Here is a 288,358-nt window from a genome sequence, read left to right as displayed (position 1 = left end):
GTGACCCATTAGAGCCCTTTGGGGGAGGATGGCTAGGATGGCACTGATACATGAGAGACAGCCGAAAGAAATGGTGACATTCATCTTGAAAAGCATGCAGGTGGCCACTGTTTTCAAATCTCTGGATGGCTGCAATGGGGAAGAGGAGGGGGCTTGTTCAGAGGGCGCCCTACAGATGAGGACAATGAAGGAAGGCCACATGGAGGTGGATGGCAGCCAGCTGAGGAAGAGCCAAGAACCATCCAGACATAGGACAGGCTGGCCTGTAAGATGGTGAGCTCCCCACCCCTGGAAGTATCCAAATATCCATTCTTTCATTTGCTCTGTCAACATATATGAATTGTGGTCCAGCAATACTTTGAGCACCAGACAGGCAAGGTTCCTGCTGTCAGGAAGCTTGCATTTTAGTGGGGAAGACAAAAAAAAATTTTAATTATAAAAAAAAAATTAAATAGGGTCGTGGGAGAGTACATTCTGGGTGGCTCCTTTGGACTGGGTCATAGGGGTGAATATCAAGCAGAAGCAGAATGGTGTCTTAGCAAGGAGGGTGTTAAGGGAACATCAGGTCCCTAGGGACCTTTGAAACCCCCTCCATTCTGAGTCCATGATCTCACATAATACTACTTGCACATTTGTTCCCTAGTGACTACCAGGTGAGCCTCCCCAGAAGGCGGATATGGCTGAAGGAACCTTGACCTGAGCCCCCCGTGCATGCATGGTCAGGGCCGGGGGGTCCCAGGCACAGTGGGGTGGTGGCTTCCTTTATTTCCGGCTGCCACCTCGCTGCGTTTTGCCTGCCTTGCAGGCTTGATTGCATAACTGCTGGGCTTGGTTTTATAGCACAGCACAGCACGCAGCTTGTAAATCTTCTCTCACATCATGAAATGCCAGTAATTTCACAGCCAGGGATTCCTGTTCTCATAAAGTCCTCCCACCAGCAGACTTGCATCTAAAAGTGTCCTCTGGACGGATGAATTGATGTCAGAGCTGCTCTGGAGCCAGACACTGAGGCAGGCAGCCTCTGCCACCCCCTTAGCTCCCCTGAAGCCCCTAGAAGTGAAGGTCATGACTGCTAGGCACGGCCCCCTGGACACAGCTCCTGGGAAGCAGAGAATATGGCAGCCCCACATTGGGAAATGAGGCACATTTATCTTCAAGCCTATTTGAGGGGGAAAACACACTTCTAAGCAATATGCACAGTTGTAATCCATGTGGGGAAACATCCACTTACATTTATATTTGCCAGTGACTCTCTCAACCCTGGCTCCTATTAGAGTGACCTGTAGAGTTTTTAAAAGATAAGCTTACAGAAAGAGGCATTTCCCATGGAGATTCTGACCCAGTAGAATCTAGAATCTAGAAAGGGGCCCCTGCATCTGTAGGTTTCACAGGTAAACATGTGCCTCCTAATTCATGAGAAAACGAACAAGGACATGTGGCAGCCTTCTAAAATGGTCCCGTGATCCCCACTCCCCTTGTGAGTGGGCTGGACCTAGTGACTCACTTCTATGCATAGAACAGGGAGCAAAATGATGGAATGTCACTTCCAAGACTAGGTTACAAGAGGACTATGGCTTCTGATGGGCGCCCTACCTCCTTCTCTTCCTCTCAGGGAAGGTAGCTGTCATGTTGCGAGTTGCTTATGGGGAGACCCATGTGGCAAGGAGTCGATGTCCCCAACCAACAGCCAGCGAGGACTTGAGGGCTGCCGACAGCCACGTAAGTGAGTTCGGAGACGCGTTCTCTCCCTATCGAGCCTTGAAATGACTGCTGTCCCACTGACAACTTGATTGCAGCCTTGTGAGTGATCCTGAGACAAAGGCACCCAGAAAAGTGCTCCCAGGTTCCTGATCCACAGAAACTTTGAGATAATAAATATGTTTTGGGGGTAATTTGTTAGAAAGCAATAGATAACCAATAGACACATATGCAACAAAACATTCATGGTGGCTTAATTCTGCTAGTGCGATTATGAGTGACCTGTATTTTCCTCCTTTTGTTCATCTATATTTTCTAATTTTTTAAAATTACCATGGATTATATTCAAAATGAAAAAACAACAATCATTTTCAAATTATGTTCAGTAAAACTTCTAGAGGAAATCATTGGAGAAAAAAAATCTTTGCGACTTTATGTAAGGCAAAGCTTTCGTAGACAAGTCACAAAAAAGGGTAATCCAAAAAAAATAAATTGGACTTTATCAAAATTAAAAACTTTTGCTCTTCAACAAACATCATTTAAAAATATGATAGCCTTTTGGCTCTCAGAGCAGCACCATGGCGGTCGGAAAGAAGAAGCGCCTTACAAAAGGCGGTAAAAAGGGAGCCAAGAAGAAAGTGGTTGACCCATTTTCTAAGAAAGATTGGTATGATGTGAAAGCACCAGCTATGTTCAATGTAAGAAATATTGGGAAAACACTAGTCATTAGAACTCAAGGAACCAAAATCGCATCTGATGGCCTCAAGGGTTGTGTGTTTGAAGTGAGCCTTGCTGATCTGCAGAATGATGAAGTTGCATTTAGAAAATTCAAGCTTATTACTGAGGATGTTCAGGGCAAAAACTGCCTGACTAATTTCCATGGCATGGAACTTGCCCGTGACAAAATGTGCTCCATGGTCAAAAAATGGCAGACCATGACTGAAGCTCACGTTGATGTCAAGACTACCCATGGTTATTTGCTTCGTCTCTTCTGTGTGGGTTTTACTAAAAAACACAACAATCAGATTCGGAAGGCCTCTTATGCCCAGCACCAGCAGGTCCGCCAGATCCACAAGGAGATGATGGAAATCATGACCCGAGAGGTGGAGACAAATGACTTGAAAGAGGTGGTCAATAAATTGATTCCAGACAGCATTGGAAAAGACATAGAAAAGGCCTGCCAATCTATTTATCCACTCCATGATGTCTTTGTTAGAAAAGTAAAAATGCTGAAGAAACCCAAGTTTGAATTGGGAAAACTCATGGAGCTACAAGGTGAAGGTAGTAGTTCTGGTAAAGCTACTGGGGATGAGGCAGGTGCTAAAGTTGAACGAGCTGATGGATATGAGCCACCAGTCCAAGAATCTGTTTAAAAATCAGACTTTTAATGGTGACAAATAAAAGACCTCATTTGTGATATTTAAAAAAATAAAAATAATAAAATAATAAAAATATGATAGACAAGCCAAAGATTGGGAGAAAAGATTTGTAAATTATATATCTGATAAAGGATTTTTTCCAGAATGTATAAAGAACAACAAAAGACATACAACTCAATTAAAAAATGATGGGCTTCCCTGGTGACGCAGTGGTTGAGAGTCCGCCTGCCAACGCAGGGGACACGGGTTCGTGCCCCAGTCCAGGAAGATCCCACATGCCGCGGAGCGGCTGGGCCCGTGAGCCATGGCCGCTGAGCCTGCGTGTGCGGAGCCTGTGCTCCGCAACGGGAGAGGCCACAACAGTGAGAGGCCCGCGTACCGCAAAAAAAAAAAAAAAAGAGCAAAAGATTCAAATAGACATTTCTCCAAAGAAGATATACAAATGGCTAAGAAGCACATGAAACGATGCTCAACATCATTAGTCATTAAGAAAATGTGAATTCAAGCCACAAAGAGATACTAATGCATGCCTATCAGAATGGCAATAATCAAAACGACAAGTGTTGGTGAGGATGTGAAACAAGTGTAACCTTGATACATTGCTAGTGAGAAGGTAAAATGATGCAGCTACTTTGGAAAATACTTGGTGATTTCTTACAAAAATTTAATAAAAGCTTACCATATGACCCACTCCTAGGTATCTACTCAAGAGAAATGGGTAAAAACATGTCCACACAGAGACTTGTAGGTAAATATTCATAGCTATGTTATTCTTAATAGGCGAAAACTGGAAACAATCCACATTTCCACCAACAGATAAATAGATGAACAAGATGTGGTGTATCCATACAATGAGATACTACTCAGCAATAAAAAGGAACAAAGTCCTAATTCATGCTGTATCACTGGATCACAGAAACAGTGTGCTAAGTAAAAGCAGTCATGTAGAAAAAGAGTACATATTGTATGATTCTGTTTATATGAAATGTCCAGAAAGGGCAAATCTATATATCAAGGAGATCAGTGATTGTTTGGGGCTGGAGTGGGAGTGAGTTTGACAGTAAAAGAACTTGAGGAAATGTTTTATGGTGACAAGTATGCTCTAAAACTGGATTGTGGAGGTGATTGCATGACTGTATAACTTTGTTAAAAAGCATTGAATTATTCACTTACAATGGGTGAGTTTTATGTTTTCTAAATTATACCGCAATAAAGCTGTAAAAATGTTATGTGTTTAGCCTTAAACCCAGTAATTTCAGGCCAAGAGCATAATCTGAAAGGTACACAAAGTCTTATGTCAAGTATGTCCATAACAGTGGGGTTTTTTTTGAATTTTATTTTATTTATTTTTTTATACAGCAGGTTCTTATTAGTTACCTATTTTATACATATTAGTGTATATATGTCAATCCCAATCAACAGTGTTTTCTTTAGGTTAATGAAAAACTAGAAAAAAATCTGAGTGCTTAGTAATAGATAATAAATGATCAGTAAGTGGTGACCTACTTGAGAGAATAGCATGCAGCCGTTAAAAATGGTATTTACAAAGAATTTTTAACAACCTTGGGGAAGTGCTTAGGATAGAGTGCAAAATGGCCAGATTTCTCCGAAAGGAAAAAGAGTCTATGTAAAGCTGTTCATTTTTAAACATAGTTGAATTTGTTCTGTGAATGTGTCTATATGTGCAGCATAACCAGATGTGTACCTGACTATAGTCGTTTTTCCTTCTGCACATTTATATACAAGAACTGCTGGTGCCTATAAGTCAGTTCTATTTTCTTCTGTCCTTCATTATCTTTTCTGTTTTTTTTGTTTTTCAAAAAGAATGTGTTTATTTTAAAATCTGGAGAAAAAAGTTGTTTAAAGAAAAGAAAACAATGGCAGCAGCTCCTTGCCTGTCAGAGGAGAGGCTGAGGTTTCTTGAGTGAGGGCTACACCCTGGCCTAAACAAAATGATGTAGAGGGCTTATCCAGCTGCTGGTAAATGGCAGTGAGCACACCTGGAAACAGCTGTCTGAGTCCCATTCATCCCAGCGCGGACTCAGCAGCCAGTTAGAGATGCAGGAACAGGGCAGGGCCTGATGCAAGAACAAGTTCCTCCTCATCCGCCAAGAGGAGGAGGTACTCCTGCCATGGAGAGTCCCCCAGGGCTGGTTTCCTTGTCACTGCAGGGTGATAGGCAGGACAGGGAGTGATGACCTTAGAAACAGTTGCATGAGACTTAATAGAAACTGCTGGAAACCCAGGTCTACAAGCTGTGGCATCATGGAGACAGCCTAAACACTGGGGACTTCTCAAACCAGGGTTTGAGCCCTGGCCCTGCTGTGGAAGCCATGCTCTGTGGGGTCTGGGACAAACTACTGATCTTCACAGAATCTCAGTTTCCCCATCTGTAAAGTGGGGACAATTAGATTACCTACTTCCAAATGGAAATCTATATCATTGGTTAGTAAGATGCAAGGAATAACGGGTTTGTGTTAGTTCCCCAGGGCTGCTGCAACAAATTATCACAACCTGGGTGACTGAAAAATAAAACAGAAAATTCTCTCAAGTTCTGGAGGCTAGAAGTCCAAAATCAAAGTGTTGGCAAGGACTGCACTCCCCAGAGGCTCTGGAGAAGACCTTGTCTGGCTTGTTCATGGCAGAATCCCCAGTGCCTAGAATAGAAACTGGTACATGATAGATACCCAGTAGAATTTGTACAAAGAATGAACTGGTTAATAATTAGGAGGACGGTGGATTCATTGTTGTTTTATTTTATGATAACCTCTTTTTTTCTAAATTAAAAAGTGACACATATTCATTTTATAAAATATCAAAAACATGTACAAGCAGAAAGAATAAAATGTACCAGAATCACACCTTTTACAGATAAACTACTGCTAGTATTTTTGCATATAGTTCTCCAACATTTATACTGTAACATTTTTTTAAAACTTTATACTGTAAACACATTTTTGTCACCTGATTTTTACACTTAATATTTTATTCATATCTTTCTGAATTGTTATATATTATTCAACCCTAAGATTTTTTTTTTGTTACAACCCTATGATTTTGTTTTGTTGAGGAATCATACATTGAAACACTAATTGAAATTCCCCTACCCTTCTGAATATCCTCTTTTCCTAGGACCCTTCTCCCAACCAGACAGAAGCTGAAACGAGCTGTTCTCATTGCCTTAAGAAAGGGATGCTGAAAGAGAGAAACACACACAGTAGTCAAGCTTTGGGGTGGCTGAAAATCTATTCCTTCTCAGTGGGTGCAATAGATTAAAGATGACTGCAAATTCTTTGCCACTGCTCCCCTTAAGAGGTGAGGTCTATGTCCCCTGCTGTGGAAGCCAGGTGGGTTTTGTGACTGCTTGACCAATAGAATAAGGAGGAAGGGATAGTGCACCGACTGACAGGCCCAAGATTTAGGAGACCGGCAGCTTTCATTTCCTGTTCTCAGAGCCAGGTCTCAGAGCCTCCGTGTAGGAAGTCTGACTACCTGAGCCTGCCCTTCTGTGAGAGTCCTTAATTGCATGGAAAAGCCCTGGAGGATGAGACTTCACCTGAAGGAAGAGTGTGAGGCCATGCAGTACCCAGGCACCAGACATGTGCATGAAGAACCACCATGGTAGGGCACACTTCAACCGCTCCAAACCCCACCCAATTTCCTGACCCACAAAACTGTGACCAAGACGTCGTTGCCCAATTTCAAACAAAAGCAAAACCAAAACAAAAAACCCCACAAAAATATAAGACTTTCCATTAAATTTGAATTTCAGATCAACAATGAGTAGTTTTTTAGTCTAAGTATGTCTCAAATATGCCTGGGACATACTTAGACTCAAAAATTGTATATTATTGATCTAAAATTCAAATTTAACTGGGATTAAATTTTTATCCATATAGTGTTTAAAGATAAATTTTAATGTTTTTAACTTTAAATAAGTACAGTACTTACAGGTAAAATATCTGTAGTACTTTATCTGGTGACCCTAGACCAAAAGAAAATGTATGTTTTATATGGCTGTTTTGGAAGTGGTTCGTCATGCAGCAATAGATAACCAGAACAGTGGGAAGAGAAAGGAATCTTTCTCTTGTATAATACACTGGATTTGGAGGTATACAGTCACTAGGCAGAGCTGTTGTTCTTAGTCTCGAAAGAAAAAAAGAAAGGTAGGAGGGGAGGGAGGAAGGAAGGAAGGGAGGGAGGGAGGGAGGGAGGAAGAAAGAAAGAAAGATTTCCTCGATGGGGGAAAAGGAGAAATAAAGGGGCTAGGACAAGAGCTGAGCTGCTGTTGGTTTCCTAAGGAGGGACTACTGCACTAGTCTCCCATCCCTCCCCTCCCTCTTCCAGGCAGAGTCCCTGCATGTGGAGGTGGGCAGGGGAGGCGGGAGCGCGTGGGGCGTTTTGGGGTGGGGGGCATGACAGTGGTCTCGCATAGATGCAGGCATTGATCTCAGAAAGTAGAGGGAAACTGGTCTTCAAGAGCGGCTGGAACAGTGGCAGTAATGCTCCTGACTTTGAGGGGCATGGAAGTACTGCTACAGAGCCAGCCCCCCCCGCAAGGAGGATTCTGGGGCAGGATGGTGGAGATGGTGTGCACAAGGGGCCCACTAACAAATGGCAAAGCAACCCCCCACCCTAATGTCTGACGCTAAACACCTCCTCATCCCTTGGGAAAGGGTCAAGGCAGCCCCCCATCTGACTGAGATGAATTTCCCTCATTTGGTGCAATGTGTCTTAAAATAATACTCATTTCAGCCTGTGGAAATGATAAAACAATGTTTCAAGCCCAATCGAGTTAACAGATTTAAATTTGGACCTGTTACAGCCATCAACTGTTTTGTGCCATGATGGTGTTGATATATCCAAGTTTGAAAAATCTACATTTATATACATTAATACTGACACCCCTCAACTCCCTGTCATGTGCCACACTCAGGCTTTCATCAATCAGCTGGGGGACCATTTCTAGCAGTCACACAGACAGAGCATGCACTCCGGAGCAAAATTGCCAGGCTTTGCCCATCATGTCCTTGAGCAAATTACTTAACTTCCCTGAGCCCCCATTTCTTTATCTGTAAAGCAACAATAACGGTAATAATATCTACCCCATAGCATTGCTGCAAGGATGAAGTAAATCTAGCCCACAGTATGTGTTTATATGTGTTAGTTATTGTTGTTATTCTTTATGCACTTAATTGGAGGTTGCACCTGGGACTTAGTATTTTATAAAAACCAGTGGGAAATAGAAACAGAAATGTTGATGCTAGTAATTATTAAACTGTGACAAAGATGGGAAATCAAGCAGGAAATCTTCATTCTCAAATGAATATCCTCTGAATTTCTTTGCCACCTATAGGTTGAATTGTTAAAGAAAAGAACAGATTAAAGAAAAACATAGAGAATCTAGACACATACTGTAATAGACTCCCCTCAGCATTTCCCATTTCTGGGCACTCCAAAATGGCTTCCCATCCCAGCCCCTGGGACTCTGCCACAGGGCTTTCTCTGGCTGGTGCTAGGAAGCCCACACCCTCAGGAGCAGCTGCAGCCAATGACTGATGGGCGGTGGTGGATAAATACCCCAACTCCCCCACCCCTGGGGAGAGGAATGTTCTGCATGGTTTCCCAGAGACCCTGGTGGAGGTAAGTTCCAGTTGCCCGTAGTGGTAACTTGCTGGAAGAATCACCCTTTCTCGGCTTTCTCTCCTTCCCTTTTTCATTTCCCTACCCCCCACCCCAAATCAGCATTTCCTGGGGTCACTTCCCAAATAATCTACCTGCACTGCATTCAATTTTTTGTCTTGTGTTATTTTCGGGGAAACCCAAACTAAGACACATATTATTAAAGATTGTGTCTAAAGGGTTAGGCATGTTTAGTGATTTGATAATGTTTTTAACTTGGGGGCCAGGGGGGAATACAAACATCTCTCATAACTTTAAAAGCTATTCTTAGTTTTTAAAAATAAGCAGGTGTCCAACTTCCAAATATTTGACATTTGGATACATTTCTGGGAACACTAACTGTGTATGAAAGCAGAGGGCTGCCTGTGATCTGTCACTCCTTCCCGTGATGTTCATTTGGTTTATTTCCAGCTATTGCTAGAACAAACAATCCTTCAACTCACATCTTTCTGGCAAAATCTGTGCACACATCCTTGATTTTCTCTTAAGCACAAATTTCCTGGAGTGGGACCACAGTGTCAAAGGATGCCATATCGCAAATGCTCTCCAGTTGTACCCCACCCCTTCCCTAGGTCTGCTTTCAGAAGTGTTTTCTCAACTCAATTCTCTGCTTGCCGTGGCTGGACACTGCCTTTGCCCCTGGCTGAGCGCTCTGAAGGGCAGGTAGGCTGCAGGCAAGGGGCTCGGACACAGTGGACACCAGGCAGGGCCACAGGTCTGGGTCTAGCCCCAAGGTTAAGAGACTAAGATGAGTATGAGTCAGGGTCCAGGTCAAGGCTGATCCTGGGAGCAGAGCTGTAGCTACTAGAGAGCTGACACTTTACCCAGGGGCACGGAGGGTGAGTCTTCACCACATGGGTGGTGGCGCTAAAGGCTGTGTCCCCGTGAGCTAGGGAAGGGCCTGGCAGACCCAGGTGGCACCTGCGGGCAAAGTAGGAAGAGATGTCCCTTCTTCGGGATAAAAACGAAAGATGGAGTTAGTTTATTTCTGCGTGACGTGAATGGCTCTGCCTGGTGGGTAGCACCCCTAGCTCCATGTACACACACACCATGGGGTCACACGCAGGGCCAGCAGCACACACACTCTGAGTGCCCCTCTTCCACTCCGACCTTCTCTGCCCCCCACCCCCAGGTGAGGCAACAGCGTCAGGTTCAAAGGCTCAGGGGCCTGGAAATCAGGCATGAAGGGGCGTCAGGTGGTAAGACTGCACAGGCAGCTGCAGTGCACGTGGCACAGAACCCACAAGACTGTGTTGAGAGTTTGTGCACGGCCCAAGTGCCACTGTGACTTCAGGTCAAAGGTGGTTCCCCCCTGCTACCTATCTGGAGACCTAGAGTCTCTGCGCCGTCAGTGTGCTCCCACATAAATTAGTGTGCGTCTACCATGTGGGTGATGCCTCTTAGATACGGTGCCCTTGAGCAGTGCACAACCTGAATTCCCGAACATAGGCCGCAAGGCACCATGCGTTCAAGGTCTATGAACGGTTCCCCACCTGGTGGTGGGCCGGACTCCTCAAGACCTCCCAACCCTGCTCAGCGTAAGCTCAAGGACGCAGCAGAGACTTCAGGGACTTGAGTAGGGAGGGGCTGAGGAGGCAGAATCCAACCCAGGCCCCAGCCATCTCCTGAGGTAATTCTCTGGGCTCAGGCTGCCAATTAAAGGCCTTGGAGATGAAAGAAGGCGGCTTCGGTGAGCAGCCGGGCAAGAGGAAAGCCAAGCCCAAGCGGTGTTTCACGGCCACCTAATGAGGGGCTCCTCGGTGCTCTTTATTATGCTCAATCAAGAGCTTGTAGTTACAGAAACCCAGAGAGATTCTTACCGAGGCGGCCACCTGGCCTTGGCTTTCACTCCTGACTCACTTTGACAAATCACATGTCCTCATCTCCCCACCAGCAGGCATCTGAAGAACACGCTAATGGCTCCAGGTTCCCGGCAGCAGGCCCCACCGGTGCTGGACCCGACACTGCACGCGAGCCCCCTCCGCAGCCCAGGACCAGAGCCTAGAAGCACTGGGCCAGAGCCGCCCTGCCCCTCCTGGCTGGGATGGGATGGGGGTGGGGTGCAGGCTGACATGCCCCGTCCAGCCTGTCCTGCCCCCTGCTCCCTCCGCTAGCCTGTGCTCAGCAGCCTGGCTCACCGCCCCAGCCCCGACCCCACCCCCACCCCACCCCCCACCACCCCACCCCCACCACCCACCACCCCACCACCCCACCCCCACCCCCAAGGAGAGGAAATGCCCGTCCCACACACCACGTATTTATTTCCTATTGTCTCTATCCCCCTATAAGAATGTAAGCCCCATGACGGATGGTTTGTGTTAGTAATCCTATGGCTGCCACAAAAAATTCCCACAAACGTGAAGGCTCACTGGGCTAACATCATGGGCAGAACTTGATTCTTTTCTGGGGGCTCCAGGGGAGAATCCGTTTCTTTGCCTTTTCCAGCTTGTAGAGGTGGCCCACACTCGTTGGCCCGTGGCCCTCTTCCATCCTCCACTTCGACCTCTGCTTCAATACATGTCCTCCCTGACTCTGCCTCTCCTGTCTCCCTCTTCTTCTTTCAGGGACCCTCATGATTATGTAGGGCCACCCGGGTGATCCAAGATATCTCCCTATCTTCTGGTCAGCTGGTGGGCAACCTTCATTCCCTTTGCCAGGTAACATAACATGTTTACCAGTTCTGGGGATTAGGACATGGCCGTCTGTGGGGGGCCCTCATTCTACCCACCCCAGGGCTTGTTGTCTCTTTTTTACTGCTGTATTCCCAGGGCCTGAACAGTATCTGACACTCATTGAATGAATAAGTGAATAAATACACGAATAAATTATTAAGAATAATATTTAATATCATAGTAAATGGTAATTGTGCTTATTAAAGGGTCAGGCACTGTTCAAAAGTGATTTATGTAGGTTAACTCATTTAATCCCCAACAGTGCTGTGAGGTGCATTTTATTATTGTCTGCATTCTACAGATGAGGAAATGAAGGCATAGATGAATAGCCTGTCCCAGGCTACAAACTAGTGAGTGGTGAAGCCGGGATTTGATCTCAAATGTATTAAGCACTTATTTTATCGCTGGCCCTGGCTGGGACCGTGACATTTCTGATGTCACTTCATCCTCATGATTGGCCATGAGGAAGATGGTAGGAATGTGAACCCTGGTCTTAACAGGCCCAGAATTAAGTCACTGGCCCAGATGAGGGATTCAGAAGGATTCTGTGGCTTGGTTGAGGCAATGGATTGCACCTTGCTTCTTGGGTCTACTTTTATTTTTTTTTGGCTGCGCCGGGTCTTAGTTGCGGCACGAGAGATCTTCTTAGTTGCAGCATGTGGGATCTAGTTCCCTGACCAGGGATCGAACCCAGGCCCCCTGCATTGGGAGCAGGGAGTCCCAGTCACTGGACCACCAGGGAAGTCCCCTTGGGTCTACTTTGATGCCAATCAGACAAGGAGCCAGTGCCCCCAAGGAGACCCTGGGGCTCATGTTCCCACCATGATGCAGGACTCCTGCCTTGGACATTCCTCTCAGGTTCTGCTTCTACTCTACACAACCAGCACCCAGACCCCACGCAGGTCTGCAGCAGACCATGACCTTCACCTGCAGCTGGGCCAAGCAGCTCTGCCTCCTAGAAGCCTGTCCTTCTCCAACAACAGGAACCCACTTCAAACCGCACCCAGAGCTGAAGTTGCATCACCTGTTTCCTTGATGACAACTCTGGGGACCCCCGTAAGTGGGACCCATCCATGATTTGCGTGTGCCAGAGCTGCTCGCTCTCTGCATGCTGGCCGCTGTCACTGGCCCCTATGACACCCACTCCCCAGCTGCTCTGATTCCCCCTGCCAGCCCGCTCTTCAAGGCCATGAGCACACAGGCCTGCAGGAAGCCCCCAAGCACTGCATCCACTCCCTCCAGGTCTGCAGCGAGAGAGCCACTCGGGCAGGGAGGCAGCCCTGCCCCCCTCACTTGCATCTTAACCTTTGTGATCAAAGCCAAGAAGAGTGAAACCCACTTGTGCCTGCCAGCACAGTGGGGCATGGTACTTTCTGTTCCTGCCAGCACATTTTTCTAGGTCAATGTCAGATCAGGGAAATCCAGTACTGCATGTCCCAACTTTTTATTTGCAAATAGAGAAGTGGCTTTCCAAAATAAATAGTGTTTACAAGCAAGGCCTAGAGAAGCCTCCATCAGAAACACACTCAGTGCCCAGGACAGATGCTTCCTGGCTTGGTTGTTATAAACCCAACACCAGCACCAGCTCAGCCTTGGAAGGATAGGCCGGGATGGAGGAGAACATGTGTATATACACATGTGTGTCAATGGGTGCCTGTACGTGTGCATGCATGTGTATTTGCACAGATGTGTGTAGGCATGTTTCCTTAAGGGTCTTTGGGTATGATTAGCATGCATATGTAAATTGGGGGGTTATACATGTGGACTTGTGTGTGCATATACAGGCGCGTGCGTGGGCGTGTGTCTGTATGTTTCTGCCTGATGCTTTTGCGCCCAGCCTTACTCCTCAGACATCCAGGCCTCTCTCTAGACACTTTCCTCTCTCCTTACTGCTACCTTCAGCCCCCATCCTGTTCTTTTCCTCACCTGGGTGAGGAGCTGGGGCTCAGATTCTGATATGCTGTAAATGCATTTCCTCCATCCTGTTTTCTCGATGTCTACCCCCGTCACTCCCAGTTAGATGTGGACTTCTTGTACAGGGCTACTGAGCGCCGTTTCTGCTGGCCATGTTGGGACCCAGCAATCTGAGGTCACAGCATGTTAACAGCTCTTGGTAAATGGTGCCTCGTGCTGCCTCCAGGAAGGCCTCTGGTGTCACACACCTTGCTGCGCTCACCCTGCCTTCTCCCTCACAGACCCTCTTACTGAGCTTTCAGCACAATCTTCCCCAAATTCTGCCCATTTCTCAGCTCAAGTCCCCACCTGCCTGGGAAACACCAGCTTCATCAGAGCCAAGCAACTCAGCCTGGCTTCTGAGAGCTGAGTGATTGTCTTAGCAAACCCTCCTGGTTTCTCCAGGACAACCCTGGCGGGGCTACCTCGCTGTGTGTTAGCTCAGGCGCTCCCTGACTCACCTCTGAGCCTCTGTTTGCTCCTGCCGTTCCACTGCCACAACGCCTTTCTCCTGTCACTTCTCTGCTACCGGTCCTGCCAGCCCACACCCTGCGCCCGCCTTCCAGACCAGCTCGACTCCCATCTGCCCCTACGAGGCCTTCTCAGATAAAACTCCCGCCGTGCCTTTCCCATCCGGCCCTGTATCACTGGATGACACACTGCCCTGTGGATTGCCTAAGAATTGTTTTCAGGTTGCTTCATGGCACTTATCTTGCCCTCCCACCTAGATTACAATCTCCCTCTAGAATCAAGCCCTGTGTTCCCTGTGAATAGGCTGTGGAACCTGACACAGGTCCGGACACAGTATAGACCAGTGATAAGGGCTTGTGGGTGAGTGGATACAAGTAGATGAAGTCGGGGTGGAGGGTGGGTGATCAGGCCAGACAACTGCATGTCAGGCACTGCGTCCAGTGACTCACCTGCTCTGCCTCATTTAATCCTCCCAGTAACTGTGGGAACTGGGTAATATTACCCCAGTCTCACAGATGACAAAACAGAGGCTGAGGGAGGCTGCATGACTTCTCCAAGGCCACAGAACCAGCAAGTGGCAAAGTCAGAATTTAGTCCTAGGTCTATCTGACTCCATCTCTCTGTTGGTTGCAACAACTATACCAGTGGAAGACAGTGTGCTAGAGAGTGGAGAACTTTCTGAGATTCTAAAGAACACCCTATCCAGAAAAGGGTCTAGAGCAAGCACTAGACTAGTGCTGTCCAGTAGAACTTTCTACAGTGATGGAAATGTTCATTTCTATTGCTGTTCGGTAGGGTAGCTACTGAGGATCTGAAATGTGGCAAGTGTGACTAAGGAACTGGATTTTAAATTTTATTTAATTTTAATTCATTGAAATGTACATAGTCACCTGTGGCTAGTGGCTACCCAACCATGTTCATGCTGAGCAAATGTAGAAGATAATAATAATTGTACAGCGAGTGAAGCTGCTTGTTACTGGGGGCAACTGGCTCAAGGAGTCCTGCCCTCCTGGTCCCACCCAGCCACCCCCAAGGTTATGCCCCTGAGGGTCAATGTCACAGTAAACGCATAACCCATTCCAGGCCCACCGGCTCTTAATGATGGCGAAGTTCCCTGTCAGCTCCAGCCTCCAAGCCTAGGACACTGAAGTCATTGTGATGATGAGAAACCCAGCGTAGAATATGCACGGGACCTTGTCAGTCCTTGTATGGTCTCTGTCCCTCCATTCCGCACAGTCGGTGCCAGGCCCTGGGCAGAGCTGTGGTACAAAGGGTGACTCAGAGCCCAGCCTCACTGAGCACAGGGCAGCAGTGATAAACGGAGACCTCCCGACCCTCACGGTCAAGGAGGCTGTGGCCCCATGGTCGTCGGAGAGCGGGACCCTGGTCACGGCAACGGAACCCAATGTGGGCTCTGGCCCTGTGGATGCGAGCCCAGGTGCCTGGAGACAGGGATCCAGGCTCCCGTCAGGCTATCACTGGCAGCACTTTGGCGCCACCTCCTGGGCAACCTGCAGAGTGCCAGCGAGTACCAGCTCGTCAGGAGGAAACGAGGACAGGGCCCTGCTGACCAACGGGGAGCTATCAGAGACCCCCCAGGCCACACCTGGTCACAGGCCGAGGCACAGCAGCGAGGTCAACTCCCTTCCTGCGGGAGAGAACACCTTGGGATGGAAGGGAGGGCGAGACCATCAGTACTGAGGAAGGGGGAATGGGAACATTACAGAATCCAGGACCTCGTTCACACCTCCCTCATTAAACTGTACCAGGCCCTGGATATATCGGGAGAAACCAGACACAATCTTGGAGGTGGCTGTAACCGGGTGACTGCGGGGTGTGATGTCTGGGCCTGTCCCTGAGGATGAGAAGGTTTGGCTGCACACAGAAAGGGGAAAGGGAATGAATTTGTGGCAGAAGGAGCCGCCTGGGGGTCAGACCTGGAGGTAAGCAGGAGGGAGGCCCTCTGGGGAAGTGAAGTGGCTTGCGGTGGCCAGAAAACGGAGACTGTGTGTAGGGAAGGGGGCTGGAGCCGAAGTAGCTGGAGGGCGGCAGCGTTTGGAGATGGGGTGGTGCGGAGAGGTGAGGGGGGAGCCCCAGGCTGGGAGGCAGGAGGCTCTGCCGTTGACCAGCCCTGTGCCCTGTCCACTCTCCTCCTCTCTGGGCTGCAGTTAATCAGACAGGAGTTGACCGATGGTCTCCATCACCTCTGGCTTAACCGGTCTGAGTCCCAAAATACAGGAGGGAGGAGTGGGGACAGCTGTGCTCTGGGAAACGTCCCCTGCCCAGGGGGGCTGTGGGCGAGCTGAGCAGCCTGGCCCCGGTTATGTGCAGATGCCGAGTGGGCTTCTTAAGCCCACTGAGTCATGGCTTCCCTCAGTCGGGGAGCTGGGGGAACGGGCCCTCCTGGAGGTTCAGGCACCTGGCGGAGGCTCAGAGGCTTAGAAGGGAGGGGTCTCTTGTTCCGAATTCAGCCTCACACAGTTTCTCCACGACCTCCACAAAAGGGGTTCTTCTGTCAGGGTGCTTGGGGGAGCCCGGGGCTCTGTCTAGCTCCAGAATCTGAGGAGTCTACTGCAGGTTTCTTCCCAAGAGGTTCCTGAGCCGGGAAAGAGGTAAGAAGCCCCCAGAGGAGCCCTGGGGAGTCCTTCTCTGGGAGCTACAGAGTCAGCAGCATCTTTAGTGCTGGAGTCTTTGGGTGGAGTCAGAACGGCTCTGGCAATCCTCAGAAAGCTGGGACGGGGAGACAGGGCCACCAGTGAGCGGGCACGAATGACTGCCATCCCTTTCATTGGAAAACACAGCCGAGCCTCTTATCTGAGGGAGGCAGGGCAGGACTAGGGTTAGGGTTAGGCCTAGGCCTCATTTTATGATGGCATCACTTCCCTCAGGGGAGAACGTCAGAGGTCAGCAGTCCAGCCCCGTATTTCATAGGCAAGGACATCAAACCCCACATTAGTGAGTGACATGCCCTGGGCCAAAGGACACATTGGTGACCGAGTGACAGAGAAGTAGCTCCTTAGGGATGGGTCCTGAAGGTCCCAGCAGCCTCTTAATACTGAGAGGCAGAGATGCTGCAAGTGTGAAATGCACACCGAATTTTAAGACTTAGTGCAGGAAAAAAAAAAAGGATGTGAAATATCTCATTACTGATTTTTATTTTAATTACATGTTGACATGACAAGATATTGGGTTAAATAAAATATATAATTAAAAAGTAATTTCACCTGTTTCTTTTTCCTCCTTTTAATGTGGCTGCAAGAAAATTTAAAATAAATAAGCGGTTGGCACCCGTGGCTCCTGTTATATTTGTACCAGACAGCGCTGCACCAGGCTGTGAGCTCTCATACTGTCTGTGCTGGGTTCATCACTGTCACCCTGAGGTCTAGTCCAAGGGTGGGCAAGGGTAGGGACAGACAAGGGATTTGATCATTCAGGGTCCTGGGTTCGGGTCCGAATGAGGTCAAGGTGATGGTTATAGTCCTCTCTTCCTTGCATGAACCCTGAGTTTCTTTCTGGACAGGGAGATACCACCTCCTACCCTCCCTCTATGTACTTCCTGGTAGACCACCTTCCCAACTTGGCCTCAGCCGTGTCAGTTGTGAAAATTGTCCCATCGCCTCTCAGGCTTTGCCCTTGTCTTCGAGATCCAGATGCTGTCCCACCAGCAACAGCACACTTCCCCCAGCAATCACACATCTACCCCTTAGCCTTCACAGGCCTCAGCAGCGTGGTGGCTTCCAGAGAAGGGTTCCAGAGACAGGCACCTGGGCCTGCTGCCTGGAAGGGACCTGGGCGCGGCCCAGGCTATGGTCTCAGAAAGCCCCTTCCCAGCAAATTCAGAATCCCAGGTTCCAGGAGTACATCCCTGCAGAAGCCCATCCCTCCAGGAGCCATTCAACAACCAGCCTGGCCTTGCTCTGGAAAGTGACCACAGGACCACAAGGTGGCACTGTTCCCATAACCCTCCACTCCCCAGCAACCCCTGTCACCTGCAACTAAAACATATTCCAGCATTGGGAAGAAGAGGTTTTCCCTGGACTGGTTGTTGAATTTCTTTCTCCGCCTTCAGCTGCCAAAGGTTATTCAGACTCAGGAATGCTGCTATGAAAAATGGTCATCTCTGAGTGCAGTGCAGGCTGCAGATCAACACCAGTTCTCCCCTACAAAGGAATTCAGTACCCAGAGGCCCTCCTACATACCTAACACATACAAGAGGAATGCACACAGGCTAAGCAGTAGCACATGGGTCCATGTGTGTGTGAGCAGGATGACCAGAGCCAGAGGATATTCGTTACAGATTATTTAGCCGTAGGGTTTATTTTCCTTTTTGTTTTAGCTCCAGGATTTTTTTTATTAAAAAAAAAAAATAGAAAGAAAAGAACAGAAAACCTACACTGAAGCCAAATATGTAAAATGAGGGGAAAATTTAAAAAAATTATTTCACCAGTTGCAAATGTGGAGATAGAAGAGTCTCTTCCCAGTGAGAATTTCTCTGGAGCATAGTTTGAAACGTGTCAATCTAGTCCCACAGCCTTATTTCATAGATGAGGGAACTGAGACTCAGGAAGGAGAAATGACTTGTTTAAGATCATGCATACTTTTAAATGTTTTCATTTTAAATCTATGTCCCAAAAGGCAGGTGTTTCCACTGAGAAATAAAAACGGTCTCTCTTTTCTCTGACTTCTGTCCAGATTCTCTTCAAATTGGGATGGCCCAGGGCAGAATGACAGTTATGCACGACACGCCCATCCAGCTGTGTTCACTGCAAGCCCTTTCAGCATCCGTGGCTCTGCATGGCCCTCACACTGCCCCTGAGAGTCGGGAAAGGTAAGAGGATACCCCCCGAGAGGCCACCTGACTTCCTCTTGAGCACAGGATGAGCACGTCTCAAATAAAAAATAAACAAATAAAGTAAAAGACAAGCCCTCGGGACTCCTGTGACAATTCTACAAAACAGAGCTGAGTTTATTCTAAACTTGGTAGGAAACATTAAAAAAATAAAGGAAGAAGCTGTTAGGTATTGGTTCTCAAGCTGATGAAAAGAAAAAGTGAAACAAGTCTCTGTTCCTTAAGAATGGGACCCTGACATCTTCATTTGTATATATTCAGAGCCAGGCATCGTAGCTGGTAAGGCTCTAACTATTCACTGAATGAAAAAATAAATGTGACATAGACATATAAGTAGACCCACTTGGTTCCTGAGACAAGTAAGTCAGATTCTGCAAACGTTAGTATCACTTCCCCAATCCACATAGACAGAAACCCTGCGCAGATGTCTTGAGAGGAGGAAAGCTCATGGAACACAAGGATTTGTTTGTCTTTCTCTCCTGTCACTCTGAACAGTAACCCTCTGGGAAAAGGCAGGCTCTGAACAGTGCAGGACTCCTGCAGCATTTTTATTGTTTAAATTATCCATTCAGCTAATATCTTCTACCCACCTGCTAAGGATGGCTGTGCATTAGGTCCTGAGGCATATGAAATAGACAAGTCGGAGAGCATACTTAATAGCATAATATATCAGGACTTAGATTTAGAATGACAACATTTAAAGGGAGTTAGCTTTGTGACCCTGAACAAGTGCTGACTCACAGTATAGGTGGGAACAGGGGAAGTGATAATTAGCAATTTAATCTAGTAAAAATGTTCTAAACTCTGACATGCCCCAGAGCAAGTGCTGGGTAAGTGGAGAAACAGGGGTGAGGAAGGCAAGTCACTGGAGCTCTTCAGATAGATGGGACAAGACAAGCACATAAATAACCACTTAGTATCATGTTTACCTCTGTTGTAACATGTTATCAAGACTTCATTTCCTTTTATTGCCAAATAACATTCCATTGTATGGATGTACTACGCTTTGTTTATCCATTTATCAGTTGATGGGTATTTGGGTTGTTTCTACATTTGGCCTGTTATGAGTAATACTACCATGAACATTCATGTACAAGTTTTTGTGGGGACACATGTCTTCATTTCTCTTGGGTATTTTTATACCTGGGGGTGGAATTGCAGGACAATATGCTCACATTATGTTGAACCATCTGAGGAACTGAGACACTTTTCCAAAGCACCTGCACCATGTTACATTCCCATCAGCAGTGTGTGAGGGTTACAATCTCTCCCCATCCTCTCCATCACTTGTTGTTATTGTCTTTTTGATCACAGGAGCCCTTTTGAGAGTGCTCTCGTCAGAGATTTTTCTCCTGCCTTCTGTGAGGGTTGGACGCAGAGGAGGGACTGCCAGCCGGCAAGGAGAGAGGTGGCCCTGGAAAGGGACTGTGGCCAGTAGTGGAGGGGGGCCCAGGGCTGCACTTCCTAGCTCAGTGTGGACCTGCCTCACCTGTGAATTACGGGGGCCTGCTAAACCCAAATGACAAGCACCTTTACCTGTGCCTACAACACCCTATGGGCAGAGGCACAGATAGGCAGCTGACAGAGCAGCCAAAGAGACTGGGAAAGAGCAGGTTCTGGAACAGTGGCACTCTCAGGTGGCCACCGGAGTGAATAGATCTTACATTTGTTGTGTGTCTGCTGTGTGCCACATCTCCCGTTATCTCATTTAACCCTCACAGCAGGACAGGGAAAAGGAATTAAGATCTCCATCTTGAGAGATGGAGATTCTGACTTCCTTATATACTCCAGGGTTTCTCGCGCATTTTTTACTTTAATCTCTCCCCTACAAACCTTTTTAGCAATGTTTTCTAACTGTCTCCCCCTATAAATTTTAGTACCACAGATACACTGTATATCTGTTTATATACTGTATGTACATTTGTGCTTTATGTATAAACATAAGAATATTTTTCTCCCCCAAGAACCAATTCTTGCCCCTCAGGAATGACACTGATGACCGTGGGGAAGCCTTGCCCTCTTGCACAAATGGACTAAATGATGATAAGATGAGGCGCCTGCCTCCAAGATGCTCGTGGTCCAGTGAGGATGATCAAAAAGTTTCAAACCGAGAGCCAAAAGCCAAGCCTCGCAACAGGAATTAAAGAGGGAATGACCATTTGTGCTTGAAGTAAGAGCCTGACACGCCAGAGGCCAAGCAGGAGCTACAGACCTGCTCTCTCAGGAGCCACCTGAGTCACTCAAGGCTGCATCTGGTGCCTCCTTTGTGATCCTCTCCACTCCTCCCGTGAGCTGCTGAGTAAGCACACCTGTGTTTCAGGTGGCTCCCAGGAAACTGAGCGGCACAGCAGTAAGTCCGGGTGGCTGGGGAAGAATCTCACGCTGGGTCCCAGGCTACTGGGGGGTGGGAAGCAGAGGATGGGCCTGTGTTCAGCAGCCACAGCTGCAGGAGTCTCTCGCTGCACCGTGAGGCTGGTCCTGTGCCTCCACCTCAGGCTTCAGGAGTACAGCCAGGCTGGGCAGCAAAGGGCACGCCCCGTAAACTCAGGTTGACTTTAGAGCAGTGTCAGCTGGCTTTCTCAGTCCCTCTTTAAAGTAACTCCATGTGCACCGGCCACGGTTTGGTATTGCTCCAGTGTGCCCTGGCGGCTCAGGGTGCCAGCTGTGGCTACCGCATCCAGCCTGAGTGCATCACAGCAGTGCCTCTGATGCATGACCTCCCCTTCACAGTGTGAAAAATCTCCTGGGCCCTTCCACCAGTGCACCTAGCAAAAGTGAGAAAGCATGCTTAGATTTGGGGAGCAGGGTTTAAATAATGTTTTTCTTGCTCTATCTCTCTTCTGTAAGGATCTGCTTTATATCCTGCGATACCACGGCAGAGATATATTTGGTCTTTGCCGACAGTTCCTGACACACAGCTCCAAAAACTCTCAGAATCTCTGGAGTGAGGAGAGTATCTTTTGTATGCTACTGAGATGACTGGTGGCTAGGGGACCCTAGAGAGCCTTAGGATAAGAGCTGGTCACCAGAAAGACCAGGGCTTGATTAGAGGGTTGTAACTTTCAGCCCCACCCCCTGACCTTCGGGGAGGGGAGAAGCTTGGATTGAGTTAATCACCAACGACCGTTGAGTCAATCAATCACGCCTCCATAATGCAACCTCCATTAAAACCCTTAAAAGACAAAGTTTGGAGAGCTTCTGGGTTGGTTCAGAGAGCTTCAAGGTGCTGGGAGGGTGGCATGCCCAGAGAAGGCAAAGATGCTTCATACCCCTTCTGACATACGTTGCCATATCTCTTCCATTTGGCTGTTCCTGTGTTGTATCCTGTAAAATAAACCAGTAACAGCAAGGAAAGCTCTTTTCTGAGACCTGTGAGCTCTTCTGGCGGACTATCAAGCCTGAGGGAGGGGGGTATGGGAACCACCAATTTAGAGCTAGTTGGTCAGAAGTACAGGTGATGACCTGGGACTTGTGACTCGCTCAGAAGTGGGGACAGGGAGGTCCCTGGCAGTCCAGTGGTTAGGACTCTGCACTTTCACTGCCATGGGCCCAGGTTCAGTCCCCTGTGGGGGAACTAAGATCCCTCAAAAAAAGAAAGAAAAAAAGAAATGGGGACAGTCTTATGGAACTGAGCCTTTAACCTGAGGGTCTGCACTAACTGTGGGCGAATAGGGTCAGGATTGAACTGAGCCGTAAGATACCCAGTCAGCATCCAGGGTGTTGCAGAACTGGTGGTTGGTGTGGGAAAATCCCACACATTTGCTGCCAGGAGTGTTATGAGTAGGAACCACTCCCACCATTCATTCAGTGTCACAGTATCCCAAGCACTGGGCCCTTTACCTGCACTATCTCATTAATGTACCTGACAACCCCAGGGCAGTAGGTACAGTCATTGTGCCCACGTTACAGATATGAAACCTGGGGCTGAGGGTAACACAGACTGACAGCTGATGCCTGTCAAAGCTGGGATTTCAAACCCAGTCTGACTCTGAAGTCAGCACTGTGTTTAAAAACAATTCGTTTATTTACTTTACATTTTTTTGCGTAGAGAATACACATACGATTTGTAAATTTCATCAGGTACAGAAAGGTGAATGAGGGTATTCCATGCTGCTAGATACACAGGAACATACACACACTGTTCTACACTTTTTTGACTTAGCAGTTTATCTTGGAGATCATGCTATTCTGTACTTCTTTTCCCCTGATAATTTATTGAGGTGAAATTCACAAAACATAGGTCAACCGTTTTAAACTGAACAATTCTGTGGCATTTAGTACATTCACAATGCTGTGTAACCACAACCTCTGTCTAGTTCCAAAGAATTTCCATCACTCCGAAGTTAGATCCCTTACGCATCAAGCAGTTTCTGCCCATTCACCTCCCTTCCAGCCCCGGGTGACCACGGTCTACATTCTGTCCTGATGGATTTACCTATTCTGGATATTCGTATAAGTAGGATCATACCATATGTGAGCTTCGGTGCTTGGCTTCCTTCACCTAGCATAATATTCTGAAGGTTTACCCATGTTGCAGTATGCATCCGTACCTCATTCCTTTTTTTTTTTAAACATCTTTATTGAGGTATAATTGCTTTACGTTGTTGTGTTAGTTGCTACTGTATAACAAAGTGAATCAGCTATACGTATACATATATCCCCGTATCCCCTCCCTCTTGCGTCTCCCTCCCTCCCTCCCTATCCCACCCCTCTAGGTGCTCACAAAGCACCGAGCTGATCTCCCTGTGATACGTGGCTGCTTCCCACTGGCTATCTATTTTACATTTGGTAGTGTATATATGTCCATGCCACTCTTTCACTTTGTCTCAGTTTACCCTTCCCCCTCCCTGTGTCCTCAAGTCCATTCTCTATGTCTGCGTCTTTATTCCTGTCCTGTCCCTAGGTTCTTCAGAACCTTTTTTTTTTTTTTTAAGATTCCATATATATGTGTTAGCATACGGTATTTGTCTTTCTCTTTCTGATTTACTTCACTCTGTATGACAGACTCTAGGTCCATCCACCTCACTACAAATAACTCAGTTTCGTTTCCTTTTATGGCTGAGTAATATTCCATAGTATATATGTGCCACATCTCCTTTATCCATTCATCTGTCGATGGACACTTAGGTTGCTTCCATGTCCTGGTTATTGTAAATAGAGCTGCAATGAACATTGCGGTACATGACTCTTTTTGAATTATGGTTTTCTCAGGGTATATGCCCAGTAGGGGGATTGCTGGGTCATATGGTAGTTCTATTTGTAGTTTTTTAAGGAACCTCCATACTGTTCTCCATAGCGGCTGTATCAATTTACATTCCCACCAACAGTGCAAGAGGGATCCCTTTTCTCCACACTCTCTCTAGCATTTATTGTTTGTAGATTTTTTTGATGATGGCCATTCTGACCGGTGTGAGGCGATACCTCACTGTGGTTTTGATTTGCGTTTCTCTAATGATTAGTGATGTTGAGCATCCTTTCATGTGTTTGTTGGCAATCTGTATATCTTCTTTGGATAAATGTCTATTTAGGTCTTCTGCCCATTTTTGGATTGGGTTGTTTGTTTTTTTGATATTGAGCTGCATGAGCTGCTTGTATATTTTGGAGATTAATCCTTTGTCAGTTGCTTCGTTTGCAAATATTTTCTCCCATTCTGAGGGTTGTCTTTTTGTCTTGTTTATGGTTTCCTTTGCTGTGCAAAAGCTTTGAAGTTTCATTAGGTCCCATTTGTTTATTTTTGTTTTTATTTCCATTTCTCTAGGAGGTAGGTCAAAAAGGATCTTGCTGTGATTTATGTCATAGAGTGTTCTGCCTATGTTTTCCTCTAAGAGTTTTATAGTGTCTGGCCTTATATTTAGTTCTTTAATCCATTTTGAGTTTATTTTTGTGTATAGTGTTAGGGAGTATTCTAATTTCATTCTTTAACATGTAGCTATCCGGTTTTCCCAGCACCACTTATTGAAGAGGTGTATATTCTTCAATACACATTCAATATACATTGTATATTCTTTCCTCCTTTATCAAAGATAAGGTGACCATATGTGCATGGGTTTATCTCTGGGCTTTCTATCCTGTTCCATTGATCTATATTTCTGTTTTGGTGCTAGTACCATACTGTCTTGACTACTGTAGCTTTGTAGTATAGTCTGAAGTCAGGGAGCCTGATTCCTCCAGCTCCGTTTTTCTTTCTCAAGATTGCTTTGGCTATTTGGCGTCTTTTGTGTTTCCATGCAAATCGAGAAATTTTTTGCTCTAGTTCTGTGAAAAATGCCATTGGTAGTTTGATAGGGATTGCATTGAACCTGTAGTCACCATCCTTCACTTTCTTTGTGTCTGCTCAAATGTCACCTTATCAGAGGTCTCTCGAAAGCACATCTAAAATAGCAACTCTCCTCATTCTTCTCTGTCCTCAGTTTTATTGTCTTCATAGCATTTATCACCTCCTAAAATATAAACTATTATCTCCCTCTCTCTCTCTCTCTCTCTGTCTGTGGTGTGTGTGTGTGTTGTGTGTATGTGTAGGTTTGAAGGTCTCTCTCTATTCTCTGGAATGTAAACTCTGTAAAAACAGATGCTTTGCTGCTTCATTCGTCTCAATTCCCAGCTCCTAGAACAGAGCCTAGCACATGGAAGCACCCAAAAAATATTTGTTGAATAAATGGATGAATGAATGAATGATAATAGATAGAGCTGCCTCATTCTTTTGAAAGGTAAAAACAGTATCTCATTGTAGTCTTACCAAATGTGATTCTTAAAACATAATGTCTCTGTTCATCTAACACTTAAGTTTTAAGAGAATTGTTCAGTCCTGTCTGGTCCTTTAAAGCATCAGCTGTCTATTGTAGGATTTATGTAGCCATCAGTTCATAAAAGCAGGCTGCTCTCTAGCCCCCGTGTACCCTTTACAGACTTGAGCCTGCATTGCTTGCCCTAACCTGTGGCAGGTACCACATCCAAACCTGTTTCTAATCTGCTCCCTTTTTCTTTTCTCCCTGTTTCTGACCTCACCTTACCTTGGCTGTGACGCCCAGCACCGTTCTTTTCAGCTCGGCTCGTTGACTATCAGTTATGTTCTATAAACATCTTTCTTTGTCCCTCTGCATTTCTGGGTTTCAATGGTCCATTTTATTAAGCAGATCTTTCACCAGTTCCTCTTCTCCTGGTTCTTAATTTGAACCCCATCAGGAATGTTTAGTGATAGCTGCTGGCAGAAAGTAGAACAAAAAACTTGGGAAACACTTCAATTTTCCTTTTGATTTTATCTCCAGTCGCCCTCTCTTTTACTTGGGCTGGGGTGCTACCAGCAATGCTACCACCCATCTTCTGATCTCTCTGATACTAAGTGAGGCTTAGTATCTCCCTCAGCAGTGATGAATAGACATTCTAAAGGTTTGGTCCCTGGGCAGATAGTAATAGGATCACCCAGGAAATTGTTAGAGATGCGGAGTTCAGGGCCCCGTCCAGGAGTCTGTGTTTAAGACCCACTCCCCCGACCCCAGGCAATTCTGATGCTTGATAAAGTTTAAGAACTCCAGCCATAAAGATGATGGGTGCTAGCATGTGCTACCTGGCATGCTTGGTCAGCCTCAGGGCCAGCGCGGTGAATTTCCAAAATAGCACAATCAAACTGGCAAGGGGCTATTGCCTTGCAGAGATATTAAGCAAATAGACCCATTCCAAGTGTCTGCTTTAGATCAAGAAGGAACACACAGAGAGTGACAGCGACAGAGGGATAAAAATGAGAAGACACAATTTTAGCAGTAGCTATCCATATTGCTCCAATTTCCCTTGCTAACAGTGGGACTTTGGACAAGTCCCTTCATCTGCCTCTTGCTCACATATCATCAGGGAGCTGGATGGAAATCATATTGCAGGAAGGGATGTGCCGACCGTGAGGGAGAAAAGAAAAAGAGTTTAAAATGTAAGAGCCTCAGCTGCAGGACCTAAGCGTGGATGGGAGCATGTTCTGGGTACTGTTTATTATGTGAACTTCTGACCCAGCCATGCTGGCGGCACTGTGCACCGAGGCAGACAAAAGGTTTGCCTGCGTAAACAGAGAAGAGCTGTCTGCACAAGACCCTCCATAACCCTTCGTGGTCTGAGCAAAATTTCCATGGACACTCCCCTCACCCAGTCTTCCCTAGAGCCCCAGCTGAGCGCACACAAAGGAAGCTCTGTTCCCTGCTCGCTTTGCAAGAGCTTTGTTGGCTGGTGATCATATCATAATAGCTCACATTCACTGATGCTTGCTAAGTGCCAGGCGCTTTGCTGAGTGCCTGTCAGGCTAACATCAGTCCCATGAGGTAGATGCAGGTCCTGTCCTCCTTTTAGAGGTGAGGAAAGTGGGGCTCAGAGACGTGGAGAGACTTGTCCCAGTCACCTGTGGAGAGTAACGCAGAACTGGGGCTGTTCCTGGGCCCCTGCCCTTTACGATGACACAGCAATGCCTTCAAAAGAGAAAGTGGTTTAAAGATGAGAAAACGAGTTTAGAGAGAGAAATTAGATCATCCAAGATTATAAATCTAGAAGGTAGCAAAACCATGACTGGAACACAGTTCCTTTCCCCACATCATGATGCCCCGACTGCAGGCTTCTTTGATATTCCGGACCAAGGACAGAGTGTTTCCTGAGAGGTGCCCCCTCCCTTGCAAGCTGCCTGAGCATGCGCTACAGAGCACTTCAAAGTCCAGATCCAGGAGTTCCACACACCTGCTTGGATCCCTGGCTCGGACCTTGGGCAAGTTACTTTATCACTTTTTTTCCCCCATTTTCTTTTAATTTAGGTGTAATTTGCATACATTAAATTCAGAGCTTTTAGTGGACAGTTCTACCAGTTTTGACAAATGCATAACGGCGTTGTGTGTCTACCACCGTTATCAAGGTATAGAATCCCCCAAAGGTCCCTGTGCCCCTTTACAGTCAACACCTCCCCGCATCCCAGCCTCTGGCAACCAATGATCTGTTTGTAGTTCCTATGGTTCTGCTTTCTTCTAGAATATCATATAAATGGAATCAGTGTATAGCCTTTTGAGTCCGGCTTCCTTCACTTGGTCTAATGCATTCGAGATGCGTTTGTGTTGTGCATATAAGTAGTTCATTCCTTTTTACTGCTGACCAGCACGGATATTAATGTAGCAAAACCCAACAGTGGCCAGCCCACTGGAAACACCCGGCTATACCATTGAGCTCTTCACCTATTAAGTTTTGACTCATTATCTTCAAGATGGTGCAACTATTTTGGAGACGGTGGTAGTGGAGGCAACTGGAAACCAGAACTGAATCACAGATGCACAAACACATCTCTTAGGAACTTCCCAGATTATCTTAGTGACAGCAGGTGTGGGCTAAGAGCCCTGTGGTTTGGGCACTAATGTGCTCATAAGCTAGAGAATCCTGGGATATTCAGGTCATGGCAGTTAGGATCAGAGCCAGAACCCAAACTCAGGACTATCCAGCTCCAGGTCCAGCCTTCTTTCCACTCTCTAGCAGCTTCCAACCACATCCAGAGGGAAGCAAGTGCTACTGGCCATTGCCCAGGTCAGGGGAGAAGCTGATGGCATGAGAGGAGAGCTTTTGGGTGAGGCTTGATGAAAAGTGAATCTTCAGCAAGGACAGTTCTAGAATGTACCCTGAGGAGCCCTCTCTCATATGTCTGAATCAGCAGCTCTAAAGGGTACTCAGGCATCTGTACTGTTTAGTAAGCTTCCCAGCTGATTCTATTATGGAGCCAGCATTGAAAGTTGCTCCAGGGAAGAAATAAACACACCACTTTGACCTGAAGCAATGGAGACAATTGGGTAGAAACACATTTCTAGATAGTCTTCCTCTATGGTTGCCTAATAAGATCAATTCTTCTGTCTTCCTCTTTTGGTGCTGGCTCCACCAAAATTCTCTTGCTCCTTAGTCATCACCTACTTCAGACACACATGTAAGGATGCACAGAGCACATGAATCCACCTGCTAAACGGCAAAGCAAGACAGCCAGGCTCGGGGCTCATCCCTCCGGGGCTGCGTTCCAGGGTGATGGCCGGGAATATGGTCCTCTGGGTCTCTTTTGTTCACCCACCCACAGAAACCTGGCAAATTAAATGTATGTTTTGGATATTCAGCGGCTGTTACTCATGGAAAATCTGAATCCATGTGAACACTCTCCAAGGCCAGATGGAGTTTCCATTCAGAAAAATCTTGGCACCGATTTCTTCAGAACAATGACAGCTTCCAGGCAGGAGCTGGGGAGCCTCAGTGTAACTGGCGGCTGGCACTGTGGGTCAGAGCGGCTAACAAAGCGGAGGAGGCCCCTGGCTGACATTTCCCTGTCCTGTTGGGCCTGGTGGCCCTCTATTTCTGATTCATGCATCTCCTCTAATGCAAACCTTCCTTGATGAGGATGGCCTTGTTAAAATATAGGCAGCCCCACCCCCAGACATTTAAGGCAGCTTGGTAGCCAGCCACAGAAAGTTGTGAAACCTAGCTGCAACGAAAAGGGAAGTATATGAGAAGAAGCCCAAAACATCTCACAGAGTCTGAGGGCAGGTGGGGCAGCTACTGGCTTTCAAACTCATGAAAGACTAAAACCCAGAACCAGAATGACATCATGGGGTGAGGCAGCCCCTCTCTTCCCATCACCCTCTCTCTCAAGCTCATAGGATCTCATTTCTCTAAATGTGTCTCTCCCTCAATCTCTCTTTCTCTCTCTCTGACTTTCTCTATGTTGGCTTTTGTCCTCAAGCAGCTGAACAATGGTGTCTGCAGCCTCAAAATCCAGGAAAGAATCTGATGGGTCAAGCTTCAGACAGGTGTCCATCCTGGTCCAGTCAAAAGGGTGGGAGAGGTGGGTCATCCATGAGGATGCCACAGGATCTCCCACTCCCACAGAGATGACCGGACCAGCGATGAACAGCCCTATCCCACTATGGACGTTCAGAAAAGAATCAGCTTGTCTTTTTCTCTGTCTTACTGTCCTGGCCATTACCTGCTTACTTCTGTTTCTTTGTTCACTGTAGATTCCTGCGGGCAGGGAGCCCAGCCCCTATCAGGCTCGCATTCATTCAGGATTTCCTCATTGAGTGTGAACTCCCTGCAGACCATCAGCAGGACAGGACAGGAGATGGTTGCAGGGCCAGGCATCCTGGGCAATCTCACGGGGCCTGCATTCCAGCAGGGAAAACAGCTACTAAATATTAAACAGATATTAAACAGCCATGCAGATACATGATGTCTGAGCCAACTCTTCACATTTGTTTCCAAATTGTGTTCAGTGTAGTCTATCTGAGATGGAAGGGAAAGAAAAAAGAGAAATGTGTAATAAATCCTTCCTTGGTCTAATTAATTATTCTGAATGGTTAAACTTTAAAAACTCGGTACACAATAGTCACCTGTCCAGATTGAGTGCCTCCAAGTCGTGGATGTCTGAGGTTTCCTTGCTTGCAGACTGTTCCCTATCCCGGTGATGGCGGTGAGTTGGGGGACGGGTTGATAGATAAGCCCCACCCACCGTCCGGGGTCCTTACCTGACTCCAGTTCCCCCACCCTTCCACCCACCCCAGGAGGAAAGCTCCCAACCATTGGAGCACACAGAAGGGCATTTTATGAAGAGAAATGCCCCTCCATTTGGGTCTGGTGTGGACCCTCCACTCCCCCCTCTCACCTCACGGCAAAGGGGGCCACTGGCTGGGCCTTGGGGAAGAGAGCATTTCCGCCAAGAACAGATCTAAGAAAAGTCTGTTTGGCTCTTAGAGGTGTTTTGTTTTGGTTTGGTTTTTGGGGGGTGCAGGATAGGGGTTGGGAGGGGCTTGCCTTTTGCTTTTTTCTTTTGTTTCAATTTATTCACAAACTATTTCAAATATACAGAAAATAATACAACAGACACACGCATATGCCCATGTGTAGTTAATCAACTGCGGCATTAAACTGATGTGAATCTTTGGACACTGTTGCTTCAACATTCCTCCACGCTGCTACATTCTCTTTTTTTTATTTTTATTTTTTACATTCTCTTTCTTAAAGAAATAAAATGTTACAAATGTGACTGAAGACCTTCTCCATCTCTTCCCCCACCTTTTACCTCACAGGCAGCCTGCCTATTTCTGTAAATTTTTTTTTTTTTACTATATTTGTAGCATCCATAAACAATAGATAGTTGTTCTGTGTTTTTAAAATAAGCACAAATAACATTCTGTGCGTCTCATTTTGCAAATTGCCGCATTTGTCTTTTGAAATTTATCCACGCTGTTGCCTAGGAATATTGGTCCATTCCTTTAACTGTTGTATTCTATTGTTTGTAGAAACCTGTTCATCCATTCTTCTGCTGAAGACACTAAAAAGTGTTTTTAAGCACATGGCCATAAGCGTCTGTGGGATGGACAGCTAGACCTGAAATTGCTGTGTGGGTGCTGACTTTGTAGGTAATTTCCAGCAGGTGACAGCGTCTCTGTTGCCACTTCCTCAACTCTGAAATGAGACTCCAATAGAGAAAATGTGAGGACTTAGAATTTTTAAATAATTCCAAGAAGTGTTTCCAAACACCCTAAAAGAAAAAAACAATGTCCCTGATGGATATAGAGCTTAGACCAGTGATATAATGGAAATTGTGGCATTTTAGATAGTTCCTTACCCTAAAGATGATTGATCTGGACAGCCTTCGACAACTCTGCCTGCTCTGTGTGCCCCTAGGCCTGTCTGCTCACAACGACCATCCGGACTGCTACCCTTTCTCAAGTCAGGCGCCCAAAGCACAGGGCTCGTCCACTCCTGCCCCTAAGCTTCTAGGAGCCCAGAACATGTGCGGTCTGGCTGGGGCCCATCTCTGCAGCTGCCTCAGTGCTTTTCCTGCCTCAAGGTGGTGATGGGATTGTATGAAGCTGGGCAGGGGGAGCTCTTATATTTGAGGACTGTAGATTTTCTTACCTTTCCTGTCTCTTTTCCCTTTTATCTCTTTCTTTTTTGCTAGTTTCACTTAATCATGGCACTATTGATACATTCCTACCTTTCAGAGTACAAAATTTAGACCCCATAGGAGAAAACACATAGCCCTTCACCTGTCACTTGGGAGCAGCTCAAATTTTTCTTTTTTTTTTAAAGTTCATTCTGAAAGTCAAGAACTCCAGACTGCAGGGCAAAAGATATAAGATAGAAGACAAGTCTTATTCAGGGAAATTCCCAGTCTCTTAAGCCAGCAACGGGGAGGAATGGAAGACCATGGTTTGTTCTATATATCTGCACCACTGCAACTCTTTTCTTGGCCCCAAAGTGTGCCCTCGGGCTGGAGCCTCCATTCTGCTCTAGTTTCTTCCTAGTGTGTGTGCCTGGTGGGGAATCTGGAGATTCAGTTCCAGGCTCTTTGCACAGGATCGGCCACCCTCAGAAAGCTAATGAAGAGCTGAGCCAGGCTGCACGGGATGCTGGGGGGTCAGGGGGCTTTCCCTGGATTTTTAGGAGGGCTTAACCCGGAGGCCCGGAAATTGAAGAGAACATGGCTAGAAGCCACATCTTGGTCATAAACAGTGATTTGAAGACGTCTGCAAAGAAAGGCAGTCATGAGAGGGAAAGCTAAGAGCACTGGTTTTAGAGTCAGCCACACGTGGAGTCTAGTTCCAAACCAACCGTTCACTTGCTGTCTGGGCAGAGGGTATAACTTCTCTGAGTCTCCAGGCAACTCACTATAGATTTGGGGTGTGCACAGTGCCCAATGCCAAGAAGGCCGCCAATATCCTTTCTTCCCGACTGACACTCTGTTGTGGACTCACCTGGATGGACATGACAAAGAGGCCATGGTCCCTGTAGGGGAGGAAAATTGTCTCTCCAACCCTCTTAGAGTCCCCGGCTGGGCCTAAGAATTAAACTGACATAAGACAGTAACGGAAGAAAAGCAACCACATTTTATTAAAATTTTACATGTACGTGGGAGACTTCACGGGTAAATGAAGACTTGAGGAGGTGACCCAGAGCAGAAAGCTTCTATACCTTTTAGACAAAGAAATGATAGATTTGTGAAGAAATGACAAGGCAAAGGGGGTTGGGCTAGGGACAGTGAATTGTGGGGAGGTGACTGGGAGTGGTATGGTGAAAAAACTAAGATAAGGGTTATTTTAGTAAGTGTGTGTTTGTACAGATCCGTGTTGGCATTGACTTCCTCTCTGGTGATAAGGATGTTCTCTTCCTGGTACAGGAAGGGCACCTCTCTCATGAAAAATGTTATGGCCTTTTTGTAGGTAGAAAAGGGCAGGTCAGAGAACCCTTCCTACATCTGCTGTTTCTCAAGTGCCTTCAGTTCAAAATAATCAACATGCCAAAGTGGTATATTTTGGGATGGCATGTCCTGAACTCCCTCTCCCAAACGCATGTTTTCCAAGTGGTCACCTGCAGAAATTGCTCATCAGATGCTCCCAAGTCATCTCCTACTTCCTGGCCAGGTTTATAGCAGAGGCGTTTGGCAGTGAAGGGTGAAGCCTCTGGAGCCAGATTCCTTGGTTCAAATCCCAGTTCAACCACTTATGAGCTATGTGGTCTTAGGAAAGTTTCCTTATTTGTGAGATGGGAATAAAAGTAGTAGTACCAACCTCAGAGGTTGTTTGAGAATTAAATGAGTTAATACTTGTTCCTGGCACATTGTGAGTTCTCATAATGTTACTGCTGTATTGATATATCACTAGCAATTGATATAATGACCAGCCCATCCATTTCTCAGGGACCAAGTGTGTCTTATAACTGAGGCCCTGGTGACACAACGGTGAGCAAGTCAGTCCCTGCCTCCTAGGAGTTCGAGGTCTCTGGGGGAAATGGGCCAGTGACTAGAGAGATCGTGGCAAGTCAGGGCTGCCATGGGGAAGCACATGGTGCTGGGGGGTCCTAGAGGAGAAATGGGATGGAGCAGGGACAGGTAACGAGAGACACTGAGTCTTGCAAGATGGGGTCGAGTTAGCCTGGCCAAGGGGAGGAGGGAGGGCTGTCCAGACAGAAAGAGTAACAGGAAAAAATAGGAGGAGTTTTGACAAGTAAAACACAGGTTTATTCAAAAAATATGTGAGTGCTCCCTGTTCTCGGTACTAGGGAGACTGCTGTGAATAGACAAGGTTCTGCTCTCACTACGATAGCTGACATTTATACCCCACTTATTGCTGCCCCACACCTACCTGCGTGCATTATACTTGTTACCTATGAGGTACCTTACTACTTGTCAACTGAATTAAAAACAGACAATACGAGAGCTGTGAGTTTCAGTTTTCTTTGGGGACTTAGTGAGGACTGTAGCCCGTGAGACAGCCTCTCAGAAAGCTCTGTGGAACTGTTCCAAAGAGGTAAGGGGGAAGGTCAGTAGATCTGTGATTTTGGCAAAGGGGGTACATGCAACCAAGCACACATCTTGATAGAAAGTTGCTGCTGGTCATGAGGAACAGATGTGTTAATGAACGGTTTTAGTGCTTTTCTAAGTATGGGATGATACAAGAGTTTGGGTTCATACAATTTTCTTCTGAAAAGATCTATCTGAAGGCCTGTTCTGCCAATTTCCCCAGAGCACAGAGTGCCTCATTCCTGATCTCTGCCCTGAACTCCTTTCAGGCGGTGTTGAAGGTCTGCGACTGCAGTGGCTAGTGACTTCGTTCTCATAGAACCAGATGGCGAGCAACGTTTTTTAGTTGTCCTCCTATAACCTCCACTTTACATTTGGGCTAAATGGAGGGCAGACGAATCTGCTAACTTGGCCAGATTGGTAAACTCCTAAGGAGCAGAGCTGGGATTGACACCAGGCAGTCTGGCTGCAGGGTCTGGTCTTAACCACTCTGCTATACCGCCCTTAAGGAGCTTGCTGACATTCTCGGGACCTACTGCAGGAGCTAGGAGTGGGTTTTCTTGGCTGGAGTACTGAAACAACCACGGCAGACAGATTAAGGCCAGCTTGGGATGGGCCTTGAATGCCAGGCTAAGGGGCTGGGATTTTATCTTGCTGCTGGGTAGAGGATGGCTTGGAAAAGGCAAGGTGGGACCCAGAAAAAACACCTTCCCCTCGCCTCCCGTAAACTGTGGCAAGAATCTGGGCCAGAGATGACAATGGACTGGGATGCCGCGGGGCAACGTGATGAACAGACCGCGACAGCTTCCGGTAGAGCCGGGCGCCGGCTGCAGAGGAGGCCAGCCTGGGGCGGGAGGTCGCCGGCGCCCGGGCCGGCCATTGGCGGCGGGCTGGGCCGCGGCCCCTCCCGCGGGGCGGGGCGGGGCGGGCGGGGCGAGCTCTGCGGGCTCGCCAGGGTAGCAGCGCTGCAGCATCCTCGTCGAGCTCCCCGCATCCGCGGCCCGCGCAGCGCGCCGCTCCCGCTCCGCAGCCCCGAGGCAGCCCCTGGCGAGGCCTGGAAAGTCCAGCCCGGAGCACAGCTCGGTCCAGTCGGGGTGGGTGAAGGGCGGCGGCGGGGAAGGGAGGTGGCTCATCTCGGTAGCTCCTGGGTGGGGGAGGGACTGGGCTCAGGACTTGGTTCCGACCCCGGCGATGGGGAGGGGCGGTGATGAGCTGTTCTCTGGCCACCCAAGATGGGGGCTCGGGTAAGGATGGGGTGGGAGTGGGGTCGCGGCACCAGAGCTGTGCTCTGACCTGGTCGAGGAGGGAACAGGGCTCAAACCCGGGACCAAGCCGGGGTGGGGGGCCGGTGGGGAGGGCGGTGAGGGGAGAGGGTTGTAAGCTTGGGGGCACCCGGGTTCTGTTGCTCGCGGGGGGGGCTATCACGGGGGGGGGGGGCAGAGCACAGCCTGTGCCGGAGGATGCGCCAGGGGGTACGCAGGGGATTCGGGCGCGGGGCTGGAGCGGGTGGGGGTCTTCCCTGTGCGAGGTAGCTGCGGCCAGAGGGGACTCGGCCTCCTCCCATCTGGGAGTGGGTGCGGGGAAGCGGGGCGCCGGGGGCGGGCCCGGCTCGTAGTGCCAGAGGCGGCGGGGGCGGGCGGCGCGGGCCAGAGGGTGGTCGGCGCGCCTCTGACAGCGTTCTGGCACGCGCAGGCGGCGGCGCGGCGGCGGCGGGCGCTGAGCCGAGATGCGATGGCTGGCGGGCACCCTGCTGTGCCTGCTGCTGGCGGCGGCGGTCCCCACGGCCCCCGCGCCAGCTCCGACAGTGACCCCGGCTGCGTTCGAGCCCGGCCCGGCTCTCAGCTACCCGCAGGAGGAGGCCACTCTCAACGAGATGTTCCGCGAGGTTGAGGAACTGATGGAGGACACGCAGCACAAACTGCGCAGCGCGGTGGAGGAGGTGGGTGCGCCCGAAGGGCCCGCGCTCCGGGGAAGCGCGAGGCTGGCGACAGCGGGGGCTGGGGAAGCAGTGGTACGAGTGCTGGCCAGGGTCCTCAGGTCCGCTAAAGGGCTGGGCAGGGCGGGCAGCAGATTCCGAGTTATCTGAAGGTAGCGCGGGGTGATCCCAACTCCCGCGTCGTTCTGCCTTCCTGCCAAAAGCTCTGGATCTGAGTCTGTCCAGCCAGAGACTCCGGCCGGACCTGCCCATGGGCAGCGGCGGTCACCACCTGCCTGCAGGCTGCCGGCCATCACCTTGCAATTATCTTCAGGTGTGCAGCTGGCCTCATCCTGTCCTCAGCGGAGGCTTGCAAGGCCCCTGGTATTCCAGCGCTGTGGTTTTGCTGAGGAAGCTCCAGGCATCTCAAGTCCCAGCTTGTCTGGGCTTTGAGCTTGTGCCATCTTCCCGAGAGACAGTTAGGGTGCCATGTGGGGACAAAGAGCCCTGAGCTTTGCTGGTAATCTGTCTGGGCTTCCCCAGTGCCATGTGGGGCAGAGAAGGAAACTGGGAGTCCTAAATCCCAGCAGTGTCAGTTGTCAGAGGGTGGTGGGTGAGAGGAGGAGAAGCCGTGTGAAGGGCGACCTCCCACCCCACCCCAAGAGTGCTTTGGAGTCAGTCCTGGGCTCAGGGCCCTCTTCTGCCATTCACTAGCAGGTGGCATTGGGCAGATCCCTTAACATCCTGTACCTCAGTGTCCCGTGAGAATTAAATCCACGATATGTGTAGCACCTGGCGTATAATAGCTGCGCAATATATAGCAGCTGTTAGTTATCAGATACCAGATACCTTGGGAAAACTTTGCTTGGCTTCTTCCTTCCATTGCCTCCCAGGTCCAAACACTATGGATGGCATCCTCTATGGTGGGCATGCAAGCATCGCCAGGGTTGCCTGGACAGGAGGTGCAGCTGGCCCACCTCTCCCAGCCAGGGGGCCCTGCTGCCTGGGGTGGGTAGGCATGGCCCCTCTTGGGCCTGCCTCTGCTGCAGCCTGTCTTTGGAGAGAAGCCAGCCATACAATGAAGGAGTCAGTGAGAGACCAGATGTCTAGGCTGGAAGGTCAGGTGCCTCCACATCCCTGCTTCTCTGCACTGCATTTGGACAAAGTCTCCAAAGCTGGCTCTGGTCTACCAGGAGAGGTGGCTTTCTCCTCCCACCCCTGTGTGGTTTGGGTTAGTTCCCCTTCCTGCCCACAACAGTCAGCCTGGTGGACCCTGGACACTGGTGAAGGGGACACTGGATTGGGAGGCGGTTGCATGGGCAGCTGTATCTGAACATCCACTGGACAGGCCAGATTCTAAAACCTGTGGCCTTCCTGTTTCCTGAGAAAGCGAAAGAATCATGACATGGAACAATGAAAGGCGCCGAAGCATCAGAGGCCCCAGTGTCTTTTCACTCTGCACCTTCAAATTGAACTGAGCTCACAATCCTTCTGGTTCCAGAGCAGGTCATTTGCTTCCCTCCTGCCCATGGATTCCTACTGAGCCTGACCAGGTCACCTGCATGTTTTCATTCAGTGTGAACTTGCCCATGCAGCATGGTCCTCTGCCGGCAGCCCCTGGTGAGGGGGGATGAGGGAGCGGCAGGGCCCCTTCAGTCTCTTCATTGATGAGAGCAGTTTGCGGCCAGCGGGACATTGTGGTGGTGCTGACTCTGAGGGAGCTGGCCACGTTGCCTCTGCCTGGGCCCCAGCTTTCCTCCTCCAGACATGGCTCTGCCTGACTTCTGCAGTTTGCCACCAGGGGAGACATGGGCTGGCACCTCCACCCCACTCGGTGGGAACCAACCTTCCTTCTCTCATCCCAGCTCTGCCACTTACGAGTGATGGGATCCAGGCTCTGAAATGGAGGAAATGTCCATTTCCCCTCGGGGGTAATGGGGAGAATTAAATGAGAGGATGTAAGTAAAGCAAGTTTTCTGGTCGTCTAAAATGGGTTAAGTAGGGACTTCCCTGGTAGTCCGGTGGTTAGGACTTGGTGCTTTCACTGCCGTGGCCCGTAGGCCCGTGGCCCCGGGTTCTATCCCTGGTCGAGGAACTAAGGTCCCGCGAGCTGCGCAGCACAGCCAAAAAATAAAATAAAAATGAGGTTAAGTAAAATTGATGCAATATAAGTTGCCCCCTCGTGTGGTTGTCAGGACTATGGGAAATTGTTGGTTCTCAGTAAATAATGGCTCTCATTATCATCATATTAATAACAGTAGTAGGAATGATAACAAAAGAACCACAAGTATCTGATATATGATAGATTCGCAATAGATTATGGCTGTTAGTATTAAGTTTTTAAAAGAGACTGCCAGAAAGCCTCTTAAATCTCATAAACGTAAGATAGTTGCTGTTTACTTACTGTCCCAGGGAAGAGCCAAAAAGGACCCGAGGTCAGATGCATTAATTGCTTACATAGTTTACGTAGTTGCATCAGGAATCTGCTTTCAAGTAACTCCCTGACATTTAAAATATTCCAGCTGACTCAAGCTGCTGATTTCTCTTAAGGGAAAAAGGTTAACTCTGTTTGTAGGATCATTATTGAGGGGAAGCAAATCTTCCAATGGTTCAGTCTGGGCTGTTCCTGTTTTCCTGTTTAATTATTCTGTATGTTACTGATAAAAGTATTGTGAGGATAAAACCATTCCCCGCCCCTCCATTGCCACATCTGTAACTGGCATATTTTAGAATGTTCTTACCACTTCACCTATTCCTAGGAGGAATCCCAATACCAAGCCTGAATTTCTCTCTCCAGTTTTTCTTACTCTGCTCCTTTAACAGACACGCAGATTCAACCAATTGTAGGTGCCATTTTAAACAATATTCACATTCCGCCTCTGTGAAACAAGTCCTGTTGCTTCAGGCTTGAGTTTCTCTTGCTAGTGGCAGTAATACTTGTGGTTGAAATTTCCACTGTAAACTGTACTTTTAGCTTGTGGTGCCATGAAAGAGCTTTAGCTCATTCTGTTGAAATAACCACTGGTTGAGGGGGAGAAGGTTTTATATAAAGACTATCTGTTCAGCCCAGAGCAAATTCTAAATTTGGTAACTTGTCAATTATTTGCAAGCCAAACTGGAGGATTACCATTCCTATAGAAATTTTAAAAGCATTAAAACATTCCATTCTCCTTCCGGATTTAGTCCCTCTAGTATCTCCAGACTCCTATTCTTTCCCAGCTGTATCCTTTCTATCACTAAACATCTCAGGATCTCTCACTTAAATTTAAGAAGCCTTTTTCTTAGTCTTAAATCTCCTGTCTTAGCTTCATCCATTTCTACTCCATTTTATTAGCAAACCCTTGGAACACATGTTATTTACTACCGGCCCTTTCCACTCCTACCCAGACATCCCCCGGCAAACTAGCTTCTTCTAAAACTGCTTTCTTAGACGACTACGTTATGCAAGTATTACACCTTTGCAGGGTGACAGATGCTGTATTGTACCAAGCCCTCAGATTTCATGATCCTTAATCGTTACATCTGCTCAACAAAGTAGAATCACCCCCATTTTACAAACAAGAAAGCTGAGGTTTAGAGATATTTGGTATCTTGCCCCCAGATCACGTGGCTGCTCTGTGGCCGAGCTGGGACTTGCCCCTGCCCCCCATCACCTGACTCCAGAACCCGGGCACTTTCTACTGTGCTGCCTTCTGACGATGCTGCGGGCAACTTCTTGCCTAATCTAGTGGCCAGCTCTCAGTGGCTTGGTCCTTCTAGATTTATTTGGAGCCTTTACCACCTAGAAGGCCCCTCCCCAGATAAAACTTCTGACTCTCAGCCTGCTTGTAGCTAGTCCCCTGACTCCGTTCTTTTTCTTCTCTGGATTCTGTATTATCTCCCAACTAGTCTTCAGAACTTGCTGCAGCTCCCCATTGCTTGGTGCAAAGGTTCTTACCTGAGGGCGAGTAGAGGGGAGGGAATATCTCAGAATCATCTGGGAAGCTCATTGATATGTGGGGTCCCCCCTCCAGAAATTCTAATTCGGCAGGTCTGGAAGGGATCCAGATATGTATATATTTTTTAAAAGTTTGGACATGACTCTGAGGTGCCTCTCGGTTGAGAACCAGGCTAACATTGCCTGCATTAGAACTGCCCCTGGACTCACCTGTCAGTTTGTCTCTACTTCATTATCCATTATTTTATCCATTTAGGGTCCAGCATGGACCCTCTGCCCTAGCCCATGACACACCATTCTCATCCAGGCTGCCAGTTTCGCCTCCTCTATGCTCCTCTCTATCCAAATCGTATCTGTTCTGTGAGACCAACCCAATCATGTCTCCTCTTCCACCTGGAAGCCTTTTTCTCTCTTCTTTGAACCCCTGACTCGCTTCTACAGACTGTCATAATCATCCTCAAACTGCCTTGTGTGGGGCTCTCCTATCTCCCCAGCAAAAGTATAAGCAGAATCACATACTAGGAAAGGCACATAATTTGGAGTCAGACTGACCCGAGTTCTAATCCGGGTTTTGCCACTGACTAAGAATGTGATAACCTTAGGCAGATTCCTTCCCTTTTTCAACCTCATTCTTTTCATCTGCAAAATGAGGGTAATAACACTTCCTCTTAACGGTTGCTGTGAATATTTAAGGAGATATGGAAGGAGCTGGTGCAATGGCTCAGACATAGCTGATGCCCAAGCACGGAGGTGATGGTGATGACGGAGCCAGTGACCAGGGTTCAGACATGTGAGGAGTTGTCTCAGGGTCAAACACAGCGGTTGCTGACCAAGTCCTTAGTTGGTTATCCGGTCCTTTATGCTGACCAGACTTTCTTCACGCTTCTGGTGCAGTGTCTTTGTGCTACCTTGAGATATGGGAATTCTTTCCCCATGTATACCCAGGTCAGCAAATCTGGATGGGAGAGAAAGGAAAAGAGGGGGCCTCACGTAGTATGTAAGGGAATGGAGGACAGTGATTTTTAAAATAGAATCTTTTTTGAGGATTCCTTTAAAGGAATAAGAATAGCCCAGAGTCAAAGATTGCACTGTTGGAAAATTGCCAAGCACCAGCTACAACTTCTCTCTGTGTCTCTCATTTTATTTTATTTTATTTTATGTATTTATTATTTTTTAAAATTTATTTATTTATTTTTATTTTTGGCTGTGTTGGGTCTTCGTTTCTGTGTGTGGGCTTTCTCTAGTTGCAGCGAGCGGGGACCACTCTTCATTGTGGTGCGCGGGTCTCTCACTGTCGCGGCCTCTCTTGTTGCGGAGCACAAGCTCCAGACGCGCAGGCTCAGTAGTTGTGGCTCACGGGCCCAGCCGCTCCGCGGCATGTGGGATCCTCCCAGACCAGGGCTCGAACCCGTGTCCCGTGCATTGGCAGACAGACTCTCAACCACTGCGCCACCAGGGAAGCCCTGTCTCTCATTTTAAATTCCTAGAGAGAGTGTCGGGTTGGCTCAGTTAGTCGATGACATGACCTCTGTTTGAGTCCAGTCAGCTGTGAATGGTCACACTGCCACCTGCCCACTCATCAGGACTGGGGCTGGAATTGAGTACAGATTTAAGTTGACTGACATGTCTGGTATAGATGTCATGGAAGCTCATGATTTGTGGACAGTGGCCTGAGAAACGTGGCATCAGAAAAGGACACTTGTGCAAGAAGAGCCAGGAGGAGGGTGCACCCCGGGAGCTAGTCACCTGACCCTCTACAGGGGTCCCTCTTGTACTCAGGGGGTGGGTGGGGAAGAGACATAGCTGTGGCGCCACCTGCAGTGGGGAAGGGGCTGTCCTAGGTTGGGCCCCCACCCCAACCTGGCCCTGCAACAAGGATTTAGGAGCAAATAATTCATTTGTGATGTGATCCCAGAAACACGAGGAGGAAGTGGGAAAGTGAGATGGAAAAGAAGAGAGGCAAACAAGGCTGTGCTGTTGAGCAGGTTACTGCTAGGGACAGCTAGGGCTCAGTCCCCCTGGGGTCCTTGGGGAGACCGCCCCACTGAGGGGAGAGGGCACTGGGGTACTTACCCCGTAGCCTGTCCTTCACTGGTTAAGGGTTGTCCCTGGAGTGCTCACTCCCTAACCCGTGGGGCCTGTGCAGACTGAGCACACTTCTGCAGCCAGAGAATGCTCTCGAAGAGAGACAGAGGTGGTTGTTGGCACATAAGGGAACAAATGCGGGTGACCTCCCGATTAGGCCACGGGGAGATGGGCGGGGCACCGAGAGCATCTATACAGGGGTCAAGACTGTTCAACAGAGGCATTCTCAAATCCCGACTCTGCCCTCCACTGAGAGTCTTGGGAAGTTATCTAGTCTTCCTGAGCCTCGGTTGCCCCACTTGTAAAGTGGGGCCATTAACACCCACCTCACAGGGAGGTTGTGAGATGTAAGGCAATGATATACGTAGACATTTAGAACAACGTCTTGTTCTACTGGGTACTCAATTACTGGTACCTGCTATCAGCACCACTGTGATTGCAGAGGAGGAAAAGAGAAGTGGTTCTTTTTTTCTAATGGACTCTGATTTGTATCAAGAGAAAACAATATTGCTCATTAAATCCATTGATTTAATTAGATGGAGGCAGAAGAGGCTGCTGCCAAAACGTCATCAGAAGTGAACCTGGCACGCTTACCTCCCAGCTATCACAATGAGACCAACACGGAAACCAAGGTTGGAAATAACACCATCCACGTCCACCGAGAAATTCACAAGGTAAGGGTGGTCGTAGCCAGCACTTCCTCCTTTCCTCGTCGCCTGGTCCCATCAGAGGCCTAAGGTCTTGTTTACATGTTTGATATACAAGCCAAAAAATACAAATGAGGATAGTAAAATACATGTTAAAAACCATAGGGAGTGAGGGAGCTACTTAAAGGGGGAAAGATATGTATCAAAAACATAAATTGCTTTTGTATTTAAGCAGTAAATTTAACTCTACTCTTCCCGCCAGTCCAATTGCAAAGGAATGTTCAGGGATTTTTATCGTTTGTCTCAAAGGAAGCAAACAAGTGTTTAGAGAGATACTTTCCTAGTATCGAATTTGAGGAATTTATTTCACAGGTTTTTTTTTTTTTTTTTTTTTTTTTTTTTGCGGTACGCGGGCCTCTCACTGTTGTGGCCTCTCCCGTTGTGGAGCACAGGCTCCGGATGCGCAGGCTCAGCGGCCATGGCTCACGGGCCCAGCCGCTCTGTGGCATGTGGGATCTTCCCGGACCGGAGCACGAACCCGTGTCCCCTGCATCGGCAGGCGGACTCTCAACCACTGCGCCACCAGGGAAGCCCTATTTCACAGGTTTTTATCCGTGTTTCAGTAGTGAGTTGAAATAGAGTTCATGCTGTAGTGAATAGATCTTCACCATTTCCTTAGGAGGACCGCAAATGTGATAATACTCAGCCTTCAGAAGAAAAAGCCTCTATTGCCAGGAGATGAAATATTCTTTTGTTTGCTGGTTATCCATTTAAAATTCTACAGCAGAGTGTTTCCTAACCTACCACACATCTTAAGTGTCTCTTGGTCCAATATCTTGCACGAAGAGCAAGCAGGTTTGTTCTCAATCTGACTCGAGGAAGAAAATGTTGCAAACCTAGAGGAATGTGACATTAGCTTGCCGCTAGTGTGAGATGTCTCCCATATGAGTTTGGCAGGACTTTGGGAGCGAGCCACTTAGCCTGTGTTCTCTCGAAGAGAGTCTGGTGTGCAGATGTTCAGGGTCATTGTTAGAGGCTGTAGAGTTGACCTTCTGTTGTGAGCATCAAGGAGCTTGACCTCTGATCTCATCTCAATGCCTACATGCAAGGCCATGACGGCTCTCACAAAAGAGACCTGCTTTTGTTCAAGTGCCCAGGTAATGGGTTGAAACAATAGCACTTCCGTGCTATAGAGGATAAAGGGGTCCATTTTCATGGGCCATTGCCTTGACTATAAAGTAACCTCTGTGTGGCTCTTCTGCTACATACTGATGGCCCAGCTCCAGAGTGTACCCCCCGCATAAATAAATGAGCCACCTGCGAAGCAGAATCCTTTCGCATTGCTTGTCTGAAGACTGGAGAATGTTTCCAAAAGTGATTGTTTTATTCTTGTCAAAACCAATATTAAGTCATCCTTTATGAGAATAATCAGCCAGTAGTTTCAGCTGCTTCTTATATTTTCTCCTTGTAGATATCAGAATACCCAAACGTGAGTCCTACCAGTAACTAGTGTGATTTTGAAAAACTTACTTCAATTTCATGACCCTCACTAACTGCGTTTAGCAAATAGGGATATCAACATCTACATTACGGTATTTTGGGGGTCCAAGAACTTAAAGTATGTGAGAGTCATTGTAAACTATGAAGTGCTATCCAGCAGCAAATTCTTCTACTTGTTGTTCTTACAGTAAAGTTACGGTATCCGCACTGTGTAGTAGTTCTCGAGCGGGTTCCATGGAGCTCCTGTCCTGTGTGATGCTTTATAAAAGAAGGGCTCGGGTGAAACATGTTTGGAAAACATTGTACATATTTCTCTTCCTAGAGATACAAAAATGCACCTTAGTATAATAAAGGCTCTGAGAAGTCCTGCAACCTATACATATAGGACTGTACAATTTAAAAAAATATAACATTGGTTAATCCTGTAAAAATCTGGCATAAAGGAAGAAGACAATCATCTCTTTGCCAGAGAGAGGAATTATTTAGATAAAAATAAAGTATGTTGATGAAGACATGATCCTTATCTCCTCAGAACTGGAATTAGAACTAGAATTTGATCCACTATTGCACATTAGCCTAAGAGTTTCCACTTTGTTTTGGCTGCAGAGGCCTGTGACATTAGAGCTGGCAGGAACTTTAAAGATGACCTAGAAATGAGAAAACTGTGAATCAGAGAATAGAAATGATTTGTTCCAGGTTACATACTAGATGGTCATTGGTGTCTGAGGCAGGGCTCAAAGAACACAGGTCTCCTAGCTCCTGGGCGTCTTTCTGTCTTTTTATCACCAACACAGAGGTTTGACGTGGCCTTGGATCGGGTGGGAATAGCCTGAGTTCCACGTCAGGTTTCTAAGGCTCAGCTTTGAGGTGCCTGCTCCTGTTTACAGAAGGGAGGCAACGGATAGAGGAATACAGGGCCAGGCCTCCCATAGTACTTAAGCACTTTTTTGATGAAACAAAACAGTTCCCCAGAATCAGGAAGTGGGGCAGCTGTAGCTAAAACCTGCTTCTTTCAATACCCAGACGTGTAGTTGAAAAGAAAGCTGACACTGAGTTTCAAGTAATTGAGCCCCAAGAATGATAAAAATAGCTAGCGCTGAATATTTGCGAGGTGACGGGCTGTGTGCTTTACATAGACCTCCTCGGCCCCATGCTGTAGGCTCTGTTACATCTCTTATTGCTGCACCATCTGACGCTGCTGGTGGAGCTCAGAAAGAAAGGGGGACAGGACTCCCCTGGTGGTCCAGTGGTAAAGAATCTGCCTTCCAATGCAGGGGACGCGGGTTCGATCCCTGATTGGGGAGCTAAGATCCCACATGCTGCTGGGCAACTAAGCCTGCGTGCTGCAAACTACAGAGCCCACGCGTGCCACAACTAGAGAGGAAACCCACACGCCACAACTAGAGAGAAGCCCGCGTGCCGTAACGAAAGATCCCACATGCTGCAACTAAGACCCGAGGCAGCCAAAAAAATAAAGAAAATTAAAAAAATAAATATAAAAAAAATAAAATGCATTTAAGAAGAGGGGAGGGAGTGGGCATTCTGTCTACTTTGACAGGTGCTTCTGCTTCAGAAAATAGAAAACAGTAAAACAAAAAAACAACCTGTGGGATTTGTCCAGAATTCCTCCTATTTCACATTCACTGTACTTGTTCTCCTATAGATCACCAACAACCAGACTGGACAGATGGTCTTTTCAGAGACGGTCATTACGTCAATGGGCGATGAAGAAGGCAAAAGGAGCCACGTGAGTGGTCATCTTCCCCGTGCTCACACCCGAGGCACACACTCCTTTGCTGAGCCTGCCAAAGCTGGCCCAGACTTCAGAGTGGCTGCAGGAGGGAGCTGGCTCCCCTGCACCTCTCCTGTTTTCGTTTCTGCAAAGATTCCCCAATGCCTACATTTCTGGCCAGACAGCCGCAGTCTGGTAACAGGCTCTGCCTCCATATGCACTTTGCCTCAGAAATGGCAGGACACATTCAATTAGGTTGTCATTTGCATGGCTGAGGCTCAGCCTTGGAAGGGGAGCACTGAAGTATCGGGTGCATTGGTCAGGGTCCCTGGTAACAAGACCTGGTGCATCCGACCTGAAATTACCCTAGAACCTTTGGCATGACCCACATCATTTATGATCCCAGCCCCGGTCTGGCAGTTTGAGAGCAAGAAAACCTTAAGTGGAACCCAGTGGCCCATTGGAAAGGTGTCCCCCTGCTCCAGGCTTCTCGCTGGGCCCCTTGTGATTGCACCCGCTACTCAGTGGCCTGTTGCTCAGTCCAAAGGTGGGCTGCTTTTTAGAGAATTATAGATTCTGAACATTGAGAGAGACATCATTTCACAGAAGAAAGGCCTGGCATAGGTTGGGGGATGACCCAGGCCGAGTCACTGGTGTCCAGACTCCTAGATGAGAGGTGACTCAGCTGTACCTTATCTTCGCAAAGAGGTGGCTGGTTTCAGATGCAGAGGCCTGGTGAGGAGAGATCAAGGCAACTGCCATGTGACATGGTGCCTGCTCTATGGGGCCTGCGAGGGCCAGCCTCTCTGTGCCCGGGCACGTTATGCAAACTTCCCACTGCACGTTCTTCTCTGAGGTGTAGAACGCATCCCCAGCCTTCTGAGGGGATCCAGGATATTCCCTCACCCCTTGTGGCCTTATCACAGGAAAAGAAGCAGTGTACCCATAATTGTTAGGTGGTGTTGCTGTGGTTGGTAGTCGATGGGTCCTTTTTTTTTAAATATTTATTTACTCATTTATTTTTATTGAAGTATAGTTGATTTACAATGTTGTGTTAGTTTCTGTTGTACAGCAACGTGATTCAGTTATACGTATGCATATATATATTCTTTTTCATATTCTTTTCATTATGGTTTATTACAGGATATTGAATGTAGTTCCCTGTGCTATATAGTAGGACCTTGTTGTTTATCTATTTTATATATATTAGTTTGTATCTGCTAACCCCAAACTCCTAATTTATTCCTCTCCCAACCCTTTTCCCTCTTGGTAACCATAAGTTTGCTTTCTATGTCTGTGAGTGTGTTTCGTAAATAGGTTCATTTGTGTCATATTTTAGATTCCACATGTAAGTGATATTATATAGTATTTGTCTTTCTCTTTCTCTTTATCACTTAGTGTGATAATCTCTAGTTGCATCTATGTTGCTGCAAATGGCATTATTTAATTCTTTTTTTATGGCTGAGTAGTCCGTTATGTACATGTACCACACCTTCTTTATCCATTTATCTGTCAGTGGACATTTAGGTTGCTTCTATGTCTTGGTTATTGTAAATAATGCTGCTATGAACACTGAGGTGCATGCATCTTTTCGAATTATAGTTTTCTCCACATATATGCCCAGGAGTGGGATTGCTAGGTCATATGGTAGTTCTATTTTTAGTTTTTTAAGGAACCTCTATACTGTTCTCCATAGTGGCTGTACCAATTTACATTCCCACCAACAGTGTAAGAAGGTCCCCTTTTCTCCACACCCTCTCCAGCATTTGTTATTTGTAGACTTTTTAATGATGGCCATCCTGACTGATGTGAGGTGGTACCTCATTGTAGTTTTGACTTGCATTTCTCTAATAATTAGCAATGCTGAGCATCTTTTCATGTACCTCTTGGCCATCTGTATGTCTTCTTTGGAAACATAGGTCTTCTATTTAGGTCTTCTGCGCATTTTTAAATTGGGTTGTTTGTTTTTTTGTTATTGAGTTATATGAGCTGTTTGTATATTTTGGAAATTAAGCCCTTGTTGGTTGAATCTTTTGCAGATATTTTCTCCCAGTCTGTAGGTTGTCTTTTCATTTTGTGTATGGTTTCCTTTGCTGTGCAAAAGCTTATGAGTTTGATTAGGTCCCATTTGTTTATTTTTGCTTTTATTTCTATTTCCTTGGGAGACTGACCTAAGAAAACATTGGTACGATTTATGTCAGAGAATGTTTTGCCTATGTTCTCTTCTAGGAGTTTTATGGTGTCATGTCTTATATTTAAGTCTTTAAGCCATTTCGAGTTTATTTTTGTGTATGGTGAGAGAGTGTGTTCTAACTTCATTGATTTACATGAGGCTGTCCAACTTTCCCAACACCACTTGCTGAAGAGACTGTCTTTTCTCCATTGTATATTCTTGCCTCCTTTGTTGAAGATTAATTGACCATAGGTGTATGGATTTATTTCTGGGCTCTCTATTCCATTCCATTGATCCATATGTCTGTTTTTGTGCCAATACCATGCTGTTTTGATTAGTGTAGCTTTGTAGTATTGTCTGAAGTCTGAGAGGGTTATGCCTCCAGCTTTGTTCTTTTTCCTCAGGATTGCTTTGGCAATTCTGGGTCTTTTATGGTTCCATATAAATTTTAGGATTATTTGTTATAGTTCTGTGAAAAATGTCATGGGTAATTTGATAGGGATTGCATTAAATCTGTAGATTGCTTTGGGTAGTATGGCCATTTTAACAATATTCTTCCAATCCAAGAGCATGGGATAGCTTTCCATTTCTTTGAACCATCTTTAATTTCCTTTATCAGTGTTTTATAGTTCTCAGCGTATAAGTCTTTCACCTCCTTGGTCAGGTTTATTCCTAAGTAATTTATTTTTTTGATGCAATTTTAAAAGGGTCTGTTTTTTTTTTACTTCCTCTTTCTGATATTTCATTGTTAGTGTAAAGAAATGCAACCGATTTCTGTATGTTAATCTTGTATCCTGCTATCTCGCTGAATTCGTTTATCAGTTCTAGTAGTTTTTGTGTGGAGTCTTTAGGGTTTTCAATATATAGAATCGTGATCTGCATAAAATGACAGTTTTACCTCTTCCCTTCCAATTTGGATATCTTTTATTTCTTTTTCTCATCTGATTGCTATGGCTGGCTAGGACTTCGAATACTATGTTGAATAGAAGAGGTAAGAGTGGGCATCCTTGTCTTGTTCCAGATTTTAGCAGGAAGGCTTTCAGCTTTTCACCGTTAAGTATTATATTGGCTGTGGGTTTGTCATGAATAGCGTTTATAATGTTGAGATATGTTCCCTCTATGCCCACTTTAGTAAGAGTTTTTATTATGAATGGACATTGAATTTTGTCAAATGCCTTTTCTGCATCTATTGAGATGATCATGCGGTTTTGTCCTTTCTTTTGCTTATGTGGTGCTGATTTGCGTATGTTGAACCATCCTTGTGAGCTTAGGGTGAATCCACATGGTCACGGTCTATGATCTTTTTTATGTGTTGTTTGATTCGGTTTGCTAATATTTTGTTGAGAATTTTTGCATCTATATTCATCAAAGATATTGGCCCCGGGCTTCCTTGGTGGCACAGTGGTTGAGAGTCCGCCTGCCGATGCAGGGGACACGGGTTCGTGCCCGGGTCCGGGAGGATCCCACATGCCGCGGAGCAGCTGGGCCCGTGAGCCATGGCTGCTGAGCCTGCGCATCCGGATTCTGTGCGTTCGGAGCCTGTGCTCCGCAATGGGAGAGGCCACAAGAGTGAGAGGCCCGCGTACTGCAAAAAAAAAAAAAAAAAAAAAAAGATATTGGCCTGTAATTTTCTTTTTTGGTGGCGTCTTTGTCTGGTTTTGGTATCAGGGTGATGGTGGCCTCATAGAACGTCTTTGGGAGTGTTCCCTCCTGTTCAGTTTTTTGGAACAGTTTGAGAAAGATTGGTAGAAATTCTTTTCTGTATATTTGGTAGAATTCGTCTGTGAAGCCACCTGGTCTGGGACTTTTGTTTGTAGGAAGTTTTTAAATTACAGATTCTATTTCATCTCTAGTGATTGGTCTATTCAAATTATCTATTTCTTGATTCAATTTTGGTGGGCTGTATGCTTCTAGAAACTTGTCCATTGCTTCTAGATTGTCGAATTTGTTGGCATATAACTGTTCATAGTATTCTCTTATGGCTTTTTGTATTTCTGTGGCATTGGTTGTTATGTCTCCTCTTTCATTTCTTATTTTGTTTATTTGGGTCCTCTCTTTTTTCTTCTTAGTGAGCCTGGCCAGAGGTTTGTCGATTTTGTTTACCCTTTCAAAGAACCAGCTCTTGGTTTTATTGATTTTTTTTCTATTGTTTTTTTAATCTCTATTTTATTTATTTCCTCTCTGGTTTTTATTATTTCCTTCCCTCTGCTGACTGGATGGGTTCTTTTTGCTTGTTTTGGCACAGTGCTCAGACATTTACTGCAGGCTGGGGGAGTCCAGTCAGCTTTGTGTGGTGGTGAGACCCCCCATTCAAGGGACCTGGGAGCTGATGGAGGGCAAGGCATTTGGTGAAATGAAGAGAGACTTAGTGGCAGAGGCTGGAAGCATGAGTTTGTCACATATAAACTAGGTCACCTCATTTCCCTCATCTTTAAATAAGGCAATGATTTTCACCATTTCTCCCGACTCTGAAAGTACAGAAGCCTGTGAAACAAAGATAGGATTGACTAAGGTCAGGAGGGAGGAGAGACCAGCTTTTGAAGGTGGGGAGAGAGAGAAGAAAAAAACCAGAAAAATAGAAAAAAACCCAGACAGACAGATGGTACCAAGAGGGGAAAAGCTTTAGAATGTTCCAGATTTAAGCCTCTGTGAAAGGGCTGGGGAAACACAACTCTTAGGGCTGTGGACTACAAAAAGAAAGCTTTTGTGTTCAAGAAAAAAAAGGTATATGATTGCATGATAGTATAGTTTTGCTCTGGAGAGCTTCCCAGAGCCCAGAGGGCAACAGCACTGCTATGAGCACCTCTGTACCTGCTGGAGGCCCAGGTGCACGTCCCATGCTCCCCGCTCTTCTCTCCGAGTGAGGCAGCTGTGTCAGGCTTTGAGCCCTGTGGCGGGGAGAACCAAGGCTCTGAGAGTGGTGGGTGACTGAGAGACCACACCTCAAAGATGCCAAGAGCGTGCGCGGCTCAGGGAGCAGCTGCCTGCACTTGTGTGCTGCAGCCTCTGAGTTTGTGGCAGTTTTCCTGAGTCTGCACGGCCTGTGTGTCCATGTTCCAGGCTCAGCTGGGAGGCCCAGAATCCCCATGCCTGCAGATGTAGGTTCATACGTTGATCATGAACCCCTGTGTACGATGGTCCTGAGAATGCAGGAGAGTGACAGGGAGAGACATATCCAAGAAATCCAGAAGGTAGAGCCTCACTGAGTTTTTCCAGATTCCTGCTCAGGCCCTTGGAATTTAACTCAGCAAGTTTCTCTATGAGAATGAGCTCCAATTTGATTGGCTAGAAGGGTGACCTGGGGCATCTGACGCTTGACCAGTCAGTGCCTGGTGAATCCCATGGGTCTTTAGAGAACAGCCTGGAGACTTTGCAAGGCACTTGTGAAAGGGAGGTCATGTGGCAGGAGCGGTGGTGTGTTACCTCACTACAGAGCCTTGCTTGTTGTCAAACGCCTTGCCAGCAGTCAGAGAAGCAAGGTCTGGTTTCAGATGCCCACAGAATCCTTCCATTCGAATCCTCTTTGGTTCCTGGGTTACCACTGTCCCAGCACAACTGAGCTGGGACTCAAGCATAAAGAGATGTGGAGCTCCTTTTTCTGAGTGGGAAGCCGTAAAGACTCGATTGCCTTCAAAGGCATGAGAACAACCGAACGTCACCACCACTGTCCCATTCCACAGTTTGGCAATTTAATGATTTTTACAGTTGGCTCTGGAAAATGCGTTATGTGCCAGTGAGACATTCTCTTAAACGGAAAAGGGAGGCTTGCCACTCAAAAGGACAAAAGTCATGTGCTGTTCCAACCTTAAGCTACTATAAACAGGAGCTAAATTTTCAGGATTTAAAACTCCCAGATGAATTCAATTAAAAATATTCGCCCAGCACCCCATATTTTCCTTTCTTCACATGCTGGGGTGTGCATTCATATGTATGGTAACCCAAGGAGGCCCACGGAAAGTCACAGACAGTAACACTATAGGCCCGTCTAGAAAACCTAACACAGTACGTGCAAGGTATGGGTCTGTTTTTGCTCTCACATGCGAAAGGGGAAAAGGACATGATGTCTTATTTCACCTGAGCGCACCGGCGATGGTGATGCGGTCTGACGTCTTTCTGTGAGGCTTTTGTGTGGAGCCCTCCGCCTCTCCCCTTCATGGGCCACTGGGTGGGCTGACCGGTGCTGTGCTACTTTCGCGCAAGGGGTTAGGAGGAGAGTGGCTTGTTGGAAGCTAGAGAGCAGACAGGCCATTATGCATACATGCAAGGCTTTTGTTTATAACCATGTCCCCAAATATGAAGGATCTGGCCCAATTAGCCAAGGCACCATTTTGAAGGGACGCGTCCTCTCATTAAAATACAGCTCAGAGCGACAGAGCTTAGCACGTTGTGCATTTGTTGTCTTTTCTGTTTTTACATTAGAATATGATATAAAAGAGCAGGTCTGTTTGTTTCTCCAGCCGAACATACCTTATTTGAACCTACAGGTTCAATCACATACAACCAACTCCAAGATGTTGCCGGAGACTTCTGAGGGCCTAGGTAGACAAATTTCACTACCCACATCACCCAGATAGTCGTGATTTGAGTAACCCCGCGACTTCCTTGTCCAAGAGAATGGTCAGGGCAGACAGCGGACTGTGGACGATGACAGTGGAATTCTCCACCAGGGTGAACTCAGTGTCTCCTCTGCTGCGAGGATGCTTTGTGTTATTTGTGTTCAAGTCTGGGGGAAGAGGGATGGTAAGCTGTGGCTGAACTTCTCCAAGATGTTTGTTTGTTTTGCACTGAGCAGCAAGCATCCTGTTACTTCAAAGCCCAGAGAGACCCAGTAAGAGAGTGGGCAGAGAAAGCGTGTTGAATGGCCTCTTCCCCTGTTGGTCCTCGGGTTCTCCTTGTCCCCAGCTTGTTCATTCATCACAGAGTAAATGCAGGTGGGGTGTCAGCTTTGTCTGCTCCTTCTGCCCTGATTTCTGAGGCTGGAGTCACCCTTGTCAATTTCATGGACTTGCAGAGGGCACCATGCTGAGGAGCACTGGGGTTTAGTTTAACAGAAGTGCGTTGGCGGACGGCGTGGGTTCCTTAGAGAACGTCAGTCAGTTCCCAAAGGCCCAGCCTCCTGGAGAGTCCTGCTGGGGGTGTGGTAGCGGGCAGGGGTGTGTGGCCAAGTCCCAGAAAATGCAGACCTTCCCTGTCGGTCAGTCTGGGGGCAGAATGAGGTCTGAACAAGATGTGAGGCCCACCTGGGTTCAAAGCTGTCCTGACCCTCACAAGCTCTCTGTGATTCAGTTTCTTTCTTTATCCAGTGAAGCTAATAATCCCCGGTTCACAGAATTGGGTGAGAGTCTTGTAAGGCAAGGTTTATAAAAGCTCTTTGTATAAGGCTCATTATTATTGACAGGTAATTAACACTGGGTTCTAACTGGCTTCTCCCGTGGTTCCCATCAACCTACTGCAAAAAAAGAGTGGAATTTCCCTGGAAGCTGAGGCTGTGTTTCAGGACTCCAGGGGCCTCTTCCCACTGATGTTTGTGGCCTTGGGCTAAGTTCTCTAGAGCTCTGCCTCGCCCTCTTGAGTAATGCATTTTGCTAGAAACTCTGTGTTCCCTGCCTCAAGCCTGACTCACCCTGTACTTCTTGTCCTCACGAGTCATAAGTGTCTGGTTTGGGTGTTGGGGATACAAATAGAAGGAAGGATGGGCCTAATGAATGATAAGAAGCATAGGTGATGGTCAGGTGCTGACAAGTTCCAGGATGGGGCCAGGTTGGCAGGACGTATCTTGGTTTCTATAGAAAACAACATACTTGTGGTTCTAAGAGTGATTGGCAGAGTCTTGTGTGAATGTACAGTTCCACAGTCCTATAACCAGACACTTGGGTCCATTTGTGTTTCTAGATTTATATTTTGCATTGGTTTTGTAATTTCTGGCCAGGTATAAGGCCCTCATGCCTTAATCCAGTAGGAAAACATTATAGGAAAAATTGAAGAGCTCTGGATCATTCTGAGAAGTGGATAAGCAATCCCCAAATAAATAAAGTTGTTGTGGGTGAGCAGTTTTTAAGGAGTAGGTGTTGTTTTTTTTTTTTGAGCTATAACCTGGCTATATTAAATTGTACTCTCCTCAACCTAAATCTCCTTCAAGAAGGAATTCGTGATTCCACATGCAAAATCAAAATACTGTGAAGTTGATAAACCAGTTTCATACAGGTTTCGTATAAGTTGGTATAAAAGGATGTCTTCAATAAAATGTCAAGTGAATAAAAAGCAATTGTAAAGCAGTATATTTACTATGTATTTAAGATATACTTTATATAGCTTATAAAATATCTCATTTTTAGAAAAAAACAGTATACATTAAAAAGCTTGGCAAAATGTACACAAAGTCATTACTAGTAGATATCTCTGGAAGAATTGAACTTTGCAGAGACTTTTCCTCTGTAGAACTCTGTATGTTTTGAGTGTTTTAAGAAGAGTGTTTGAACTATTTACAATTTTGCTATAGACATCTATCTGTATTTGTGAACAATATTGCCAGTGTTTCTTTGTGTAAAACCTGGAAATTAAATTGCTGTGTCAAAGGGTGTGCCTAGGGGCTTCCCTGGTGGCGCAGTGGTTGAGAGTCCGCCTGCCGATGCAGGGGACGTGGGTTCGTGCCCCGGTCCGGGAGGATCCCACATGCTGCAGAGCGGCTGGGCCCGTGAACCATGGCCGCTGAGTCTGCGCGTCCAGAGCCTGTGCTCCGCAACGGGAGAGGCCGCAACAGTGAGAGGCCCGCGTACTGCAAAAAAAAAAAAAAAAAGGGTGTGCCTATCTAAGATTTTGAAAGATGTTGCCCAATTTTCCTTCCAAAGGTTGTACTATTTTTGCTTCTAGCAGCAATTTCTGAGATAATCTCACCAACCCTCCCTCACCTACAGTGAGTTGTTATAGTGGGTGACCACCTATATTTTCTTTTTGTTTCTATTTCTTTGATTATTAGTAAGGTCAAGGGGAATGGCTGTTTCAGAATTGTAAGTTGTAGCAAACAAGAGAGTGGTCCACAAATTTATCTCATCCCTTCGTCTCTTCTTCAGGGAGAAGGGTCAGTTTCGCATTCCAGGCTGTTCCCAAGGCCAAATACCATCTGGCCCAGTGTGGGACAGATTAGGAAGGTGTGAGGTTCCAGCAGGAACTCTCTGTGCGTTCCGTGTCCACCGTGATGGCTGAGGGGCTGCAAGTCACACCGGGGAGTAGGTGATGGTGACATGCAGGCTACTGCTGCCACCCCTGTAAACACAAAAAGGCAGGCACTCCCTCCTTCCTTCTTTGGCCACTCTCACAAACACCCCAGAGCTTAGATGCCCTCTGAGAGGAGAAGCTCTTTAGCGGGATGGATAAGTCTTGGGCGCAAGGAGAGCTGGCTCAGAGTACCACTCTACTGCTATTAGCTGTGTGACTGGTGAAATCCCTTAACTGCTCTGAGCCTTAGTTTCCCCACATGTAAAGTGGATTCATCAGAGTACCTTCCATATAGTGTTTCATGAGGATAAAGTAAAACAATCCAGGTAAAAACATACCAGACAGCGCCTAGAACGCGAGAATAAGCAGTCAGTAAATGTCAGCTCTTTGTTGTTATCATTATTTGATTACCCCCAAACCATGGCTGTCAAAATTCCCCGTGTTAATTATTCAACTCATCCATTTATTTGCACATTCACTGAGCACTTAATGTGTGTCTGGCAGATAAATGTAAAAGATGGTCTCTAACAGCAGAGAGGACCCAGGCTAGCGGTGGAACAGAAAAGTAAACGGGTCATTACAACATGGATTCATACGTGTTTCCTAAGGCAGTGGTGGACAGAGCATGGTGGGAGCATTGTGTGAGAGCTAGATGAGGTAGCCAGGGAAGATTTTGTCAGGAAACAATCCTTCCTGGTTTCTGGAGTTTCCGCACATTTTATAAGCAGAGGTGCTAATTGCCCTTTGGTTTCAGACTATCTTTTCCAGGATGTTTGTACAGCAAGCAGCCTTGGAAGACAGAGACAGCTCTCCCTCCTTGGCAGAGGGAAGGTTTGCTTGCAGTCCATTATATGAGATTTGGGTGCTCTAAGCTTGACATTCGTCAGCTGTGATGCACACACACTGGATCCACCTGGGCGCCTCCATATTGCCCCCTGGGACTTGGGGGTGAGGGGAACTGTCACAGACATGAAGCTCATGCTGCTTCTGTGTGGTCAGCAATGAAGCCCTTTGTCTCTGACCCAGGAGTCTGACTTCTCTGCTGGCAGCCGTGAAACTGTGGAAGGCTCACTTGTCCCCTTGCAAGTAAAGTCTCAGACCCTTCACACATTTTGGCAGGCTTCCTGGAAGAGGTAGCAGTTGAGCTGTGTTTTGAACGGTGTCGAGGAATTCTCAGTTGTGAGGAGGCAGGGCATTCCTTGCAGAAGCATTCTTTGTTTACAGCCAAGGAGGCTGGTGGAACTGGAACATGTGTGAGGAACGCTACATAGTTTAGAATGCCAGAGGTGGAGGTGTGCTTGGGGGAGTAGCAGACGAGGCTGGGGAGAGGCAGGAATTAGATCAGGAAGGGTTTCGAGAGCCCAGCCAAGGAGTTGGAAATACATGCTGAGTTAGGAACATACCCCGCCTCGGTATAGTATAGGGAGGCTCCACGCAATCCCCGGGATAAAGAGCCAGGAAGACGTGGTTTGGATGGCAGAGATGTTGGTGGGGACGGGATTTTGCTTAATCCTGCTGAAACTTGAGACCGAGTCGTCTGTGCCCTGCAAAAAGCCTGGCTTCAGGGCTTGGAGCCTGGAAACTTGGAGTCTTAGAAGTGGAACACGCTGCTTTTGCTTGGTGCCAGTAGGCAGGTCAAATAAACAACAGTGATTGAACTTGAAATCTCATTAGGCTGACGCTGCAGGACAAGCCTATTTCTGTGGCTTCTGAGTAGCCCAAGCATGTCAGGGGCTGAAGAGCTCCCTGTGCAGGTGGGTGGCTGTCCCTGGCTATTAGGGCCTGGGGATCCTTCTAGACCAGCCTGGGACTTTTTCAGGCTGACTGTAAGATCTGCAGCTCTGCCCGTCCTTGATCTTTGGCATAGTTCTGAAAAACTCACAGAGCTTGTGAGTCCATATCATTTTATTTTTATTTATTTTATTTATTTATTTTTTTTGCGGTACGCGGGCCTCTCACTGCTGTGGCCTCTCCCGCTGCGGAGCACAGGCTCCGGACGCGCAGGCTCAGCGGCCATGGCTCACGGGCCCAGCCGCTCCGCGGCATGTGGGATCTTACCAGACTGGGGCACAAACCCGTGTCCCCTGCATCGGCAGGCGGACTCTCAACCACTGCGCCACCAGGGAATCCCCTCTCAACCACTGCGCCACCAGGGAATCCCCTCATTTTATTTTTAAAATAACATCAAGGACCACAACGTTCCCTTGTTTGTTCACTGAGACTCAGAAAGTGATCAGATTAGCCATCCTCTCTCCAAAGCCACCTGTTTCTCCTTTTCAGGGTAAATCCTGGTAAGGGATCAGACCAGCTCATCAGTGCTGTGATGTCATCCAGTACTCAGTAATAATTAATGATCATAATGACAATAATAGTAATAGACGATGATGAACGTAAGAGCTGCCATTGATGGGGCCCCTGCTGTGTGCCAGGCACTGTGCTTGGGATCTGGCCAGCTTCCCTTCACATAATGAACAGAACAACCATGCAGGGCACATACACTCTTGATCCCATTTTATAGATGAAGTAACTGAGGCTCAGAGAAGTTAAACAGCAGAGCTAGGTGGAAAGCCAGTACTAAGAGAAAAAAACAAATTACTTAGGTCTTATCCATTGCCAAACCTTTAAAACCCATGTTCTTAATGGAACATTTTAAAAATTGTGGTAAAAAATAACATACAATTTACCGTCCTAACCATTTTTATGCATATAGTTCAGTAGGAAGTGTATTCACATTGTTGTGTGGCCGGTCTCCGGAACCCTTCTCATCTTGCAGAACTAAGACACGGTACGCATTAAATGATAACTCCCCGTTCCTCCCTCCCCCTGGCAACCAACCTTCTACTCTCTGTCTCTATGAATCTGACTGTTCTACATACTTCATATGAATGGAATCACACTGTATTTGTCCTCTTGTGATTGGCTTATTTCACTTAGCATAATGTCCTCAAGGTTCATTCATACTGTAGCATGTGTCAGAACTTCCTTCCTTTTTGCTGAACAGTATTCCATTGTGTGTATATTTTCATTCGTCTGTCAGTAGACACTTGGGTTGCTTCCATCTCTTGGCTGTTGTGAATCCTACTGCGATGAACATGGGTGTACAAATCTCTCTTTGAATCCCTGATCTCGATTCTTTGGGGTATATACCCAGAATGGAATTGCTGGATCATATTGTAATTCTGTTTTCAATTTTCGGAGGCACTGCCATACTCTTACACGGCAGCTACGCCATTGTACATTCCCACCAGTGGGGCGTGAGATGGGGATGTTTTGCTCCCTCTTGGTTTCCGTGACTGTAGGCACTAGGGAACCCAAGGGCCCAATGTAAGCTGAAGGGCTGTACAAAAATCCCTGGGCTCTGCTGCCCTAGGTCAAGGCAGTGCCTTCCCAACACTGGTCCCACCAGTAGCCTCTGCAGTATGGCAGCCATCGTCTCAGGGGGTGTCTTTGAGGGGTACCTGACACCACTAACCAGAGGTGTAAGTAAACACTAACTCATGCCCCTCTCTAGCCAGCATGCTGAAAACTTCCCCCTGTCCCCGGCTGGGTGTAGGCAGGCTCAGGCTGCATCCTTGGAAATTCATTTCTAGGATCCAAAGATGTGGTTTTCCTGATCGTTAGGAATCTCCTGCCCATCCACACCCTCCTTGGTGAGATCCCGCACCGTGTCTCCTGAAAGAATCCCTGAGGCTTCGGGGAGCTCCCACTTTCCCTCGGGGCACTGCAGAGTCCTGGGGGCTCTGGCGGGGGCTCAGGCCTCCAGGGAGAGGGTTTTGTGGTGGTCGGGAGGGTTTCCTGGGAGGAGGACCAGAGGACAGGGGCTCTGGGGTCAGAGGCAGAGCCAGTGGAAGGGAACTGGGTCAGGATGCAGGTTTGGGATGCAGGGGTATGTATAATGCTCTCAGGGAATTCGCAGTATGCCCCAAACCTGGTGAGCTGAGCTGGTCTCCCACATCAGGCAGGAATGTCTTCTCTCGGTCCTATGTCCAGCAGACTGTAGGAAAAATGATGGATGAGGACTGAGTCATCTAAACGTTTGCCCAGATCTCACCGCTCTGTCTAGACCCACTGTCAGTTTCACTTTTCACCTCCACCCCCTGGAAGAGAAAGAATAAACAAGACATGTGGGTACATTTTATGGGAACACAGAGCAGTGGGATTTGGAGTCTGAAGTGCCACGGGTTGGGATCCCTGCTCCCTGGGCAGCTTCCCCTACTGCTCTGAGCACTGGTTCCTGCCCCATGAGAGGAGGAGTTAGTGACCGCCCTAAGGGTGTTTCAGAAGGAAGAGACAATGTATGGAAAGCGTCTGGCACTTAATAGATGTTCAATACAAATAGATTCTCCTTTCTGAGCTAATTTCCTGGGCCTCTAGGAGCAGTGATTTACCAAATATGAGGGTGATACATTAGTACATGTATTTATTTTGTTGTAAGTTTGCTGTCCCTTGAAACCCAGTAACTGAGAAACTTTCTCAGGTGATACTGGCTAAGGTGCTAGACCAAACGGATGAAAAAGCTGTTATGTGAAGACAGGCCTTGTGCCAAAGGTAAGTAAAGCAAGATTTCACTGAGTTACAGAATTATAAATGGCAGGATTCACAGGGTCCTTTGAGTTCCTGTAGACCAGGGTTGAAAACATGGGGCACATACACTGCCATCCTCCCCACTGCCACACCCATAGCAGACACGACTAACCAATAGCAGTTATTTCCTAATGAGCCCAGATGGAGCTTCAGAACTTGAGATAACACAGCACTTCAAGCAGCCATTGATAATGGAGTTTCCTGTTGGGGAAGCAGGGCCTTGGTGTCGCCGTTTTTGTGATATCTAGTAAGATTAGTAACCGGGGAGATGGTCTGCCTAATGCTGAGAAGATGGTGATGACTGCTGGGGAAGGGGCTTCTCAGGTTCAGGGAGCAGCCATCCGAAGTTGATAAAGTGGTGGCCAGGAGACTATCTAGAAGACTGTGAGCCCTGGGAAGGCAGGGGCTTTGTCCTGTTTACTTCTGTATCAACACGGGATCAGCGCTTAGTAGTTGAATGAACAAATTTAACAGATGAAAGCTGTTATGACCAAGGAGTAAGCTGGGGACTATAAACAGAAGCAGCAGGCCTTGAAGATAAGACCCAGCAAAGAGCTACAAATACGTAGATGAGTTTTATTTGCTTGAAAAAATGGTCCTCTTTGTGTTTTTCTTGCCTTCATTCGTTCATCTACATTATTGAGCACCTACTGTTTGCTGGGCTGTACACCAGGTATCTTTACATCTTTTATTTTCTAATTTTTATAAAACAGAGAAGTAGGTTTTTATTTTTTTATTTATTTATTTATTTTGGCTGCGTTGGGTCTTTGTTGCAGTACACGGGCTCAGTAGTTGTGGCACACAGGCCCTAGAGTGTGCGGGCTTCAGTAGTTGCAGTGCATGGGCTCAGTAGTTGTGGCATGTGGGCTCTAGGGCGCACGGGCTTCAGTAGTTGCAGCACGTGGGCTCAGCAGTTGTGGCTTGCGGACTCTAGAGCGCAGGCTCAGTAGTCGTGAAGCACAGGCTTAGTTGCTCCATGGCATGTGGGATCTTCCCGGACCAGGGATCGAGCCCGCAGCCGCTGCATTGGCAGGTGGATTCTTAACCACTGCGCCACCAGGGATGTCCCGGAAGTAGGTATTATTTTACAGATGAGGACACTGGAGTTTAGAGAAGTTAAATTCCCAAAGTCATGGTAGATGGTTGAATGGTAAAATGGGTTCCTATTCCTCTGAAACCAGATATAAACTGGCCTTTTCCATAAAAAGATATATATTTCTGATAGAAAAAGTCATGGAAGTTTGCAGCCGTAATTTGAGGTGGTTTTGAAGAAGTTATTGCCAACCTTCCACCACCTGGTTCCATTCCTGTCATTTATACCAAGAGTCATTGAACACCCCCCACCAAATGTTCAAAATGAAGAATCAGAATCATAAAAGGACCACTGCATGGCCATAAACACAGGGCTCTTTCCCTCCCAAGAATGGCAGAGCCCCTTGGGGGTCACTGGGAGAGGCTATCAGGGTTAGGAAACTGTGGAATCTCTCACCCGATTTCTTCTGCTCTCACCACTGGTCGGGTACGAGACCCGTGCCCCTGAAGGGGAACGTTCTAAACCACCGAGGAGGAGCATTTTAAGTGGGTGGCAGGCACCTGTATCTGAAGTTTGGCCACTGACACATTTCAGTGATGTGATGTGGAAAATACAGCCACAGTCTGAATTTTCCATAGTCTCATAATTCATGGCCTCCCAGAAGAGGAAGCAGGTACAAAAAGCAGAGAGAGCCCACTGCCTGGTGAGTAGCAGTCAGGGTGGAAAAACATCTTGCCTCGCAGACTGAGGAGGCCTGCTCCCCAGGCCAGTGGGTTCCTGGTGGCTCAAAGTGGCCAGGGGCCAACAGACTCCATCCCTCTCAGGCCCTGCAAGAAGCAGGCCTTACGGTCAGCCTCCCACCCCCCTCCCAGTAGCCTTTTGCTTTTCCCATTGCTTTGGGGTCCTGTTTTTTCCCCATAATGTCTGCAGGGACCTCCTTCTCCAGGGAGAGCACACGCCCTGCAGAAAGGCTAAATCCAAGTCATGCTCGGTGCCTGCCCTGGCGGAGCCGTTCCCTTCCCCGATAGCTTTGCTAGGATTTGGAGGGGGAGAGAAAGGGAAGAGAACTAATATTCATCGAGCATCTACTATGTGCCAGGTACTGTGGACCATTTCATAGAAGTGATTTTCCTTAACTCTAACCAAACCCACCTAGAACGGGGGTACCAGCCCTGCTTCACAGATGAGGAAGCACAGAGCGACTTGCCAAGGTTGTGCAGCTACTAAGTGGCAGAGTTAGGATCTGGAAATGGGTCTGTCTTACTCCAAAGCCTAGCCGCCTTCTACCATACACTACTTTACAAAAGGGGCAGATGGGAAGGTCACTAATAGTAACTGAAGGTCTGGTCCAGGCCATGATATGTGGACACACATATCGCTGTTAATCTTCCTAGCAACATAATTGGTTTGGGTTTGTCATTCCCATTTTTCAGATGAGGAAACTGCAGCCCAGTGATGTTAAATGACTTACCCAGCAAGGAGTGTTGAGAAGGAAGTGGACCTGGGGGCTCACCGTAGGGGTAGTGTGTCCCTTTTATAGCCCGTGGCCGGGGTCTCGGCTTGGAGAGGCTGGAGCAGACCTGCTGATGGGGGTGGATTCCTCGGCACCGGCACCTCGGCAGGCAGCGCTGGGGCCATCATGATGATGGGTGGCTCCAGGGTGTCTGGGGCAGAAAACCTAGGTGTGCCCAGACCACTCTCCCTAGACCACGGCCCACGGCCTCCCCCTTAGAGCTGTAGCTTTCTGTGTCCCCTGCCATCGCACGAAGATGAAGCAAAATAAGATGAGGCCACTTGTGAGCAGAACGAGGTCAGAGCATGTGTTTTTCGGCTTTTTCCAAGCTCATTAGCACAAATGGTTCAACTTGGAAGGTTTAACAATTCCACAAGCCCCTTTTTCAGTCCTCACTGTGGTGAACTTTCTGGGGATTGTTGGGGGGAGGGAAAGCATAATTGCTGACAGCAGGAAAGAGGCCGGGACCAAGGGCTTTAGAAACCCATTTGAGGCCCAGGGGGGATGCCAGGCTGTTTTCCCTTCCAATGGCCTAGCAGTTGCCTGGGGAAGTGACTTTTTCTGCATGGGGGGGACAACTTTGTTTCTGTTTTCTGTTACTGTACATTTTCTTCATCTTTTTTTTTAAAGAACTTGAAGGAATCCTTTGAGATGTATCTTTTAAAGAGGGTGCTAGATGGGAGGTACTAAAGGAGTAGCCCTTAACCTTGGACATGCATTAGAATCACCTTCTTAACCTGGATAGAACTCATGGAAAAGAAGCGCACTTTGATTTTCACCAACTTTTAAATTAAAGTGGCACTTCCTTCAATCTTGAAAGTAGGCAACAAACCACAGTATCATTAGCAGTTCCCTTGTTACCGGTAACAGGCATATTTTCGTGCTCTCTCACCACTGTTGCAGATGACTTGAAACAGCATTTACACTCATCACTACTTAGAAATTAAGGTTATTGTCAGACCAGCCAGTAGGTTTTACTGCTCAGTGTGTTAATAAAGAAGCCCATAAAACACTGTATCTCAAAATATTTTGATAACTGTATTTCAGTGCAGTCATTTTCCTTTGTAGTCTTGTGTGTTTTCCTTTATTTACCTAATGCATTATTCTGAGAAGGTATCTGTAGGCTTTGTTAAGCTGTCGTAGGAGTCCATGGCGTGAAAAATGTTAAGACCCCCTGTTTTTAAAAAGGCCAGGGGCCAGTGCCCACACTGGGGCCTCTTAGTCGTTCAGAGTTAGACGTGGCCTCCCTGGCAGAGGGAAGGTTGTTGAAGGGGATCTGTCCGTTGCATTCCCTGGGGTGGGGTCGCCCCCACTGTGGATGGGACGTGACCTCCAGACCCCAGTAACGCCAGCCTCCGTTCAGGTATTTGAAGCCTAAGGGCTCCACAGACCTGTTCGCAGGAAACTGAAGTTTGAAAAAATTCTGATCACTGGCTTTGCGGGGCTCTTGAAAATGCAGGGTCAGGGTCCATCTCAGAGTTGGAATGTACAGGTGGTCCCAGATCTGCTGTTTGACACCAGGTGGGCCAGGTGGGAAGTCTGCAGACCCCTGCAGCTTAGGGCTCCGGTGGAGGCGAGTCTTCCTCTGGGGAGGCCTGAGGCCCTGGCTGGGGCTTGGCAGCCTGAGCCACCTGCTGACGTGTCTCCGGACTTCTGCCTCCCTCTGAGGCCTTTTTCACCAGTGGATCAGCTTGAGGACACAGACAGGACGTCCCATTGGAGATTTTTGATGTTTTGGGAGGGATCATACACACCCCCCATAGTCTGTTCTTCCTTGGAGAAGACTTGACTCGCTGTCCTGCAGACTCAGCCCCGAGCCGCTGGGATAGACAAGAGAAGGAAGACGAGCTAGTCTTCACCACCCCCCGTTCTCTCCAGCACGCGCACCTCGGGACCGAGCCTCAGAATGCTTTACGCTGAGCAACTGGATCTTACGTAGGCACCCTCTCCAAGAGTGTTTTGGGACATGACACATTCATGACTTTCTTCCCAAGGCAAAGGAAAAACTATTTGAAGGGGTTGGGTTAGGCGGAGTCAGCTCACTAACTCATGTGAAAAGAGTAAAAAGAAACCAAGTGAGTAAATATGGAGAAACTCCATCTATCCCCAGTGATGGAGGGAGGGTCTTAAACAGAATCAAGATGTAGCTGAGCAGTAGAGACACTCTCAGAAGCTGCCAGCTTACTTACTGGAAAGCCTAAGCAGTCGTTCATACCCTGCCCCTGAAGCCTACTCTGTTCCTCCTCCATCTCCTGCATTATCCTTTCCTGTGAATGAATGGAGGAATCACATGATCGTGTGAGCCGTACCGGGCTTAGCTGGGTGCAGGTAAATGTGAATGTGATTTAAGTTTCATCCTGGTCATTGCTTTGTTTGAAAGCGAGGTGATTTCACTAGGGCCTGTATGAGGAGTTGTGTGAGGGTGGGGACACAGATCTCTGGTCCCCACAGGCCCCGAATGGATCCCGCCCACTGCAGCCCCCTGCGAGCATCCTCCTCGCCTGTGACTGGCACTGGCCGTGGCCTCCCCTAGTCACAGACGCAGGAAGGCCCAGAACACCCCTGCCACGGCAGCGGCTCGCTGCCCTCCATGGCTGAACGTTATTTGTCTGGGGCAGGTGCCAGCACCGAGGGGACCTCTGATTCTGGTTGCAAGTGTCCCAAAAAGTGGCCAAGGCCCCAGCAGGACTGGAGGCGAGAGGATACAGAATGTGCATGAAGACGTGAGCCACACAGCAATTTCAGCCCTGAACCAGGAAAGGAGAAAGAGGAAGGTGATGGAAATTTGCCCAAGGTGGCTGAGGGGACAGCAGAAGCAGTGCTGTGGACCGGTGCCAAGAAGCTGGTGGAAACGAGAACCGAGACGCGCCTTCCCATTGACACTCCTGTCCTGATGCCCGCGAGCTGGCTCCTGGGAGACCTTCCATGACACCCAGATCCCTCCCCCTGGGAGAGCCCGTCCTCTGCTCCAGAGAGGGCTGCTCACACTTCCCCAAAGGCATCTCTTCCTGTGTCTCCTTCGAGGCCCCCGACGCAGTGGAGTCCAGGGGCGCTCCTGGTCTCCTGGGACACAGCACAGCCCCAGAGGACCCACCATCACGTCCCAGATGTTGCTTCCGGTGGCCATTCATTGCTCAGAATGTTTATGTTAAAAGAGAGAAGGTATAAGGCCCTTGCCGTGGACTCCCCTGCCAGTACCACGGGGTCCAGGCTGGGATGGGGGGGTGGCCTCTACCTCAGAGACCAACCAGGGCCACAGGGAGCAGTGTCAGCAGCTACTTTGGAGACTCACCATCAACAAGGGCTCATATTTTATGAAAAATCATTTGGATTCATAGGAATTCTAGCTCTGCTGGACTCCTGAACAGTGAGGGGAGGTGTCCAGCCAAGGAAAATGACATCACACCTGTCTGGCTTGGAGAGCAGCCAAGAAGACCAAGGAGGCCATAGCCTGGCCGAGGCCAGAGAGGGTCAGAGTGGAGACGAAGGAGTTCACAAAATCAGCCACCAAGCAGGTGACCCAGCAGAGGGATATGGAGCTGGCCTCCTCGCTCTAAACAACTGCCCGAGACAGCTGAGGACACAGCCTGCCACGCTTCCTGTCTGCCTACAGCAGGGGAGCGAGCCCTGCATAGACGCCGGCATTACCCGCTGAGCCGTGAGATCATCACAAGGGTGCCAGGCGGGAAGACTGGCAAGGCAAAGGGCAAGTTTGGGATGTGCTGTGCTTGGGTGATCTGTTACCCCAGTCTCCCTGGTGTAAAACAATCATTTGTTACGCTCGTGGATTAGGGGCTAGGAATTTGGACAGGGTTCAGTGAGATGGTTCATATCTGCTCCAGAGTCTGAGAGCTCTGACTTGAAGCCAGGGTGACTCAGTGGCTAAGGCTGGAATCATCTAGAAGCTCTTCATACTCATGCTTCTAGCTGTCACCTGGGACATTAGCTGGTGCTGCGGCCTCTCCACAGCCTGGGCTTCCTCCCAGCATGGTGGAGCCTTGGTTCAGAGGGCAAGCATCTGAAGAGGGAAAGAGCGAAGCAGAAGCTCTGTTGCCTCTCATGACCCAGCCTTGAAAGTCATGCAGCATCACTATATCAGATTCATTAAAAGTGAGCCTAGGGGCTTCCCTGGTGGCGCAGTGGTTGAGAATCCGCCTGCCAACGCAGGGGACATGGATTCGATCCCTGGTCTGGGAAGATCCCACATGCTGTGGAGCAACTAAGCCCCTGCGCCGCAAGTACTGAGCCTGCGCTCTAGAGCCCATGAGACACAACTACTGAAGCCCACGCGCCTAGAGCCCGTGCTCCACAAGAGAAGCCACCGCAATGATAAGCCTGCGCACCGCAACGAAGAGTAGCCCCCATTCGCTGCAACTAGAGAAAGCCCGCGCACAGCAACGAAGACCCAACGCAGCCAAAAATAAAATTAATTAATTAATTTAAAAAAAAAGGTGAGCCTAGGTGCTCTCCTAGGTTGGGTGGGATAGTTGAGGGACTGCCCTTTCAGTCCCCCCAGCTACGTGTTTCAAAAAACAATCCAAAGATGCTGTAAGTGCTCTGGTGAGACGAGGCCAGTGACTCAAGTGAAGGTCTCAGAGGGCTTTGGGAGTTGAGGCACGTCCCGCCTTGGGTTGCCTAGAGACACAAATGACCAGCCAGCCACCGGCCACCTTGACTGCTGCTGGACAGGGTCACTCCTCAGAGAGAAAAACCAATTACAGACACTTGAAGCCTCCACAGTTTGAATCTTGGCTCTCCCAGTGTCAGTCTTGGCAAGCCTTATAAATGCCTGTTGGTCTTTGTAGTCCAAACGTGTTCCTCTCTTCACCCAGCTTTCACTGGGGGTGGGTACTGAGGGCCAGGGGTTCCCGGGAGACAGGCCCTCGCTGCCCAGTGGGGAGGGTCAGGGATGTGTCTGAGGAGGACACATTGTGTTGCTCCTTAAAGATGAATTGGCAGAGCGGGGAAGTGAGGGCATTCTAGAAGCAGTGACCAAAATTGGGTCTTGGGGAGGTCAGGAAATTGGACTGGAAAGCAGGTTGGGAACTGACCGTGAAGGGCTCTGTGTGCTGTGCAGAGATTGGACTCGGGTCATCGTAGGCAGAGAAGGTGGGAAGACAGTGAGTTACAAGATGGAGTGTCCTCAGGGTGAAGGTCTCACCGGGACTCACAACCTGGGTGAATTTGCTAGGACCCTTGAGCCCTGCAGATGCAGACACAGGACATCCTTGGCCCTCTTGTGAACTGAACTCAGACCTCACTGATGTGTATGTTATTAGTTTGCATGGGTGAGGAACATCTCTTTCCAGTGGCAGGAATGTTGGCGCCCCATCCAGGACACCCCCCATCTGGTGTCAGGGCCTTGAGGAGCCAGGTTGGTTGTCTGAGGGTTGCTGGGGGAGTGAGAATTCCAGCCAAGGGGGCAGTTCACGGTTCCAGGTGCTGCCTGGTGCAGGCAGAGAGCTCCCCATGCCGGAACCTCAGGCCCTCGTCTCTCAGGTCACAGGGGGACATAACCTGTTTTTTATTCACTTCTCCCCTTGTCACACTTTGTTATTATGCCACCGTCACAGGTGCAGTCTGGATGTTCCCTGGGCCTGGAGGGCCGCCTGTCTCCTCCAATCTGGCAATGATTGAATTAGTCCAACCTCAGCTTCCTCCAGGGCCCCTCTGCTGGAGCAGCTTTCAGAACAATTACGGTTAGGCTCCTGATGACTTGGGCAGCAGGCTTCTTCTGCACCAGCTGTGTCCCGTGTGTATTTGGTGAAGGTCAGACCTTCAAAGTCTGCCTTTGGAATGGGAGGTAGGGGCCGTGCAGACTCAGAGCCTCAGAAACGTGGATGGGGAGAGGGTGGAGGGCTCACTCCACTGCTTCTAACCCAGGCGGTGACAACACTCAATTGGTTAGACACAGATTGGACACGTGAATAAGTTTTTTTTGGAGTTAAATACGGGTAGAAATTCCCCAGAGGCAACATGGCTCAGGCTAAAAGAATGTGCTGGGAAGTTCTGTGAGTGTGGGGCTGGCTGTCTCTGTGGCCTGTCTGTGGGACAGGCTTTAGTCTGGAACACCCCTCTCCGTCCTTGAGGACCTGTGGGTGTGACGGTCTCCTCAGAGGGCCCGAGGTCTGGGCTGGGGGCCAGGAGGAGAGGAGAACTCCAGGACCGTGTCCTGAGTGATATGGGCACCGCAGGCTCTGGGGTATGGGTCTCCACACCTCGTGTGCTGAGCCCAGCTGGGGCCACATTTTCCTGTTTCACGGGCTGTGTGACTGGGGAAGAGGTATTGGTGGGAGCAGCCCCGGAGCCCCAGGCCTTTGCAGATGTCGGGACTTTAGGATAATGATAGTTGGCGTCGGCTCCTGGCTCTGGCCTGGGTTTTTCCATCGGGCCATCCCTGCAGCGTGGGTCAGGCCACAGCCCTGGGTGAGGTTTGCAGCTTTGGCTGAGAGTTTCCAGGGCAGCGTCTAGGAGAGGCTGGGGGCACCCTGCTGTGTTCGAGACAAATGTACATGAGTGTCACAGCTCCTGTGATTGACCTGGTCTTAAGGTCAAAAAAGGAGTCTGAGGAACAGGGGAAGCTGACTTGGAGATCCTGTAGAAGGAAGGGGAGGCCGCCTGCCGCTGCTCTCAGCACCGCTCCCAGCCCTCTGGGCACCTGCACCAGGGCCCAGCCTTGGAGACCCTGCCCTCCCTTGCAGGCAGAGCTGGCAGCTCCCAGGCTCCCCCAGAGGCCTCCTGCCCCACACTTCCCCCTCCTGCCCCCTGGCCTGGGCCCCCAGGCTGCCTGCTCCCTGGGGTCTGCCCTTTTCTCCCTAGAGCACTGGGTCGGGGTCAGATGGAACTCTTGGGCTGAGTGCCCGCCTTACCACTTCTTACCCATGACCTTGGCAAGTGACCTCACTGCCTTGATCTGTAAAGTTGGGCTTCTCTTGCTCACTTTGGAAGACGATGAGATGAGATGAGGGATGCCAGATGCCTAGCACCCAGGGTGATTGAATCGTGTGTCTCCTGGCCGCTTGCATGCCCTCTTGTAATTGGGCATCCCTGGGCCCCCCTTGTACTTCTGTGCACCTGTCCTCCTCCCTCCTGTCTCCCCACAGCAGAGGGCTCCAGGGTGAAGCAGGAGGTTGTCTTGTGGTGATGGATGGAGAGCCCTGGCTGCACCTGACATTCTGGGTCTTTTCAGTAGGACAGGTATTCACTCTAGAATGAGATCTGCTGGCCTGAACTTAGCTCAGAAGCTTACTCAAGGCTTCCCACGGTCACCTTTTGAGCTCCTGCAGTGAGTTACGAGTGCAGACAGAGGTGCGCCCTGGGGGTTGAGTCCTGGGCGCCCGGCACTGTTCCAAGAGCATGCACATTTTATCTCTTTTCATCTGTCCAACAGCCTCTTGAGGATTCTCATTTTACAGACAAATCGAGGCACAGAGAGGCTCAGTAATTTGCCCAAGGTCACCCAGCTTGTAAGTGAACCCGTATTCAATTCCAGGCTGGGGCCCCAAAGCCTGCAGCTCACCCTCATGCCAACCCCAGGTACACTGGTGCCACGTGGCCTTGAGGGGCTGGAGGACATGGAGTAACCAGAGTGCGCTGAGTGCAGCGACGGGGCCCGGAGAGGGAGGTGTGAGGGTGTGTGCTCCCAGAGTGCCCGGGACTTCCCCAGTGTTGGCACTGCAGGGCCCGCATCCCAGGAAGTCCCCCAGTTCTGGGAAGATGAGGACGATTGGTGCCCACAGTCTGCTCAGGAGGGCCGGGGCTCAGAGAACAGCCCCACGTCTGAGAGGGACATTTGTTTATCTCAGACTGTACCATCCCCGCATCCCAGGAGCATTCAGGGCCTGGCACCACCACTACACACCTGGGGCCAGGAGAAGACCATCCATCCAAACTCTGTAACCAGAGCATGGGCCTGGGGCCCAAAACTTGCTGGTTGAAAGTTTCTGGGCTCAACACAGAAACCTTGTTCCGGTCCCTGGGGTAAAAATCCTTCAGAATGTGCCGTGTCTTCCCCCCGCCACTGACCCCATCCCCTCTGTCATACCTCTGGCTCCCACCCCGAGGGAGATTTGAAGCTCAGGAACAGAGGCTGGATGTGTGTGGAAGGTCTGAAACAGAGGAGATTTGGCCACAGGCTTGTTGGGAGCGGCGGGTGTCAGATTCCTAGGGCTGCCATAATAAAGCACTGCAAGCTAGGTGACAAGGTGACCCACCAGAAATGTGTTGTCTCTCAGCTCTGGAGGCTGGAGGTCTGAAGTCGAGCTGTTGGCCGAGGTGGGTCCTCTGAGGGCTGTGAGGGAACAGCGTGTAGATCTTCTCTCTGTTCTTCACAACGTCTTCCTTCCAGCAGTGTCTGTCTCTGTGTCCAAATTTCCCCTTTTCATAAAGACACCAGGTGTATCGGTCTAGGGCCCACCCTAATCACCTCATCTTAAGTAATTATATCTGCAATGACCCTATTTCTAAATACGGTCACATTCTGAGGTATGCCGACTGAAAAAAAAAAAAGCACAACCTGCAAATTGAGAGTTATGTTTTATTTGGTGGACATTCTGAGGACTTCAAGCCCGGAAGAGAGGACTCTCAGATCACTCTGAGGGAGTGTTCCGAAGAGGCAAGGCGGGGGCGGGGGGGGTGAGCCAGGATATATAGGAGTTTTTGTAACGAAGACCAGGTAGTCAGGACATCAAAAGATTACTATTAATTAAAGAAAACCAGATATCTCAAGTTAAGGAAGTTAGCACTGTTCTATGTATGGGAAGATGCAAGAGTCTGGGCTCACTGAAATCATTCCTTTGATGTGCACTTCAGCTGTCTGGGGCCAGTACCCTGCTTTTCTCCATTCTGAATTCCCCCGGGGTACACAGTTGGGGGTGACTGCAGTGGCTGAGGGCTTGGCAGTGGGCAGCCCCTTTGGTTTGTCTCCATCCTGAGTTCCCTCAGGGCTCATGGTTCGGGGCAGCTGTAATGTGATGGCTTGATGGCTGCAACATCCTTTGTTTACTGATATGGCAGGCAACGTTTTTCATTCACAGGTACTAGGAATCAGGGCTTCAAAATATGAATTTGGGGGGAGCATAATTCAACCTGTACCTGGGTATTCAGAGGCAACAGGGTGTGGTGGAAGGTCAGTGAGCCTCAGCGTGGGGGTCTGATGGACTTGGGTTTACATCTTAAGTGTTTCCAGCTCCATCGATGACCTTGGGCTCTGAGCCTCAGTTTACTTATCTGCAAAGTGGAGATCGGTCTTTGGTTCATCTATGGCAACTCTGCGCCGGCCACGTGCTGGGGGATGTGAAGTGACCTCACGGCGCTGTGAGGATAGAGAGAGCCATGGAAGCCCGAGCAGGTGCTGGGCACATAGCAGGTGCTCTCTGAACCTTCCCTGCTGCAGGGGGTGTAGCTCCAAGGGCCAGCGAGTTTCAGCTGGTGGAGGTCCCCTGGGCCTTCATTTCATGTGCCCTGGCTGGTTCCCCTGAAGATGGGCTTGAGAGGAGCCTGTGGAAAGCCTCAGCCCTGGCAGGGGCCCCCCTGGTGGCCTCCTCCTTTAGGCCTCTCGATATAAGAATGTCTGGATTCCCGGGGACCATGGACAACATGTCCCGGCCAGTGTGAGAAGCGAAGTGTGGCAGCAGGAGGGCCACAGAGAAGCTGAGCTCCCCCCGCCGCTCGCCACACAGAAGCCGAGGAAAGCCTCGCGGGGTTCCTGTGCTGTTTTCTCCCCCTTCCTTTGCCTCCCCCGATAAACTCTGAAATGGAAAATCAAAGACGCAGAATGGCTCCTTTGCCATTTTCCAGTATTTCATGGTAGTGTCGAAGTGCCAGGGCCATTTCCCGGCCTAGCATCCTGCCAGATCTCCAGCGTGTTCCCTGCCGGTCCCGCCTCCCCGCCGGCCTCTGAGCAGAGTGCTGTGCAGAGCGCCTTCTAAACATAGTTCCATCCTCGGAACAACAAAGCCTCCCCCCATCCCCATCCTCTGAATGGCTGCGGTCCTGACAGCAGGCCTCTAGGCTGTTTGTCAGCCTTCCCCACCAGGATGGGAGGGAGGGGTGGGGACAGACAGCGAGTGGCCAGGACCGGGGGAGCCTCCGAAGCAGCTGGTTCTAAGTGGCCCAGCTTTGAGGCCCAGATGCCCACGGGCCGTGGCCTTGGCCCTGAGTCTCCGGGGATGTGTGGGGCCTGGGGCCTTGTCCCAGGCGGGCTCTGCTAAGCTGGGACTGAGGCACAGGAGACTGGCTGGCGCTGAAGGGAGAGAGGTGACCCTCCCAGGAGGGGAGATGGAAGGATCCTGTCTTTAGGGTCAGACCCACTGGCTCGGACTCACAACGCCACGTCTGGGCTGGGTGACTCTGGACAGATCCTTCACCTTAAATCTCAGTTTCCACATCTGGGAAGTGTGGGTACTAAGGCCCGCGTTGGGGGGATTCAGGAGAACTGGTGCTGAGTGGCGGCAGCAGTGACCCGGCCGTGCCTGGGCCTGGTGCCAGAACACCGTGGGCAGCTGGTGTAGGCTCAGCTTGTCATCTCACCCCAGCACCTCATCCCACCCGCTCTGCGGTGCTCACATGAGCCCTTCTTTTTTTTTTCTTTCTTTCTTTTTAAAAAAATTTTTGGCATTCTCACAGCCCGGTGAGATAGGTCACAGCTGTGAAGTGGCAAAACCAGAATTCAGTTTCTGCTCTTTTGGCCTCTAGGGGTTCTTTACACTTTGAAGTTCCAAGGTTTCCAGTATGATCACAATTCTCAAAGAGCATCTCTAGCATTTCTAGCTGCTGGGAATGCACATCCACAGTAAGCGAGCTGGCAGACCGTTAACAAAGAAGCACCGAGCTTTCTTGGGGGTCAGTCATGCTGAACTAACCTGCCAGACTCCCTGGCAGGTAGCAGAAATATGTCTGCAAAGGAAACCATTGCTTTAGTGTATCTGGATTTTTCAAAAGTGTTTGGCAAGGTTCCATGCCAAAAATTTTTCCATACCTAGAAAAAAATTAATTGCTTCACTGTGACTTTGTAGGGAATGCTTTGTTCTGCGTAGGAGTCAGTTTAGAGAAAGGAAGATATTCCTGAGGATGAACCTGTTCTTTGCTTGATGGAGAATTGTGAACAGCAGGGGCTCTTAGCTCATATCTTTTTTTTTTTAAATTTAATTTATTTGGCTGCCCCGGGTCTTAGTTGCGGCATGTGGGATCTTCATTGCGGGATCTTTAGTTGCGGCATGTGAACTCTTAGCTGCAGCGTGTGGGATCTAGTTCCCTGACCAGGGATCGAACCCGGGCCCCCTGCACTGGGAGCGCGGGCTCTTAGCCCCTGGACCACCAGGGAAGTCCGCCCCTGCCCCCACAGCTCATATCTTTTAAATTAAAGATCTGGAAAGGGAAGTATGTAGTAAAAATTCCAAGTCTACAGGATTCTTGGGGAATGAGAAGCCAAGTTAATGGAATGTGCATATTTTCTTGCTTTGGTTCCCAGATCAATGCTAACGGTCAGCATTTTGTTAGCCTGTTTGCTCCAGTAATATACAAGTGGTTTCATCCACTAAGCGGTATCCATCAGGTGCCCCCACATGCCAGGCGCTGTGCCGGGTCCAGGCGCGTGTCACACGTATTGTTATTCTGCTCTACAGGAGTGAGATTACATGCTTCTTTCACTTGCTTGTTTTACTTACTGATGGATTGTAAACATCACAGTGCAAAGAACTACCTCATTCTTTTTAATGTCTGCCTGGTGCCATTTTCCCACGAAATGATTGTACAATAATTTAATCAGTCCCCTCTTATTGGGCATTTCCATTATTTCTGGATTACAAATATTATACTGCTGTATAGCCTTAAACATCCCTGTACTTGGATATTTGCATGTATGGATGAGCGTTTCTGAGGAGAGCCACCTGGAAGGGGAATTGCTGGGTCAAAGGATCTGTGCATTTACATTTTTGATAGATGCCGATGAGTTGCCTGCAAAGAACATCTACTTCAATTTTAATTACCCCCTAACTGCCATCTGGCAATGCTCAGTTTCTCAAATCCCTACCAACATGGGATATTATGCAATGTATTGGTTTCCTATTGCTGCTGTAACAGGTTACCATATATTTAGTGGTTTAAAAACAGGAATTTATTATTGTACATTTCCATAAATCAGAAGTCCAACAGGAGTCTCACTGGACTGAAATCAAAGTATTGGCAGGGCTGTGCTCCTTCTGGAAGGTCTAGGAGAAATACTGATCCTTGGCCCGTGGCCCTTCCATAGTCAAAGCCAGTTAGGTCTGGATAACTGGGGATGAGGGTCTTTGCGTGTGGCATTGCTCTGACACTGACCCTGCCGCTCCTTGGCATGTGCAGAGCCCCTTACCATTGCACTGGGTGCACCTGGATAATCCAGGCTTCTTTCCTTATGTCAGGTCAGCTGATGAACACCCTTAATTCCACCTGTGACTTTAATGTCCCCTTGCCATGTAACACGACATGTCCATAGCTTCCAGGGATGAGGGTGTGGACATTGGAGTTGGGGGGGGGGGAGTATTCTGCCTACTGCAGGTAGTATCAAACTTCTTGTTTCTGTTCTAAGTGAAAACATGGTATCCAGCTCTGTTAAGTTGCATTTTCTTGATTATTGGTGAAATCGAACTTTTTTGGCTGTGTTGGGTCTTCGTTTCTGTGCGAGGGCTTTCTCTAGTTGCGGCGAGCGGGGGCCTCTCACCGTCGCGGCCTCTCTCGTTGCGGAGCACTAGCTCCAGACGCGCAGGCTCAGTAGTTGTGGCTCACGGGCCCAGTTGCTCTGCGGCCTGTGGGATCCTCCCAGACCAGGGCTCGAACCCGTGTCCCATGCATTGGCAGGCAGACTCTCAACCACTGCACCACCAGGGAAGCCCCTCGAATATCTTTTCTGCGTGAAGAGACAAAGCAGTTTCACTGGCTGTAAGTTGTCTGTTCATACCCTTCTCTCTTTTCTGCTGGGTTGCATTTTTTTTTTTTAATTGAATGATAAATTCTTTGAGGGCAAAGGCCTTCTCCTATTCATGTTTGCATCCCAATGCTTCAAAATGTGGCCGGGTTCAGAGAAGGGCCTTGATACCTGTGGGCCCTCTACTCCTCCCTCCCTCCTGCCCCCACCACCCCATGCTCTTGCTATTCTGTTTTGGAAGAAATGTCAGGACGCTTCTGGCTTAACTGGCTGAGTTGAGTCTGTGTCGAGGAAGGCGCGGTGGCTGAGTGCTTTACTTATAAACCTGTCGGCTTCTCAGGCTATTATGGACTCTGGGGTCACACAGACTGAGTGCCCTGCCCCCAGCTCAGCCCCTGATTTGGGCGGCCCTTCCGCCCCTCTGAGACTCAGTTTTCTCACCAGTAAAAACAGTCGACCTTTTAGGGTTGCTGGGTTGGGAACAGGGACAAGATCGATTCCTTTTGGGAGGGCAGACCCTACTTGCTGAGCTGCTGCACTGCCGTGGTGATGGAAACTTCGGGCAGAGCCGTGGGAGGGGGCTCGTAGGCCGAGATGCGTGGGATGCTGGGGAGACACAGAGAAGAGCAATTTTAGGTCATCTTGCAGGGTGGTGGGCAGTGTGCTCTCCTTTTGTTACTGAATCAAACTTGGGTCCACTTGCCTGCACATAGTAAAGCCGATCTACTGATGCTGGGTTGTGGTGAGGAAAGTGCAGCGTTTGTTGCAAGGCCAAGCAAGGAGTAAAGCTCAGAAGATCCCAACTCCCCGATGGCTTTCAGGGGAGGGCTTTTAAAGACAGGTTGAGGGAGAGAGTTGCACGTGTGCTGATGAGCTTGCGGACATTCTTCTGATGGGTGGGAAGGTAACTGGGAGTCAACATCATCAGTCTTCTGGTTCCAACTGCCTGGGGTCCGCGGGCTTGTGATCAGCATACAGTTAACTTCTTCCACCTGCTGGGCGTTTCAGTAACTGCAAAACGGCTCAAGGACATATTTAATGGCTAAACTATCACTGTTTTGTCTTGCTTGACTGTTTTCCTTTGGTTCTGCATTTTCTCACTTCTCTGATTAAATTTTTTCTTCAGAACTCAGGGAAGGCCTAGGAGGTTAAAGTTTTTCTACAAACAAGAGGCAGGCGGAGGACATGGGGTGGGGGTGAGGGTCTGTCCCAGGAAGGCCCCATTGGGTCCTGCTTGGTTACCCTTGGACACTTTTTGAGAGGTTACAGTAGAGATTTAAATTACTTTTCACTTGTTCTGGGTGTCAGCCCTGGTCCCTTCTGGAGCCCCTGGTGAGCACAGAGCCTGGCACACGGGGGTGACTGGTACCACGTCTCCAGGTTGGCCTCTTCCCCGTCATCGCTCAGAGGGGCTGTGGGAAGATGGTGTCCAGTGGGACTGAAGGTCTTCCTGGCTGGGTGAGCCTTGCTTGGTGAACAGAGCATGACCGCATGCTCTGAGGTATGCCAGGCTGGGGGTCAGTGCCGGGCAGGAGTTGCAACAGTCCTATGCAGAGGCCAAGCCTGCAGCTGCCCTGAACCAAATACCCATCTTCTTAGGCCTGCAGTGTTGGCCTGGGGACACCTGTCACTTCCCAGGGACAAAGCTTCATTCCCTAGGCTACCTGGCCAGAGCCTCCCTGCTGACCCCCAGGCCTACACACATGCTCTGGCCCTGGGGGTCCCTAGAAGACCCCGTTCACAGTCTCCTGTCCATACCCATTAGCACTGGTGCCTCAGCTCACGGAGCAGAGGTGGGGACCAGCCCAGGCCACTTAGGCCAGGGCTTGCCCATCCAGGCCTTTCTGGGTCCGGCTCCACACTTGCTTTCAGCATGGAGCATGCCCAGGTCAGAGCAGGGAGGCAGGTCCCTCCCTCCCCCAGACCCTTCCATAAGGTTTGCTGGGGCCCCAGAACACCTGCCTCAGGAGAGTTTCTCATCCGTGGGTCCCTGACGGCCACATCTGGAGCCCTAGGCCCCCTCAGCCAAGGGCTGGTGGTGGAGAGGGTCCCCCTACCCTGAAAAGCTGTTCTATCTTGGGGGGCCCCCTTGGCCTCTCTGAGCCTCAGTTTCCAGGTTGATAGCATGGGGAAAGTAATCCCTCCCTGCTGCTTGCTGGGGAAGCCACGAGGTAGACCGGGGACGTTGAGCCTGCCGGGGCTGGCACCATGACGGGTTGTCAGTGGTGGATCTTATGCCTCTCGCCTCTGCTGCCCTCCTCTCCCTCTGAAGCTGCCAGTTCCCAGGCCGGAGCCTGACAGCAGGCCCGGAGCTAAAGCAGCCCTGCTCCTGCCAGTGACGGGTGACCGTGGCCGGGCCGCAGTGGCCTCCCTCTTCTGGACCTTGGGGTGGACAGATCCCTTCTCTCCCTTTCTCCTCCATTTGTCCGGCCGAGCAGGGCTGGCAGCCATGAGAAGGCACCTGGGCTGGAGGGCTGAGTGCCAGCTGCACCCTCCTTGGGTTTCAAAGCTGGCAGCTGCCTTTGCCAGGCAGCCCTGGACCCCAGACCAGGACCCCCAGGAGGCCCCCCGACAGCCCCCCAGCTGCACAGCCTCCGCAGCACTTTTCCTTCACTGTCAGCAGGGCCCTACTGGGCCTGGACCCCAGCCCTTCCTGTGCAGCCACCTGGGCCTGGAACTCATTAGCTCTTCTTATTAAATCCATCTGCTCCTCCTTGAACAATGGCTCTGAGTCTCTGTGCTCCCATCCCGAGTGTGTGAGGGGGAGGGCTGCACGCAGACTCGATTGTGTGCACTGGGTGTGGCATCCTGCAGGGCAGAAACCCGGGCGTGCGGGGTGGGTGAGGGCCTCCGCCAGCCTGGAGGGAGTGGATGCTGAAGTGAGAGAGCCAGGCGGGCTGCCTGGGTGTAAGAGGAGTCTGGAGGCCATTCCTGTGGGCTAAGACTGCGGGATAAAGTGGGGCTTGGCCCTTCCAGGGCACCGCGGGTCAGCTGATCTGCCTTTCACTGATGAAGCTGCTCCCTCCTCCCCTCCCCTCCCCTCTCCTCTCCTCCCCTCCCTCCCAGGAGTGCATCATTGATGAGGACTGTGGGCCTGGCAGGTACTGCCAGTTTTCCAGCTTCGAGTACTCCTGCCAGCCGTGCCGGGACCAGCAGACAGTGAGTGTGCCCAGAGGCCCCCAGAGCTGCAGCGCCAGGGCCATGGGGGCCCAGAAAAGGGGACCTGGGGGAGAAGGCCAGTGGCCCCCGGTTCTCAGCTGGGCTTCCTGGAAGCCTCCTATGGGGCCCCACCGTGTCCACGCTTGGAACAGCCAGTCCATGGTGCCCAGTGGGGCTGACTCCTGGGGTGATCAGAAGCCATCTGCAGACCTGCTGTCACCCTACCCGCCCAGTGGCTTCTGGCCCCAGTGCCTGCCTCATAGATGCGAGAGATGCGGAGGGAGGACAGAGGAGGCCCCACCCTGCCCCTTCCCTGGGGAAAACCATCCCAGTAGATGCAGCCGGCAACACCACGGCAGCCCTTGGGCAGGGAAGGGGCAACCCACGCCCCAGATCTTTTTTCCAGTCTGCTCAGAGAGGGCAGAAGGAGGCCCAGGAAGAAGCCAGAGCATGTTCCAGATGGAGGTTCCACAGAGAAGCGGGAAGCCGGGGAAGAGTGATACTCTCTCTGCCCAACAGATGTTTTAGCCAAAGCCATATATGGGCTTTTCTGGTCCTTTTCATTATTAAGGCAATAACACAGCACGATAACAAGTTTGGAAAATAGAGGGCTTCTTGCCGCCCTGCCTGGCCCCACCTGTGGTTAGGCAGCTCCTGGCCTGCTCGGTGCCACCACTCCACATGTGCGACCCCAGGTCCAAGGCACCCAGTGCCCTCATGTCCATGTGGCTGTCCAGGCTTGGGCCTTAATTTAATCAGCTGATCAGATTCACGCCGCTGCCTGCGTCTGTGGGCCATAAGCCATCTTCCTTCCTGACCGTTAATTAGGGACCTAATGAAAAGGAGGCAAAGCCAAGTCTGGGGGGGAACCGAAAAGATGCAACCATCCTTTATAAAATCTCAAGCTGCGTAGGACTCCCCCAGGTGTCATGTTTCCTGCCCAGCTCCCATCTCCACCCCCTTGACTTCCCTAAGACACCCCCAGACCAAGGAGCTCGGTTTCCTCCTGTCTATAGTAGGAGACCTGCACTGTCTCCAGGCTTCTGGATTGGGGGCAGGGACAGGCTGGGCTCCCTCAGGTCCGTAAGCCGCCTGTGTTTTCCCTCCCTGCTGCAGCTCTGCACCCGGGACAGCGAGTGTTGTGGAGACCAGCTGTGCGTCTGGGGTCACTGCACCAGAACGGCCACCAAAGGCGGCAACGGGACCATCTGTGACAACCAGAGGGACTGCCAGCCGGGGCTGTGCTGTGCCTTCCAGAGAGGTGGGTGGGCTCCCCTCTGGGGGCAGGACAAGCCCTGTCCCAAGCTCTAGCACACTGGGCCTCCTGGGGCCCCGTCCATGCCAACCACACCTTTTCAGGGACCTCCTCCTAGGCAGGGTCCCCGATGCTCATTGGTATGTGTCCCAGCACTGCAACTTCTTCCCGGGGCTGAAGACCAGCTCTCTGTCTCACTCTTTTTCTTTTCCTCCTGTGATGCCTAGAAATTAAATTCCTTCAGGATGCATGAGCCCAAGGAGGGAGGAATACCCCCAGATGGGTGGGATGAGGGCACCCCCTCCCCATCACACTCCACCCATTCCCCAGGCCTCGGGGTAGCACCTGGCCCTGGTCCGCTTTCCTGCGAGTGGCCCCCTTCTACTCCCATCTCCCATTCTCACTGCCCTTCCCAGGTGAGGTCTGCTCAGGTGCTCTCCCTATCCACGGGTGTTTCTGAAACCGTCCCTTAACCCCTCCCTCAAGCCCTAGTCCACCTGGTACTTGCTGCCCCAGCAATTTTCCTCAAGGACATGGCTCCCTGGGTATCATTCCTCTGGGAGCTGCGGTTGCTCCTGTCCTGTCACTTCAATTCCACTCCTCAGTTGGCCTTCCAAGACCTCGGCTGGGTCCAGCTTACCTGTCCTCCTTTTCTCTCTACTCCTTGGCCCATCTGGGAATCTTGCTGTCCCAACCTTTCTCACCAGCCCATATATATATATAAACATAGTTACTTTCATTTTTTAATTATACAAATAATACATTTTCAATGTAGGAAAACTGGAAGATACAGATAAGCAAAGGTCTTATCTATATCCTTCCAGATTTTTTTTCTTTGAAAACATATTTTGTAATAATAATTCCTGCCCCTCCAAAAAAAACTTCAGTGCCTTTTTCTACTCTTAATTTAGCCATACCTCTGGCCTCAAAACCCAGCACAAGACCACCTCTTCCAGGCAGTCCTCCCTAACTGCTCCAGCCCTCCCAGCTTGTTCCCTCCTGAGCCCATGCCGTCACTCTGGTTTCCTACCATTCCACCTCTTCAATCCCAACCTCCACTTTGGGGTTCAGGGTGGAAGCTGGGGGGCTGCACCCCATTTCTCTGCTCCTTCCTTTGGTGCCTGCCTGCCTGGTACAGGGGTAACCCTCAACTGGTTCCAGGTCTGTTGTTTCCTGTGTGCACACCCCTGCCCGTGGAGGGTGAGCTCTGCCACGACCCTGCCAGCCGGCTTTTGGATCTCATCACCTGGGAGCTGGAGCCTGATGGAGCTTTGGACCGATGCCCATGTGCCAGTGGCCTCCTCTGCCAGCCTCACAGGTGAGGTCTCACTTGCCCTTTCTGTCGGGGGCTGAGAGCAAATGAGGTGCCACCCAATGGGGACCCAGGAGCAGGAGCAGGGTGGGGGGAAGATGTGGATTTAATTTAAGGTAGGTTTAGTTGGAGCTGTCCTTGGGTCTTCCAGATGGAGGGTCCAGTAGCGGATCTACAGGACTAGGGCTCAGGAGGTGTGGCCAGGGGTACAGATTTGGGTTCATCTGTGTGAGGGTTGAAGCCTCCTCAGTAGATGACGTTAAAAAAGACTGGGTGTGGAGGGAGCCCAGGCGCATCACAATGAAAGAGCAGAGGAGACTGAGAAGGTGCAGTCAGAGAGGCAGGAGGGCAGCCGGGAGAGTGGCCAGCAGAGTAGAGGCCGTGGAGAGATGTGAAGCACAGGCCTGCTCAGAGGCTAAGTTCTCCATGCGCATCTCACTCAGCAGCCACTGCTCTGCCTTGTCTCCCAGCAGGATCCAGGGTGGCTGGGGAAACAGACAGAGCCCTGGCCCTGGCCCACAAGGCCCAGGGCTCCCCATAGGTGCAGCAGGGGCTGCTGCTGCCTGGGGGCCCAGGTGGGCAGGGGGCTGTAAACTCTCAGACCGCCAAGTCCTCAGGGCTGCCAGAGAGGGTCCGTGACAGGAGGACAGACCTGTGGCTCGACGTGGGGGAGCTCACCTTGGAGCACATTCTCCAAAGGTGACCCACCCTCAGCACCTGCTTTAAGGCAGGATGTTAGAGGAGGTGCCGTGAAGGTGAGCTGGGCTTGTGCAGAGGGCGGGGCCTCAGTTTGGGGGCCTGGGCCTCGCCCCCGTCCCTCCCTCCACAGCCACAGCCTGGTGTACGTGTGCAAGCCCACCTTCGTCGGGGGCCGCGATGAGGACGGAGCGAACCTGGTGCCCAGAGACGTCCCTGATGAGTATGAAGACGGCGGCTTCATCGAGGAGGTGCGCCGGGAGCTGGAGAACCTGGAGAGGAGCCTGTCGGTGGAAATGGCTCTCAGGGAGCTCGGGGCCGCTTCGGAGCTGCTGGAGGGAGAGGAGATTTAGACCCAGGCCTGTTCTGTGGGTAGACATGCAACAGAAGTAGTTAATTTATTTCCCCAGCTGTGTCCCTAGGTGTGAGCTCACCAGGCTTTTTTTCTGTGGCCTCTTCCCAGTACATTTTCCCCTCTGGCTTAAAACAACATGAGGGGCTGCACCCTTGCCCAGCACCCACCCCCTCCCCCATGCATCACAATTCTGGTGTCGGGGAAGACCAGGGTGTGGGAGGCTGAAGGTAGAATAGGGCTGCTAAACTGGTCCAAAGTATTGGCTGCTTCGCCTCTGCTGGTTGGCAGACGGCACGTTTCGTTTTGTGTGACATTGCCTCGAGAATAGTTGGAGGGGAGGGGATGGAAAAGAATGCAGAATTTCCCCACGATGGGTTTTGGGGTAATGTTGACTCTCAAACATGTGGAGAAGAATGCCCTGCTTTGCAAACGTAAACCTGCGAAAATGCAACAAGTGAATCTTTCATGCCATTCTCCCCATGGGCACAGGCAAGTGCTGCCCTCAGCTGCTGCAGGTGAAACGCTCTCACTCCACGTTGCCTGCATTCATCCTCTCAGCAGGGTTACTCAGCTCCTACCTCTGTGTCAGGGCAGCAGTGTCATGTCCTCTCACCACAGCCTGGTGAAGGGGGCATTGGTCTCCCCGTCTGCCAGGATCTCGGAGGCTCAGAGATGTCAAGTGGCTTTGCCAAGTCACACAGCTAGTGAAGACCAGAGCAGGATGTCACCCAGGTGTGATTCCAAGCCCAGTGCTCTCCCCACCAGCCTCGGTGCCACCTAAAGTACCCGCTACGAGGATGAAGAATGAGATTTTTTTTTTGAGGCACACCTGGAACTAAGGTCAAACTAGTTCACACATCCCTGTAAGATTAAAGTTCTGCTGTTTGTTAGAAAAACAGCGTTCTCCCCAGTGTGGGTGGCCATCACTCCAGTGGAGACAGAGGATTGACACTATCCCCTGTGGCAGTCAGTTATATCAGTAACTTTGAAGGTACACATGACCGGAGCATAATATGTAAGTTAATGTGCCAGAAACAGTACTTAGGTAATCTTAGGGCCAGGATTATAAATGAAATTTGCAAAATCACTTACCAGCAACTGAAGACCATATTGACTGCATGGAGAAAATCGAGCCAAGCAAGACTTTGTGAAATATGGTTGTAATATCCAAGCTAAGAGCACTGAATTGTATGCTGTTCCATAAATGATATTTTCAAGTGTCATGGACTGTTTCTATCATGTATTCAGAGTTATTAAATGTTAAAGTCACACACAATTGTATAAGCATGCTTTCTTCAAGTTTTAAATTATGTATAAACACATGTTGCATTTAGAAATCAAGCATAAATCACTTAAACTACTCTTTTGTAGCTCTTGGACTTCTTTTTCCTTTTGACTTTGAAAACATTCCTTTCAGCCAGAAAACATAAAATAGAAATGACCTGCATTGTCCAAAAAGAAAAAAAAGTTCTTCCATAAAGCAAATTTTCCAGACAATGGAAGCACACCTCTTTTAGCATCAAAATATTTTAGAAATGTTAACCATTTTGGGATGGGAATTAGTCCTTAAGAGTGTCAGTGCTTCATTGTCTCTGAAAGAGTAAATGGAATGTGTATGCCTCTTTTCTGGGGAGGCTTCTTTAATCAAATGCAGTTCTGGGCCAAACACAGTAAGATCTTCAGTGACCATAATAATCCATAATAATAAACTACTATATATGAAGGTCAGCTGGGTGACTGATAGACACCAGATTAGACAGTCTACCCATATTAATTCAATCTTCATTGAACCCATGAATATTTTCTTCATTTAACAGATGAAGAAATGGAGACTCAAAAAGATTAAGTGATAGAGCTAGAAGTCAAAACAATATCTAGTACAGTATGCTCAGGATATACTGATAAGCTTATCTCTTAAAATTAGCTGTTTTCAGTGTCCAGAATCATCAGGACCACTCTATATCTTTATTACTCAACAGATACTTACTCAGAACCAGATGCTGTGACATGCACTAGGGGTACCAAGTTGATCCAGATAGGGTCCTACCCTGAAGGCATCACAGCCTAATGAGGGAGATACACTAAACGCAGCACTGACAAAATGAAAGCAGTCAACCCGATATCTGAACAGAGCGTTACGGGATCCTCAAAGGAGCACGTGGCTTGGGAGAGCTGGCATGGGAACTGGCTTTCCAAGATGATAGTATATCAGGAGGACAGAAGGAATAGGAAAGGGCATTCTGGGCTACAGGCAGAGGGAGGGAGGCAAGGCGGAGGGATGGTATATAGGGGGAACTGCAAGTAATTCACAGTGGCTGGAAGGCAAGGTAAATTTGAGTGTTTGGAGAAGAGGCTGAAATTTCATCCAAAAACTTATTGAGCACCTACTAAATGTCAGGCCCTACGTTAGGTGCCAGGGAGACAGTAGTACATGACATAAAAACTAGGTCACTTTCTCATGGAGCTTATATGCAGGTATATTATCTTGTTCCACTTTGTCATCACAGCCACAAAAAGAACATGAGAGGCTTGGCAAAATTCTTGGCTGAAATTCACATATAGAGACGCTGGTGTAGCTCCTCTACTCACGGTTCTAAGTGGAATATCATAAAGGTTAGGTGGAGTTTGGTACTTGCATCTTCCTGCCTGCCCTTCCCGAGATCTGCCAAGGAAGCCACAGTAGATGCTGTCATTTCAATTACCTGACAGCTAATCCCAGCCCTCTTTCCTTGCACTTCTCCCACCATCACAGAGGCTGAAAAAGCTGGACACTTGCTTTCCCAGCCCCCCCTTGCAGCTAGAGATGGCCACATGACCCAGTCCGGGCCCTGGAAATGTAAGGGGAAGGCTGCCAAAGAGTTTCTGGGAAGGGTTTTTTACCTGAGTGACAAAAGGAAAGAGGCCTACAGGAAGTATATCCCCACCCTCCACCCCCTTCCCCGGTTGCCTGCCTTTGAGCACAGGTGTTTAGGATGTGACATTTGGCGCTGCAGCAGCCATCTTGGGATCATGTGATCAAGATCAAGGCCATCAGCAGGGCTGCCTTCTTGGAGGCTCTGGGGAAGAAATCACATCCTTGCCCTTTTTAGCCTCTAGAGGTTGCTTTCTTTCTGTGGCTCATGGCCCCCTTCATCTTCAAAGCCAGCAGTAACAGGTTGGGTCTTTTGGTGCCATCTCTGCAGCTGGGAAAGGTTTTTCACTTCCAGTGACTCATATATAATCCAGAATAATCTTCCCATGGCAAAGTCCTTAATCTTTATCATATCTGCTGTCCCTTTTGCCATGTAAGGTAAATATTCAGAGGGTCTGGGGTTTGGGATATGGACATCTTTTGTGGGCCGTTATTCTACGTACCTCAGAAGGATAAACACCTGAGTCCTTGATGACGTTGAGAAGGAAAGCAGCCCTTCTGTCAACTATTTCTGGACTCCTTCTAAAGTAAACCAGGAATATGACAGATAAAGTTGCTGTTAGTCTTTGTTGTTTGAAACCAGAAACAACTAAAAGGGGAACAACATGCAGCTTTATGAATCCCAACCCACCCGCTTTCCCACCCTCAATGGGAAAGCAAGATTAGAAAATGAAGTGTTTGGGTGTGTGGTGCAGGCTCCAAGTCTGAGCTCCACCTTCCGCCCAGGTGAGTGGCTGGCTTGTCCACCCACAGGGCCTTAGACTAAACTGGAAGAGGACTGTGATGGAACAAAAATGATTGCTGCTGACTCTTCCCAGCTTCCCCTCTTCATGTTCTGTTTCTGCTCCCTCCCTTTACTCCTCCCAGTGTCTGGCTTTTCTAGCCTCCCTAGCCTGGTTCTTTGCGCTTTTGACACAATCAGGAGAAAGGGGTGCAGGGCAGAAGGATGAGAGCTGAAGGGAGAGGCCACGGGCCTGCTGTGGTGGGAGGGAAGCATGGGATAAAGGGCAGTTAAGTATTCCTGTAGTTTGTGCATCCCCTCCAGAGAGTCAAGAAATGCAACTAGATGAGAGATTGTTTTGATAGCCAGATTGGGTTTCCAAAGTCAGAGGGCCGACAGCTGTGTAGCTAGGCACCTCATAACAGGGGCTGCTGAGAGGTGCCACTGCAGCAGCAGCAACTCACTTGCCCTATATAAAGACGACAAGAGAGGTGGTAAGAAACCCCCTTTTGAGAGATGGCAGTGTTTGGAAAACAGGTTATTTCCCCGTCTGACCTCCTATGAGGCAGGGGAAATTAGACTTATTCCTTTGGCTAAAACCTATGGGAGGAACTTTCAGAGAAACACTCATAAAATTTGGATGGGACAACTCAACAACAAAAAAACAAACAACCCAATCAAAAAAATGGGCAGAAGACCTGAAAAGACATTTCTCCAAAGAAGAAATACAGATGGCCAATAGGCACATGAAAAGATGCTCAACATTGCTAATTATTAGAGAAATGCAAATCAAAACTACAGTGAGGTACCACCGGTCAGAATGGCCATCATTAAAAAGTTTACAAATAACAAATGCTGGAGAGGGTGTGGAAAAAAGGGAACCCTCCTACACTGTTGGTGGGAATGTAAGTTGGTGCAGCCACTGTGGAAAACAGTATGAAAGTTCCTCAGAAAACTAAAAATAGAATTACCGTATGATCCAGCAATCCCACTCCTGGGCATATATGCAGACAAAACTATAATTCCAAAAGATACATGCACCCCTATGTTCACAGCAGCACTATTTACAATAGCCAAGACATGGAAGCAACCCAAATGTCCATTGACAGATGAATGGATAAAGAAGATGTGGTACATATGGAATACTACTTAGCCATAAAAAATAATGCCATTTGCAGCAACATGGATGCAACTAGAGATTATCATACTAAGTGAAGTCAGAAAGACAAATACCGTATCACTTATATGTAGAATCTAAAATATGACACAAATAAACCTATCTATGAAACAGAAACAATCACAGACATAGAGAATAGACTCGTGGTTACCAAGGGGGAGGGAGGTGGGGAAGGATGGATTGGGAGTTTGGGGTTAGCAGATGTAAACTGGTACATATAGAATGGATAAACAACAAAAGTCCTACTGTATAGCACAGGGAACTAAATTCAATATCCTGTGATAAACCATAATGAAAAAGAATGTATATATATTTGTATAACTGAGTCACTTTGCTGTACAGCAGTAATTAACACAATATAAATCAACTATACTTCAATAAAAAATAAAATTTGTATGGGAGCCATTGACATCTCAAAGTGGGATGGTTGTGTAGAAGGTGGACACATTGACTTGCCACTAATACCATGGAAGGAGGAGCATCAGGGAGAGACGACTGGATGGAGCAGTGAGGCGGAGGAGGGCAGATGCAAAGATAGATTCCTACTGCACCCACAGCCCCAGAGACAGGGCCATGGAAGAAACATGCAGTTAAGGGTTGAAGACTTGGTGGGGACCAGGGCATCATGGGATAACGTGGTACGCATTTCAGAGGAATGTCCCTTGCCAGCAGGAAGTCGGCAAAAGATAGTCAAGTTTCATAAGGAACCACCACTGTTGTTTGGAGTTGAATCTTTGCCTGGTAGGACCCGTAGGGCGTCTACCTTCTACGAGAGTTCATGGTGACCAGGTAAAAAGGGGACAGTAACCTCACCACCACCAACAGAAGGCTGCTCTTTTCCCTCTTCCACCATCTATAGACCTAGTGCGGAAAAGAGCCAGTGGGGAGTGAGGGCTCTGACCATAGCCTCCTTCCCTCTCCAGGCAGAGAGTGGCACATCCAGCAGCCACTGTGCGTGTGGTGGGGGGAGGCACTTTAAATCAAATGACTAAAAAACTTCAACAAGGTCAGGTTGTTTGAATAATGCAAAGTGCCTTAAAATTTATAGGGTTGCCCCCAAAGTCTGCTTCCAGTGCGAAACTGCATTCTACAAAACAGTTGGCATAGTTACTGGAAAAACAGAACCACTGCATTATTTGTATCTCAACAAGATGATACCTTCTAATTCAGTGGGTTGCTTAAAGCATTGTAAGGCTGAACATGGAAGTGTGCCCTCTATACTGGGGGAAGGGGCAGGCTGGGAGCAAAGGAAGCAGAGGGGGAGCACGGTACTCACCTTTAAGGCAGGGCTCCTGGGTCCACAAATAATCCCTTGGCCTGGTAAATTCTCAAGCTCTGACCAGTCAAAAGACCAACTTCTCCTGTGCAGGTTAACTGGTGAGGGGGAGGTAGGTGGTGGCGCTATCACGGGGAAGGGGGAGCACATCCCTCCCTAACACTTTTTTGCCCTCCTAGCTTGGCCCCTAGTGATTGTCGCATTCTTTTCTAAACAGACACACATGGTTTAACGCACTCTTGATTTTGTCAAGCATTGTTTCTGAAAGCCACGTTTTGAAAATTAACACTATATCTAACCAAATGATCGTAGTACCCCTTTCCCCATACGAACGACATTGAAGGAGCATCTTCTGTACACCAGCTTCATGTACACCAAGCCTACGTGGCTACAAGCTTTATTTGGACCATGAATTCCTTTGCAAACCTGATTAAAAAAGCATTTACTAGACCCCTAGAAAACTACACATACACACAATTTTGCACTGGATTTAAGGATTTGTGGCCCTAGAAGGGTTTTGACTGCTAGTGACCAAAATATTGATTCGTTTTGCAAAAATTACACAGAATTGTTTAGATGGAATACTTTTATTTAGCAAACAAAAAACTTGCTAATTCAGATTATCTTCTATTCCATATACTCTAGACTACAATTTGCAAGTCACAAGTGCAAGAGCTGGTTAGAGTCTTGATGCTGAACAAAGGGACAAAATTCAGAAGGAAAACAGCCAATTGAAAAGGAAATACTAGCGAATGAATCAGAATAAAAGATTTTATTGTATTCCATACATTCACAGGTCACTTCCAGATTTAGTAATAACACTGCAGTGCTCTGATGCTGTGCACTCTAGCTCAGACCACGTTGGAAGTTTATAGCTGTCTCCTCTCTCCGCCTAGGTATCATTCCTAACAGTGTAGCCTGCCTACTTGATTGTTTTCTAGCTGTGAAATAGTTCACCCCCGTTTCCTCAGAATTTTAAAGTACTTTCTGTTTTCTCAAGAGTTTTAAAGTACTTTCCATTCCATTACAAAAGAGATTACCAAACACCGTGTAGTATAGGGCTCCTTCCCTCACTCTTTTTATCTTGTCATGGCTACTATCACTTACTTACACTTCGTTTGAGAAGTAGACGTTCATCTAGCAAACCTCTGTTCAGACCAGCTAAATAAACACTGCACAGACCAGCTAAATAAACAAGGCAGAGTCCTGAAACCATAGCTCTGGCTTCTTCGCCAGAATGGACCCCTGACCTTCAGCACCTGCCTTAGATATGTAGGTACTTGGTTCTCACAGGGCGTCCCTGGCTGACACAAACTCATCTTCCCCACAGTAAAAACTCTTCAAAACCTTGGCACATGACCCATGGGGAACAGGGTCACTCTTTATTGCATGTGGCCTGCCTCAGACTCAGAAGATTCAGCAGATGAGTGATCACCAGGTTCCACTGCCCCAGGCCTGGGAACACACAGTTAATGTGCCCTTTGGCTTACAGGTGCTCACTTGTTTCTCTGAGTCTGGGGGAGGTTGACACATTAATCTCTTTCCCACAAATTACTGTTCCCACTGTCACAAATCCACGTTGAAATCACCACCCCCTTTACTGAAATTATTCAAGTGCAACATTGTGTTCTCTATCAGGCACTGAAGAGCAAGAAGCTTTAACTTTTTCTTTTCCATAATGAAATATATATTTTCTTTACCCTTGGTATTTGTAATATGCCTGCAATTAGAAACAGCAAACACGAAACAAACAATAAAAAGGGCAGAAGGCACAGAATGAGGAGCAGGTATGAAGATTCTACCATTTCCTCTTATAGGGACACTAAACCAAACCAAACACGGCCCCAAACCCATTTTACTTACAAATCTGCCTCCTCTGCTCCACAGTCAGTCCTTGAAAGCAGAAAGCACATTTACTGACCCCTATATCCCAAGGAAGCTGGCCTGCATCAGAACCAAAGAGCTGTCATGTTACATCAGAAAATCGAAATGATCTGAAAAAACAACTCATCACAAATGCTTCAAGTTTTCCTCTGAGAACACCACCAATTCCACTAATGCAAACCCAGAACACTACCGCCATCAAATTTAGCAGAATGCTACAGAGTTTATAGGGAATAAAAATTAGTGAGAAAAATGTCTTAGAAAAGATTTTTTTTCCCCTCGTAGGGACTTTTAAGATATTATGGAACACTCAATCATTATATTCAAACTGTAACCAACATTTGCTAACACTATTTTCTAATTTTTTCTTAAAAGGAAAAAAAGGGTAAAATTTCGACTCTGAAATATCGACAGGATCCTCCAAAGTTAAATATTAACATCTTTTCATCTCTCTTATGAGAACTTTACTGTAAACATACGTTACCAGAGATGGATAATTATTCAATATACATTACAAAATGTGGTATTTAAAGAAAACAAATCTCTTCTGAACCCGGATTCTTCATCCACAAAAGTTTAATGACCAAAATAACACAACAGAATGAACAAATGTTTTATTGGCATGTTCATTGTTGTAAACAGCATCTGGCATGAAAAAATTTTACCAAAACCTTTTTATTGATTTTTTTATAAATTAGATGGCATTTTCAAAATTTACGTAGAATTATGTTCATTGAATAGTTGCATTTAGCAGAGCAAAAACTTGCCGATTCGAATAGGCTTTGCAATGAAATCATGTTGACTGCATTAGCCTGTGTCATGACCTGACTTACTAGCAAGTTTATTCAAAACGATGTTGTTTCCCCAAAGTTAAACTACATGTAACTATGTATCAACCCCAAAAATTAAAGTGGGACTTAAAAGGGTTTTAGAAGATTCAAACTTGGAGTAAATCTTCAAAAATAAATGTAAAAAAGGAAAAAATCGAAGCCGCTGAACAGAAAAACCTCATTAACAAGGGCAAATACAATCGTATGGGACCCAGCACTGAGGAACCCCACTGAGGGTTACATTTACATAAACTGCTATACTTCTCAATGTACACAAATGTACATCATGAATGATATGTGAAATGAATAACCACGGGAAATAGCTGAACTGCAATTATGATAACTCAATAGGATCAATTTTATTTACATGCTGAATGAATGAGTGAAATGAATTCTCTACATCCATAACTTAACGTACAATCAGTTATAATTACAGTATTGCAGCAATTCTGAGCTGCCACCTGCTGGGAGTGGTCTAAGGAAACGTTTTGATGATCTAGAATAATGTTCTTAATACTTCGAAAAAAAGAAAACAAAATAAAAACACAACTTCACGATTCTTTCTTTACTGGGTTACGGCTGGTTCTAAGAATTTCTTTCTTCTGCTCCTATTTTTGCTGCTTTCCAAGAGTCAACACACGTTGCATTTACTTCCGAATTGTCAATGAGGTAATGTGTGTATCAGTGAAATAAACAGAAATTCATTCATTCATGGCCTTTGCACAGCTTTTATTATTAAGCTATGAGCATCCTGTTTGAGGCTGGTTTGACTAGCGGCTATGTGCACATCTGTCTGCAAGAAAAGAAGTTTACTCATTCCCCTTTCCCCTTTTCTAGTAGCAGGTTTTGCTTTTTGTTTTTATTTTTTTGCACATCCCTTTTCACTTTACAGTACATTTGACTATAGTGCACAACATGATTCCAAGTCAAAACAGTGGCCCATTGGGCACTGAGCTTCTGATTGGTGAAGGGCAGTCCAATCAGTGCTGGTATCACTGGGTTACCCCTAACCACGTCCGGCTATAATGGCACACTACACAGTAGCAGTGAACCGTCTAATTAAAACCAAAATCCCCCAGGGAAAATGCTACACTAGCAGAGTCAGTCTTGAGTCAGATCTTTATTTGGTGCTCCATCCAGATATATTTTTAGTGCTTTTTCTTTCCGAGGTGAGTACGTTACACGATGTCCCGTCTTCTGGAGTCGACTGCTTTCTTTTTTCATCAGTTCATTTCTTTGCTCATCTGTCAACTCCATTAATTCTTCTGTTTTATCCCTACGTTTAAAATATTAATGACATATTAGACCAGTAGAGCCATCTGTCTCCTTTAATTTATGCTTAAATGCTCTAAAGCTCCTCAGTGAGCAAATGAAATCTGATTATCACCACTGAAGTTAAATAACCTCATATATTAAGATATCCTAGATTTCTAATGTGTTTATTATATTAACATGGCACTCACTTCGAAAAATGGCAAAGAATAATTTCCATGTTACTATTAGTATAATAATGGCTATCATTTATTGAACATCTATTTATAACAGGCACTAGGCCAGTTTTTTTAAATGCAATAGCTCCTAATTCTCCTAAAATCCTGCAAGGTTGAAATCACTGTTGCCATTTTACAGATGAGGACCTAGGTAAATAACAACGCTAAATCTGAACACATATCTGCCAGCCTCCAATGACTATTCTTTTCCCTCTATATCTGTAATGTCTGATCTGGTAGCCACTAGCCATGTGTGCCTGTTGAGATATGTCTGCTCCAAATTGACATGGGAGGCAAGTATAATAAATACACAATATTTCGGAGACTTACTATACGAAAAATAATGTAAAATATCTTGTAAATGATTTTTATATTGTTTACATGTTGTAATGATAATATTTTGGATGTACTGGGTTAGAAATACTTTATTAAAATAGTTTCACCGTTCTACTTTTTAAAATGTGGCTACTAGAAATTTCAGAATGTAATAAATGGCTTGCACTGGTCAGGGCTGCTCTATATCATAACAATTGTAAAGCTATTTATGAAAAACAAGATGCACAACAAAAATGTGGTATCACTAGAAATAACCAAAACATTGTGAATGTTACCTATAAAATATGACTGCACCATCATCACAGATATAAAGAGGCCAGACATTCAGGGTAGAAACTTTAGGATTCCAGTCCAAATCCTGATGAATATCAAGGACAGAAATATCACAGGGAAAAGTTCCTCTACCCTAAGGAGAAAAGAATGAATGAATAAATGACACCATTAGCCATGCTTATTGAGCCCTAGTACCCAGATTTAAACATTCTCAGGGCCTTACCTTGGCAAATTCAATATCTTCTAAAGGAATTCCACTGATTTCACAAAGCTGTAAAAGGAAACATTTTACATGAGTTCATCTAAAAAGTAAATTTGCTGAGAAGTTATTTTCCTTTAACCTCATAAGCACAGACATAGCTTGATTTTTTGTTCAAAGAAGTAACGTTTGATAAAAATTTTTTAAAAAGCAGGAAGTGGAATTCTCTCCTCTGTCTACCTGCAAACACCATGTCTCAGAAATATCAATTTAGTATATTCCTTTCAGACCTTTCCTATGCATATATAAACTACATACACACATTTATAAATACATTTCATAAACAGTTTTATATATCTATATAATAACTTTATATAGTCTCTATATAAGAATAGGATACCGAGTAACCTCATTCTCTTCAATAGTTGAAAAATATACCATTGTATTTCCTATTGATGGACACTGAGCATGTTTTTAGGTTTTCCCAGTTACAATGCTATAATATGTATCTCCATAAATATCTCTTTGCATATTTCTGCAAATATTTCTTAGATGTAGAACTGCACATCTGAAATGTTGATAAACAATGCCAAGCTGAACCCTGAAAAAAATGTAACAATTTAACCACTTATCAAAGGTGTATGATATTGCATTTTCCCCAAACCATGATGACTCTAGGTATTTTTTTATATTCTAAATCTTCACCAATTTAAGAGGTAAAAAGTGCTGTTATTATTTTAACTTGTATTTCTTCTATGAATTGCCTATTCATGTTCTTTGCTTATTTTAAAATTAGATTGTCCAGATTATTAATTTGTAGCTCCTTTTAAATTTGGACATGTTTCACATATGTTTTGAATATTTTTCCATTGTTTTTTAGTTTTATGGGTTGCTTTAAAAATATTTTTTTGGCGGTTGGGGGGTACTGTGCAGAAGATTTAAACTTTTATGTTGTCTATCTTTTCTTTATTGGCTTTTGGTATTATACTTACAAATATTTTTCCCTCTCTGGGATTATAAAAATATTCTCAATATTTTCACCTAGAACATTTATCATTTTATTATATTTTAAAATATAAATTTAACTTATTTAGAATTTATTTTTGTGTTTGGTGTGAAATATGGAAATAAATTTTTCCCCAAACTGCCAACCGTCCTAGTACCACTTATGAATAATTCATCCTTTCTCTAGAGACCCTTAGAATTCCCACCTTTAAAATGAAAAATGCAGAAGACATCTTCATCTGGGTTCTCTACTCGATTCTACCTCATTTGGATTTTAAGCATATACAGCAATTTACTCTAGTGCCTCTAACTAATCCTAACTACTTAAGGCAAAGTTGGTCCAAGTAACAGAAAGTGGTGGTTCACTTCTGGATGGCCAGAAGCCAAGGTAATTTTTCAAAGCATCAGCAGCCCTAAGAAACAAGAGTAGTGAGGCACAATGTGTGACAGAGACGAAGAAAGAGAGGTTGCTGCATCAGTGTCTGGCACTAACTTCCTAGGGTGTCTCTTATGCACCACAGAGAAAAATGTATGTTAGTTCATTTTCTTTAAAATGAACTTACCTTCTCTCGCAACTCATCAACACTACTGCTTTCCAACACAACCTCCTGGAAGGGATCCAACTTCATCTCTGAAGGCCTCCATCGTCTTGACAAAACTGCAAGTTGTGACATGGATTTCATCTTCTCTGCCCCTAATATGCAAGATTAGGCCATCATTCTATTTACTCTAATGATTCACAATTTGCCTTTTCTTGTACTGCCTGACTAAACAAAAAGATTTACTTCAAGTGTTATTCTTAAAAAGTGGGCATGGGGACCTCCCTGGTGGTCCAGCGGTTGAGACTCTGTGCTCCCAAAGAAGGGGGCCCGGGTTCAATCCCTAGTCAGGGAACTAGATCCCACATGCCACAACTAAAGATCCTGCACACTGCAACTAAGACCCGGCGCAGCCAAATAAATAAATAAATATAAAAAAGAAAAAGTGGGCATAAAAGAAACCGATTATCGCAAGGATTTTTTGAGAATAAAATATTTATTCTCTTCCCCGAAGTCTCAGAAGATAATCGCTAACCCCTGCAAGCTCTCCTTCCACCAGTACTCCTAATTCCACTCCCTCGTGACTCCTGCTGGACACTGCTCGACCAATTACTCTCTTCTTTGCATCTATGATCTTTGTTCCTCTGTTGGCTTCTACCCCACAATCTAAAATCATAATCAAATAGCTTTAAGTTTATCTTCTTTTTTCACTCAAGCTATTAATCCTTCTCTTTTCATTTACTCCCAAACTTACTGATTCTTCAAAACCCAGCTCAGCTGTCACCTTTCTCTTTGAGGTACACAAGAGCCAACTGTACTGATTTGGTCCTTAACGCCTATCATTTTGGAATTACAGGTTTGTAGTTCTGGCTCTCCCATACACTGTGCATCTGGGGGGCAATCACTGGTCTAATTTATTCATTTTTATAGCACCAAGGGTCAGCAATGTCTGGTAAATTACAGGTCAATAAATGTTTCTTAGATTTAATCACATGACATATCTTACTCAAGTATTTCGATGCTAAAATATATACTGAAATGATACTGATGTAAGGACCTACTATCCAGAGACATGTTCTGGCTAATCCATCTCTGCTAATATATACTCCGTCCTAACAAGGGTGACGTCTATGTCCTTCATCTCTTCTTGGCCTACCCAGAAACAGTGATTACTCTCTCAGGCCCCAGATACTCAGAGAAGGAATTACAATCTGGAGCACTTGCTTACAAATCATGGTAGATGGCGTCCTGGTTATTCCTTGTCTCCCCACTTAACTTGTCACTTAATCAGAATTCAGACATTGAAATTTAAACCAAATTAGACCTGAAATAGGTGAGGTGTTAGTATTATTGAACCCTCTGAAAGCTATCATAATCTTACATAAAAATATCCAGAACTTATGATATTTTAATTTCTATGGAAAAAGAAAAGGAAAATCAAAAACTTTCTAAGCAACAGCAAAGTCACAAAAGAATATAGAACTAGTTGTTTCCCTTGATATCTCCCAAAAGCCAACTTTTCCCCCACTAACTCTTCCAAAAAACATTAGATTAAAATGTACCAATGTTGATAATTAAAACCAGGAGGTGTGACAAACAGAACTGCTCTTCTAGGTCACTGTTACACTGTTATGGGTTGAAATATGTCCCCCACCAAAAGACATGTTGAAGTCCTGAACTTCAGTACCTCAGAATGTGATCTTATTTGGAAATAGGGTCATTACAATGGTAATCAAGTTAAAATGAGGTCATTAAAGTGGGTACTAATCCAATATGACTAGGGTCCTTATAATATGGGAAATCAGGACACAGATAGGAAAGCCCGCACAGAGAACATGATGTGAAGATGAAGGCAGAGATCAGGAGGATGCATCTATAAGCCAAGGAACACCAAAGACTGTCAACAAACCACCAGAAGCTAGGAGAGAGGCATGGAGCAAATTCTCCCTCACAGCCCACAGAAGGAACCAACCCTGACAACACCTTGATCTCAGACTTCTAGCCTCCGAAACTGTGAGAAAATAAATTTCTGTTGTTTAAGCCACCCAGTTTGTAGTACTTTGTACCAGCCTAGAAAACTAATATTGTCACTGTTCTCAAAATCTCTGAAAAATCATTAATACCACAGCCTCAAAACAAGTCACAATTCCACTTGTGACTTGTGGACGCCATGGTAGATGGCGTCCTGGTTATTCCTTGTCTCCCCACTTAACTTGTCACTTAATCAGAATTCAAACATTGAAATTGAATTCAATTCAATTTTCAATTGAATTCAAACATTGAAAAAGAGACTAAATAACAAACATGGCTAAGAAACTTTTACTTTCTGTAAAAGGTACTAAAAATACAACTTTGAAATTGCAACTTCCCTGAAAGGAAGAATTCATATTCTTAAAATTAGAGAAAAGAAGAAATATTTAAAAGGCAAATGGTGCCCAGAGAAGAGACAGAAGAAACTCATTATTTGAAAAAATGGTAACTTCGATTATTTCTAGAGAATTCCTGATATTTCTCCACAAAAATATTGATAATACCATCAAGAACTTCAAGGAAAACCTCCCAGTTGCTGGAAATATTAATATCTTCTTCATAAATATGATAATCCAAAAAGACAGTGCCAGGATTCTTCCATGTTTTTTTCCTTAGACGAAACCTACAAATGTGATAAGACATTTTGAACTATTATACTTTGAAATTCTTAACTTGAAAAAAAATGACATGAATCTGACACATCAAAGAAAAATGAACTATGTTCAAACACAAAAGTCAAATGGTTATTCATTAAAATTTTGGGAAAATATAATGAAAAGCTCTCAAGACATCAAATTTAGTATCCTACAGAGGAAGTTCAAACAAATGCTAATACTTTTGCTTAGTTCTATTAATCTGCAGTACTAAAATTCTGAATGGTACAGGAATTTAAAATTCTTCTAGTTTTAGAAAATTATACCAATCCATATCAATCGACCACACTGTCTTTCTTCAAATTGCTGATGACACTGTAATTTTACTTTACCTGTCAATACTGAGCTCTAAACCACACTGCTCCCTGAGCTGAGGAATTAACTCCTCTTTTGATTGCCGTACAGTCATTCCTTTAGCAAACACAGCATCTAGCAGAAACTTGCACGGCTAGGAATATAAACATAAACAATTAGACCCTGAATTACACATTAAAATAAGGATCAACAAGACATTTTATTTGCACTTTATAGTGTGACAATTACTGGACTGGGTTTAGGAGTTTATCTTCCTAGGTTTAAATCTTGGCTCCACTACTTACTAAAGCTCTGCTATCTTGAGCAAGCTTACTTAACATTTCTGTGCCTCAGTTTTCTCATCTTTAAACCGGAGCCAGAGTCATTGTGGAGATTAAATATGATTCAATACATTCATATTTCTCTTCTTGTAATAAAATGACCATAATTTTGAAAGTAAAAAGAATCACCTTTATACAGTAAAATGAGAGAAATGAATACTAATTCTCCAAATACCTTCACTGACTGTCTCAAAAGAGATACAGTATTCACAAACCCCAAATTCAGAAGAAAGATGTAAGTCAAAATGAGTGTAATGGATCACATGTGAGATATGACTGATGCCTAATAAAATATTTGTTGAACAAATGAAGGCATTTTATGAAAACATTATCCCCTTATTTGCTGTTTTTCACATTTGTCTAGGTCTTCACTGAGATGTTATAAATGTCTTAAAAATAGTGTCTTTGCCTTATTCTTCTGGGTATCCACCACAATCTTATATATCACAGGAACTAAGATATTTTATTACTCCTCGAAAAACATAGCTGGTTTAGATCCTTAATCCACCATTTACAAGTTATATGACCTTGGGCAAGTTACTTCTCTGTGCCTCGGTTTCTTAATCTATAAAATGAGAATAACAGTACTTTTATAATAGAGTTAATTGATGAGGATTAAAAGGGTTAATATTTGTAAGCACTTAGAGCACAAAGAGACACTATATATAATGCTAGTTAAATACTAAAAATGATTCTCTGAACACAAAAAGTAGTCAACTACCATCCTTCTGTAGCATTTTACAATCATTCCCAGAAGCACAAACAAACCCCCTTTTAAAAGCAGATAATGTTTGCCCTTCCAGCATGTGTAGCAATACTTTAGACCAGGGGGATGACAAAAATGGCCTGAGGGCCACATTCATCTGGTGCCTGTTTTTGTAAGTGAAATTTTATTGGAACATAGCCACCCCCATTGGCTTATGTACTGTCTGTGTCTGCTTCTGTACTACATTGGCAGAACTTAGTTGCAACAGAAGCAGTATGGCCTGTACAACTGAAATATTTCCTAAAAAAAGTCTGCCATCCCCTTCTTTAGAGAGATAAAAAGAAATGTCTAGTAATCAAATCTGTGCACTGTATGTTTTTAATAACTATCAAAAGTTACCTTACATTGCTTGTAAGTATATTACTTACCTCTTGTTCATTGACTAGAAGCTGGTACACTTTAACTCTGTATTCTCCTTTTTTAAGTGCTCTCCCCAGTCTAATTGTAATCTACAAATTAAAAACAGTTTTTTTTAGATGTATGGTCTCAGCAGAATAAAGTACCCATTTTCATCTCAACTGTTTAGTATTTTTCTCCCAATTCTCTAGATTCTGGGCTGTTTGAAAACAGGTATATCTTTTACCTCCGATTCCCCAGTGCCTAGAATACTAACTGGCACACAGTTAACATTTAACAAATGTTTGTTAGATGAATGGAGAAAACAACAACAAAAAAGCCAAATAACCACTAAACCTCAGGGACAAATTATCCTTTTAGGGTATCCATTTCACCTTACTTGGAAGTAGTGCAAGATGTTCTCAAATCTATCATTTAAAACAGACTCTAATTATTCAGAATTATTTTAATCAACCTTATTGTCATCTGAAAATGATGAAAGTGTCTCATTCAGCCGGACGCTCTCAAACTCTTGATTGCTGGCGTACACGCGAAAGACCTTGAAGTGAGAGGACAAAACTCCAACAAAGGGCTCTAAATGTTGTTTGAAAGCAGCCAGAGTAATTCTTTTATCAACATGCACCATCAACCCTAAGCACACACATACACAAAAAACAGAAAAAAAATGTAAAAGAAACCTCTTAGAGTATAAATAAAGCAGGTCATATACTTTTTATTATACTGTAAGCAGGAAAAAGTACCTTTTCAGTTATTTGACTTTTAGCTAATATACTACATTGAATGGACAAAAATGTGGGCACTGAGCATATGCTAAGGATAATCTGACAGCTTTAAATGTTCTGAGATATTTAAGTGCTTATTTGCTTATTTATTTTGGCTGCTGAATTAAAAACCAAACTTATAGGAACTCTCTTCAAATACATACATTTCTAGATCTACACAGCAGTAGTGTGGGCTCTGGCTGGGTCCCACCCCTACCTCTTCTGCTTTCTTACTAGCTGTGAGACACAGAGCAAGCCACCAGCCTCTGTACCTGCATTTTGTCATCTGAAAATGGAGCTAATAACAGTACCTACCTCACAGTATCTCACTGTAAATTCAATGAGGTAATATGTTTATAGAATAGTTTCATATATATATATAAATCGCCTCACAAATTGTTAGTAAATCTAGTTCTGGGATTTCTACTAGAGAAAAATGTCAAGACTAGCATATGAAGATGTCTGTTTTATCATGTGGTTGGTTGGACTGTAACAGAAATAATATCTAAATGGGTCAGAAACTCCCACCTCCTCCAAGCTTCAGTTTAAGCTCTGCTGGCATTATAATAGTATTATCTTTGATGGGCTTTTTTTCTAATGCTTATTATTTTAATCTTTTGTCCTTTATTTTATAAGCCACTCATGAGGATACTTCTGGAATATATTTCTATTTACTCTAGTCTTCATATTCTAGTAAAGAGCAAAAACTTCACTCATTTATCTTTCTCTTGTAACAAAGCAGTACAGAATGCAAGAGCTGCCATGCAGCCTCAGGCCCATGGTCTCTTTGCAGCCCTAAGGCTCTCTCTAGGGCAGACCTCAGTTTTCTGTGAAATTTACATGAAAGGTTAAGGATAAAACCCTAAAACACTCCTGATTTCCATTCTCAGGTCATCCCAACTCAGGTTGATGAATTTTTCTAAATGGATTTTTCAAATAATGTCTATTTACTATTTTCCTGGTTATAAAATACTGGTTCACTAGAGAAAATGTGACAAGTATGAATTAGCAGAAAACATAGATAAGGTGATGAACTTTATTTACAGTATATATCTTTTGAGGCAGCATTTCTTTTAATTTGTTTAAAATGTCAGTTTCTAAGCTTTAAGGAATGCTCCTAAATGTTAAAATCTAGCTTTTGGCAAACAAAACTCTATTATCCAGAGAGGGACTAAATTTCTTGAGAGAAGGGTGTAATGAAAAAATTTCTTGATTAGAAATGAGAAGCCTATGGCTGGATTTCAGTTTTGCCACTTCAGTCTGATAAATGGCTGTAGGTAGGTCATCCAATCTTTCTGAGCCTCCGTTTTCTCATAGGATTATTACGCCAGTCTCATTGATTGTTGTTCGACAAATATAGTAAATTCTAAGGCATTACTCAAATAAAAGCTATCACTGTCATTTTGGTTTCTCTCATAACTCCTAGTAATGTTGTATCATAGGAAGACATGAATGTTTGTTGGTTATTGATATAGTCCAATATGGTGATTAGGACCAAGTGTTCTAGAGTTACATGGCCTGGCTGGAATGAAGTCCTGGTTCCTCCTCACAAATTAGATTTGTGACTTTGACCTAAGTTCTCTGTACTTCAATTACCTCTATTGTTAAATGAAGATAACAGTATTTATATCTCATAATGTGTTTTTGGGTCAATACATGTAAAATGCTTAACATAGCACTGACAAAGTGTTAGCTTAACTGATGAGCTATAATTATTTTGTAGTTTTACAGAATACCATCATATCATTTTTCCTATCTACCCCTTCATACAGAAAAGTTCAGTCTCTTCACAGTGCAACCTCAAAATAGCCTCAAAGGCTTTTCTTTTTTCTTTCTTTTCTTTTATGTATTTCTTGAAAGAGGTGGTAGCCAAAACTGTACACAGAAATTTCAGTGCAAATACACTACCATTTTTATTACTTTGGCCTTCCTGTTTATACCCCAGTGCTTGAAGACTACAACTAGGTCACACTGGGACAGTATTTTCAAAGACAGGTTCTATACTCCCTGAAACAATTCCTGGATTATAATGAATCACTTAAAGACTATCATTTTAAGTGCTGTTTGGTAATTATCTAAATGAGTTGTCTAGATGGTGCATGGTATACCACTCTTCAGATATCAAATTCTTTGTTTACCTATTCTACCTTGCCATTTCATCACTCTGAAGGACTTGTATTATTACGTATCACCCATGTTTCCCAGGCACCTACTTTCAGATCCCTGCGGAACTGTGACGAAGCAGTCTTACTAGAGACTCCTTAAACACTAGGCTGCTGGCTATCATCCCCACTCCCTTTTCCCTAAGCCAGATTTTTAAACATGAAAAGGCATTTTCCAGGGTTTTCACTTTTTCTTTCCAAACAAACCTTCTGTATGGCTTCTGAAAGCCTAAATAATTTGTAGAAAATGGTTTCTCTTCATCACGTTTTTTTTTTTTAAGTTTTTTTTTTAAGTTTCTTTGAAGTAAGCTTCAGGCAAGATATAAACTAGAAATTCTGAATTACATAATCTCAGAAGGATGGAAGAGATCTGTCAGTTTGGGCATTTGGACAAACAACAACAAAAACATATCAACATTGGTGAGATTTAAAATAATAAAAGAATAAATAAAATATAAGACTAAAACCAGCCAGAGAATTAGCAGGACAAGCAGGTTCAAGATACAAAATCTTGAATACTATTTCAATGAATGCTAGTAAATTAGCCCACAATGGATTTCTAAAAAGGTTAAAATGGCCAGCAATCTCCTTTGCAAAGATTTCATTAAGCATTCTAAGATGGAAATGGGACCCTTTAGACTATGATTCTAAATATTCCCACTGAATCCTTCCTACCGTTGAAACTCTCATGCAGTCTAATGTTCAGCACATCTTTCAAAAACAAACTCCTTGAAAGAAATTTCTAACCTTTTTCCAAAGAGAAGCTACTTTTAATTTCTGCAATGCCCTTGACGGGTTGAGGATGGTAAGAAAGCAGAGTAGGTACTAGCTATTTTTCCTGTACTATGACGTGAGGTAAGTAAGTAACAGTGGTAGCAGTGAGGAGGTGGAGGTATGAGTACTAGGCTTACAACCAGAATACCTGAATCTGATCCCAGCAGTGTGACTAGCTAACTGTGTGACCTCAGGCAAATTATTTAACTTGTTTGAGCCAGTTTCTTCATCAGTGAAAAGTGTCTAACAATATCAATTTCACACAGCTGTTGAGAACTAAATGAGATAACATGTTAATAAGAGTTATAAGAAAAAAACTCCATAGAAATTTAAATGAAGCATTACTATAATAGAGCTTCTCTATCTCCATTTTAACTCACGAATCCACATTTTCGCACTTGAGTTTCTGCAAGATATAGGTATGGATGTCAAATAATTACATTGTTATTTGGACCTAATTAATTAAAAACACAAATTTATGTATTTTTACTACTGATTTCATGATTTCTGCCACTTCCTTTTTTTTTTTTTTTTTGTGGTACGCGGGCCTCTCACTGTTGTGGCCTCTCCCGTTGCGGAGCACAGGCTCCGGACGCGCATCGGCAGGCGGACTCTCAACCATTGCGCCACCAGGGAAGCCCCGCCACTTCCTTTTAAAAGATCTAATTTTGAGACTACAAGTATCATAGCATTTAACTAATACAGTGTTGTTTGTGCACCTTCTCTCCACAAAATGAAGCATAAGGCCGCATCTTAGTCATCCTTACTTCTGACAAATACATATGGCCTGGCACCTGGCATGTATTCAGGAAATAATAATTGTGTGGGTGTATAAATGGATTGATGAAGAGTGGGACTCTCTTCCAAAAGTAATAGGAGCAAATGCATTCAGTTAGAAGCCTTAACCTCTAGTAATGGTTCCACTATTTACTAGATATGTATGTATTTTTGGGAAAGTCATTCACCCTCTATGAGTTTCAGTTTTCTTATCAGTCAAATGAGGATATCATTGTTTGCTTTATTAATTTCAGAAAAGCTTCAAGTGAGAACAAAAAAGTGTTTTGAAAACTAAAATATAAAAATATAAGGGGTAATATTAATATTTGCCTTTCAGACTAATGCAAAGTATTTAGGTTTTCAGCTATTTCCCTTTTATACTTGAAGAAAGATTTTGTATCTTGAACCTGCTTGTCCTGCTAATTCTCTGGCTGGTTTTAGTCTGATATTTTATGTATTCTTTTATTATTTTAAATCTCACCAATGTTGATACGTTTTTGTTGTTTGTCCAAATGCCCAAACTGACAGATCTCTTCCATACTTCTGAGATTATATAATTCAGAATTTCTAGTTTATATCTTGCCTGAAGCTTCCTTCAAAGAAACTTAAAAAAAAAACAAAAACAAAAGAAGGCCCTTTCCTTTCTCTGACTTTTCTGGTTGTGTACTTTTTACGGGGTGTAGGAAGGGTGCACTTTGGATTAGGTGATGGAGGAAAGGGAAGGAATGCACAAATTAAAAATTTTTCTAGGCACTGAATATAAAATTTTCTAAAGTGTCTGGCCTTTTTTGGGTATATTATTTACTATTTCAACTAATTCTTTTTTTTTTTTTTACTTAGTACTGTTATACTTCTTTCCTTTTAAAAAAATTTTTAATTCTTTTCCTTCTTTCCTTTTTTTTTTAAATCATCTCACAAAAGTTGTGACATCATTACCATCACAGGCATAATGCACAGGTCTAAGGACACCGTTTACTATAACTGCATCAAAACTGAAAGCAAAGGAGAGAGAGGATAATCTTATAACCCAGGAAGCTACAGATAATCTTAGGACAAAGCATCTCTTAGCTGATTCTTAACTAAAAATTTAAATAAACTGATAAAATAAGGCTGTTTCAAGGAGCCTTTTTCTTTCTAAGTACATACATTTATGTCCTTCCCCAGAACTTTCATCTGCAGCATAGGGTTCTGCTTGGAAATACATGTACTGTATTTCTCCCCTACTCTTGCCACTCTCATCATATTCACTGTCCGTTCCGGAGTCTTCTTCTGCTGTATCCCATGTCTCCTTCTTCCCTTCATTCGCTTTAGTTCTTCTACTACTCGTGATGCTGTGAGAGTCAAGTCCATTAGCCAAAGGGATTTGAGCATTATCTGCATTGCACAAAGTATCACTGCTATGACTTGAGCTAAGAATGTCACTGTCCACTGAACTTGTACTCCTGTCATTATTCACATCTGAATCTGATCGTTCTTCAGACTGAAAATTTTCAGGATCGGAAGTCTGAATATGCTGTTCAAGTTCTCTATTATCCACTGAGGCTGAAGAGTCCCTCTCATTGAGAGGTGATTCAATGTTTTCAAAGTCACTTGTCTCAGTACTTTTGCTGCTGTCCCCATTATCTCCCTCCTGCTGCTGTTGCAGTGACAAGCTTTTGAGTTTTTCAGTGCTTTCTTCTAGAATAGCTTCCACAGACTTTAGACCCCCTGCAGGTCCTTTGACTCTTTCACAGTCATCATCCACATTACCAGAGTCACCCCCAGCTTTCTGGTATGCTGTCCTTTTGGAATAAGATCCTGGAGATTGTTCAGGTAACAAAACAAATAATCTGATTGTATTTGCATGCCGATCCAGGAGTTTCCATAAATGAGAGTCTGTAAAGGCCATCTGGTAATCCAAAGTCTCAGAACTTTCAACGAACACCTGAACAGTAAGTCAAGGAGTTATATTACATCATTAATTTTGGTGACATTCTCATTCATTATAAGAATAATATCGTATCAATATAAGACAGTGCACAATAAATTATAAAAGTTGAGATGATAATGTTTCTAAAGGACACGCCCATTGTTTTTGGAGACTAAATAAAATAAATATTATGTTCATATGTCTTTGTAATTAGCCATAAAACTGCTAAACAAATATCTTGTTTATCGGAAAATGTATGAAAAAATCTTGGGAATGCAACACCAAAATCCAGGTTATATAAAAAATTTAATGGACAAATGACTTGATTCTAGAGCAAATTAATTGCAAGGAAACATGTAAGGAAATCTTTAGATTAAAATAAACTTGAGAGAGCTTATGGACTTTATTTAGATCCTGATTTGAACAAACAAATCTTACTTAAAAAAATTTTTTTAAAGATAATCAGGGAAATTTGAATATTGACTAGGTATTGGTTGATATTAAGGCATTTCTATTAGTTTTTTAGGTATAATAATGTAATTGTGGTTATGTTTTTAAAAAGAGTTCTCATCTTTTAGAAATATAAATTCATATTGCTTGTAGATGAAATGATATGATGCTGGGAATGTTTTTCAAATAATCTGGGGGAAGTAGTTAAATATAACTATGAACATGAACAAGACTTGATAATTATAGAAGCTGGGTGATACGTACATAACACTATTCATGCACTTCTGCATATGTTTGAAATTTTCCACAATAAATTAAAAAAATGAAATGCATATACATAAATCAGGCAATTATGAGTAGTATTTTGAATTTTGCATAAAAAGATTATTATTCAATAAATGTTATAAATCAGGACTATCAGCTAACCATTTAAAGAAAAAAATAAAGTTAGATCCCTCCCACTCCTTACCCTAAAACAGTATTAGGGTGGATTGGCGATTTTAATGTTACACACAAACACCACACAGAAGTACTGGAAGAAACTAGGGGTGAATAAAAATTACACATCAGAATTAATAAAACAAAACTGAAAAAAAAAGAGGCTAAATATGATAAAAGACCAAACTGCCCTAAGATGAATGAGACTGGAAATGGTGATAAATAAAAAAGACAGCAAATGAGGAAAATTTGATACAATTTATCCAGAGTAAACCAAAGGCATTAGGAATAAAAACATAGGAAAAATGATAAATGATGGAACACATAATGATATCAAGAGATAAAACAAAGAGATCAACATGAACTTTCTCTTTTCTTACAGAGATAAATGAGTAGGAAAAGGGAATAATGTGGGGTGAATCCAAGATAGTAATTTTCTCCACACTAGGCATGCTTCAGACTTTCACCATGAAGTACTGCTTTATGGGAGAAGCTCAAGAATGAACAAAATTCAGAGAACATAATCATTGTGACCAGAACTAGTCATGAGGGCTCCACCAAAGAAGGAGGACTAATCTTGGGCTTGAAACAAACTGTAGGAAGAGGGGGAAACACTCCAGGAGGGGCGGTACATGAACAAGGCAAAGAGGAGAGCCAGCAAGACTGACTGAGAAGACAGAGAAGCAAGATGTGACCTGACTACAAAAGGAGGGTAATTATTGGGAGGATGTGAGAACCCAAAAATAAATTTCAGACAGATGGTGAGTGGCAGCATAGAAAATAGTCATGAAAAAATAAAAGACATACCTTGTTACTTCTAAAAAACCCTTCAGCTTTCAGGGTTTTACTGGGCACAGTGAGAAGACGCAAATCATTGTAGCAGCGTTCCAGCACTATTCTCATTGTTTCAGCAGGTAAATAGATGGCCTATAATGAAAGTAATTTAATTAAAAAGTGCTCTTTCAAGAATAATTCTGCTTGACTTGGAAATATGGGAAAATGAGACACTGCTCAGTTCTTCTTAAAAATAGCAGAAAGAGGGGCTTCCCTGGTGGTGCAGTGGTTGAGAGCCCGCCTACCGATGCAGGGGACACGTGTTCGTGCCCCGGTCCGGGAGGATCCCACATGCCGCGGAGCAGCTGGGCCCGTGAGACATGGCCACTGGGCCTGCGCGTCCGGAGCCTGTGCTCCGCAGCGGGAGGGGCCACAACAGTGAGGGGCCCGCGTACCGCCAAAAAAAAAAAAAAAAAAAAAAAAAAAAAATAGCAGAAAGAAAATTAAGAGAAAAAATAATCTTAGTAGAGGTTTACAAATTTTTAAAGAATCTATGGGAAAAATTATTAGTCCCATCCATTAATTATGATGTAAATTAGGAAAACAGAGTATCACTTATAAATGTATGCTCTGAAGCTATTTTAAAAGTAACAATTTTTCACTAAAAGTTCTATTTCTCCCAAACTCATGAAGTAAATGAGGTGATTTGATTCCAAAGAAACTGAGTAACTGACTTTGAGAACTGATGTCAAACCAACACCTGTTTAACTTCTTGACTTTGGATGAGTTCTTCTGTATTCTGTGAATAGTTGTTAATACTTTTACTAAATCAATTTTCTTCTGTGTAAAATGAGATTAAATTAGTAGGTAAATTTTAAAGTTTTCTAAAATTCCATGTCCTAAATTTTTGGTGTTATAAATTTCTCATGAAATGAGCAGATAAAAATAATTTACATTTTATAAAACATGATTTGTTTTACAGCTAATGATAACTAATTCTCAGGCATCCTTGTTATACTTTAAACACTATATTTCTTGGCATCCTGTTTTCTCACTGTCTTTATTCTTAGACACATTTTTCCCCAACAAAATTATCAGCTTCTTCAGGGAAGGAAATGCATGTGTTTCTTTTGTACTACCTCAGTGCTCATATTCTAGATTAAACTGTAATACAGAGCAGTTACACTAATGCTGTCTTTTTATAAGTAATTTAATCATAAACTATGACTTCACAGTATGATTTGTTTCCTCCAATTATTACTTTGGCAAATTGTTGGAAGTCATTTTTTTCAAACATAAAAATAATTAAAAACTAACTTCTATATAATACTTTACCATTCTTTTTTCCACAAAAAGAGCATTTATTTGTTTTGTTCATGTTCACAACAACCCTGTTAAAATAGGCATTAAAAAACCCCAGATGAGATAAAAGACAATACTACCATAAAATGAATGAATGGAAACTGGAAGTTCCTTGACTTGCGAATTCTGAACAATTTCGACCACACCAAGGGAATCTTAACCTGGGGTTAATTTTGCCTATGTTTGTGTGCTCAATGTTCTATAGTGTACAAGACCCCTGAAAGGATAATAACCATTTCTGTGGAGTGGAATAGTTTTTTTGTCTAAGGAAATCTGAATGTTTCATCATCATATTTTTCCAGTTCAAAAATTCTGAATGCGCCTACGCTATTTACCACTAACTCACATAGTGTGGCTAATATTTGATTCATCACCTTTCTCTTCTACTTCTATTCATCTACCACTGTCTTTCTGGTTACCCAAGAGTGAAACTCCTCAGGTCTTCTGTGCTCCTGCCTTGCTCCAATGTTTACCAATCACAAGTGCTGCCAATTCTATTTATACATTCATTCTTACAATCGCCACTTCTCTCATTTCTGGTCATAATGCCTTCATCTGAATTATTCCAACAACCTCCTCATCTATGTTCCTGAGTCCTCCCTCAGTCGACAGGGAACACTAGTCTAGTGTTGCCAGAATTACCACGCTATAGCAGAGCTCTCATCATACCACTGCTGTACTTAGAAAAACAACCAACCAACCAACCTACTTCCTACTGTTTACATTAAACAGGGCCCAAACTTTTGAGTTTACATTTAAAAACCTTCCATGAGATAAAGTGAACTTGTTTTCCAGGCACGTACTTTACAATGATCCAGCCAAGCACACATATCACTGCTATGTGCACTTGCTTCACACTCCTTACCTCCACGCTTAAGTCAATCTGTTTCTTCCATATGCAGCATCGTTCTCTCCTAACCACAGTTGTCTCCTAGCTATAAATACTGGCTCCTTGAGGTAAATATTGGTTCCTACATCTTGTAACTATCACATAGTGCTTTGTACACAGCAGGTACTTAAAAATATTCATTGACCAATTTTAAAACTTACCTTTGAAATAAGCTGTTTGAACTCTGTAACTGTTTGATTTAAGTAAGCTCGAACAGTGATAGGAGCAGCTACAGATTCTGCCTTTAGATCAACAACATGAACCTTCACCATCACTTCTGTCCCATTGGAAAAACATAAAAACCCAATTGGAGGTTATTTTTTAAAAGGTATTTCACATGAGCAATGCATTCTAAATGTGTTTCTAATACATGGCAAAGAAAATATTTTTCTAATTATCAAGATGGTAGATGTATATGTTATACATGTTAAAACTTTCACAATTTATCACATTACAAACATATATAAAGAAATAAAAAAATGAAGCTAATAAAAAAGTTCTTATAGATCTCTTTAAAAAATGACAAAAGTCAAAATGTGACTTTTAAAAATAAGTGCTTTGTTTCCTTATAAAACATTAACACCACTGTCAAATTTATCAAGCATATTAAAAGTACATACCCAAAGTTCCAAAATACAGACCAAAACCACAACACTAAATAAATGTAAATAACTACAAATGCTGTGCGTGGGGCTTCTCATTGCAGTGGCTTCTCTTGTTGCGGAGCATGGGCTCTAGGCATGCAGGCTTCAGTAGATGCAGCATGCGGGCTCAGTACTTGTGGCTTGCGGGCTCTAGAGCACAGGCTCAGTAGTTGTGGCACATGGGCTTAGTTGCTCCATGGCACGTGGGATCTTCCTGCACCAGGGATCAAACCTGTGTCCCCTGCACTGGCAGGCAGATTCTTAACCACTGTGCCACCAGGGAAGTCCTCATGTTACAATTTAAAGCCACCTTCTCCTCTCCTATTTTCAGGAGATCATTATATAACTTAACTTTTAGTCACCAGAAAAATAAATGATCTTCAAACACCAGATTTAGTACATAGTTATTCTCCAGCTTAACTGTTTTAATCTCTTATATGTAGTATATGTCAATACTCCATTTTCCCCCAAATGTTACTAATCTAAATCTGAATAAATATTCCGCTAAAGTCTTGATTATTAATGAATAAAGGAGATTACTTTACAAGGTTTACAATCCACAATGACATTTAGAATTCTCTTTTTAAAAAGTGGGTTTTTTGCTGACCCATGTTATATTTTTATCATAGTTTTTACAGTCTAGCTCAAAAATAATCTGCAGGGACTTCCCTGGTGGTGCAGTGGTTAAGAATCCGCCTGCCACTGCAGGGGACATGGGTTCGATTCCTGGTCCAGGAAGATCCCACACGCCGCAGAGCAACTAAGCCTGTGCGCCACAACTGAGCCTGCGCTCTAGAGCCCACAAGCCACAACTACTGAGCCCGCATGCCACAACTACTGAGCCCGCGTGGCACAACTACTGAAGCTCACATACCTAGAGCCTGTGCTCTGCAACAAGGGAAGCCACTGCCATGAGAAGCCCACGCAACGCAATGACGAGTAGCCCCCACTTGCCACAACTAGAGAAAGCCCACGCGTAGCAACGAAGACCCAACGCAGGCAAAAAACAAAAAAAACAAAAAATCTGCAAGAAAATGCTCCAAAGGGACTCTTTACAGAGAGAGCGGAGTCTGACTAAAGGAGCTCTTGAAAGAATACCACACTTAATCTACTTTGGAAAGAAGAGCCTTCATAAAAAGGAGGTGTATAAGATCCACAGAAGAACAGAATTTGAGTTATGAAACCATAACCATAATAAGGTCTTCAAGGAGACCCTGAAAAAGAGACTCTACTTCTGAGACTTTATGGGAATATACCAGGGTCTTCTCTATAAAAAGAGAGAGGCTGGGGCAGGCGCAGAGGTAGGGAGGGAGGACAATTTAGTACTGGAGAAGAAAAAAAAATCCCACTGAAGACTATAAGCCAGAAGTTTTGTTGTTTGTTTCTTAAATTTTGTGTATAGTTTTTTGGAAAGTAATCTAGAACTTAATTCCAGGTTTGTTGCTGACTACTTCCCAACCTATCAGAATTATTCTACATTTTAAGAACATGTAAAAAATTTAAAAATAATTCCTACAAACAAAAAACTTTCTTATGAAAATTTTAAGTCCTTTACAACTCAGAATACCATGAAATTCCTTACCTCCGGGTTTGTAAGACTGGAAAACCTGATCGGGTCTTCTTGTCTCCAACAGCAGATCAAACATGTATGTTGACTTGACTCCACCCAGTAAAAGTCCCATTGGCGTATCTTCTTCTCCTTCATATGATCGTTCAAGATAATCATGAAACTCATCATATTTAACAAGACGACAGCAATCCATAGGTATCACCTCTTCTAAATCCATCATCTAAAAGAATATAACACCCGAGGAAAAACAAAAAGAAATATATAGTATTGATATTTTAGTCTGATGTGTAACTGTACTAACAACAGGTCCTAACAAACAATAAAATCCATATATTTATGATTTGCATCAAAGCTCAAAGGCACAACTTAAAGGGTATTTTAAAATAACCATAGTTCATTATCCCTCAAATTATACAACCTATGCACTAACATATTTTAAAGACTTTTTTGTTTTTACAAAAGTTAACATTCTAAACTTTAGATGTACTCAAAATTAATGCACTGTAAGCTATTGCTTTATAACCAGTCAGCTGGAAACATGAGGGGAAAACAACCAACTAGAACATGCATCTTTTGTTATCTTAATACAATTTGGAGGAAAACTGGTAATTAATGTATCTAGTAACGATCTCCCTAAGCAAGGGAGGATAGCATGCCTTGTAGAGCCACCACAAAGGTCATAGCTTCTGTCTCCCAAGTGCTACCCGACTCCTCTCTGAACCATCCCCTTCGATCTTAGCCTCCAGAACACCAACAAATTGGGCACAGGAATTTCTGTCAAAAATTTTCCCTCTAGTACATGTCACTAGTAGATGGCATACCCTGGATGCAACATCACTTTAAGTGGGAGCTGAACCTCCTGGAGAAACATAGTAGGATTGCTTAGAAGTATTCAATACTCATCTGAAGTTTGTGATTACAACTTTAAAGAAAGCGTTACTGTAAGCCTTGGTATGTCCCCATTGCCCTCTACTCCTCCATCCCTCACTTCCCACAAATGGAGCTTTATTTTTCTTATATAAGATCAATTTATTTCTCTTTTCTATTTCACTCTTTACATTTGTGAAATTAAACTTTCTATTTTTTAAGACAAGATTTTTTTCTTCCTACATTAAAAACTGATGGAATATAAACTACCCTTAGTGCTATCACTGATTGACCTTACTGTGTAAAACTGTTTAAAGACATTTTCTTCATTTTAGTTTAATTTGGTTTCACTATTGTTTTGCTTGCAGTCCACCATTATGTTTAACGGATTTTTACTTTAATCAGGTGAACCCAGAGCCATTCATCCATTTTATTATTTGTTCATTCATTTATTCATTCACATACCCATCCAATTTTGACTCTCCTGTTTACCAGGCAAAAGTAGTGGAAATGCAACTGCGAACAAAACCAGAACACTCTTCACCCTTGTAAGTGCTTACGGTTTAGTGAGGGACATTAATTAATTAAAATAGTCACACAAATGTAAATTTTCAGTACTGATAAAGTGCTATGAAAGACCAGGTACACAATACAAGTTCTCAAACTGTGTGTGTCTAAAAACCACTTGAGGTACCTGTTTAAAATGCATAATCCCAGATGCCAAAACATAAGTTCAGATTCATTTGCAGGAATTTGTTTTTTAATAGGAATGTGATTCTGGTGCAGGTTATGCTGGATCACACTTTGAGAAACAATGCCAGCTATCTTGTGAATTATTTTTACTTCTTTCATTGGTTCTACATATAATTATAAATGAAATGACGTAGTATGCAATTTTTTCTCTAGGTAATGACTGTTTAACTTCAGTCAAATGATGTTAATGTTTACATGGAAAGGGCAAAAAGTTTTGTCAAGTATAACAGATGACATTTAGAATAATCTGGTTAAAGAATGCTTCTTTTTCTATTTGCCTTTCAAAACCCACTTATAAATTTGCATTATTCTTAGAATAAAATGCAAACTTCTATTCTTACACAGCCTTTAATTTCATTTTATGTGCCTCTATTCTCAATCAAGATGATCTAAACACAATGCACCTTTTTTCAGTTTCTTAATCATGTACTTCCTCACCTCAGTTTTTACACATGCTGTTACCTCTACTTAAAGTACTCTTCCCCAACTTCTTGCACAGCTGTCTCCTCATGGTTTAAGTCTCAGATTAAATAACCTTAATATACTACTGAATTACTTTATGGCATCTAATAAGATATTTGCAAACTGTGGTGTTTAAATATTTTTTGTCTGTTTTTTTCCCCAGTGGGATTGTAAACTCCAAGAAGGCAGTGAGCCTGTTTTGCTCACTCTGGTACCTCTAACACCTCATGTGGTCTTGTTCACTCAAGTTCTCTAATGCATCATATAGCAGACACTCAACAAATATCTGCTAAATGAATATAAAGAATAAATAAATATTTTTGTTTCTAATTCTATTTCTGAGTTTTAGAAAGCTTTAACTGGCTTTCGGAGTGAGAAAGTTCTCAAAAGCAATGGACCACATTCCAGAGAAGAGGTGTAAACTATACTCTTTAAGAGACATAGGATTTAAGTGGGCTATCAAAGCTACTGCTAGTGCTTATATTACTACTGACTATAGTAAAAACTTGGGAAAATGTTAATACTGTTATGTAAAATATCAATAATTAAATGCCAACAGTGCAATTAAACATACCTTATAAGCCATTTCTACTGCTTCCTTTAATGTCTTATCCTTATGAACCTCCAATTTATTTTCCATCATCACTTGTTTCACAGGATGCAAACAGAATAATTTTATCTAGAAAATGTAAAATATCATCATTAACTCAACAGGTCATAAATCAAACTTACTTCTTTTGTAGACAGTATTTTTTCCTAATAGTCAAAAATATTATAATTAAAAAAAACATAATTGGGATCATTCTCCATCTATTTATCTCACTTAATAATTGATACTGTCTCATGTTATAAAAAAATTCAAAATCATTAATTTTAACAACTGTATGTTTCTTTATAAGCATGTATCACAATTTATGTAATAACTCTCCTACTGATATATATTCAAGTTGTTTCCAATTTTTCTGTAATTTGGAAAATACTGTGGAGAATGTCCTTGTGGTCAAAATTTTTACCACATCTGTCATTATCTCATTAGGTAATATTTTCTTGAGAGAATTATATAAAAGAATATGAATTTGCTTAAGGCTCTTGATAAATCCTACTCAAATTCTAGGAAGAAAGGTTTTATCAATTTATACTTGTAGCAGAATGTTACAATGTTCATCTCACTGTAACCTCAGCAGCACCGAGCATTATCACTATGTTACTGGTTTTTTGTTTTTTGTTTTTTTTAAATAAATTTATTTATTTTTGGCTGCATTGGGTCTTCGCTGCTGCATGCAGGCTTCTCACTGCGGTGGCCTCTCCCGCTGCAGAGCACGGGCCCTAGGCAGGCGGGTCCCAGCAGCTGCGGCACATGGGCTCAGCAGTTGTGGCTCACCGGCTCCAGAGCACAGGCGCAGCAGCCATGGTGCACGGGCCCAGATGCTCCGTGGCATGTGGGATCTTCCCGGACCAGGGATCGAACCCACATCCCCTGCATTGGCAGGCAGACCCCCAACCACTGCGCCACCAGGGAAGCCCATGTTACTGGTTTTTTATGCATAAAAGGAAATCATTTTACCTCAGTAATATAGTTGGTTATACTGTTTAATGATCATGATGGCATAACTATCTACAGAATCAACCCAATGAGTCAGTGATGAGAACTGCAGTTAAGCAAAGTTCAATAGCACTTTTTAATTAAAAGTAAAATTAGGAAATCTAACCTTGCATGTATTGCGCTCAATTTCTCGTTGCCTCTTTTCTTGTTCTTCCAATTCTCTCTCTCTCTGCACCAAATTTTTAATATGTTCTGGATATTCATCTACTTCTAGAAATTCTATTAATAGTAAAAACAGGGTAAAACAGTGCCACTGAGATTGAGCTTCCTTTATTTAATTTTGTTCTACTATGTTCCCAGAGTATACACTTCTACTATAGCTGTTATCAAAATATATCTCAATTACATCAATCTTTCAACTTGGAACATGAGCTTCTTCCAGACAAGGGTGAAGAGGTAGTTGATAATGACACATGGTTGGTCTCAAAAAAGCCATATCTTTATCTGTATACCTCTTGGCTCCAGACAACTCTGGTATGTAAATTAAGATTTTTTAGAATGAAAAAGCCGCCCTTAAACTTGAAAATAAAAGCACTTCTGATTTCAAATAGTGCTATCACCATCAAATTGTATAACCCTGGGCAAGTTTACTTCTCCAGACCTTGGTTTCTTCAGCTTATTAACAGCACCTTACCACATAGAGTTATTACCTGGGATATAAGGAAATGTAATAAATACTGCTGACGCTCTACTACTACAAATGGTATTTATTTGTTTACTATTATTCACTAATATGATTCTCTTTCCTTTGTTCTCAAAGTAGTCTTTTAGCTGCCTTCTAATCAAAGAACTTCATATGTAACTCAAAGTATTCGAAGTGACAGTATGAGACTATAACACTGTTTAATAAAGCCAATGATTGTTAGGCATTAAACAGGGAGAACAATTTATATTTTAAAAAATCATGCCTCTGTGGAAGGTAAAAATCCACTGTTTACAGAAATGAGCTCCAATTTAAAAAATGTTCCATATATCATACATACAGTGCCCCTTGGTGCTTCATCACAAAACTAGAGTTGTGAGGAGCGGATAAAAGAAAGCTGAGTTACTGTACTACATGAAATATCTGGAATGCTGGGTGTCACAGAGGATACACAAACTATAAACCTCGCTCTGCCTCCAGGTAGCTATGACCTTGGACAAATTACTCTTCAGGGTATAGTTGCATTATGTGTAAAGTAAGAATGAATACTTCTACTCTGAAATCTCTGTTCTGAAATGACTTATTATAATTTCCTTTTTTCTTTCCTATAATTACACAGTAAATTATTGAACAGCCTCTATATGACAGACCCTGTATTATATCATTGGTGAAAAGATAAATAAGTCCTAAGCCTTGCACCAACTGAATTCACAATCTGATGAGAGTTTACGAAAATGTCAACAAAAACATTAGACTGCTTAAAACAGATTTACTCATAGTAGTTTCTAAACAAAGGAAATATATTGAAATCAAAGACAATGATTATATTAATTGTGAAAAGAATATGAGCAAACACATCACCTGTGTATATATCGTATGCACGCACACACACACACACACTTTATACACCTATGTGCAAATACTGTCTCGGTCACGATCAGAGTTACCAAGAAAACACAGGAACTGTAATTTTTTAAAGTAGCAGTTACGAAAGGAAAAAAGAAAGGCAAATCCACATGCTTTGTATACAGGATTATTTTTAGGATTCCTAATAAAATTAAAATCTAATAAAGGATGCATACTCGACTCATAAAACTTTACTTGCTTTTTAAGCAAATAAGCAAAGATGTTTAACTATAGTATGATACTAAATGCTTAAAATTTTATCTCATTTAATTTTTTATAATAATCCTATAAAATACTATAATTATTCCCATTTTACATGTGTGGAAAGTAAGACTTAGAAAAGTTAAATAACTTGTTCTGGGACATGCAGATGGTGAGTTATGGCTGCTACACAGATCTGGAGACTATCATCACTGCACCAAACTACAGATAATACAACCTTACTGCAAATAAATATCCAACGTATGCAATGCAGAGTAAGTTTTGTCTCTTAGTGTATTAAAAAATAGTTCAACTTTTTTCCAAGTGCTTTTACCAGTTGGTATTATCTCATAACAGTCTTTATAATTAATTCTTCCACACATAAAAAAATTTAATTGTCCTATCATTTAAAAGTAGTTATCTGGGTTTATAAAACTTGCAAAAAAACTGGTTTATAACACAGACTAAAATCAAGTAACTATATGTCAACATACTTGCATTTCTTGCTGGGTCCTTCAGTCTATATATCAGCATATATGCATTTGTGGAGCTAGTAAAATATAAAAAAGATTAATAGGGACAAAAAGTAGATTGTAAAGATTCCATTTCCTAGCATCAAATATTTATTTTAAATAGTTTTTTTGTTGTTTCAAACAATTAGAAAATCATGTAGCTGTTCTTGTACAGGCTCAGATTTAAACGTTCTTGAAAAAAAAGGAGACTACTTTGCTTTTACTGACATATTTATGAGAAAATCCCGTATCTTTTCTTGGTAACGTAGTAAAATCTTCAAAAAACCTTTGTCCTAGAATGAGTACTACAGGTAAGTCAGGAGTCAGCAATTTTTTTCTGGAAAAGGGCCAGACAGTAAAAGTCATAGGCTTTGTGAGCTATTCTGTGTGTGCTAAAATTACTTAACTCTGCTGTTGTGTGGGAAAAGATCAACATACAATATTTAAACAAATGAGTATGATGGTGTTCCAATAAAACTTTATTTCCAAAAACTGAAGGCAGGCTGAATTTGGCCCATAGGTTACAGTTTGTTGACCCTTGGGTTAAACCTTTTTAGTGATAAAAAAATGTTGAAAAGCTGTAAATAATTCTAATTTATAAACAGAAAAACTTAGGAAGTTATTTACCTTGCAAAAGCACTGGAGTAATAGCCTCTGCTTCCTGAAGATCCACCATGTGTTTTCTTAATGTCCTCTTGTGTTATCTAAAAAGTTGTTACATTACTTACTTTTTTGGTAAGATCTATAACACCATTACTTTTATGTCAACATGTAACCCAAGTTTTAACCTCAGAGTTAAATGGACCACACAGATAACAGTTCACAAAATGTAATCATAATCAGTGGCTACTAATGGCCAATCTTTTCTAGTGCTCTTAAATAGACAGCCCGTGTGAAGGCTCAGGGCAAGAAGAAAACTGGGAGTCTAGCTCTGCAAACACTCAGCAAGCCCAAAATATAACAAAATAAAGAAACAAAGGAAATTTACTGAAAACAAAAACAAAAGAATGACATCTGGTATGTCTTAATGATTTGGTATGCTTCAACGGACAGACTGAGTCTCTCATTTTTAATAAACCCTGCTGTTGATGAGAAACATCCCTACTCCTGTCTTTCAGAATAATAATCTTAAAAAATCCCTCCTTACCCTGCTGACATGTTGATCATTGAAGCTGTACCACTGCTCATCACTGAATGACTTTATACAAGCATAGTAATGACCACCAGCAGCACTCCCTGAATGAACCATAACCGAGAAGAGCTCATAGATCAAAGAATTCTAAAGAAAAGAATAAAAGTAAGTCAGCACAGAGGAAAAACACAAAACCCTAATTTGTATATTTCCTATTCTCTACTAAAACACAGGGAACTAACATGTTAGTTGTCCTCTGTATTTATGGCAAGTCAACTTTTCTCTAAGGTCATTAAAATGGTAATTCACCACATAATTTTTATAAACCACAAGTTTCATTCAGTGTATTCCTTCACATTTTAATTATGCTATAACCTCTAGAACAATGCATAACTGAAATACAAATTTATATATTTATGTAAAAAGAAAATAACAGTCTGAAATTTTAGAAGGTGTTAAACATGAGACCATTCTGATATGCACATCAAAATCAATAAATCCCAAATAACATTTTTAAAATTTCAAATAAGATTCCACTTCCTTTATAAAAGGGCTAAGGTATATAATTATTTTGAACATCTTCTAATTTATTTATGTAATATCTGTGATACAGTGATCTATTGATTTGATAACTCTAAGATATGCAAAGCTGGTTCAACATTAGAAAATCAACCTATGTAAACCAGGCTAAAGAAGAAAAGTTACATGATCTTACCAACTGAACCCAGAAACAACATTTGACAAAATCCAAACCCATTCATGATAAAGACTCTCAACAAACTAGGAAGAGAGGAACCTCCTCAAATTGATAAAGAACATCTATAAAAAATCTAGACCTAATATCTTACTTAATGGCGAAAGACTGAATACTTTCCTCCTGAGATGGGGAATAAGGCAAGAGCGTCCTCTCTCACCACTCCTATTCAACACTGTATGGGAAATCCTATCCAGTGAAATAAGATAAGGAAAACAAAAAAAAAGATAGACATAATTGTCTATGTAGAAAAACAGGTTGGGGGTTGGATTTAGCTCTTGAGCCACAGTTTTCCAACCCTTGTTTGAATGCAATGTTCTCTACACTAAGTTATAATGTATCCACTACATTATTCATCACAGCAATTCACACCTCATCTGTCTGCACTGAAAGAAACAGATAATTTTAAAAGGTAAAGGGTAGTGGTAATGGTGGTGAGACTAATGGTCTTGATCTAAAAACAGATTTATGCAAGTGAAACTCCATTCTTAAATACTGCCTAAAAAAACCCCTATATTTAATACGACTCTGTAAGACTTGAGCTAGTGATCAGTCTTGACACTGGTGATTCATTATTCACACCATGCTCAAGACATCTGATCTGTAATTCTCCCCTCAATAAAGCAAATTATACAAATGTGAAAGAAATGGTTTGATAAAATCTTAAAAATCACTGACCTAGTAACAAAAAAATTCTATCCTAGATATTATCCAGTCTTGTAGTTTTCAAATGATAATCCATGGAATTGTATCATTTTTTGAAGTCCCTTATAAGGGCTGTCATAGGGGAGGGGAGGAAAACTGAGGGGTCCCCTACCTAAAAAAGATTAGTTCTCTTATTGTTTCAGGAAAGGTCCCATAGCCAGAATTTTTTAAATTAACAAATCTAGTCTAATGCCTTCATTTTGCTATATGAGAAAACTCTGATATAAGATTTAGAGGCTTGCTGCTACTTTAAAGGCAAAATGAAGTGGTTTCCTCACTACTAGCACCCTTTCCACACCACCACTCAGCTTGCTTCAGCGGTATAGTTCAGCCTCTCAGAAATTAATGCTCCCACCTGTAAGTAGTTTTTTTCTAAAGTTTAATTATGACCACATATATGCATAAAAATAATAGCAATTTCTTTTAAAGAGAATTATATAGCAGCTCAGAGATTACCTTACTTTCTCTTTCAACTAAAAACCACCAATTACAGAAAGTACCTTTTCAAGTCCAGGTTTTGGAATCTTTTCAGTTCCACTATTGCTTTCAAGGCAGATCCCTTCATCAACACCATCATCATTGGAGAAATCATTGCTCATTTGATCACTGTGACAACTGCCTTCATTTTCTGCTCCACTGTCAGTGCAACTTTCAGTCTGAGGAGATTTCTTAATAGAACATAATTATCTTACAATTATAAGCTAAATAAAGGGAAAATATAAACCTTTCAATCTATATGCTGCTTTTCCACATAATTTATGATGCTATTGTTAATAAAAATACTTATTCTACTTTAAGCAAATTTATTTTCTCTTAAAAAGTGAGGCCTTAAATAAAATTAAACAAAAGTGTATTTTATTTTTTTAATTATTATTTTTTAAAAGTGTATTTTAAAAGCATTTCTATTAACAACCTTAAAATTCTAATACAACAAATTAGTGTTTCAGAATTCTATTAAACCCCATTTATGTTTACAGCTGCAAAGTAACTATATAAAATTACCATTTCTTTCATCAAAACCATAAAAGCAGAGAACTTATGCTCCAAAATGAGCTTCTGTTGTTCTCAAATCCCAAAAGAATATCATCTCCTTTCTTGAACAAAAAGGTCAATTCAGTTTATCACTATGCTAGGTATTACAGACAATTAGAAAGAAAAACAAGACACTGTATCTATCCTCAAGAACTTTATACTCCAGTTAAAGGAGGTGGAAATGTAACAACAGTAAATACTTTTCCATGCTTTTATGATTTTTAAATCCCTTTCAGACAAATTTAAAGAATTCTTTCTAGAAATCCTCAAACAACTCTTTCCTCCCTTTTCCTTTAATATTTTATTTTATAAACTTATTTATTTATTTTTGGCTGTGTTGGGTCTTCATTGCTGCGCGCAGGCTTTCTCTAGTTGCGGCGAGCGGGGGCTACTTTTCGTTGAGGTGCGCAGGCTTCTCTCTTGTTGCAGAGCATAGGCTCTAGGCGTGCGGGCTTCAGTAGTTGTGGCACGTGGGCTCAGTAGTAGTGGCGCACAGGCTTAGTTGTTCCGTGGCATGTGGAATCAATCTTCCCGGATCAGGGCTTGAACCTGTGTCCCCTGCATTGGCAGGCAGATTCTTAACCACTGCGCCACCAGGGAAGCCCCTCCTTTAATATTTTAGATACAGAGTTTGAAAATTCTTCTCTAAGATGTAGGCACTTGATATGTTTAAGGCATTGCCTATAAGTTCTTGAATTAACCAAGCAATATGTAGTAAGTACCAACTTCTTGCCAAGAATTTTGTTGTAAGAACTGCACCTAACATACAGTCTTCATCCCTCAAGAAAGTTTGGTTCAAGGAAAAATGGAGGTGAAAACCAACTTGAGAATTCTACACAAAGTCCAAAGAGATCATCCCTGAAACTCCTTTTAACTAAGCCAGAATATCTTCTCTTCTTCCAAGAAATGGACCTAAAAGTTCTGGTCAAACTTTGTATCTCAGTTTTCTTCCCTTGGAAAAGACTTCCCTTTTTAAGAAATACATTTGGAATATACAGAAAACCCATCTAATACTCATCTCTGAGTAGGAATCTCCCTTGAAAGTTTGGTATACTTTGGACAGACTTCCTAGCTTAAGCACAGGTGTTTGAGATATTATTTCAAATTAAACCTTTCAGAGAATGTTACCTGGTCACAGGTACCATTCAATGAACATTTACTTTAAGGCAATCTCATCTTATGAAAGCTATGAAAAGCAATTATCATCCTTACTTTACAGACAAGGAAAGTGAGGCTCAGAAAACATTTGCCACTTAGTACTTAAGAGCATAAATAAAACTTGAGAATGTTTAAAATTATTTTTAAGCCTCTGGGAAAAGGTATTTTTAACTATTGTGATGAATTCCAATCAGAAAAAAATACTTCATGGCAGTTTTGAGAATAAGAAAGATTTATCACTCTGTAACAACTATGTTAAGTCATTGTAAATATTCCCAATAATTAAATCAGAAGAGTTTCCAAGAGAACAGAGTGGGACATTATGAATCTTTTACTGGATAAGAACAGAGGAACCAGATAATTGGGGGAGGTCAATGAGCGGAAGAAATTAATGAGCTTTATGTGTGCCCTCAAAGTTCCATTCTCAAACTATATTTAAATAGTTTTAAATTTTTTATTTTAAAAGTTTTAAAATTTTAAAATAAAACTAATTAAAAAAGAAACACAGAAAAATACCTTTATTACCTAGCTTTCTAACCTAGCCAATTTAAGAGCTGGTAAACCTTAAGGGAGAATAACCCAGAAAACTTAATGCTTGAAAAAGACACTAAGACAAAACAAGAAATTAAGGCCATACTACCCAGTTTGCTCGTTCGTTCAATATATCTGTTCTGTGTTTATCATGTGCCAGAAACACAAGTGCAGCCCATCTCTAGACTGGTATGCTTCAATAACTAAGAAAGTTATGAAACATAAGATTATCACACAAATTAAAGAAATAATTCCAGAATTTAATATCCTTTTTGTCATTTCAAAGAATATCACAAGTTACTCTGATCAAAGAAGAATATCTGAAGTATAATTTATAAGTATTCACCTCATCTTCAACATCAATAAATGTACTCATGTCTAGTTCCTCGGGAAATGTCATCCGATCATTCAATTTAATCCTGTGCATGGTTGTATAATCAAAATCAAATCTTTTCAGTTGTAAGGTCAGCAGATAAGGGAAATGCAAAAACCGAAGACCCTAAAAAAAAAAAGTGTGGGGGGGAATCTATTGAATATTGAATATTATCTCAGATAATTAAGTATTAATTTCTAAATGGCATCTACCTTTCGTGCATCACACTTCTTCTTACAACGTTCACAAAAATATTGATTTGGGCCATCCAGGATCTCTGGCTGAATAAATGCATGCAATGCTTCCTCCTAGTTAGAAAAAAAAAATTGTTTTATAATTATTGTAAAGTATTATAATGTTAACGACAAAGCCCTGAATATAAAAACACTGCAATTACCAAAATACTTATATGTAGAACAGCAAGAATATTAGGAATTCAAAATGCAAAAAGGGGGAAAAAAAGTATCAACAGCAAAATGATGTTATCATTATAAACACTGAGCAAAAAATTACTTTATTTCATTCTGTATGAGCTCTACGTTTCCTAGTGTTGCACATCAGTTAGTCATTTCTACCTAATTTTCATAGACTTTATGTTGTGATTTTTGGTTAAATAATCTAATAGAAATCCTCAATCTTTAGATTAAAAAGTAATTCCATACTTCTTAGAAAAGCAGTTGCATGTGTCACTGCATCCTTCTTGTAAAAGGAGACAATTTTAAACTGCACAGTTAATAACCCAGCACTCTGAAGAATTTACACTATTTGTACATTAAAAAATCTAATAATTATCCTTAACCCCTACATTTAGGGTCAGTCAGTAAGCTACCACTGCACTAATTATAAAGATTGAAAACCACTGTGCAACCTTCTCACTGCTTGTCAGCTACTGCTCCATTTGAAAATGTATGAGAGATGCTGGATTGTTCACCTAGTGGAACCATGTGGTTCTCTTTTCTCCATACAGCTTTAAGACAGAAGTAAGAAACCAGTATGAATATTGTTGAAGAATCAGTAGGCATAAAATTTTTATTGTAATTTTTCATCATTGATTTTTCACAATTAAAAAATTTTAGTTGACACAACATACAAGATTGGATTGCACAATTTCATTTGATGTCATCTCTTTTCCTCAGACATGGTCTAAGTAGAACTACTGACAATATTTATTACATATAAAGAAGAAGTGGAATCATTAAGACAAAGTATCTTCAAAAAATTTTTGATATAGAACAAGCTGTTCCTCAAAAGATAAGGGAGCTTGATCTAGCAAAATGGACTTAGTTGTAAAACAGCTAGCAAAGCATATAAAAACTACTATCCACATATTGCTTGGTATAGCTTATTTTGGAATAAGATAAAAAATACGAAAAAATATACAAAATGCTTCTAACTTCATCCATCTCCTATTGGTCCTCAGAACACAAGAAGAACCAATGGGGTGGGGAGGGGGACCAAGTAGTTGGCTTTTCTCCACATAATCAAGTGTTTTACAGGAGGTCATAGGAAAGGACACATTTAGAAAACGATTTTTTTTGGATTTTTTTCCCATATTTTTAAGTACGAAAAAGGCAAATTCTTTAAAAACATCAGAGGTAAAAGCTTTAAGAGCAATCACATCTATAGCTTAACACAGACTGATACCAAATCAGCTGAGCTTTCTGAATGGATTACTGAACTGTTAAAACACTCAATATCTTCAAAAAGCAGGGGGAGGGTAAAGGGAGAGTGAGAACATTATGTAACTCAAATTCTACTTTACTAAACTAAGCTATATGTACGTATTGATCTCTGGCTTATAGTTCACAGCCAGAGCTATCTTTTTTTTTTCTTCTTCATCTTTTAAACCCGGAGAAAAGTTTAAAGAAAATTCCCTTAAACGTTTTACTTAGACACACCAACTTTTAACATTTTGCTACCTTGCTTTATCATTCTCCCACCCACACGCACATTATGTGTTTTTCCGAGCCACTTGAGAGTAGGTTCATACATGCTTTTCCTCTTAATACTTCAATGTGACTTTTTAAGAAAAAACATTCTTACATAAACAGAAGAGTTATCAAACTCAGGAAAATTTAATATTGGTAAAGTACTTGTGTCAGTTCATATTCCAACTCTGTCAATTATCCTAATAATGTCCTTTATAGTATTTCTCCCCATCCAGTACAGAATCAAATCCAGGAAAACAGACTGCATTTGGCTATCTGCCTCTTCAGATTCATTTTGTCGGGTACAGTTTCAAAGCCTTTCTTTCATAACATTAACAATTTTGAAGAGGCCAGTTATTTCATAAAAATGTTCTGCAATTTGGGTTTGTCTGATGTTCCTTAGATTCAGGTTATGCGTTCCTTACTAGACCAATGTAAGTAAGTAATGATGTGTTCTTCAAGGGTATCACAGTCAAAGGGCAAGATGTCCCTAACATCCTTACTGGTGATATTAACTTCAATCACCTGGTCAAGGTGTTACCCAGTTTTTTCACTATGTGGTTATTATTTTTTTCCTCTTGTGGCTAATAAGCAATTTGTAAGGAGACACTTGGAGACCATACAAAACTGCTATGCTTTAAAGAACTTTCCACCTTAGTTTAGCATCCACTATTGGATTCTTGTTTAAACCAAATTTTAACATAATGTTTGTTTTATAAGCCAACTTGAAAATCTTTTGCCTTTAACAGGCAATTTAAGCCCATCCATATTTAATATGACTGATGTTTTGTTTCATCTCAGTCACTATTGTATATTTTAATTACTCTATTAAGTAATATTTACTGTGTTTCTTTTTCTACATGGTGTTTTTGCTATTTTTTACATTTTCTTTTGGTATTTAGGAAGGTTAGTAATTTTTTTCTAGTGCATTTATATGTACTTTTGTTAGTGCCCTTAATCCTTCCTTTTCCTTACTTAAGCTTTTAGTGTCTGGTCGGCCGATTTTAAATGGTAGCCTTGGTCTCCCACCTATTTAAGTCTGTGATCTCATTCTACTTTCCCTTCTCACTCTCTTCCTTTTTTAAGAATGGTATTCTCTGTACGTTGTTTAACATGTAACATTTCATACTTTCTTTTTTCCATGTCCTCACCCTTGTTTTATTTAGTCCTCAATTCTACAATTTAGTATATTAAATGCTCACGGTCCTTTTGCTGAAGCTTCCCCAGTGGTCTCTTGGGTGGATGGAGATCATCCTCCAACAAACTCCTCAAGAAGGCTTATGGATACAATGGTCTATGAGTTCTTCAATATTTAAAAGTTGATTTTCTACTGCCATAATAATTGAAGAAGAACTTGGCTGGATAGCAAATCCTTGGCCTGTACTTTTTCTTGATTTTCTTGAAATTGCCATTCTATTGCCATGATTTGCATGTTGCTCTTCAAACGTATGATGCCAGCCCCATTTGTCTTTCAAGTTTAGCAGTTTACTAAAATATGTCTCAGTTGATCATTCCAGGTCCATTTTTCTAGGTACAGTGGTGGGTCCTTCAAAAGGTAGATTTAAATTTCCCCTATTTCCAGAAAGTGTTCCTGGATTATAGTTTATAAGTTTTGTTCTACTGAGTTATTTTTATTCTTCACAGATTCCAATTATGTTGGACCTCCTTTGCCAGCCTTTCCTTTCCATCACTTGCTCTGAGATCCTAATTTTTACTTCTTTATCTCATTTTCATTCTATGTTCTTCCTTAGATTTTCATTCCATTCTATTTTCTCTTGAGCATTTTATAATTAATTCTTCATTTCTAACGTGGTCTTGTCTTTTTTTAAATTTCCTTCCTGAGTTTGATCAGCTTGCATTGCATTTCTTGTTTGCTTGGTTTTTTCTTTAATCCATTTCTCTCCTTAAATTTTTGGATACCAAGTTCTGTTCTGCTTGCTTGAGAACACTTAACTTAGTCTAGACTACTGTGTTACAGTATGCTACTTTGTGGTTATTTTTCTAAGGTTTTGAGGTTGTGTGTGTATAGATTTTCATCAGCTGAAATGATTTAATACATATTTTCTGTTTTCTTCCAACACTGGTGCTGTGTAAGTTTGATTTTTCCCTTACTCATTTTGTGGACAGCATTCTTTAGTTTGTGAGTACCTTCTGTCAACTTAGTGAAGTGTAATTTCTTGAATGGGTAATGGGGGAAAAGAGGTTGGTGTCTTCTTTCATTTTGCAGAACCCTTTATTTTTCTTCTTCTTCTTGTTTTCTCCTCACTGCTAGGACTCAGTGGCATCACCCCTTCTCTGTTTATCTCCTTCTCTAGAAGCAAAATTCCTCTAAGGCTGCCACTTCCTAAATTACTACATGCTCTAAAACTCCTTCCTGGTAGCTGGTACTATAAACTACCAAGTCCCAGTCTGTGTTCGCTATTCTGGCACATACTGTTGTACTTTCTCTTTTTGAGGGTGATTCTGTCTTCATTTTGTTTAAGTCTTCCAGTCCCCTCTCTTCTGTTTCATAGTCTCTAAAGCATCCCACTTCATAGTCTCCACATATACAGACTTGCAGCAGTAGTGGAAGCTCCACTGGCACTTGATAAGTTTGCTACTTTCAGGTAATCTGAAGTTCATGTCATTGTCTCCTAGCAATCCAGAAAGTATGGGTTAGTTGGGTTTCATTTGTGTTCCTTCTAGCCTATGGTTTTGGGAGGATATGTGGAGATATGGAGATTGAGGTAGCCACCATTTTCCTTTAGATTTAGAAAACAGTTAAAGCTATATTAATAATTTTCTTTAGCTTCTTATTCATTTTTTAAAAGTTGACCCCAGAATAATTATAAATAAAATTATTCAGTCATAAAAATTAGCTTCAATTCATCTATTCATTCAACAATTATGTAAATCATGGGCTAATGTGGTTATATACATTTGTCTTCACTTAATGTGATGTACAAGATAACTAAAAATCATGCCAAACTATATTTTAGATAACAAAAAATAAGTTATGGATCATAAAAATGGAAAATATAATAAACATTACGCCATTATTAATACACACAAAAAAACTACTGCTTACCATGAGCTGTCCTCTTGAGTACGTTATTCTTGTGTCATGTTTCCAAACTAGCTTTGGGTTGACTGTGATTGTTTTTCATCATTCCAGAGTGAAGATAATAGTTTTATTTTCTAGAGCTTACACCTCCTTATATATTATACAAAGTGTAATTGTGCAGAGTTTTTTAGACCCTGATCTCCAGCGTTCAGAATAGAACATAGAGAATTCTTACATCCTTAGTTCTCTGAGTAAGAAATACAGAAAATCTAGGTACAGTGCAATCAAAAGATAGAACCAAGGAATGGTATATAAATCCTCTCACTTATTTTTACTCTTAACTTATATATAAAATTCTTTCTCCATCATTCAACAACTACTTCAGCTTGAAGAAATGGTTGCTAAAATATAATACTTTATTTTTCAGACTGAACTACTGAAGATAAATTAGAACCACTACTGATAACTATTTTCTAACTGATTGCGACACACTTAGCAATTCTGTGCCATTGAAATACAGTTACATGTCTTCCTTACAGAGAGTCATCTATCTTTCCCAGAATATATAGTTTTCTCTTTAAAACTAGGAAAAGAACTCTACTTTTACTTAAGTCATCTACTTTTAATTGCAATTGTTGTGATAACTGATGATTCACATACAATTATAAGAAATAATACAGAGCCTCCTGTACACTTTGCCATTCCTCCATTTGATAACATTTTGCAAAACTATAGTATAATATCACAATCAGGATACTGACATTGATATAACCCACCAATCTTATTCCAGTTTTCTCAGTTTCAGTGTACTCATTTGTCTGTCTATGTGTGTGTAGTAAGTTCTTTACAATTTTATTACCTGTATAGGCTTATATATCCACCACCATAGTCAAGAGACTGAACAGTTCCTACACCACAAGGATCCCTCATGTTGTCCTTTTATAGTAACCACCTACCCATCCTTCCCCTGGTGCCAACTAATCTACAAGCTCTGGCAATAATTAATCCATCTCCCAGTTCTAAAATTTTGTTTTATCAAGAATGTTATATAAATGGAACCATATGTAACCTTTTGAGATTGGTTTTTGTCACTCAGCATAATTCCCTGGAGATTCATTCAAGTTTCTGTGTGTATCGGTAGTTTGTCCCTTTTTATTGTTAAGTAGTATTCTATGGTTTGTTTGTACCACAGTGTGTTAAACCATTTACTTGTTGAAGGACATCTGGGTTGATTCCAGTTACAGAATATTAAAAATAAAGACATTATGAATATTTGATAAGTTTTCGTTTCTCTGGGATAAATAACCAAGAGTACAATTGCTGGAGGTTATGATAATTTCATGTTTAGTTTTATGAGAAACTGCCTGTAACTTTTCACATTCCCACCAAAAACATGAGTGATCCAGTTCCTCCACACTGTTGTCAGCTTTTTGTGCTGCCATTATTTTTTATTTTAGCCATTCTGTTGGTAGAGAGTGTTATCTTCAGTATGGTTTGAATTTGCACTTCCCTAGTGATGTTGAACATCTGTTCCTGTATTTATTTGATATCTGCATATCCTCTTACATGAAATGTTGTTTATGTCTTTTGCCAACTGTCTAAATGGACTGTTATCATTTTTTACTATTGTGTTTTGAGACGTCTTTATGTATTCTAGATACTAGTCCTTTTTCAGATATGGGGTTTCCAAATATGTTCTCCCAGTCTGTAGCTTCTCTTACCTTCATCACATGGGCTTTCAAAGAACAAGTGTTTTAAAATTTTGTTGAGATACAACTTGTCAATTTTTCCCTTTCTGGATTGCACTTTTTGGTATCAAGTCTAAGAATTCACTGCTTAACCCTTTTTCTAAAGGATTTTTTCCTGTGTTTTATTTCTAAAAGTTTGTAACTTTACATTTTTTTAAGTCTATGATCCATTTTGAGTTAATTTTTTTACAAGCTGTGAGGTTTAAGTAAAGGTTCATTTTTGTATATATGAATTCCCAATGGTTTTAACATCATTTGTTTAAAAGACCATCCTTGCTGAATTGAATTGCACTGTGCAATTCTAAAAAAATCAGCTGGGCATGTTTATATGGATCTAGTTCTGGGTTTTCTATTATGTTCCACTGATCTATTTGTCTATTCCTCCAATACCATACAGTCTTGATTACTGTAGCTATATAATAAGTCTTGAGATCAAGGAAACTGATTTCTCCTACTTTATTCTTTTTCCAAAATTCTCTTAGCTATTCTAGCTATTTTTTTTAGAATGAGCTTGAAAAATCTTCTCAGATTTTGAAAGGAATTTCATTAAAATTATACAATTTGGGGGAGAATCTACGTCTTTACCATGTGAATATTCCAATCAATGAGGACAGTATGTCTCTCCCTTTACTTAAATATTCTTTTCAGAATTTATAGTTTCCAGCACATAGGTCCAGTACATATTTTGCTAGATTTACACCTAAAGGCTTTTTTTGCCCCACAACTATAAATGGTATTGTATTTTTAATTTCACTTTCCACATTTCATTGCTAGTATTTTTGAAATACAATTGATTTTTGTATGTTTATCTTATATCCTGCTACCTATTAAACTCAATTATTAGTTCTAGGGTTTTATTTTGGTAAATGTCTTCACGTTTTCTATACAAAATATTATGTTGTTTAAAAAAGGTGGGGGAGCAGGTAAGAGTGGTTCAGGATGGCGGAGTAGAAGGACGTGTGCTCACTCCCTCTTGCAAGAGCACTGGAATCACAAATAACTGCTGGACATTCATCGACAGGAAGATACTGGAACTCACAAAAAAAGATACCCCACAACCAAAGACAAAGGAGAAGCCGCAATGAGACGGTAGGAAGGGCGCAATCACAATAAAATCATATCGCATAACCACGGGTGAGTGACTCACAAACTAGAGAACAATTATACCACAGAAGTCTACCCACTGGAATGAAGGTTCTGAGCCCCACATCAGGCATCCCAACCTAGGGGTCTGGCAATGGGAGGAGGACTTCCCAAAGAATAAGACTTTGAAGGCTAGGGGGATTTGACTGCAGGACTTTGACAAAACTGGGGGAAACAGACTCCACATTTGGAGAGCACACACATAGTGTGCACATCAGGACCCAGGGGGAAGGAACAGTGACCCCATAGGAAAATGAATCAGACCTACCTGGGAAGTAATCCTTGGCATGAGTCCTCACAGAGTCCACCATTAGCCCCACCAAAAAGCCTGTAAGCTCCAGTGCTGGGTCACCTCAGGCCAAACAACTAACAGGGAGGGAACTCGGCCCCACCCATCAGCAGACAAGCAAATTAAAGATTTACTGAGCTCTGCCCACCAGAACAACACCCAGCTATACCCACCAACAGACCCTCCCATCACGAAGCCTGCACAAGCCTCTTAGATAGCCTCATCCACCAGAGAGCAGACAGTAGAAGCAAGAAGAACTGCAATCCTACAGCCACTGGAATGAAAACCACATTCACAGATAGATAGACAAGATGAAAAGGCAGAGGCTATGTCCCAGATGAAGGAACGAGATAAAACCCCAGAAAAACAACTAAATGAAGCAGAGATAGGCAACCTTCCAGAAAAAGAATTGAGAATAATGATAGTGAACATGATGCAGGACCACAGAAAAAGAATGTAAGCAAAGATCGAGAAGGTGCAAGAAATGTTTAACAAAGATGTAGAAGAATTAAAGAACAAACACCTAGAAGAATTAAAGAACAAACAGAGATGAACAATACAAGAACTGAAATGAAAAATACACTACAAGGAATCAATAGCAGAATAACAGAAGCAGAAGAATGGATAAGTGACCTGGAAGACAGAATGGTGGAATTCACTGCCACGGAACAGAATAAAGAATGAAAAGAAATGAAGAGAGCCTAGGAGACCCCTGGGACAACATTAAATGCAAAAACATTCACATTATAGGGGTCCCAAAGGAGAAGAGAGAGAGAAAGGACCCAAGAAAATATTTGAAGAGATTATAGTTGAAAACTTCCCTAACATGGGAAAGGAATTGGCCACCCAAGTCCAGGAAGCACAGAGTCCCAAGCAGGATAAACCCAAGGAGAAACATGCCGAGACACATAGTAATCAAACTGACAAAAATTAAAGACAAAGAAAAATTATTGAAAGCAACAAGGGAAAAATGACAAATAACATACAAGGGAACTCCCATAAGGTTAACAGCTGATCTCTCAGCAGAAACTCTACAAACCAGAAGGGAGTGGCATGATATACTTAAAGTGTTGAAAGGGAAGAACCTACAACCAAGATTACTCTACCCAGCAAGGATCTCATTCAGATTTGGTGGAGAAATCAAAAGCTTTACAGACAAGCAAGAGCTAAGAGAATTCAGCACCACCAAACCAGCTCTACAACAAATGCTAAAGGAACTTCTCTAAGCGGGAAACACAAGAGAAGAAAAGGACCTACAAAAACAAACCCATAACAAATAAGAAAATGGTCATAGGAACATACATATCGATAATTACCTTAAACGTGAATGGATTAAATGCTCCAAACAGAAGACACAGGCTCGCTGAATGGATACAAAAACAAGACCCATATATATGCTGTCTACAAGAGACCCACTTCAGACCTAGGGACACATACAGAATGAAAGTGAGGGGATGGAAAAAAGATATTCCATGGAAATGGAAATCAAAGGAAAGCTGGAGTAGCAATCCTCATATACGATAAAATGGACTTTAAAATAAAAAATATTACAAGAGAAAAGGAAAGACACTACATAATGATCAAGGGATCAGTCCAATAAAAAGATATAACAATTATAAATATATATGAACCCAACATAGGAGCACCTCAATACACATTAAGGCAACTGCTAACAGCTCTAAAAGAGGAAATCGACAGTAACACAATAATAGTGGGGGACTTTAACACCTCACTTACACCAATGGACAGATCATCCAGACAGAAAATTAATAAGGAAACACAAGTTTTAAATGACACAATAGACCAGACAGATTTGATATTTATATGACATTCCAGCCAATAACAGCAGATTACAATTTATTCTCAAGTGAACATGGAACATTCTCCTGGACAGATCACATCTTGGGTCACAAATCAAGCCTTGGCAAAATTAAGAAAATTGAAATCGGGCTTCTCTGGTGGCGCAGTGGTTAAGAATCCGCCTGCCAATGGAGGGGACATGGGTTCGAGCACTGGTCCCAGAAGATCCCACATCCCGCAGAGCAACTAACCCCATGTGCCACAACTACTGAGCCTGCGCTCTAGAGCCCACGGGCCACAACTACCGAGACTGCGTGCCACAGCTACTGAAGCCTGCGCGCCTAGAGTCCATGCTCCACAACAAGAGAAGGCACTGCAGTGAGAGGCCCATGTACTGCAACGAAGAGTAGCCCCCACTCACCACAACTAGAGAAAGCCCGTGCACAGCAACGAAGACCCAACACAGCCAAAAATAAATAAGTAAAAAAAAAAAATAAATAAAATGTTAAAAAAAAGAAATTGAAATCATGTCAAGCATCTTTTCCGACCACAACACTCTAAGATTAGAAATCAATTACAGGGAACAAAACGTAAAAAACACAAACACATAGAGGCTAAACAATACGTTTCTAAATAACCAAGAAATCACTAAGGACATCAAAGAGGAAATAAAAAAATACCTAGAGACAAATGACAATGAAAACACGATGATCCAAAATCTATGAGTTGCAGCAAAAGCAGTTCTAAGAGGGAAGTTTATAGCAGTACAAGCCTACCTCAAGAAACAAGAAAAATCTCAAATAAACAATCTAACCTTACACCTAATGGAACTAGAGAAAGAAGAACAAACAAAACCCAAAGTCAGTAGAAGGAAAGAAATCATAAAGATCAGAGCAGAAATAAATGAAATAGAAACAAACAAAAAAAATAGCAAAGATCAATAAAAATAAAAGCTGGTAATTTGAGAAGATAAACAAAATTGACAAACCTTTAGCCACACTCATCAAGAAAAGGAGGAAGAGGACTCAAATCAATAAAATTAGAAATGAGAAAGGGGAAGTTACAACAGACCCGGCAGAAATACAAAGCATCCTAAGAGACTACTACAAGCAACTCTATGCCAATAAAATGGACAAATTCTTAGAAAGGTATAACCTTCCAAGAAAGAACCAGGAGTAAACAGAAAATATGAACACATGAATCACAAGGAATGAAATTGACACTGTGATTAAAAATCTTCCAACAAACAAAAGTCCAGGACCAGATGGCTTCACAGATGAATTCTATCAAACATTTAGAGAAGAGCTAACACCCATCCTCTCAAACTCTTCCAAAATATAGCAAAGGAAGAAACACTCCCACACTCATTCTATGAGGCTACCATCACGCTGATACCAAAACCAGACAAAGATACTACAGAAAAACAAAATTACAGACCAATATCACTGATGAACATAGATGCAAAAAACCTCAACAAAATACTAGCAAACAGAATCCAACAGTACATTAAAAGGATCATACACCATGATCAAGTGGGATTTATCACAGGGATGCAAGGATTCTTCAGTATATGCAAATCAATCAATGTGATAAACCATATGAACAAATTGAAGAATAAAAACCATATAATCATCTCAATAGATACAGAAAAAGCTTTTGAAAAAATTCAACACACATTGATGATAAAAACTCTCCAGAATGTGGGCACAGAGGGAACCTACCTCAACATCATAAAGTCCATATACAACAAACCCACAGCAAACATCATTCTCAATGGAGAAAAACTGAAAGCGTTTCCTCTGAGATCAGGAACAAGACAAGGATGTCCACTCTCACTATTATTATTCAACATAGCTTTGGAAGTCCTAGACACGGCAATCAGAGAAGAAAACGAAATAAAAGGAATACAAATTGGAAAAAAAGTAAAACTGTCACTGTATGCAGATGACATGATACTATATATAGAAAATCCTAAAGATGCCACCAGAAAACTACTAGAACTAATCAATGAATTTGGTAAGGTTGCAGGATACAAAATTAATGCACAGAAATCGCTGGCATTCCTATACACCAACAATGAAAAATCAGAAAGAGAAATAAAGGAAACAATCCCATGTACCACTGTAACAAAAAGAATAAAATACTTAGGAATAAACCTACCAAGGGAGGTAAAAGCCCTGTACTCAGAAAACTATAAGACGCTGATGAAAGAAATCAAAGATGACATAAACAGATGGAGAAATATACCATGTTCATGGATTGGAAGAATCAATATTGTGAAAATGACTATACTACCCAAAGCAATCTACAGATTCAATGCAATCCCTATCAAATTACCAATGGCATTTTTTTTACAGAACTAGAACAAAAAATCTTAAAATTTGTATGAAGACACAATAGACCCCAAATAGCCAAAGCAATCTTGAGAGAAAAAAATGGAACTGGAGGAATCAGACTCCCTGAATTCAGACTATACTACAAAGCTACAGTAATCAAGACAATATGGTACTGGCACAAAACCAGAAATATAGATCAGTGGAACAGGCTAGAAAGCCCAGAGATAAACCCACACACCTATGGTCAACTAAACTATGACAAAGGAGGCAAGGATACACAATGGAAAAAAGACAGTGTCTTCAGTAAGTGGTGCTGGGAAAACTGGACAGCTACATGTAAAAGAATGAAATTAGAACACTCCCTAACACCACACACAAAAATAAACTCAAAATAGATTAAAGACCTAAATGTAAGACTGGATACTATAAAACTCTCAGAGGAAAACATAGGAAGAACACTCTTTGACGTAAATCACAGCAAGATCTTTTTTGACCCACCTCCTAGAGAAATGGAAGCAAAAACAAAAGTAAACAAATGGGACCTAATGAAACTCAAAAACTTTTGCACAGCAAAGGAAACTATAAACAAGTTGAAAAGACAACCCTCAGAATGTGAGAAAATATGTGCAAACGAATCAACAAAGGATTAATCTCCAAAATATATAAATAGCTCATGTAGCTCAATATCAAAAAAACAAACAACAGAATCCAAAAATGGGCAGAAGACCTAAATAGATATTTCTCCAAAGAAGACATACAGATGGCCACGAGTCACATGAACAGCTGCTCAACATCACAAATTATTAGAGAAATGCACATCAAAACTACAATGAGGTATCACCTCACACTGGTCAGAATGGGCATCATCAGAAAATCCACAAACAACAAATGCTGGAGAGGGTGTGGAAAAAAGGGCACCCTCTTGCACTGTTGGTGGGAATGTAAGCTGATACAGCCACTATGAAGAACAGTAGGGAGGTTCCTTAAAAAACTAAAAACAGAATTACCAAATGACGCAGCAAACCCACTACTGGGCATATACCCAGAGAAAGCCATAATTCAAAAAGACACATGCACCCCAATGTTCAATAGCCAGGTCATGGAAGCAACCTAAATGTCCACCAACAGACGAATGGATAAAGAAGATATGGTATGTATATACAGTAGAATATTACTCAGCCATAAAAAGGAATGAAATTGGGTCATTTGTAGAGATTGTCATACAGAGTGAAATAAATCAAAAGAGAAAAACAAATATCATTTATGAATGCATATATGTGGAACCTAGAAAAATGGTACAGGTGAGCCAGTCTGCAAGGCAGAAATAGAGACACAGATGTAGAGAACAAACTTATGGACACCAAGGGGGTAAAGCAGGCTCGGGGGGATGGTGGTGGTTATGGTGGGATGCATTGGGAGATTGGGATTGACCTATATATGCTTAATATATATAAAATAGGTAACTGATAAGAACCTGCTGTATAAAAAATAAATAAAATTCAAAAATAAAAATAAATAAAAAAGGGGGGGAACAATTTTATTTCTTCCTTTTATTGGTATGCCTTTTATTTCCTCTTCTTGCCTTACTGTACTGGCTATGACTTCCAGTACTGAACTGAATAAGAGTGACAGCAGACATCCTTGCCTAGATAACCTTGATGTTTTAGGGAGAAAATATTCCTTCACCATGAAGTACGATGGTAGCTCTACATTTCTGAATACATTCTTTACCAGGTTGAGAAAATTATCCTCCATTACTAGTTTTCAGATAGTTTTTTTTATCAGAAGTGGATATTGAACTTTGTCACGTACTTTTTCTAAGTCAATTGATATGATCATGTGAATTTTCTTCTTTTCTCTGTTAATATGCTAGATTACAGTCATTGATTTTTTACATACTGACAAGCCTTGAATCCCTAGAATGAACTCTACTTAGACATGGTATATAATTCTCCTTATATATTGCTTAATTCTAGTTGGTAATAATTTGACAAAGATTTTCCCATCTATATGCATTAAGAATACTGGCTTGCCAGAGATAAACCCATGCACATATGGTCACCTTATCTTTGATAAAGGAGGAAAGAATATACAATGGAGAAAAGACAGCCTCTTCAATAAGTGGTGCTGGGAAAATTGGATAGTTACATGTAAAAGAACGAAATTAGAACACTTCCTAACACCATACAAAAAAACCCTCATAATGGATTAACGACCTAAATGTAAGTCAAGACACTATAAAACTCTTAGAAGAAAATATAGGCAGAATGCTCTATGACATAAATCACAGCAAGATCCTTTTTGACCCACTACCTAGAGAAAAGGAAACAGAATAAAAAATAAACAAATGGGAGCTAATGAAACTTAAAAGCTTTTGCACAGCAAAGGAAACCATAAACAAGACGAAAAGACAACCCTCAGAATGGGAGAAAATACTTCCAAACAAAGCAACTGACAAAGGATTAACCTCCAAAATATAAAAGCAGCTTATACAGCTCAATATCAGAAAAACAAACAACCCAATCCAAAAATGGGCAGAAGACATGAATAGACATTTCTCCTAAGTAGACATATAGATTGCCAACAAGCAAATGAAAGGATGCTCAACTTCACTAATTATTAGAGAAATGCAAATCAAAACCACAATGAGGTATCACCTCACACTGGTCAGAATGGCCATCATCAAAAAATATAGAAACAGTAAATGCTGGAAAGGGTGTGGAGAAAAAGGAACCCTCTTCCACTGTTGGTGGGAATGTAAACTGATATAGCCACTATGGAGAACAGTACAGAGGTTCCTTAAAAATCTAAAATAGAACTACCATACAACCCAGCAATCCCACTACTGGGCATATACCCTGAGAAAACCATAATTCAAAAAGCATCATGTACCACAATGTTCGTTGCAGCTCTATTTACAATAGCCAGCACATGGAAGCAACCTAAGTGTCCATCAACAGTTGAATGGATAAAGAAGATGTGGCACATATATACAATATACATATACATATATATATACATATATATATACAATGGAATATTACTCAGCCATAAAAAGAAACGAAATTGTGTCTCTTGTAGAGACGTGGATGCGCCTAGAGACTGTCATACAGAGTGAAGTAAGTTTAGAAAGAGAAAAACTAATACCATACGCTAACATATATATACGGAATCTAAAAAAAAAGAAAATGGTTCTGAAGAACCCAGGGGCAGGGCAGGAATAAAGATGCAGACATAGAGAATGGACTTGAGGACACGGGCAGGGAGAAGTGTAAGCTGGAACGAAGTGAGAGAGTGGCATGGACATATATGCACTACCAAATGTAAAATAGATAGCTAGTGGGAAGCAGCTGCACAGCACAGGGAGATTAGCTCCGTGCTGTGACCACCTAGAGGGGTGGGATAGGGAGGGTGGGAGGGAGATGCAAGAGGGAGGGGATATGAGGATATATGTATACATACAGATGATTCACTTTGTTGTATAGCAAAAACTAACACAACATTGTAAATCAATTATACTCCAATAAAGATATATGTGTGTGTGTGTGTGTGTGTGTGTGTGTGTGTGTGTGTGTGTGTGTATGTGTGTGTGTATATATATATATAAAGAATAGTGGCTTGGTCATAGTTTTTTGGTGTCTTGTTTTGTTTTTTGTTGTTGTTATTTTTGTAGTTTTAACTGTCTTTGTCTGGTTTAGTATGAGGATAAGACTAGCTTCATAAAATACACTGAGAAGGGTTCTTTCTGTTTTTTGGAAGGGGTTGTGTAGAACTGGTGTTCACTGTGCTAAGATGCCTGGTACAAGTCTCCAGTGAAACCATTCCAACTTACAGATTTTCTTTCTAAGAGATTTTAAATTATGAATTTAATATCTTAAGAGTTATAGGGCTATTCAAGTCATATTAGATGAGTTGTACTTTGTGCTTTTCAAGGCATTGGCTCATTTCATCTGAGTTATCAAATTTATGTTTGCAGAGTTGTCCCTTATATCGTTTTGATATCTACAAGGTTTGTAGTGGTACTAATTTCATTCTTAATACCGGAAAATTTTTTCTTATCTTTTTTCCCCTTCTGTCAGTCTTGCTAAATGTCTGTCAATCGGATTGACGTTTTCAAATAATAGCTCTCATTTATTAATTTTCTGTTTTCAATTTCACAGATTTCTGTCCTTTTCTTTATTATGTCCTTCCTTCTGCTGGCTTTGGGTTTCTTTTGCTCTTTTTTCCAGGTTAGGTGGAAGCTTAGATTATTGATTCAAAACAATTCCTCTTTTTTCTAATGTTAAGAATTTTTGCTAAAGGGCAGCATTTAGTGTTCTAAGTTCCCCTATCAGTAGTATTGCTTCAGCTGTGTCTCAAAATTTCTGACATGTTATATTTTCATTTCCATTCAGTTCAAAGTATTTTTAAAAACATTTCCCTTGAGACTTTCTCTTTGACTCATGGATTTAAGTGTGTTGTTTAGTTTTCAAATGTTTGGTGATTTTCCACTTATCTTTCTGTTGATTTCCAATTTGATTCCAGTGTGGCTGAATAACATATACTCTATGATTTTAATTCTTTTAAATTGAGGTTTGTATCATGGCCCAGGATATGGTCTACCCTAGTATGTAGTCCACAGGCACTTGAATGTTATACTCTGCTGTTGTTGAGTGGACCATATTATAAACGTCCGTTGGATCTTGTTGGTTGATGGTATTGTTAAGTTCCATATCTTTGCTAATTTTCTGTCTAGAGATTCTACCTATCAATTATTGAGAAGGGCACTGAAGTCTCCAACTATAATGGCAGATTTGTCAGTTTCTCCTTTCAGGTAGGACAGCTTTCACCTCATGTATTTTGCAGCTCTGTTACTTGGTACATACACATTTAGGATTGCTGTCTTCTTGATGGATTGACCTTTTTATCATTAGATAATGCCCTTCTCTGTCTCTAGTAATTTTGCTTCAAAGTCTACTTTACCTGATATTATTATAGCCATTCCTCATTTATCTTGATTAATGTTTACATGGTATAACATTTTCAATACTTTTACTATCAACCTGCCTATACCAATATACTGTAGGGAGTTTTTGTAGCTAGCATACTGTCGGGTCACTTTTTTTTAATCTAATATGCTGATCTCTGCCTTTTATTTGGTATAATTAGACCATTTACATATAAATTAGTATGCTATTTTAAATTTTTGGTTTGTTTTATTTTTTCTGCCTTCCTGTGGATGACCGAAAATTTTTTTTTTAATTTTACTTTGATTTATCTATAGTGCTTTTTCAGTGGTCGCTCTGGGTATTACATTACATACACAAAACTTATCTGTCTGTTGGTCCCATCCTTTTACCAGTTCAAGTGAAGTACAGAAAGCTTACCTCTATGTCTTTTTACCTTCTCCCATTTATAATATAATTGTCTTAAATAGTTCCTCTACGTACATTTAGAACCACATCAAACAGTGTTACAATTCTGGTTCAACTATCAAACATAATTTAGAAAACTCAGGAGGACAAGGAAAGCCTACTGTATTTACCCAAATTTTTGCTTACTATGTTCTTTCTTCATTCCTAATGTTCCAATATACCTTCCTTTTATCATTCCCTTTCTATTTAGAGAAATTTCTTCAGCCATTTTTTTAAGGTAGGTCTGCTAGTGACAAATTCTCTTAGTGTTCCCTCATCTAAGAATGTCTTGATTTTCCCTTCATTCCTGAATATTTTCACTGGGTATAAAACTCTAGTTGACAGGTCTTTTCTTTCAACACTTCAAAAATATGCCACTGCCTTCAGGCCTCCATAGTTTCTGATGAAAAATCTGCTTATGAGAAATCAGAGTGCTTTTCTCCTGTAGAAACAGTACCTTTTCTCACTCACTGCTTTCAAGATATTTTCTTTGTCTTTAGTTTTCAAAAGTTTAGCTATAATTGAACTTGACGTAAAGTTCTTTTGGCTTATGTTGTTTGCTCAGCTTCTTGGACCTGTGGCTTTATGCCTTTTGCCAAATTTGGGAAGTCTTCAGTCATTATTTCTTCATTTTTCTAGCCCTGCCTTCTTTTTCCTTTCCTTCCAGGACTCCAGTGACACAAATGTTAGACCCTTTGTTATAGTCCCATGGGTCCCTGAGGATCTTTATCCCCCCTTCAGTCTATTTTCTCTGTTATTTAGATTGGGTAACTTCTATTGTTCTATCTTCAGGTTCACTGATTATACACTGTCTCTTCCATTCAGCTGTTGAGCCTATCCACTAACTTTTTGAGTTTGGTTCTTGCATTTCTCAGTTCTAAATTCCCATTTCATTTTTTTTTATACCTGCTATTTCTTCCCCAGGACTCTCAATTTTCTCATTTGTTTCAAGTGGGTTTAAGAACTCTCACTGAAGTATTTCTATGATGCCTGCTTTAAAATATTTGTCAGGTAATTCTAACATCTGTTATTTTGGTGTTTATGTCTCTTGATTCTCTTCTTTCATTCAAAATGAAATTTTCCTGGTTCTCAGAATACAGAATGATTTCTTTAATTGAAACCTTAATATGTGGGGTATTACGATATTCTGGACCCTATTTTAAATCTTCCAGTTTAGCTGGCTTCCTCTGACACTGTTCCAGCTGGGGAAAAGGTTCCTGCCCAGTTACTGCCAGGTGGGAGTAGAAGTCCAATTTCACTTGGCCAATGTTGAAACTGGCGGTGGGGAGGGGTTCCTCACTACTGCTGGCAAGGGTAGGGATTCTGGCTACTCAGTAAGCCTCTGCTGACACCACCTGGGCTGTGACAGCAGGAGTATCTCATTACTGCTCCCTTTGTGGCCTCCACCGACACCACAGGTAGGAGGGGGAGAGCCTCCTTACTCCTGGGAAGCGGTGAAAGTCCTGACTCTCACCTAGGCCTCCTCTAACATTACTCCAGTGGGAAGGGAAAGGAGCACCTCCTTGCTGTTTAGGTGGGAGTGTAAGGCCAGGCTCCCCACATGGTCTCTAATGACAGTTAACCAGGGGAAAGGGAGAATGGCAGTGGGGAGGTTCAGTACTGTCGAGCAGGGAAGAAACTCCTGCCTCCCTACTCAATCTTCTCTGAAATCACCCCAGCAGGGGGTTGGAGAGCCTTGTTACAACTTCATAAGGGTGGAAGTCTAGGCTCCCCACTCAGCCTTGGCTGGCATGGGTTAGGGTTGGGGCCATAGTCTTTCTGCAGTGTTTGGCTAGAGCATAGCAGTTACTGGCTACCTTTTCTGTCTTTCCTAGTCTTTTGGCTAGAGAGAGCAGGCTTACTAGTCTGTGTCAGTTGCTATTTCCAGCCTGCCATCATCTTCAAGTTTGGGATATATTAGGCAAAAAGAAAACCCAGGGAACTCACCCCATGTCATTCCTTGAATCCTGAGGTCCCTAGTCTTTATGCCTTTTCTCCACCTTTTAGTCTTCTTATGTTTATTTTATATATAATGTTCAAGATTTTCAGTTGTTTTAGCGGGAGGAATAGGGCAATGTACATCTACTCCATCATCCTGAAAGCAGAAGTCCCCACTTTTTAAACTGGTTCCCACTACGTCCAACCACACAAATTCCTGGAAAAATGAGGATAGAGTCTGTGGAAGAGAGTTTTCTTTATGTGATGCTTACATATTTGGACAAATTTGGACTACTCTACCATCCAAATGAGTTATGTGGTTAAGCCAGCCATATAAGAATGTCCAAATTACGTGTTAAATCAGGGTAGCACTTATGATATAGACTTGTGTACACTAAATACTTGGAACACTTACGACTTTGTAAATATTTATGAATTTAACAATTTTCTATTCAAAACTTTAAAATGATAGTTAAATTGTGTTTACTTAGGGAACAAGTACATAATCTGATCTTTCCAAAGACACTATATGGAACTATACAGCTAAATCCAATTTCAGACATTTTGTCATAATAAACAGATACTTAAATGTACTTATCCCAAAAGAAAATAAAACTACCCTAAAATAAATGGTCTAGAACAGTGCCTGCCACAGAATAAGCAACTCAATAAATACATGACAAAGGGTATATATAACAAGATAGTGTTTAAAATTTACTATTAAAAAAATTTAAAAATAAATAAAATTTACTATTAAGTAGAAAAGCTTCCCTAGTTAATGTCAAACATATGAGGCTATATCATTTTTGTTTATGAAATGTTTTCATAATTCACCAATAAAAATATTTCCAATTTTTATGTATCATTAGAATGTATTTAGGAGTATCTTCTTATAATAATACATTCTCAAATATGCTTGGCAATGAGCAGATTCAAGGTTTCTTTGATTATAAAGTTCAGAGAGATTGGTTTTCTGCAGACAGCTCTAATCAGTGAAAATAAAAGGTTGTAATTACCTAATAAATTACTGAGAATCAAGTTTTTTAAAAGATTAATATAATCTTTCAGGATTAATAACAAACTATGTAAAACAACAGTTAATTATAACATATATTTTAGTATTCTCACTCCCCCCCCAAGGTCCCAAGGACATAAATGTTAATGTAACCAAGTAGAGACTTCCTTAAATCACCTTAATCTAATGCAGAGCTTCACAAAATATGTTCCTTAGAATCCTAGTGTCTCTTGAAATACTGACATGTCCCACAGAGAAAATATAAGATTGGTTAAACCCAGTTAAACAAATTTCTCTACTACAGGAACACTCAGGGCATTTAAAATTAAATATGCACTGTAAACTTCCCAAAGAGAATTACAGTTACACAGTTTCCCAAATTTATTTAATCAGAAGCCTTCTCCCAAACATCTATTAAATCTCATTGGAGACTAGTGTTGAATAGAACTCAATCTGAGAGACAGAATGGCAGAAGAACCCTTTTCACTACTTGGCCAGGTAGAATGAAGACCAGAAATTTAATAAATATTATAGTTATAATAACTAAGAAATGATTCAACAAAGAAAATATTAGGATGAAAAACTTTTTAAAAAACTATACGTGATTCCTAGCACTTACTAAAAAACTAGTCTGTTATCAATCACGGTGAAAAATAACCATGAAAATTGATTACAGATGTTATAATGATAAATTAACTAAGTGGCAACTCCATTCTAATTTAACCTTAAATATTATTCTCAAGTTTATTTAAACATGGAGATAAAACAACTATAGAAATTGGATGTTTCAGATGAAGTTTTAAAAAACAACTTTCATTTTTAACAGAACTTCACACTTAATTATCTGAAATTAAACACCAGGTGTTAACCTCATGGAACACACATAACTATAGTATTATGGCTCACTAAACAGAATATATAATAAGCAGAACATATAACCATCAATGTTGTATGTGTACGTAAGTACACGTGTGTATATATGTGTGCATGTATTCAAGTATGTTTATGTGTATATGTATACACAGCCAATACGGCAAGCATACCAGAGACCCTTAATAAAAGTAGAAAAATAAATTTTAAAAGAGTTCAACTCAAATTAAGGCCAAATATTATAAGAGTTTGAATGAGATTTTATAATGCTTCTTTTAACTAGACATTTACAATCCACATTTATACCAAATTCTTTTTAAAACACATAGAACTAACAAAATACACAATGGCAAGCAGTGATATAACACTAATTTAGATGCTGTATGATGATTTCTGCAGTTTAACAAGTGTAGGTTATAAGTTTGAATTCAGAAAATAAAGGGAAACCACTTACCTCTAACTAAAGTTCTCTGAAGGTAGTATCCTCCTTAGAACCCCTATCTTGGGTAGTTTCACCTGCTGTAATTTCCCTCAAGAGATTCCAGCAAAGTCTAGGAAGGTTTAGGTTCCCTTCTGCAAGCCCTATTAGCGCATGTGTGTTATAAACCTGCTCACATACTGCTTCATAGCTGTAACTTCCAATTCCCACTGAATGATCTCCACCACCACCACCACCGTCATCCATGTATCAGTGCAGGAGAGAATTTGGAGAATTTCATTTAGAAATGTGACTTTTTTCACTTCTCCAAAAATGTCCTCCAAATCATTCCACTGCTATGTCTATAATGTACTGAAGAGAGTGGTGACGATTCAGCAGGTGAATAAATTACAACATATAGATTTAGCTATGCAATTATATTTGTTGAATACTCAAATATTAGATTCCAACATAACACAAATAAAACTAGCTTTCTCAACATTCAATAAATATGTAAAAAAAGGAAAAACTAAACTGAACATATATGTGAAAAATCTTACATAAAAAATACTTTCATAAATAAAGTAGAAAAAATAGTGTACATCACTTGGGACTACTGACTATTTCCCTAGTATATTTTGTTAAAGAAATGCCAATATTTTAAAATAAGCTAGGAGGTAAGTCACTGAAACACACATGTTAATGATTTTTCAGTATGTCACTTCTACCTTAAACTGTCAAAATAAATAAAGTAAAAACAAAACAAAAATGAAAAATAAAACTAGCCACTCAAAGCAATGCCAATCTCATATACCCAGAGTGGCAGTTTACAAAGGGTACTATTAAGCACTTAACAAAATTTTTCAAATCTATTCAGGAAGCTGACTGAAAAACAGTGGAGCAAAGGACGCCTGATCTTCCACTATCCAGAAAGTCTTTTCCTTTGGATTCCCACTAACTGATTCCATAACTTCTTGCTGATTATTTCCTTAAGTCATATAAAAATAGGAGAAAAAAAAAAAGGGCATCAATTGTCCTAGAGGCCAGAGTACTAAACCATACTTGTAGCACTATTTTAGAGGCTAAAGTATGGACTAGCTTTAAGAACACTGATTTTAGCTGCAGCCACCATCGGCTTGACTGCAGCATAAGTAAGATCCAAAGCAACATCATGATGAAATTCTACTTTTTCAGATATCTTAGTTAGCTTTGAAAGTTTCCCCTGGCTCATAACAGGTTCAAATAAATGTTTCTGAACTCTAATTTTAAATGTCAAATTAACTCCTTCCAAGACTCTCCCTTTGTATAAGCAATTCAATACTCAAACATAAGAATAAAATGCAATAATAAAATTATCAAAACGCAGTTAAAAATAGATAACAAAAGGGGGAATGAGAAAATCTTAATCGCCCAATTTGATACTCAATATATAAGTAACTAAGTTAATTATATATAGTTCTGAGTCTTCAAATTATCTGTGGTTATATAATACCTGGGTCATTTTAAAATTAAATTTTAGAATAGGGATGCTTCTTTAAAAAATGTGGCCTCTGTTTGTCAAAAAAACCAGAGGTTATTTTTCCAATGGAACAAAACAATACCCTCAAAACAAAAAAAAATCACAGAAGTAGACTTACAGGGAATTCCCTGGTGGTCCAGTGGTTAGGACTCCATGCTCTCACTGCCAAGGGCCCAGGTTCAATCCCTGGTCGGGAAACCAAGATCCCATAAGCCACACGGCAAGGCCAGAAAAAAAAAAAAAAAGTACCATTCATAAAATAGATTGTTTAGAGCTTTAAAAAAAAAAAGGAAGTGAAATAATCTAGTCATCTCTAAGAAAGAATAAAAGATTGAGCCATGAGGCAGTATATTTGCATATACTTCCCCTCTTATACATGCACTATTAGGACTCACTGAAGGGTGAAAAATCTTCTAGATCTTGCTAGTTTAAATGCAGGAATGTCTAACAACCCAAGAAGGTGTTTCTAGGATGATACTTACCTTAGGATATATTATACCACTGTGCTATTATGTATTCTGTGTATGGATACACAAGCAGTCAGCTGAAAGGTACACACCACACTAGCAAATGCTTGGCTGGACCCATAAGGTCGGATGACCAATGGAATATCAAGATATGTGTCGATTCTCCAACCCTCATAACCACATTCCAGACATCTCACGTAGTCCTTCAGCTTGCCTTGATACAGTTCATTTATAAGATCAGCCTAAAAAATAAGAACATTTATATTTTTTAAAGCGTTCCTTAAAAGTAAGTTACCAATATTTTATGCCTTTTAGAATGATTTTCAAAAGGATATTGATTCTTACTGTTGAAGTTCTAGAAAGCTTTAAGATTTATCTAATCTAAATTCTACAGAAAAAAATAAAGGTTTAACAAAAACAAAATAAATTAAGAATGTGCAAAAATTATTTCAATTCTCACATTACTAAAAATCCCACTATTAAAATGTGTTTTGTTGGTAAGTTGATTACTGATTTCACTACTAAGCCCCGTATTATCTTTTCATTAGGATGAGAATACATCATAACATTATTTTAGGCATACTGATAATCACACAGCTAAGCAACTGGCTACTTTTATAGCTTTACATATATTACCACCACTTTCGCAATATTCTGATTCCTAAAATCATATCCTCTATCTCAAGGTACAAATAAAACTTTTTAACTTTCAGTAATATACATAAAAATGTACAGAAATTGAAAAAAAAATCTTAAACTCCATCTCCCTCAAAATATCCTCACCTAAAAGAATGGATCTCTCACCTACTCCCCAAACTTAGCCAACTGGGGCTATTCTGGCTCAAAGGAGGCAGGTAACTCCCTAAGTAAGGACCCTCCATGTGAATGTCTTGCCTCAAGATTCTTGTACCCAAACTTGGGAACTCAGAAGGAACGCCCTAGCTGGTCTTAATAGAAGTGTTGACCCACATAGGGATGTAACGAGGAGGAAGGGTACCTTCAGACCTATGAAAAAGAAACACCCCAATACCATCTACATAAAGTTATGAAAATACAATCCTACAATGAAGAGAAACTAGATCACTAAATGAACTTAAAATTTTTTCCAATATCTCTTAAGAACAGATAAGAGGGAAAGCATATTACAGTTTACCTCTTTCATAAATTTATACCTCTTCAAGTATCTAGAATTCATAAGCCTTCAAATTAGGATCCACCATAACTGTCTACTCTAATACTATTTATTTAATGAAGCTTTCTTCATTCACCTGCCCCAGTTATATTTGATTATGTCTTCTCTACCTGAGAGGGCATTTATAAGTGTTTCAATCCAGTGTTTTTCAAGCAGTTTTGATAGCAATCCACAGTAAGAAAATAATTTACACCTCAACCCAATACATATAACTGTAACAAAAGTTGCATAAAACAATACTTACCCTTACTTATGTGATGCTTCTCTTATACTTTTCAATTTTATTCCTTTTTTTTTAAGTGCTGGTGTTGATTCACTAAATTGATTTCATAAGTGAATGGATCACAATCTAGTTTGAAAAACTTTAGTCCAAGCCATCATAATAGTTCCAATCAGAGAGTAGATCCTCCAGGCTACCTTCCAGATTCTTCCCCTTTTTTACCCCTAGTGATTTTCTATCACTACACCTAGCATAAACCCTCCTCTATACTGAGTCCTGAGCCCCATCCAGTTCAGCCTTATGTCTCACCCCAATGATATATCTAATATTCTCCCACTTCTAACCTGTTCCTCCTTCCACTGGATAAGAAGAATAGGGTCAGATTAACAAGGATCCTAAGTGTCAAAAGCATGCCTATACCTGACTGGTCAAAAAGAAGGTAATGCTAGATGAATATACTTTACAATGTATACTTTATAAAGTGTAACAGATAAGCCATCTAATTTACTTAGCAAATATCTGAAAATACTGTCCAAAAATCATCCCCAAAACACACACACATGTATGAATTACCTAGTTCTTAGCTAAAAAGAGATCATCTAGATCACAGGGCCCAACTTATTTTAAAGACGAGGAAACTGTCAGTACTTTGACAACTGGACTAAATGCCCAAGTTTTAAAACATTCCAATAGAATAAAGTCACTGTAAGGTAATGAATAATTTATTAGAAAACACTCCCCTCAACCTGAGAGATAAATTACCTGTTCTGTTTGTTTCCATTTCTGTTCCAAAGCATCAAACATGACTCTGCACAGTTCTTGTACATCATGCTGCTGCCAAGCTATTTTAAGATAAAATTTAATTAAAAAGAGCTATTAACTTAGTGTAATGTAGCATTAATTTGTTGTTTAAAAGCAAATTGTCAGAAATATGGAAAAGTCTACGTAAAATAATGCTAAATTTAAGAAGAACACAAAATATACATTATAGTCATAAAAAGGCAATCACAAGGAAAAGAATCACAAGAGCTCATCACTTTATAAATAGCATATGCTCTATAGTGCTACAATATTTGCTATTTTTGTTATTTTTCACTGTAGAGTCAAGAAATATGATAATAAAAATCTAAGCCAACACCCTTTTAAAATTTTAGCTTGAGTACATAAAAAGAGTATAACCAAACATACTTTACAAGAAAATTTTAATTGATCAAAAATTTATGCCTCAGAGCTTAAATTTTAAAAATAAGTTATTTTTAAATGCAAGCAAAAAGCAATCAAAAGGTTTAAGGTAAAGTTAATTAAGATGTTAATATGTGTCATTTGTTTATAATACGGTCTCAGAATTCCTTTGACTATTACAAATACTTATCATTATAAGAGAATTGGTACCCTCACTACTATCCCATCCAAAGCTCCTTGTAACATCTGTGGTTTCAATTGCTCTCTTTTTGCTGGTTTGTAACAAAACAAAAAGCCTTTGAAGTTGGTATGGTATACTCGTCACTGGATCTTCTTCAGATTCTTCAAATTCCCACCTATTGAAATGAAATGTTTGAAAATTATCTACAAAATATCTTTATTCTTTAAAGCATAATTAATATTATCATAACAAATGTTAAGATGTTAACTCTGAGGGCTTTGGATATTAACTGAAGCTATTAATATCTAATGAAACATTAGTCTTTCTCTAATTCATAAATTTAGAAAAAAGTTAGACTTTCACAAGAAAAGGCATAAGAAGGCAACATGAATAAAAGGCAAAGGTCATTTGAAAGTAATTGATGAACCTGAATCTGGTCAAGATTCTTGTCCTAATTATTAACTCATAAAAATACAGGGGACAGAATATTAAATGACACTCAACCATCAAAATCCAAACTGTGAAAAACTATAGGACGAATGCCATCAGTTTTTGATATTCAAAGAATAAATTGCAATGTGGAAAAAAGATCGAAGGGGATTAAAAGTCAATAGGTTGAGTCTTCTTTTTTTTTTTTTAACATCTTTATTGGAGTATAATTGCTTTACAATGGTATGTTACTTTCTGCCATATAACAAAGTGAGTCAGCTATACCTATACATATATCCCCATATCCCCTCCCTCTTGCGTCTCCCTCCCACCCTCCCTATCCCACCACTCTAGGTGGTCACAAAGCACTGAGCTGATCTCCCTGTACTATGTGGCTGCTTCCTACTAGCTATCTATTTTACATTTGGTAGTGAATATATGTCCATGCCACTCTCTCACTTCGTCCCAGCTTACCCTTCCCCCTCCCCGTGTCCTCAAGTCCATTCTCTACATCTGCGTCTTTATTCATGTCCTGTCCCTAGATTCTTCAGAACCATTTTCTTTTTTTAGATTCCATATATATGTGTTAGCATATGGTATTTGTTTTTCTCTTCCTGACTTACTTCACTCTGTATGACAGACTCTAGGTCCATCCACCTCACTACAAATAACTCAATTTCGTTTCTTTTTATGGCTGAGTAATATTCCATTGTATATATGTGCCACACCTTTATCCATTCATCTGTTGACAGACACTTAGGTTGCTTCCATGTCCTGGTTATTGTAAATAGTGCTGCAATGAACATTGTGGTACGTGACTCTTTTTGAATTGTGGTTTTCTCAGGGCATATGCCCAGTAGTGGGATTGCTGGGCCATATGGTAGTTCTATTTTTAGTTTTTTAAGGAACCTCCATACTGTTCTCCATAGTGGCTGTATCAATTTACATTCCCACCAACAGCGCAAGAGGGTTCCCTTTTCTCCATACCCTCTCCAGTATTTATTGTTTGTAGATTTTTTTTGATGATGGCCATTCTGACCGGTGTGAGGTGATACCTCATTGTAGTTTTGGTTTGCATTTCTAGGTTAAGAGTCTCATCAATCAATTTCAATGCACAGATCTTGTTTAGATCATGATTTGAACAGAATGTTTAAAAAAGATATTATGAAGCCATCAGGGAAATCTTAGCAGTGACCTGAGATATAATTTACAGATGATATGATTGGGTATGTGCTTCCAAATAATCAGAATGGAGGATTATAGACAAAAAAGATTGATAATGAGTTGATAATATCCAAAGCTGGGTGATGGGTACAGAGGGATTCATTATACTATTTCACTATTTTTTAATATTTTGAAATTTTCCATAATTCATGCCTACACACCTAAAGTGGTAGGTTCTCTCCGGCTGTTATGTAGCAAGTGAAGAAAATAAACAAACAGAACTCTATCCTTCATGCTAGTGCTACCCTGTCTGTAGCCCAGCGAGGTCCAGCTTCTTAAAGGAGCCATTCCTTCCTTAGTTCTACATTATGAAACACCATCAGGCTCTTGGGCTTTGTTTCCCCACCTGCAAAAAGCTTCATTCTCTTTTTACAATCTCTAAGGCATCCTCTTTAATCTTATCTCTCACTCCCCCTCCACTCACTGGGCTCCAGTCACAATGGATTTTTGTTCATCAAAGGCTTTTGCACTTATGGTTTCTTCTGCCTTGAATGTTCTTCTCCTGTATCTTCACAGGACTGACTCCTGTCAAGTCTATTCTATGGTATTTCCTCAGAGGGGCCCTCCCTAACTACTCACCCTACGTCTTGACAGTTATTCTTTCCATACTGCCGTGATTTTCTTCATGGCATACATGACTGTGAAATGAGCTCATTCTATTGGCTGACCTAGAGAAGGTCTAATGGAGGGACTCTGTCTTATTCACCACTGTAATTTCTGTGCCTAAAAGAGTGCTTGGCACACAATAAGTGTGCAACATATGTTTGCTGAATCAATCAATCTGGCTATGCTCTTACTCTTCTCCACAGAGCTATATGTTTACGGACCTCTTCCAGGGTGGAACTCATGGTTAAGCTCCTGGGATCCCTGTTCCTAAGTAACATTCCCCAGAGAAGGCACATTATCATGGACTACTGAGTTTGTTCTAGTTTTGAGGACAAGCTCTAGATTTCATCTATTAACCTCATCTTCCATCTTCTTCTGACAAAAACTCCATTTAAGCCAGATCTCCTAGAGGCCCCTGCAATATATCACACTTAGTGGCATCAACTACAATACAGGTCGAACAGGGTAATGGAAATTCTGGCATCTAGTGGGTTGCTACTTCTAGCAGTGTGGCCTCTGGCAAACTATTTAACCTCTCTGTGTCTTCAGTTACCTCCTTTGTAAAATGTGGATAACAGCACGTATTCAATAATTCATACAGTTACCATGAGAATTAAATGAGTCTATATGTAAAGTGCTCAGAACAGTACCTGATACAAACTAACAATAACAAACATTTAGGTAGCACTTACTATTACTCAGTTTTGCTCTTGAAAGTCCTCCTGTCTACAAGGCCCTCTTTTTCGTCTCTACCTGGCCAAACCATACCTATCTTCAGGACCTACCTCAAGTTCTACTTGCTCTTCTAAGCCACTTCTCCAAGTTTCATTAATCTCCCTTCTCTCTAAACCCTCATGGTATTTAGCCATCCTTAAATGTTATTTAAACTATTTTATACATACATATATTGCTACTGTGAAGAGATCTGTAAATTACTTAAAAACAAAGATCTTATTTCTAACTTCATCTCTCTCTACCAAATGCCTAGCATATAAACACTAGGTAACAAATACTTGCTGAATGAAAAACAGGCCAATTTTTACAAGTAAATTCAGATGATGAGCTTACATATGAATGCAATGGTAATATAATGTTGTTTGTAATAATCAAAGTTCCAAAAATAGTTTAAATACATATTTACAGTAATTACAAAGATGTTACTCAAAAGTAACACAAAAAGGAGAAAAAAAACAGTTTATTTGTACTTTAAAATGTCTTAAAAAATAAGTTATGTATACTGTAAAGAAATACACAAAGTGAGAGTGTATTAAATGTATTATAATAGGATACTCATAAAAATAAATGTCTGACTTTATTTAAATATGGACTTCCTCCATAGAGCATTTTAAAGTATCTGATATATATACATTCTTTTAAAAATACATTCTCTCTCTCTCTCACACACACACACACGCACACACACACACACAACACCGGAACAGCTGCATTGTATTTTAATTAAAAAACAAAATCTGCAAGTTTAAAAAGACAACTTTGTTTCTTAAATTGAGAGGTGGAGGAAAAAAAGAATATGGTTTACACATCCAGATTATCTCCAAAAGCAGATAACTTATTTCTTCACAAAGGCATTAAAGCTAAAAGTGAGGAAGCTTAAATACAATAATTTATCTTAAACATAAATCTTATCAATTTTATCCTTTTGCTGTCTATACACTTCTGATTCTCTCTCCCCACAAATTTTTCATATGCTGTCTCTCATAAGATCCTTTTCTTATTTACTATTCAAGGTATGTTTTAAGAGTGAGAGATGCCCCAAACTTAACAAATAAGTGCAAGAAGGAAGACAGACTTAATTAGTTAAAAACTATATTTTCATTCTTAAATCAATTTTATTTATAGAATTTTTTTGAATACTCACTTATATAATGCATTCCTAAATTCAGGAGTCATAAAAAGTGTTTGCAAAAGGCTATTCAAATAGCAAGTCATCGCTTGGTTTACTAATCCCACATATCCTTTAAAAAAAAGCACACACAAATATACATAAATCAGCATTTACATCAAAAAATTAATGAAAAGAAAACTTAACAAGAATTTACTACATGGTAAAAACTGAGAGGTTAAGGTTACAGCTGGAAATTATTTCAATTTTTTCAACAGCACCTAAGAAAGACCTCTTTGCTAATAATGTGCACTATGTAAACCTTATTTCTCAGAAAAAGTCAGGATCTTTGGACATATTGCTATATGTTCAGAGATACACATGGATATTACATAGCATTTAATAAAACTTTAAGAGGGTTATGTTTAATAAAGTATTTTTTGACAAAAATCATCTTTGTTCACCAAATCTAAAAGTTGTGTATTAAAATGGAAAAGTATAAACATATTCACTTTAAACATCATATATACCCAACAAATGAAGACAGTACCGAACCAGTTATCCCAGTCATCAGGCCCCATAAACCAATTTCTACCAAGAATTAACAACATGAGATAAATTCACTGTATACAAACTCAAAGTGACTTCCACTGTTTTAACACACCCATGAAGTATGAAATCCCACAGATCAGCACGCTATGCAAAGAGTGACTATTAAAGTAAGAAGAGAACTCAGAGACGGAGGTAGGGGAGAACCGAGAGAGGGGGAGAAGGAAAGGAGAAACTTACATGCATCCAAAAGTCAAGTGAACTATTTAAGTACTTAGTTTTATATACCTAATTGGAAATGGCTACCATTGTTGAGAACATTTTCAGAACTTCTCCTCTGAAGTAGACTTCAGGCCCAGTTTATGAGGTACACACAGCACACAAATCAGCCTCATCATTTTATTATACCTCATTATTTTAGTAAAATGTGGTAAACACATTGCTTAATAATTAAACTTATTTACTCCCACTTAATACTGAAAGACTTGGTTATCTCAAAAAAACGTAAATCTTTTCTCAATACATGCCAAAGGCTTTCACTGAAGCTTTTTGAAATACTTTTTCAATTTCCCAAGAATTAACAAAAATATCTTAAGAAATGGTAAACACTGTGGATAAACTATATTGCTAATGAAGGTGATGAAAGGACCAACAAATGCACAGTGAACCTTGGTCAGTTGTGGAAAAGAGGAATAGATTCCATGCTATCTGCACTTGTACAATTCTAAGAAGAGAACAAGTAGCTACCTATCGTTCACTCTGGACTAAGGTTCCAGCTTTGATTTCTATTGCCTTTCATCTTTAAGAATACTATGTATATATGTTTATATATTTACTTTACATTGTTATATACTTATAAACTGCTTCAATTCCTAACCAGCATGCCCCATCTGAGTTGTGCTCACAACACCCTGTCCTACTCTGTTCTATAACTGTTTATTTACCTGTATGGCTTCCCCAACAGACTGTGAGAGGAGGGGTCAAATCTGATTTCTCTATCTATCCTACGACTTAGCATAGCAGCAGGTGCACTTGAGGGAGAAGTGCATGTGACTTACAAGTAATACAAATCTGTAAGATATCTGGACTGATTATTAATAATAAAAAGCATTATTTCATTCTTAGGTTATATAAACGGACTCTTTCCCATAAACGACAGCACTCAAGCAAGGAGACCAGGTTGTTCTGCACCTTCTTCTCAGCTGAGGCTGGCTGGGATTTCCCTTCTTCTCCATCTCCTTCCCCCAATTCCTCAACAGTCAGGGACAACCACTCTACCTGCAGCCTTAAAAGGTAAATGAATACTGCTATTGTTCTTTGTGTACCTTAAGACCAATCACGTATCATTTATTTATGACTTTGTTTCCCTTCCCTGGGCTTAAAAAAGGGTGGTGGGGGAGGGGTTTAAGGGAAGGAGGGAGTAATAATTTTTGCCACTGCTGTTTACTTTACCACTAGCAATAAGAATCATATAGAAACCTATGGTCTTTTGTACCTGACTCAGCACCATATTTAAACAGAATGAACAGTGTTTCAAATAAATGTACGACTATTTTCCAAAAGTATGAAGGTTTTAGTGAGATTAGTAAGATAAAATGTTACTGAATAGAAATCTTTTGTCACTATGCGTTGTCTAAATCAGCAAATTTCAAATGATAAATGTTATCAAGTGGGTCCTCTAACTGAAATAGTTATGAATCAATATTGTAAGTACAAGCTAGTTAAGGGAGAAGAACATAAGAACACATGCCATTCTGCAGAGAGCAAATGCAGAAAGAAATCCTGAATAGAACCAACAAGAAATGAACGAGAACTCGAACAGGTCAAATGAAGTAGAATGAAACTGGCCAACTCCTAAAGTAGATAAAATAAAACGAAAAGAATTGTGAAAGAAACTGCCCAAGGAAAGATATCTCGGTTTTAAATGATGAAATACCTCAGTCATGTGGTTTCTAATCACCTGAGAGTCCACATCAGCCTTCAATCCACTCCTTATTCCTTAAAGTCCCCCCGACCCCCAACCATCTCCTATCAACAGTGGCTGGCTACCAGAGCAGTTGGTAGGCAAGGGAGACAGGAAAGAATATGTTAAGTCCTCAGCCTCACTGCATTATGGAGAAATGTTTTCTTACAGTCCTGAGTTGAAATCATGAGAGCATTTTTCAATAGAAACATTTTGTACATTTACAATAATTTCTTAAGGAAAATGCAAATTCAGTAGTCAGTAACAAAACACTTTTTGGGACTTCCCTGGTGGTCCAGTAGTTAAGACTCCGCACTCCCAATGCAGGGGGCCCGAGTTTGATCCCTGGTCAGGGAACTAAGGGAACTAAGGGAACTAAATCCCGCATGCCGCAACTAAGAAGATCCCACATGCCACAACTAAATATCCTGCGTGCCACGATGAAGATCCCGCATGCAGCAACAAAGATCTGTGTGCCACAACTAAGAACTGGTGCAAATAAACAATAAATAAATATTTTTTAAAAAGAACACTTTTGAACCCCAGGTCCTTTGGATGTGTACAGATTTTTTTTTTTTTTTTTTTTTTTGCGGTACGCGGGCCTCTCACTGTTGTGGCCTCCCCCGTTGCGGAGCACAGGCTCCGGACGCGCAGGCTCAGCAGACATGGCTCATGGGCCTAGCCGCTCCGCGGCATGTGGGATCTTCCCAGACCGGGGCACGAACCCGTGTGCCCTGCATTGGCAGGTGGACTCTCAACCACTGCACCACCAGGGAAGTCCGTGTACAGATTATTTTAATTCACAAAGGCAGTACCCCAGAACACCGGAGGAAAATGTACTGGTAGAGAAAAGACCTGTATGAGGAACAATAGTTGGGAATGAAGACTATGATTACATGGCAATGTATATCAAAGTCCTCTAAAAATATTTTTCATAAATTTCAACTTAGTAATTCAATTTCTAGGAACTTACTCTAAGGGAATAATCACAGATGAAAATGAAAACTTATGTATAAGTATGTTCATCATAACATAGGTAATAATTAGTTTAACTATCTAAATCATATAATGAAACACTATTCTTCAGCCACTTAAAACCCAAATTAAAATACTATTTAATAACATTGAAAAATGCTCCTCATATAGTATTACACGAAAAAATATATATTAAAAGTCTGCTCGCAACATGATTTCCCCATTTTCTTAAAAGCATTCAGATGAAGGAAAGATAAGACAAAAATAAGCAAAATCACTAAAGCAGTTTCTGTTAATAGTACTGTCAGTGATTTCCACTTTTTTCATTTTACAATACAACAATGAACATGTATTACATTCGTATTATAGGAGAACTTTTTTTTTTAAAGTATGCTTTAGTCTCTAGGAATTTACAGGCATCAGAGAGCCATACAGTACTCAGCACAAAGTAGGAGTTCTGTAAATACTTCTTGCATAAGGACTGAGTTGGTTGTCAGAATACACAGCAAAAATTTCAAGAATCCTGACTTGTTAAATCTGGAACTTTCTCTAAGTATTCCAACTATCTCATAATAATCTAGGGTATCTATTTTTTAAAAATGCAATTTATCCAGTCTACTGCAGAGCAACTAACTTAGTATTTGGAGGAGTAATGCCTCAGAACCTACATTTTTAACAAGTATCTCAAAATGATTTTTAAAGAAATAAAAATTTGGGAGTCACTATACGCTAGACAGTATAATGAGAAAAGATACTTTGTCATTCTCTTTTATTCTTGGTAGTTTGCTGCAAAAAGTTCTATTGATATAAATGATCCTAAATACCAAACACGACCAGCTTTTACCATTTTCAGAACAAATACACCATTAAGCCTGTACAAAAGATTAGCTATGAGGAAATTATTCTACATTTCAATTACAAAATATAGTAAGTGGAAGATTACAGAACACATTAAAACAGTATCTACAATATTACTCTACAGTTTTCTTTTTATAATAGATATTTGTGTCTAATATTTACAGTCATCTCTGTTTTACAGTTCTAAGAGTAAACACTCTGAAGCCATACCTAACATGAAATACCATTAACTAGCTATATAATCAAAGGCTTCTCTAAGCCTGTTTCCATTTCTTTTAACACGAATACTACCTACTGAAAATGTTTGTTTTAAGATAAAATGATATGTGGAAGTATCCAGATTATATTTTCAGGCAATTTACCAGTCTTATATATAAATATAAAACTGCATAAATAAAGCAATTCCATTAGCTCAATAAATTGAAAAAAAATTCAAAAATATAGGTTTAAACATATTCAGAAAAAAGCTAACAGGAATTTTTAAATTACATGATTAATTCCAAACATATGATTAGATTAAACTAGAAGATAACACAGTAGTTCTGATAAAATAAGCCTGGCCCATCTGTTTCCACACGAAAGTATCTGCCATAGTCTATTCCAATGCACATGGAGATACATTCCTTTCCAGAGGAAGTCAACTTCAAAAATTTAAGATTAAATTCAAGATAGAAAATTATCAAACAGAAAAAGTCTTCCTTCAAAATCCAATATTTAATATTTTTTGCTAAATAATGGCAGTAACAATACAGTAAGAATAACAATGGGTTGAGGGAAAGGGAAACCACATTCTTGTTCTAACTTTGCTTCTGCTAACTAGTGATCTTGCTCTGGGTCTGTTTTCTCTAATCCATAAAATGAGAAGATTAGGCTTGAGATTGCTAAGATTACCCTGGATTAATGCCCTATGATTTTATGAAAATACAACAACGACAACAATAATATATCTTACCAGTTTCTGATTTATTCAAAATAGATGAATAGGAGTAGCTTTGGCTGACATAATCACTGGTAGAGCCCACAGAACCTTCTCTTGGAAGTGGACCTATAAATTTGTCATGAACACTGTCATCCCCAGCACTGGAATCCTCCTAAAATGTAGCATAACCAATATTTACTGAGTGGTAAATATTGCTAAAACAATGAAAAAAGGCATACTAATTCCTGAGGCAATGAAAAAAAGACAAGGCATTACTGGTACCACCAAGACATTCAAAGTATATACCCTCACTATTTCCTGTAGGAAGGTTTGAAAGATGCCCAATATAACACACTTTGGAAAAATGCTTAGGTCTCCTTCCAAAGTTCTTACTTTCTCAATTTTATTTAATTCTTTTTCAAATTTTGTTTACATGAGAGAGATTTCTGGTACTAATTAATCAGAGTACAATTGTGAACTCCTTAATGACAGAGTTTATCATTTATTTTTACATCACCCTTGCTAAGTAGGCCTGAAAGGTAGGGGACACTCAATAAGTATTGAATGAAATGGATAGTCTCCTATTGTCTCCAATAAGAAACTTCCTATTAATGAGGAAGATGTCCAAAAGGAGTAAGGGATATAAAATCAGCACAAGCAACTAAGAGCTGAAGACTAATTACTAAGCATTTTAAAACATGAATCCCCAAATTAATAGCTAATTTAGTTTCAATGTCAGACTAATCAAAATCTTCTCATGATGTCATAAAAATAAACAATGAGATTAAGGAAAGTCAGAACACATTCTGGCATTGCTTCTGTATGGATGTCCTGTGTTTAATTACTGTCTACTGTCCAGAGAGGCATTCTAATTCACAATAGACTTCTAAATGAAAAGCATCAAACAGAAGAACTTTTCCTGAGGAAAGCTTCATTAAAGAGAAGCGTTCTGAAAAAGTCCATAAACTCTGTGAGTATCCTCAGTCTGTAAAGCAGCAAGGTAAATCAGACCGGGTTTTTTCAATGAATCTCTCTCAAATTGGGAGTTACTAGATTTGACGATCACTAAAGCCACTGAACCAGACAGGAAAGGCTATTGAAATATGAATTGCAGCAAACACTAAAAGAACAGAAATAAAGCATAGAATTTACAAACTAGTCATTCCAAAAAAAATGGGGGGGTGGTGGACGGGAAGTAGGAGCAAAACCAGCAGAGTAGATAATTCTGGGGGTCTGTTCCTCTACCAGAAAACCTGGGCAAAACTGCCTAAGATTTACACCAACCAAGCAAATGCTTAACCAAACAAAAGGCCACTGAAACACAGTAGGAGATCCTAGACCCATCCCCATCCCTGTTCTAGTGGTGATTCTCAGTGTGGCAAGAGACTATATACACAAAGTGCTATGGATACAGAAAACAGAAAAATAATTTATTATACATAAATTGCAAAACACATCTCTCCTCCTTCCTTTGGAAAACTGCTTCCCAAGTAGTAGGTGACAGTGCACAAAAATTATGACTATAGGGCTTTCTAAAGAGTTTACCAGCAGTATTTGAGGTTGTTCACCATCTTTATCTGTCAAATGCAGAAAGTTCTTCTTTCCTGGCTCAAAATTAGCATCAAGAAGAGACTTGTCACTGGTATGATCCAGTGGAGCCTACAAGCATAAAATAAGATATCTCAGATTATGAGAAACATTAATTATAATAATAAAACAAGTAATATGTAAATAGACACATATCTACAATTATTGGGCTTAAACAGTATTTTTTTTAATGAAGATTCTGAGAAATTCTGTTAATCTAGGCTTGGAATTAACTCATCTATTCAGGAACTGGGATGGCTAAGCCCAGTGACAGGGCATATACTGACAAGTATCCCAGCTGTTCACATTTCCCAACATCTAAAAAACTGAAGTACTACACAAAAAAGTATTGTAAACATTTGTTTTGATGTTCTCTAAAATGTATGCAATATAGTATTCAATGGGTTTTCATGAAAATTAACTAAAGATTATGTTATATCACTAAAAACTGTAAAAACATGTTTTGATATAGGAATATAATGAGAATTCCCACATAAGGAAACACACTAAGCAACCCAACCCAAATAATTATGTAACATTGAAAAATGGGCACCTTCAGAAAGACCCTCGAAGGAAAAGCCTGTCCTAGTAAATGATACCTATTTCAAGTCCACTGTCAGGATTCAGAGGATCCCAGGGTGATAGAAGTGATCACTCCTTTGAAAACTAAACATCTAACATGTTTAGTCTTCACCTAACTCTTTTATCTGGTAGGCAATTTAAACCCTGGCTGTCATTCTGATACATTCTAGTTGGTGGATGAGAGACAGAGCTTTGCATGCTCCAAGCCATACTCACCCAACATTCCAGTCCACTGTTGAGAAAAATGAGGGATGGGATGAATGCCCTATTCTTTTGTTTTAAAACTATTTTGTTCATTAAGAAATGTTTTTAATGTTTCAAAGACATGAGGAATATCTCCTTAGAAGGACTTACTTTATGGAGATGCCTTTATTTCTTACAAAATGAATGTTATATAGAAGCATAGGTATTAAGGACAAAAAAATTAACTATAAGAGATTCTGCCACTTGCTATTTGTGTGACTCTGCGCAAGTTACTTCACTTCCCCATGACTCAGTTTTTTCACCTATGAGGCTGGGATAGCACTTACCTCAGTGTGGTTAAAAGGATTAAATGAGGTTATATTTGTATAAAGTCTAGTATCAGAACAATACTAGCTACACAGTAAGCACAAAATAAGTGTTAATAAAATAAACATATAATCTCACTTTGGATCACATCTAGAAATCCATGAGAAAAACAGGACAGAGAACCAGAAGCTAAGAGAAGCCACTTGAAAGGAAGAAAGGTATCTTTGGGTCCCTTATATTCTCTGGCAGGAAGCAGATTTCTCAGCGTCTCTCAGGTATAAAAGATCAGATGATACAGCTAAAACACACAGGGGTTTTACGTCAATAAATGTGTGTCTGTGTGTATGAGATGGTGAGTAGATAAATGAATCAGGTTTTCAAAGAAGCATACATGCAGCATTGTACAGTAAGCAGGTAAGAGTATACTCATAGAAATGTACGGTAGGCATATTAAGACACAAAAATTAAGTACTTAAGAAGTCACAGCTGAAGAAAGAAAAATAGTTAATCCTGGCATAGTGCTATAGCAGATGTTAATTTAACAAACACTTTTTGAGTGCCTAGGGATAGTATCTTTGGAGGATACAAAACTAATACTATGAGGTCCTAGACATCAAAATATATTCTATCAAGTGGAAAGACACAAATGAATAACAACTATAATAAAAAGACTATAAGTGGCATAGCAGAATAAAAAGTGCAATAGGAGAACAAAGAGAAAGATTACTTTTAAAGTGGCATGAAGAAACATCAAGTAAGGCTTCTTAAAAGTAAGAGCTAAACAGGACTTGGGCAGACAGTATAGAACTATCCTTTAAATCGAAAAAGAGGCAACACTAGAAGTTATACAGTAATGTAAAAGAGAATATTCAAAGTTTCAGATTAAATATGATTTCTCTTTGTATAACTTGTTGGACTACCAATTTTACTGCCCAATTTCAGAGGGGGAAAGTTGGCTAATTTAAAACACTAGGGTTTTTTTTTTTTGTAAGTACACTTTTTAAAAAATTTTTATCTTATATTATAGTTGATTTACAATGTTGGTTAGTTTCAGGTGTACAACAAAGTGATTCGATTATACATATGTTGTACATATAGCTATTCGTTTTCAGATTCTTTTCCCATTTAAAAACACTAGTTCTACATTTTTAAAAATCATAAATATATTACGGAATAGAAGGCAAAATATCATCAATTTTAAAGGCAAATCAAGCAACACCCAACACCTTTTATTCTTCTGCAGAGCCAATTAAAACTATGCCCTCCAAATACGATCAGGATACACATTCATTTGCCTTTAAAGGTATTTTCCTGGAAAACTTAAGAGCAGCAATGGTATAGGACAGGAAGAGGTAACATAAGCAAAAACATGGAGATAGAGAAGTATGAAATTTTGTGTTAAGAAAATAAATTAGTCCAATATCTGAGAGCTAAGATTAGATTTAAAGGACCAATTGTCTTGAATGCTAACTTAGGGAATATGACTTTTATTTATTTTTTTTTTTGCGGTACGTGGGCCTCTCACTGTTGTGGCCTCTCCCGTTGAGCACAGGCTTCAGACGCGCAGGCTCAGCGGCCATGGCTCACGGGCCCAGCCGCTCCGTAGCATGTGGGATCTTCCCAAACCGGGACACGAACCCGTGTCCCCTGCATCGGCAGGCGGACTCTCAACCACTGTGCCACCAGGGAAGCCCGGGAATATGACTTTTAATCAGGGCAGTGAGCAGTCATTAAAGATTTCTAAACTGGAAGGTGACAGGAGTACTATGATTTAAGATGACTGAAGATAATTCTAGCAATCGTATGCAGGGTGAATTTGGACTGAGAGGAAAGAAAAAAGACTATTTAGAATACTATTCTAAAATACAGATGAGATCCAACTCAACAGTCCCCTTTGCCACTCTCCCACGCAAAATTGGTCAGTGCCTCCTCTTTGCACTTACAGCAAACTAATAAATCATACTTAATAATACATAAAACATCTTAGTGTAATTATTTTTTGATATACCTGTCTCTAAAACTTTACTGTGAGGTCTTTGAAGCTGAAGTCATGATACCACCAACCTTCCTGTTCAGGTGTTTACCACTCTATCTGGTGCATAATCTCTGTTAATATTGGAGTGTAAGTCCTTCTATTACTTTTTTCTTTCTATATACATTTTCTCTTCTTTTCCAAAAATTAGATTATAAAATACATATGATTTTATATCCTGCTTTTTTCACTTAAATATTTAAAATGAATATCCCATTCAGTAAATGTTGGAAAATTTTCCATAGATGACACAATATTATGATAATCATCTTACATGAATAAAAAAACTAATGAAATGACATTGTGCAAACTTTAAGATAATCAAATGCTGAATCTAGAATGAAAGTAAAGTGATGAAGAGGATCCAAATATCGAGTTGCACAGACTCTGTAGTCCTGCTTACAATATTAAGAAGGGTTCCAGGATTTAGTATACTATTAAAAACAACAATAATGACTATAATATTATTAGCAGCTTAAGAGAAGATGCTTTCAGTTTAGAGTTTTACCATATCAGCAGAATTGATTCCATTCCCCCACACCAAATCAAAGGTTCCATTTATGTAGCCTACTTTGTTGGCCACATCTTCAAAGAGCTTTCTGAGAGGTGTAGAAGCTGGCAAATTTAAAGTGATCCGTTCATTCACTGTCTTTGAATTAGTAGTATCTTGTATTATACATAAGACTCTTGGTTCTTCAGCAGCATTTTCTACCTGAAATTAAAAAAAATATACTATTTATCTTTAAATATATATATATAATTATGTTTTCTATGATTAAATGGAAAAAAACCCCACAAAATACTATTTTCTCTGTGTGAATACTACTGTTTTATGGCTGAAATATATTCTAATGGATATGTCAAACATATAAAGCACCATATATGTTTGTTTTGGAAAAACTGGGGTATATTTAAGAATCAACCATTGCTCTTGTGGATATTTGCTTTCACCTTTTAAGGCTGTAAATCAATGATCAACAAGCCCATGAAGACAAGTTTACTTGAGCAATTTTCAGTTGAAAATAACAAAATCTGATCCTTAAAAATGTGTCACTACTATGCTAGCACAGTCAAATCAAGCATTTCTGGGTTTCCTGATGAAACAGAAAGAGAACTGTGTAGAAATGCAATGAGGATTGTCTAAGATTGCAAAATCCATAACTAAAGGATAAAAGCAATCAGGCATCCTGACCTTTACTTTGTTGTACCCACAGACCAAAAGTCCAAAAGCCCCATTTATCAGTGTGTTAGGAGCTGACAAGCTTACCCAAATAGATCAGTCAGCAGAGTGGTAAAGGAAAGCAAGGAAAAAATACTTTTCAATTACCAATGTAGAAGGGAGTTAGGGTCACAAATTTTTTCATTCTTTTTTATCTAGTACATAAATCAGAGAAAAAATTTTTAAAGGAGACTTTCTCAAAGAAGCTATGCCTTCCCTCAAGCTGTTGAAGGACACGACTCTTTTTCCTATTTTCCACAGCAGTAGTGGGCTACATCAGGCACTTTGGTGAAAGAAGTTCTTTCCCTCCTCCTGTAATGCCCAACTCAATTAATGGTACCATCATCTACCAGCTGCTGAAACCAGAGAGGAGCACCTTCCTCATTTCTTCCCTCTTCTTCAACTCACATAATCACCAAATTCTATCATTTCTATCATCTGAATATCTCTTGAGCTATTCCTTTTCTCTTTAATCCTGCCTGCAGCAATCAGAATCTTAAGATCGTGGCAACAGCTTCTTCCAATCTCATCTTCCTTCAATCCAGAACAGTATTTTAATATGCAAATCTGATCATGTAAATCTCTTGCTTTCCCTCAAAGTCTAGGGCAGCAGTCATTATCTGAGGGACCTCTCGCTATCCCCATAAAAGGCTTTGCACATATATGAACTATACAAACTGGTACTGTATACAAGAATGTATTTCTCACCTTTTTTTATAAAAAACACAATAATATTAACCTCAATCTTTTGTTACTTCTAAATTATCCATTTTTAAATAAGAATAGTTATTATCATTGACTTGTATTGAAGACAGGACCACCACAAGGTATTTTTGTTTGTTTGGCAGGGTTATACAATTATAATTTGTTTCTGCCATATATAATTTTGGGTTTGTAAGAGATTACTTAAACTAAGGTTAATCCAATTAGTTTAAAACAGAAGTTGCTATAAAAGAAGTATAATGTTTAAGATTGGCTAGCGCTATATTTTAGACAAGTCAAAATATTTAATTACCAATAATAACCCATTTAAAAACAAAATAAAGAAGAATACATTTTTTATAAAATAAACAGGATAACAAAGAACAAAAAAGCCTTCAGCTATAAGCTTAAGGTGTTATATTAACACTTGTAATAGATGGTTTTACACATTTTAATCTCAAACTGAGAAACATAAAGTGGACCCTTTTTAACTCTGGTTCACAATAAAGGAACGAGAAACTCTAAATCAATTTCAATTACAAAAGATCCGCTTTTACACTTTCAACAGTATATTTCAGAGGCAGACTCAAGTTTTCCAGGTGAAAAGCACTACAGCTGCCAGATTTTAAAGCTTCAGAAAAGCTGAAGTTGACAGTCCAAGCAAGAGAAGTCTACCTAACAATTCAGAAATCAGAAGTGCTGACATTACAGTATACATAAGAATGATGATATGGTAACATATGGCCATCAGCAGTTCCTGGTTCTTTCCTTAAATAAGTGAGTGCAAGGTACAGGCACTCCAGCCTCCTCTCCTTCCACACCCAGATGTGGGTAATATTATCCCCAATGGAATCTCATCTGAAGGCTAAATGTACTATTGTAAACACAAAATTTAATCTTATGTATGCCTTTTATTCTTTTTAATGACAATAGCTTTCTTTTCTGTGCATTGCACATAAGTAATTTTGTTCCTTTTTTTGAAATAGGAAGAGTATAGGGACTTCCCTGGCGGTCCAGTGGTTAAGACTCTGCACTTCCAATGCAGGGGTGTGGGTTCAATCCCTGGTCAGGGAACTAAGATCCCACATGCCGCGCAGCGCAGCCAAAAAAAACAAAATAGGAAGAGTATAAAGGAAAAAGTGGAAATCATTTGTAATTCATAACACAGAGATAACTATTACATTTTGGTCTATATTCTTCCAAATATTTTTCCTACACAAACACAGACATATACATGCACACTTTTTAAACACAAACATTCAGTTAGATATACATGCTGTTTTGAAACTTTTTTTTTTTTTTTTTTGCGGTACGCGGGCCTCTCACTATTGTGGTCTCTCCTGTTGTGGAGCACAGGCTCCGGAAGCACTGGCTCAGTGGCCATGGCTCACGGGCCCAGCCGCTCCACGGCATGTGGGATCCTCCCGGACCGGGGCACAAACCCACGTTCCCTGCATTGGCAGGCGGACTCTCAACCACTGCACCACGAGGGAAGCCCTGAAACCTCTTTCTTTACTTATAAATATATCATGTAACCTTTCCTTGTCAAACTTTTTCTAACTCATCTTTTTAACAACTGAATAATATTTTATTACATGGATTAATAATAATTTGTTTCATCAATTTAACTTTACTGACTCTTGAGCTAGACTTTATTACACTTTAGAAATAATTTTGTGATGAATGCCTACATAAAACTTTGTGCACTCTTCTGTTTTTTCTTAAGATTCCTATAAGAATTTCTGGGCCAATCACATATTACTCTTGAATTCAATTCTAGGATAATTTAAACAAACGAAAAATTCTGACCTTTAAAGTTCTAAGCTAGCCACGTGTAAATCTTATTACTTTATCCTCAACCTCCTGGGCCCATTTTTCAGTCCTAATTTAATCTATTACATAGCCATCATCCATAGATTACATCTGAATTTTTGTTATCGTGATTGCCCACGCTAATTATACTGAGGCAAAATCTCTTCCCTCCCCCTGCCTCCCAGTTTGGGAACTAATAAGAAAAAACTGTTTTTTTCCAATTTTAAGATTTCATCAATAAAGTCGTACCAATCTTTTTATTATAGCTTTTCAAGAGAAAAAGAAATTCTACAATATTATACTAAGCATACAGATTTCCACAATACTTAAATGTAAAAAAGTATTTCTTAGAACTGGGAAAACAGGGGTGTCCTCTTTCTTCTTAATTTCTTTGGAGTTCTACCCCTGATTGGTCCTACTTATGCCCAACGCAAAAAAATCACCATCTTGAGGTAAATTAAAGATGGCTAAAAATTCTTTGCCACTCTTCTTCTTTTTTCTCTTCCCATGAATCTGGGCTGGCCTTGTGGCCAACTAGGACCAACAGAATGTGATAGAAGTGATACTGTGTGATTTAAAGCAGGAAACTTCTGCCTTTGCACCTCTTGGAATGTTCCTCTTATATGCCAGCCAGGCAAAAGAAATCCATTTATCCTGGGACCACCATGCTGTGTTAAAACCCTAACAATCCACCCAGAGAGAAAGTGGCCACTTAGTGGAGCACTGGGGTGCCTGATAAGAAAAGCCTTCTTGGACCTTCCATCCAAAGCCAGTCACCAGCCAATGCAGCCAAGTAATGATCCGAGATGATGCCATGTGAAGCAGAAAAACTGACTGGCTAAGCCTTTGCCCAAATCCCATCCCACAGAATTGTGAGCAAATAAACTAGTTGTTTTAAGCCACTAAGTTTTGGCGTAGGCTGTTCCACAGTAATAGATAACAGAAACACACCTAAATAAATTTAAGCACATGCAAGTGCTAGTTGGGAAGAATGTGGTGGTGGTGGTATTAGTGATGGTGGTTGGTGGTGGGGGTTCCATTTAAGCACTACACCCAACATTAAGGTAAAGCATCTGAAGACACATCATAATTTAGGGAAGCGAGCACAATTTTTGAGTCAGTAAAAGTTCTATAATGAATAGGAGAAAACAGGTAAGAAAAAACAAATGCAAAGTTTTAGAAAAGCCTAAAGCATGTCCCACTTGGGAAAACATTTCATCTATATTAGGTGAGCTATTAGAAGGGCACAAAGTTCCCTACACAGAAAATCTGGCCAATTACAAAAAAGGTACAAAGTATAAAATTAAAACTACTTATTTGGTGGGCAACTCATAGCAATATTACACTTGTGAGAAAAAGGGTAAAGTCAACAGCAGTTACATTAACACTATATGCTAAGAGAGTGTTCTGTCTTTGTGCTCTATGCAGAAACAAAGCCAGATTTCCAAGCAAAGTCTGAAAAAAGAATCCTTGAAAAAACAAAACAAACAAAAATGATAGTCTTATTTACAAAAGGTAAAACATACTGGGATAAAAACAGTGAAAACATATTTCTTCCAAAGGTACGGTCACTATAGGAACATCTAGAAGTGGTCAACACAGATGGTTCTGTCTAAGGAGTCTCAGGGCCTCTCAAGTCATCTTGTCTCCTATTCTTGGCATTCCAAACAGTTCTAAGTTCAAATCTGAGTTCTCTGAAGTTAACATCATAATTTTTGTTTCATAAAAAAATACTTCGTGTTTCTTATTAAAAAAACACAAAACAAGGTGTATAATTAATGCATATATTTAGAATGGCATTAGCATGCAGAAAACAATATCAAACACAATTCAAAGTTAACAAGATTAAGATTTTTCTAAGAAAAAAATTAATATGAATAATTTAAAAACATTACAAAGGGACCTCTTTACCTCTAAATTTTATAGTCAACCCATTTTCTCTCAAGACTTTCTTCCTTTCAGTGTTATTACAAATGATAATACTATGGTTGCAAACTTAAAAATGCACACACACACACACACACACACACACACACACAGAGTCCATTTTATCTACTACTTGATAAAGAAACTGCTATGAGCTTATAAGCGCTAGAGCATTACCCTTCTGGGTATCCACAGTTGACGGCTAATATACTGCCACAGACTAAAAAAAAAATTGATGGTATAAATATTTTTGCTCACTGAAGTTTATTAAATTTATCAGCCTCATTCAGACTGTGCATTTTTACTTAAACAAGTAACAATTCCTGGGGTAGTGCTGGGAGTCTTAACTTACATGAGAAGAAGATTATTTTATTTTTAAGATCCTCCCTCCACTCCACTCCAACTCCCCCAGCAAACCCTAAAATGTTACATGATATTTTTCTACGTGGCCTCTTGCCAGAGATCACTTGAAGAGGATTAAATAAAGAACCTTGAACTTAGAGCTAAAGGGACCTGAGGAAAGTGAGATATTAAGTAAAGGTTAGAATGGGATGCTACATCACAGGACTGTTTAGGTTTGTAGTGCATATAGGCTGTCAGGAAGGTAACAGTTCTATTTAATTCTTCAAATAAGATGTCTGGGTTTTGACTCTGTAAATTATTAACTTAATCCCAGCACTATTAATATTTCAGAAAATAAATACATCCGTAAAAAATAGACAACTATTATACCCAAAAGTCAAAACTAAACGTTCTATAGTTTTTATATCAGTTTTCCACCTCATTCACTTGTTAAAGACAAGGTATTATCAGACACATATTCATTTAAGGTGACTTTCTTATTATTAAAATCAGGTAAAATAAATAAATAAACAAAATGAAAAATAAATAAAATCAGGTAGAAATAAAATAGCCAAACAAGCATAAAACTTAAGACATGCCTTGTTATTAAATAAAAATACTAACATGCTGTTACTTGCTCTGCTGATTGTCACACTAATGCAATTACATCAGCAGTCTACCTGTAAAAATTTCTTCTTCATTTCATCAAAGATATTTTGTCTGCATCTCCAAAACACATCCTATGGTGCGTAAGAACAAAATGAATCACAAATTATTTCTTTAAAATAAAGAGGTAAGACAGTGAAATGAGAACAATTAACCTAAAAACATTTTTGCAACAAAATATGTATTAAAGTATTATTATATCATCTAAGATTTCATTCATAAATTATATTTGTAGTTTTAATCTTAGGCCTCAATTACTCTTTTTTTTAAAATAAATGTATTGGGGGCTTCCCTGGTGGCGCAGTGGTTGAGAATCCGCCTGCTGATGCAGGGGACACAGGTTCATGCCCCGGTCCGGGAAGATACCACATGCTGCGGAGCGGCTAGGCTCGTGAGCCATGGCCGCTGAGCCTGCGCGTCCAGAGCCTGTGCTCCGCAACGGGAGAGGCCACAACAGTGAGAGGCCCGCGTACCGCAAAAAAAAAAAAATTATTTATTTATTTTTGACTGCGTTGGGTCTTCGTTGCTGCACGCGGGCTTTCTCTAGTTGTGGCAAGTGGGGGCTACTCTTCGTTGTGGTGCGCGGGCTTCTCATTGCGGTGGCTTCTCTTGTTGGGGAGCACAGGCTCTAGGCACGTGGGCTTCAGTTGTTGTGGCACACAGGCTCAGTAGTTATGGCTTGCAGGCTCTAGAGCACAGGCTCAGTAGTTTTGGCGTACGGGCTTAGCTGCTCCAAGGCATGTGGGATCTTCCCGGACCAGGGCTTGAACCCATATCCCCTGCATTGGCAGGCAGATTCATTCATTTGTTCATTCATTCATTCATTCATTCATGGCTGTGTTGGGTCTTCGTTTCTGAGCGTGGGCTTTCTCTAGTTGCAGCGAGCGGGGGCCACTCTTCATTGCGGTGCACGGGCCTCTCACTGTCATGGGCTCTCTTGTTGCGGAGCACAGGCTCCAGACACTCAGGCTCAGTAGTTGTGGCTCACGGGCCTAGTTGCTCCGCGGCATGTGGGATCTTCCCAGACCAGGGCTCGAACCCGTGTACCCTGCATTGGCAGGCAGGTTCTCAACCACTGCGCCACCAGGGAAGCCCGTCAGGCAGATTCTTAACCACTGCGCCACCAGGGAAGCCTCTCAATTACTCTTGTAAGGTTACTGAAAACCTACATTATGGTGATAAAAAATAATATTAACATGGAAAACAACCACATTTTAACGAAGAGTAGCAGCTTCAGAACTGTGTATAAGTCAAATGTTCTAAGTCATATTTTCCTAGTTTTATTGAGATATAATTAACATATAACTCTGTAACAGTTTTAAGGGCTACAACATAATGATTTGATATATGTATATACTGCAAAATGATTAATTACTACAATAAGTTTAGTTAACATCCATCATCTCACATAGTTATAAATTTTTTGTCCTTGTAATAATAACTTTTAAGTTCTATTCCCTTAGCAATTTTCAGATATACAATACAGTATTGTTAACTATAGTCATCACACTGTATATTACATTCAGAATTTATTTATAACTGGAAGTTTGTACCTTTTGACCACCTTCACCTATTTACACAACTCCCATCCCCCATCTCTGGCAACCACCCATCTGTTCTGTGTTGATAAGAGTTCAGTTTTTCAGATTCCACATATAAGTAAATCATATAGTATTTGTCCTTCTCTTTCTAAGTCACTATTTTGAGACCATTAAAGGAACTCTGCAAGGAAACCAAAAGATCCCTGATTTTGCTACCTTATAAATTTAGATTTTTCACATTATAAATACTATTAAAGTAAAGCTGCTTAACATTACCCCCTACAGCTATTTTCTTTTAATATCTCTTCCTTATTTTAAAAGAAGCTTATTTTAGCAAATCAAGAAAATACAGAAATATATAAAAGGAAATAAGGATAACCTATAATCAAGAGATAATCTCTTGAAAAATCTTGATTTTACATCCCAAACTTCTTCTGTACAAATTTCGTTTTCCTCCACCTTCTTTAATAAAAAGAACCCAACATATTGTTTTAAAAGGTGCTTTTTATCACTCATAGTAGCTTAGATACTATTCTATATCAATTAAAAAATTTTACCTCATTTGCTTTTATAATAGAAATGTATTTCTATTATAATAGTAATACATATTTTTTGACAAGCAAGTCTAAAATAACTCCTATAGCAATTATTAAAAATCTGATATACATCCTATTAGATCCCTCTCCATTTTATGCATATATTATATAAAGATTATTAACCAAAAAAGATCACTCCGAACACCAGCGTTTGAATTCTGCTCCTTTTCCCTCAACACTCACTCATCTTTCTGGGTCAAAACATTTAGTTTAAAAACTGCAGTGTTCCATTATATAAGCAAAACATAATTTATTTACCTAATCTATTAATGGGCATTTAGACACCTTCAAATTTTCACTACAGCTTTGCTTATTTGTACAATTTTTTTCCCTAAAGTTTATTTCCTAAAGAAAGAATTCTAGATCAAAGGTTATGTACTCATTTTTAGGATTTTTTTGATACCTGCTGCCAATACGCTATCTCTTCCACAAATAAGAATTAAACTACAACTATCTGTCAAACACTGTTTTAGGTGCTGAGAAAATAGCAGTGAACAAAAGCCCTTGCCCTCAAGGAGATGACACTGTACAGGGGAAATTCAAAATAAACAAATCTAAACCATCAGGTATCCACCAGCCTCAGAGTCTTTGCATTTCTGTACACTGTACCTGGGATGCTCTTCCTTCAGATATCCTTTCTCAAGTATCATTGTGATGGCTTTAAAATGTGTCCACAAATTCTTTGACATGCCTCCCAGCAAGATTAGGAGTCTAAGTCCAGTCCCTTTTAATATGGGCCAGCCTTAGTGACCTCCTGTGACACATAACATTACTTTCAAGGCTGGGCTAGAAAATAGAAAAGGCAACACAGCTTCTTCCTGGCTTTCTTTCAGATGCTCACCCTTGGAACCTGGCCATTATGCTGTATCGAAGCCACGCAGCCACATGGAAAGGTCATGTGTAGATGTTCTAGCCACAACCCAACTGAGATCCCATCTGGCAACCAGCATCAACAACCATACATGTGAGGAAGTGTTCAGATGATTCCAGACCCCAGCCTTTCAGATGCCCCAACTGACGCCTAGCAGAGCAGAGCAAGCTGTCTCTCTTCAGCCTGGCCCAAATTGCACGTCCATGAGCAAAAGTCATTAAGTGTGCGTGTAGGCTATTATAAAGCAAAAAATAACCAAAATAGCTAGTTTCTCAAACTGGTCCTCTTCTCACCATTCTATTTAAAATTGCAATCCTCTTCATCTCTCTTCCTTCAGGTTTCTCCATAGTATACTTATAGCCACCTGATATATTTGTTTATATTTTACTTGTTTATTGTTAACTCCAAAAAACTTCCATTATGAGCCAAGATGAAATAGCAGACTGGATTTACCCTCTCCACCTTAAACAACTAAAAAGAAGAGATGAAATATATGAAACAATAGTTTAAAAATATTATTAAATAACAGGTAACACAGGACAGTGATCCCTGTGAAAACAAACAAAAAAGGTAAGCTACCTTCCAGGCTGCAGTGCAGGGAGAGAGAACCCAGTTAAAGTTCAGCAATCTTCCTGAGCTGAAAAGATAAGGTTAGAAGTTCAAGTGGGTCAATTCAGCTAGAATTTACAGAGAAGAATACGGAAGAGAAGAAAGATGTGCAAATAGCATGCTCCAGAGATATGTAGTGGTCCTCCCTGAGTACTCATCAGCATATGCATGTGAAGAAACTACCTGAGGCAGGGGAAAGAACCACAGGAAAGAATCCCTGGAGCTCACTTCAGTTCCCACCAGCCAAAGTGAAAAAAATTTCATAATACACGGGGCTCAGATAAGAGTACACAGAAGAGTATTGTCTCAGTAGTGGGACCAAATTAGGCCTAATCTAAAGGCTATTCTGGATCAAACTTACAACACTTTTTAAAAGCAAGCCTCAAAAGGATCAAAATGTTTACAAGTAAATTAAAACTCTGTCAGAGAACAAACCTCAAGAATATCTATGGAAATTAAAAATACCCAGCACCCATCAACATAAAATTCAGTGTTTGGCATCCAATCCAAAATAAACAGGCATGCATCAAAGTAGGAAATGATGACCCATAATGAGGAGAAAAATCAATCAATGAAAACCTACCCAGATATAATACAGATGATATAATTAATAGACAAGAATATAAAAAGTTTATAACTATATTCTACATTTTAAGAGGGTACAGGAAAGAATGCAAAGGAAATAAATGAAAGCTATATTAAAGATTCAACTCAAGTGGAGACAAGGTGGCAGAGTTGAAGGACTTGAGCTCATCTCCTCTCACAAAAACACCAAAATCACAACTAACTGCTGAACAACCATTGACAAAAAAGAATGGAACCTACCAAAAAAGATATTCTACATCCAAAGACAAGAAGCCATAATGAGGCAGTATGAGGAGGGCTTTTGCGATATAATCAAATCCCATACCCACCAGGTGGGCGACCCACAAACTGAAAAATAATTATATCGCAGAGGTTCTCCTACAGGAGTGAGAGTTCTGAGCCCAGCATCAGGCTCCCCAGCCTGGGGGTCTGGCATCAGGAGGAGGAGCCTCGAGAGCATTTGGCTTTGAAGGTCAGGGGGGCTTGAGCTGCATAGGACTGGAGGAGACAGAGACTCCACTCTTGGAGGGCACACACAAGGTTTCACATGCACTGGGACTCAGGGCAAAGCAGTGACTCCATAGGAGCCTGGGCCAGACCTAGTTGCGGGCCTTAGAGGGTCTCCTGGGGAGGCGGGGTTCAGCTGTGGCTCACTGTGGGGGCAAGGACACTGCTGGCAGAGACTCCAGAGAATACACATCTGCGTGAGCTCTTCTGGAGGTGGTCATTTTGGCACCGAGACCTGGCCCCTCCAAACAGCCTGCAGTCTCCAGTGCTGTGACGTCTCAGGCCAAACAACCAAGAAGGTGGGAACAGAGCCCCACCATCAGCAGACAGGCTGCCTAACATCTGTCCTGAGTGCACAGCCACCTCTAAACACACCCCCTGACATGGTCCTGCCCACCAGAGGGACAAGAACCAGCTCCACTCACCAGGGGGCAGCTACAGTCCATGCCACAGGAAGCCTGCACAAGCCCCTGGACCAACCTCACCCACCAAGGGGCAAACACCAGAAGCAAGTGCAACTACAAACCTGCAGCCTGAAAAACAGAGATCACAAACACAGAAAGTTAGACAAAATAAGACGGCAGAGAAATATGTTACAGGTAAAGGAACAAGATAAAACCCCAGAAGAACAACTAAGTGAAGTGGAGGTAGGCAATCAGCCTGAAAAAGAACTTAATGACAGTAAAGATGATTCAACATCTCGGGAAAAGAATGGAGGCACAGACCGAGAAGATACAATAAATTTTTAACAAAGAGCTAGAAAATTTAAAGAACAAACAGAGATGAACCATACAATAACTGAAATGAAAAATAAATAAGAAGGAATCAATAGCAGAATAAATGAGACAGAAGAATGAATAAGTGACCTGGAAGAGAGATTGGTGGAAATCACAGCTGTGGTGTGAATAAAGAAATAAGAATAAAGAAAAAAAAAGAATGAAAAGAAATGAGGACAGTCTAAGAGACATCTGGGATGACATTAAATGCATCAACATTCACATTATAGGGGTCCCAGAAGGAAAAGAGAGAGAAAGGGCCTGAAAAAATATTTGAAGAGATAATAGTCAAAAACTTCCCTACCATGGGAAAGGAACCACTCACTCAACTCCAAGAAGTGCAGACAATCCCATATAGAATAAACCCAAGGTAGAACATGCCAAGACACATATTAATCAAGTTGACAAAAATCAAAGACAAAGAGAAAAAAACATTAAAAGCAACAAGGGAAAAGCAACAAATAACATACAAGGGAATCCCCATACAGTTATCAGATGATTTTTCAGCAAAAACTCTGCAGGCCAGAAGGGAGTGGCATGATATATTTAAAATGATGAAAGGGAAAAACCCACAACCAAGAATACTCTACCCAGCAAAGCTCTCGTTCAAATTTGATGGAAAAATCAGGCAAGCAAAAGCTAAGAGAATTCAGCACCACCACACCAGCTTTATAACAAATGTTAAAGGAACTTCTCTAGGCATAAAAGAAAAGGTCACAACTAGAAAAACGATAATTACAAATGGGAAAGCTCACTAGTAAAGGCAAACATACAGTAAAAGTAGGAAACAGTCCACACAAAAATATTATATAAAAATCAGCAATCATGAGAATACAAATGCAGGATATTGGAAATGCATTTGAAATTAAGAGACCAGCAACTTAAAACAATCTTGTATATATACATATAGAGACTGCTATATCAAAACCTGATGGTAACCGCAAACCAAAAATCTACACTAGATACACAAACTTAAAGAAAAAGTAATCCAAACACAACTCTAAAGACAGTCATCAAATCACAAGTGAACAAAAGAGGAATGAAAAAAAAAGAGCTACAAAAACAAATCCTAAATAATTTTTTTTAATTGCAAGAAGAACATACATATTGATAACTACCTTAAATGTAAATGGATTAAATGCTCCAACCAAAAGACACAGATAGGTGAATGGATACAAAAACAAGACCCATGTACATGATGTCTACAAGAGACTCACTTCAGTTCTAGGGACACATATAGAATGAAAGTGAAGGAATGGAAAAGGTTATCCTATGCAAACGGAAATCAAAAGAAAGCTGAAGTAGCAATATTCATATCAGACAAAACAGACTCTAAAATAAAGACTGTTACAGGACTTCCCTGGTGGCACAGTGGTTAAGAATCTGCCTGCCAATGCAGGGGACATGGGTTCAATTCCTGGTCTGGGAAGACCCCACATGTTGAGGAGCAACTAAGCATATGCACCAAAACTACTGAGCCTGTGCTCTAGAGCCCACGAGCCACAACTACTAAGCCCGCAAACCACAACAACTGAAGCTCATTGCCCTAGAGCCCGTGCGCCACAACTACTGAGCCCACATGCTGCAACTACTGAAGCCTGTGCGCCTAGAGCCCATGCTCTGCAACAAGAGAAGCCACCGCAATGAAAAGCCTATGTACCATGATGAAGAGTAGCCCCCGCTCGCCACAACTAGAGAAAGCCCATGCACAGAAACAAAGACCCAACACAGCCAAAAATAAAATTTTTTTTAAAATTGTTACAATAAAACTAAATGTGTACAAAAAAATAATTTAAAAATTTTTTTAAAATGGAATAAAATAAAATAAAGACAGTTACAAGAGAAATAGAAGGACACTACATAATGATCAGGGATCAACCCAAGAAGATATAACAATCATAAATATCTATGCTCTCAACATAGGAGTGCCTCAATATATAAAGCAAATGTTAACCAAAAAAGGAGAAATTGACAGTAACACAATAATAATGGGGGACTTTAACACCGCTACTTACATCAATGGACAGATCATCCAGACAGAAAATCAATATGGAAACACAGGCCTTAAATGACACATTAGACCAGATGGACTTAATTGATATTTATAGAACACTGCATCCAAAAGCAGCAGAATACACATTCGTCTCAAGTGCACATGGAATATTCTCCAGGATAGATCACATGGTGGGCCACAAAGCAAACGTTGGTAAATTTAAGAAAAATGAAATCATATCAAGCACCTTTTTGGACCACAACACTAAGAGATTAGAAATCAACTATAAGAAAAAACCTGTAAAAACACACAAACACATGGAGGCTAAACAATATATTACTAAACAACTAATGGATCAGTGAAGAAATCAAAGAAGAAACCAAAAAATACCTAGACACAAATGAAAATGAAATCACAACAATCCAAAAGCTTTGGGACACAGCAAAAGTAGTTTTAAGAGGGAAGTGTATAGCAATACAATTTTACCTCAGGAAACAAAAAAAATCTTAAATAAACAGCCTAAACTTACACCTAAAGCAACTAGAAAAAGAAGAACAAAATCCAAAGTTAGTAGAAGGAAAGAAATCATAAAGATCAGATCAGAAACAAATGAAATAGAGATGAAGAAAACAATAGAAAAGATCAATGAAACTAAAAGCTGATTCTTCGAAAAGATAAACAAAATTGATAAACTGTTAGCCAGACTCACCAAGAAAAAAATGGAGAGGGCTCAAATCAATAAAATTAGAAATGAAAAAGAAGTTCCAACTGACACCACAGAAATACAAAGGATCAAAAGAGACTACTACAAGCAAATATATGCCAATAAAATGGATAACCTGGAAGAAATGGACAAATTCTTAGAAAGGTACAACCTTCCAAACCTGAACTAGGAAGAAATAGAAAATATGAACAGACCGATCACAACTACTGAAATTGAAATTGTGATTAAAGAACTTCGAACAAACAAAAGTCCAGGACCAGATGGCTTCACAGGGGAATTCTGAACATTTAGGGAAGACTTAACACCTACTCTTCTAAAGCAAACAGTATGATACACCACATTAACAAATTGAAGAATAAAAACCATATGATCATTTCAATAGATGCAGAAAAAGCTTTGACAAAATTCAACACCCATTTATGATAAACACTCTCCAGAAAGTGGGCATGGAGGGAACCTATCTCAACATAATAAAGGCCATATATGACAAACCCACAGCTAACATACTCAATGGTGAAAAGCTGAAAGCATTTCCTCTAAGGTCAGGATTAAGACAAGGATGTCCACTCTCGTCACTTTTATTCAACATAGTTTTGGAAGTCCTGGCAATGGCATGGCAATCAAAGAATAAAAATAAATAAAGGAATCCAAATTGGAAAAAAAGAAGTTAAATGGTCACTGTTTCCAAATGACATGATATACTATACATAGAAAATCCTAAAGATGCTAACAGAAAACTACTAGAGCTCATCAATCAATTCAGAAAGTTGCAGGATAAAAAATTAATACATAGATCTCTCTTGCATTTCTATACATTAACAATGAAAGATCAGAAAGAGAAACTAAGGAAACATTCTCATTTGCCATTGTAAAGAATAAAATACCTAGGAATAAACCTACCTAAGGAGACAAAAGGCCTGTACTCTGAAAACTATAAGATGCTGAAGAAAAAAAATTGAAGATGACACAAACAGATGGAGCGATATATCATGTTCCTGATTGGAAGAATCAATCAAAATGACTATACTATCCAAGGCAATCTACAGACTCAAAGCAATTCCTATCAAATTACCAATGGCATTTTTCACAGAACTAGAGAAAAAAAAGTTTTAATTTGTATGGAAACACAAAAGACCCTGAATAGCCAAAGTAATCCTGAGAAAGAAAAATGGAGCCGGAGGAGTCAGGCTCCCTGACTTCAGACTATACTACAAAGCTACAGTAATCAAAACAGCATGGCACTGGCACAAAAAAAGAAATGTAGATTAATGGAACAGGATAGAAAGCCCAGAGATAAACCCACGCACCTATGGTCCACTAAACTATGACAAAGGAGGCAAGAATATACAATGGAGAAAACACAGTCTCTTCAATAAGTAGTACTGAGAAAACTGGATAGCTACATGTAAAAGAATGAAGTTAGAACATTGTCCAACACCATACACAAAAATAAACTCAAAATGAATTAAAGGCCTAAATGTAAGATCAGATTCTATAAAACTCTTAGAGGAAAACATAGGCAAAACACTCTTTGACATAAATTGCAGCAAGATCTTTTTCAATTCACCTCCTAGAGGAATGGAAATAAAAACAAAAACAAATGGGACCTAATTAAACTGAAAAGCTTTTGCACATCAAAGGAAACCATAAACAAAATGAAAAGACAACCCACAGAATGGGAGAAAATATTTGCAAATGGTGTGACTGACAAGGGATTAATCTCCAAAACATACAAACAGCTCATGCAGCTCAATATCAAAAAAACAAACAACCCAATCAAAAAATGGGCATAAGATCTAAATAGACATTTCTCTAAAGACGACATATAGATGGCCAAAAAGCACATGAAAAGATGTTCAACATTGCTAATTATTAGAGAAATGCAAATCAAAACTACAATGAGGTATCACCTCACACTGGTCAGAATGGTCATCATCAAAAATTCTACAAACAATAAATGCTGAAGAGGATGTGGAGAAAAGGAAATCCTCCTACACTGTTGGTGGGAATGTAAATTGGTACAACCACTATGGAGAACAGTATGGAGGTTCCTTAAAAAATTGAAAACAGAACTACCATATAATGCAGCAATCCCACTCCTGGGCATCTATCTTGAGAAAACCGTAATTCCAAAAAATACATGCTCCCCAATGTTCATTGCAGCACTGTTTACAACAGTCAAGACACGGAAGCAACGTAAATGTCCATCGATGAATGGATAAAGAAGATGTGGTATATAGACACGATGGAATATTAGTCAGCCATAAAAAAAATGAAGTAATGCCATTTGCAGCAACATAGATGGATCTAGAAATTATCATACTAAGTGAAGTAAGTCAGACAGAGAAAGACATCACTTATAGCTGGAATCAACAAAAATGATACAAATGAACTTATTTACAAAATAGACTCACAGGGCTTCCCTGGTGGCGCAGTGGTTGAGAGTCTGCCTGCCGATGCAGGTGACACGGGTTCATGCCCCGGTCCGGGAAGATCCCACATGCCACGGAGCGGCTGGGCCTGTGAGCCATGGCTGCTGAGCCTGCACGTCTGGAGCCTGTGCTCCGCAACGGGAGAGGCCACAACAGTGAGAGGCCCGCATATCGCAAAAAAAAAAAAAAAAAAAAAAAGACTCACAGACTTGGAAGATAAATTTATGTTTACCAAAGGGGAAAGGGGGTGGGGAGAGATAAATTAGGAGTCTGGGCTTAACATATACACACTACCATATATAAAATAGGTAACCAACAAGGACCTACTGTATAGCGCAGGGAACTCTACTCAATGTTCTATAACAACCTATATGGGAAAAAAATCTGAAAAAGAATGGATATATGTATATGTATAACTGAACCACTCTGCTGTACACCTGAAACTAACATAACATTGTAAATCAACTATACCCAAAATAAAAATCCAATTATAAAAAAGCATGACTTGAACACTAAATGCTACGAAAGAAAAGATTAATAAACTCAATTATAGAAAAAGGAAATTTAAAAAAGGATCCAACTCAAATTTCTAAAGATGAAAAGTACAATGTCTGAAATGAAACATAGAATGGATGGGGTTAACAGATTAGGTACCACTGAACAAAAGATTATATAAACCACTTGAAGACACAGCAATAGAAACTATCACAAATGAGACAAAGAGAGGAAAAAACCATACACACACACACACAGAGAACAGAAAAGTGGGACAACTTTCTTATCAGAAACCAAGGAGGCCGGAAGGAAGTTGCACAATATTTTTCAGGTGCTCACAGAAAATAACTGCTAACCCAAGAGCCTATAACCAGAAAAATGTCCTTTAAGAATGACCCAGAAATTGCTTCTGTAACCAAGCAGAATTCAAGACATGCTCAGATAAAGGAAAGCTAAAAGAATTTGTCTCCAGTAGAAATACCCTAAAGGAATGGCTAAAGGAAGTTCTCTAAACAAAAAAGGAAATGATTAAAGGGGAACCTTAGAACATCAGGAAAGAAAAAAGAACACAGCAAAATATGGCTAAATAGAATACATTTTCCTTCTCCTCTTCAGTTTTTATTATATGTTTGACAGTTGAAGCACAAATTAAGAGACTGCTTGATGTGGTTATAAATGTTATGTAGAGGAAGTATTTAATTCAATTATATTGTAGACAGGGGAGGGTAACAAGACATAAAGGGAGGTAATGTTTCTACATTTCAATTAAACTGATAAAATAATGACACCAGTAGACTGTGATAAACTTGTATATACACAGAAGAACCACTAAAAAAGCTATTACAAGAGGATATGATCAAAATCAGTATGGAAAAATCAAAACGAAATTTTTTAAAATATTCAAATAACACAAAGGAAGGCAAGTGAAAAATAATAGCAAAATGAAAAACAGAAAACAAAATAAAATGGGAGGTTTATGCTAACATGTTAATGATTACATTAAATATAATGACCTAATCACACCAATTAAAAGAGAGTTGGGAGGGTAAATTAAAACTATATGCTGTCGGGCTTCCCTGGTGGCGCAGTGGTTGAGAGTCTGCCTGCCGATGCAGGGGACACGGGTTCGTGCCCCGGTCCGGGAAGATTCCACATGCCACAGAGCGGCTGGGCCCGTGAGCCATGGCCGCTGAGCCTGCGTGTCCGGAGCCTGTGCTCCGCAGCGGGAAAGGCCACAACAGTGAGAGGCCCGCGTACCACAAAAAAAAACAAAACAAAACAAAACTATATGCTGTCTCTAAGAAACTCAGACACACACACCTACACACACAAAGATGTACACCCATAGATAACACATACTATGTCAAATACATGATATACATAAAACACTTTAAAATAAATTTACATATAAGATATATATTTCATGTAAAATATTTAGTATGAAAGTAAAAAAGGGAAAAAATGTACCATGCAAACATCAATCAAAGAAAGCAAGAGTTAATTTTAAAAATTAATATCAGTTAAAGTAGACTTCAGAACAAAGAAAATTATCAGAGATAGAGAGAAACATATAATGATAAAAGGGCCCATCCACTAAGAAGGCATAGCAATCCTAAATTTGTATAAACCAAACAGAGCTGCAAAATTTGTGAAGCCAGAACCAGTAAAACTAAAATAATAAAATAACTCTACAATAATTAGGAGACTCCAACAACTCTCTCAACAATTGCTACAACAACTAAACAGAAAATAAGGACACAGAAAAAAACCAACAATACCATCAACCAACAGAACCTAATTAACATTTGTAAAGGGACAGAATATACATTCTGTCCAGATGCACTTGGAACATATTCCAAGACAGGCCATGTCCCAGGTCATAAAACAAATTTTAACACATTTAGAAGAACTACAATCAAATAGAGTATATTCTCTGCTCATAATAGGACAACAGAAGATCTAAATAAATAAAGCAACATAATGTATTCTTACACTGGAAGACTCAACATAGTAAAGATGTCAATTCTTCCCAAACAAAAATACAGTTTTTAAAGCAAGTCCTATCAAAATCCCAGCAAGTTTTTTTGAAGATATAGACAAGAATATTCTGAAACTTATATGGAAAGGCAAAGGAACTAGAATAACTAAAAAGATAAAGTGAGAGGACTCTGTCTACTCAATTTCGAGACTTATTATATAGCTACAGTAATCAAGACTGTGTGGTATTGGTAGAGGAATAGACATAGAGATCAATGGAATACAATAGAGAGCCACACAGATATGCCCAACTGATTTCTGACTAGGTGTAAAAGCAACTCAAAGAGTGTCTTTTCAACAAATGGTACTGGAATAATTGGACATCCATGGGCAAAAAATAATAATAATAATCCTGGACCTAAGTCTCTCACCTTATACAAAAAGTAACTAAATATAGATCATGAACTTAAATGAAAAATGTAAACCTATAAAACTTTTAGAAAAAAAACATAGGAAAAAATCTTTTAGAGCTAAGGATAGGCAGAGTTCTCAGACCTGACACCAAAAGCATGATTTACAAACAGAAAAATTGATAAACTGGACGTAATCAAAACTGAAATATCTATTTTGCAAAGACCCTGTTAAGAAAGAAAAGACAGGGAATTCCCTGGCGGTCCAGTGGTTAGGACTCAGCACTCTCACTGCCAAGGGCCGAGGTTCAATCCCTGGTCAGGGAACTAAAAATCCCACACACACAAAAAAAAAGAATGAAAAGACAAGCTCCTGACTGGGAGAAAATATTTCAAACAACATAACTGACAAAGGACTAGTATCTAGACTATACTGTAAAGAACTCTGAACACCTAACAATAAAAAAAGCAACAATATAATTAGAGCACAGGCAAAAATCATGAGACACATTTCAATGAAGAAAACAGATGACAAGTAAGCACACAAAAAGATGGTCAACATCATTAGCCATTAGATAAATACAAATTAAACCACAATGAGATATGACCACACACCTATCAGAATGGCTAAAATTAAAAATAGTGGCAACACCAAATGCTGACAAGGATGCAGAAAAATTGGATCTCTCATAATTTCCTGCTGGGAAGTAAAATGGTACAGCTACTCTAGAAAACCATTTGGTAATTTCTGAAAAAACTAAATATGCAACTACCATACAACCCAGCAACTGTACTATTCAACAGTTATCACAGAGAAATAAAGAATTATGTTCACACAAAAACCTATACATGAATTTTATAGCAGCTTTACTCATAATATCCAAAAACCGTAAATAATCTAGATGTCCTTCAACAGCTGAATGGAAACAAACTGTGGTACATCCATACCAAGGACATTAATAAGCAAAGGAACAAACTGTTGATACATGGGACACCCAGAGAAGCCTCCAGAGAATTATATATTAAGTATAAAAGGCCAAGTCCAAAAGGCTGCATACAGTAAGATTCCATTTATACAACATTTTTGAAATGACCAAATATAGAAATGGAAAACAGCTAAGTGATTGCCAGGAATCAAAGAGGGGCTGGGAGTGGGAGGGAAGTGAGTGTAGTTATAAAAGGGCAACATGAGAGATCCTTGTGGAGATGAAAATGTTCTGTATCTTGACTTTATCAATGCCAATACCTTTATTGTTATATTGTACTATAGTTTACATGATGTTGCCATTAGGGGGAACTGGATACAGAGTACATGATATCTTTTTATTTCTCAGAACTACAGATGAAACTATAACTAACTCAAAATTAAAAGTTTAATTTAAAAATAATACATCTGCCTATCCTGCTACTCTTCCACCTCTCTTCTCCTAGAGACTAAAAGATGATTGCCTGTTTTAAACCTTGGAGTGAAGTGGGGGTGGTACTCCTGAGGACATATAGTCACAGGCTGGCCCTCATGTTGATTTGCAGCCCCAATTCACACTATCTGTGTGGTATTAAAAAAAACCCACACGTTAAGAATTACTTGGAAAATGGTTCCAGAACAGTAGTACTCCCAGATACATGGCAAAAACAATCACAATTTTCTTCTGAAAGAAGCCATCTGTATTCCAAAGCTCATATAATTTCCATAAAAATTATTTTCACAATTACAAGACATATGAACAGCTCAAAATTGTTTTTTTTAAATCACTAAATACATAAGAAAAAAGGCACCATGAGTGAGAGTCAGCAAAGAATAAAACATAGCAGATGACATACAATAAAAGTTTCAACATTGAAACTATTGGCAACATTATAAAAGAAAAATGTACAATATGCTTCAAGAAATAAAAAAGAACTTTGAATTCATGAGTAGATGTTGGCAATCAGCAGGCTTTTAAAAGTAACAAACAGAATTCCTAGAAAAGGATATAATAATAAAAGTAAAAATCACAAAGTTTAAATGTATTTAAAATATTGAAGAATTAATGAATCTCATATAATAGAACTAAAATTTTCTAAACTTTTAGTGACAGAACAACGTAAAACATTAGAGCAAAAGAGGCATGAAGGATACAGTAAAAAGGATACATCCAGGAGAAGGGAGAGAGAATGGAAGTAGAGAAAATTTAAGTACATGATGAACTTCAACAACCAATGGAGGATACCAAATCAGATTCAAGAAACCCAACAAATTTCAAGCGAAGTAAATACAGAGTTTACATGCAGGCAGGGAGAAATGAGAGATTACCTTTAAATAAACTAAAACAATTAGATTTTCAGTTGATTTCTCAACAGCAAAAATGGAAGCCAGAAGACTGAAGCATACCCTTAATCTTCTAAATAATAGTAACTGGTAGCCCAGAATGCTATATACAGCAAAAATGTCTTTTAGGAATACAAAACCAAAGATTTTTATGACCAGTAGATCCTCATTAAAGAAACCCTTAAAAAGGTATTTTTCTTCTTTACCAGTTTTTATGCTTTGGCACTCAGTGTTTTTTTTGTCTAAGAATCTTTTCTAAGGTCTAAAATCCCAGTCAACATCTGTCTATAACCACATAAGAGACTCCAAGTGAGAACCACTCATTTGAGGCAGGTCAATTCTTAGACCTATGAGAGACTTGTATCCTCATCATCACAAAAGACTACAAAAGCTTGAGGCATCCTATGCTCTTAGAACTTCATTGAAAGTTCATGATGAAAGAGAGGATGTTTCCTCTTCTGTCTTCCTGTTTATATTATGGAAAATTATATTTCACAGTAACCTTTCAAAAAAATGTATCATCGGCAGAAAGAAAAGTAATCCTAGAGAGTAAGAGATGAATTCTGATCTAGCCTGACAACAGTGAGACATACCTGATTCCTACTAAACAACTATTATGGTGCCATAATCATGTCACCAGGAGGACAACTTTCTAGAAAAACCACCACCAGCTCAATGCACATGCAATGTCTAAACAAAGTGCTTATATGGGACTGGCCAAAAAGTTTGTTCGGGTGTTTCCCAAATGAACTTTTCTGGCCAACCCAATATATTGTCAGCTAATCATAGGCATGGAGAAAAAGACTGTTCATGGATTTCAGCTTTAAAAAACCATATTCCCTCTCTTGAGTCTTGTGTCACTTCCTCACTCCCATGTCTCTGTACTAGATCTAGTTCCCTCTTTGGTAGTAACATTTTTACTCAGTGTTTAAATTCTGGTCCCAAAGTAGTTATTTTGTCTTTGACAAAGGAGTGGGATACAAGAATAAATAAATAGCTGCAAAAATTAACTCTAAATGGATCAAAGATCTAAAAGCAAAAGCTAAAATTATAAACTATTAGAAGAAAACATAGGAGAAAAGCTTCATGACACTGGATTTCACAGTGATTCTTAGATATGATACCAAAAGCAGAGACAATAACAACAACAGAATACATAAATTGGATTTCATTAAAATTCAAATGCTTGTGCACCAAAGGACAAGAGAGCAGAAAGGCAACCCATGGAATGGGAGGTAACACCTGCAAATCATGTATCTGTTAAGGTATTAATATCCAGAATATATAAAGAATTCTAACAACCCCAAAACAACAACAAATACCCCAAAACCCTGGTTAAAAAATAGGCAAAGAACTTGAATAGACATTTCTCCAAAGAAGATATACAAAGAGCCAACAAGCATATCACCAATCATTAGGAAAATGCAAATAAAAAATACAAGATAACCACTTCACACCCATTAGAATGGCTATTACCAAACAAAACCAAAAACCGGTAACAAGCAAACAAAATTCCCACTAACGCGTTGGAGGGTGTGGAGAAACTGAAGCCCTTGTGCACTGCTGATGGGAACGTGAAATGGTGCTTCCACTGGAAAACAGTATACGTTTTAGCAGGATAGCAACACTATTCACAATAGCCAAAAAATAGAAACAACCCAAATGTCTATTGACGAATGACATTATAAACAAAATGTGGGCATAAACATACAATGGAGTATCATTCAGCCTTAAAAAGGAATGAAATCCTGGTATATGCTATAACATGGATGGATCTTGAAGACACTATGGTAAGAGAAAGAAACCAGACACAAAGGACAAATATTGTATGATTCTACTTATATAAGAAGGAGAGAAGTCAAGTTCATAGACAGAAAGTAGCATTATGGTTGCCAGGGACGAGGAAGAGGAAGGATAGGGAGAGATATTGCTTAATGGATACAAAGATTCAATTTGGGAAGATAAAAAAAGTTCTGCAGATGGCTGGTAGTGATGTTTGCACAACAATGTGGATGCACTTAAAGCCAGTGAACTGCACACATAAAAATGGTTAAAATGGTAAATTTTATGTTATGTGTATACTATCACAATTTTAAAAAGTGAGGAGCAAAAAGAAGTGACAAATAGGTGGGTAAACTAAACAATGTCTTCTATGTTTAAAAAAAAAGGAGAGAATTAAAGTATATAACAATTATACCATACAAGTGAGGGTGTTACTGGAATTAAAGCATTCTAACATCCATACACTATTCAAGAGGAAATTAAAGATAATTAATTTTAGACTTTGGTAACTGTGCATATTAAATTAGTTAATTTTAAAAACACTTACACTAAAAGAATATAAGCAGTATATAATGTCCAAACCAACAGAAAAAAAGTGGAATGAAAGAAATCATTTGAACCTAAAGAAGCCAAGAAAGAAAAGAAAAAGAAACAACAATAATGGAATAGGTTAAATCATGTCCCTAAAGATAATATGTCCTAATCCCAAGAGCTTATAAATTTTACCTTCTATGGCAAAGACTGCAGATATGATCAAGTTAAGGATCTGGAAATGGGGGATTATCCTGGATGTAACAGTTCTAAATGCCTGAATATATTAAATAAAACAGCTTTGAGATATACAATGCAAAAACTGATAGTATAATGAAAAATAAATCAATCCAACATATTAGTGTGAGATTTTAATACACGTTTTTGATAGGTTTAATAGACCAAAAAAACCAAAAACAAAAAATTAACAACATTACAGAAAAACACACATCAAAATTAACAAGGCTCATATAACAGATACATGCAAAGACTATACTTAACAGCTGCAAATATATATATTTTCAAAGCACACACAGAATATTTATAAAAACTGACCTGATACTCGGCTTTTTTATAAAGCAAGTCTCAATAAACTTCAAAAGACTGGTATCATATAGAACACTTTCTTTCACTATAATGCAACTGAATTAAATATCAGTAACAAAAAGGCAACTAGGAAAATCACATAATTACAAAATTAACATATACTAGTTGATGGGTCAAAGAAGAATAATGGAAAATAGAAAATATTTAGAACCAAATGATAATGGAAACATATCAAACTTGTACAGAATATGGGGGGCAGGGGAGAAGCAGGGAGCTTTCCTGGCAAAATAGGTGAGCCTTTGTGGTACTAGGCAGAGGTAAGATAGAGTGAAAAGCCAGGAAGAACTACAAAAATCTAGAGCTGAAAAAATAGTCAGTTCTCTGCTACTATTTGGCATTTGGGGCTGTGGCTGGTCTCCAGGAAGCAGAAAACAAAAACAACAACAAAATCTATGTCATGTAACTAAAGCACCAGAACAGGAGAAATAAAAAGATAAAAGCAGAAATTAATGAGATAGAAAACAAAAATACTATAACGAAAACTATCAAAGCCAAAAGCTGATTTTATTGAACAACAACAAAACCTAATTAATGACAAACCACTGGTAAGATCAATCCCCCAAAACGAGAAGGCACAAAAATATTATAATAAGGGGATGTAACTATTAGATACAACAACAACAACAACAAAAGATAAAAGAATGCCACAAGCAAATTTATGCCAACTTATCTGAAAACATAATGGAATGGATAAACTCCCAGAAAAATAATAGTCATCAAACAAACTCAAAGGAAAACAAAAGAAAACCACAATAGTGCTCAAGTCATTAAACAGATTGAGTTAGTAGTTAAAAATCTTCCAATAAGAACAAGAAAAACTTCCATGCCTGGATGATTTTACTAAGATTTTCCAAATACTCTAAAGGTAATTTGATTTTTACAGAACTTCTTCACAGCTTTAGAAAATGAAGAACACTCTCTAAATCATACTATGAGGCTAACATGTGATATTAAACTCTAAAAAGACTAATATTAAGAAAGGAAAATTATAAAACAATACCACTCATGAAAACTGCAAAATACGTGAAACCAAGTATTAGGAAACTGAATCTAGCAATGTATTAAAGCATAATACATCACAACCAGGTTGATTTAACATTGGAAATATCAATTTACATAATGCCCCACATTAACAGGTTAAGAGAGAAAATCATGACAACAGATACAATACAGAAAATTCATCTGAAAATAAACATCTTTTCATGATAATGCATAACAAAATAGGAAGAGTATTTCCTTAACTTGATAAAGTGCATCTACAAAAATTTACAGCAAACATATTTAATGACAAAATGATGAAAGCTCTCACTTTAAGAACAAAACAAGGTTGCACACTAGTCACTATTTCTGGTCAACACTGTACCAAAGGGACAGTTCAATAAGGAAGAAAAAGAAAAACAACCTAAATGGATTAGGAAGTACAGTCATTATACACAGATGTCATGACTGTCTACCTAGAAAACCCAAAATACTTTTCATATAAATTATTACCATTAATAATAGCTTATCAAAGTTTCTATGCATTAAAAAACCAATAAACCAACAACAGATTTAAAATGCAGTAAAAAAACTATTTACAATAGCATCTTATAGAATACTTAGGAATAGATCTAACCAAAAATCTGCAAGCCTTTTATGAAAAAAACTATAACATCGCTTTGTAAGAAATTAACAAAGATCTGAATAAATGATAAGGTAATGAAAGATGTGTCATGTTCATAAATTGGAAGATTCAATAATGTAAAAAAGTTAACTTTCCCAAATTAATCTATAGGTACAATGTAATGCCAATCAAAATTCCAAGTGTGTGTGTGTGTGTGTGTGTGTGTGTGTGTGTGTGTGTGTTTTGGGGGTTGAGGGAGGACTAACAGGCTTATTCTTAAACCTGTACAAATCTGTAAAACTACAAGAATAGCCAAGACACTCCTGAACAACAGTACATGAAAAAGATCTAGGGAGATTCCAAGGACTATACTCCTAGTGTGTACAGCAAACAGAATGATGAGTCTACAGAAAACAAATGACAAAACTAGCACAGTAGGGCTTCCCTGGTGGCGCAGCGCTTAAGGACCCGCCTGCCAATTCAGGGTACATGGGTTTGAGCCCTGGTCCGGGAAGATCCCACATGCTGCAGAGGTACTAAGCCCGTGCGCCACAACTACTGAGCCTGTGCTCTAGAGCCCACGAGCCACAACTACTGAAGCCCACGCGCCTAGAGCCTGTGCTCCACAACAAGAGAAGCCACTGCAATGAGAAGCCCGCGCACGGCAACCAGAGAAAGCCCGGCGCAGCCCGCGCGCAGCAACAAAGACCCAACGCAGCCAAAAATAAATAAATAAATATATTTTTTAAAAACATTAAATAGAGAACTTACGACCAAAATTTGTGGAAGCAGCAAAACTGTCTGCAAATTGGGTTTCCAATGGTTCTGTATTACAGACACATAATATGCATAAAATATATTATGGATATATATAAATATATGTATAAGCATGAAATAAATTTCCCTTTTTTCTTGTAAACCAAAAAAATTTTTTTGCCTATGGATTAAGGACTTACAGATGATTTGACTGTATATATACATACATTTAGAGAGAAACAGATATAGAAATAAAAACAGATTTCATGTTTATATACACGTCTGTGCATATTTTCTACCTCCTTCCACTGAGAGTACCTAGAAGCAATGACATCTCTGTAGCAATAAACACATCTAATGCCCAGATCTTGGTTTCTCAATACGATTCTCCACAAAAAGGGTCCATAGGTCTTTGTAGAAATGGCTGATGTTAGTGTTAGGGCTGGGAAAATACACAAAGAGTTTGGAATGCCCTGCGCTGCCAGAAAGTAAGGACATCCTCCAACATTGATGGGATATGTCAAGAGGACACAGGAACCAGTTGAAAAGGCTCTCACTGGCCAAATATGGAATAATTTAATCATCAAAATAAACAGATGATTTGTTCCATTCAAAAGTTAACATTAAAGACATTACTGTGTAGAATGGAAAGTAATCAAATGACTAAGAATGTATATGTAGGTATTCTGAAACTTTTAATAGTATATCATTTAAATATGTCACATTTCCCATTTCTGTTTAGCATTCCTAAACAGTCAAGCCTTTATAATAAAACATCTCTATTAATCATTACAATCAGAAAGTGATACAAATGACATTTTACTAACAAAAATTCAAAACTTTCTTAGTATCCACGTTAAGTCCATTTCCACTAGCATCCTCTGTAACTTCCCCCAAATGGCTCAGTCTTCGTAACCATAGCTTTTCATAATATTTCATTTTAAGCTCAAATCTCTAATAAAAAAAATTCTTTCACATATCTAAGGTTTGTATCAGTTTTTTAAAAAACAGAATGTAGCTCTTCTTCTTAATATACTCAAAACAAACAAACAAATATGTCCAAGGAATTGAGGAGATTAGTCAGGAGTACGTAAATACTTCAGAAAATCATAAAGATACAATATGAACATGAATAAAGACCACAACAACTGTGTAGGAAGAAACATAAGCAGATTAAGTGTGATTCTACTTAGCTTAGAAATAAAAACGGATACTTTAAAATCTTAACTACCAAAAACAAACCACAGAAGCAGAAAGTCTAAGGTCCTTTAGGGAATTCTCTAAACAAAATATATTCATTCAGGAAAATAATTCATAATATGTTATAGCTGATGCTTTTGGAAGCATAGTGTGCTCTTAAAACTTCTAAGTAAATTTTTAAAAATTGAATTGATTTTGGAAACTCTGAAAAGTTTCCAAGATGATTTTAAATTTTGAAATTTTTTTTACTGCAAGGGTTTTTACTATTTAAAGGAAGTTTGATAATAATCACTCCCTGCTTTAACCTGCTTTCTTCATATATATTGAGTTTCTTCAAATTCAAATCTTCATATAGGAATTTTCTAAAAGATGACTCTGTACCTATTCTAAAAGCTTAGTTCAAGGCATAAAAAAATTGTAAGTACATTCTACTTTACTATTTTAGTTAAATACAGATTCTGTGATAAACTAACTTGCAATGTTAACAGGTACTTATTTAATATATCATGGAATGGATTTTCTGAACTTAAACTAATATAGAACATGATAACATCAACTGCCTGTCAACATATAACATTTGTTTTTAAAATTCTGTAAAAATACATAGTTTCATACCTGCCTTTGTGCTCTAGTATTAGGTGTCCCTCAGAATCCTGCATTCCACTTCCTTCTAAAATACCCATAAATCAAGCTCCCAGAACCCGCATAATATAATTAGAAAACTAAATATATAAAACTCTGAAAACTCTGTAACATTTTTTCTTGTAACAGATTACATCAAGTACTCATTCGATTGATTAGTAGAAAAGTAACAGTGTAAAGTTTCAGCACTTTAAAAGAGTAATTTACAATCTATTTAACTATGATCAACATATTTCATTTGACAGTTAAGAAGCAATCAATCAGATGACTCATCACACACACACAGAACTATAATACATATATTTAAAGATGGATGAACCTTTGGACATCAGATCAAGGTCCTTATTTTACAGATGAACAACAAATTAAGAAACCTAAGGTCACATATGAACACAGATCTCCTAAGAAATACAAGCTTTCTGATGACTTCATAATGTTGAATATATTTGTGTCATTAAAATTATGATAATAGTATTTTTCCTCTCACTTCTATCCTAACACCATTCCCACTTTTGCCATACTCCTTTTAACTGTTGTTCTACTACTGTTAATGGGTAACCCACTGTTAAGGCATCTATACTTAGAAACTAAACTACTCTCAGGAGGGTATATAATATATCCTTTACTATTCCTGTTATCTTTATTTTTGATTACAGCTAAGTTTTCTTCTGTGAGTAGGCTGTTCTTGACAAGCAGTGACTCAGCTTGTGATACAACTGACTTGTTTACAAGTCTTGAATGTTCTACTGCATTACTACTAAATCAAAGTAGATTTTTATATTATGTGTTACCATGCTTTTTATTTAGAAGCATGGATAATAAATTTTATAATACCCTGAACATGAAATTATACAACTGAAAAAAATGTTAAGGTTATTTAAAACAATTTAAAGATTTTATTTCCTACTGGAATGGTCTACAGTGCAAAGAGCAATGTAGTGCAGAGGCAAAGGATCTAGGCTAGAACCCTTAGGTCAAGGTGGCTACTTTTCTTTTAGCCGTGTAATCCTATGCAAGTCACTTATCTCTGACTCTCATGGTTCACAAAGAGTTTTTCTGAAGATCAAGAGAGAACATCTTAAAAATGCTCCATAAATGATAATAATATAGTATCATACAAAATGTATTATCATAGAACTGTCAGCTACCATCCTTATAATAGACTTTAGAAATATATAATTCTCAGACTTCCCTGGTGGCGCAGTGGTTAAGAACCCGCCTGCCAATGCAGGGGACATGGGTTCGAGCCCTGGTCCAGAAAGATCCCACATGCTGCAGAGCAGCTAAGCCCGTGAGCCACAACTACTGAGCCTGCGCTCTAGAGCCCAAGAGACACAGCTACTGAAGCCTGCACGCCTCAACAAAGAGTAGCCCCTGCTCATCACAACTAGAGAAAGCCTGTGTGCAGCAACGAATACCCAATACAGCCAAAAATAAATAATTAATTTTTTAAAAGTGTTAAAAAAAAGAAATATATAATTCTCAACTATAATATTTATATTATAACTTATATTATTTAAAATTTCAGAAGATGATCTTTTTTGGATAACAGAAATTTCATCAGACAGGAAAGATCTGCAAAGATCTTTGTTTTCTGATTGCACAGCCTTCTTACATAATTTAAAAACCTACTACTGAGGGACTTCCCTGGTTTGCACAGTGGTTAGGAATCCTCCTGCCAATGCAAGGGACACGGGTTCGAGCCCTGTTCCAGGAAGATCCCACGTACCATGGAGCAACTAAGCCTGTGTGCCACAACTACTGAGCCTGCGCTCTAGAGCCCACGAGCCACAACTACTGAGCCTAAGTGCCACAACTACTGAAGCCCGTGCGCCTAGAGCCCATGCTCTTCAACAAGAGAAGCCACTGCAATGAGAAGCCCGTGCACTGCAATGAAGAGTAGCCCGTGCTCGCCGCAACTAGAGAAAGCCCACACGCAGCGACAAAGACGCAGTGCAGCCAAAAATAAATAAATTTTTTTTTTTTTTTTTAAAAAAAACAGGGCTTCCCTGGTGGTGCAGTGGTTGGGAGTCGGCCTGCCGATGCAGGGGACACGGGTTTGTGCCCCGGGCCGGGAAGATCTCACATGCCACGGAGCGGCTGGGCCCGTGAGCCATGGCCGCTGAGCCTGCGCGTCCGGAGCCTGTGCTCCGCAACGGGAGAGGCCACAACAGTGAGAGGCCCGCGTACCGCAAAAAAGAAAAAAAAAACCCACAAAACCTACTACTGAAAAAAAAGCAAAAAACTACTACCAAACAGTTTATGTAGATTTATAATTTAGAGACAAATCTTATACCTTATCTAGTCCAACTCCCTCATTTCAGAGATGAAGAAGAAAAAAAAGGCCTAGAAAGGATAAGCAACGCAAAGCCAAACCAATGCATTTTCTGATTCCCAAACCATTATCCTCTCCACCAGAAAGCTAATATATGACCCCCTTTCTCAAGAAGCCTGTCAAAATTACAGCCATACTCTTTAACACAATTACCAGTTTTCTCTATGTAAATCAACTCCTTGAGAATAGGTACTCTTTTTACTTCTCTCTCCTATCAGTACTAGCAAAACTTTAAATATGTAATATTCAAATAAAATGATTTTTTAAAAGCAGGCTTAATAAAAAACTTCAAGTAAATGAAAAGATACACTACATCACTAGTCAATAAGAAATGCAAATTCAAACCACAGAGATACCCCTACACACTAACTAGAATGATTAAAAAACTAAACTGAAAAATATTGACATTGCCAAGTACCAACACGGAGGCAGAGCAACTGGAATGTGCATACACTGCTCAATGGAATGCAAAATGGTACAGCCATTTCAGAAAAGAGTTTGGCAGTTTCTTACGAAGTTAAACACGCACTTACCATATGAAGACATATGTCTACCAAAAGAAAAAGCTGTACACAGATATTTGTAGCAGCTTATTCAGAATCACCAAAACCTGGAAATAACCCAAATGTCCACCAGTTAATAAATGGATAAACAAATTGTGACACTGGACAATAAAAAGGAAGCCTAGTGATACAACAGATAACATAGATAAACATCGTAGTTTTACGCTAGATGAAAGTCAGACTCAAAATGCTACATACTATTTGAATTCCAGTTATATGAGGAAAAGGCAAAACATGAGGGCAGAAAACAGATCAGTGGTTGCAGAGCCTAGAGGTGGGAGGTGGGGTTGATTATAAGAGGCATGAGAAAACTTTTTTAAGGTGATGGAGATGTTCTATATCTTGACTGTGGTGGTGGTTATACAACTGTATAAGTTTGTCAAAATTCATAAAACTGTATGCCTTAAAGGAACAAATTTTACTGTATATAAATTATACCTCAGTAAACTTGACTTTTTCAAAAAAGTCTCATTCTAGCTCTTCCACTACCTGAGACATTAAGTAAGTTATGGGGTTTTTACAGCCTTCATGTTTTCCTCCCCTATAAATGAAGGAGCTGTAATACCGAACTACTACTTCCCTTCCACTGTTAAATCATATTACTGAATTGTAGAAATATTTTCTGCATCACTGTCTATTTTTCTTAGAATTTTAAAAATCATACTTGTGTTATATTAATGGTAAATGTAATAGTAAATAAATATTTCAAGACGTGAATTTAAGATGTCAAAATTAAAGCAGTAATATTTCTTAGATGTCTTTTTTTTTGATATGGATCATTTTTAAAGTCTCTACTGAATTTGTTACAATATTGCTTCTGTTTTTATGCTTTGGTTTTTTGGGCACGAGGCATGTGTGATCTTAGCTCCCCGACCAAGGATCGAACCAGCAACCCCTGCACTGGAAGGCAAAGTCTTAACCTCTGGGCTGCCAGGGAAATCCCTTAGATGTCTTTTAATAAGAGACTTCATTGTTAGGTATCTAATTTTTCACCAATTCCCTTTCATTACCACAAAGTGCTATAAATAAAGTAATAAATTATACAACTTGGTGTACGTAAAATTAAAGGCAACAAAATTAAAATACCTAAACACATAAAAAGGTAGACATTTTATATCTATAAAATGGAAGAAATGTATATGAATTCATAGATAGTTTATGTATTGATACATTTACTAAAGCAATACGTATCTTTTACCAGGTAAGTCATACAAAAATTCTACTTTCTAATGCAACCTGGAACTGGGGTTGTAATCAAGAGCTCCTCTCAGTAGAATATTAAAGTCAATTGAATTTGGAGCACTGGGGAAATCCTTGGGAAGATTTCATGAATCCCCTATTAACACGCCTTGCGGTGTTCTCAGCTGCTGCTGCTGCTGCTGCAGCCGCCACCAGTCATCACTCTAGCACCAGTGCCACTTTAGCCTGTTGAGCTGCCGAAAAGAAAGGGGGTATAAACAGGGAGTTCTCTGTACTATGGCTCCTACCAAGACAAATGCCTGTAAAAAGCCAGTGGTAAAGCACTCAAGAAAGCAACCAGCTACTAAAGTCACTCACAAGAATATGTCTTATACTGAAAAGGTGAAGAAACCACATTTTTACAAGCCTCATACTGCAGCTGTCCCTGAAGTACACTGAACTTCTCACTTGCAAGTGTTCAGGACTTCAAACCAGATCTACACTACCAAAGTGCAGCTACTGGCACATTTCTGGAGGCAAATGAGGCCTATCTAGTTAGCCTATTTGAAGATACCTACCTGTGTGTTATCCATATCAAATATGTAACAATTATGCCAAAGGATATCCTGCCAGGATGACTCAAATGTGGAGAATGCACTTAAGATGCATTATGAAAGGGAAACATTTTATTCTTAAAAGAACAAACAAAAAAAAGTACCTAATTATATGACTGCAAATGAAAAAAGAAAAAAAACAGGTGAGAGAATCGGTATTATAGCCAATTCTGCCTTGCCCCATTTTCATTTGTGTGTAAATGTTTAATATTAATGCAGCGATATAAAACATTCATGCAAGTAAACAATGTTTCAGCAAACAAGTTTCACTGAATTTGTTTGTAACAATTATAAACAAATTGGTTAACTTTTTCTGCCAAAAAAACATTTCCTGCCCACTAATTTCTGCACAATAAAAACCTAAATTCCTTTTAGGCATACAAAGCCTTCAGAATTTTAAAACACAATCTGTCAGAACTATCTTCTCTCACTCAACCCCAGGCACCCCATGCATTTACCCCAAACTTTCTGCCACTTTTAAAATGCATTACAGACTTGTGTGTTTTAAATGCCATTTCTCCTAACTAAAAGCTCTTACTTCCTTCTTTACTTGGCAGTCAAGTCATCCTTTGTGACCTAATTTAAGTGTTACATTCTCACAGGATCCCCTAGATAAAGCTGGTAGCTCCCTCCTCTATGGTCCCACTTTATTTCCAAATTATGCATTTGCCTCATTACAAATTTTTGTCTCCCAGACTAGACTAGCAACTAGAACTAGGTCACATTCCTTATTCATCTTTGATTCTCTGGTTCTTGGCAGCTACTAACTCAATGCTTAACTGAATGAATTCGACCACATCCAGAACTATGGAAATCTACATTAAGAATAATTAAAGCGTATTTATGATGAAATAAAAATAGGTAATATCATTTGAAACAAGAAAGGTATTTATAGTCAAATTACAATGCTTTGGTTATACTGGAAAATTTCACTTAGGTGATAAATGAGGTTCATGGTTTTCCTTAAAGCTAAACCAAAAGTACTGGACTCACCGTATACAGAAAGATTTAAATTCCAGATCTTTTTTCTTAATTATGTCACTTAGCCCTAAGTTCTTCTCTACTGGAAAGCCACTATATTTCTGCTAATTTGAATGACTCTGCAAGTCTTATAGCAGTCAATTACACAGCATCAAATCTAAAGCACAATCAGTAATACAACTGACAAAAATAGACAGGTTAATTGGTTCTTCTATCCATGTCAACTGGTTATACTCTAGAATTTTTGAAAATCAGAATTATCAAACACATAAAGTTCTCCCAGAAATAAACTATTCTTAACATGAATCCTGCTTTAAAATAACATTTCACACTGAAACTTATACACAAATAACTTGTTGATCTAGTAAGTTATTTCAACAAATATCTATATACACTAAACCGATTTTTCTTAGGATCTCATTAGACTAAAAAGTTTCATTTGTACTTTGTCACGTTTCAACTATCAAAAAGTAGCAAAAACAGGTCTTACTTGATAATATAAAAGAACCTGTCAAATCGAACAATCATTTAGGATTTATGCTGACAGGTCATATCAGATCCCCGACTTCAAACAACTAAGCATATTTAATAACTAAAATATGACTTCATTTTTATTTAATCAATACATATTGGACAACAACAATGTACAGTACATTATGCTGGCCCCTAGGGAGAATACAGGATGAAGGTAATAACAGTAATGAAGATAGTAACACTTATTATGACAGATAACATTTATAAGAGTGCTTATTAAGTGGAAGACACTTTGTATGTATTAACTCATTAACCGTTCCCAACAACCCTAGGAGGTAGTTACTAGTATCCTCATTTAACTTAGGTAATGGTAGGTTAAATAACTTGCCCAAGGTCACAAAACTGGAAGTTGAACCCAGGCACGCTGACTGTTGTGTCCTGACTTTGAAGAGCTTCTAATAAAGGTATTAACACAAATAATAAAGGTATTAACTTATAATTTTTCAAATGTCAAAAGCTACAATGTTATGGGATTTCAGGGTTAGAAAAATGCTATCAGGTTGAAAGAGGAGAATCAGGAAAAGTTTCTTATAGTAGTAAGAAGGGCTAGATTTTGCTGGTTGGGTAGGATTTTAAAAGCTTGCTTTTTAAAAACATAAAAAATTCAATACAGCTGCATGACATGGCCAAAACAAACAAATAAATAAATAAACATATTGGGAATTCCCTGGCAGTCCAGTGGTTAGGACTTAGTGTTCCCACTGCCAGGGCCTGCTTTCTATCCCTGGTGGCGGAACTAAGATCCTGCAATCGGTGCAGCATGGTCAAAAACAAACAAACAAACAACAACAAAAAACAAATTCAAGACATATATCTCAGTAAGTTTCATAAAAACAGTAATCTCTCAACACTCTCGACAGTGGATTGCAGCAACAGTTTTATGTCAATGAAAATGTTCCTGTCCATGGCTACTTTAGGTATGCTTGTTTCAGTTTAGTTCCATTAAACAAAAGAACAGGGCAATTACTGTTGCTCCCACACCCTGAGACAAAGTAAACAGAAGTATTCAGTAGAGCAGAGAGGAGACATCTGTTCACTTACACTACACCTATATCCATCCCTTCTTCCATTATACTGACAGAAAAGCAGGCTCAGGAAAAATACATTCTTTAAGAATCTTGATGTGAAAAAGCACATCATTTACAGTGGAGAATGTTTGTACAAAATTAGATTCTAAGCAGAAATACCTAGACAGAACACTTTAAAATCCATGTAATAAGCCTCATAAAAGAATATGCCTCTGAATATCATGACACTTATCATGTTGCCTGAACTGAATAAGGTCCTTAATACCAATGAATCAAGTTTTTAAAGTCGATGTCTTCTGGAACCTAAATTTACAATAGGTATTTTAATGTATATTTAATACTATGTTTTTCACAACCCCCTTTCTTTTTCTTGGACAATAACTTTTTATTTTATTTTATTTTTTAACTTTTTATTTTATATTGGAGTACAGCTGATTAACAATGTTGTGTTAGTTTCAGGTGTACAACAAAGTGATTCAGTTATACATATACATGTATCTATTCTTTTTCAAATTCTTTTCCCATTTAGGTTGTTACACGATATTGGGCAGAGTTCCCTGTGCTACACAACCCCCTATTTTCAATACAATCTTTTCTTTCAACTTGGGCTATGATGGTGATGGTATGTTAGTACTCTAGAAATGCACTAAGCCTCTCCCCTCCATTTTGGCAAAAAATTTACAATATTTGGTACTAAGACACAAAACATTTATGTGACTAATCCAAAAAATGGAAAATAAGAGGCAAGAATCCTAAAAATGTACTTAATAAAGTACTTAAATAGTTTTCATGTAAAATCAAAGTTCACCCATTTAAAACTCCCTGAAAAGCAGGTATTAAAAAACATTTCATATTATTCACTCAGGGCAAGTGACACATGAAAGCATACAGCACATCAGGGAACAGCAACTAATGTGGTTGAATGTGGCTAAAACAAAATTGGCTTGGGGCAGGAGATAACAAAAACATTTAAGAATTTCTGGTCAAAGAGGACAAATTGAATACAAGCATTTAGCTCAAAAGCTTCCCAAAACCTCTCTGAAACAAGAATAAAGAAAATTTTTAAAGAGCATAAATCCATAGGAAACCAGAAACACAATTTTAGAAGCTAGAAAGCAGAACAAGTGGTAGTGACAATTACACCTGAGAAGACTGAAACCTACATTAGCCTAGAAAAACAAAGACACCTGGCTTACAGGACATACCACAGTTACAATTATACCAAAAGACCCCTAAACTCTCTGGAGAAGTGGTTGATTGCAGGGTTGGGGCAGGGCAAGTATAAGATGGGTTGAAGCTTTATGTGGTGCCACAAAGTACTGAAGTGCTCAAAAGGCAAGGATGAGCACAGATGCCAACCAGAAAGAGCTCCCCCTGGCCAAGACTGGAACAATTTGAGCAACAAAATAAATAACAATAGTTTGGGGTTATAATCGAAAGAATAAAATAAATATCTTAAGTCTATACTGACATAAATAAATAATTAAGTAAATAAATGTGGGAGAAGGGACAACTCTTCCTCACAAAAGAATTCCAATTAATAAATGTAGAAATAATGAGGGAAACAGAAAATCACTATTAGAATGCAACAGTAACAAGATCTATAAATGGATGCTAAAACTAGTGGGCAGAAGTTTAAGCTGAAACAGGATATCTGCATGGTCTCAAAGTAGTTAGTAATTATTAAAGAGGAAAATAGTAACTTTACAGTGGAGAAACCTAGCAGAATCACCTGAACCAAGTGATCAAAGGTTAACATCACAGTAGGACACATCAGCATCATGTCCCCCCGCCAAATGATGCACAGAGAAGGACATATCACTTCTGTGACAGCCTTCTCTTTAATAACCTCAATCTAATCATGAGAAAAGATCAGACAAACCCAAATTGAGGGCGATTCTGCAAAAATGACTAGTGCTGCTCAAAATGTCAAGGTCATGAAAGAGAAGGAAAGTCTGAGAAATTGTCACAGATAAGAGGAAACTAAGGAGACATGACAACAAAATTCAATGTGGGACTCTGAATTTGGATCTTGGAATAAAAAGAAACATTAGTGGAAAACTGGTCAAATCTGAATAAATTCTGTAGTATAGTTAATAGTATTGTACTAAAGTTAATTTCTTACTTTTGATAAGTGTTCTGTGGTTATAAAATATGTTACCATGAGGAGAAGCTTGGTGACAGGTATATGGGAACTCTGCGTATTCTTTTTTCAAGCTTTCTATAAAAATTTAAAAAGAAAAAAGGGGAAAAAACCCAAAAAGGCTCAGGAACTAGCAGTTTCCGATACTCTGGGAGCAAGAGTGAAGTCCAAGCTAGAATAAGAGATTAAAGTCTGCTTAAGAAGCAGTCAGAACTCCCAGATCCTCTTTTACTCTTTGACCCTTCCTGGCAAAAGACTAAGCAATCTCAGAAGAGCATAAAACAAGGTATCTCTGGACTAGAGGATGCCAGGTGCAATCAAATTTGAGGGCTGCCACATTGAAAACTGGAGAAGTAAATGAAACGGTATTCATGTACTTTATGATGAAACCCACAACCCCGTTTCCTACTCAGCTCCCAAGCTTGTTCTCTCCAAGCAAAAGATAAGAAATCTTTTCTGGGAAATCAATTCAGCACAAGGGAAAAACGTGTCACTGGGAGTCTACAAGGAAATTAACCACACATATCTAAAGTACAGGGAAAACCATAATTACCCACTGGCAGAGCTTCCATTCAGCTTTTTAAGGCCCCTCTTCTAAATAAGCATTGAGTTCCAAGGAATACCAGACATCTAAAAAAAGCATCTAATATGAAAGACAAAGCCCAAAGCAAACAAACAGAAAAAGGAAATTTGGAGAAAAGAGAATATGCAGAGAAGAAAAGTATCAATAATTTCCTAAGAGAGATAAGACACTGCATCCATAAAACAAATAGGATATCAAAAACAGGATATATCAGGATATATTAAAACTTTTTCAGAAAAAAAAGAGTACTTGGAAATTATAAACATGATAGCAGAAATAAAACCTTAGTAGAAGAATCAGAAGATAAAATTGAGAAAAATCTCCCAGAAAACAGAGGAAAAAGGAAAAGAAATGGAAAATAGAGGTAAACAGAAGAAAATTAGAGAAACCAAGGCAGTAGACCCATTACCTAAATAATAGGAATTCAAGAGAGAGAACAGAGAAAACGAAGGGGAAGAAACAAAAGAAATGACTTAAGAAAATTTCCCAGAACTGATGAGACAAATATCAGATTGAATAAGACTACCCTGAACCCAGGAGAAGTGGAGAAAAACCGACCTGTACACATAATACAGGAATTTCAGAACTCTAGGGGAAAAGGTTCTCCAGGCTTCCAGAGAGGAAAAGTAAGATTCAAAATCATCTAGGCAGGGACTTCCCTGGTAGTGCAGTGGTTAAGAATCTGCCTGCCAATGCAGGGGACACAGGTTCGATCCCTGGTCCGGGAAGATCCCACATGCTGCGGAGCAACTAAGCCTGTGCGTCACAACTACTGAGCCCGCGTGCTGCAACTACTGAAGCCTGCGCACCTAGAGCCCGTGTTCTGCAACGAGAGAAGCCGTGGCAGAGAGAAGCCATGGCAATGAGAAGCCTGCACACCGTAACGAAGAGCAGGCCCTGCTCGCGGCAACCAGAGAAAGCCCGCACACAGCAACGAAGACCCAGCGCAGCCAATAATTAATTAATTAATTAAAAAAAAATCTTCTAGGCATCTGATGTCTCAACAGCAACACTGAAAACAATATGGCAATGGAGCAATGTATTCAAAGTTCTGAGAGAAAATTATTTCTGACCGAGAATTCTCTGCCCAGCCAAACTATCTATAAAGCAAGAGGGTAGAAACATTTTCAGACATGTGAAGTCTTGAAAAAATTATAGCCCATCCAGAAAGCTATTGAAAGTGGTCCTCCAAAATGAGAACACAAAGAAAGATGAAGACATCAGATACAGAACCAGGAGCTCTAATACAAGAGAGACCTGACGGAAACTTCTAAGATGATTGTAAAGGCAAATCTAAGACAGCAGCTGCAATTCAAGAAAATTCATCAAAAAATTGGTAGTTGTGAACATAAGGAGAAGACTCATACACTTGAGAGTTTGGACTAAATCAGAGTTTTTATTGACATTTTGGACCACATAATTCTTTGTCGTGGGAGGCGGTCCAGTGCAGTGCAGGATGATGCTTGGCAGCATAGCTGGCTTCTGCTCGCTAGATATCAGTAGCACACTCCTGCCCTCCCTCACCTACCCAACATAGCCAATATCCTCTCGGTTGCCCCCAATTGAGAACCACTTGGTTAAATTAATGATAAATACATAGAAAACAAAGCAAAAGCAAATTCTTAGAAAATATTAACTCATGGAAAACAAAATACTGTACAGGAAGGAAAAATCATCACAATAAACTACAAGGCTCAACTATGAATACAGTGACATTGATATAAACTTTGAAACTTGATGTATCCAAACAACTTGCAATATGACAATATTGGAAGGATTGGGCAGAATTGAGAAGTGTGTCTGTGTTTGGGGATAGTGGTAAACCGAATCTTCCATTGCGGGAAGTCCGCAGACAATCCATTCAACTGAAAAAATCACGAGGGAAAACTACAGGCATACTATTTTGAAATATGGAGATAAATATCAAAAGAATGAGTAGCAAGTGGCTGCCTCCGGAGAGCCCAAAATGAAGGGGAGGGAGAATCTGCAGAGCAGAGTTATTCAACTCTTTTCAATATGTGCACGTATAACTTTGACAAAAATTAATTTTAAAAAACAAATCAATTGAGGCTACATTATGAAGGACTTTCCTACTGATTAAGGCCACAATGACTTAGAAACAAACAGCTATACAACTTTGAATAAGTTACTTACTCTTTTTCTTTTTGGCTGTGTTGGGTCTTCATTGCTGTGCATGGGCTTTCTCTAGTTGCGGCGAGCAGGGGCTACTCTTTGTTGGGGTACACAGGCTTCTCATTGCGGTGCCTTCTCTTGTTGTGGAGCACGGGCTCCAGGCGCGTGGGCTTCAGTAGTTGTGGCACGTGGGCTCAGTAGTTGTGGCATGCGGGCTCTAGAGCACAGGCTCAGTAGTTGTGGCGCATGGGCTTAGTTGCTCCACGGCATGTGGAATCTTCCTGGACCAGGGCTCGAACCCGTGTCCCCTGCATTGGCAGGCGGATTCTTAACCACTGCGCCACCAGGGAAGCCCAAGTTACTTACTCTTTAAGCCTTACTTTCTTTCTATCTATAAAATACATAATGAAAGATAAGAGATGCCTTAAAGCGCTTTATAGATATTAAGTAAGTGTGTAAATTGTTTAGCACAGTGTCTGGTGCATAGTGTTTATTAATATTACCTAGTATTCAATTTGCAATCAGAGGGTAATAATTATAAACTTTAAAACAGGTAAGTCATAATGTCATGCGTTTTAGAAAGTAATGGCTGTTGTGGTGAGGACGGTTACGAAAGAAAAGAGCCTAGAAGAACGCAGACCATTTAAAAGGGCTACATTTGAATGAGAAAATAGAGGCAGAGCCACGAAGAGAAAGGTAAGGATACAAGAGATATTTTTCAAGTGACAATTTAACTATATATGGAAAAAAGGAAAAAGGAGGAGTCAAAAAACTGTTCCAACTTCAGCAAATAAACAGATGATGATGACACTAACTGAACAAGAGAATACAAAGAAAGAACTATGCTGGGAGGAGGACATGAGAAGAGAGGAAAGAGAAATGAGGTTGATATTACACATATTTAATCTGTAGGTCCTAGAGTACAACCAAGTAGAGATATCTAGTATGCAGGTGGAAATCCGAAACTAGAAGAGAGGTCAGGGCTGTAGATATAAATGTGTAAATTACAATCAAAGGTTGAAGCCATACAAATTAAAAGAATACTCATTTGACATGTTCCATAATATTTATTAATTGAATTTATTTTTTTAAAAAAACAGACAATAGAGATGAAAAACAAGTTGTTTTAATGTTTTGAGGGCTCTCAATATCAACGGCCCTGATATAGTTATGAGGTCATTGTGAAGTTCAAATGAGTTAATACACACAAAGCACATACAACAGTATGTGACATATAATAAATGCTCAATAAATTTTGGTTATTATTATCATCATTAGTTCCAGATAGAAGTAGTGTTTATTATATGGAAAAGAGAGGCAGAAAAAAATCCACTGAGATATGGAACTACATATTCTTTTTCTTTCATCTTTCTATCCTTTCTACATTTACATACTCCTTGGACGCCACTTTAAGTATTGCAGTGAAAGTATTATTTTAAAACTATTAGTAATATGTACCTTTTATCCTTAATTATACTATAAAATACTTGAGGAAAAAATAATTTTATCTAAATATTCCCTATATGGCAGCGTACAGTAACGTACAGTGAGTACACAACAAATATTAATGTCACAAATCCTTATAAGGAAACAGAATAATAAAAACAATGATGCAATAAATGAAAGTGGAATGACATTAAAAGAGATCTCAAAGTCAACATCAATATAAAACAATTCAAAGACATATAGTAGAGTGAAAAAGTGAGGTGAAATGCTTTGTTGTTTACCACAAAGAACAGACCACACTCACTTTGCTCTCCTCTGGGTACAACAATTAGGAGAAATATTAAAAACACTGGATTATGTCTAAAAGAAAGCAACTGAGAAACAAAGAACTGTGGATGCTCAGTCCTCCTCCCCTCCCCCCTCTTCAACAATGAGAAAAAGCTGTCCTATGCAAAATGATTTAAGATTTCTCTGTTGTTCAGGGGCAACTATCAAAAGATGGCAGCTACAGAGATCTAGACTTCTCTCAACTCAAAAACTTAAAACAGATCTCTTCTAAGACAAAGATGTTATCAGAGATGTCATGAAGGTATTCAAGCAAAGGCTGGAAAACAGTTTGCCAAGGATGTTGTGAAAAATATCCAAGCAGGGGAAATTGGTTAGAACTCTTAAGTTTCCTTGCAACCCTGTAACCACATCAATGAATATTACTGAAGATCAGTGTCCTTCAGAAAGGACACTGTCTTAGACCTATAATACATACCAAAAAAAAAAAAGAGAGAGAGAGAGAAAGAGACAGACACACACAAAGATCTCTGCTGTCAAGAAATCCATAATGAATAATAATAAAATACAGTCTGAGACCATAATAGATGTCACAAAGCACTATTTATTAATTGCCAAATGAATTCTATTCATATATAAAAGTCTTCTAAGAAGGAGAAATCCTTAAGGTTAAACGGTCAGAAAAGGTTTTTTAGAATAAATGAGATATGAGGTACTGAGGGAAAGATGTGTATGAATGTTCTGTATCAGTGGGCAGAAGTAGGAAAGAAGAGTTAGCACAAATAGAAGTGAAAAGCAAGTTAGAGAAAAACCTGTTTGGCTGCATTAAAAACTTGTTTTGAGGAAGAAGAGATAAGCTGAAAGGGCAGACTGTGGCCAGAATCAAAGTGTACTAGGCATTGAACACCAAGCTAAACAGTTTCAAACTTATCCTGCATACAGCATCTGTATCAACTACACAATTCTGCTACAGCCATAGATAATAGTAAATAAATGGGCATCAATGTGTTCCAATAAAACTTTATTTATGAATACTGAAATGAATATACGAAATCTAAATGAAATCTAAATGAAATATATGAAATCTAAATTTCATATACTTCCATGTGTCACAGATTATTTTTATTATTTTGATTTTTTTTCAACAATTTGAAAATGTAAAAATCATTCTTAACTCATGGGCCAAACAAAACAGGCTGTGGGCTGAATTTGGCCCAGGGACTAGTTTGCCAAGCCCTGCATGACACTAAGCTGCCTTCTTCAGCAGTCCTCTAAGGTACACTTGTCCTTGAGCTTCAGGGACCAGAATAACATATTATTCGTTCAACAACTGCACACACATGGATGCACACATTTAACCAATATCTAAATCTAGTAAGTGTCAGAGGTTCTCTAAAAGAGAAAAGCCCGCCAAATTGTTGGTAATAAGCCAGTAGAACAGAAGTAAGACATTTTAAAATTCTGTAATTTATTTTCTAAGTCCATAGTAAATGGACTTAGAGAGTTACATACTACTTTTACGGAGCCTCTAGGTTCCATGAAGGGATGTGTAAAACAGAGTATAATCAAGGGGATGTGAGTTCTAGTCCTAGCTCTGTCATTTATTTACTCATTATGTGACCCTGAACAAGTCACTTTCAATCTTCTGGCCCTCATTTCCTCATCTATAGAAGTGAAGGGGTATAAGTTACTAAATGGTCACTATGTGTTCTCTCAGCTTTAGCACTATATAATTCTACTCCTACTGAAAAAGACCAGACAAGGGATGACAAAGATGAGACGAAAGTGATAATTAATGACACAGACAAAAAGAGAAAGACATTGACTAAATGAGTGGTCAGAAAGTACAAACAGGCAGGGGGCAAAAGGCCCCAAAGTACAGTATTACTAAAATCAAGGAATTTTTTTTAAGTATCAAATGCAAAAGAAAATTCAAGGAAGAGAAGCAGGCAAGAATTCAAGAAGAGAAGTATGGCCATCAAAAAAGAATGAATTACTTAGCTAGCTAGAACAGTGACAGACTTTTGAGATTTGAGAGTACTGTGCAAGTTTCCAGGAAACAAAAAAGGAGTCAGGGAAAAAGAAAAGACTGAAGATGAGTCTAGGGAACAGAAAATAAACGCATGTGGTCCAGAAAGAGTAGGGGAAAAAAAAAAAAATGTTGCAAGTGGGGATGAGTTTGAAGCCTCAGGTAAGGGAGTTAGTCTTAAAGGAGAGGCATTTAATCTTTAAAATCCAAAAGGTAAAGGCAGCATTTCAGGTATGTTCCTGTGAAAGTGTTTATTTATACCATGTTTTCTATAAATCAAATTATTAGGGAAATAAACCTAATATTGGGCTTCCTTAAAGCAAAGTTCCACCTATATTATATTTTCTAATGGTCAAAAAATTAAGAAAGGGACTTCCCTAGTGGCACAGTGGTTAAGAATCCGCCTGCCAATGCAGGGGACATGGGTTCGAGCCCAGGTCCTGGAAGATCCCACATGCCGCAGAGCAACTAAGCCCGTGAGCCACACTACTGAGCCTGCGCTCTAGAGCCCGCGAGCCACAACTACTGAGCCTGCGTGCCTAGAGCGCATGCGCGCCTAGGCAACAAGAGAAGCCACCACAATGAGAAGCTCGCACACCACAAGAAGAGTAACCCCGTTCACCACAACTAGAGAAAGCCTGACCCAATGCAGCCATAAATTAACTAATTAATTAATTTAAAAAATAAAATAAAATAAAGGATAACTTTGCTTTTCATAGGAATGAAAACCAGCACTATGTAGCTCTAAATGAAAATTCATTTTTATATCTCTCATAGCACCTATCACTTCCATCCCTGCATGAGAGTAACCTTTGCAGAAAAGTACCTAGTCCTTACTTGGAGTTCAATGAATACTAGTGTTACCTTCCTTAGTAGCCTTAAAAGCTCCCACGGCAAGAATTCTGATTAATTCATCTGTTTATCTGCTTTGCAGAGTTGGTGGTGCTTGATGAATAAATACTGACACATGATAACTTAGTTTAAAAAAAAACTGTCCTTGCAAAACAATCATCTGATAATGTTGGGAAAATATTCATATCATACATACACAACTCCAATAACACTTTTGCAGTGTCGGAGCTTGGTCAAGTAGCAACAAATTGCTATAAAGCAGCCAAAAAAGGCAAAAAAAAAATTAAGAATTTTTAAGAACATCACTCAAAAATATCAAGATCCAACATAGCTAATTTCAACGGACACTTGCCTCTATTTAAGGTATATGAGAACTAAAAATCCAAAGCATTCGCCTGATGATCAACCAGTTAAAAATACACGTTTGGATACCCTGAAGATATTTATAAAGCCAACAGAGATACTATTAATATGTTGAAATTCCCTGGCCAGTGCTGGATTCTACCATTAATCCTCTCCTACTATTCAAGAGAAGCCAAGAAGTCAAGCCTTCTCATATCACTTGCTTTTAAGAATTTAAGAAGTCACCCAAACTGGCGTACACAGCCCAACTACAAAAAGTAATTCAGCTCTCCATATGGTAATGCTTCGCTATCTCTTACCTTTACGGGGAAGTCGCATTTACTACTTTTCATCGATCATTGGGAGGCCCCATTTAGGCAGGCCCATAGTACTACCAAGTAAGAAACAGTTGTTCAAAAAAGTCGTAGCAGTTAACTGCCCTCCCACGAAGCTCAAGCTGGGTGTAGATTTCACAAGCCCTGAAAGCTATACACTGCCACTGTCAAAACCAGAAGCAGCACCGTCACCCTGTCGTGCCCGTCAGCCAGTGTTGCAGAATGTTTTCTTTGAAATCACCTCTCTACCTTGGCTCAATGCGTTAAATAACTACTTGAGAAGCCACCTTCTCCCCCAAAGCAGGACCCGATTCCTCCCAGTGCGCTCCTTTATTTGTCCAGCCCCAGAAACCCAAGGGGAGAGGTCTCCGCTCCCCGGCCCCCTAGACCCAGTCGGGTCTCCCAATTGCTCGTCGCACCCACCATGCACCCCCAACACCTCCTTCCCCCACAGGCGGGCCGGCCCACGAGCTGGGCCCGCGGCCGGCCCCTCGCCTCGGCCTGCGCTGCCTAAAGCGGCCGCAGGCCTCGGGCCTAGCCTCCTCCGCTGGCCCCTCACCTCCTTCGGGACCAGTTGGTTCTCCTCGCCGGGCACCATCGCTCAGACTCCGGCCGCTCCTCTCCGCCCTGCCGGGGGAGGGGGAGGGTAGCGGCGGCTCTAGCTCAGGAGAAAACGGCAGCGGCCGTCATCCTCAACACCGACTCCGCTCGGGCTACCGAGGAGGCCTCAGCCTGGGCCTCAGACACCACCGCGCAGACACCGACCCAAGGCTCCGCTGTCGTCGCCGCCGCAGCCGCCTTCGTCGTCGGCCCCTCCCCCAGCCCGCCGCAATCAATGGAAAAATGGCGGCTGCCGTTCTCGCGAGAATTCGGGCCGTCGGGCTCCAAGCCAGGTGCCTGGCGCCCACGGTGCCGAGACAGCTGTCGCTCGCATCTAATTATCTCAGCTCTTAGCCTCGGGATGTATAAAGTTAGTTGAGCGGCCAAGAAAATGCTTTCCGGAGGGGGTTTCTGGACTGTCCATCTCGGGAGTCCCTCTGCCGTCAAGGAAAGGACCAGGCCTTAGGGTCCTCCATGCCTTCCTGGGTTCTTCGGACTCCCTGCCCACCAGGAAGAGACTCGAGCCTAAAGCCGCTCCTCTGGCCCTACTACCAACACTGCTCTCCCTCCCCGTTAGAAAAGCACCTGAACTCACCCCCTCTTCACAGATCCCCCTCCCCCGCCCCCCGGCCTCTGCGCTCAGACACGGTCCCAGCCAGAAAGGACTGCGTTTTCTTTTCCCCTCTCCCCACCCTCCCGAGGGCACAGCTCAAGGGACCTCACGGCTGGCCTCCTGCTAGGGGAGGGGACAGCCCATGGCTCGGAAAAGTGGTATCACTCTCCCTCCAGTCCCTCTTCTTCAGAGCTGCACTCTCCTGGGCCATTTCGGGGAACTTCCTTCTCCGACAGGTTCAAGTCTGGGGCTGAGATAGCTTCTGAGAGCAGGGCTGCAGTTTGGACCTAGGATCTCCTTTTAAAAGTGTTTTTAGAGTACTTTAATCTCCTCTGGCAGTAAGCACTGTGCTCTGTTTTATAGGCAACACATTTTGCAATAGTTATTTTTCTAAATCCTGCTCATTCCTCAAACCTCCGTTTATGAAAACCTGGTGCCGTGTCCTTCACGAAGACTTCCGTGGTACAGCGATTCTACAGCACGCTGAGATAATATAATCCTGCCACTTTCCTAACACCCACGGCATTAACTACCTGTACCTGTGCTCTCCAAACTTTTTTTGATTGCACTTCCCTATTACAAAAAAAAAGTCTGTATACTGATGTAAGTTATATACACGTCCTTTTGTGTTCCTGTTGTGTATGACATAAAGCATTTTTAAAGCGTAAAAAGGATGAAGATGAAATAAACATTTACAGTAACTGTAAGAGTTATTTTCTATATTAATTGTCTTTTTAAAAATCCTTGCTATTCTTGCTAAAAATATTTAATGGAAGCAATATGATTGACTAGGTTTCAGTGGTTTTAAAAATCTGTAATACTTTATGAAATGGTTATTAAAATGTGTGATTCAACGTTCAGGTTATTTCTGTACTTTGTTTTAACGGCTGTCATAAGCTGAAAAAGATAACTTACAAAGATATTTAGATCCTAATGGAAGAAGTACATCTTTGGCTGCTCTTCTAATGCAAGTATCCATTTTTATCACCTCCGTCCACCAACCATGAAAAGTTTTTGTTGAAACTCAGCTAGTAACTTTCTATCTTCCCTGATGTCAGCCAGAAGAAGTTGCATTGTTATATATTTTCAAAACTCTTTGGAATGCATTGCCTGGAAGATTTCTTTTAACAAGTTGCAAAATTCTGTCTTCAAGTTTTAGTGTACATGTATAAGGTTTTTTTTAAGAGTACTGATCTTGTCTTTACTTAAAATTTTGATATTTTGTTTATCATAGGTTTTTGCATTAATTTTGACTTTTTAAAATATTGCATTTAGATATTTATCTTGATTGCTGACTTTGGGGCATACCCTTAAATTTCATGTGCGAGGTGAATGCCTCACTTGCCTCACTGTAGTCCCAGCCTTGGTTAGCACACATACGTCATTTTGCATCAAAATCACATAATGGAAATATTTCCAGATCTCTGATTTCAAAATGTCATGCCCACTAGTTAATAAGATGGCTTCTGTAGAGCTCATGCTAGCAGCAGATGTGTCATCTCTATCGTCATCTTTTTGCTTAGGCCTGCTTTATTATCTCCAACTCATGTTTTCTTTCCAGAAATCTTTTTTAGCTACTTCCATTTTCGTGGGGGTTAATTTAATGAAATAATAATGTAATTGGTGGGCTTCCCTGGTGGCGCAGTGGTTTAGAGTCCGCCTGCCGATGGAGGGGACATGGGTTCGTGCTCCGGTCCAGGAAGATCCCACATACCGTGGAGCAGCTGGGCCCGTGAGCCATGGCCGCTGAGCCTGCGTGTCCGGAGCTGCAAAAAAGAAAAAAAAAAAATAATAATAATAATAATGTAATTGGTAAATCTACTTAACCCAGCACACATAAACTGGAAGAAATCACAATATATTAAAACAAAGAAAATGAAGAAATCTCCAAATTATTCTCCACGATGCCTAACTCACACTTTTCACTCATTAGTAGTGAGATGGCAGTGTCGATCTATATATTAAATATTTGAAAGACTTTTTTCTGTTTTTAGATAAAAATCAATATTTTTAAAAGTTTTAGTATTTTCTTGCCATGACCCACCTTCTCTGGCTGCACACTCTTCTCTTTAGATGCCATTGGCATGACTGTACTAGAGCCTGATATGTTGGTAGGTATACAATAAACATTTGTAGAATAAGTATATGAATGCATGAATTGATTAATAAATAAATGAACAAACAGGGATGTATGGCTACATACATTTGTAGAATAAGTATAAACATTTGTAGAATAAGTATATGAATGCATGAATTGATTAATAAATAAATGAACAAACAGGGATGTATGGCTACTCTTCCTAGTAAATAAAGTTACTGATATTACATATTTATGTGTTTGTTTATTTTTTATTTTATTTTTTTTGCGGTACGCGGGCCTCTCACTATTGTGGCCTCTCCCGCTGCGGAGCACAGGCTCCGGACGCGCAGGCTCAGCGGCCATGGCCCACGGGCCCAGCCGCTCCACGGTATGTGGGATCCTCCCGGCCCGGGGCACGAACCGGTGTCCCCTACATCGGCAGGCAGACTCTCAACCACTGCGCCACCAGGGAAGCCCTGTTTGTTTATTTTATATATAGATTTTATGTCTCCAGCCCTGACTTCTCCCATGGGCTCCAAACTCATATATCCATCTACTTTTTCAATAACTCAAAATATCTCAGATTTAACTTGACCTAAATAAAACATTTGATTTCCAAGTCTCCCCCACCTATACCTCCTGCAACATTTGCTCTGTCAGTTCTCCCCACCTCAACAGATTACACCATCCTCAGTCTATCAAGCCAAAAACTTGAGAATCTTGATCTTACATTCAATTCATTACTATGTGCTGTTGCTTCCTCCTCTGAAATATATCCCAATCCAACCACTTCTCTTTATATCTACTGCTGCCCATCTCATGCCAATCACCATCTTTTCTTGCCTGGACTACAGCATTTGTCTCCTAACTCCTGGCTCCTGATTTCTACTTTAACCCCCAACAATTTCTACTCCACACAGCATCCAGAATCATCTTTTAAAAATATATCAGATTATGTCTTTCTCTTAGTTGAAACTTTCAAAGAATTCCCATCTCACTCAGCATAAAATCCATATTCCTTGCCATGGCCTATAAAACCCAATATAATCCAGCCCTGTCTGCCTTGTTCATCTCATCTATCCTCTTCGTCTTACACCAGTGACCCAGCCACTCTGCTTTTATTGAAGCTTTTAATATACATCAAGTTTACCTCTGCTACAGAGACTTTGGCTTGTTATTCCCTTTCCCTGAAATGTTCTTCCCCCAAATCTTTGCCCTTATCTAGTTCCATCTTGTTATTTGGACCTCTCAGATGTCAGTTTCTCAAAGAGGCCTTTCATGACCATTCACTCTAGACTAGTTTCCTTAACGTATCTTCTGTGCCTAGAACAGTGCCTGGCACATAGTAGGTGCTTAATAAATTTTTGTTGAATTAATGACATTTTTTACATGAGATTCATGTAAAAAAAGTGCTAGGACTGTTTTCTTTATAACTTTTTTTGGATTATTTTTCTTTTTTCTTTCACTTTAAAATATTCATAATATAACCCCAGTCAAAACATGACAAAAACATCAGAAAAACCCAGATTGGAGAACACTCTACAGGATATCTGGCTAGTATTTCTCAAGACAGTTAAGCTCGAGAAAACAATGAAAAAATGAGAAACTGCCACAGACAAGAGGAGACTGGGGAGACATCACAACTAAATACAATGTGGTACCCTCTATGGGATCCTGAAACAGAAAGAGAACATTAATGGAAAACCTGGTGAAATCCAAATATAGTCTCTAGTTTGATTACTAATGTTCCAATGTCAGTTTCTTAGTTTTGACAAATGTACAATGGTAATGTAAGATGTTAATCATGGGGGAAGCTGGAAGGGGTATATGGGTACTCTCTGTTCTGTATTAGCAACTTTTCTGCAAATCTAAAATTATTCCAAGATAAAAAGTGTATTTTAAAATATTCATGGTAACACTTAAGGTATTTCTTTCCTCTTTTACATTTTAGGACCCTTTGTGAAACATTTCTATGTTTTAAGTGACTTTTAAAAAGCCCTATAGTCAACTGAGAGAGTAGCGTTGACATATATACACTACCATGTGTAAAATAGATAGCTAGTGGGAAGCTGCTGTATAGCACAGGGAGCTCAGCTCATTGCTCCGTGGTGACCTAGAGGGGTGGGATCGGGGGGTGGAACGGAGGATCAAGAGGGAGGGGATATGGGGATACATGTTTACATATAGCTGATTCACTTTGTTCTGCAGCAGAAACTAACACAACAATGTAAAGCAATTATACTTCAATTAAATAAATAAAGTCCTATAGTCAAAGTCATATGATACAATTTAAGAGCTAGTGATAATGTTCACCACTATAACTGGAACTATTAGTAATAATGTTAAAAGTATTTTGTAAATGTGAATGGAGGTTTTCACCATGACTATGTTTTAATGGAGTTAAAAAGAAGATCTTTAGTTACTGTGATGTGACTTTGGAGCCAGACTGACCTGTTTTGAGATCCAAGCTCTCCATGTAAGACCTCTCTGAACCTCTTTGCTCTCAACTAGAAACTGAGAGTAATAAAGTGGACTCTTGGCATTTACCAACTTAATATTTGCAGTTTTGACCAGAACAGCTCATGGTATGTAGCACTCCATGTATAATTTTGATATATATTGCCTTCAAAGAAGTTTACATTACTTCATATTCTACAAAATTTAAATGAGTTCTTATTTCCCTATAAGTCTTGCTAATCTGAGAGTAAAGATGGCAGTTTTTTACACTTGCAGTTCTTTAGCGACAGGTAAAGTAGAACATCTTTTCGGACGTTCACGGGCAATTTGTAATTCCTTTTTTATGAAGTGCCAATCTTTAAACATTCTTCTGTTGGATTGTTCATTTTTTACTTATTGATTTATAAGAGCTCTTTTATATTAAGGAAATTAGCCATTTGTCATATTTGTTGCAAATATTCTTCCAGCTGATATTTTGTCTTTTAACTTTATTTATATTTTGCGATGCACAAGTTAAAAAATTTTAATGACTATCTTTTCCTTTGCATCTCTGAGTTTTGTTGCTGTTTCATGACAATACTATTATAAAATATTCACTTTGGGACTTCCTGGTGGTCCAGTGGTTAAGAATCCACCTTCCAGTGCAGGGAATGTGGGTTCGATCCCAGGTCAGGGAACTAAGATCCCACATGCTGTGTGGCAACTAAGCCCGCACGCCACAACTAGAGAGGCCATGCGCCACAACTACTGAGCCCACACGCCACACCTACAGAGCCCGCATTCTCTGGATCCCGTGCCACAGTTAGAGAGAAGCCCGTGGCCACAACTAGAGAGAAGCCCACACGCAGCAGCGAAAGATCCCTCATGCCACAGCTGAGACGTGACACAGACAAAAATAAAATAAATATTTTAAAAAATAAAATAAAATTCACCTTTGTATACACTATTCCTAATCCTTGTAATTCTATAAAGTAATTACTACAACAAGCCCCTGAGATTCTCAAGGGATACTGAGATCTATCAAACCACCGAATTTATAAATACTACTCTATTGCAAATATCTTATGGAATCATTTCAAAAGATTAATGCCATGGCTCCAGTTTTATTTTATTAGATTCCTCCTTATCCTTTGACCTTGAAATTTGAGCATTTGCAAAACCCTAGAGAAAGCTTGGATGTATCATGGTCAATTTGTCTTTGGTTGTTGTAAGCTCTAATATTTATGTCTCCACCATTGATATATTTGCCAAGGTGTTTTCTATTGATGTGGGTATGAAATCTCTAGTGGCATATGATACTACCCCACCAAAAAGAAAATTTATACTGGTTATCTCTGAGTTCCTGGAATAGAGGTTGTCAGTGGCAATGTCAAGGTTAGCTGGGATCTTTTCTTTTTCACTTTCACATTAAATCACACTGTGTTCCTTTAATTATTTTACTGGGGGACATATTTGTCTTGTATAATTTTAAAACAACTAATTTAAAAATAAGGTATGGAAATTGACTAACATGGTGACTGAAACATTGTAGATGCTCAATACTTGAAAACTTTCATGGTCTTTTATTGTCTGCTTTGGCTCATAAGTCCTTTATTATACCTCTAATAACAATCACAAATTGTTATCGAGTGTTTACCACGGTCCAGGGCTTGTATTAAATACTTTCATATAGTGTCTCATTACTCCCCACAACAACCTGCTGAGTTGGGTACAATTATCATCCCCATTATACAGACAAGGAAACAAGAATCGAGAAATGAAGTAATTTGCCAAGGTCACAAGGTTAATAAATGGTGGAGCTAGGATTCCAATCCAAGAAGTCTGACTCCAAAGTCTTTTATCATAGGTAAAGACTTGTTTGCTTCTATAGACACTATAGAATAGATTTTAACACATAGAAATATTTCAATAGAATGTATTTTCTTTGTTGATGGTTAAGTATAATTTATCTTCAGTGGAACAAAGCAATGAATCACCAACTTATAATTTTTTTTAAAATATAGATCCACATATTTGCAGTTTAATGCATTCCTCATTCAACTGTGTGTATACAAATTTCTATTTGGTATTATTTTTCTTTTTCTTTTTAAATTAATTTTTATTGGAGTATAGTTGCTTTACAATGTTGTGTTAATTTCTGCTGTGCAGCAAAGTGAATCATCTATACGTATACATATATCCCCTCTTTTCTAGATTTCCTTCCCATTTAGGTCCCCAGAGAGCATTGAGTAGAGTTCCCTGTGCTATGCAGTATGTTCTCATTAGTTACCTATTTTATACATACTAGTGTATATATGTCAATCCCAATCTCCCAATTCATCCCACCCCCCCAACTTTTAATTTTTAACTAAGCTGGTGATTCAAAGTCTCTGGGCCTTTCTTTTAAATTTTCAGCAAATGATCTTTGTTGCTTGATCTTTCACATTTTAAATGTTGAAACTGGTCTTTCAATTATTTGATGATTTTCACTAGACTAACTGATTTCACTTTCTAATCATTTTTAAAGATTTAGTTATTTAATCCTTATAGTTGCTCTTTTCTGGAAGATTATCAATCTCTTTTTACAAGCCGTAAAAGTGAACCTTTTCTTTAAAAAGATAAATAGCAGGGAATTCCCTAGCTGTCCAGTGGTTAGGACTCCGTGCTTCCACCAAAAAAAAAAAAAAAAAGATAAATAGCAGTTGTTATTCCTTTCCTACTTTTCCTCTTCTCTCTCTTTATGAAACAGGCAGTTTTTCATCAAAACTTGTCTATTCAGACCTTTCACAGACCAGTACAAGTGAGTAAAGGAATATTTTCTCATTGGCTTACATGAGTCCCTTAGTAGGAAAAATTGTAATTGACACTTGGATGTTAGTTGTTCATAGAATTTTTTACATGCACGGATTAGGCAATCTTTTCAACTTAAAAAAAAAATTCAGAAACTTCAACTATTATCTCATTTACTTATCTGCAGGCAGATTGTAAATTTTTAACTTCAATAATCATCACAATTTTTGTCAATAATCAACATTTATTGCGTTCATGCAGTGTATATGGCACTGCTGTTTATGAGGAACCAAAAATTCTTAACCAGACTCAATGTCTCATTTGATTTAACTACAAAAACTTCAAAATTTATCATGTGTGTGAGCACTACAGTCATACAAAGCTCTTTGGAAGATAAAATATAATAAATAACACTTAGAAAGTAGATCATAAAATAGATAAAAAACATAATGAAAAGAACAGAAAATGAGCAAGGGTTTTTTATCATAATAAATTAATCCCCACTAAATATCCCTAAGGTGTTTGATTTTTTTTTTTTACATCTTTATTGGAGTAAAATTGCTTTACAATGGTGTGTTAGTTTCTGCTTTATAACAAAGTGAATCAATTATACATACACATATGTTCCCATATCTCTTCCCTCTTGCGTCTCCCTCCCTCCCACCCTCCCTATCCCACCCCTCTAGGTGGTCACAAAGCACGGAGCTGATCTCCCTGTGCTATGCGGCTGCTTCCCACTAGCTATCTACCTTACGTTAGGTAGTGTATATATGTCCATGCCACTCTCTCACTTTGAGGTGTTTGATATTATGATAGATGCTTAAGAGAGCATACAGTCCATGTGGTGACTGATTTCCTGCATAACTGAATAAAGAAGTTTAAAAATGATGGGGCATGTACGGGTTTTATGTCTGAAAACATACTGTGAAATTCAATTCAACAGATACTTATTGAGAGTCTTCTGACAAGACATGTTGCCAGGAGCTGTGCCAGAGAGATGAGCAAGAATGTTCTCTACTCTTGGGGAGCTTTCTCTGGGGCTCACAGCTTGGTGAGCAGTGCTTGGGCCAGGCTTCAGCCTCCATTCACCCTTAGTTGGGCATCTGTGTGCAGTGCACAACTTGCACAATTGCATGTGGCAACCCTGTTCATAATTAAAACAGATATGTTAAAAAGATATAATAGATTTTGTGTAAAGTCCTGAGTGTGTAGGGAAATAGATTCTGTCAGGTCATGGCATTGGAGCCTCAGATGACTGGTAGGATGTGTCACAGTGAGAAAAAGGAACCCCTTTATCTATGATTGGCCCAGACTGGGTCACATGCCTAATGCAATGGCCAAAGCAGGAAGCAAGTGCTGAGAGCCCAGGAGAGGCCCCAGGGAGAAGAGATTCCTGGAAGGCAAAACCAACAGACGGCACTCTGAGTTGGAGAAGAGGGTCACAAACGTCATGGAAGATCTAAAGTGTCACACTAAGAAGTTAGGCACTTTGGGGTTATTGGGTAGAGACATATAAATAAATTCTGTTCTTTAACTTTTCCTTATAAAATGTTTGATGGTAGTTTGGGAAATTCCAACATTACTAAGTCTAGAGGTAATAAGCAGAAATTTTATCTTAAAACTCTTTTGTGTATATAATCTCATTTCTTAGAAAGTAACTACAATAAATAATTTGGGGTGTAAGCTTCCGGACCTTCACAGAAAGTTGTTTAGCTATTTGTTAGTCTCTAGGGCAGTGGTCTCCAAATTTTTTTTGACCAGGTGCTTATTTAATAAAGCACTAATATGTGTTGATATTTATTTATCTATCTATTTATATACTTACATTCCTACTATTATTGGCTAACAGCCTCAGACATAATAAACAACTTAAGGCAAAGTTGATCACTAACGATAGTGAATGCAAATCTGTATTTCAAATACCTTTGACAGTCACACTGGTCAGACTTTTAGCTTCCTAAGATGTCTGAGGTATTGTACCAAGAAGAGGAAGAGTGTTTGCTCTGCCATGCTCTTGTTTCCTCGTGCTTTCAAGGAGCATCACATTAAAACACGGACTAGAGACAGATTGCCTGGGGTGACCTGAGGCTCTGCCATTGACTAGCAACTTATTTAAACTCTCTATGACCCAGTATTTTTTTTTTCAAATTTAAAATGAGAATAAAAACTGTCCCTTCCTCCCAGGGTTTTTGTGAGGGTTAAATGAATTAATAAAGCACTTAGGGCAGTGCCTGGTGTGTACTAAATTCCGCGTAAGTATGTAATATCTTTGGCATTATATTCCAATGGTCGTTTTTTCGTAGGAATCTTTTGAAGACACTTTTCTATTTTGTGAGGGCAGGTGAGTTAAAGCCACATAACGTAATGTATAAATCCACCTCACTGAACCCTCAGTGACCCCCCCCCCCCTTTGGTGTGGAAGGTCCCCTTCCACCTCCTCCAAGTGACCCGGGGACCTCCAAGTATGTGCGGAGAGGCCATCAGACGCGCACGCCAAGTGGAAGGGCGGATGTCACTCACATATAACATGTCAGTAAATCTAAATTTTTCTTATTTTTTGGATAAAAAGTAAATAGGTAGGTGTGTGCGTGTGTGTTCTAATATTTTCTTCTCACACCTCAGGACGTTTTCTAGGGTATTCCCTGGAATGTATCCACCCACCTTGGTGGTCCCGGTGCTGGGAGCTGCGCCTCCAGGAATATATGCACCACCTGCTGTGGAAGCAGGACCCGAGCAAGGCTGAGCCTTGGGATGGCGGGAAAGGTCAGGCAGAGCGAGGAAACCTGGCAACAGCCTAGGAGTCAGATTTGAGCTGGAGGCATAATCCTGCTCTGAAGACTCTTGCTGAGCAAGTCAGTGAGGCCGCCGAGTTTCAACCCCCATGTATTCCCGCAACTCAGAGCCAACGGTGCACACCGAGCACCTCCAGGGGCCCAGCACTGTGCTGACAGCCTGAAGGTAAGTGGTCACTTCTGAAAGGGGTTTAGAGTCTGATTGAGATGACCAACACCAATGTAGAATTTCAATAGGAATGACATGTCTATAAATACTTGAATACACGTACAAGTTATGTATATATTGCACAGCACAAAATGCTATGACTTACAGAAGAAGAAACTACTCAGCCCCATTTGAGTCTTCAGAGAAAAGGCTTCCTGGAGGAAGGAGGTAGAGTCTGAGATAAGTATTGAAAGAACAAACTTTCCCTCATTAATGTTAAAAAAAACAAGCAAACAAGAAACTACTTTGAGCTGTTTATTAAAGATGCTATTGCTGGGCTTCCCTGGTGGCGCAGTGGTTGAGAGTCCGCCTGCCGATGCAGGGGACACAGGTTTGTGCCCCGGTCTGGGAAGATCCCACATGCCGCGGAGCGGCTGGGCCCGTGAGCCATGGCCGCTGAGACTGCGCGTCCGGAGCCTGTGCTCCGCAACCGGAGAGGCCACAACAGTGAGAGGCCCGCGTACTGCAAAAAAAACAATAATAATAATAAAGATGCTATTGCTGATGACCCATGTATGTATAAAAGCCACTACAGACCCTAGAATCTAAATTCCATGAGGATGTTTGTTCCCTGAGGATGTTTGCTTTTGTTCCCTGGTGCTTGCAATAATATTGGCACATAGTGGGTTCTCATTTGTCAAATGAATTAAGGAATGATTAAAGAAACCGTGTCTGTGAAATGTTATGTAGGTGCCTTCATGTTCTCTCTTCGAATCATAGAATGAGTACTATGGGGACCCCAGACATAAACTAGGCCAAATCCTGCAGCTGAGAAACCAAGGCCCAGAGAGGCCAGGTAATTTACTCAAGGCACTCCAGGACCACGTCTAGAACTGGAATTACAACTCTTATTTCCTAACTCCTAGCCCAGAGCTTTCTTCACGATCCAATGGCACTTTTGCCGAAGTACCAGATGGCCACAACTCCTCTTTCACTATTCATGCCTTCTCCAGAGCCAGGAAAGATTCAGATTCCAGAAGACTGAAGGAAATGACGACAGCTAGAGATTTTTCTCTCCAGCTGCTGTGTCTGTGCCCAGCTTCCCAGGAAACCAGTGGTTTCAATGGTTGTAAGTCCTTCTTCTTTCAGGAATGAAGAAGAAGGAGAGTAGCATTAAGTCTGTAGGTAGAATTTAAATTATGTAATATAAACGCATTCTGTAACTTCATCCATTATTTCTCAAGCAAATCAGCTGGGCTGAGTAGTCTGTTCTGTGTAGCCCAGTGTTCTACAGGATTATGACCTGAACATCTCAGAGTTCCTCGTTGTTCTTAAGGGCACATTTGAGTAGACATATTCTCATAGATGTAGTATGAATATATATTCATATCTATATGAAGATATAGGAAATGAATGTGTAATTTACAAACAATTACATTTTATAAAAATAAAATTTATATATATAAAATCTGACCTTACCACTGTGCCCTTCAGTCTCTGCATAAATGTTACTCTCTTGAAGTAATCCATGCCACCCTTTCTAAATAAAGACTTCCCTGAAACTTAAGTTTTTTCCCTTTTTAAACTTTACACTTAAATTTAAACTTCAGTATCTACTGCTTTGAATTTTCAGGCCGTAGTTGTTTGTCAGTTCTACCTCCTAAATATATCTCTAAACTACCCAGTTTTCTCCATCTCCACTGCCACAAGCTATCATCTCTGTGAGGACTAATGACATAGTTTCTTAATTCTACTCCCTCCCTGCAATACCTTTCCTACCCAGTTGTTAGAATAATCTTTTTTAAAAAGAATCATGTCACTTTTTTGCTTATAATCTTTTAATACTTCCCACAGCCCATAAGGTAAAGACCAGAGTCCTTAGTGTGACCAACAAGCCCCTCATGATCTGGTCCCTGACAGCTCCAGCTTCCTCTTGGGCACTGTTTGCATTTCAGCCACATTCTTTCAGTTTCTGAGAGGAGTTATCTTTTCCCTTCCCCAGGGCCTTTGCACATGCTGTTTCAACTTCCTGGGATGCTCTCTGCCACTGCACTTTCCCCCACCCCACACACTTCTTTTGCCCAGTTATTTTCTGCTTACCCCTCAGAGTTCAGCTCACTCAGCACACCCTCAAGGAAGACTTTCTCCCTCTTTGGATGAAGTTAGGTGCTGTGTCATATTCTCTCTTAGCAATTCATTTTCTTCCTTTTTTGTATTTAACATAACTATAATTAAATAATTATGTTATTAGTTGTTTAATGTTTATCAATCCCAATAGAATATAAGTTCTGTAAGAGCTATTTTATCCATCACTTTCACCATATTGGCAGGAATAAATATCTGTTGAGTGGATAAATAAGAATAATTTTAAAAATCAAAGGTGTGTGTTACAAAAGGGAAAATTCAATCATGAAAATGAGTTCACATTTTTTAAGTGAACATAATATAAATAGAGACTGAGAAAAAGAACTAGACACTGCCCTAAATTAAAACACATGCACACAGACACGTACACTTGCACACATGTGCTGTATCTCTCACAAAAAAAGGATGAAGGGAAAACATTTGCAGGTCCAATGAGAGAAATCTTTCTAGGAAGGAAGCAGAAAGTATCTTAGATCAGATGACTGAGTAGCTGAGGGCCTGGTCACCAACCAACTGAGCGAGACAACAGCCTCATCCTAGCCAGGTACACTGGGGCTCCCCTCCTCTGGGGGCGCTCCATTATGCTTCTCAGGGACAAGAGGAGAGGGACTGTGAACTTGGCTGACACTGAAGAGGCAGAGAGGCAGAAAAGCCATCCTGGGACATACCAGGTTTCTGGGACCAGGGGAGCCTGAGGTTCTCTCCAGATTAAACACATAGGTGGGGAAGCTGAGACTCAACCAAAGGCCTAGGATTCTGCCCCAGAGCAGCACTGTGCTGTGGAGGAGGTGGCCAAGGACATCAGGTAAAAGCAACATGTGGGATCTTTGGTGGCTATCAGTGCCCAGGGGTAGTGTAAGGGGAGAGTATGAACACCCCTCCCTCAGCCATCACTATATATAAGCTATTGCTAGTTATTTATTGACTGTCTATAGGATATTAGAGATTATACAGTAGAAAAGTATATAGATAATTATTTTTTAAAATAATTTTATTTTATTTATTTTTGGCTGCGTTGGGTCTTCGTTGCTGTGTGCGGGCTTTCTCTAGTTGTGGTGAGTGGGGGCTACTCTTCAGTGTGGTATGCGGACTTCTCATTGCGGTGGCGCCTAGAGCACGGTCTCTAGGCATGCGGGCTTCAGTAGTTGTGGTGCGTGGGCTCAGTAGTTGTGGCTCATGGGCTCTAGAGCACAGGCTCAGTAGTTGTGGCGCACGGGCTTAGTTGCTCCGTGGCATGTGGAATCTTCCTGGACCAGGACTCGAATCCACTGGCAGGTGGATTCTTAATCACTGTGCCACCAGGGAAGCCCCTAGATAATTATTTATTAGGAATTCACATTTAAGGAAAATACCAACTGTCTATCTTTTTATGGTGCTTGAAGCTATTTCTTTAAACCTGTGATAGAAGTGGGGTCATCTGGTTGGGCAGATTTGTAACTTAACTTTTGGTTAACAGTGAATGCTCATCCCGATTGTGCTAAAAGCTGAACTACTATGCAAAAGAAAAGATTGTTTATAGTGAAGATTCTTGACCAGAGATAGGTGCTCATAGTAATATGGTGTAGAGCTTGAGAACTTATTGTTTGCAAGTTAATAATTAAAGGATGTACACAACCACTGATTTACAGCAGAGCATCCCATGTTCCTCTCTATGGACCATCTTATGCATTTCTGCCAGTGGGCCATGGAGCTGGTGAGAGCTGGAGAGCCCTCTCTAGTGGCTCAATGCAGGAAGATGAAGGAGAGGAAGGAAAGAGGACTAGCTTTGGGGAAAACCACAAGATGCCCTGTGGGGGTATTGCAAAACAATTGGGAAGAATCTGGGTGTGGCTGGACTTTGGAGAGAATAGGTACAGGAAAAGGGGGAGGGTTAGATCAAGAAATATATTGCTCTGGATCATGTAGAGTTTTGTTTTATTTTTATTTTCCATTTTTTGCTTTAAACAGATGTGGCCTGAAAAAGACAAGCTACCTAAATTAATTTTCCCCAGTGAGTCTGGATAGGCACCTAGGCGCTCTATGTATTTTTATTGACTTGAAATTAATAGAATGGTGGAAACAGTTTCTGTCTAGAATGTTGAAGAATATATTCTAGATCGTAGTTCCTGTTAATTACCCATTATACTACCTGCTTCACATTTAATCCTGTAACTAACCTCAGGTGAATGCTTTTGAGTTCACTGTTTTACAGGAAGGATACCGAGGTCAAGTCACTTGTTTAAGTCACATCCAGTAAGTGGCCAAGCCAAGAGTCAAACCAAGAAAAGCCTGGTTCCACAGCCTACGTTTCATTTTCCCATGCTGCTCTGCCTTTCTGCATTCCTGAGTAATCAGAACCAAGATAATTTTCCCAAGTTATATTAATCAGATTTCCTGTGGAATTATTACTTATATGTCTCTGCTAATGTGTGAACTCCCAGGGTGGAGAGAGCTGTCTAATCATCTTTTTGTCCCTATTGCTTAGCACAATGACTAGTACATAATAATAACAGCATTCATGAAATATTAGGTGTTAAATGTGCTTTATGTATATTATCTTAATCCTCACAACTTTATAAGCAAGACACTGTTATTATCTCCATTTTATAGAGGAAGAAATGGAGCCACAAAGAGATGAAGTAGTTTGCCCAAGATGTCAGGAGTCTTTTAGTGCTCACTTTCCCTGGTCTCATCTTTCTAGGCATGTGGGAGAATCATTTTCCTACCCTCTTGCAGTTAGATGGCCTTGTGACTAAGAAGGGTCAATAAGCTAAGAATAGAATTGATATGCATCACTTCTGTGCTATGGGTCAGTTCCCTGCTAAAGCATTTAATTGCTGGTATGAGACCCTCCAGTGCTCAAAAAGCTGAAGTGCGTACACAGCTGCAAGACACTATAGTCCCCATCACTCTGGATCTCTGAGTGATTATGTGAGTACAGCCCCCTGTCCCTAACAGTGGAAATGTAGTATGAGTGAGAAATAAACCCTGATGATTTAAGTCACTGAGATTTTGGTTTCGATCTGTTACCATTTTCTATAGACTGATATTAGTAGCCCCTCACCTCCCCAATTCATATATTGAAACTTAACCCCCAATGTGATGGTATTTGAAGGTAAGGCCTTTAGGAGGTGATTAGGTCATGAGGGGAAAACCCTCATGAATAGCATTAGTGCCCTTACAACAGAGACCCTAGTGAGCTCTCTCACCCCTTCTGCCATGTGAGGATGCTGCAAGAAGATAACTGTCTATGAACTAGGAGGCAGGCTCTAACCTTACACTGAATCTGCCAGTGCCTTGATCTTGGACTTCCCAGCCTCCAGAGCTGTGAGAGATAAGTTTTTGTTTATAAGCCACCCAGTCTATGGTACTTTTGTTATAGCAGCCCAAACAGACTCAAACATCATAACAAACCTAACTTATCTTGACTAATACACAGGATTAGAACTCTAGCAGGTGATGGAGTGGAGATTGAAACCAGCAGTCCCCAGCCTTTTGGGCACCAGGGACCAGCTTCATGGAAGACAATTTTTCCACGGCTGTGGCTTGGGGTCTTGTTCAGGCGGTAATGCGAGCGATGGGGAGCGGCAGATGAATCTTCGCTTGCTCGTTGCTCACCTCCTGCTGTGCGGCCCGGTTCCTAACAGGCCACGGACCAGTACTGGTCCTCAGCCCGGGGGTTGGGGACTCCTGATTTAAACCCAGGCAGTCTGGCTCTGAAGCCCATGCCTTAAATCACTACCCTATAAGTGATTAGTAAATGTTAATTGACTGAATGAATAAATCGTAAGAGGACTTTGCTATTCACTCATGCTTACTGAACAGGATCCAGCTTCTGTGGGGTTTGATTCCTTTCCTATCTCTAAGAATACCATCTCAGTGTCATCTTGAAACACTGGACAGTCTTGATATTTATAGTGAGATGAATATATCTAATCACCACAACATTCATCTTGACCTTGTCTTCTGAAAGTATTTAGCTAAATTAGAGCTTTCAGAGCTCATTTAAACCAAAACATTTGGTTGTTTCTATTTAGTCATTCTGACTGTGTATTTAAAATAACAGTACTCCTATCAATCAAATGAAACTTTAATCACAATTGGAATCTTCAATAACTAACAAAAGTCACAGTCAATTTGGTAATAAAAGACACTTCTCCGCAGAAGATACCCGTAGGTGCTTTCAAATTATTTTTTAAATTGTAAGTGATAAAAAAAGAACGTCTAGCAACATTTCAGAAAACAAAATTAGTAAGGCAAAAGTGACTCATATTTCAATCTATTACTATTCTCATTTTTACATTACCTTTATAGTTTTAAAAATGTCATTGTAATAAGAGTATGTCTTATTTAAATTTCTTACTTAATATTACATCATAAATATTTTTCAAAATTTCCTAAAACAAGAGTTCATAGTTATGCAGTCAAAGCACCATAATTTAATTCAACAGTCTCCTATTTTTGAACATCTATGTAGATTCCCTGCTTTTTTTTTTTAACTTGTTAAAAACAGACTGACAAGAATAGGCTTACCATATAGTTTGTTAAGGAAAACCTATAACTTTACTTCATGACATTGAGGAAGAGTCAAATTTATTTATCAATTATTATTTTGCAGTTTATAGGACAGACAAAAATACCTAATTCGATCCTGCTGTCTTCTACATTGACAAGTCATGGAAGGAGGTACAGAGCCAGGATCAGAACCAGTTTTCCAGACACCTGATTGCATGCTGTGTTCTCATGTCTTAAGGGTGATAGTATGGGTTATGCCAAAGTGTGTATTAGTTAGCTTGGGCTGCCATAACAAAAATACCATAGACTGGGCGGCTCAAATTACAGAAATGTATTTTTTCATAGTTCTGGAGGCTGGAAGTATGAGATCAGGGTGCCAGCATGGTCAGGTTCTGGTGAGAACTCTCTTCCTGGCGTGCAGACAGCTGCCTTCTTGCTGTGTCCTACATGGTGGAAAGAGAGAGAGAGGGAAGTCTCTCTCTTTCTTTTCTTATAAGGCCATAGTCCTTTGGGATTGGACCCCACCCTTATTACATCATTTAACCTTAACCACCTTTTCCAGACTCTACCCAGATAGAGCCACATTGGGGGTTAGGGCTTCAGAATATTAATTTGCAGGGAAGTACACAATTCAGTTCATAGCAAAGTGTCACTAAGGCAGTACAGTTTAATGGTCAAAGAGAATGGGACATGATTCACGTTTCACAGGTTTCTAAAATTTAATTTTCTCCTTTCTGATGACAGCTCCTCAGGTTATCTAGTTTCCCTCTGGACCTTAGTACCAGAGAGTCTCGATCCCTGGCCCCATCTCAATAGCTGAAGTGGCCCCTGTTACTGGAATAGTCGCGGTCTGCCCTTTTTTTTCCTTGATCGTTCTCCTCATTACTCTATTTGTTTCTTTTCGTTAGCCAGTTCATACTTCTTTTCTGGGAAGATATAAAGTATAAATTAAAGAAATAGCCAATGATTTCTGTCACTAGCTTTTGGCTTCCTTTTTTACATACCATCAGTTTATAGTGGTACTATTTGTATTTTTTCACTGGAACATATTATACTTAATAACAAGGAAACAGTGACTGAACAATGTTTCCTTCCTACAGGAGCTTAATATTTTTCTCATATAATATGTATTACTCTGTGTCTGAGGATTTTACCTTTTCTGTCATTTAAGTAACCTTAAGAACTGACTGTTTTATCAAAGTTAAGACATTATATCCTTTGAGTAAGAAACCAACATGAAAGTAATCAATTTGCCAAAAGAGAGTGTTGAACTAAGTTAAGTTGTAAAGTCCTGAAAATACCAGATTATAATGAAAATATCTCCTTAACCATGACTGCAGTGGTTAAAATTTAATGCAACATTAACGGTGAAGTATGGCTCTTCTAATGGCCGCTGCTCCCGCTTTGTGAAAGCTAAGGTTGGATTTATGCTACCAACAGCAATCTATATGCATGGAAATATGCAGCTTAGGTTTTAAATATTCCCAGCACATAAAAAGGCCATTTGCTCTGTTTCATGTATTTATTAGTTTGTAATAATAACCATGACCTCCAGAGGCTGGACATTTTCTGGGAGCTAATGATCTGTCAGGGTTAGAGACTCGCAGCTTCATGCTGAGACCATTAATCAGCCTACCAGCCCTTAACTTTCGGGCAACACCCGCTTTCATCAGTCATTGTGACTCAGGTCCTGCAAGCCAGAGCATGGGGTTTGGAAGGCCTACCCTGTGGGCTGGCTTTGCTGAATACCACGGCCCACTGCTCTCCTACCAATGTAAATCAGTGTCAGGAACTTCATACCGCAGAGGCCATATATTCTATGATTGTCACTCTTCAAAGGCCTTGAGTCTGTATCACAAAAGATCAGACTGTGGGACCCATCATCATTAACTCCCTCTTCAAGCCATTGGTCAAGCTGTATTAAAAACATTTCAAACTGTTTCATATAATTGAACCCGATTAAATAAATGTTTTAAATAATTTTAAAACCATGATGGATTTTGTAAACAGGAATATCACAAATGAGCCAAATATTCCATTGTTTTTCTTACAACTCTATTATGATGAGCTGAACTCTAGGGCGGGTTATCTGTTGATAGCACACCAAGTTCCTACATCTCTCTTTCTGGAAGGTCTCAGAACACTAAAGCTGAGAAAACCAGGGGACTTTTCCTGTTGAGGCTGCTCCCCCTAATTCCAGCTCAACCCTCACAGGCCTCTTTAGAGAGTTCATCTTTCATGACCTCCCTGTGGCCTGTTGACCACATCTTCCCTCTGGACACCGCTGTTCTTTCATTCAACAAGAATTCATTCGGCACCTACAAGACACCAGTCACTAGTCTTTTCATTTGGCTTCTGGGCCATCTTTCACCTTTTTGACGACTCCTCTTTTCCTTCCCTGTTTGCTCTCTGTCTTTTCATCCTTGGTGTTGTCCAGGGCTCTTGTTTGTCCTTCTTCTTCCCTCTTGATTTTTCTTTTCTGGCAGTGTTTTGAGGTACACTTAACATACCACAAAAATCACCCATTTTAAGTGTACAGTTTGATGAGTTTGGGTAAATGTACACAGTTGTGCAACAACCATCACCATAAAGTTTTGGAACAGTTCCATCACTCCACAAAGTTCCTTCCTGCCCTATCTCTAGTTCCAAAACCACTCATCTGCTTCTTGTTGCCATTGTTTTGCCTTTTCTAGAATTTCATAAAAAATGGAATTATTGAATATGTTCTCTTTTGGGTCTGGTTTCTTTCACTTAGCATGATGTTTTAGAGATTCATCCACATTACTGAGTGTATCAGTAGTTTATTCCTTTTTATTGCTCAGTAGTATTCCACTGCATGGATTTACCACTTTCTGTTTTGTCCATAGGTCTTTTTTTTTTTAATTGGGGTATAGTTGTTTTACAATGTTGTGTTAGTTTCTACCGTACAGTGAAGTGGAGTTCGCTGAGCTATACAGCATGTTCTCATTAGTTAACTATTTCATATGTATTAGTGTATATATGTTAATCCCAATCTCCCAATTCATCCTACCCCTCCTTGGTCTCCATACATTTGTTCTCTACGTCTGTGTCTCTGTTTCTGCCTTGCAAACCGGTTCATCTGTACCATTTTTTCTAGATTCCACGTATTTGTGTTAATATACAATATTTGTTTTTCTCTTTCTGACTTCACTCTGTATGACAGTCTCTAGGTCCATACACATTTCTACAAATGACCCATTTTCATTCCTTTTTATGCCTGAGTAATATTCCATTGTGTATATGTACAACATCTTTTTCCATTCGTCTGTCGATGGGCATTTAGGGTGCTTCCATGACCTGGCTATTGTAAATAGTGCTGCAATGAACATTGGGGTGCATGTGTCTTTTTGAATTATGGTTTTCTCTGGGTATATGCCCAGTGGTGGGATTGCTGGGTCATATGGTAATTCTATTTTTAGTTTTTTAAGGAACCTCCATACTGTTCTCCATAGTGGCTGTATCAATTTGCATTCCCACCAACAGTGCAAGAGGGTTCCCTTTTCTTCACACCCGCTCCAGCATTAATTGTTTGTAGATATTTTGATGATGACCATTCTAACTGGTGTGAGGTGATACCTCATTGTAGTTTTGATTTGCATTTCTCCAATAATTAGTGATGTTGAGTACCTTTTCATGTGCCTCTTGGCCATCTGTATATCCATAGGTCTTAAACTTTTAACCTATGCTGTTCCTCAGTCTCCCAATTTGTAAAGTGGGTACAATAATGGTAACTTACTTAGAACAGAGTCTGGCAAATATTAAGTTCTCTGTTAGCTCATATTATTATATTTAATTATCTACTCATGGGTGGTACAAGTGTTTTACCATAAGGGACTCAAACCAAGAACTTCCAGGGCAGAGTTTGACTTCCTGTTTGTCAGTATAGTACCAATGGTGGGGCTCTCTACACCTTCCTGTTGGGGCTGGAGGCAGAAGGGGAGGCCAGGGAGTATCTGGGGAGTGTGGGGCAGCTCTGGGAGAGGGGAGTACTGCAGGCTGGGGGGAGGAAGGATGGGGCAGGAATGGGTGGAAGAGCAGGACAGCAGGGTGCGTAGGGGAATGGGGAGGGCCTCAGGGTCAGAGGGTGGGGCCTGGGGTGGGCACGGCAGGAGGCCTTTGGCCGCAGGTGCTTTGGCTCAGCCTCTTCCCCTTACCCAGGGTGGAGTCACAGCCCTAGGGTCATTCCCAGCCTACTGTGCTCCTTTCTTCCTGGAAAGGCCAGCAGGGTAAGTGAGAGAGGGGCGTGGCCACAGGTTCTGGGACCCAGCTTTGCCCTTCTGCCTCTTTTCCCTGGTTTTAGGGCTATAGGGAGCCCAGGCTGTTGCATGGTCCTCATGAGCAGAAAATCGAAGACAACCAAGTTCTGTGCTACGATTCCTCACCCTCTGCCCGAGGAAGGCGTGAGAGACCAGTACTCTGTCACAGCTTTTTGATACACAGTGAAGAAGGGAAATATCTTCTACACTAAGTGTGGTGGGCGTTTAGTTTTTAGGAAATGTCTTTATTAAAATATTAAGGGGAAGAGATAGGATCACATCCACTCCTAGGTCACTTCTTCAAATACACAGCAAGTATTTAGATTTCAAAAACACCCTTCAGTGGAAGGGGTGCTGAGCTGGGAATCAGGGTAGTCCATACTCTCATAACTAGGGTCCTTCTGTTACCTCAAATGAGTCAGTTAACTTTCTGGGCTTCCCTCATTGTGTAAACTGTAGAATGGATGATCTCCAAGACTTTTCAGTCCTGTGATTCTATAAAAGGCAGCCTGGTAGAGCTGAATAGCCTCAGTTTGTACACCCTTACTCACATGGGATGGCTGCAAACCTCCCATCCCTTTGGCAGTGAACAGTTGCTACGACAAAGAGAGTTGGGAGTGCTCAAGGTGCCATGGCAAGAAGCCCCCTGTGCTCAGCTCGGGGGGGGGACTGGAGAAGCCTGCCTTTCGTTCCTGACCTCAGGGTCCGGGAGAATGGATACTAGATGTGTGGTGTCCTGGGATCTGAGCAGAAGAAGGAGGAGGCTGTGTTTTGAGAGGCAGGGAAGGCTCTCAGACTGCGACAAGGAGACAGAGGATGCAAGAACCAGGCTGGTGTGGTAGGGGCGTCACTGGCACCAGTGATACAAGCGTATGACATACTTCTGCGGTTCCAGGGAACAGACGACAACAGCTGTTTGTAGGTCAGGTCAAGCACCTATCCCCAACCAGGTGTTCTAACATGATAAGCCCACCTTATCAAAAAGCCCTGTGTAATTGTGATTTCCCTGAAGGGAAGGGGACAAGGGGCGGGACATGATATGTGGACTCTTTCAGGTCTGGATCGTATTCATTTGTTTCTCCAAAAGTCCCTAGTAGAGAGCTTTGCACATAGTTGATTCTCATTTGTATTTTTAAATTTAATTCCAGAATCACAGAATAAAAAGCATGGTGAACTCTTCCCCACCTCCCTCACAAACACCCCTCCCCGAACAAACAAACAAACACCCAAAACAAAACAAAAAGCAACCAAACTCTGATAAAAACAACAGAAACCCTTTTTTGTTCATATGAACCTTGGTGACTGTAGTTCTTTTAAGATAACAAAGGCTCTCATTCCTTTTGTAGGCCATTCCTGCAATACTGAGTTCCATTCTGGGCAACACTTTTGAAGAGGGATTTTATTGATAGCTCCAACATGTCCAAGAGAGAATGATGATTAGAAGCAAGGTGATTAGAATCCTATAGATCATGCCCTATGAGGAGCATTTGGGCATATGCGAACTGCAGGGACATAGCACTCAGTGGGGAGGTGACAGCTGCCTTCAAAAGACGTGAAAGCCTAGTGGGAGGAGAAGGACTTGTGTTATATTTCTCAAGTGAGGAGAAACTGGGGGGGGGGGGCTAATTTGGGCTAACATGACTGAGAACCTTTTAATGACTAGAACAGTCCAGAAATGGAATGAGATGCCCCAGGAGGCCTTGATTTACAATCAAGGGAGGTGTTTATTCAGAGGCTGGAGTCCATGTGTGGAGATTATTATAGGAGAATAGATGCAAAGGATGAAAAATTAGAGGAAAAAGACTTCTAAGGTGACTTCCAGACATCTGCTTGTATGTGTTAAGTTTTGGTTAAGAATATCTGATCTCAGTTGATTCACTGAAGATCTGTTCCTCTTTCTAAGCCACAGGAGTGGGGGGTTGGGAAGTCTGAACAGTTGGGGTTCAGGTGGGGAGACTAAAGAGCTATAAATAGGAGGGTAATAGGGTGAGAAAGAGCCCAAGAAAGAGGTTGCTTAGCCCACTTCATGGGGTTTTGTTTGTTTATTTTGTTCTGAAATCAGTTCTGTTTATGGAGAGGTGCCATGTGGCTTAGGTCCCTTCTGTAAACCACACTCTATTTATGTGGTTCCAACCCCATGAGTTGGAGGGGTAGGTTTAAAGATGAGATGACAAGCAGTTTAAATTAACCAGTGGAATCTAGACTCGTGTTCTATTTTTAACTCCTTCTCTGTTATTGTGTAGGTCAATTGGGAGAGGTTTGATTCACATACCCAGCATGCTTCTCTTGCCTTGTCCTTTAGTTGTTTTGTCAGCCTTATTGGATTTTGTTTTGATTGGAGGCCAGCTTCATAGTCTGGGTTTTATCTTTACATAATACAATGTGCTAAAGACAAAGCTATTCTGCCTGCAACCACTGCCTAATTGTCCAGACATTTCCTCCCTCAACTTATGTTACAGCTGTATCTGGCACATCGCATAGCATCCTTTCTCATTTATTGCTATGGGATGTGAAAGCATTTTGGAAGCAGAAACACACTATACAAGAGTAAAATTACTATTATGGATAATATGCAGTTCTTAGGGGAAGTTGATGTAGATACTTACTAGTACCTTAGCAGCAGAACATGGCTTTGTTGGTTTTCTGATACAGTGTTAGGTGGATACAGCTTGTTACTGTAAATTGGCACCTTTAAGTTTTGGTGACTTGATATGTCTGTAGCTTTAAAATGACTTTTCTCCTAGATGCAGACCATCACTGATCCTTTGCTTTCTTAATCAAAACATCACATACCCCTTTGATACATTTCATCAAACAGAAACATTCCTTTCTTTAAACTTCACTAAATTGGCAAATTGACAACAGAAACCTTCTTTTCCCTGCACTTTAGAGCACATGCTTGGGAAAGTAACCATTTCTACCCAAAGTACATCAAGTCACTACCCCTTACGGCTGAGTCATCTTACAGTTTTGCTAGACATATCTAATACTATTTATATTGCAATGAAATTATTGTAATGTGTACTATGTATAATATCACTAAGAGAATACTTACGATTTACTTTTAGATATAACAGTCTTTGGTCTTACCACCTATTATGTATTTGCTCATTTAGTACTGACTTTCTCCTTTTCAAGGACCTATATCTCCCCTTCTCTAACAAACCTCCTTGAGGTATGACCATAGATAATACCTAGTGTAGGTCTGTGTGCATACAGTGACCACTTAAATGTTTATTACATGGATGAATGTAGCTTACTGTTGTCTATCTTATTTTAAGTCTCGTCAGTTGTAACTAGGTGAGCACCAGTGTGATAACCAGTGACTATAAGGCAAAATTCAGAACAAGTCATCATTACAGAAAAGATACAGCTAGAAAATCAAATAAGACATGGAAAAAATCCCATGAATCATCAAAATAAGCTTCAGCTGTGTAAGGAAAATGAAGATATGATGTTATATTCAGGAAATCTGAATATTTTGAAAAACACGTCTAACATTTCCAATGCCTTGTCTTGTAAAAAGAGTAAAACTCCTAAAAACAAACATTCTAAATATGACAAAAACGGTCTAGGCAATATCAAACCAATAAAAGATTACATTTATCAGCATCCAACCTTTTCTCTTTCATCTTCAGTCTTATCTGTTGTTGATAAGAAAAGAAAGAAGAAAACACATTTAAAAAATCTTAGCCAAGACTCATTGTCAGACATAACTAGTAAAAGCTTTCATAGAAACCTCATCTCTCCCCCAGAAAGTGAAATCAAGGTAAGGCCAAAAGAGCTGTGTAAATGTTTACATGTTTGCCTGTCCAGAGGAACAGTAACCACCAGGTAGCCAGTACTTCTAGAGATAATTGCAGTGAAGATCTTAAAACTGTTTCATACTGTTTTGATGATGGGATCCTAGCAGATTCCAAAAAGCAGAAAAGGCACACAAGGAAATCATTGTTGGCCTTGTATTAGGAGTTGCCATCCCTGAAATAAATAGCTGTCCTCATAACATAGAGCTTTCTTTGTCACCCAATCCATCTGTGCTGGAATTGAAAACATGTAACTCAGAAGATGAATTTTGGGTGGAGACCTTGAAAGATAAGAAGGCTTCTCAAACCCTGAAAAAATAGGCAGCAGTTTTGATCACAGTCAAGAGATTTTTCTAACTCAAAAGACTTAAAAAAAATTTTTGGACTTGTCCCCAGTAGTCACTGTAGTTATTTGTTCTTAACAGCTCCCAAGCATGTCAGAGCTAAAAGTGGGGAAGGGGGTCAGCATTTTGTGATTCTATAGAAATTGGGCAGAGATCTTTACATGGAGAAACAGTTCAAGGTACAGCTACCAGACCCAGAGGAACCTAAGATCCTCTAAGAGAATCAGAAGCCATGTGGGCACCCAAGAGAAGACCAGTCAGACTGAAGATTTCTTTAGTTCTGCAACCAGAGTTATCCCCTTGCTCTTCAGAAAGAAAGAAAGTAGGTTTAGATAGATAGCCTCTGGATTTGAGTTTGACTAGAAGAAACAAGTCTTGGCTAAAAGGACCTGGGAGTGTATTTTGTAACATGCTAGAGGCTAACGATGGAGTTCATATGATTCCTAAAAATGTTCTGGAGACTGTGAGCCTTAAAGAAGACAATAATGGAGACTTAAGTATAATGATTAAAGTCCTTAGCGATTATAGCCAGATGGGAAAATGTGTTTGCAACAAGTTGCAAGAAACAGATGAGATAAAACATATTCAGACAAAATTGAATTCATTCTTTTTCTTAAAAAGTGAGCATTTTTGGGACTTCCCTGGTGGCACAGTGGTTAAAAAATCCACCTGCCAATGCAGGGGACACAGGTTCGAGCCCTGGTCCAGGAAGATCCCACATGCCACAGAGCAACTAAGCCTGTGCGCCACTACTGAGCCTGCACTCTAGAGCCCGCAAGCCACAACTATGGAAGCCTGCACACCTAGAGCCCGTGCTCGGCAGCAAAAGAAGCCTGCTGCAAAAGAAGCACAATAAGAAGCCTGCGCACAGCAACGAAAAGTAGCCCGCACTCGCCGCAACTAGAGAAAGTCTGCGTGCAGCAACAAAGACCCAATGTAGCCAAAAATAAATTTTAAAAAAAAGTGAGCATTTTTATTCCTGAAGAGTTTTTAGTGAGAATAAAAACAGAGACAAAGAGAAATGTTTAAATCCAGAAATTACTCAGGAATATGAGCTAGTCCAAAATACAAAGCAGAGTTTTTCAGCTTTTATATTTGTGATATTTGTACTATGAAAACAAAAAATTCCTAGCATGATATACACACATGCGAGTACATACATATATAATTTTGAATTTTAGAAAGGTTTCTGTTGTTATTGTTTTAATTGGAAGAAAATGGGTTGGAGAACTAGGGAAACAACAATTTCTTGGGATGTTAACATTGAGTTATCAGCAAATCTAGATAAGGCAATGTCAACTGAACTCCATCTTCAGTAAGAATAGAAAATAGTAATATTAGTTGTCTACTGTTCCAGAAAAAAAAGTTGTGTGTTTCTTTTTTAAGTAATAATCCTCAGTGTGAATGTTTATTTCTAGGAAACAATTAAGTGAATAGTAAAAAAAAAATGTTCATTGTTGATTTACAAGGAGGGATTTTTATAAAAATCGCCATATTTTATTTTATTTTTCTCTAAAAATGTTGGTGTCTTGTAGACAGCCTGGGTTTAGGTTTCTTTACCATATGAGAAATAGTTATTTAAACAAAACTCAGAGTTTGATCCTTAGCTATCGAATTAAATACTGCGCGTATTCGAAAGCATTATGCAGTTTAGGAATATGAGCACTTTTAGACAAATAGATGGTTGCTTAATTGCTGATTACATTGCCTAGGCTTTTTTTTGCTGCTGTTTAAGCAGTAAAATTTATGTTACTCCAAGTATTTCTTTAAAGCTCACTCTTTGGGAATGTGGGATCTTAAATATTATATGTACATTATTCATGTGTTATAATGAACAATATTTTACAGCTACCTTGACAAATGTGAGATTAGATATATCATCACATATAGTCTTAACTGTTTTTTGAAAGTTATTATTTTTTAAAATATGTTTTTTTTAAAAAGTAAATTTATTTATTTATTTATGGCTGCGTTGGGTCTTCGTTGCTGCGCACAGGCTTTCTCTAGTTGTGGTAAATAGGGGCTACTCTTTGCTGCAGTGCTTGCGCTTCTCACTGCAGTGGCTTCTCTTGCTGTGGAGCACAGGCTCTAGGCACACGGGCTTCAGGTTGTGGCACACAGGCTCAGTAGTTGTGGCACACAGGCTTAGGTGCTCCACGGCATGTGGGATCTTCCTGGACCAGGGCTCGAACCCGTGTCCCCTGCATTGGCAGGAGGATTCTTAACCACTGTGCCACCAGGGAAGTCCCTTAAATATGGTTTTTATGTTTTCCATAATATACAATATTTTTCTGTTCTCATTCATAAACACGAAAACACGTTAGAGGTGGGCACAAATGTTCCTTTTGTGAGCTCACTGGAAAACTGACTAAAGCACATTCAATTTGTAGAACGTATTACTTGTCAGATTTTTTGGCTCTTCATACAATTTAGAAGCAACTCTCTGATTATGGTAAACACTAATTTCCAAAATTTTAATGATGACTTTAGTTGTCAAGCCTCATTTGAAGTGAAACTTGTGAAAGAGATAAAGTTGTGGGTCTTTCCTTTTCCTTTTCTTTTCCTCTATAGTCATTCCAAGGTAGAAATGCTTACTCTGCCTGGATTTCCACTTGTCCACGTAGCCTTTGAGTCCCTTGGTATATGTGAAAAGTGAAAAGCTACAATCAGCGAAGAATACTTTAGGTGGGCGTACTTGGTTATGTGTGCATGTGCCATAAACACTGAACAGTGGCACCCAAACTCTCCTTCTATGCTGCATGGATGATCGGTCAATGTGTCAGCCAAAAACAAGAACAATGCTACACCCTCAGAAGCCCCTCTTCCCTGTGTCAGACAGGTCTTACCCCTCCTGTTTATTTTGCCGGCAAAGGCTTGCTAAATAGCATTTGGAGAGGAGGATATCTTTTCCTTCTGACAAAGCTGTATCATCCCCTATAAATTGCCCCCTGGATCAGCATCATCACAGAACCACAGTAGAAAAAAACAGAGAAGCATGGGGCAAAAAAGGTGTGAAGCTAATAGGAGTAGAATGTGCCATGTACTGCCTAAATCATAAGTTCACAGACACCCCAAAAAACACCACCGGATGCGATCCTGCTCACCAAAAAGACAAGATCCAGGCTCATTCACCAGAATACAGATACCAGTCCCCTCCACCAGGAAGCCTAAACAACCCACTGAACCAAACTTACCCACTGGGGGCAGACAGCAAAAACAACGGGAACTATGAACCTGCAGACTGGAAAAAGGTTGCCCCAAACACCGTAAGTTAAGCAAAACGAGAAGAGAGAGAAACATGCAGCAGATGAAGGAGCAAGGTAAAAACCCTCCAGACCAAAAAAATGAAGAGGAAATAGGCAGTCTACCTGAAAAAGAATTCAGAGTAATGATAGTAAAGATGATCCAAAATCTTGGAAATTGAATGGAAAAAATACAACAAACATTTAATAAGGACCTAGAAGAACTAAAGAGCAAACAAACAATGATGAACAACACAAAAAATGAAATTAAAAATTCTCTACAAGGAATCAATAGCAGAATAACTGAGGCAGAAGAACGAATAAGTGACCTGGAAGATAAAATAGTGGAAATAGAGCAGAATAAAGGAAAAAGAATGAAAAGAATTGAGGACAGTCTCAGAGACCTCTGGGACAATGTTAAATGCACCAACATTCGAATTATGGGGTGCCAGAAAAAGAAGAAAAAAAAAAGGGACTGAGAAAATATTTGAAGAGATTATAGTTGAAAACTTCCCTAATATGGGAAAGGAAATAGTCAATAAAGTTCAGGAAGTGCAGAAAGTCCTATACAGGATAAATCCAAGGAGAAACATGCCAAGACACATATTAATCAAACTATCAAAAATTAAAAACAAAGAAAAAATATTGAAAGCAGCAAGGGAAAAGCAACAAACAACATACAAGGGAATCCCCATAAGGTTAACAGCTGATCTTTGAGCAGAAACTCTGCAAGCCAGAAGGGAGTGACAGGACATATTTAAAGTGATGAAAGGGAAAAACCTACAACCAAGATTACTCTACCCAGCAAGGATCTCATTCAGGTTTGACGGAGAAATTAAAACCTTTACAGACAAGCAAAAGCTAAGAGAATTCAGCATCACCAAACCAGCTTTACAAGAAATGCTAAAGGAACTTCTCTAGGCAGGAAACAGAAGAAAAGGAAAAGACTTACAATAACAAACCCAAAACAATTAAGAAAATGGTAATAGGAACATATCTATAATTACCATAAAGGTAAGTGGATTAAATGCTCCAACCAAAAGACATAGACTGGCTGAATGGATACAAAAACAAGACCTGTATATAACCTGTCTACAGGAGACCCACTTCAGTTGTAGGGACACATATAGACCGAAAGTGAGGGATGGAAAAAGACATTTCATGCAAATGGAAATCACAAGAAAGCTGGAGTAGCAATACTCATATCAGACAAAATAGACTTTAAAAGTAAGACTATTAGAAGAGACAAAGAAGGACACTACATAATGATCAAGGGGTCAATCCAAGAAGAAGATACAAAAATTGTAAATATTTATGCACCCAACATAGGAGCACCTCAATACATAAGGCAAAGGCTAACAGCCATAAAATGGGAAATTGACAGTAACATAATAATAGTAGGAGACTTTAACACCCCACTTTCACCAATGGCCAGATCATCCAAAATGAAAGTAAATAAGGAAACACAAGCTATAAAAGACACATTAGATCAGATAGACTTAATTGATATTTATAGAACATTCCATCCAAAAACAACAGAATACACTTTCTTCTCAAGTGCTCATGGAACATTCTCCAGGATAGATCGTATCTTGGGTCACAAATCAAGCCTTGGTAAATTGAAGAAAATTGAAATTGTATCAATTATCTTTTCTGACCACAATGCTGAGAGTACATATCAATTACAGGAAAAAAATCTGTAAAAAATACAAACACATGGAGGCTAAACAATACACTACTAAATAACCGAGAGATCACTGAAGAAATCAAAAATACCTAGAAACAAATGACAATGAAAACACAATGACCCAAAACCTATGGGATGCAGCAAAAGCAGTTCTAAGAGGGAAGTTTATAGTAATACAAGCCTACCTCAAGAAACAAGAAACATCTCAAATAAACAACCTAAACTTAAACCTAAAGCAATTAGAGAAAGAAGAAAAAAAAAACCCCAAAGTTAGCAGAAAGAAAGAAATCATAAAGACCATAGCAGAAATAAATGAAATAGAAACAAAGAAAACAAGAGCAAAGATCAATAAAACTAAAACTTGTTCTTTGAGAAGATAAACAAAATTGATAAACCATTTGCCAGACTCATCAAGAAAAAAAGGGAGAAGACTCAAATCAATAGAATTAGAAATGAAAAAGGAGAAGTAACAACTGACACTGCAGAAATACAAAGGATCATGAGAGATTACTACAAGCAACTCTATGCCAGTAAAATGGACAACCTGGAAGAAATGGACAAATTCTTAGACAAGCACAAACTTCTGAGACTGAACCAGGAAGAAATAAAAAATATAAACAGACCAATCACAAGCACTGAAATTGAGACTGTGATTAAAAATCTTCCAACAAACAAAAGCCCAGGACCAGATGGCTTCACAGGCGAATTCTATCAAACATTTAGAGAAGAGCTAACACCTATCCTTCTCAAACTCTTCTAAAATATAGCAGAGGGAGGAACACTCCCAAACTCATTCTACGAGGCCACCATCACCCTGAGACTAAAACCAGACAAAGATGTCACCAAAAAAGAAAACTACAGGCCAATATCACTAATGAACATAGATGCAAAAATCCTCAACAAAATACTAGCAAACAGACTCCAACAGCACGTTAAAAGGATCACACACCATGATCAAGTGGGGTTTATCCCAGGAATGCAAGGATTCTTCAATATACGCAAATCAATCAATGTAATACAGCATATTAAAAAATTAAAGGAGAAAAACCATATGATCATCTCAATAGGTGCAGAAAAAGCTTTTGACAAAATTCAACACCCATTTATGATAAAAACCCTGTAGAAAGTAGGCATAGAGGGAACTTATCTCAGCATAATAAAGGCCATATATGACAAACCTACAGCCAACATCGGTCTCAATTGTGAAAAACTGAAACCATTTCCACTAAGATCAGGAAGAAGACAAGGTTGCCCACTCTCAACACTATTATTCAACATAGTTTTGGAAGTTTTAGCTACAGCAATCAGAGAAAAAAAAAGAAATAAAAGGAATACAAATCAGAAAAGAAGAAGTAAAGCTGTCACTGTTTGCAGATGACATGTTGCTATACATAGAGAATCCTAAAGATACTACCAGAAAACTACTAGAGCTAATCAATGAATTTGGTAAAGTAGCAGGATACAAAATTAATGCACAGAAATCTCTTGCATTCTTATACTCTGATGATGAAAAATCTGAAAGAGAAATTAAGGAAACACTCCCATTTACCATTGCAACAAAAAGAATAAAATACCTAGGAATAAACCTACCTAAGGAGACAAAAGACCTCTATGCAGAAAACTATAAGACACTGGTGACAGAAATTAAAGATAATACAGATAGAGAGATATACCATGTTCTTGGAGTGGAAGAATCAACGTTGTGAAAACGACTATACTACCCAAAGCAATCTACAGATTCAATGCAATCCCTTTCAAACTACCAATGGCATTTTTCATAGAACTAGAACAAAAAATTTCACAATTTGTATGGAAATACAAAAGACCCTGAATAGCCAAAGCAATCTTGAGAAAGTAAAACGGAGCTAGAGGAATCAGGCTCCTTGACTTCAGACTATACTACAAAGCTACAGTAATCAAGACAGTATGGTACTGGCATAAAAACAGAAATATAGATCAATGGAACAGGATAGAAAGCCCAGAGATAAACCCACGCATATGTGGTCACCTTATTTTTGATAAAAAAGGAAGGAATTTACAATGGAGAAAAGAAGCCTCTTCAATAAGTGGTGCTGGGAAAACTGGACAGCTCCATGTAAAAGAATGAAATTAGAACACTCCCTAACACCATACACAAAAATAAACTCAAAATGGATTAGAGACCTAAATGTAAGGTCAGACATTATAAAACTCTTAGGGGAAAACATAGGCAGAACACTCTATGACATAAATCACAGCAAAATCCTTTTTGACCCACCTCCTAGAGAAATGGAAATAAAAACAAAAATAAACAAATGGGACGTAATGAAAGTTAAAAGCTTTTGCACAGCAAAGGAACCATAAATAAGATGAAAAGACAACCCTCAGAATGGGAGAAAATATTTGCAAACGAAGCAACTGACAAAGGATTAATCTGCAAAATACACAAGCAGCTCATGCAGCTCAATATCAAAAAAAACAAACAACCCAATCCAAAAATGGGCAGAAGACCTAAATAGACATTTCTCCAAAGTAGATATACAGATTGCCAACAAACACATGAAAGGATGCTCAATATCACTAATCATTAGAGAAATGCAAATCAAAACCACAATGAAGTATCACCTGACACAGGTCAGAATGGCCATCATCAAAAAATCTACAAACAATAAATGCTGGAGAGGGTGTGGAGAAAAGGGAACCCTCTTGCACTGTTGGTGGGAATGTAAATTGTTACAGCCACTATGGAGAACAGTATGGAGGTTCCTTTAAAAACTAAAAACAGAACTACCATACGACCCAGCAATCCCACTGCTGGGCATATACCCTGAGAAAACCATAATTCAAAAAGATTCATGTACCACAATGTTCATTGCAGCTCTATTTACAGTAGTCATGACATGAAAGCAACCTAAGTGTCCCTCGACAGTTGAATGCATAAAGAAGATGTGGCACATATATATAGTGGAATATTACTCAGCCATAAAAAGAAACGAAATTGAGTTATTTGTAGTGAGGTGGACAGACCTAGAGACTGTCATACAGAGTGAAGGAAGTCACAAAGAGAAAAATAAGTACTGTATGCTAACACATATATATGGAATCTAAAAAGAAAAAAGAAAAAGGTTCTGAAGAACCTAGGGAAAAGACAGGAATAAAGACGCAGGCGTAGAGAATGGACTTGAGGGCAAGGGGAAGGGGAAGGGGAAGGGGAAGCTGGGACGAAGTTAGAGAGTTGCATGGACATATATACACTACCAAATGTAAAATAGATAGCAAGTGGGAAGCAGCCGCGTAGCACAGGGAGATCAGCTCGGTGCTTTGTGACCACCTAGAAGGGTGGGATAGGGAGGGTGGGAGGGAGATGCAAAAGGGACGAAATTGGGGGATATATAGATATGTATAGTTGATTCACTTTGTTATACAGCAGAAACTAACACACCATTGTAAAGCAATTATACTGCAAAAAAGATGTTTTTTTAAAAAAAAAAGAAAGCAAGAAGAATGTGCCATGTATCTGAATAAAAGTAATGTCCTCTCCCGGCGATTGCTTTTTTTCTTTTCGTTTGAGCAGAAAAGTTGCTCCCTAGAAAGCAGTCTTACTTTTACTCAGTTTGGTCAAAGGAAAATTTCAGTGCAGAACATCCTTCAGCTCATGACCTCTCTGTCAGAGTCACTTTAGGAAGGTCATAATCTGCAGCCCTTGATGGTCTAAGACTGTTCGGGGAAGGAACAGAGGTGGGAGAGATGTGGAGAGAGGATGTGGAAGTCACAAGAGAACTACCCCCTGTCCTCTTCTATGGCTGCCCAGAGGACCCCTCTGTGTGAGATGGCCCTTCTCTGTGCTGGGGAGATGGCAGTACCACAGGGGTCTCCACTTGTACGGCCTTTTAGCAGAGTATTTCCTTGGATCTCACTTAATGGAAGTCATGCAGGCACATGATAAAAATTCAAATCATATAAAAAGATATGCAGAGAGAATAATTCTTCCTCTCACTTTTTCTTTTTTTTTTTTTAGCAGAGAAAGTTTTATTTCAGGGCCAAGCAAGGGAAAAGGATGGCTAGTGCTCAAAAACCTGAACCCCCCGGGTGGTTTTCAGAGAGAAGTTTTTACAGGGAAAATTTGGGGTGAGGGCTGCAGAGTGTGTGACTGTTTTCTGATTGGTTGATGTTGAGGTAACAGGGCGGTGCTCCAGGAATCTTGCCCTCAGCCTAAAGTTGCCATCCTTCACCTGGGTGGGGGGCTTAGTTCTGCAGAAGAACTCAAAAGATATTGTGATGTATATTCCTTGAGGAGGAACCAGGAGCCTGCCCCAAGGCTGCACTTTAGGTTTCAAGTCTGCTCCTCCTTTGTTTCTGCATTCCCTCCCTTCACTGATAAGCAACTGTTTGAATCTGCCCTTTGGAACTCAGTTAAGGTCAAGGAAGCTGAAGGAAGCCTATTTCCTACAAGAAATGGGAGACACAGAAAGGATTTGTACCCTGGGAGGACCCCGCAGGGTCCTGCTCAGTTTCAACATCACACTCTTTTTTGGCTTCTTGCCACTTATTAGCTGCTCCATCTCAATGTCCCTCTTCTGTCTCTCCTCTTTTTTTCTGACTTCTAAATATCTGAGTGTCTCCAGGCTCTGTTTCGGCCTCTTTGTTCTTTCTTATTCACTAAGACATCTCATTCAGTCCTATGGCTTTAAATACCATCTGTAGGCTGATCATTCTGAAATGTACATTTCTATCCTCAGATTCTCTCCTGAATTTCAGACTTGTTCCAACTGCCTACTTAGCATTTGGATCTCTAAAAGAAATCTCAGACTCAACATGTCGAAAACCCAGCTGTTGATTTCTTGCCAAACTGCTCCTTCACAGTCTTCTGCATCCCTGAGTCACTTTTGATTCTTTCTTTCTAACCTTCCACATTTAACCTATCAAAACAGATCCTTGGGCTTCCCTGGTGGCGCAGTGGTTGAGAGTCCGCCTGCCGATGCAGGGGACACGAGTTCGTGCCCCGGTCTGGGAAGATCCCACATGCCGCGGAGCGACTGGGCCCGGGAGCCATGGCCGCTGAGCCTGCGCGTCCGGAGCCTGTGCTCCGCAACGGGAGAGGCCACAACAGTGAGAGGCCCGCGTACCGCAAAAAAACCCCCCAAGAAACAGATCCTTGATCCATTCTTTTCTCCAAGCCACCACCATTTCTCAATGAACAACTACAAAATTTGCCTGCTTTCGCATCTGCCCTGCCTATATTTTCCACAAGAAGCCAGAGTAATCACTTAGCAACTTAAATTAGGTAAAAATAGTCCCTTGATTAAAACCTTCCACCAGCTTCCCATGATACTTCAAATAAAACCTAAATTCCTTAACCTTACCTTCAAAGTCCTACGTGACCTGGACACTGTCTACGTCTCTGATATAGTTTTGTTCCCTTTTCTCCTTTGCCCATTCTGTTCCAGCTGCACTGGTCTGCTTTGGATTCTTCCAACCCAGGAAGCCACTTCTTTCCCTTGATTTTTCATGTGGCCTTAGTGTTCCCGGTGAATTTAAGGTTCTTGCTTCATTAGGAGAGAATTCAGAGATGAAGTGACAGGTAAGACATGGATTTATTTAGAGAGAAACACACTCCACAGGCAGAGTGTGAGCCATCTCAGAAGGTGAGAGAGCTTTGAAATATGGTGTGGTTAGTTTTTATGGGCTGGGTAATTTCATAGGCTAATGAGTGGGAGGATTATTCTAATTATTTCGGAGAAAGGCCAGGGATTTCCAGGAATTGGGCTACTGCCCACTTTTTGGACTTTGATGGTCAGCCTCAGAACTGTTATGGCACTGGTGGGTGTATCATTTAGCATGCTAATGTATTACAATGAGTGTATAATGAGGCTCAAGGTCCACTGGAAGTCGAATCTTCCGCCATCTTGGACCTAGCTGGTTCTAAACAGTTTTTGTCATGTCCTATGGCCATGTCATTCTTTTAAAGGTTGTGCCCTGCCCCCTTCCCTCCTGTTTCATTAGCAAGCCTAAAGGGCATCTTTTCATAAAGGTTTCCCTGACCACTCATTCTAAAGGTACTCAAACCCTATCATATCATCTTTTGTTAATTGTCTGCATAACACTTTTATCTACCAGATAATTTTGTGTTGATTGGCATAATCTGTCCCAACTAGAAAGTGATCAGAAAACTTGTTTTGTTCATTCTTGTGTCCCCTGCATAATTTGACATAATACTCACAAATCATCCACAGAACATTGGATATGAGAGTCTGAGGCGCAGTTGAAGAGGTTGGAGATGTTATCAGCTGAAACCTTATGCAATACTTTCCCAAGACTACTGATTTATCTTCCAAGTATTTCTCTGCTCCACCGCTTTCCCTCCATCATCCAAGAGATGGAGAAGGCACAAAGGTGTCATCACCTCTTTCCAGGATTACTTGCACAGTTTTCCAGCTGATCTCCCTGCATTTCAGCTGTCCCCTCCAATCCATTCTCCACCTCAGTTTTCAAATCACAAGTCTCATGTGTTACTCTCGTGCATGAAACTCTTCAAAGGCTCCCAATTATCTGCAAGATAGTCATTTGCCTAACATAGAATACAAGGGCAACTCCTCTCTCCATGGTCTTCTCATGCCTTATTCTCCAGGAACACCCAACTACTTGCAGGTATCTGTGAATACTTTGCTTTTCCTCATCTCTGTGTCTTTGATCTTGCTTTCCACTCTGCCTTGGAATGTCTGTCCCTTAGAAGCTGTGTGATCTTGGGACATTACTTATTTTTCTGAACCTTAGTTTCCTAATAGTCATAATTCTTCACAGGGGCAGCATGAGGGCCAAGTGGTATAAAGTAGAGAATAGAGAATAAAGTACATAAATATATGTACAAAAAAAATAAAGTACATGCCTGGTATACAGCATGTGCTCAACAAACTACATTTTTTTATTAGCCATGTGAATATTAACAACAACACTATATAATAATATTGTGGAGCTAGTATAGGATTTCTGATAGTTTCTTGACCGCTTGCCTTGGGGAAAGTAACCAGATCCGGTTAAAAATTCAAACTACCAGCTCTGATTCTCTGATCCTCTGATTTAGCTCTTTCTCTGTCCTGCCTGGAAACTTTGCCATTCACATAACTCTCACCCCATGATTCTCAAATCTGCAGAGACAAGATAAGCTCTTGTTTCTCATCGGGCCCTGGGGCTCTCCCTGGCTGTACACCCAGGTGAAGGGTCAGTTGAGATTACCCAGCTTTCCCATGTCTTGGGATTGGAAATGAAAACTTTGAGGTTTTTCTCCAATCTTTCCCATGGACTTGCTAAACAACCAGGCTTCAGTGACTTGCAGAAGCCTCCAAGAGGTGGCCTCTTGGCAGAGGGATGCTCATAACAACAGGGTAAATGGGTCCTGCTGAGTTCAAAGCACTTTGACACCAGTTGTCTTGCTATCACTGCAAAGGGGGTTAGGCATCTACCTAGCATCTTGTAGGCTTTGAGACATGAAGAAGGATAATGACCTGTTATGAACTTCCAAGGTGTGGTGGGAATGGTGAGGAAAGGGCTTTGGGACCAGTGACATGGTTTAGCCTGGAGTGTTCCAAAGGAACACAAAGCAGACTGGATCGGAAGGGGACCCAGGTGAGCAAGTTCTCCTGGTGATTTTAATATAATTTCAGGCTTTAGCTGCTCTGAACTCTGAATTTCAAACAGTCTAATAGTCAGTTTGGTTAATACATTCATTTACATAGAGACTTTAAAAACTAAGCCAGTGATTACCTACCGAATACCTACCATATGCTAAATACTGAGTTAAGTGCTGTGGAAAATTCTGAGATTAATCACTGTGTCTGCCCTTTAGGAACTCATAGTCTGGTGGGGAATATCAGACCTCTAGATCAATAACTGAAATAGAGGGTGGAAAGTGATAATGATTCAAGATAAATATAAATAAACTGTAAAGCGAGTTCAGAGGAGGGAGAACTATTCAACAGCCAGTGAAAGGTCTGAAGCTGAATTTTAGAGCAAGAAATTTGCACTAAACTTAAAGGATTAGAGATGGAACATGCCACGTGGAACTGTGGCAGAAAAGCCTGGGTGTGTATAGAACTGCCACAAGTTTTGTTTGGTGCACAAAAGAGATTGGAAAGATAGATGGAAACTAGATCGTAGGGGTCGTTATGGTCTGTGTAAGAAGTTTGGACCTTATTCTGCAGGCAGTGAGCAGTGCAGCAGCAGTGCGACCTGATGAGATGAGTGTTTTAAGAGGAGCTGGATGTAGAATGTAGGACAGGAGGATGGAAAGGATGGGATGTGGAGGACATTATGCAGTTGTTAAGTTAGTTCAGGCTGGTGGGATGGAGAGGAGTGGGCAACCTGGACAGAAGTTTTGGGTAGAATTAGCACAACTTTGCAACTGATTATAAAAAGAAACACGGGACAGACATGAATCGAAAATACTATGGGGACTTCCCTGGTGGTCCAGCAGTTAAGACTCCGCCCTCCCAATGCAGGGGGCCTGGGTTCGATCCCTGGTCAGGGAAGTAGATCCCACATGCCGCAACTAAACATCCTGCATGCCACAACTAAGACCCGGTGCAGCCAAATAAATAAATAAATAAATAAATATTAAAAAAAATACTATGAAGTTTCCAAGCATGGGTGGCTGAGGAGATTGTGGAACGAATAGCAGGTACAGAAGGCAAAGCATATTTGGAAGGAAATGGGAGGAGTTCAGTTTTGGACAAGAGGAGTTTGAGGTGGAAATTCAGACTTTAGAGTATGGGAGGGAAATGGCTCTGGAGATGTAGAATACAAGATTGTCTGTACTGAATAGAAAACAAAGCAGTAGAATTCAATAAGATTTCAGAGGAAGGAGGGAGGTCTATTCTTTATGGAGAAAGAATGAGAACCAGTGTGAAAACAACTCTGTACTCTGGGGTCAGAGAGACCTGAGTTTGAACCCTAGCTCTGCCACATACTTTTTGTGTGACCTTGGGCAAGCTACTTAACCTCTCTAAGCCTCAGTCTACTCATCTGTAAAATGGGATAGAAAATAGCATTATCCTTGGAGGAGATGTGAGGATTAAATAAGATGATATATGTAAAATATTTAGAATGGTACCTGGCATATGTTCAATAAAAGCTAGATATTTCCAAAAATTTATTACCACTAATAATATTACCACTAATTACCACTAATAATAATGGGAATGATTGTGGACAGACACTTGGGGGCACTGACATTTTTGGGGGGGTGGAGGAAGAGAAGTCAGAGAAGAAGATAGGAAGAAACAATGGAAGATCAATGGATAATGATTTTGTAACATAAGGAGAGAGTTTCACAAGGACTTGGTGGCCACTGTTATCAATTGAAATGAGAAGTTAATGTAGATGAGTAAAGAGAAAACACCATTAAATTTTTTTTAAAATTTTTATTTATTTATTTTTGGCTGCATTGGGTCTTCGTTGCTGCGTGTGGGCTTTCTCTAGCTGCGGTGAGCAGGGGTTACTCTTCTTTGCAGTGCGCGGGCTTCTCATTGCAGTGGCTTCTCTTGTTGAGGAGCACGGGCTCTAGGCGTGCAGGCTTCAGTAGTTGTGGCATGCGGGCTCTGTAGTTGTGGCTCGTGGGCTCTAGAGCACAGGCTCGGTAGTTGTGGCACACGGGCTTAGTTGCTCTGCGGCATGGGGGATCTTCCCGGACCAGAGCTTGAACCCGTGTCCCCTGCATTGGCAGGCAGATTCTAAACCACTGCGCCACCAGGGAAGCCCAACACCATTAAATTTGGAAGAAGAGAGTATTAGTTTGCTAGGGCTTCTATGACAGAACTACAAACTAGGTGGGTTAAACAACAGAAATGTATAGAATCACAATTCTGGTGGCTAGAAGGCCAAGATCAAGGTGTTGGCAGGGTTGGTTCCTTCTGAGGGTATGAGAAAGAATCTGTTACATGCCTCTCCCTTAGCTTCTGGTGATTTGCTGGCAATCTTGCCATTCCTTAGCTTGTAGACACAACAACCCAATCTCTGCTTTTGTCATCAGATGGCATTCTCTCTGTGTGCATGCCTGTGTCCAAATTTCCCCTTTTTATCAGGACACCAGTCATATTAGATTAGGGCCCACCCTACTCCAGGATGACCTCACCTTAACTAATTATATCTACAAGAACCCTATTTCCAAATAAGGTCACATACTGAGATACTGGGGGTTAGAACTGCAACATATGAATTTTTCTGGGGGGGTGGGGCACAGTTCCACTTGCCACAGGGAAGGTGGCCTTTGGGAGAACAGTTTTAGCAGAGACCAGATTATACATAGGACAATAGAAGTCAGGAAGTGGAACTCTGTGGTGGAAGGGTAACAGAAGAGCATGGGACTAATTGAAGTAGATTGACCGTGAAGGCAGAGAAAATGTTTATACTGAGGACAAAGCAAAACGGATGTCTGAGCAATAACATGTGTCCATGTCCAAGTCCAGAGGGTGGACTTTTCTGTACCCTCCTGTCTGGCACCCCCCCAACTCTTTTCTTTTGTTTTTGCCTGGATTATATGAAGAATTGGTTTATCTCTCCAGTTGGCTCATGAAAAAAATTGTCACTGAGAGAGAAAGAAAGCAAGCACATGCAAGCAACCCTGATTTATATTATACTACAGAAATATAATGAGGGAAGGAGAAACGAAGTCCTCCTTTGGGTATAACCAGAGCATATGCACTCAGGGTATTTCAGGATTTCTTTTAAAATTCCTTTTTTTCCCCCCAAAGAAGATATGTAGCTTAGAATGAAGAACATTTCCTTTGAGAAGAAGCTTTAAAGATAGTAATAATCTTAATTAAATAGTCTTTCATATTCAGAAGGGAACAAAATTATAAATGTACATGCAACTTTCTCAACCGTATGTTCTTTTTAATGATATTAATATATCCCTAGAGATAACAGTAAAGCTTCTTCCTAAATAGGTAGTATTTTATTAAAGTGAATGAAATTTCATGTTAGTTTGAACATCATTTTCAAGAATTAAATAGTAATCATAGTCTCAGATAAAGTGGGTTTCACTTTCTTCTATGGAAATTATTGGTGCTGGTCAAAAACTAGTTTTAGGATGAAGGAAACAACGAGTCTCCTTGCTAAATGAAGACAATTCAAATTCCCTGAGATCTTGCCAAGCATGACCATGTTATTGATGATTCTGCTTATGCCAAGATAGCTATCTTAAGTAAAAATTAGAATAATTTAAAATTTGTATAAATCTAACTTTTGCAGTTGACTGATTGTTTTAATCAAACAAGTCAAAATAATTTACATTTATGGATTCAGCCTTAATTAACCTCTAAGGGCATAGTATGGAGCCGTGGCATGAGGACTCAGGCTGGAAGCAGAAAGACTTGAGTTCAAACCCTGGTTCTAAGATTAAAGAAAAAAGAGACGAAAAAGTATGTAAAATTGGAAATGATGGAGATTAAAATAACTGTACATATAAATTCCCCAAAGGAATAAACTGAAGTGAAAAATATAAATGTACCAATTACCAAACATGATGTTGGAAAAGCGATTAAAAAGCTAAGATTGAAGAAGGCAACAGGACCAGACAGATTCACAATTGAGTTTTTTTCCTTATTTTTAAAGAATACATAGTTCAAATGTTTTATAAACTAGTCTAGGTCATAGACAATGATCACGTATGAATGTAGATGCAAACTTTCTAAAATATTAGCAAATAGATTCTATTAATGTATCTAAGAGTAGTAAAAGAAGTACAGTTTATTCCAAGAATGCAAATATAGTTCAGTACTGGAAATCTATCAGCATAATCCATTAATCAACAAGCTAAAGAAAAAAAAATCAACTTATCAATTGAAAAGACATTTGAAAATTTATCAACTATTCCTAAAAAATACTCTGAATAAAATAAAGATTATTTATCAGAAATGAACAGCAAATATTATCCTAAATGGTAAAATGGTAAAACCATTTCAGTTCAAACCAAGAACTAGACAGGAATGCCTACTCTCCCCATTATTATTTAACGTTGTCTTGGAGGTTCTTGCAGATATAATAAACAGATAAAATAATCGGTAAAAATACTGGGAAAGAGGAGAAGAACAATCTCTTTTTCTGACCATATGATTATATACATGGAAAATCCAGGAAGCTGTAGTAAAAAACTTCTTAGAATTAATAAGATAATTTGGCTAGCTGTCCAGCTGCAAGATAAATATATAAAAATCAGCAATTTTTATCTATTATAAAAATAAACAGCTACAAATGGAAATGTTAAAAAAATAACAAAAAAGTATAAAATAAAAAGAAATTTAACAAGAAAGGTATAGGACTTATATGAAGCAAATAATTCATTAGAAGTTGTGTGTCTTATAGAGGGACACAAAACAAGATATGAACAAATAGAAATACCATGTTTTTGGATGGGAAGACAATATTAAAATGGCTAATTCTTCCAAAATTAATATATGAATTTAATGCATTTTTTAATGCAGTTAGGATTCCAGTGGCTTTGGAGTGAGGAGGATTCAATAAAATAATATTAAAGTTTATATAGAAAAATAAATGCCCAAAGATGGTGCAGAAAAATATGATAAAAAGACTAGTGAGAGACGATTTACAAGATGTCAGAACACACTATAAATTAAATGTTGTATTGGCATAGGAATAGGTAACTAGATCAGTAGAATAAAATAAATAATCTGGAAATAGATCCTGAAATGTATAAGCATCATCTATATTAGAAAATTTGTAGTTTAGTTCTGTGCGAAAAGGATACATTTTATAATGAATGATCCTGGCAAAGCTGGCTATCCATTTGGAAGAAAAACTTGGACCCCTATCTTGTGTATGAAGTAGCACTAAAAGCCCCCAGAATCAAGATGAATGGGAAACCATCCTAATAAACACATTTTGGATAAAAAGTAAAATAACATAAAATAAATAAATAAATAGTTTTTATATCTACCTTTAATAGATAATTAAAGATAGATGTAAAAACTAAATATAAAAAAATTAAACTATAATATCTTGCAAGATATTCTGGGAGACTACATTCCCGGATTTTATGAGAATTGCTAGTGATGAGGAAAGACCCTTTTAAGCAGAAACTTAATCATATTTAACTATATAAAAATTCACACTCTTGTATGGTGAAGATATCATGGGCAAAGTCAATAGACAAACGACCAATTTGGAAAAAATGTAATGCAAGTGACAGGTAGAAGATTTGTTATGAAAATATACCAAGAACTCTTACACAAGGCAAGCAAAAGATAAACTATCTCATAAAAAATGGCCCAGTCATATAAATAGGCATTTTGTGGAAGAGCAAATTCAGTTGCCAGTAAACATACGAAAAGGTGCTCAAATTCATTAGTAGTTAGAGAAATGCAAATTAAAGTAATAATGAGGTTATTCATTACCTCTACCTGATTGTTAGAAAGAAACAGTAGTGCCAACTACTGGGATGTAGAGAAAAAGGTACTTGCATACTTTGCCAAAGGAAATATGAATTATTTCAGTCCTTTTGGAAAGAGATCTGGCAACTTCTTCTAAAAATAAAAATATCTTTTCTTCAACCTAGCGTTCTCTTGAAGACTTTCTTTTATACAAATGAACCCATCCTGATTTGAAAGGATTTCTGTAAGCTACTGTGTTTTTTTGTTCTCTCTCTCTCTTTTTTCTTGGCTACAGAAAGCTTTATTTTTCCCATTTGGTCCAAGGCTTGGGAGAGGGCTCCAGGGCAGTTAAAAAGCTGCGAGAGGGCTTCCCTGGTGGCGCAGTGGTTGAGAGTCCGCGCGCCCATGCAGGGGTCACGGGGTCATGCCCCGGTCCAGGAAGATCCCACATGCCGCGGAGCGGCTGGGCCCGTGAGCCATGGCCGCTGAGCCTGCGCGTTCGGAGCCTGTGCTCCGCAACGGGAGAGGCCACAACAGTGAGAGGCCCGCGTACCGCTAAAAAAAAAAAAAAAAAAGCTGTGAGAAGCTGCAGAGACGGGACTGCAGGCAGAAGCCCTGACGCCAGAGGGGCTCCTCAGAGGCCGCTGGGCTCCAGAGGCTCGCTAGTCACGATTGAGGGCGAGCCTTTCAAAGAGATACTCGTCCAGCCCAGCCTGGGGATCAGCCAGCCTGCGGAGGTTGGTCAGGTGATCGCCCATCTTCTTGACGGCTTTTACCTGCTCATCTAGGAAGTGGCTCTCCAGGAAGTCACAGAGGTGGGGGTCTGCGCGGGCAGAACCCACGGCATGCAGATCCAGAAGGGCCTGGTTCAGGTTCAGGTTCAGGCTCTCCCTGAGAACGGCGGCTTCCACAGCGTCCTGGGTTTTACCCCACTCATCTTGCTATGGCTTCTGCCCGTCCTGGAAAAGGGCGTGGCAGCCGCACTGGTTTTGCATTTTCTAGAGACGCTGGGCGCCCTCGTGCGTCTGCTCTGTCAATTCATGGAAAAAGTGGACCATGCCCTCCAGAGCCACATTGTCGCGGTCAAAATAGAAGCCCAGAGAGAGGTAAGTGTAGAAGGCCCGGAGGGGCACGTTGGCCAGGCGATGGACAGCGGCCTCCACCCCAGGGGAAAAATTCTGACGAATTTGGGAGCTCATGTTAACGGGTAATAAGGAGCTAAGCTCAGAAAATGGTGTTAGCTGGTCCTGGAGGCCGAGGATAGCTGAGTGGCTGGTTCCCGAGGTTGCGACTGGCAAAAGGGTTGGAGGGTGGTTGGAGGCTGGAGGAAGGGGCGTTGCTGGGTCTAATCTGGTCAAACACCGCGGAAGTAAGAGACAGAGCCGGGGACTGCCGAGTGCACTGCAAGACTAAGATATTGTTGAGTGAGAAAAACAAGGTGCCAGGAAATGTAGATAATATGATTCAATTTTTATAAGAGAAAACTTCCCTGGAGGTCCAGTGGTTAAGAATCCGCCTTGCAATGCAGGGGACGCTGGTTCGGTCCCTGGTCGGGGAACTAAGATCCCACATGCCTCGGGTGCAACTACTGAGCCCGCGCACCACAGCGAAAGATCCTGCGTGCCACAACAAAGACCCCATGCACCAAGGGGGGAACGCGGCAGTGGGTGGGGATGGTGGTGTGCTGAATTGGGCGATTGGGATTGACATGTATACACTAGTGTGTATAAAACTGATGGCTAATAAGAACCTGCAGTATAAAAAAACAAACAAAAAACCAACTAATACTAAACTTTCTTTGGGTTATTTGTATGGAAATATGTTAATATAAATGTTTCAGATATTACATGGAATTTCTAAAAATCTTAAAAAAAGACCCCATGCAGCCAAAAAATAAATAAATAACTATTTTTTAAAAAGTCAAGAAAAGATAATATGATTCAATTTTTATAAGAGAAACAATGAAAAGCTTCCCCCACTCTGAATATGAAGGTGTGAGATTATATAAATATGGAGAAATACATGGTCAGATTCATGCTAGGTTATTGACATGAGTTTTCTGTGGTTTTGCATAGAGAGGGGAAGTTAGTAAACCAAATATAATGTCATCAACAATTTTCTGTGCAATATATTTACTTCTTTTTCCAATTAAAATTTTTATTTTACTGAAATTATTTGTCTGAAGGTCAATTTTTTTTCATATATATTTTTTGACAAAGACTCAACTAATTAGCAATTTTTTTCCTACCTAGCTTGACTGGTTATAACTTTTGCTACTGTGAGTTTTCTTTTTGGCCATAACTTTTTGTTTGTTTTTCTTTTTTTTTTGGCCACACCACAGGGCTTGTGGGATCTTAGTTCCCCCACCAGGGGTGGAACCAGGGCCCCCGGCAGTGAAAGCGCTGAGTCTTTTTTTTTTTCCCCTAAATTTATTTATTTTTGTCTGCATTGTGTCTTTGTTGCTGCGCCTGGGCTTTCTTTGCGGTGAGCGGGGGGCTACTCTTCGTTGTGGTGCACGGGCTTCTCATTGTAGCAGCTTCTCTTGTTGCAGAGCATGGGCTCTAGGCGTACAGGCTTCAGTAGTTGTGGCATGCGGGCTCCGTAGTTGTGGCTCACAGACTCTAGAGCGCAGCCTCAGTAGTTGTGGCACATGGGCTTAGTTGCTCTGCGGCATGTGGGATCTTCCCGGACCAGGGCTCGAGCCTGTGTCCCCTGCATTGGCAGGTGGATTCTTAACCACTGGGCCACCAGGGAAGTCCAAGCTCTGAGTTTTAACTGCTGGACTGCTGGGGAATTCCCAAGGCCATTAGTTTTCATAAGTACAATTCCCCTGGATCAAATTATCAGATCAAAATTTTGAGTTCAAATTTTACTGTTTTCAGTAATACCTAAAAGATGTGATTCTTTTAGTCATTTAAAAATCAATAATAGATTTTCTTGTTTGAAGCTTTTGCCATTGCAATTTTTGTTTTAGATAGATTATTTCTGCAAGTAATATTTATTATGAATTGGATGTGTTAGTGACTTTATATTTCTTGGCCCAGAGCACAAAGCAAATACGTAGAGCAAGGATGTCAGATCTAAACGCACAATGGGATGAAAATATCTTTGAGTTCGAAAGTTAGGGTCAAAATGCTCTTCTTTGTGCCTGACGTAGACTAAATGCTTGGTAATTACTAATTATTATTACTTGAAAGTATAAATCAATCCTACTCTATTTAGCCATCCTACACTCTACAGGGTTTGTGGCTGAGATTAGGGAGATGACAGTTTGTGCAGAGCCGGGCCAGGTGTCAACAAGGTACCCTTACTAAGTGAGGCAGGCCAAGCAGGAGATGCAGTGGGACCTGGAGGTAATGCTCCAGGCTAAAGGGACGTTTGCTACTCAGCTTCCGCTGACTGTGGGTCCCATGTTGCCATATCCTTAGATTTTTTAACAATCTGAAAGTTCACATTTTCAGGTGAAATCTGATATTTAAGCATTGGTGGATAATTTGAATTTTATGAAACATGTAATGGGCCAACATTATGTAGTTTCAGTGAAACACGTCTGCATACTACTTTTTTTTTTTTACACCTTCATTGGAGTATAAGTGCTTTACAATGTTGTATTACTTTCTGCTGTATAACAAAGTGAATCAGCTATATGTATACATATATCCCCCTATCCCCTCCCTCTTGAGCCTCCCTCCCACCCTCCCTATCCCACCCCTCTAGGTGGTCACAAAGCACCAAGGTGATCTCCCCGTGCTATGCATACTAGTTTCTGACTTCGGTGCGGCTCAGCCCAGGGCTGTCCTCATGTTCCCAGTGTTGGAAAATGCGACCTATTAGGAAAATGTCATCCTCTGTCTGCAAAGTCCCTCCTGCCAAGGAAATTTGGCTGTAACCCCAGGGTCAGATAAGTCAGGTGTGCCCTTGGTCCAGATCTGAAGGATAGAGATGAAGGGAAGTGTGCTGGGGAGGGATTTGTCTAGTTGCACCCCATAGACTCCCCCACGTATTTCAGAGCACCCCCTTGAAATAGTAGCATGGGATGGTGGCTGTCCGGCAGCAGGTGGCAGCATTAGAACAAAGATTGGCCATGCTAGACCCCATGATATTCTCAATTCCTTCCTTATTTGTATATGAATAAGGGAAGGAGTAGATTACCCCAGATCAGTTTTAGAGGGAAGAAAATTATTTGCCATACATTTTGAATTTAAAAAAAGATTTAAGCCCCTACTATATGTCGGCCTCTGGGCTGTGCATTTTCTCAACACTCATCTTGTTTAAGCCTCACAGCCTGTCATGCAGGCAATTATTTCTCCTGTTTTAAAGTTGGGGAAATTGAGTTTTAGAAGGCAAAAGGAATCTGCCCAGGGCTGTACTGTTTCTAAGAGGCAGAGTTGGGCCTGGAGCTAGATCTTTGACTCTTTTCATGAAATCACACCTGTCACTACCAGCCTTGTAGTCGTGTTGCTGTCTCAATCCTGTTGACGTTTTGCCTGATTGATGCTCTTAAGAAACTCGGACTGTGTTCTGGGACAGAGAAAGCCAGCATGGCAGAGTACATTTGCCCTAGATGCCAGCCAGGTGGTTATGCCCCAGAGCTGGTGGTTGAGAGAAGGTGAATCCTATTACGGAGAAACATCACATTTATGGTCTGGAGGATGGATGTAGAAATTTGATGTGTTTCTCTTTTTTTTATGTAAAAATTCCTGTGACAACAACAGATTACCTTTTCCCTTTCTTCTTATTGTTCAAAACGTTGGCATAGAAAATACGTTATCTAAGAAGTTTAATATTTCTTGTGATGAATGCGAGGGGCTGGCCATCATTCCAGCCATTTGGTAATTGAAGTTGGAGGATGTTTGCACGACAGACCTACCCTCAGCTATTTCGTATGGTGTCAGACTGTGTTTGATTAACAAAGATTAATCTCCTGATTTTGTATAAATGGCTTAAGTCTGCTAAAAATTTTGCTAAATAAATCAGATCAACTAGCAAATTTCAGATTTTTTCTGGCTTAAGGCAGTGTTGAGTAGAGAACAGATTCAGTACTGTTCCCCTCTTCCTGTGTGACCTTGTGCAAATAACTCATTCTTCATTGATAAAGCAGGGGATGGATTGAATGACATCACAGGCTTCTTCCTGCTCTGCAGTCTGTCACTTTCTGGAGTCCCCATGGATCTGTATGGGAACATAACTAAGCCCCCTTCCACGAAAAGGAGCTGCAGAGGTGGGCACAGGGATTAGATAAGCCCTTCCACCTTCACAGGAATGATCCCAAGTCACTGGCTAGTTAGGAACCAACGAAAAAGAACACTATTATGGCATTTAAATAGCATGAACTTGAAATCAGACAGTTCTGATCCAGATCCTGGCTTCACTGGTTAATCTTTGGCAAAATCTGAATCTCTCTTTTCTTGGTAGATAGCTAAAGATTTGCTGTGAGTTTTATTTCTTTTTTATTTTTTTATAATTTTAATTGGAGTAGAGTATAATATAGTTACAATGTTTGTTTCAGGTGTACAGCAAAGTGAAACAATTATACGTATACATATATCCACTCTTTCTTTAGATTCTTTTCCCATATAGGTCACTACAGAGTATTGAGTAAAGCTCCCTGTGCTATACAGTAGGTCTTTATTAGTTATCCATTTTATATATAGTAGTGTGTATATATCAATCCCAATCTCCCAATTTATCCCTTCCCCCCTTCCCCCCTGGTAGCCATAAGTTTGTTTTCTACATCTGTGTCTCTATTTCTGTTTTTTTAAAAAATAAATAAATTTATTTATTTATTTATTTATTTATGGCTGCGTTGGGTCTTTGTTGCTGTGTGCTGGCTTTTCTCTAGTTGCGGTGAGTGGGGGCTACTCTTTGTTGTGATGGGTGGGCTTCTCATTGCGGTGGCTTCTCTTGTTGCGGTGCATGGGCTCTAGGCACGTGGGCTCAGTCGTTGTGGCATCCGGGCTCAGTAGTTGTGGCTCACGGGCTCTAGAGCACAGGCTCAGTAGTTGTGGCTCACGGGCTCAGTTGCTCCGTGGCATGTGGGATCTTCCCAGACCAGGGCTGAAACCCATGTCCCCTGCACTGGCAGGCAGATTCGCAACCACTGCACCACCAGGGAAGTCCTCTATTTCTGTTTTGTAAATAAGTTCATTTGTACCATTTTTTTTTTAGATTCCACATATAAGTGATATCATATGATATTTGTCTTTCTCTGTCAGACTTACTTCACTCAGGATGACAATCAGTAGGTCCATCCGTCTTGTTGCAAATGGCATTATTTCATTTTTTTTATGGCTGAGTAATATTCCATATGTACCACATCTTCTTTACTCACTCCTCTGTTGATGGATATTTAGGTTGCTTCCATGTCTTGGCTATTGTAAATAGTGCTGCAATGAACATTGGGGTGCATGTATCTTTTTTTTTTGACTTGAATAATATATATATATATATATATATATTTATACAGCAAGTTCTTATTAGTCATCAGTTTTAACACATCACTGTATACATGTCAATCCCAATCGCCCAATTCATCACACCACCATCCCCACACCCCCACGGCTTTCCCCCTTTGGTGTCCATACGTTTGTTCTCTACATCTGTGTTTCAACTTCTGCCCTGCAAACCGGTTCATCTGTACCATTTTTCTAGGTTCCACATACATGCGTTAATATACGATATTTGTTTTTCTCTTTCTGACTTACTTCACTGTGTATGACAGTCTCTAGACCCATCCACGTCTCAACAAATGACCCAATTTCGTTCCTTTTTATGGCTGAGTAATATTCCATTGTATGTATCTACCACAATTTCTTTATCCATTCATCTGTCGATGGGCATTTAGGTTGCTTCCATGACCTGGCTATTGTAAATAGTGCTGCAGTGAACATTGGGGTGCATGTATCTTTTTGAATTATGGTCTTCTCCGGATATATGCCCAGAGGTGGGATTGCTGGATCATGTGATAGTTCTATATTTAGTTTTTTTAAAGAACCTCCATACTGTTCTGCATAATGGTTGTACCAATTTACATTCCCACCAACAGTTTAGGAGGGTTCCCTTTTATCCACACCCTGTCCAGCAGTTGTTGTTTGTAGACTTCTTTTTTAGATCTTTTTTTAAAAAAAATTATTTATTTTAGTTTTGGCTGTGTTGGGTCCTCATTGCTGCGCGCCAGCTTTTTCTCTCATTGCGGAGAACAGGGGTTACTCTTCGTTGCGGTGCACGGACTTCTCATTGTAGTGGCTTCTTTTGTTGTGGAGCACAGGCTCTAGACTCACAGGCTTCAGTAACTGTGGCACATGGACTCAGTAGTTGTGGCTCGTGGGCTCCAGAGCGCAGGCTCAGTAGTTGTGGTGCACGGGATTAGTTGCTCCGCGGCATGTGGGATCTTCCCGGACCAGGGCTCAGACTCATGTCCCCTGCGTTGGCAGGTGGATTCTTAACCACTGCACCACCAGGAAAGCCCTGTAGACTTTTTGATGATGACCATTCTGGCTGGTGTGAGGTGATACCTCATTGTACATTTGATTTGTATTTCTCTAATAATGAGTGATGTTGAGCATCTTTTCATGTGCTTTTTGGCCATCTGAATGTCTTCTTTGGAGAAATGTCTATTTAGATCTTCCACCCATTTTTTGATTGGATTGTTTGTTTTTTTTGATATTGAGCTGCATGAGCTGTTTGTATTTCTGTGGATTTTAAATGAGTCAGAGTTTATAGTGTGACATAGCAGTCACCCAATAAATGATAACTGATTTTACTAGTCAATGTTGTAGGTTAAATTATATCACCTGAAAATTCATATGTTGAAATACTAGCTCTCAGGACTTCGGAATGTGACCTTATTTGGAGATACGGTCTTTTCAGAGGTAATCAAGTTAAAATTGAGGTCACTAAGGTGGACCCTAATCCAGTATGATTGGTATCCTCATAAAAAGGGAGAATTTAGACACAGAGACATACATAGAGGAGAGATGATATACATAGACACATCTATGCCTAGGAGAGAGACCTGGAACTGACCCTTCCCTCACAGCCCTCAGAAGAAACAAACCCTGCTGACACCTTGATCTTGGACTTCCATCCTCCAGAAATAAGAGCCAATAAATTTCTGCTCTTTAAGCCACTCAGTCTGTGGTGCTTCGTTAAGCAGCTCTAGCAGACTAATACAGTTATTTTCACTCAAATTGCCATTCTACTGCCATATTCCCCCGTGCTGAATGCACCTTGCCTCACACTTATATAAGACCAAATCTTTTTGTTGTGGCTTTATGTTCACTGCCTCAGCTGCTCCAAAGTGGTCAGCCAGTCTTTGCGATGATATTGAAATAGTTCACATTTATTGGTATTTTTTAAGTACTCTATATGAATTCCTTCACCTAAACCCTCACAACAACTCTCTGAGAAAGATATTATTTCCACCATCTTGCACACCGGAAATTGAGGCGTAGATATGTTTAGTAACTTATCCCAAGGTCACACATCTATAAAGTTGTAGAGCCAGGATTTGGATGGACCAAGACACTCTGACCCCAGAGTCCTTGCCCTTAAATTTTATGTGTGCCCTTAACCACCATGCAGTGAATCTTGAAGATGGCAAGGCTTGAAAAAAGTCTGAACAGCCACCTTTCATCAGCAGGACCCCTGGACGAAGGACACCACAGAGAGCTCTGTGTCCTCAGCATCAGCCTCTGAGTATCTCTCTCATCACATCATTGGAACATGCTAGACACACTGGTGCCCACTGCCTGTAGATCACCAAACTTCTAAGGGGTTCCACTGGCCAGAGCCCAGGGCTGTTGCTCTCATTTTATGCCCTGGACACTTCATCTTTCAGGCTTCCCAAAAGCTGCCATTGATGAACTTTTTGGACTTTTGCCCAAGGATCTGATGTAGAAAACTGCTACGGAGAGGCAGAATGACATAGTGGTTAAGAGTGCAGGCTCTGGTGTCAAATGCCTGGGTTTGGACATTGGCTTTGTTAATTACAGCCTGGGTAAACTTAGTTGATTCATTTAGCCTCAGATGTTCACCTATAAAATGAGGATGACAATAGTACTTACCTCGCAGGGTTTTTTTTGGTGAGGATTATTAACACATGCACACATCTTAGACCAACACAAACTGAGCACTTAACACATCTTGGCTATTATTATACAATATCAATGGAATGGGATGGAGCACTATAATTGTAACTGCCTAGGAGTGCATCTATTCCAGAAAAAGGACTGATTATATCTAGTCTATAGTAATACATTTATAAAATTTCAATAACCTGCCATCCATATTGCAGTAGAATTACAGAGCTTGATGTATATGTAAGTTATTTAGGAATTTTGCAATTTGGTAGAAAATGTGCATGGCACATAATAAATATTTGTTTAATGAATGAATGAAATGTGAGGTGAGGCCTTGGCATTGCAGGAGGGAGGGGAGCACAGAGGGATGTCTGGGCTGAGGGATGCCTGGGCAGCTGTGATAAAAGGCAGAGTAGTCAGTTGTCCAAATACTCAGTTCTAGAGATGAGGTGAATTCTGATCCATCCAAGACAGCAGGTAGAGGAGTGGGCATCTCAAGAATCTCAGCATGACCATTGGTGGAGAAGATGCTGGTGCTAAGGCTGGGCTGACAGGAAGCAGGGCTGAGAGGAGCGAGGAGAAGAAGGAGGGGCCGCGGCCAGCTGAGTTCCCTTCCAAGTGGGAACTGAAGACAAAGCCAGGGGCCAAGACAGAAGCTTGCTAGACAGACAGACTGATCTGTGGGAACTGGAGATGGCTCTGGCTCTGTGCTCACTTAAGGAGGCCCCATCACTCATAGGATCTCTGGAGACAGGGCTAAGGGCAGCAGAAGCCCTGCAAATCCTGATGGCCGTGTGCGTCAAGCCTGCCTCCCGTGTGCTGAGGGCAGGCCTTCATTGCTGGCAGCTAGGAGGGGTCGGACACCCAGGCTGAGGGAAAGTGCCAAGAACTGGACTCCAGCTTACATGTTGCAAGACATGAAGGCAACAGCCAGTCCCAACGAGAACGGACGCCTCGACTCTCAGCCTGAAACTTGAATTGTGAGCCTCCTGCCTCCTAGAACTTTTTCTTTCTTTTTTCTTTTTTCGATACGCTGGCCTCTCACTGTTGTGGCGTCTCCCGTTGCGGAGCACAGGTTCCGGACGCGCAGGGCTCAGCAGCCATGGCTCACGGGCCCAGCCGCTCCGCGGCATGTGGGATCTTCCCGGACCGGGGCATGAACCCGTGTCCCCTGCATCGGCAAGCAGACTCTCAACCACTGCGCCACCAGGGAAGCCCTCCTAGAACTTTTAAGGTGGAGTTGACTGATGGTTTTCCAAGAGCAATGGAAAGATTTGCATCGCTTTTGTCAATTGTGTCAAGTGTAAATTGTTATAATCTTTTTGGAGGGTATTGTCAGAATTTAAAGGACGTTCATTTCAGTGTTGTTTGTAGCAGTGAAAAAGCGGAGATGCTCTAAATGCCATCAACAGAGGACTGGTTAATAAATAATAGTACATCTCTACTATGGAATAATATGCATTAATCAAAAATGATGAAGCAAATACTGATGTAGAGATGTGGAAAGGTGACATTATATTAAATTAAAAAAAAACATGTTTCAGAAGAATGAATAAGTATTATCCAATAAGTGTTAAAAGAGAGAATTATATACATATATATGTTTGAACAATGCATGGAACATATCTGAAAGGATACAAACCAAATGAACAGTGGCTAATTCTAGAAAGGTTTGATGGGAGATGGGAGGGAGAGGAAAGGAAACAGGGAATTTCACTTTATACTTGATTTCTGTACTCTGTGCTTGTATTGTTTTGTTTTACAATGAGTATTTATTGCATGCTATTTTTAAAACAATGTAAAAAAGAATCTCAAAATAAAACAAAAGTCTGTTACATTAGTATCTGGGGTTTCATATGTTCTTGGCTATCTTCAGGTTTGGAACAAGTTGCTTGTTTTTGTTTTTTGTTTTTTTTGGTACACGGGCCTCTCACTGCTGTGGCCTCTCCGGTTGTGGAGCACAGGCCCCGGACGCGCAGGCTCAGCAGCCATGGCTCACGGGCCCAGCCGCTCCGCGGCATGTGGGATCTTCCTGGACTAGGGCACGAGCCCGCGTCCCCTGCGTCAGCAGGCGGACTCTCAACCACTGCGCCACCAGGGAAGCCCAAGTTGCTTGTTTTGATCAAATGATATTATGTGGCTTTTTAAGGACCCCAGGATGCTATGGAGAGGCTGCAGTGAGGTTGGAGTCATCAGGAGGCCAGCGGGGCAGTCCTAGGGGACTGCCTGGGGTGTTGTGGGCAGAAGAGAGGCTTCCTCTGGGGTTTGAAGGCTTTTCATTGGGCACCACTTGCTGGGCACTAGACATCATTCTTAGCGCCGTGTTGGACCTCTGACTAGGTGCTGCTCAGAGCACTTCAGGGAGAGTTTTGCTGAGCATGGCATAGAGCACTTGAGCAGGTATTTCGTTTGGGATGGCTGAGGTCCTCTCAGGCATTCCCCAGGCTGCAACACATTATACCTCATTGGGCTCAGGGCAGTTACTGCGTGGAGCACTTGACTAGGTAATGCATGAGGCTCTAGATGGAATCCTTTGTGTGCCACCACACTGCACACAGAATGTGACTTTCAGTGTCATAGTTGGCACCCTGCACAAGTCTGAGCTGATCCTTAGGAAGAGCACCCTTCTGAGCACTTTCATGACCCCAATATTGAGTAGAAATGGGCCGCTGAGGAGTTTAATTCTTGCCTCCAGCCCCTGTCAATGGCCCTTTGAGGAAGAGAGCCTGTGCTATGGAGGAAACTCAGCTACAAGTCTACCAGGGTAAACATGTCTTTTCCTGCAGGGCTCCCTGAGCTGACTGTAGCAGTGAGGAAGGATGGGCAGGGGAACTGTAGTGCCCACTCACACTCACCATCTTCTCGCTCCTGGAAAGGTTGCAGGGGTTTGAAAGGGTCATTTTGCTGTGTGAAACTCCAAATCAACAAAAGCCACTGTCGATAGCACAAAGACTTCTGAGGGTAATGTGAAGTGACATGCCCAAAGTGCCTGAAAGGACAGTGAAGCTCTGAGATAGGTCCTGCATCCAGGCTCACTGCTGCTTAGATGGCGACCCTTGCCTGGAGGTGTGTCTAAGCCCCCATTTTCATGGGTTGCCTTAGTGCCTATCACTTCCTACATAAAAGGCAGTAAATCCAAATCAAAAATCTCAAGTGACCCCTTAGGCCCTTCATGAGAGTTTCTATACCTTCAATGCCAAGAAGAAGCCCAGTTGAGGTGGGAGGTTGGGTCTAGGTCATTAGCTAAGAGATTATTCCATATAGTTCAGATTCACAGAAACTCAGTTTCTCCTAAGCAACCTAGAAATGACCATATTTCATGAACCTGTGGGGCCACTTGAGAATGATCAAACAGAATATTGTGTCTTCTGAATTCAGGGTACCGACAATAGGGGTGGCCTTTACCCCTCATAACACCAAAATACTCTCAGGGTCATTTTGGACCGTCTTGGGCACCTCTGTCTACCGTGATTGAGAAACACGGGTGTCTGTGCTTGGAAACTCTTAACTCTGAACTAAGGAGAGAGACTCACACCTTTATCCAAATCCTTAACTTGAATTGAGAAGAAAATTCTGGTCCATCATGCTGTTCCACTTGGCTCAGGCAGCTCACTATTCCCCAGATATGCTGAGGGGGTTTTCATTTCCTTAGTTTTGTCTCCTTGAATTCTCTTTCCCGGTAGCTTTTAAAAATGGAGGTAAAATTCACATAACATAAAATGAATGATCCCCCATTTTCAAGTGTAAATTCAGTGGCGTTTAGTACATTCACTAGCTGTGCCACCATCATTTCTATCTAGTTCCAAGACATTTTCATCACCCCCAAAGGAAACCCCGTATCCATTAAGCAATTACCCCTCATTCCCTTCTCCCCCAGCACCTGGCAACTGCTAGGTTTCCGTGTCAATAGGTTTCCGTGTTCTGGATGTTTCATATACATGGAGTCATACATTCTGTGACATTTTGTGCCTGGCTTCTTTCACTTAGCATAATAATTTTGGGGTTCATCTACATTGTCCTAATAGCTTGTAAGGACACTGTGTGAAGTGAAAAGAATTTAGTGTTTGGAGTCAGGCAGACCTGGGCTTTCGTTCTGGCTCAGCTGCTTCATAGCTGTGTGTTCTGGGAAGGTTATTTACTCTTTCTGAGCTTCAGTCATCCTCATTCATGAAATGAGAATAATAATCCCTACCTGAATTACAGTTGTGAGGATTGACAGAAAATATATATGAAACGACCTGGTCTCATATGTGGCACAGTCCCTAATTGTTAGAAGAAAGGAAATTACATTAAATGTGAGTGTATGTGGTGTGTAGCACACCATTTCTTTCCTTTGCCCCCTCTTTTATGCTCTTCCTTACACAGTGGCAGCTCTTTTCTCAGAATTCCTACAACCTCCCTTCCCCTAATGTAAATAATTTACTTTGCTTTGAACACACACTTCCTTGTCCCTTTGTCAAGTAGATTCTTTTTTTCCTATATGTGTATTTTATGCCCCCAACCAGACTGCATATTTTCTTGAAGTCAGAGACTCTTTTCTTCTTCTAGCAAACACATGTTCTAGATTTTCCAGGCCAATCGCACCTTTAAATACTCTGTTATGTAGACTCCATAAATACTAGGATATCATAGAAAATCCAGTTTGGCTTCCAAGTCATGTCTTCCACAGAGAAGTGGTATAATCTACTTCAGCCACGGTTTGGACAATATAATCCTTTTTTTAAAAAATTGAGATATAACTGATATATAAAATTATACTAGTTTCAGGTGGTGATCCCTTTCAATGTTTGTTGAACGTGTCATGTGCTCAGAAATATCACATCTGTCCCCCACCACCCACATAGAAATGGAATGGGCGGCAGGCAAGCCTCCATCCTAATTATCTGGCCATAACTGAAATGTACAAGCTGGCATTCTCAGGAAGGTGCTTCCTCAAAGGCATTTGCTGCAGAAGCTAAAGTCCAAATTAAAATTGATTCACAGAAGCACCAGCTATTAGAGAGTAGGTTCTGAAATGGTGTGTGTTACCAGAGAATGAGGTCAGGTATGGGCAGGGAAAATGTCTTTCAGAGTTTCAGCATAACTTAGACCCAGAGCTGAATTTATATGTTGGGTTTTTACTACAAATAAAATGTAATGATGTTCACAGCACCCATTTAATGTTGTGGACCCTGTTTTTTCTGTTTTTATTTTAATAGGAAGTTAATACTTAGAGAAGGAATAAAAACAGAAACCAAGAGTCAGAAACATTGATGAAGGTGACACATTTCTAGAGCAGTGGTTTTTAATCATTTTTTGGGGGGCCACAGGGCCTTTTGAGGATATAAGAGAGATGGTACAGTAGGTCCTGTAACTGACTAGCTGAGGTATCACTATCTGAATATATGTTTGATCCCCCTCACCAGACTGCAAACCCCCTGAAGGCAGGAACCATGTCTTATTCATCTTTGTGGCCTTAGTGTTGAACATAGGTGGCTCTCGTTATAGTAGAAGTCTTAACCTGGTGACCTTAGTTGGGCTTCAAGGGAGCCTTTAAATTCTCCCAAAATGGTATGCAGAATTTTGTGTGTCTGCTCTTATCCTGGTTTTGTCTCTCATTTCAGAGCCAGTAGCAATAGCTTTCAAGATGGTGGCCTGTTGTTAATTTCTCCATCCTTCCCATGGATGAGCTTTGATCCTCCTAAAGCTCCTTCATCTGAGGAAGGATCAGATCAGTCCTCTCTGGAGAAACCTGCCATGGAGCTTTTCCAACCCCTCCAGAATAAAGACCCAACTCCTTCCCACAGCACCGAAGGCCTTGTGTCATTAGACACTTCAGCTTCTTTTCCTGTCCTGCCTGCTATGAACCCTGCTCTTTATCAACACTGAATCCTTCATTGTTCCCTGAGTAAAGCTTATATTTTCAAGCTTCCCTGGCTGGCTCATTCTGCACCCCCGTCCTAGAATGCCACTTCCCTTATTATCTATCTATTAAATCCTTCTTATCCTCAAAGAACCAGGTCAAATACTTCCCCTGTGAAACTCTCCCCAATTCAACAAGTTAGAATTAATGAGGACTTTTTGAACCTATATTTAACATTTAGTCAGCTTACCTTATAAATGTGTTATTGCCCATGTCAGATTCCTCAAAAGATCATGATTTTTTGAGGCAGAGGTGCATCAGACTTATCTCTGGGGTTTGGAATCCCTGCCAGGGGTACAGCTCACTAGAGATTGAATTTGTGCATTTTTTTTCTCTTCTTCAGTGGGAGGGATGCAGAAAGCCACCTCTGACTCTCTGAGGCTAGCATTCCTTAGCAGGGTGGCAGTGGAATCCTTTGAAGGGTCTCTCTGAGAAAGACAAAGCCGTCTGGAGTCACTCAAGATAGATTTTGCTTAAAGAGTAGGTATAGTGTGATTGAGGGAAAAGGGCTTAACAAAACTCTGAGAGTGAGAGTTCAAAATAAAAGCTGCTCAATTCTTGAAGACGAGTCCCAGGAGGGAAGAGGAAAGTGATTCTGGGTCCAAGAGGCGGGCAACCCCAGAAGCAATCCCAGAACAGCTTATTCCTGATCAGGGCTGCAAACAGAAAGACATGCTGTGTAAGGACTGTGTCTGTGCTGGGTTGAAGCAGGAGCAGAAGCAGAAGCAGAAGCAGAAGCAGAAGCAGAAGGCCCACCTCCACCTCTGAGCTCTAATCTGGCTTCAAGAGAGAGCCCCGTGCCAGCAGGCAGAGCACTGTGCCCCTCTGAAGTCTCTCCTCTGTGAAGCCTCCGGGCTCCCACCACCACCCCCGCCCCATGCCCAGAAGCTAGAGTTTTCCTTTGTTATGGCTTCCACACCTCTGCAGAGCTGGGAAACGGGAAATGGGAAAAGGTTAGCCTGAGGGTCCTGAGGGTTCAGCTATGCCCTTTAGGTTAGCGTCCAGTGGAGAAGACGTACCTTAAAACACATGGCTGCTACTGGAGCTGAGGACTTGAAGCCACTTTTGTGGGTGGAAGCAACTCCCCAACAGGAACTTCTGCTCAGCCACTAGTGCCCCTACCTGAAGCTGGAAAGGTGCAGTAAGCCAGGATGGTCTTCTGGGCTTCTCCTAAGCTCTAAAGACTGCTAGGAACATTGCCAGGAGGATATGGTTATGGAATTTATGCTATTGTTGTCAGAGTGCAACCTGGGGCATCCTAGTTGGACCCCAATCAGGATGAAAGAATCTCCTGCTACATCTGTATCTCTAGCATTTGGGGCTTTGTCCACAGTAATGCTCAGAGAATTAAATAAAATCCAAATGCTTCTTAGCTGGCTCTGAATATTGACTCTGCTATGCAAATGTTTCTTCCTCTTCTCCACAATACTAAACTCCACTGTTTTGGTCCCTCTCCAAGGTCTCTGTCTCTAAGCTCTTAATTAAAAAAAGGAAGGAGTAATTACTAAAGTTATTAAAATATGGAATATTGCAAAGGAGCGGATTAGGCGTCTTCATGCTAATTCAAACAAATCATGCTAATGTTACTTTGATTCAAGCAAAACCCAAACCCACAGAGGAAGATAAAAGCTAAGGCTTGTTTTCTAAGTGGAGAGTTTAGTTTATTCGCTAAGCCAGGATTCATCAAGCATTCACTGGGAGCTGCAAAGGAGAAGCAGGAGGAGATGAAAGGAAGAAAGATAAGAACATGATAGAAAAGGTGAGGTGGGTAGGGAGGAGAGCAGTGCCAGGACAGTCAACTCAGTGGCTGTGATTCATCAAGCTCTTCGCTTGGCTGGGAGCTATGGGGTACAAGGAGTGCCTTTTCCACCCTATGACTTTAGGGACTGCATTTTGAAGATGATTGCTCAAAGCCTCTGTCCAGCCCAGACACATCTGCAGGCCTATTGGCTACTGGACATGGTCACTTATCAGAAAGAAGGATGTAAACCTTAGCCAGCATGGTCCCAGAGCTCCAATAGAGTTACATATTAGACATATCTTTGCCTGGGAACGTACCGTGGTTTGGAAAGGTCCCCACATGCATCTCAAATTCAACACATGCCAGATTAAGCTGAAAATTTAGGTCCCCACCTGCTCTTCCTACTAGGACTTCATCTCCGTCAATGGAGCCACCACGTACTCAGTGCTCCAGGTTGATTACAGAGAGCCCTCTTTGATGCTTCTTCTCATCCCTTCTTTGGGTTGCTAACCAATGCCTTTGGGTTGCTAACCAATGCCTTTGGGTTGCTAACCAATGCCTTTGGGTTGCTAAGAACTGAGGATGCAACCTCAGAAATATCTCCTACCTTCTTTTCTTCCTCCTTACCTTCAGCACCACTGCTCTTGTTTGGATCTTTATCATCTTTTCCTGTCCTGCTTCTCCAACCTCTTCTCCTTCCACTTTCCTACCTTACCAGGTCTTAGCCAACCCCAACTTCTCGCCATTTCCTGTCTCCATAGCTTTGCACGGATCATTCCTTTCCCTCCCTCGACCACCGGCAAACTCTTCTCCCATCCCTATTATTGTATTCTTTAGCTCTGTTTGGTCTTCTTTATATTTTCTAAGTCTTTGTTAAACTTCTCACTGTGTTCATCCATCTGGCTCCTGAGTCTGCTGAGCACCTTGAGATCACTACCCTGAACTCTTTTTTTTTTTTTTTTTTTGCGGTACGCGGGCCTCTCACTGTTGTGGCCTCTCCCGTTGCAGAGCACAGGCTCCGGACGTGCAGGCTCAGCGGCCGTGGCTCACGGGCACAGCCACTCTGCGGCATGTGGGATCCTCCTGGACCGGGGCACGAACCCGTGTCCCCTGCATCGGCAGGCGGACTCTCAACCACTGCGCCACCAGGGAAGCCCAACCTTGAACTCTTTATTGAGTAGATTGCTTATCCCCACTTTGCTCAGTTCTTCTGGGGTTTTGTCTTGTTCCTTCATTTGGAACATATTCTTCTGTCTCCTCATTTTGCCTAATTCTCTGTTTATTTCTATGTATTAGGTAGGTTTGTTACATTTCCTGACGTTGGAAAAGTGGTCTTATGAAGGAGATGTCCTATGGGGCCCAGGAGCGCACTCACCTCTGGTTGCCAGAGCCATATGTTGTAGGAGTGAGGGCCACCTATGTGGGCCGAGTGGGCCCTTCTGTTGTGATGGGGGCTGTGGGTGCACTGGTAGGTGGGGCTGGGTCTCAGCCCAGTTGGCTGCCAGGGCCCACCTCATGCAGTGACTGTCAACCTGCTGATGGGGGGTGGGGTGGGGTTGGTCCTGACATGGCTGGCTGCATGGCCTGTGGGCTCCCAGGGCTGGTGCCAGCCCACTGGTAGATGAGGCTGGGTGCCAGAGCAGCTGCTGTGGGGCCTGGGGGACCCAAGGCTGGTACCAACCCGCTGATGGGCGGGTAAGTGCTAACAGGACTCCAAAATGGCACTTGGCAGCACCAGTGTCCTCGTGGTAGAATGAGCTCCCCAAATTGGCTGCTGCCAGCGTCTATATTCCCGGGGGAGTCCCAGGTGACTCTTGCCTCTCTGGGAGGCTCTCTAAGATGAGCAAGTGAGTCTGACTCAGGCTCCTTGCAAATTATTGCCTCTGCACTGGGACTCAGAGCATGTGAGATTTTGTGTGTGCATTTAAGAGCGAAGTTCCCGTTTCCTACAGTCCTCTGGCTCTCCCGTAGGCAAGCTCCACTGGCTTTCAAAGTCAGCCTTTCTGACGGCTTGTCTTCCAAGTACAGGACTCCTGGTTCGGGGAGACTGATGTGGGGCCTGAGCCCCTTGATTGTTGGCGAGAACCTCTGCAATTGTGATTATCCTCCCATTTGTGGGTCACCTTCCCAGGGATGTGGGTCTGGACTATACTGCATCTCTGACCCCCTACAAGCCTTGTTGTGGTTCCTTCGTTACATCTTTAGTTGTGGAAGCTCTTTCCTGCTAGTCTTCAGGTCATTCTCGTTGACAGCTGCTCTGTAAATAGTTGTGATTTTGGTGCGCCTGTGGGAGGAGGTGAGCTCAGTGCCCTCCTATGCTGCCATCTTGGCCACACCTCTCCATAAATCATCTCTTTTAATTCTCATTACAACCCTATACTTCAGGAACTGTTATTTGTCCCACTTTACAGAGAAGAAAAATGAGGCACAGAGAAATTAACTCACTTGATTAAGTGGCAGAGCCAGGATTTAAACCTCGTTCTGATGCCTGTGGAGGCTTTGCTCTTGAAAGTGGATAACACGCTCTTCTGTGTCTACTATTCATGGAACATCTTCCAATTATCTCCCCTCTCAGAGGAGGCCAGTGCTATCTTCCTTTAGGGCTAGGCTCAGTTGGGTACAATCTTACATGGCAGGCCTCCTCAAAAGACTCCTTCTAAGTCTTTTCTCCAGACTTGGAAAAGAAATGAAAACAGTCCCCTTGGAAAATGGAGCAGAAAGATAGTTGGTGGCTGGTTTTCCTTTCTTTTTTTTTCTTTCTTCCTTCCTTCCTCCCTCCCACCCTCCTTCTCTCTCTCTCTCTCTCTCTCTCTCTTCCCGGACCAGGGCTCGAACCCATGTCCTCTGCATTGGCAGGCAATTCTTAGGCTGGTTTTTCTTTGTCAGTACTAATTGATATCAGCTTTGGAAACCCTTGGGGCTAAGTGATGGATATTTCCTTGTATTTATTTCTTTTGAATTGTTTGCTGAGTAGAATTCTGAGATAAGACTCTATGCAAGCAATGACCCACTGCAGAAACTGTAGGTACTATTTTCATCCCGTTACTGGGTTTTATTAGCTGAGGACAATCCTTTTAGGGTTTTTATCTGTTTTCAGAAAAAGTCCTAGAAGGGAATTTGGGGAAATGGTGACGAATGTGGTGATGACTATGCCCCAGACTCCCCAGGTTATGGGACCTCTTGGTTTTTGCCCCCCTCCCCCTGCCTCATTTCTTAGCTTTTCATAGTCTGAAACTTCCTGAACCTTCAATCTCCTTGTCTGCCTAGCTTTTATCGGTTAGTTTTCTCATCTGCCAAATTGAGCTGGGGTGGGGGAATGAAAATAACAAGTAGTAATAATAATAATAACAACAACAACAAATTCTTTAACCCTGACATCTGTTGGGTCTCTTACCCTTAAGATAAGATTGGTTCCAGCCCCAACCCATCTCAGTAGATACCCAGTAGACCTCCATTCCCTGGATGGGTTGGGGTTTCTCAAGCTCATGGTCACCTTGTATTCTAAGCTCATATGTTTTCAGAATTATGTTCAGTCTCACCTGTCCCTGGCTGCTTCCAAGAGACAAGTCTTTTTACTAAGTTCTGCCTGGTATCAGAACTAGTATCTGTCTTTTTATGTAAATGTGGTGGCTAAAGTAGTTAAAACAAAATTGACCTACCAAGTAGTGTATAACCTCACATCACCTTTTACCTACCTGGATCTTGAGCCTGCAGCCCCTCCCTTCAAAATAACAAATCATATCATTTATTGAGGCCTTATGATGTGTTAGGCATTGGGCTGATCACTTACCTATATTAACGTATTTAATCCCCCTGAAGTTCCAACAAGATGAGTTTTTATTCCCATATTGCAGATGGGAGACAACAACTCAAATGACATTGCAAGGAAGTGTAGGAACTGAGATTGGAAAAACTTCTAGTTCCAGAGTCTTAACCCCTGCCTCCCCCATGCTGCTCTGAGGGCTGAAAGTTTGCTGTTCCTGGCTTAGCCCCTGGGGCAAAGGAGGAGTTGAGGCAGATGCTTTTGTTTGGTTCCATCTCTTTTTTATGTCTGAATATTCTAGTAGGTGTTGGGCCACATTTGTCAATGGAATCTAAGGACCTTGTCATTGATAAAGAAAATAGAGCCCTCTGTCCCTTTTCTTCTGAGTCACTCAACTTCGTCCTGAGTTCTCTCCACCAGGATGTGCCCTCCACACCCTCCTTGGGCATAAGTGTTGCCATGTAACCCTCACATCATCTCCGAACCATGATTTTAGTGTATTGGTGTTTTTGAATGTATTTAGTGTAGTTTATACCAATTAACATAGTCTCTACCTCATGCTCTTGACAATATATGCCTGGTGTATCTGAAAAGGTGTATCAACTCAAATGTCGGTCTTTCTCAAGGAGGCCTTCTCCCACCATCCAAAATGAAGGTGCACCTCTCTACTGCCCAGCTACTCTATCACATCTCTCTGGTTCATTTAAATCATGTATTTACCTCAAATTGAAATGGTCAGTATGATTCCATTTATATGAAATGTTAAGAAAAGGCAAACTTATACGGACAGAAAATAGATTCTTGGTGGCCTGGGGCTGGGAGTGGGAACTGGGATTAACTGCAAATGGGCATGAGAGATCTTATTATGGGGATGAAAACGTTCTAAAACTGATTTATGGTGATTGTTGTACCACTCAGTAAATCTACTAAAAGTCATTGAATTGCCCACTTAAAATGGGTGAACTTTATGATATGTGAAATATATCTCAGTAGAGCTGTGAGAAAAGAAATTACCTTGTTCAGTGTGTTTACTTTATTATGGTCACGTACTCTTTAATTAGAGTATAAGCCTCTGAGGGCAGGGCCAGCACCTGGCACAGAGTAAGAGTCCAGCAAATATTCAGGGAATGAGCGAATAAATAAGCTAGTCATCTCTAACACTTTTTCAAGCACCCAATGTGGAAGGAGATAGACTCAAAATGGAATGAATAAATTTCAAACCTACAAGTTACACGCCAAGGATAAAGAAACTGGCAAAATCCCCATCCTCAGTGGGTGTGCCAGATTGTCTACTTCTGTATTATCTTCATCATTGCATCATCATTACAGAGAAGTCTGCAAGTACATTTCCTAGAATTCCTTTCTGGAATGGTCTGGGTTAGATTCTGTAAATTCATGTGACAGTTGGAGGACAGCAGAGCAGGAGAAGCCATTATTCTCTGGCACAGTCATGGACAGATGGGAAGGGGGCAAAAATGAGATTTATAGAAACTTCCAAGTGAGTTCTTGTGACCCACCTGCTGCAGGTAGCTGAGACTGAGGCTTCTCTGTCATTCCTGAAGTTAGCAGTACCCCTGGGAAATCTCCTATGTCACTTGCTCTGAGCTGTGGACAGCGGAGGTTGTCTGAAGCTCCTTCCCTGCTTTGACCACTTCTTGATTTCATGGACTCTGGCAGCTGCTACCCCGATCTTTGCTCCTGTTTGTGTATGTGTCTAATTCCCTATGTTAAAAACTTCCCTATTTGGAAAACCGGGAGGACTCTCTTTTTCTGATTGAACCCCAACTGATACAATGGGTGTAGAATATCATCTTTAAAGACTCAGAGTTGGATGATGGTGGGAGGAGAGAAGGATAAAGATTCTGTGTCCTTTTTTAGACTTCAGTTGGCTGCAAGAGGCATATACATCATTAATCCCTGGACACCTGGGATCTTGAATGAGAAAGTCTCCTTTCCTCTTTCCATCATGACCTCTGTCCTCTCTCTCTCCTACTCTCTGTGCCATGGTCACTGTGAGTGGTTTCTTTCCTCCTTCCTCTCCTCATCTACTCCTGGAAGCCCCCAGCATACCTTTCGCCAGAGTACTCGTATGTGGAACTTGACCAGTTTTCCTGCCTTTGCTGTCTTGATAGAATCATCTGGTTGCCTGGTTACACTGAGGAAGCACAGTCAACACTGGACAAGATTCCCCAAAGCAAGACACATCCAACCTACTTAACAACCTCCCTCAACCTTGTGTCAGACACTTAAGGAATCGAGACCTTAGATCTGCTACCTAGAAAAAGATACCGTACAACCTGCTCTTTTCCTTCAGTTAACAAAGAAAAGAAATCAGGCCAAGACCATCTTTTGATAATCATTCTGCCAGAATGTACTGTTTTCGTTCAATTTGAGCCTAAACTATCATGCCTCTGAACCCTTGGTAGAAACTGGGAGGAACAGCAAGTTGTTCTCTGCTGTGTCTTGGCCTCATTCAGCTCCTCCTATCTGCAGTTCCAAGACCTCATAAATCCTCAGCCATTCCTGACCAGGACACAGCTTACGTTAGTAGCCTGACATCCATCCCTGGGGAGCTTGGAGTTAAGTCACACTTCCAGAGTTGACGTTTGAGGGCCAAGAATGAACTCTGCTTGTTTGAGAGGCCACCAGTCCTGGCACTGCCTGATTCAGTATCGGATGGAGTTGCCTGGCTGTCATGCCCTGTATTATAATCTCTCTCCGTGACTGGGGCCCGACTTAAACTCTCTGTGGCTGGAACTTAACACCCAGTTCATTTCTCCCCTCTCAGCTAGGGGTGCTGGTGGAGAGGTGCTGAAATCCCCTTTCTTCCAAATTACCGGCTGAAGTCCTGCTAGGAGTAGAGGGATCATTAGAATTGCCATCACCTCTCTGTATGCATCTCCCCCAATACCAAGCTCTTCCATTTCGGTACTCATCACGCCCTGTCCTCTTTCCCCCACATCACACTCCATCATGGCCTGGCCTTGCCTAAGTCAGTGCAAAACAAACTCTACCTGTCAGACCCTGAGTCCTCGACTATCTAGTTGCTCTTAGCGGAACCAGCCTCTTTTAACTGAGCTCGCTGAGTTTCAACAAGCATTCAAGGATCCTCTACTAGGTGCTGGAGGATGGAGAACAAGTGAGTCTGGGTCCCTACCTCCACAAGCTCACAGTATTGCCCACAACAGGGCTTGTCCCTCGGCTGGTTGACCCACATTACTGAGGGCCCACTGTACATTGCATCTAGGTCTCCATTCCAGTATGGCAGAATTTCTCATAGCCGGGAGGAGGATTAAAGGCAATATAGAATGAAATATTCTTGTTAGTTCAGGCAAAACCAACACTGGGGTCTGAATTCTCCAGGCAATACTCTTTTGGTTTTTCTGGGAGAAATCTATGGAGCCTTGAAATGCTTTTCTGCTCACAAAGGTGGAGGGAGTTTTTCAGATCCCTGGAGAATTCTGGTCTGATAGAAATAAAAATGCAACAATGATAATATAAGATTCATTATAGGTGTACTGGTAACTTAGGGAGAGCCTTGAAAGCTATGCATTTTTGATGATTTGTTGCTTTAGGCAAAACTAGTGCCTAATCTAGCAGTGATGGCAATAATAACGATAATGCCTGAAAGAAATCTAGAAGAAAAGCAATCACTTTGCTTCTGAAAAGTGCCAGTCACCGCGGAAATGGAATCGTCAAATAGTAGGAGGATTTCCTGCTACAGACCTCAAAGACCCTGGGCATGGATATGATAGTTCATTTCTTCTAGGAGATATAAGCAAATATTTTAAACCACTCCCAGCTTCAATTTTTCTTTTTTCTCTGGAAAGCTGTAAGCTTTTTATGCCATAAGCTGCCTTTCTTTATAGAACTATGAAAATCTCCTTCAGATGCATTCAAATTTTATTGCCAAAAACCAGCGGATAAATTGGAGGTAAACACACAGCTGTATTCATTAAAACCTGCACTCCATAAAATGGATTCTACTCTTCATAAACATTTATTCCATCAGCACAGGAAATGGGAGAAATGGTGGAGGTTATGTATCCAGAGATGTTGCCACCTGGAAACAAGACAAGGAGGTGACATGTGCAGTCCTCAGTCTCTGGGACTTTGCTCCCTCAGTTTCCCATGAGGATGGATCAGTCTAATAATGGGTTGGAGCGCCACTGATTGACATATGCACGAAGTGTCCTGGATACCTCTGAAGGAATGCAGGCTCATTTGGAGGATCCTCTCACCATTGAGCTTAAAAAATGGCAGAAAGCACTGGGCTCAGTGGACTCATAGTTATTTTAAACCAACAGCAGGTCATCAACATATCTTGCAAACAGTAACTTTCTGTCCCATAGGTCTCCACAGGCATTGCTCAGGTGCTTTATCGGTATAAATCCTCTGATTTTTATCTTCACTCTAGATACCGGTTTTATACTTAAGGTCTATAAGCAGCAGGGAGGATCTGCCCCCTTGGAGGACCTTCTATGCATCGAATAATCCAAGACTGTCTGTAAATGAATAATACAATCATCAGACCAGAGAGGTGATGGTCTAGAATCTGCTCAGACAGGATTTTCAGGACCTGGATAAAGGGAATCCATTCATTTATTTTAAGGAAATCTGTCACTTTGGAAAAAATGACTGCTATTTTCCAAGTCACATATCCTCAATGCCAAGAGCTAATGGAACTTCTTGGACACAGAATAGTCATGTTCTTCAGAGAAACGCAACTGCTATTTGGAATTCTATTGTTATCCTGTCCGATCTCTCATCATTTATTGGTGAATGCTTCTGGCTGCAGGAACAGTCCTTATAATGTAAGAATTTAGGTTCCAATCAAAAGAACACGTACGTGTCTGGAAAACAACTTGGGGGGGGTCTTCCTCCTTGGGAAATTTTATGTACAGTTAAACCACCCACAAAGTGTAATTCTGTCCTGAGAAGGTCTAGAGTCAGGAAACTCACAGTGAAGCGGAACGGTGACTCTGCTAACTGGCCAATGTCCTTTGCACGGGAACTTCTCACTGCAGACCAGCCGGTAGCTCTTTAGGAATTGAAAAGCTCAAAGCTTGCTCTAGCACTGCCATCTCAGCACTGCTATCTGAGGATAGCACTTACTATCCTCAGGGTCTAGTCCACCCAGAGGGGGGACCCAGGCTTTTCTTGACCCTTTGTGTGCTCTTGACCACCAGCTCGTGCACTGGCCTTAGCACAATAACAACGACAACAGTAATAGTTGCTACACACTTATGAAGAACCTATTACGTGCCAGGTGTTGGGAAAGGTGCTTTTCATACTTTATCCCATTTAATCCTCATGATGACAACATGAGGCAGGCATTATTTTTATCCGAACTGTATGAAAGAGAAAATGGAGGCACAGAGGGATAAACAACAAGCAATTAACCCTGGGAGTCAAACAAGTCTATCTGAGCCTAGTCTTAATCACTATACTTTATGTTCTCTAAGATTTTGGCACCATTTGGAAAGGCAATTTTAAAAAATAAAGTCAATTTCTTTGTTATAAAATTTATATTCATTATAGAAAGTTGAAAACTAGAGAAACAGAAAGTAGAGAAAAAATATGACAGGGCTGCTATAACAGAAACATCATAAACTGAGTGGCTCAAACAAGAAACATTTATTTCTCACAGTTCTGGAGGCAGGAAAGTCAAAGATCAAGGTATCCACTGATATGGCATGTGGTAAGAGCCTGCTTTCTGGTTCATAGATGCCTATCTTCTTGCTGTGTTCTCACATGAAGGAAGGAGTGAGAAAACTCTCTGGGGTCTCTTTTATAAGGGCACTAATCTCATTCCTGAAGGCTCCACTCTCATGACCTAATCACCTCCCAAAGGCTTTACTTCCTACTAGCATCACATGAGGGTCTCAACATATGAATTTGCAGGGGCCAGGGTGGAGGGACACACAAACATTCTGTCTGTGACAATGTCTTATAGTCTTACTACTCAGACAATCCATGGTTAATACTTAGTTACGCTTCTAACTCAGCCTTTTCCCTGTGCAGAGTTCTGTTTCTTGTTCTCATGTATTTGTTACGTTCTCTACTGAAGACTTTGCAGACTGTATTTTCCCACTTTATAAACTTCATAAATGCCACTTATAATAGCTACATATTATCCTAGCTAATAATATAATATGCTTTTCTTGACTCTTGGTCATTTAGAATCCTTTCTTGCTTTTTTCACTATTACAGATTATTTCCTTATGGAAAGATGGTCTTAGCTGTCTAGAGTCAAATGGGGATACCCAGGGAGGAGACAAGAAGAGACAAAGGAACTATCTCCATCGTGCTTCCTACCTCCCACAAGAGGTGATCCTACAAGAAGCAGGGGAAAGGCCAGGCAACCACAATGCATGGAAAGTCACTCACTCACCTTGACCTCCGCTCTCTACCACTGCCTGTTTTCTCTCACCTCTCCACAGACTCTATGCACACGAGGGTTAGAGAGAGAGGACTTCTAGAGTTTTGGCAATGTTCTCAAGGGGTATTGTGACACTGACAACATCCTCAAAAAATAAAGCTGAATTAATTAAAAAAACATCATCACCTATAACATGTAGTTTAGGAAGGCAGCAAGGCCGTGGAGATAGTTCAGGGGAAGCTTGGTGGGGTAGAGGAACACTGGAATGGGAGTCTGAAGGCCAGAGTTAAATGAGTCTTCTGGTTTCCACCTGTGTTATTTTCAGCAAGCCGGCCTCTCTGAGTCTTGGTTTCCTCATCTGAACAAGGTAGGGCAAGAGCTACTATCCAAGCACCTACCTATCTCTGCTGGAGCCCGCCCCTGCCAGGGTCACATGAGGCCCACAGAAGACCTCGAGATGCCATTCTCTGTGTGGCATGGGGCAATCTCCTAGAGTGTCCTGAGTTGGAAATCACCCACTTGAGCTTAGGACCTGCTTGTATGGTGCTTCTGTTGACTTGCTCTAAGACGCAGAGCAAATTGTTGGTGTGAGGTACAGATTCTACAAGGACACTAAACTCAGTCCATGGAAGTGAGGTATGCTCTAAGTGTAAACTCGTTCCTGGATTCAGTGCTGGAAATCCCTGTGCTTCCTATCCATCTGCCTGCTTGCGACTGGTCCTGCACGTGTTTCCTATGTCCTCCTTCAGGAATGAGAACCTGGCCACACCCCATCCTGTTCTGTTCCCTCCAATTAGCTCCTGATTTGTGTTTTGGCATCCTAACTCTATCTGCCACAGCTGGGCTTCAGCTTCTTGCTCTGACTTCCTGCCCTTTACAGCACACGATTATCCAGAGTTCTGAGTATTCCAAGTATTTAAAAGCCCCTTCATTTAAGTCAGATTCCTGGGTCCACAATGTGTTAGGAAGAGGACTGAGCTGCGAGTCAGAAGATCTGTGTTCTGGTCTTGGCTCTGCCGCTTGTTGGTAAGTTTCTTAACCTCTCTGGGCCTTGGTCTCCCTACGTGAGACTTCAAAGCAGTAACAGTAGGTGAGTGGATACAATTTTCCTAGTCCCAGAATCCTGGTATTTGGCGAGCAGGGGTGAATTCTGAGCTTGCTAGAGAAAGAGAATCTTATAAGAAATCAAAAGGCATGGAGAAAAAGTGAGTGTGGGCCAGGGTGAGACTGAACCTTCACCCCACTCCAACCCTGAACAAGTTGGCAGCAAGACGGGAGAGTGGAGAATCTCACTCTCAGGGCCCCCTAAGTGAGCGGTCTCCTTCCTGACATCCCCACAGGGCTGTAACTCACTCAAAATTGTATTGAGGCTATAAACTGCAAAGAGCTCCTCTTGAAGAATTTATGAAGGGTCTGAAAGCTGTATATTTGCTCTAGAAGCATCTATTGTTTGTTTATAATGTGTGCATGTTTAATTTGCAATAAAACTGGGAGGCACTACCGTGCAAATAGGCAAGTCATCCACCCTCAAATGCTGTCTGGGAAGAAGGAGGATGGGAGAGGGGGAATTCAGGAAAAACTGATCACTTTAGCCTGTCAGTGGAAGGGTTTTCAGCTGTGGATTCGCTGCTGAAGGGCTGTCCTGTTGTGCTTATGGGATGGGAGACTGTTCCTGGGAGTTTCTGAATGTCTCCTTATCCCCCGTATTCCCTTATGAGAATTCCACACCCCCTGCATCCTGCTCTGGGTGATTCCTCTTCATGTGCAGAGTCTACAGGTAAGCGCTGAGGACTCACAGACCTGTGGTCCCAAGGATGCCTCAGGTCTTGATGGTTATCTGTTGACAGAAACTGGGGAAATTGGAGTTTCGGTGAAACAAGTACTATCCTGGTAGGGGAAGGAAGCCTGTGTAGGGTGCTCTAGAGGACCATATGGGGTCCACATCAGGGGGTGGGAGGAGGGAGAGTCAGCCCAAAGGGGGAGGGGGAACCTGAAATTTGCTGAGTCTTATAAGCCAGGCTTGGTGCAAGCCCTCTTTCAATGTACTTAGAAATTCTGGGAAGCTGGGATTATTATCTTCATTTTACACATGGGGAAAGTGAGACACAGAGAGGATCAAGTTCATAGAGTCAATAGGTGGTGGGATCAAGCTGTCTCACTCTAAAAGTCATTGCTTTGAGTTAAGGTGACACACAGCCTTATTGTGATCGTTCTTCTAAAAGACCAGCTTCTTTGTGGACCAGGATGGGAGACTCAACCTTCCTCCCTAGGGCAGGCTCCTAGGATGCTGTATTGGAAAGACAGGCCCTTGGGAGGGAATGTAGAGTCTTCATTACCAGGAACCCTCGATATGTAGAGCATGGTGCTGCTATAACCCTCTTTATAAAAGGGCACGGTGCTCAGGTTCTGTTTTATTCATCCAAGACCTGAAGGGGTTTGTGAACACTCTGTGTAATGATGTTGGGGACTTCCTGTGCCATGCTTGGCTCAATGGTTGGTTCCCTTAGCTTTGATGCTGGGGCAGAGATGCCACATGGTATAGATCACTTGCCACATTAGAAATGCTTACGTCAAAATTGCATTGTAGGCCTTCAGGCTTTCTCTGTGGTCAGCTGGAGTAATCCCCTTTGTGGGAGCTGGGGCAGGGGACAAAGATCCCCCAAGATGTGTCCCTTCCTGTCAGGACCTGTGTTCCTCAGTGGTTCATTCCTGCAACAAACGTGTATAGAGCTCGTGCCTTTCACCCCTGCGTCTGTGAGGCCCTCCTGTGGAACAAGCCAGATGCTGTTGAATTTGGAAGTGCTGGGGTCCCTGGGAAGGAGTGGCTCACTCTTCTGGGGGTACCCCAGGAAGGCTGAGCAGAGGAGGAATTCCTAGAGGGATCCTCCTGCCTAGACTTCAGTGGGGCTGTGGGAGACTGTTTATCCCACTGGCTGCCCACTGTCATGGTTCTGGATGGTAGTCCTTACCAAGGAGGTGTTTTCTTCCTGACTGTCCACTTTCCTATGGGCTACTCTTTCAAGATACAAAAGGTTGCTTTCACAACCAAAATTTATCTCTTCAATATACAGAAATGGTAACATCTACCTTGATACCCTGGGATCTCAGTGGTATCCAGCACTTTCATTGTCAAAGTTCACTAATCTGTCTGTCTCTGCTCTGTGACCCCCAACTCCTAGGATGCTCTGGTGACAGAGACAGCCCATGCCTACAAGGCTAATGGAGAGGATTACATACCCTCTTTGGGTTGCCTTTGAGTCACAGCTTCCCGAGACAGCCCCAGATGGTACAACAGATCAGCAAGAATGGACTCAGAGGGCTTCCCTGGTGGTGCAGTGGTTGAGAGTCCACCTGCCGATGCAGGGGACACGGGTTCATGCCCCGGTCCGGGAAGATCCCACATGCCGCGGAGCAGCTGGGCCCGTGAGCCATGGCTGCTGAGCCTGTGCGTCCGGAGCCTGTGCTCCGCAATGGGAGAGGCCACAACAGTGAGAGGCCCGTGTACCGCAAAAAAAAAAAAAAAAAAAGAATGGACTCAGAAACATGCTGTGCAAATGCCTTGGAGGTTTTACAGGGAAACATTGTCCAAGAGAAACTCCCCAGGCAGAGAAGTCCCTTTCCTGAAACTCAGCTGGCAGTGTTTGCCTTATGCTAAGAGCCTTTCACAAAGAGCTGTCTGTTCAGTGAGCAGATGTTAGTTGTCTAGTTTCTCCAGCCTTGGCATGTTGGTGACACGCTTGGCCACTATGGTTGTTTTTTAAAAATTGTGGTAAAATACACATAACATAAAACTTACCACTTAACCATTTCAGCAGTGTTAAGTACGTTCACATGGTTGTGCAACCAATCTCTAGAACTCTTTTTATCCTGCCGAACAGAAACTATATCCATTAAACAACAACTCTCCACTACCCCCTCCTTTCAGCCCCTGGCAACGACCATTTACTTTGTTTCTATGAATTTGACTACTCTAGGTACTGTGCTTAAGAGGAACCATAAAACTTTTTCTCTTTGTGACTGATTTATTTCGCTGACCATGATGTCCTTGAGGTTCATTCATATTGTAGTATGTACCAGAATTTCATCCCTTTTTAAGGGAGAATACTCTATACATACTCCATTGTGTGTGTACGTCACATTTGTTTATCAGTTCATCTGCTGATAGACAGTTGGGTTGTTTCCATCTTTTGGCTATTCTGAATAATAGCCATCGTGGTTTTGACTTCACTTATTTGATGCCACAGTCGGTAGCCACTGTTACTTAGTAATGTGGAGCCTTGCTGGTTACTACTGAAATCAATCCCACCACTTAGACTCACCTGCTGACCTTTCAGCAGGCCAGGGACTTTCTGTGTCTCTCCTGCCTGACCTCATGCAGGGGTGTGTTTGCTTGCCCTCAGTGTCACACAGGACCTCAGCTTGGTCCCCTCACTGGGTGTCCTTTACCTTGTAGAGCTGAATGCAATCCTGGTGTGCCCACGGGAGGCTGGGAGAGCTTTCCTCGGATCCCAGTCTGTGGCAGACTCACATCCAGAAGGAATCTCAGCTCATCCTGGGAGACTCTTAGGGCTCCGGGAACAAAATTGCATCGTGGTGTAGGGGACTAAGAAATGGGAGTTTCCCTGAAATGCTGTAGGAGCCGCAGCTGTGGTTCAGTAAATGATTAGATTCTTTGTAGGCCAGTTGGAACCCTATTACCCCAGGCTGAGCCCAGCTTGGAAAGACTCAATGGTTTGAATTAGAATCTCAGAGGACTGGATTCTTGTCGACACCCTATCAGGTTTTATTACTGCACATCTCACTCTTCCATGGAACTCCTCCTCTCCCAGTGTCTGGATCTGCCTCTGCTTCCAGGCAGGGCCAGGCAACGTCTAGAGGGAAGAGCCATTTCTCCGTCCCAGTGGACCCCTGGTGACCAGTGGTGCTATTGTGACTGAGAAAGCCTTGCTGCTCTCACTACCTCTTGTTTTTGGCTGCTGGCCCATTGATTCATTCACCAATTAATTAAATAAAATTTGTTGCCTATCTACGCAGTGCCAGATCCCATGTATTAGTAAGATTTCTTTGATTACAAGTATCAAAATCCAAGTCAAGCTATTTTACTTACAGAAAGGGAGTTTGTCATAAAGATGGAGGGATGTTTCCTAGAACCCAAGGACAGGTGTGCAGCCAGTGTCTGCAAAACCATCATGGACCCAGAGGTGCTGCATCTAGTCCCCAGCCTCTGCTTGAATAGGTTTAATTCTTATTTCTTGGAAGATTGGCTTTCTCTGTGTTTCAGTTCATGTGATAGTGCAAGAGACTGCTGCCAGCTCCCAACCTATCTGTGCAAAAGACCAGCCCATGCTGACATAGAGCCCATCAGTCTCAGTTCCAACGAGAGGGAGAATCTGACGGTTGAGTTTGAATTAGGCATCACCTTTTCTTTAATGAACTACGGCCAAGGGACCAGGACTGTGAAGTACAAACCCTGGGAACAGCAGGTTAATTCAAGTGGCCACTGTGAATTGAAAGGTCTCTACTGTGTGCTGCAGCGGCAAGTACGGACAGCAGAGTCCCCGACTTCAAGTAGCCCACGGTTAGGGGGAGACAGATATGTGTACATTTAACAATGAAATAAAACAGTAGTTGTCAGCAAGGAAGGATGATATTTTTCCCCTGGAGACATCTGGGAATACCTGGAGACATTTTTGGCT

General features: G+C 41.3%; 2 protein-coding genes and 2 pseudogenes across 3 annotated transcripts; 2 read left to right on the top strand and 2 right to left on the bottom strand.

Moving 5' to 3' along the window:
• Positions 1-2,276: 2,276 nt before the first annotated feature.
• LOC114887157 lies at positions 2,277-3,125 on the top strand (annotated as a pseudogene).
• Positions 3,126-34,943: 31,818 nt separating this feature from the next.
• On the top strand, positions 34,944-83,375 carry DKK3 (dickkopf WNT signaling pathway inhibitor 3). The gene is made up of 8 exons (XM_029209558.1): positions 34,944-35,084; positions 35,683-35,929; positions 42,464-42,601; positions 45,738-45,821; positions 78,295-78,387; positions 79,504-79,648; positions 80,804-80,960; positions 81,784-83,375. Exons 2-8 carry the CDS (start codon positions 35,717-35,719, stop codon positions 82,001-82,003), a joined length of 1,050 nt encoding a protein of 349 aa, XP_029065391.1. The 5' UTR covers positions 34,944-35,084; positions 35,683-35,716; the 3' UTR covers positions 82,004-83,375.
• Positions 83,376-91,138: 7,763 nt separating this feature from the next.
• USP47 (ubiquitin specific peptidase 47) lies at positions 91,139-212,256 on the bottom strand. 2 transcript variants are annotated; one of them, XM_029206882.1, is made up of 28 exons: positions 211,542-212,256; positions 164,498-164,701; positions 160,824-160,937; positions 159,312-159,450; positions 154,051-154,147; positions 149,942-150,087; positions 149,312-149,391; positions 147,230-147,379; positions 123,443-123,538; positions 123,204-123,356; positions 120,637-120,804; positions 118,693-118,824; positions 118,173-118,249; positions 117,528-117,583; positions 115,390-115,502; positions 114,255-114,359; positions 111,611-111,818; positions 109,546-109,661; positions 107,167-107,286; positions 104,709-105,486; positions 99,543-99,718; positions 99,100-99,180; positions 97,663-97,778; positions 97,181-97,299; positions 94,671-94,801; positions 93,127-93,174; positions 92,906-93,036; positions 91,139-92,080 (listed from the first exon to the last, which is right to left on the bottom strand). In XM_029206882.1, exons 1-28 carry the CDS (start codon positions 211,578-211,580, stop codon positions 91,906-91,908), a joined length of 4,068 nt encoding a protein of 1,355 aa, XP_029062715.1. In that variant the 5' UTR covers positions 211,581-212,256; the 3' UTR covers positions 91,139-91,905. The 2 variants fall into 2 exon arrangements, with proteins under 2 accessions (XP_029062715.1, XP_029062716.1); XM_029206883.1 differs by lacking the exon at positions 211,542-212,256 and adding an exon at positions 196,469-196,512.
• A 44,200-nt stretch (positions 212,257-256,456) lies between these two features.
• Positions 256,457-257,113, bottom strand: LOC114887432 (annotated as a pseudogene).
• Positions 257,114-288,358: the final 31,245 nt, after the last annotated feature.

Source organism: Monodon monoceros, unplaced genomic scaffold (genome assembly GCF_005190385.1).
Source record: "Monodon monoceros isolate NGI ecotype Baffin Bay Population unplaced genomic scaffold, NGI_Narwhal_1 Super_Scaffold_7, whole genome shotgun sequence".
NCBI classification, from domain to species: Eukaryota; Metazoa; Chordata; class Mammalia; order Artiodactyla; family Monodontidae; genus Monodon; species Monodon monoceros.
The sequence above is the reverse complement of the archived record's forward strand: the minus strand, read 5'-3'. Positions and strand labels throughout refer to the sequence as shown.

What these genes read in the sequence shown, in the direction of transcription:
- USP47 (XM_029206882.1), bottom strand. Translation starts at nt 211,580, where the DNA reads ATGGTGCCCGGCGAGGAGAACCAACTGGTCCCGAAGGAG. An exon ending in AAGATATTGAATTTGCCAAG is followed by an intron (nt 93,037 to 93,126) that starts GTAAGGCCCTGA and finishes TTTTCTCCTTAG; the next exon opens with GGTAGAGGAACTTTTCCCTG. An exon ending in GGTGCAGTCATATTTTATAG is followed by an intron (nt 92,081 to 92,905) that starts GTAACATTCACA and finishes TTTTAAACGTAG; the next exon opens with GGATAAAACAGAAGAATTAA.
- DKK3 (XM_029209558.1), top strand. Translation starts at nt 35,717, where the DNA reads ATGCGATGGCTGGCGGGCACCCTGCTGTGCCTGCTGCTGGCGGCGGCG. An exon ending in GTGCTGTGCCTTCCAGAGAG is followed by an intron (nt 79,649 to 80,803) that starts GTGGGTGGGCTC and finishes AACTGGTTCCAG; the next exon opens with GTCTGTTGTTTCCTGTGTGC. An exon ending in CTCCTCTGCCAGCCTCACAG is followed by an intron (nt 80,961 to 81,783) that starts GTGAGGTCTCAC and finishes CTCCCTCCACAG; the next exon opens with CCACAGCCTGGTGTACGTGT.